This window comes from Narcine bancroftii, chromosome 14 (genome assembly GCF_036971445.1).
Source record: "Narcine bancroftii isolate sNarBan1 chromosome 14, sNarBan1.hap1, whole genome shotgun sequence".
Taxonomy (NCBI): Eukaryota; Metazoa; Chordata; class Chondrichthyes; order Torpediniformes; family Narcinidae; genus Narcine; species Narcine bancroftii.
The window spans coordinates 58545095-58806141 of NC_091482.1; the positions used below are offsets into that span (position 1 = coordinate 58545095).

A 261047-nucleotide genomic window follows, 5' to 3' on the forward strand; every position below is an offset into this window, starting at 1 on the left:
GTAATTAGCAGGCAGCACAGTATGTAGTCGAAGTTGATGCTGCCCACATAGTTTCATCAAGACAGGCTCCTTACGTATCTCTGGCACTGTCTGTGTGGGTTTCCCATTCTTCATATTCTTCCCATGCCCTAAAGACGAGCTGGTGAGTAGGTTATTTGGCCACTGTGAATAATCTCTTAACGTAGGGCTCAAACCCAAAGCGTTGGTTATTGTATCTCAATCTTTGCTATATAACGTACACTGTTGGACCTGCTGAGTTTCTCCAGCATTGTGTCTTTACTTCAACCGCGAAGCCTGTGGACTTCCGTCTTACTAATGTCTTCTTCTTTGGCTTGGCTTCGCGGACGAAGATTTATGGAGGGGTAATGTCCACGTCAGCTGCAGGCTCGTTTGTGGCTGACAAGTCCGATGCGGGACAGGCAGACACGGTTGCAGTGGTTGCAAGGGAAAATTGGTTGATTGGGGTTGGGGTTGGGGAATTAGACAGGAGTCAGCAGGCCATTACGGATATGAACATTTAAATGGTGCATCACGAGAAGGATGACTTGCAAGAAAAGCTGGGGTTAAAAAATGAAATGAGGATTGATTAATGTTTGCAAATGACAAGATACAATATGTCTTTGTGTGTTATAGGAAACAATCATTATCCACAAACAAATGACCAAGTGAGGTGAATGTATCTGTGCAAATGATCTGACGCTATTAATAAATCCATGCTCACCAAGGTCATTTCATCTGACCATCTAAGTATTAGATCTATATTTAGCCACTAAAGCTTGGTGCCCTGCATCATGTGTTTCAGAGCATTGGATGCATTGACCCAGTTCCAGCAAAGCCACGAGATCAGCTTTACGCATCTATTGAGCAATTCACATAGTGGCTCAAATTGTTGTGTTTTACTTTTTTTTAAAATATAACTCACAAAGAGAGAATAATGAAATGGGGATCGATGGAACAGACAAGAAGGAACGACTGATCACGAACATTGTGGAACAGTTAACGTAGCGGTCAGCGCAACGTTATTACAGCGCCAGCGACCCAGGTTCAAATCTGCCGCTCTGAACAGCAAAGCTGGAGGAAGTCAGCCAGTTTCACACCTCGCACCACCAGGAGGAAGGGCTCAGGCCTGAAACATTAGTCGTACATCTTTACCTCCCCTGGAGGCTGTGAGCCTGGCTGACTTCCTCCAGCATTCCTGCGATTTGACGATAATCACAGTGTCTGCAGACTTTTGTATTTCACTTAAGTCTGTCTGTAAGGAGTTTGTACGCTCTCCCCCTGTCTGGAGTTTTCCCTGAGTGCTCTGGTTTCTTCCCACCCTCCAAAACATTAAGTTTGTAGATAATTGGGCTTCTGGGCAAGAAGGGCCTGGTACCATGTATCTAAATTAAAATTAATCTCTATTTGTGTGCTAAAGAAAATATACATATATTTTTAAAAAAGAAACATTGTGTGAACCTAGTAGCCATGTAGTGTTTTTTTTATTTAAATTTAACCATAGAGCACAGTAACAGGCCATTTCCGCCCACCAATCTGTGCTGCCCAATTTACACCCAATTAGCCTAAGCCCCCAATATGTTTCGAACGGTGGGAGGAAAGCAGAGCTCCCGGGGGAAACACACGCAGACACAGGGAGAACATCCAAACTCCTTACAGACAGCGCGGGATTCGAACCCCAGTCCCGATCGCTGGCGCTAACCACTACACAAACCATGCCACCCCTCCCAGAGACTTGCCTTCTCAGGGCTTCTCCACAGGACTCGCGGGATCTGTAGAGATTAGCAGCAATACGGCCAAGCCCCACTCCTCCGTCCAGCCGGAGGGTGGTCACACTCGGGAATCCAGGCCCAGGATGTGCTACTACTCCTCTGAGTTCACCCTCAGCAAAGTTCAGCCCAGGGATCATTCACCTTGGCTTCGACCAGATCATCCAGCCTCTGCACATTTAGCCCCAGTCTGCCAGTTGCCATTATCTGCAGATTACTGGAAACTTTCAGGAGGATCCCAGGAGTGAGTAACAGTGGAGGGACTCAGCCAAACTCAGTCTGCCCAGCACCATCCATTTCACTAATTCCTTCCTGACTACTGTGAGACCATGGAATGGGCATCCTCAACATCACACACATTAATCTCGGAGTCCTTCACTTGGCGTGAACTCGGAGGTGCAGCAGAGACCAAACGAGCTTTGTCTCCATCTCCAATGAACTCCCCTAGCTCAAAACCCCCTCAGGTTGCTGGGCTGATCGCTTTGTCCAGGTCTGTGCCTCGATGACCCGAATCGTCGACTTCTCTTCCTCTTCCACCAGTTCTGCTTGGTCCATTGAGTTCTTCCGGTAGATTGTTGCTCCCCAGATCCCCTGCCTCATGTCATTTATTTAACCTTACTTGTGGATTCAAGATGAAAGTGAACTTAACTCGTTCATGACCAGTAATGATGACACAGTTGATTGTAGGTGCCATGAATGAATCTTCCTTTCTCCACTGGGGTTGGATTGTAGATTCATGTGACATTCTAAGTGACCTATTAATTTGCTCAGACTGAATATTACTTCAGGGAAGGAGGCGTAGTTATTGATTCCGATATCAGTCTGTTTCCACCAACATTAAGTGGATGTTTTAATCCACAAAACCACATTTTGTCATAATTCTGCTCCACAACCATCACAGGTCACATGGACTATAGCAAGACACGTGAATATCACATTTCCTGAGCTCCCTGACAGGAAATGAGAGAGGCCTATGCGCAAATCACTCACTCAACATCTGATTCCCCATTTGTAAACCCCTCCTCAAACCTAGGGTCTGTCCGGCTGCAGAAGCTGTGGGAGTCCTGGAGGAGAACCGACAGACACTTGGTGTTTCTGAAGGGATTATATTTTGCTTCTATTTCTCCTATTGTTTGGGGAACCGGGCAAGGTTTGCCTGCGGCAGATAAAGGTTGAAGGTTACATTTTTAATGTATTAATTCGTGTCAATAAAATGAGCCTTTCGCTTTGATATTCCAAGGGTCATTGAGGGATATTCCAAGTGTCATTGAGGGATATTCCAAGGGTCATTGAGGGGCTGGTGCCAACAGGCGCAACGTTATGGACAAAAACATATCGCTCATTGATTTTAATCCTCGACCTGCTTTCAAAATACAAACATTGTCGTTTTAGCAGGGATATTTGCAGGGTGATAGGGACAGGAACAATAAATCTCATCAAGGCTGGTTTGCAGGCTCTGAGGATAATGGATGATCATAGATGGATTTCAATTACCTTTTTGGAATGACCTTAATGGGGATGGGTGGATGATAGAATGTGTGGGGAGTTGATGAAGAGAGACTCAAATGGGATTAGTGTCAGTGGATTCTAGACAGTCAGCATGGATTTGATGGGGGGGGGGGTGGCGAGGGAGGGGCAAAGGATGTCTTTCCAAGAGCTGTTGCTCCACGACTCTGAAACTTGGAAGCAGATGCCGAACCCCAGAAAAATAATGTTGCCAGCTTTCGGGCGTGAAAGATTTGTGCATGTTAGTGAATAAGAACAATGGCAGCACACAAAGACTGATTAGAACTGTCTCCCTGCATTCTTGGTTAACACACCCATCTCTGCAAGGTTTGAAACAATATATCCAAAGCCCAAAGGTAGAAATGAAACACAACCCCTATTGCAGCTCTAAAGGTGCCCAAGGCTATTGGGAATCAGGATTGAGTAGTCTTTTTTACATTTTTTTAAATTTAGACCTACAGCTCTGTAACAGGCCATTTCAGCCCATGAATCCATTTCTTTCTTTGACTTGGCTTCGCGGACGAAGATTTATGGAGGGGGTAAATGTCCACGTCAGCTGCAGGCTCGTTTGTGGCTGACAAGTCTGATGCGGGACAGGAAGACACGGTTGCAGCGGTTGCAGGGGAAAATTGGTGGGTTGGGGTTGGGTGTTGGGTTTTTCCTCCTTTGCCTTTTGTCAGTGAGGTGGGCTCTGCGGTCTTCTTCAAAGGAGGTTTCTGCCCGCCAAACTGTGAGGCGTCAAGATGCACGGTTTGAGGCGATATCAGCCCACTGGCGGTGGTCAATGTGGCAGGCACCAAGAGATTTCTTTAGGCGGTCCTTGTACCTTTTCTTTGGTGCACCTCTGTCACGGTGGCCAGTGGAGAGCTCGCCATATAACACGATCTTGGGAAGGCGATGGACCCCCATTAACCTACACCCCCGGTACGTTTTTGAATAGTGGGAGGAAACCAGAAGCCCCTGGAGAAAACCCACACAGACACAGAGAGAAGATACAAACTCCTTACACACCGCACAGGATTGGAACCCCGGTGTTGCGCTAACCATGCCTTGGACTGCGCTCGCTTGAATTTAGAAGAATGGGAATGGATCTTATAGAAGCATATAAAATTATGAAAGGCACAGGTTGGTGCATTGCTCCCATTAGTGGGGGAGACTAGAACTAGGGTATATAGCCTCAAGATCCAGGGTAGTTGGTTTGGGACGGAGACGAGGAGGATCTGCTTTTCCCAGAGGGTGGTGAATCCATGGAATTTGCTGCCCATTGGAGCAGAGGAGGTGACCTCGGCAAATATAGTTAAGACAAGGTTGGATAGATTTTTACATGGTAGAGGAAAAGGCAGATAGGTGGAGATGAGCCTATCATCAGGTCTCATTGAATAGCGGAGCAGGCTCGACGGGCCGGATGGCCGACTCCTGCTCCTATATCCGATGTTCTTAGGTGTGGTGTGAAGGTCCTTTAATTCTGCTACTCACATGCTTGGCATCAACACATGGAAGAACAGAATAAACTTTAAACTACTGATTCTCATATTAACTAGAATGTCACCCGTAGCGCATTCACATCAACACAAACCTTGAGCAGGAGGATATATTTATTTTGAGCGTTATTAATTTATTTAAATTGGGGTGGCGTGGTTAGCACAAGACTGTGATCGGGGCAGGTGTTGAAATCCCGCGCTGTGTGTAACGAGTTTGGACTTTCTCCCCGTGTCACGGCCTGTCACCGTGCTGCACGTCTGAAAAAAAAACGCCTGTTCGAATTGTTCCTGGAGAATGAATCAAGGGACTGAAGTACCGTATGAATCCAGGAGGTGGCACAATTCTCTGCTTTGACTTTGCCAGATTTTGTACATTAAATCTGAATCCAGTCTTTGTGCAAAGGACCAACCTGGCTCAGGGAACTCCAGATTGCCTCACTGTGGTAAATGTACAGAATTGCCGGAGAAACGCAGCAGGTCCCGCAGCATCCACAGGAGGCAAAGATAAGTAACCAACATTTCAGGCCTGAGCTCCTGCCTCACTGTGGAACGGACTGCTTCCCAGATTCCCAATTCAGTGGCGTTTGAACCTTGTAACTGGGCTGTGTACTTCCTGCTGTTTGGGTTTTAGATGTGCTCATTTGCAGAAACTTAGAGGCAATGTGTGCACATTTCTCACACATCTTGCACTGCCAACCATTTTGATAATGTGGGTGTTGATTGCAACACCGGGTTTGCGTAGAGCAACCACAGCATCATGTTAATCAATGTGCAATGTTAAACTGATACCAGCATTATCGAATTAGACTTCAGTGAGCCAGTGAGCGTTCTGTGTACAACTCAGCCAGAGAACCCAATGTTCAGCTCCTCATCCCCACCCTTCCAGTCTGTGCTCTTTAAAGGGGACAGCAATGAACTACAGGTTCATTGGATGTTGACTTGAAAGGGAGTTGAATGTTGACTACATTTTGACAACTTGCATCTTGCCGATTTCTAAGGTGATAGGCAACCTTTCTCAGACTACGGCCTACCTGGCTTCTGGCATAACACGCCATGGCTCACTAGTGGCAATGTCGACACAATATTTTCAAATCAAAGGTCAGCTCTGTGAGAAGCACATCTTTATCTAATTTAAACTATTTTTATTTAACTTGTCTAAAGAACAAGGAAACACTGCCAACATAGTCGGAACATAAAAATTCCCAATCAAAGTCAAAACTCTTTAATGAGACCCCTGTTAACCCCTTATAAACTGGAGCCTCTTGAGTCTTGACGGGTGAAAAACAACAAGCAGTAAGAAGTCAGAAAGCACACACCCTTCTGAATCAGTCTGAATCTGTCTTGCATGGAGGTCTGGGAGGAACTGTGAAAGAGTGCTGAGCGCCAAGCTGCTTATATTGAGATGACCTCATTGGCAGATTGCTCACCAGCCCACCCCAGGAGGACTGAGACATGACCTCAGACCCACCCTGACTTCAGTTTTGATGGCCCACATGCGGCCCACCAGTTGGATATGGCCCCATTGGTTGGGAAGCAGTGGTCTAGAGGAAGTGGTGAGAGAAAACCTAGAAGGACAGGCAGATTTTGAAACTGCAGTCAAGCCCCATGGATAGGGCTTTAATGACCCATTCGGCAGCACGGAATAGGAATGTGGAAAGGAGGAGCAGGATCCAAGATCAGGTCCTATCCATCAAAGGTGTTCAACGCTCCACTGTACATCTCCACCAGGATAAAATAATGTCACCACTCACTGCAGCCATTCATTTTCCCTCCATTTCTGCCCTCTAAATAATGACACAGAAGGGGGCTGTTCCACCCATTGGATCTTCCTGTGCTCCAGGGAAAACAATTGAATTGGTCTCATTCCCCATGTCACTATCCCTACATTCTGACTTCTTCTGGCATTTACATTAAGGGGTGGTTTACTTAAACCCACCAGCGTACTTGGGATGTGGGAACATCTGAGGAAAGCTCACCTAGTCGCGGGGAGAACTGTAGACGTCTCTCCAAGCTGTCCCCGATGTTGGGATCAAACCTTGCTCTCTGAAGCTGTGAGGCACCACCACTAACCATTGCTCCACAAAGCTTTCGGATATCATCTTTACTGTCAGAGTACGTACATGACATCACATACAAGCCTGAGATTCCTTTTTTGGCTGCGGGCCAGGCAGAATTACTACTTATTGGTAGTGCAATAAAAACTGCACACAGTGTATACATGGAAACAAATCAAGACAAGTCAAGTTTATTATCGTCAAGTATAACCTGATGAAACAGCATTCTGCGGTCCCCGGTGCAAAACATGCAGACAACTCAGCCAGACATAGCACATATACAGTCAAACTACATATGCAGGACAATTACATGATTTTATGTACAAAAATAAATAAATAAATATTGCTTTTGTTCGTGGAGAGAGTCTTGGATGGTTAGTGTGAGCAGTTCCTTTGGTTGTTGGGCATTCTCACTGCCCGTGGGAAGAAGCTGTTCCTCAGCCTGGTGGTGCAGGCTCTGATCCTCCTGTATCTCTTCGCTGATGGGAGCAGCTGAAAGATGTGTGTGGGGTGGAAGGGGTCCTCAATAATTTTTGGTTCTCTCTTCAGACAACGATCCTGGTAGATCACATCAATGAAAGAACTGTAAACAGATAATTAATATAAACAAACTGACTTTGCAATACAGAGAAGAAAATAAACAATAAAATGCAAAAGTCCTTAAATGAGTCCCTGATTGAGTTTGTTGTCGACAGGTCTGATGGTGGAGGGGTAGCAGCTGTTCCTGAACCTGGTGGTGTGAGTCTTGTGGCACCTATACCTCTTTCCTGATGTTAGCAGCGAGAACAGAGCATGAACTGGGTGGTGCGGATCCTTGATGATTGCTGCTGCCCTCTGATGGCAGCGTTCCCTGTAGATGTTCTCAAAGGTAGGAAGGGTTTTGCCTGTGATATCCTGGACTGTATCCACTACCTTTTGCAGGGCTTTACATTCAGGGATATTGGTGTCTCCAGACTGTGATGCAGCCGGTCAGCACGTTCCACCATACCTTTGTAGAAATTTTCCAGGGTTTCTGCACCAAACCTCCGCAAATTCCTGAGGAACATGTCATTAGCATGTTGGGAACAGCAAACCTCCTCCAAGGTAGTGACTCCTAAGAACTTAAATTTGCTCACCCTTCTCCACCTCTCCATACATCAAAATCAGGTCAGCACAGGAGAGATATGGATCAGTGATCTCTCCAGGTCACGCAGTGCACACACAAAGTCACTCTGTCAGGTGCACAGAGACCGACTCCATCCATCACCCCATCAATGGACTCTCAGAACCCAGGCTCTGACCTCTGACCCATCCATCCTCCACAACCTTCTCCCCGATCACAAGGAGTAAGCCACCAGTGTCCTTAAACCTGCCTCCCTATTCCCGCTATGATGACGGCTGATCTCTGTGGCCTCAACTCGTCTTCCACTTCAATATTTCCAGAACCCTCAGTCCCATGACCTTTCAAAAATAGATCTACCTCCACCACAAATACTTGGAAAGATCAGGCTGTTCTTTGGCCTGTTGGGTGACAACATGTGAAATGAATATTGAACAAAGCTTTCGAACACAAACTATTCTGTGTTCCACTTTTTTATTGCAGCTGTTAGGTTTTTTTTAACTATTGAATATTTTTCTACTCTGTTTAAAGAGTAAGTTTTAAAATACTGAGTGGAAGGCAGAAGATTTCTCCCTCTTTCTGATCAGCTGCTTATCATTCTCCTTATTTGGTAAGGTAGTAAAAGACGATGGACCATTGGGTAAAGGACACGACCCTGATTAACGAATCCCAAAGAGAATTTTAAAGAATATGTACTTATATGGAGCAGTTCATTCGAATTTTCTAGAACGCTAAGGGTTAATTGGGTGTAATATGTAAGCCATGAGGAGACTTTCTTGAGAGCAAAACAGGCTGCTCATGGCAGTGCTTCTTGCTGTAATGGAGTTTTCACGCTTTGCAAAGTGATTAAAAGTTGGTTTCAGCAGCTGTATTCCTGTTTGCTCTCAAACAACCAAAAGTCCACTTTAACAGGGAGGGTTTGAATCTCTTTTGAAAAGTTTGCTAAAAACTGCAAAGCCCTCAGAGGAACCTCTTCGCTTTTAGTAGAGAACCCTGGATGCACACTGGAATAATTTGGGAATTTGAGAGTTAAAGCAGTATAATGGGGTTACTTTGGTCAAAAGTATAATGGAGCTGTTTGGTCAAAGGTTCAAAGCTTGGAGAGAGACTCTGATACATGTTAGAATTTACTTCTCGAATTCCTGATGATAATTCAACTGATGACACTTATGACAAGGAAATTCTGTCCACAGCCGTCAAACTCTAACGTCAACTGGTTCCAACACAAAACTACACAGGATGATCTATCGAGTCACTGGGGGAAATGAAGGACACCTGTTGGCTGTTCCAGGTAAATCCAGCCACAGTCTTTTAATCAAAGGTTTCATTGATCGCAAAACTGAAGGACAATCAAAGAAAAACTGCAGATGCTGGAACTCTGAAATAAAAACAGAGAATGCTGGAAACGCTCAGCAGGTAGACAGCATTTGTGGAGAGAGGGGGACAGTCAATGTTTCAGGTCTGCAATCCTCCTTCATGAACATTCTGACAAAGGGTCACACACCCAAAGAATTGATTGTTTCTCTTTCCACTGATGTTACCTGGGCCTGCTGTGTCTTCAAGCATATACTCTGTGTTTTCTTTATTCATTTTGATCTGTGAGGCTGTGACCTATCACCCATCCTAGAACCGGACAGGGGTGTGTACAGTACATTGAAGAAGCAGATCAATGGACGGGATCTCAACTTAAACCACGCTGTCTGTGATCATTCACGAGCAAATAAACTGAAATTGTCTTCAAGCTTCATGGCAGAAAAATGGGGATAAAGGAGGAAGGATCGCCTTTCATATTCCAAGATATTCCGAAGCATGTCATGACAAACAATGATTTGTTTCTCAAGTGGGGCCTCTTGCTAGGCAGTCAAATAAGGCTGCTTTTTACGTATTTCAATGTGATACAAATTTTATCATTGTTTGAAAGTATTAGGATTGTTCATTGGAAATGTTGTTATTTGTGATCAAGCAGACCAAGATGTCTCTTGCCCAGCATCACAAGATACAAATACCCACCGACATACATCTGATCGTATCTCGACATGGATGTAAATCAGATGTAAGTTAGTATGGAATGTAGTCTCCATGTTATCAGTACCCACACTGATTCCACTGCCCCACGCACTCCCGACAGCCCACTATCAGTCCCCACACTGATCCCACTGCCCCGCACTCTCCCGACAGCCCGCTATCAGTCCCCACACTGATCCCACTGCCCCACGTTCTCCCAACAGCCCGCTATCAGTCCCCACACTGATCCCACTGCCCCACGTTCTCCCAACAGCCCGCTATCAGTCCCCACACTGATCCCACTCCCCCACGCTCTCCTGTCAGCCTGCTATCAGTCCCCACACTGATCCCACTGCCCCGCGCTCTCCCAATAGTCCACTATCAGTCCCCACACTGATCCCACTGCCCCATGTTCTCCCATCAGCCTGCTATCAGTCCCCACACTGATCCCACTGCCCCACACTCTCCCGACTGTCCACTATCAGTCCCCACATTAATCCCACTGCCCCGCACTCTCCCAACAGTCCACTGTACCTGTACAGCATTCTTTTATCCTGAGAACTGAGAGAGGGTGTGATGTACACAATGCCGTGATATCGTCTGATGGTCACTATCGAACGCACACAGCCATGAGCACTGGTGGACATATGACCAAGCTTAATTTTTATATTTACATATATTTTTTCCTTACTTTTAAAAAATTTATACAGTATATTTTTCCAGTCGTTTGCACAGATGATCGTAAATCACATAGGTCGTAAGTTGGGGAGTATCTGTCGTGGCTTCATGTATTTATGCCAACCTTTGTCCCACAATTTTAATGAGCCAAATGAATGCAGAATCTCAAACCATTTTGAAATTTAAAAAAGGCAAAGTGGTTTGGTTTGCATTTTAGAGACTGTTGAAGCACCCACTTAAAAACCAGACTGTCCTGTGCTCATAGTAATTCCAACCCTCGAGCCAAGCTGTCAACCATCAGTCAACCATGAGTTCTGATCTGCAAGTTCAAGGGAGTTTTGAACAGTCAGCCTCACTCACCACCCTTCTGGAGAATGCACCTCATTCTGTGCTAAAGCCAAAGCAGGGGAGAAGGTGACTGGCCCTGGCCCTTTATTCAGTCTCGCCCGTCACTAAAACATGGGAGATCAGCAAAAATGGTCAGAGAAAGTGCCTGACATATTGCATAGCCCCACAGATCTGTGGCTTAGTGTCAGGCTCAGACTTGGAATTATGTGCAGCTGTTAGCTGGTTAAGCTAAAACAAGTGAAGTCATAGTCTAAATGTGCCTGATGTGAATTTACATTTGTGAACTAACCCAACTATTGTTTTATATGCCCCTGGCTTTCATTAACAGCAGGGGAGGTGTTTTCTTTACATTTCTTTATTTTAGCTTAAAGATTAGGTGGCTTTTCTGCCAGCTGTTTTTGCTCTTGTTCACGTGGGAATTTTTATCGTACAACAGGACGCTCCAGGAGTTGGATCATGTTTCAGTTCCTCTGTCCGGCCAAAACAGTAAGAACTGCTGGTGTCAAGCCTTCTGAAATAAGCCACTCCATGAGTTGAGGGCTCAGGCCCAAAGGTCAGTAATAATGTATATCTTTACCTCTTATGGACGTTGCTGAGTTCCTCCAGCAATTCTGTGCATTTTTAGAGGCTGGTTGTGTTTAAGGCTGTGTATTCCAAGATTTGCTTTCATTTTGAAATTAAATTCTACAATATAAGAACAATAAAACCCGGCACCTATGAGGATTGGTAGATGGGGATAATTGAATTTTCCGGTTGCTTGAGACTGACTCTTACAATGCTTAATACACCTACATTAAGAATAAATAGTTTAAAAGACAAAGATTACTAAACTGTACTTACACTGAACAAACTTCACTTGCATTAATATATAAACCTTACAGCATTTAACTTTCTTTTCTGTCACATTCTTTGAAAACATTTAACCGTCGCTGCATCTGCAGGTTCCTCCCCCTCCACGGAGCTGCCTGTAAGATGATTATTATAGATAATTATAAATCTTCGTCCGCGAAGCCAAGCCAAAGAAGAAAGACCCCCCCCCCCCACCGCCCCAGTTTACAGATAAACCGGGCGACTCTTATTCATCGGGGATAAGAGCGTCATCAACCAGCTCTTCATCTATATTTGAAAAGGAAAATGTATGTATCTTGATCAATGTGGTTTATAGTGTGAAAAATAAAAAATTTTTTTAAAAAACCAGCTCTTCATCCTGGGCGACCCCCATTGTTGTTTCACACAACTTTATTCAAACAGCTGCTACGAGCAAAGCCCAAGACCCTCCACTGGCTGAATATTTGCTCCCATCTTCCCCGGAGGTTTATGTGATACTTTTTTTTTTAAAATTTGGTTTATGTGATACTTCAGAGAACATTTACTTTCACAATTTTAAACTTATATATTATTACCTATTATTTTATTCTTATTTATTTTAATTTTTTTCCAGGTGCTTGATGCTGCCAGTTGCTTGAACCTGAGATAGCGGAGGTTTTACAGACAAAATTCAAGGAGGGAAGAATTACAGACAAGTACCTAGCAAGTAGAGTGTCACCTCAGTGGGGGTATTTAACTGGGCTTAAGGCTTGTCAGAACTGGGAAGACTTATCTGAACCAAGTTTGTTTATACGATTCAATTAACTCTGATAAGCTTGTATCACAACAGACTCTGCCACTGCCACAGCATAGACATTAATAATGGATCATCAACTTTACCTTTGTCTTCAGGAGATGAAGATAGAAAGTTTCAATTTGAGAAGATGTGGGGCCCATTCATAGAATACTATCATAATTGGGAGATGTAACGTGATTAATAAACACAAGCAGACTCGAAATGAATGATTTGCCTTTAATTACCTGAAATGTTAGGTACATCTTTAGCTGCTGCTGGCCTGGATCCAAGGCTGGTATGGAGGGAGGAGACTAGGGCCATCAGTTTGTATTGGGAATCTTACAGGGAGTAGTCAAAGGGTTGGAGGCGGCCAGCCTGTGCCGGCTAGTGAGGTCACCTTCTGCGCTACCGTGTTCCACCTTAAGAAGTTTGGATGTTCCAGAGATTCTCTGTCTAGCATCTGAAGTTCATTATTTGATCCATATCTTTAAATCCTTTTCTACAAGGTAACCGTGATTGAAGGGAGGGAATAGATTAAATTTAGTTTTAGGTTTTTTTAATTAATTTTTTAAATATGGGTTTGAATATGATTGTCATAGATCATATCAATACATTTAGACAGAGCTTACCCTTTGTTTAGATCAAGGGATAATCTTATGTATGTAGTTTTACCTATTTTCTATCCATATGACCTGTTATTTGTTTTATTAAAGATTATGTATGTTGGATTTATATGTTAAACTCAATAAAAATATTTTAAAAAGAAAGAAAGGAGAGGACGTAGATCAGAAGTGAAGAAACAGCCATGATGTGAAGGGCAGAATGGCCTGCTTCTATTCCTTAACCCTTCATTAAACATGAAACCATTGGCAACTGCATAATGACTCCCCTTGTTTTCTCTGCTGGAGCAAGAGGTTTAAAGAAAAACGAAAGAGGTACGGTGAAAAGCAAGGAGGAGCTAAATGAGATGGGGTTAGAAATTGGGCAGTGGAGGGGGTGTTGGATTCAAAATAAAAAAAACCATCACTTTAAAACTGGCATTAAGCAGCTCAATGGTGTTGTAAGGAAAAACATTTCTCATACGGGTAGTTAATTCTCTCCAAAGAAATTGTTGAGGGCAAATTAAGTTCAAAAGTGAACAGCAAATTTCCTGCTGAGGTTTTAATTTCCTACTGCAGACTGAATTGTATGAAGGTGGTAAATTAGGAGCCAGACACTCTGCGTGATGTGAGTGTTCAAAAGGATCATGAAGAAGGCTCGCCAGTGAGGAGTTTGACGAGATTTGGTATGTCTCCGAAAGCTCTACATGTGTTTCATGGAGAGGATTCTGGCTGGTTGCATCACCGTCTGGTATGGCGGCGCCAATGCTCAGGTCAGGAAAAAACTCCAGAGGGTAGTTAACTTGGCCTGCGACATCACGGGCGCCAGACTTCACTCCATTGAGGACATCTACAAGAGGCGGTGTCTTAAGAAAGCAGCCTCTGTTCTCAAGGATCCCCACCACCCAGACCATGCCCCCTTCACTCTGGGGAAAAAAGGATAGAAGCCTGAAGACAAGCCCCTCAGTGGCAAAAGGACAGCTTTTTCCCCTCTGCCATCAGATTCCTGAATGAACAATGAACCACCGACCCTGCCTCACTTTGACTTTTTCTTGCACTGTTTATTTTTATTTATTTTGTAAGGTGGTTTATATAAATGTTTGCACCGTGACGCTGCCGCAAAACAATGAATTTTGTGATATGTTCATGACGGTAAATTCTGGTTTTGATTGTGATTCTGAATACCAACTCACACATAGGCACAGAAAGATCAAAAAGTTCCTTACTTGAAGATACATTACAGAAGAATACAATTCAAGAAAAGTGGAGATTCAATTACTGATTACACTGAACAACAATTATTTTCAAAAGTTTTACTTTCTGAAAGAAAATGGGGATTATGATAGACAACTTCAAGCTGAACATAAAGATAATTTCAGGTTTTCAGTACCGCCCAAGAAGTTGGAGAAACATTAAATTAACTTTTATTGAATTTAGCAGGTTTAATCGCATAATGATGCGGACACACTGCGTTAGTTCAACTGACCTAAACATGTTTTGCTCTTGATCTTTGTTTGTACTCAGCATCTGATGCCTTTTGTGTCAGTGTCCATCAATAGTCAGCCACCTTTGATGGATTCCAGTTGCCCTGATACTGCTGGTGATACAATGTCCTGGTGAAATTTTTCCCCGTGTTCGTCACCGACTGCGCCAAGATCAGCAGGGAAGACGTCCAAGTGGGAAAGCAGGAAATCAATTTTCAATGACATTACACTTCATGGTTTTGTCGACTTCAAATATGACAGAAAATCACAAAAATAGGTTATATCTAAAAAACAAATTAGGAAAATTTTAAGGTGATTTACGAGACCACCAGCCCAAAATCCATAAAATACACCCACAGAACACTACAGCACAAAGATAGACCCCTTCAGCCCATCTAATCTGTGGCAAACCATTTTTCTACCTAGTCCCACTGACCTACACCCAATTCATAGCCTTCCGTGCCACTTCCATCTATTAACCTGTCCAAATTCTTCTAAAATGTAAAAACTGAGCCTGCATTTGCCACTTGCTCATTCCACAGTCCCACCACTCTCTGTGTAAAGAAGTTCCCCTTCATGTTCCCCTTAAACTGTTCCCCTGTCACCCTTAACCCATGTCCTCTGGTTTGTATCACACCTACCCTCAGTGGAAAAAGCCTCCCTCTATTTATTCTGACTATCCCACCTCTGTCTCCCCGCCCTAAAATGTTCGGGAAGCAAAATCCTCGATGTACAGTGTTTTATTCAGAAAAAAAAACACAAGAGCTGGTGATGCTGGAATGTTGAGTGAACAAAGGGAAGCTGGAGGTTCTGAACCGGTCAGACAGTGTCCGTGGTCAATCAACTTTCTTGTGCTTGACAGATAAATGAGTAGTGAAATAAACTTTTTATAAGTCCACATCAAAAGTGTCTATCATTTAAAAGTTATTTATTGATTATGAAATCTTTTCAATATACCCTGGGTATATGTTTAGCCTAACAGTTTGCACAACACTGTAACAGTGCCAGGTTCGAATCCAGTGCTGACTGTAAAGAGTTTGTACGTTCTCCCCATGTCTGCATGGATTTCCTCTGGGTGTTCCGGTTTCCTCCCACCCTTCAAAATGTACTGGCGTTGTAGATTAATTGGGTGGCACGGGTTCATGGGCCAAAAGGGCCTGTAACCATGTTGTATGTCTGAATTTAAAAAAATAAATAGAAATTGATTTGGGAGAGGTGACTATATATCAACACACAAAAAGTCACAAACTCCAAAATATTCCTTAACATGCTATGATTTAATTTAAATATGTAGCAAATATCAACCTTCATAAGTACTAGTCTTAGCCATATGGACAGTGAACATGAATTTTCACATTTTGTTTTACAACATTTCAATGATGCAACTTCAGTGGATTTCATAGAATGGGCAAAATCTCATGGCAACATCGTCTTTAACTGCATAGTTTAATGCTGAAAAGTTTAGTGTGGCAAGTTGGTAGAAGGGGAAGCTTAGATTAGTTTAATTAGGGAAACTGTGCATCCAAGAGAACAGGGAGATCGATAAATAGCAAAAGAGAATGTCAGAAACAGGTCTGGTGGCATCTGTGGAAGGAGAGGCAATAGCCTCTCTCAAATTGCAGCGCCTGGGTCGCCCTCCTGAGACCCAGATGCAATTACTGGGTAAAGGTGCCGGAAGCACCTTTCAAATCGCCCCATTAAATCATCAACTCAGCAATTCAAGGGGGATCCCAACCCCACTTTGACGCGGTGTGAGGCATCACGTTCTCACGGGAACTATTGGCAGTCAGTCTCTCCCCCTCCACCACCAGTCGTTAGTTGCCACCCCCCACTGTCAATCACCACTCCCCCCCCAGTCAGTCACCCTCCCCGTTAGTCGCCACCCCCACTGTTAATCATCACCCCTCCCCGTCAGTCACCACCCCACCATCTCTCTCCCCGTACCAACGACCTCTCCCCCCCCCCACGGAAGCGACCTCTCTCCCCCGCAGCAGTGACTTCCCTCCCCCCTGATCATGGCCCTCCTCCCCCCCCCCTTCCCATGGAAGCATCCTCTCTCCCCACCCCGCGGCAGCAGCCTCTCTCCCCCTGTAGAAGCAACCTCTCTCCCCTCCACAGCAGTAGAGAGTCACCACTTAGTCCAGCGCCCCCCACAGAAACCTAGAGCACCTGGTGTTCCTAGGCAATCTCCCCTCCAAGTACTGACCAGGCCTGAGCCTCCTTAGCTTCTAAGATCTGACAATCTCAGGCTTCTCGGCGGATATACCTGCTCCTTATGTGGCGTTCTGGATCTCCAGACTTACTTGCCTGTGATCTGGCTCTCAACAGTTTCCAGGTTTCATGGTTCATCCAGGCCTTAGAATAAAGGAATATCTCTGATAGAGTGAATCCATAGTTGCCATAGTATTGAACGTCTTTAATCGATCATGTTGATTGGGTTGTGAAATGAACAAGCTGAGATGGAATATTTAAATCATTATGAAAGGAGAGTGTAACATTAAAGAGCATAATTGACACCATTTATCATTAACAAAATGTTCTGACGTTCCCACTCGATCCAAAAAAAAATCCTGAGGAAAATGTCCAAGTTGTCACTGGAGCATTTATCGGCACAGGAATGAAGTCAGAGGGCAGGTTGGGAGCGCAGCTACGAGGGTAAATCCCTGGGCCCAAAGAACATAGGAACATAGGAAGTAGGAACAGGAGTAGGCCAAAAATGGCCCATCGAGCCTGCCCCGCCATTCAATAAGATCATGGCTGATCTAATTTATGATTAAGAAAGATGTCACTTTCCATGTTTATCGTGGTGAGGTGACCTCTCGGGGATACTGTCCACGGGGCCGAGATTCCTGTGGCCGTGGGGGAAGGGCATCATGGGGATGTTCAGAATCAGCGTGACCATGACCTCCTGGAGAGGGCGGCCGGAGGTCCGCCAACAGTATTTTATTCTTCTCTGACAGCAGCCTTTGCAAGCCTGTGAATATTTTGCTCTCCAGAGGGATTAAGGAGGACATAAAGCTGAGGGCTTTATGGGAGTAATCTCCTTGCAGATGCATTGTCATTGGAATCCTGTCTCCTCCTGTATTGATTGATGGCCAACAACGTCACTCCATAGGCTCATTCCAGCAAGCTTAATCTCGGGTTTCAGAGTACATACATGACGTCACGTAAAAACCTGAGATTCTTTTTCCCTACGGGCAAAGTAGAATTGCCACTTATTAAAAGTGCAAAAAGAACTGTACCACAACGTACACAAGTAAACAAATAAAGAAGTGTGAATAGACAAGGCAATGGAGAGACAAGAAAAATAAAGTGCACAAGTAAGAGTCCTTAAAATGAGTCTCTGATTGAGGTTGTGGTTGAGGAGACTGATGGTGGAGGGGTAGCAGCTGTTCCTGAACCTGGTGGTGCAAGGCCTGTGGTACGTCTTTCCCAATGATAGCAGCCAGAACTGAATGATCCCTGTAGGTGTTCTCAATGGGGTTGGGGGGGGGGTGGGGGTGCTTTGCCTGTGAAATCCTGGGCTGTGTCCACGACCTTGGGCAGGGGTTTATGCTTGGGGGTACTGGTGTCCCCGCACCACGTTGAGAAAGCACTCATTGTTAATCTTTCACACGGGCGGTGTTTGAGCAGCCTGCAGGTGCGTAAGGGCATATGGCAGCCTATTCCAGGTTCCACTGGGACTGTTCAGCGGCAGTGTTGCAAGCAAGTTATGTCATCTGGGAGCAAACAAGTGTTGCACAACAGTGACATCAGGAGATGCGCGATTGGCTTTGGAAGACATCAGACAGGCTCAGGTGAATGAGTCTATCTCCCATAAAAGTGTGTTCACTCAAAAGTTATCACCATCACATACTTTATGCACAATTTGAACTTTAAAAACAGACACTAATGGATCCAATTTCAAAGGCTTCTGTTATGTGTTAATGTGTGAGCTAGTAGGGCTTCATGTTTACAGATCGCAGGGTTTCACCGACAGCTGTGTGATAAATGACTGGTCAGTCTGTATAATGGTACAATAGCATCCTCATTTATTCACACACATCTCTAGGTTCCCCAAACTTAAGTCTGAGCAAACAAATTGAAACCGTGGCTTCAAATCACCTCAAAACTGTCAGCTGTGGAATTTTAACATCTGGATCTGGGAGGCCTGCATCAGGGCAAACTCTGGCACAGAACTTTGAAAAGATTGCTTTCTATTGGAGTCAATTCACGGCGGCGAATGTGAATCTAAAGTGAAGTGAGACTGGTCATTGACTAATCAAGGCAACACGACTGCGTCATCGAGTAGGAACAAGATATTCTATTTCTGTAATGTGCGTTGATGTCCCAACGTTCTTGGGCTTTGACACCATCCATTGCCCATGTCTGTGAGCAAGCAACAATGAACTCCCACTCATTGTTCAGTTGCACTTAGAGCAAACAAAAGGATGGTAGCAGAAATTCTGAAGACTCCTACACAGAAGAATCATTTTGAAATTATCAAGGTTAAGAAAGAATGATACAATTGGAGTTTCAACGGCAGACAAAAGCAAAATAAAACACTCCGGCAGCTTGGGGAATTTTTTGGTTCTGTGATAACTATAATTTCACAAAATATTTTTGGAATACATCAGCTTCGCCGTAGAAAGGCTCCTAAAAAGAATGAGTGCTAAGGCAACACCGCTCAGAGGCAGGGAGAGTGGGGGAGGTGGTTAAAACAGTTTGGTACAACAGATAGTCTGTCAGAATGAGGCCCGAGCTGGGAAGTCCCTTGAAGCGAACTGAGAGTGAGAAAATTTGCACAGAGGTCTTTTCCTGTAAGTTGACACCATTGCAGAAGTGTAAAGATCACAGAGGAAGTGGATTGGGAAATCAATGGAGGTTGTGCAGAACGACTGGGGAAAGAGGAGGGGAGGCTTGGCAGGGGGGTGAACCACATTTGGGATTGCAGGATGGGTGGGGAGGTAGAAAACCACCTGTAGGGGTGGAGACCATAGAAGGAGACCACAGATGGTTATTCAGTGGAAAGATTTCTTTGGAATTTTCTACCCCAGCAAGCTGTGGAGGCTAGGTCATTGGAAAGATTTCACGTGGCGGTAGATACAGTTGAGGTCCAAAAATCTGAATTGTTCGGGGATTGGGTTGGTCTAGATTTTTGGATTTTCCATATTCTCAGGCAGTACCGGTACTTTTAAAATGCAAATTTGAGGATGAATAAAGAAGAGGTGAACAGATAAACGTTCATTTATCAAAACGAGCATTTTTAAATAATAATAAAAAATGGTGCTGTGGATGTGACTCTTACACATGAACGCACTCACACAAAAGCCCGCTAAATTTTTAAAATGTGAGAGTTTTCAAAAAGTCTGGATTCTCAGGTCGTCCGGATTTCTGGCATCCAGATTTTTGAACATTTTGATGAACCTAACCCTCTGAGATTTAAATCTTTAAATTTAGACATATAGCACGGTAACAGGCTCTTGTCACTCAAATGACCTATAACCTCCAGTACGTTTTGAACAGTTGGAGGAAACCGGGAGGAGTCACGCGATGGAGTAGTGGCCGGACGGTGAACTCCAGCCCTCTCCAGAAAAGTCGGGAAAAACAAGAGAAAACACAAAGGCACAGAAATAAAAGTTACAGAAAAGTGAGTATAAAGGTGGAAAGAAGATGGCGACAAAAAAAGAAAAGTCGAAAGCAACGGTAAGAAGAGAGGAAGAGAAGACAAAGGAGGAAAAAGGTGAAGGCCTTACCTGTCCGAAGAGGCCCGCTGCGGAGAGAGAAACCCGCTCCCTCAGGTCGGTAAATAATGGACTACAAAAATGGCTCGCAGAGCCGAACAAAAGTGCGCAAACGCGCATGCGCGAAGTTTCGCGCATGCGCGATGCGAATGAAAAAAAACACACCGACGGGAGGGGGGACCAGCTGGGGAGTCGATCTCCACAGCCGGCAACGACAGCTGCAGAACACCTGCAGCAAGAAGAGACCACAGAAGACAATAGAAACAAGATAGAAGAGGAGGAAAGGGCAACAAAGAAACAACAGATGGTCAACTCAGAGGAAGAAGAAGAGGAAGAGTATGGTGAAATAGAAGAAGAAAAGAGAGGCAAGGTAAAGGATATACTTGCTCTTATTAGAGGATACATGGAATCATTTAAAGAATGGCAAACACAGGAATTTAAGGATTTAAGAAAAAGAATAAACAACACAGAGGAGAAAATAATTAAAATGGAGATGACCTTAACAGAAATGGGAAAAAAAATGGACAAGATGGAAGAGCGGGCAGTAGCAGCAGAAATGGAGGTAGAAGACTTAAAAAAGAAATTGGAGAAATCTAATAAAAAAACTAAAGAGACACAAGAACTACTAGCTCAAAAAATAGATACAATGGAAAACCATAACAGAAGAAATAACATAAAGATAGTGGGCCTTAAGGAAGATGAAGAAGGCAAGAATATGAAGGAGTTTATAAAAGAGTGGATCCCTAAGACCCTAGGATGTCCAGAACTACAGCATGAAATGGAAATAGAAAGGGCACATAGAGTATTGGCCTCTAAACCACAACCACAACAAAAACCAAGATCTATTGTAGTAAAATTCCTAAGATATACTACAAGAGAAAAGGTACTGGAGAAGACAATGGAAAAAGTAAGAGAGGGCAACAAACCACTGGAGTATAAAGGGCAAAAAATCTTCATTTATCCAGATATAAGTTTTGAACTCCTAAAGAAGAGAAAAGAGTTCAATACAGCAAAGGCGATTTTATGGAAGAAAGGGTATAAATTTATACTAAAGCATCCAGCGGTATTGAAAATATTTATTCCAGGACAGCAAAACAGACTATTCTCGGATCCAGAAGAAGCACGAAAATTTGCAGAACAATTACAAAAATAGACTGAGGGAGGAAGACGGGTAATGAGAGTTAAAATGATCACGACTGATATGTATGTGGGTAAAGACAAAAATAGACTGAGGGAAGAAGACGGGTAATGAGAGTAAAAATGATCACGATTGATATGTATGCAGGTAAAGAGGTATAAGAGTGAATAGAGACAATGAGCATACATGAATGTATCTGTACTTAGAGGAAAATATAGATAGTATAGACAAGAATTAATAAGGGAAGGTAATGGAATAGAGAGAATAAGGAGGGAATTAAAAGAGGGACCTTTGTGACATATGAAAAGTGAAATCTTTTCTGGGGGAGGCGGGGTGGGGAGAAATAGCGGTCACTGCACAATCAGTTGACGCTTGCGAGTGGATTCGCAAATCCAAATGGAGAGGGGAGATGTGGTTGTCCGACAAGGGATAAAGGACAACTCAGGAGGTGAAGGGGAGATTGGGGATAAATAAGATAGAAATAGGAGAATAAGGAAAATGTTAGATGTTGTAGGAATGTTGTCTTATGAAGAGTTGAAAATAAGAAAACAGAAATGGAAAAGGAGGAAAGGTAATGATGGAAAAACGGAAAGAGAAGATAAACAAAATATAAAAGGGCTACGCTGAACTATATGTCTTTAAATATTAATGGAATACATAACCAAATTAAAAGGAAGAAACTACCAAATTTAAATGAATAAATGTATTCCATTAGAAAAAAAAATAACATATTGGTTAAGAAATAATATTGAAATATTCGAACAAGTATAGGAGCCTTACATTAAATACAATAGTGAAAACCTACCGGGGACAAACATTACCTAAGTTGATAGAAGGAGAAGGAAAGAAAAGAATGGACTCAGTAGAATTTCTGGTGTAATTTTGTTGAATGACAACATTGTCTGACTGGATTAATGCAACCTAGATTGTATACCTAAAATGGATGAGAGGGGGGGGTGGGGGGGTGGTTTGGGAGGAAAGGGGGGGGGGGGAGAAAAAGTCACTGTATATGTGTGAAAAGAAATAGTGTATATCATGGCTAATGTGATTTATGGTGTGAAAAATAAAAAAATTAAAAAAAAAAAAAAAAAAAAAAAAAAAAAAAAAAAAACAGTTGGAGGAAACCCACACAGTCACAGGAAAGAAAGTACAAACTCCTTACAAACAGCGTGGGATTTGAACCCTGATCCAGGTTGATGGCGCTGTAACGGCATTGCGCTAACCGCCACACTGTGTCTCACTCTGCGCTAATCGTGCAACCTCCGCCCTAACCTTGCTGACTGCCCTCTACCCTAACCGTGCATTCTTTCACGCTAACCGTGCCACCTTTGGAGAGGGGGAATTTCCAGCAATTTTAATCCAGTTGCAATGAGATACATACCTTGACCTGTGATGTTTGGCTGACCGATATAAGCTGATGGGGTGGGGAGATGGTGGTGAATGTTTACTCTGTTTGGATGTCCAGGACAACAGATTGCTTTATCCTGGAAATGTCAAACTTCTTCAATGTATTAGAGGTGCTCCTCTTTAACTGAGTGAAGGTGAGGTCTCTGCGTGATGGGAATTCCTGAGGTGAGCCTTTTACTGCACAATATCCATCCTCTGACTCGCACTTGCAACCAGACTTTTCATGCATTAAGAGTTTCTCGTCCATCCTTCTTCACCTCTGCCTGGTTCACCAATCCTCCAAAGGCCCCATCCTACCTAGCCCCAACACTCTCAGTTCTGATGAAGGGCTCCAGCCCAAAGAGTTGACCATTCTTTATACTAAAAACAGCCAGAAATGCAGGAGGAACTCAGCCGGTGTCGCAGCGCCCACAAGAGGTATCGATTCTTACCCCTTTGAATAAGGGCTCAGACATGAACTGTCTTTACCTTCTATGAACGCTCAAAACCGGCTGAGTTCCCTCAGCATTTCTGTGCATTTTTACAACAATCACAGCATCTGCTCACTTACATGTTTCACATCGTTCCTTGTACAGGTGTACCCCACTTTACGAAACTAGAGTGCTCCTAAGGAACTTTTCATAAGCCAAAATAGCGTAAGGCGAAGAAGCGGTTAACATTAATTTATATGGGAAAAATTCTTGATCATTCCCAGGCCCAAAAATAACCTACCAAACCATACCAAATAAAATCTAAAATAACACTAATATTTATTAAAAGCAGGAATTATATGATAAATAGGCAGCATATAAAATAGAAATTTACTCTTTGAACCTTCTAATGCACTCCAGTCAGAGCCCCCACGCCCCCCCATCCCCCATTCCCTGCTCAGCAATTCCGCTGCCACCCCGGACATACAGGGAACACACATCTGTTGCTTCTACACTCGGTCCATGGAGGTTGGAGGGGGGGGAGTGGGGTGACTCCATTACTACACTGGATGACACCTACCCTAGTGATGGCACTGGATGGGAGGTACAGGAGACTGGGATGCGGGAGAAAGAGGAAGAGGATCATCTATGGACACCTCATCAGGGAAGGAGCTGCACAAACAGCCTCTATAATGCCTAGTCGCATTTTTTCTGTAAAAGCGGAACACAGTGTAGAACGCATCGAAAGAACCAAAGATTTGTTGATCCAAACCAAGGCTTTTATTAATTAAAAGACTGGAGCATATCACAAGTAGGTCGACCAGTCCAGAATGATCTGGTCTGGCTAGGAGCAATCCTTTAAGACCTGCCAGTAAGTGTGGCTACACTCTCAGCCAATCACAGTCATCCTACACTTTGGCTTGGCTTCGCGGACGAAGATTTATGGAGGGGGTAAAAGTCCACGTCAGCTGCAGGCTCGTTTGTGGCTGACAAGTCCAATGCGGGACAGGCAGACACGGTTGCAGCGGCTGCAGGGGAAAATTGGTTGGTTGGGGTTGGGTGTTGGGTTTTTCCTCCTTTGCCTTTTGTCAGTGAGGTGGGCTCTGCGGTCTTCTTCAAAGGAGGTTGCTGCCCGCCGAACTGTGAGGCGCCAAGATGCACGGTTGGAGGCGATATCAGCCCACTGGCGGTGGTCAATGTGGCAGGCACCAAGAGATTTCTTTAGGCAGTCCTTGTACCTTTTCTTTGGTGCACCTCTGTCACGGTGGCCAGTGGAGAGCTCGCCATATAACACGATCTTGGGAAGGCGATGGTCCTCCATTCTGGAGACGTGACCCATCCTACACTACAATCTGTACATATACACATTGGTGATAGAATCTGTACTATCACACACAAGTTTCTTTGTAAAAATGAATTTGCATTAAACGAGTATTCGTAAAGCGGGGTACACCTGTACTTCCTGGCTTACAGATTCTACTTGGCCTGCTGAGTCCAACATATTAGGTTTGGCTTTGGTTTCTGGTCAATGTTGACTCCCAGGAAGTTCATGGTGGGGGACCCAATGCTGCTCATACTGTTGGATTTCAAAATGAGCCCTTCCTCGTGGTATGAAAAAATGTAGGCATGCACTCGAGGAGCACAGTCCCATAGGCAGGGCAAAATAGGTGCATGGGCACACCAGCAAATGGGAGGAGGGGTGGCTCTGTGAATAGTGAAGGAAGGGGGTGGAGGGCTGGAGGAAAGAAGACAAAGGGAAGGGAGGGAGAACGGAGAGAGGGCTAGCAGAAACTGTTAATGTTAATGCCATCCAGTTGGAGAGTGCCCAGATGGAAAATTAAGGGCTGCTCCTCCAATTGACCGGTGGCCTTGGTGGGATAGTACAAGAGGGTATAGACAGGTATGTAAGCATGGGAGAGGGTACAACAGTTTTCATTTGTCACTTGTCAGCCAGCACGTTGAACCAGTTCTGCTACATTTGGTTAAAGGCATGTTATTACCTAGGAACGAAAGCATAGCGATTATCAATGTCAGACAAAATCCCTCATTTCTGGATGGATGGTCACTAAGCAATGTGAGTATCGTTCGCCCCAGATTCCTGCTCTGAGACCATCCTGTAACAATCTTGTGGTTGAGGTGATTTGTCTCCTACAACCAGAGACATGGGCCCGGGCATGTATTTATCCTGGATTCCACTGGTTTTCATTTTATCACATCACATTCACTCAGTAAAAAGCAGCAGGGAATGTTATTAAATGCTACAGCCAATGCTGTATCAATAGTTCCTCTAACTTGCCAAAATAGCAGGTCCAGGTGCTGTGACCATCAGGACCTCAGGAGGTGATCAATATTGTCCACTCACCAGACACTGCTGGGCAAAACTGATTGAAATGTTTTTAAGCGTTGGATACTGCCGGCTTTTTCACAGATGGGGATGTTCTTAGGGTTTCCCAATTGCTATTTAATTGGCCATCAAAAGTCATGACAGGATGTGGGAAAATAAATCAGAGCTTTTATCTGATCATCAAGGATCCACAAAGCCCAACACACGCTCTTTTCTCGCTGCTACCATCAGGAGATTGGTGCCACAAGACTCGCACCACCAGGTTCAGGAATGGCTGCTACCCTCCGCCACCAGACTCTTCAACAACAAACTCAATCAGGGACTCATTTAAGGACTCTTACTTGTGCACTTTATTGATTTTTTTTTCTCTCTGTATTTCACAATTAGCATGATTAGCTCACTTACATGTGTACAGTTTGTTTTCCATCTACGAATAAGTGGTAATTCTACCTCACCCACAGGGTAAAGAATCTCAGGGTTGTATGTGATATCATGTAAGTACTCTGACAATAAATCTGAAATCTGTATCTGATTAATTGTAGGATCATTTTACATTTGTTATAGCGCACCGCATCTGTTTCAAATCCTGTAGTTCAATGTGGTAACGTTGTCACCTTGGTCCCCCCTCTTAATTGCTCCGGATATTGCTCCTGTCATGTTCATTTACCTGCCTCCGTTGAGCCTGATACTTACTCAATGTAAGTTCAAGTTCAGGTCACAGATATAACAAAATATATCAAGTAAGCATGTGTTATTTGTGTGTAGGGTGTACTCTGTGACCCTGTGTGTGTGTGTGTGTGTGTGTGTGTGTGTGTGTGTGTGTGTGTGTGTGTGTGTCTGTGTGTGTGTGTGTGTGTGTGTGTGTGTGTGTGTGTGCACGTGCATGCGCACGCGCACCGTGGCCCAGAGATACTGGTTTGTACATGTATTTGTACAATCAGGTGACTGTAATTTTGAACTTGAACTTGAGGCCATAGATGCTGGGAACATGGAGCAAAACGCAAAATGCTGGAGGAACTCAGCAGGTCAGGCCACATCCGTGGAAGGCCAGGATTTCCCAGTTCAGGGTCTTGGCCTGAAACATTGACTATCTGTTGCCTCAGCTCATGCCGAGTTCCTCCAGCATTTTGAGTATGTTGTTCAGGTTCAAGTTTATTGTTATACCTGGTAACAGTGAGAACAGCTCTCAATCAATGAAGATCGGCATTCTGTCCACCAATTGCTAGCTTTTGATTATGAGGAGATGGGAGAATTAATACAAATAAGTGTGTTTCTCTGCACACATGAAAACAGTAACATCAAGGAAATACATTTTGCTCATAAATCCTATGAATGTAGAACACTGTAGCACAGTACAGGCCATTCAGGCCTCGATCTTGTTCCAACCTATATATTCCTACCAAATATTTTCTTCCATCCATGTGTCTGTCTAAGACTCTCTTAAATTCCTCTAATGTTTCAGTCTCCACCACCACCCCTACAAAGGCTCCAGGCACCCACAACTCTCTGTGTTAAAAAAACTTACCCCTGATGTCGCCCCTAAACTTTCCTCCCTTCACTTTGCAGAGATGTCCCCTGGTATTTGCTATTCTTGGCCTGGGAAAAAGGCACCTTATCTATGTCTCTCAGAATCTTGTTGATCTCTCTTAAGTCTCCGCTCATCCTTCTTCGCTCCAAAGAGAAAAGCCCCAGCTCTGCCTAACCTTGCCTCATAAGACATTTTCGAATCCAGGCAACAGTCTGGTAAATCTTCTCTGCACCTTCTCCATAGCTTCCACATCAGAGGTGACCAGAACTGAACACAATATTCTAAGTCACCAGAGATTTGTAGAGTTGCAACACGATCCCTTGACTCTTGAACCATCCCATACGCCTTTGTAACAATCACCAACCTGTGTGGTGACCTTGAGAGATGTATGGATTTGGACCCCAAGATCCCTCTGTTCCTCCACACTGTGAAGTATTCAACCATTAACCCTGTACTCAGCTGAATGGTTTGACCTTCCAAATTGCATCACCTCACACATATCTGGATTGAAATCCATCTGCCATTTTTTCACCCAAATCTGCATCCTGTCTATATCCTTTTATAATCTCCAACAAACTTCAGCTCCATCCACAACTCCTCCAACCTTTGTACCATCCGCAAACTTACTGACCCATCCTTCCAATTCTTCATCTAGGACATTTACAAAAATCACAAAGAGAAGGGGTCCCAGAATAGAATCCCTGCCAAGCTTCACTAGTCACCGAACTCCATGCAGAATACTTTCTACTACTACTCTCTGCTTTCTATACACAAGTCAATTTTTAATCCACACAAGAAGAATTCCATGTTTTCAAGGCAGCTCCAAATAACACACAGTAAAGGCTACCTTTTGTCTTCGGTGGGCAGTTAGTAATGAAGCAGTACTTTACACATCTATCAGTACATGCCTTTCTATATAATGGGAATGAAACCAGCCTGACATTTGCAAGCTTGTGCTTCCATGCCTTAAGGAGTTTCCTGCGTAATTGCTTTCATGTGGGCAAGAAAGAAAATATTTGAATCCTTTAAAACCATGCAACTCTGTGGTCTGAAAAACATGGCTCATTGGAAAGCCAGTGAGGATTGGGGACTCAGAACTTTTTGATGTTTTGCTCAGAAATGGGTCCAATGAAGGCAGCAGCTTTCTTGAAGGGGAAGGGGGCCTGGGTTGGGGGGGGGGGGTGGGGAAAGGGTGAGTGGGGGAAAAGGATGGTGTTGACTGCCTAAATCTCCCACTCTGATCTGGTCCACCAAAGGTCACAGGATGGCCAAACGGATTTACATTCCACTGAAGAATGATACAGAAAAGAAAAAGTTACAAATGCTTCTGTCAGCTCACTTCCCTTTAAAATTACTGAGACCCTTGACATTCCTCTGAACTTGCAAAGCCTTTCTAAAATCAGCTGCTTCCTGTAAGTTTTGCAAAAAGATTGGGGTAGTAAGTTTGCAAATAGTCCAAACATCTTTTTGACCCACAGTTCAAGATCGAATTAAGACTGGACTCTTCACATATCACAATACCTATAATTTTCAGTGATGCAAATCCTCTTGAATTTCTTTCAATTGACTGTCACAAGAGTGGCAACAGGGATAAGGTTATCCTCCATGAAGGTTAATACCATCAATGCAAAAGTTCTATTGTTAGTATTTATCATTCATTATTCAATGGAAGATATGTCCTTCATTTTGAATATGGAGCCCCTATAAGTCAGGAGAAATTTGGCTAGGGCTCCTGTTAAATAATCTACTACACGCAGATGAGTTGGATCCAGTTTGTCAAGTGTCTTTACTGGCTATTTCCAACTGTGTGGCAATCCTTTTTGAATAGAAGGAATGGTAAAAACATGGGGTCACAATTCATGTGTTTGCAATCTCGTGCTGAGATTTTACCAAGTATGATTTACAGACACATTGAGTTCTCCTTTCAAGCAAGTTGTGGAGAGTAAACAGTTTAAGATCACGATGTATTCTTAAAACAAGGTTTTAACTGCAATTGCAGTTAAATACAGAACAAATTGAGAATGGCTTAACACAGAGTGAAAGTCATTTGCAAATCTCTATAATGGAGAGATCCACAATGTATTATGGGCTTGTGATAGAACAGATTCTATCACCAATGTGTATAGGTACAGATGGTAGTGTAGGATGACTGTGATTGGCTGAGAGTGGCAGGTCTTAAAGGATTGCTCCTAGCCAGATCAGATCAGGTCATTCTGGACTGGTTGACCTACTTGTGATATACTCCAGTCTTTTAGTCAATAAAAGCCTTGGTTTGGATCAACAAGTCTTTGGTTCTTTCGACGCCCACTACAGGGCTTGGCCAGAATGTTCAGTCTGAGGTTTAGAATCTCCACTTGTGTCTCCGAGCTTTGGTTATCTAATCTTTGAAACCTGCACCTGCTTCTATTTACAGTTGTTATTTAGCTGTTTTGTCTGTTAAATTTCACAGCCTGGAGATTTCAAAATGATTCTTCTTTGTGCTATTGTTTCATCTATGGATAAAACAAGGCACCAAGATTTTTTATTAATATTTTAGCAACTTGATCTATGCAAATGAAAGTTCTTGTGTGGTGCCAAAATCTTTACTCGGATCCATTCTGTATTTCACACAGGAAGAGTTTGAGATTAAAATGAAGCACAGTGTTGTAAGTGAGGAAAAAGTGGAGATTCAGCGGGTCTCAAAGGCAAGGACTCTGGACACACAGTTTTGGGAGTAAAGGATTTTATTTACAGAAGGCAAATGTGGTAAAATGGCAATGGGGCAACACACACACACACACACATACACAAACACACATAGACATACACACACATACATATATACATAAACACACACACACACACAAACACAATGAACTGGGTACAGAGAATAATCAAGGAAAAATCAATACAATGCTTCACCACCCCTTGACTCAGTGCGGGCACGACTCTAAGCTACAAATTAAAGCCAACCTTATCAGAGTGCATACATTGCCCACAATTTCTCTAGTGCCATTCCATGGTTCTAGGCCTGGAATGAAGCAGAGGAGAAAGAATTGAGCACACAGAGTGCCCTTTATAGAGCTGGAGGGCTGAGGGGGTGGGGAGGGGTGTCCAGCCTAGTCCAATGGCTTGGTGCCAACAAGGTTAAGCTGATTACAAAGGCCAATGGCACAAGGGCAAGTACAGGAGGGCTGGAGAGTCCAGCCCAGGTAATTTGCAAGAATGCAATAGCTCCACACCAGCAAGGTAAAATTGATTACAAAGCCCAATGGCCCAAAGCCAAGTCCAAAGAAATTTAAATTGGCCAACAGCAAGGTGTGCACTAATGGGTGGGGCAGAGCCAAACCTTGATTGGTAGGTGATGTGTCTTCCAACAAGGCAGTGGCCAGTGCTGTCATGTGACAGCCATGACCCTTCACAATAGGTGAACACACTTTAGGTTTGGATGGAAAACAGGGACAATTTGAAAAATGTGACGCCAAATCATGTCATCATCTTAGAGTTCCAAGAAATAAGGATGGAACTGAACTCAGTAAACCACTGAGTGGCAATGTGTTTGTGGAATAGCAAAGAGGGCCATGGGGTTGTAATAAATTCAAGGTTCCTTTTATTGTCATGTAATAATACAGAAAATATAATCTTACATGAAATCCTTTTGCCTTCCATAGGACAAACAAAGAGTCACCATTACCCAGAACCCCTTACAGTTAGAGAAAGAGAAGCAAAAGAGAATCCTTTCAGATTCACTGAATGTCCGTGGATTCGCCTCCAATGCTCCTGCAACTTCGGCAACTGCACAGATTCCTGTTCTATCCATCAGCCACGCCAGCACCATATCCAAGCCTCCAATACAATCAGGACACCCGCAGTCCACGAGGCCCTTCTCGTCCGTAGCACCCTCTCAAATCCTGGCTCCAGTACCTGATATGTAATGCACATGGAGGGGACTCAGCAGGTCATGTGGAAAACAATAGCAAGTCGACATTACAAAAGGCTGAGCCCTTTCGACTGTCTTGCTGTTCCTGGACCTACTAAGTTCTTCCAGCACATTTGTCTTCAGCTCTAGTTCCCCAGCATCTGCAGACACTTTGTTTACCCACAGGATTGTGAAGAGTTTGAGGAGATTCTGAATCAAATAGGCAAGGATGTCCTTTATCTCTGGCTTAGTTTATATTTGGCATAGAGCCTCTCGAGCAATGAATCGTACAGATGAGCAGTTAAAAGGTTTTAAGGTAAATCAAATGGAAGGCAAGATTTTCCTATTTGCAGTATATTTGACTCAACCACAGTTGTCATTACCTACTCTATCATCAATTGATAAGAGTATGGAAGAATTTCTGGCTATAAAATTAATTAGGATAAAAGTGAAGTTATGGAAATAGTACGAGGAGATTTGGTATGTCACCAAAGACTCTTATAAACCTTTACAGGTGTTCTGTGAAGAGCACTCTGGCTGGTTGCATCACTGTCTGGCACAGAGGTTCCAATGCTCACGACAAGAATAAACTCCAGAGGGATGTTAGCTTGGCCTGCGACATAACGGGCACCAGACTTCATCCCATCGAGGACATCTACACAAGGGCGGTGTCTTAAGAAAGCAGCCTTTATCCCCAAAACCCCCACCACCCAGGCCATGGCCTCAACTCTGCTGCCATTGAGAAAAAGGTACAGGACCCTGAAGACGAGTCTTCAGCAGCGCAAGGACAGCTTCTTCCCCTTCGCCATCAGATTCCAGAAAGAACCGTGAACTGTAGACACTGCCTCGCTTTGATTTTTTCTTTTCCTTGCACTATTGTTTATTTATTTTGTGAGGTGGTTTATATAAATGTCCACAAAACCACGAATTTCATGACATGCTCATGAGGATGAATTCTGATTCTGAGGATTGAGGTATACTTGCTCAGTGACGCTGCACTATTTTTAAGGTTGGGGAGGAACTAGGTTGGTTTTGAGTCTGAGTGGGACTTTGGGAGACAGGGTCCATGGTGGCTGGGGTGGAGAAGGGCCAGAGAGCCATTTAAGAAATAGTTAGTCAGGGATGAGTGGGCAAGGTATGGCACATTATAAACCCAGTCCTTCTGACCCCCCCTCAGTTTGCACCTCTGCTGCTACAATAACCAGATTATTACCTTTCTTTAGAATGGTATCGATTAGGACAATTCTGAGATCCTCAGCTCTCCCTGACGAGGATTGATGAGGTGAGGACCTGAATTTGAGCCAATAGTAATTCGCCGCCATGCCTTGGTACTTTAGCAGAAGGTTTGTAACTCCAAACACCTTGCTGTTTTGCAGCGGCCAGGTGACGTTTCAACCTCTTGAGTGGATCTTTAAAGTGCTCCTCCAACAAACACTGACTACCCCTCTGTCCTTGGCAAGTCCATCTCCGTCTTTGGCTCTCAGCAGGCTGCATACCTGGGCTTCCTGCCAGGATGCACTTGAAACTGCTGAAGTTTTGCTGGATGGAAAAGCTGCTGAACACCCAGCTTCTTAGTTTACTGTGAACTTTCCATGAATGATCAGAGATCAAATAATTTTTTTCTGTGTCTGTCCCTTCAAGGCATAATGTTGTTTCTGGTTCAATCACATTGAACTATTTCCCATTAATTAGTTCCTAGTTTCTATGGATTAGTTCCTAAGGGATGCTGGGATTCATTAATAGGGGGATTGAGTTCAGGAGTAGAGAGGTCATGTTGCAACTCTACAAATCTCTGGTGAGGCCACACTTAGAGTCTTGTGTTCAGTTCTGATCATCTCATTATAGGAAGGATGTGGAAGCTATGGAGAGGGTGCAGAGATTTACCAGGATGGGAAACAAGTCTTATGAGGCAAGGTTAGAAGAGCTGGGACTTTTCACTTTGGAGCGTAGAAGGATAAGAGGAGACTTGATAGAGGTCTACAAGATTATGAGAGGCATAGATAGGGTGGGCAGCCAACACCTGTTTCCTAGGGAAAACACCAGAGGACATGTGTACAAAGTTAAGGGAGGGAAGTTTAGGGGAGACATCATGGATAAGTTTTTTTACATGGAGAATTCTGGGTGCTTGATGTACCCTCAATAATTCACAAAAGGCTGAGCAGTGAAACTATAGCTAAAGACCGGAACTCTATCAAACAACCATCCACTTCCTTGACTGATCAGACCAAAAGGAAAGGGGTGGCCTGCAAGGGACTATGGGTAGGATCAGTCTTGGGAGGCGTGTCCAGTTAATACCAGCCAATCACAGTGTAACAGTGGTTTACCAAGTTCACCCCTCCTTTTTAAGAAGAACCCTGTTGGCTGAGAACAAAAGAACATTTGTACATATACATACTTTAAAGATTACATCTATCAGGGGGTCTCCTCTGTCACAGTGAGCGACGTCACCATGGTTGCTGATGTAATGTCATGATCAGGTTGAGGGTTGGTCTGTTAACAGAAAGCTGAGGGGTGGGAACAGGTTGGGGTGTAAAGGAATGTGGTGCTGGTTCATCATTTGGCTGCAATACTTACCTGGGGTGGTCAGCTGCAGGTTTGGGGGCCCCTCTGGTTGGGGGGGAGTGTCTGTGAAAGATCAGTGGTGGTCAGGTGGGATCCCAACAGCACTAGGCCTCGGATCGAGACTGCGTCTTCTCGCCCGTCAGGGAAGGCAACGTAAGCATTCTGGGGGTTGGCATGGAGGAGGCGGACCCTCTCGACCAGTGGGTCAGTCTTAGATTGCCTGAGATGCATGTGGAGCAGGACAGGTTCCTGGGAGGTGAGCCAGGCGGGCACCATGGTCTCTGAAGCAGACGTCCGAGAGAAGGCAAACATCCGATCGTGAGGCATGCTGTTGGTGGCTGGACGTAAAAGTGACCAAACAGAGTTTGGCAGGACTTCTTGCCAATGGGAGACATGGCCCCATGACCTCAGTGCCAGGAGGATGGTCTTCCAGACTGTGGAAATTTCCCTTTCCACTTGCCCGTTACCCCTGGGATTGTAGCTGGTGGTCCTGCTTGTGGCGATGCCCCTGGCCAGTAGGTACTGCCGCAGCTCATCGCTCGTGAATGATTTGGTCTCTGGATAAAGCCACCGTACTCAAGGAGCGCGAAGATACTACGGAGAGCCTTGTTAACAGTGGCCATGGTAATGTCGGGGCATGGGATGGCAAAGGGGAAACAGGAATATTCACAGTGGTTTACAACAGTGCATTGTGGGGGATGGTGGTGGAAACTGAAACATTGGGGGCATTTAAGAGATATGTGGATGAAATAAAAATAGTGGGTTATAGGGTAGTTTTTTTTAGGAAAGATCAGGCACAACATCGAGGGCCGAAGGGCCTGTACTGTGCATCATGATCTAGATGTCCTCTGGCCCTCACTTCCTTGTTGCCATGAAGCAGCCTGAATGACAGACATCAAAGAGTGGGTGAGGTTGTAGTTGGTCCAGCAGGGGTCAGCGGCAGTCATCTGACATCCTTGCTATCATGCAACATAGCAGGGTCCAATCTCTGTAACGGTGCCGGTGACCCAGGTTCAAATCTGGCACTGCCTGTGAGGAGTTTGTATGTTCTCCCCGTGTCTGCGAGGGTTTCTTCCGGATTCTGCCATCTGGCAGGAGGTCCTGTAACACTTGGGCCCTTGTGTCCAGAGTGGGAACCAGCTTTTTCTCCCAAGCCATCGGGCTCCTGAACTCCCAGTACAGATGTGGATAGTGCACCATGGTCTTTCAGTGTATACAACTTAGAACCTTAATATTTTAATGTGTTAACTGGTTTCCTAACTTATATTTATGTAAATATGCTCCGTGGTCCGGAGAAATGCTATCTCGTCCTACCGTATGGTATGAACGATAAATAAAGTTGGTTTGACTTGATGTTACAAAATCACAATAGATGTTCATTATTATAGACAATATGAGTCCTTTTGTGTTAATTAATAAGCTGTTTAAAAACTCATCTGGACTTCGACATGAATTCCTCAAACGCGTCACAGTAAAGAGCCCAGTTAGTTTCCGAGCGGCTGCATTATGGGTAGTAGTCGCTATCCTCCCTGTTCTTCAGTACGGCCATGCATGCAACAAGCAACACAAGTCTGAGAGCAAGCCTTATTTACTGCACCCAGTGCTCGCTTTGTGGCGTTCTCTATATCTGAGATTGCGAGATCGCTTCGCTGAGCAACTCCTCTCTGTGCGCAAACATAGTGACCTCCCAGTAGCCAACCATTTCAATTCTGAGTCACGTCTGTCCACGGCCTTTTGCACTGACCACCCGCAGTTTGGAGAAACAACACCTTACTTTCCATATGGGCACACTCCAGCCAGATGGCAGGAACATTGATTTCTCTGCTTTCAGCTAAACTTGTTCGTACTTTCCCCTCCCCCTTTCCTGGCTTTCCAGTTCTCCCCTTCCCCTCTTACCCACTCACCATCCCTCTTCCCCTTCATTACTGCTGAAACCTCCCTCTCCTCCCACCCCCCCACCCATTTGTTCGGACGCCTGCTGACATTCTCTTGTACCCTGATGAAGGGCTCAAGCCCGAAATGTTGGTGATGTACTTTGGTACATAAAGGAAAACTGCTTGATGCGCTGAGTTTCTCCAACATTTTGTATTTTTATTACAAGTCTGAGAGCCAACTGATATGGTCCATTTTTTTTCCAATAATCTGAAAACAATTAATCTGGTCACAGGTGAAAAATTCAACCAAAAAAATTGAAGCTGAGCTGAAGATTTAGATAAATTGGTTTGGTTAAAGAAATACGTTTCAATGAATGTTGTAAGGGCAGGGAGGTAGATAAATTGGTTTGGCTAAAGAAATACGTTTCAATGAATGTTGTAAGGGGAGGGAGGTAGATAAATTGGTTTGGTTAAATAAATACGTTTCAATTAATGTTGTAAGGGGAGGGAGGTAGATAAATTGGTTTGGTTAAAGAAAAATGTTTCAATGAATGTTGTAAGGGGAGGGAGGTAGATAAATTGGTTTGGTTAAAGAAAAACGTTTCAATTAATGTTGTAAGGGGAGGGAGGTAGATAAATTGGTTTGGTTAAATAAATACGTTTCAATGAATGTTGTAAGGGGAGGGAGGTAGATAAATTGGTTTGGTTAAAGAAAAACGTTTCAATTAATGTTGTAAGGGGAGGGAGGTAGATAAATTGGTTTGGTTAAAGAAATACATTTCAATGAATGTTGTAAGGGGAGAGAGGTAGATAAATTGGTTTGGTTAAAGAAATATGTTTCAATGAATGTTGTAAGGGGAGGGAGGTAGAAATGAGAGTAATTCAGGTGGACAAGGTGGGGAAGAAGGCTTTTGGCACACTTGCCTTCATTGGGATGTGGATAGGGTACAAAACTCGGGGCCTCATAATTCAGCTGTAGACCACATTTATGTGCAGTTCTGATTGCCCCCCTCCCCACTACAGCAGTTAATTGGGACAATGCAAAGGAGATTCACAAGCATGTTGCTGGAGTAGAGGGCCTGAGCTTTAGGGAGAGATTGGATAGGCTGGGTCTTTATTTCCAAGAGCAAAGGAGACCGAGGAGTGATTTTATAGAGGTTTATTTAATCACGAGGAGCTTGAATGGAGTGAATGCTCAGTCTTTTCTCCAGGATAGATGATTCTATAACGAGTGGATTTAAGATGAGAGGGGTTACCTTTTCACTTAGAAAGTGGCCTGTAACTGGAGTGCTGTAGAACTGGCCACAATTCTGATATCCAGAAGACATTTGGACAGATGTAAAGAGGGCTTGGATGGAGATGGATCAAATTCTGGGCAAACCGGACTAGCCCAGGATGCTGGAAGTGAAACACGAAAATCTGCAGACATCGTGGACGAAGTAAAAGCACAAAACTGGAGAAATTCAGCAGATCAAAGAGTGTCCTTTTTTATAGCAAATATATGACCGACATTTCGGGCTAGAGACCTTAATCAAGGAATGGAAAAATGTCAGGAGGCACCCGAACAAGAGTGAGGTGGGGGGCAGAAGGGGTGGTGGCAAGACAGGAGGCGATAGGTGGAGAAAGGATGGAGGGGACAGCAGTGATCAGGGGGAGGAGGGATGGCTGGGTGAAGGGAGGGGGTAGGGAGGGAGGAGAACGGGAAAGGGGAAAGGAAGGGGGGAGGGGAAGAGGAGAGCAGGTGAGCAGAAGCCAGAAATGTTAATGCCATCTGGCTGGAGAGTGCCCAGACGGAAAATCGGGGGTTGCAGGTGGTCTCGGTGGGATAGAACATAAGGCTATGGACAGACATGTGAGTAAGGGAGCGTGACACAGAAATGAAATGGTTGGGTTACTGGGAGGTCTCTGTTACTGTAGCAATGGAGTAAAGGTGCTCAGCGCAACAATCTACCAATCTGTGCCAAGACTCTCTAATACAGAGAAGGCCACAAAGGGAGCAGCGGATGCAGTAAATCAGTCCTGCAGATACACAGGTGAAGAGTTGCTTTACTTGAAAGGTCTCTTGAGGGTGGAGGTTTGGGCACTCATGTTGCACCTCCCATGGCTGCAGGGAAAGGAGGTGGGGGGCAATTAGAGAGGAGGGATGAGTGCATGAGGGAGTCACGGAGAGAGCGGTCTCTACAGAGAGGGTAAGATGTGTCTAGTGGTGGGATCCTATTTTAAGTGCCGGAAATTCAGAGGATAATGTGTTGGATGCAGAGGCTGGTGGGGAGGTAGGTGAGGATGACAAGTGTTCTATGTTTGGGAATAGAGGGGGCTGGGACAGATGAGTGGGAAATGGAGGAGATACGGTTGAGGGCTTGAGTTGATGGTGGTGGAGGGGAAACCACATTTGTGGAAGAAGGCAGACATTTTAGAAGATCTGGACAGGAAGACCTCATCTTGGGGAGCAGATGTGGTGGAGACGGAGAAATTGAGAGAAGGGGATAGAGTCCTTGCAGGGGACAGGGTGTGAGAAAGTGGAGTCAGAATGCCAACTTGCATGGACACGTCAGGCTGAAAGGCCTGTTTCTTGCACTATGACTCCAGGTTGTAGGAGGGTTACAAATGGTTGGACATGATTTCTCATACTTCCTTACAATACAAAAGAAACCCTTTGGCATCATTGAATCTATGACAGCTCTCTAGAGCAATCCCATCAAACCCATTCCTTCATGTATTTCCTGGTTCTCTCTCTTACCTAACCAATTGATCTACCAACCAATTCAATGATCATTGGGAGAAGGAGAAAATTCCACAACAGAGATTTTTAAAAATTATTTATAGATATACAGCACAGCAACAGGCCCTTCTGGCCCACAAGCCTGTGCTGTCCAAATACCACAATTAACCTACAACCCTGATACCTTTTTGAAGGGTGGGAGGAAACCGGAGCACCTGGAGGAAGTCCACGCAGACACGGGGAGGATGTACATACTCCTCACAGACAGCGTCACCAGGTCACCAGCACATTAAGTGTTGCAGTAGCCTCTAAGCTAACCGTGCTGCTCAATGAGGGCAGCACACCCTAACCTCGTGTCTAGCAATGTCACAACGAATCAAATGGTGTTTTCCTGCCTGACATTTTCGTGTACTGCAAGGTCCTGACCCAAAACATCAGCAATTCCCTTTCCCCCACAGATTTTACCAAACTCGCTGAGTTCCTATTTTATGCGTCAGATCCTTCTGTCTGCCTTCTGCTGAATTGCATGGGTTGGCTGCTAGCGTAGAATGAACCCTAATATTTTTGTGTTGGAATATTAAGTTTACAGCAATTTTAACATGTTTAAAGCACACAAGGTTCACTCGCTGTGCTGAGGGACATATTAAAGGGGTTGACTGAGAACTGCAAAGTCACAGAGCAAGCTATTGTGTTTTTTATGTTTACAGGATATCTGATTCACAAATTGCAAAATCAAGTGTAAACGTGTTGCAGATTAGGTGATGCATTTGTAAATGGAACCATCTGCTTGTGAGTCATCAGGTGCTTTGATTCGATTATATTTGGGTCTTCTGATAAGGTAGTGCAAACGTTTGTGTGCGTTTGTGTGCGTATGTGACTTAGTCAGACGTCTTGTCAAACAAAGAGTGAAAAACAATGATGGACATTCAGTCCAATTGAAAATAAACTATAAAGGCAAGATCGTCTACTGATACGATAAGAGTGAGGCCATTTGTTTACTGATTAGATTAATATTTGCAGACCCAAATCTGCAGTATTTCTTTCATTATTTTATCACGGCTGATGAACAAAAATATTTTTTGGCCATTAACTGTCACATACGCCAAGTAAAATCCAGGGCCGTCACAGGACATTACTGAAACTCTGATAAAGGACTGGGTTCCAATCAGTTTTATATTTGGAGAAAATGAGCAAGAGGAGTGGGTACGTGCCATTAAACTCCAACATGAATCCCACCGCACGCAGCAGCAATTCCCCATCTATTCTGTGGCTCTTCGCTGAAATTTGACTAATTGGGGATAAACCCATAAGTCAGGTCGTAATATTTCATGGTGAGAGGTCACATCAGACCTGAGAATTTCTGTACTCCACTGGCATATTATTCAGTTCACAAACTGCACCCAATGGAGCTTCAAGGCCTCAAAAGGATGTGGGCCAAATGCAAGCAAATGGGATGAGCCCCGAATGCTCTTTGTCAAGTCGGGCTGAAGATGTAGGACTCGTGACCAGTCGAATTGGCCATGATTGCAATGATAGGAAGGGCGGTCAAACGATTAATTCCCAATCCCAAATGTATTGTACATGGCCAACTAATATCTTTGATTTTAGAAAATGGGTTTTTACGATTACTCAAGACTGAGCATCTGTGGTTCAAAATTAGGGCCCTTATCCACAAACAGAAAAGAACCACAAAATCTTCAAGTTTATTATCATCTACTTGTACAAGTACAGCCCAATGAATCAGCGTTCTCCAGCCCACAGTGCAAAACATGCATACACACCACCAGGCATAACACACATACAGACAAACTATTACGATATAAGACAAGTATTTTTATACACAAATAAAAAACCTATTGTTTGGTAAGAGAGTCTGAGGTTAGTGTGAGCAATTCCATTGGTCGTACAGCATTCTCACTACCCGTGAGAAGCTGTTTCTCAGCCTGGTGGTACTGGCTCTGATATTCCTGTATCTCTTCCCTGATGGAAGTAGCTGAAAGGTGCAGGGTGGTTGACGATTTTCAAGACAATCCAGGTAGATCATGTCAAAATGAGGGAGGGGGGGGGGAGGAAAGAGAAAGATTGAGAAACTCCCGTGATCCTCTCTGCCACTCTAATGGCATGTAGAGAAGGGTGGCCATTCCTGGTTATCCTAAAGTCCATGATATCATCTCCTTCACCTTATCTACGTTGAGATTCAAGTTGTTATTCGCAGACTATAGAACATTACAGTACAGAAACAGGCCCTTTGGCCCTTCAACTCTGTGCTTAACTATTATCCTGTCTAGTCCCACTGACCTGCACCCAGTCCATCTCCCATCCAGGTATCTCTCCAAATTCTTTTTAAATGTTAAAATTGAGCCCACATTCCACTTCTGCTGGAAGCTGGTTCCACTACTCTCTGGAAAAAAAAGTTTCTGCCTAAAATTTTCCCCTTTCACTCTTCGCCCATGTCCTCTGGTTTATACCTCACCTAACCTCAGTGGAAAATTATGAAAATTGAAGTCCCCCACTGTTTCCCTGATGTTATCTGCAATACTCTCCAATAACAGCGTGCATCTTTTCCACTGGCGCACCCACTTCCAGTCCAACAATGTCGTTGATGTTTTCAGTTAAAAATGTCTTAGTGAGCTGTCAATAATGGCAAGTACTCATTAGTTATTAAACTAGTTAGAGAGCAAATTTGCCCTATTACATACAAGAATTTTATTTTTATTTATTTTCTGGCTCTGCACGTTGCAAGCAAGGCCAACTTTTATGGCTAATTTTGAACTAGCAATTCAAATTAATGTCCTGATTTACCCTGGAGGGTTGTCATCTTGCACCATTTCCCAGCCATGGGTGTTCTCATGGTGCTGTTAGAGCGGAAATCTTTGAATTTAGACCTTGCAATAGTGAGGAATGGCATCGTACATCCAGGACCTGCAGGTGGTGCGATTTGCATGCTTTCAATGCTGGGGTCTTATTTTAAATACAAGGCCATTTTTATTTAGAAAGTTGGAACATCACAAGAAGTTTGCATCTCACTCTATCAGATTTAAATAATGTCCAACATACTGAGTTCTTTCACACTCTATCTTTTTGTTTGCTGCTCTGGATTCCAACACCTGAAATTTCTTATGTCTCATACTCCATTTACAATTTAGCTCATTTTAGCCACTGTCTGACATAGATAGCTCAGTCAGCTGTGATGTTTCTTGGAAAATGACACCAGCAGTCGTCTTTGGCTGAATGAGTACAGTCAGCTCGGAGTGCAGCAGATGATGACCTTATTTATTAAGTGATTAAACTAAAATATTTTCATCTAGGTAGGATGCTCACCAGTGCCTGTGATGCCCATTAATTTCTGAAGGCCTCTAGGAGTCAGCAGACAGTGTGCTTTCTCTCCATGTCCCCATTGGAAGAGATGCAAACAATAGACCTGGATGGCATTCAGGTTGGTCTTGTGGATGACCACATTGGCCAGCCCCGAAAGCAGACTGACAAGGTGGTCCCCTAACTGGCTCGCTCCCTGCACAAGATCTCCAAATAGCAAGAACATGGGGTTTGAGTGAAACCAGACTCCTCCCCAAGAAGTTGCAATTTATCACAAGATTTTCCACCTCTTCTCTGCAGTGCAATGCATTGATTTTGCTGCTAAGGCCAACTACTGTTGTGTCATCTACTAACTTGACACTGTTGGAATTGGATCTGGTGATGAAGTCACGGGTCAGTAGTATGAACAGGTCCGGGCTGACCCCACAGCCCTGGCGTGCTCCATTGCTCAGCAGGACAGGGTTCAGTGTTCTGCTATCAACCCAGACTGTGGTCTTTCCATTAGGAAGTCCAGAATCCAGTTACAGAGAGGGACAGCTTCTCCATAGGCTCTGGGGGAAGTAATTGTATTAAACACTGAAGACTATGAACAGCAGTCTGTGTGAAGCATCATCCTCCATGTGGGTTAGAACAAAGCGAAGGGACAAGGCTATAGCATCGTTTGTGGAACAGTTTGTATTACAGGCAAATTAAAATGAGCTCATGGTCTCGGAGAGGTGCACTTTGATGGGCTCCATCACCAGACCCTCGAAGCATTTCATAAAGTAGATCAGTGCCATCGGTCATTGAGGCCTGTTGTTGTTAACTGTTAAAACCTGCAGGGACGATTGCCTGCTTCAGTGAGGCATTGATGTCCATGAAGACACACGTGGTCTGGTCCTGCTGCCTTGGGTGGGTTCACCCCACCTATCAGGTGGGCACAGAGCTTCACATGCTATTTCATCACCAATACCATCAGCACCATCCATCTCCCACATGTTCATAATCCTCATGGGAGAGTTAAACCACCTTCCAACCAAGTCTTTCACACTTGGCTGATGACACCACTTATACATGCTTTGTACAATTAAGTTATGCAAGCTTTTAAACTTGTTCAACGGTTACATTTCATTCTTCACCATGGGAGTTGGTGCCTCTACATTAATTTGGAGTGGCTCTATCTGCTGAGTCGCTCCAGCATTCAAACAGCCTTGCTCCTCTGTGCAACTGTGCTGAAGTTTTGAATTGGTAATGAAACAGGGATGGCCGATTCTCTCCAAGCAAATTCTGACATACTGCAATCCTAAACTGCAGACGTGGCATTGCAAGTGTGGTTGAAGTAAATTATGACAAGTCATTTCGAGGTGAAAGACCCAAAATCTGGATGCCAAAAATCCAGATTTCTTGAACCTCTGCTTTTGCGTGCAAGCGTAAGCGCCACAGATGCAGCGGCAACAAGCAACTACATGAAAAATTTAAGAACATTTTTGTATATGAAAAATTCACTAATAAAGTACAAACTAAAAATTTACCTGTTTATTCTCCTTAAATTTTAATTTTTTGTTTTAAAAGTAACATACAACAACCATATAAGAGTTTATGGCATGGAAACAGGCCATCTTGGCCCTTCAAGTCCACGCCAGTTCACTTAAACAACTCCGCTAGATATCGCCCCCCCCCCCCGCCGCCGCCTATAACCCTCTGTGGTAATGGTTGACAATGTAATGAAATGAATGTGGTAAGCACTTTTCTAACCCATCCCCAAGTAGTCTGGATTTTAGGACTTTTACTGTACAATGTTCAGTATACCCATACTTAGAGCAAAATGAATTGGAGCATTCTGCCTTGACCATAGAAACATTTTCAGGGTTGAATGTGATGTCGTGTATGTACTCAAATTTGAAACATAAAAAAATGGAACTCAATGCAATTTTTGTACTTTGTAGAGATCTAAAACACCAGAACTGGATAAAAATAGCATCTCAAAGACAACCAAATACTGAGAGAAAATGCCCGACAATCAAAGGGGAATTTGCACTTTTTATGGCAGCCCATGACACCAATTTAATGGGATAACTAACAAAACAAGAACACATTTTCCAACTGATCTTTATTTTCCACCTGTGGAATCATTTGCCCATTTACAACAAATGTCAACTCGACTCAACTCATTTACCTTAGACCAGTGGTTCTTAGGTTTTTATTTCCCCCACTCACATACCATCTTAAGTAATCCCTCACTAACCAGAACACCTATGGCATCCTATTGGGGTGGGAAGGGCCTTCGACATTCTGGCAGAAAGTTTAGTGCACTTCAGACAAGACAGCAAGTCACGGGTATTTGGTTTCTGGTTATTTTTATTGTTTCATTTTTGAATTTTTTGAGAGGGCAAGGTAAGGGGCAAGATCCAGTAATACAGAAACTTGGTATCTAAATTGGTAAATGCAAATAAACTTTCAGAAATAATTCTACATGCTATATTCTGAACTTAGGGAAACAATGCTGGCTTAAGAAGTTACAAATTTAATAAGAATGTACAATAAAATATAAAGATGACAATTCAGCATTCATCTCATGGTCGTTTCTCGTTTTAACTTTTACAGTAATGGTTGCAACTCAGTTATTTCCATGCAGAGAATTCTAGCCTTTTCGGTTTTAACAAATTAAATGACGATTTTAAGACTTATTGGTGCATTTCCAAAATCAGTTTTGAAATAATTTCTAAATTGTTAATGGTCATCAAGCACCACTAAAATGTTCAAATTCCTATATATGTAGTGAATGCTCTTTCCAAAACAAGCCAATTCTACAGATAGGAAAACTGAAAAGCATCAGGTGAAGATTTTCATTTTACAATTAACCATAAACATAAAATTAGCTTCAAAATGTCTCAAATTCATTTTAAAGCTACAATGAAACTATAAAATTAAAATAAATACAGAAGAAATCTTACATCTGCTAAAATAAATAATGTATCTGAACACTACTATGGAAAATGCATACCAGAAAGTTACAGTATTGACAGCTTTTCAAACAGAATTACTGCTGGCTAAATTCATGTGCATGCTTTGAAGCATCGTATGTGGCTCAAGGTCAGCCACTCACTGCCGTTACCTTGAGGTAGATAACACATGCGTACCATGTTCTGCATTCATTGCTAGTTTTCCTGGCATCACATGTTTAAGAAACATTTAAGCTATCAGAAAATGCCTTCTTTTAATATTGCTGGGGAAAACAAATGAAATTGTACTGCTTGGACTTTTAAATTTTCCAAAGTAAAACAAAAATCTCATGCACATATATTGGAACCGCAAGTTTGCCAAAATGGACGCCATTCTATTGGTAAAACGAGTAGACTGCGAGGTGGCCTTTCCGTTTCACCAATTACAATGTACCCACTTGGCTTTAGTGCATATTCTCACGACTGTTTCAGTCAAAAGTTTTCTGCGTTAGTCATTTTTTTGTGATGTACATTATTTTAAACTCTGTGCAAACGACACATGGGTCTACAAAAAATTAAAATGCAATGTCAAAATAATCTGACTTGTAAAAATGAGCAACTATTCAAACCAAAAGCACAAATTGAAATTACAAAAATAAAGATTCCAGACAACAAAACAAATACACATGGTGAAGTATACAAATGTCTGCTGAGTGTTCTATTCAGTTCAAATGTTTCAAGATGCTACTATAGGTCTTATGAGGAATCTGAGGAGATGGTTTTGCAGCCGCAGGCGCTAAAGTGGTCTGAATTGCTCTAGTTTTCAGCGGTGAACTGTCAGGATTGTCAAATTGGGGAATATTAATAGACTCCAACTGCTTGCTCAATGGGATTTCCCCATTTCTGCTCATCTCTTTCACACTCTCTTCACTAACTTTGTCTTCAGGTTTCCTGTCACTTGCTGGCTCAGATTCTATTGTTTCTACATCGTCTTTCTTGTTGAATAACTTGTCCAAGTAACTAGTAAATGTAGATTTCCCCAGCGGGTCATCTTTCCTGCTGCCCCAACAAACTTTTTCATCCCGGATTAGACAGCTTTCATCCCACCCACTGCTTCCATCAATCGCGAACTGGCATTCCCAAGGATTCTGGCTCCAGCATTCCAGCTGAGCCAGGTTGGCCATCCCTTTCTCCTCCTTCTCCTGACTAACAGACTTGCAATTTGACATCGAGCTCTTCAGATCCAACTGGGACACTGAATTGTTCAAGTCATTCAGCTTATCTACATCAGGAGACTCTGGCTGCAAACCCAGTTTGATGGTGCTTGCCATAAAGGAATCAAAATCAAACTCTCGAATCTTCTCTTTCTCCTTTTCAACAATCTGCTGGGATGCCTCCACCAGGGCTAGCTGTGCTTTTACCAGTCCATTCTTTTCACACTTTGACTTTCCTTTCTTATCTGGCTTCTCTCTGCTCTGCTCTTTCCAGTTAGATAGGTCCATAATAAGTTTGGGCTCATAATAATGGTTCACTTCACTCTCCCTCCACATCAAGTTATCCAAGTAGGATGGTGACCCCATTTTATAGTTACAAGTGTGACCACACTGCAGATCACAATATTTATTTTCATGGTGATCTGAATGTGACCAAGAATGTTCAGTGGAAAAGTTCAAGTCAAATGCAGGATCTTCCAAATACTTTTCACGGTCTCCATCTAAATACTTTCGAGGGTCCACTTGTACTTCATCCTCTTCAGTCATGTCAGACACAGCTCGTGGATCTCGTTGAACATCATCTGCCTCAAAGTTACTGTGCAAAGGCCAATCATGGTCTGACAATTCACTTTCATGGTCTCTGAAACAAATAATTTGAGCAAAGGTTTATGGGTACAAGAAAAAGTTAGAAATTTGACATCTTGAATGATTCCAGGACTGTAACATTGTCTCTGTGATGTGATAGACTATTTTGAGATTGTAGCAAATGTTGTACAGCGTCAACTATTTTATTTTATACAATTAATTAAAATCACAAGGTTTGACACTCAGTCGAAAAAATGTGTCTTTGATTTCAACAATCTATAGACAAGAATGTCTTTCTTTGGGTAATTGAAAATTTGTAATTTCAATTCAGTTTAGCACATGCACCCCAAAGACAAGCTGGTAGACCACAAATAAAGGAGTTTGCTGAGTTTATGATAGCACATTCCACTTTATAAACTACAATGTTCAATTATCCAAATTTACTCTTTCACTAGTTTTCCTAATCAAAAGATTTTTTGCAAGAAACTTTCATTAGGATGGGTCCACAATTATGCCTCAATAATAAAAATACCTTTCCCAATTATAAATATGGCTGTGACTCTCATCCATCAACAAAATGTCATCGACTTCATCCTCAATGTGAAATGGATGGGTAGAGGTTGGTTCATCCAATGGGAAGGAATAAATACTCATATACGGATGTGCCAAGGCTTCAGCTGCTGTCAGTCTGTCCATCGGATTGAAGGTCAAAATCTGTTCCAGAAAATCTAATGCTAATTTGAAAAAAAAAGAAAAATGTATGAGGATCCTCGACTTTCCCTCTAGTCACCTTCCAAACATACAAGTATACTTGCATTATTGTATGGATAACAGCAATACAGTAAAAGTCCTAAAATCTGGACTGCTCAAGGACTGGGTTGGTCCAGATTTTTGGAATTCTCAGTCAGTACTTTAAAAATTCAAAATTTAAGGAGGAATAAAGAGATGAACAGATCATCTTGAGAGTTTATTCGTTAAATTCAGAATTGGAGCTTGTGGAACACATACCTTCAGAACAAACACCGGGGAGTAATTGTGGCAAGGGGTTATGTGGTTCAGTCATATCCTTTTGTAAATAAACCGGGATGACACCCAGAAGCTCCTGATGGTCCTCCTCGTGGATTACAGGGATGGAATTCAGAATCAACTGCATTTGCTCCAATTCGTGGGCTCCTAAACAAAAGAGTTTTTTGTTATCTATAAAAAGTCCTTTGACTATATGAAGGGATAAAATATGCAATCAGCTTCAGTGTTCAACAGCAAAAGGGACCTTGGACAATGTGAGGTCAGTATAGAACAAGCTTATGTGCTGGAGAAAGCGGAGGTTAAGAAAGAAGACGTGCGGGATAGTCGTAAAACATTAGGATAAGCCTCATTGACCAGATGAGATATACCCCAGGTTACTAAAGGAAGCAGAAGAGATTGCTCGGGTATTGGCTATGATCTTTACATCCTCCCTGGCCACAGGGAAGGTCCTGGAGGAATCAAAAATGGCCAATGTAGTCCCTTTGTTTAAAAAAGTAATAGGGAGAAGTCTGGGAATTGCAGACCAGTGAGTCTTGAATCAGAGGTATGCAAACTATTGGAGAGGATTTATGAGCATTTAAAGAAGCAGTCTGCTCAAGAATAGCCAGCATGCCTTTGTGAAGGGCAGGACATGCCTCAAGTCCAATTGAGATTTTAGTAGGGTATTTGACCATGGGAGACTCGCTCAGAAAGACATGAGGCATGGGGTCCATGCCACCTTGGGCTTTTGATTTCAGAATTGGCTTGTCTGCAGAAAGCTTACATTTTAGTAGATGGAATGCATTGTCTGGAGGTCAGTGACAAGGGGAGTTCTGCAGGGATCTGTTATGGGACCCCTGCTCTGTGACTTTTAATAAATGACCTGGACAAAGAATTAAAAGCATTCTTAATTAAATTTGCAGATGACAAAGGTTGGAGGTATTGCAGATAGTGCAGAGGTTGCCACAGTTTACAACAGAATATAGAAGAGAAGTGGCAGATGAAGTTCAATCCAGATAAGTGTAAAGTCAAACCTTTCATTAACCAGGATTATTAATAATGTGAAAGGACAAAGGGATCTTGGAGTCCAAATCCATAGATCTCTCAAGGTGGTAGTTAATAAGGCTTATGGGATGCTGCCCTTCATGGGTAGAGGATTGAGTTCAAGAATCAAGAGGGAATGCTGCAGCTCTACAAAACTGGTTAAACCACACAGAATATTGGGTCAGTTTCTGGTCCCCTCATTACAGGAAGGATGTGGAAGCTTTGGAGAAAGTACAGGAGTTTTACCTGGATGTTGAGGCAAGTGTTAACAGAGTTTAAACTTTTCTATTTGGAGCAAAGAAGGACGAGAGGTGGTTTAATGGAGGTTATGAGAGGCATAGATAGAATGGACATCAAGAACCCTTTCCCCCCCCCACAGGGAAACAGCAGCACATACCAAAGGACATCTGTAGAAGGTGAGGGGAGGAAACTTTAAAAGAGGACATCAGGGGCAAGTTGTATTTTTAGTGGGTGCCTGGCATGCATTACCTGGGGTGGAAGTGGAAGCTGGTACAACAGGGGCATTTAAGACTCTTGGACAGGCACATTGATTCAAGAAAAATAGAGGGTTTGGATGTGAGGTAGAGACAGTTGAAATTGTTAAATAGGTTGGCACAACATCGTGGGCTAAAAGGGCCTGTACTGTGCTGTAATGTTCTATGTTCCATCTACAAAAGTCTTCAATTTTTTACATCAACAAGAGTCAAGCATTTGGAATTGACTTGGAGGATGCACAAAAAAGATTTGTTAAGATAGCCCTAGCCGTAGCAAAAAAATGTATTATGTCAACCTGGAAATTGGAAGATAATTTGAAAATACAACAATGGTATATAGAAATGAATAAATGTATTCCTTTAGAAAAAATAACATATAGTTTAAGAAATAATATTGAAATATTCAAACAAGTATGGGAGCCTTACATTAAATACAATAGCGAAAACCTACCGGGGACAAACATTACCTAAGTTGATGGAAGGAGAAGGAAAGAAAAGAATGGACTCTGTAGAATTTCTGGTGTATTTTTTACATTGACTGAATTAATGCAACCTAGATTGTATACCTAAAATGGATGAGGGGGGGGGGGGGTGGGGGGGGTGGCTTGGGAGGAGAAAAAGTCACTGTAAATGTGTGAAAAAGAAAAAGTGTATATCATGGCTATTGTGATTTATGGTGTTTTTAAAAAAAAAAAGTCAAGCAAGCTCTCAATTGTTCCATTAACAGCATGAAATGCCTGGCTCTCCAAGTGAAGTGCTCATTCGTTTCAGTAAAACACGTTTTAGAAACGAATTAACTGCGAATTCAAAAAAAAGCATCAATTTAATGCAGACCAAAAACCATAAAACTGCAATGCTCTCACACTTTCATCTCATCATCTTTGAGAAACACTAACCTGCAAAAAGCGCTTTCCCAGTTAGCATTTCTGCAAAGATACAACCAGCAGACCACATGTCAATGGCTTTGGTATAATTGTTGGGAGAGAGGAGGAGACGTGGAGATCTGTACCATTTAGTAACCAATCCTTCAGAGAGGTGGCCCTGGGAAAATAAGATGCATTTTCGTTTTCCATCACAAGTCACTGGCATCGAAAAATGGAACAATCCATGCAGACAACACTGAAATTGGTTGGTTCCTATACACATACTAAGCAGCAAACTTATGGATACCACTTTCAGAGAACAATCTGTCCAGGAGTTGTGTGCCATTGATTCATTTGCTGTGTGATCTAATGGTCTATTACACCAATTACCAGGAAGCAATTTACTTTCAAATCACAATTATTAAAACTGCCATCCTAGAATCACCAAAATCAAAATCCATGCCTGCCATTGCTACAACTACGGTAGTAATGTTTGCTCATTGCCCAGGTTAGAGACTCGCTTTCTTGCCACTTTTCTGTAGAGTTGAAATGATTCAACATCTGTGCTTAAGAGACAAATTAAGTTGATTTTACTAATGTCACCAAAGCAGGTTTATAACTCAGTTCAGAAATGGTTCTAAAATTATAAAAGTAGACATTTAAAACTAGTTTTAGTGTCACATTTTTTTAATAAAAAGTTCCATTTGAAGGAAAATTGCAATTCGCTCTTTGAAAGAAATAGTTTGAATCAGCTTTTTGAACATTTGAAGACCATGTTGCTCAAGCTGGTTGCAATTTTAAAGACCGTGCAATTCAAGCCAACAAAATTAAAGGTGCTTTGCCGTGCAACATGAGCAGTACTCCAACGGCTACATTATGCCCCATTAAATTCATACAATCACATTTTCACGCTACAAATTCATCAGATTATCCTGCTGCATATCACCTGACTAAAAACGTAACGATCCATCAATATTTGTCTTTTACAGCACAAAACACATCATCGTGGGGCTGGGGGTTTTGTAGGAAATCCATCATTACAGCTTCCATCCAAAATACTTACCTACTGAAACGAGTAAATATCCTTATTGTTTCAGTAGGTTGTGTGGCAAGCATGAACACCACTTTTGGTATAGTCTTAGAACAGATTACATTTTTCCTTCCATTCATCTATTCTGCCTGCATTGGTGCCTTCTGAAATAGCCACCTGAAGAAAATATACTTTGGGTTCTAGGAACAAGAAACTCAATCCACACAATTGCCCTGCGAGAGGTTAGAAGGGAAAAAAAAGGACCGTTGGGAAGACTGGAGTGCCTCGAATTAATTCAATAAATATTTTGCCATCTTTGCTAAATACTTGTTGACTAATGTGGAACAATGAAGAGATGAATTTGCAGCTCAATATAGCCTTAGTTTTACTATCCACCAAACTCTCACTGCACACAGAATGATCAACAAGTCAAAAATGGGTTCTGCATCGCCAGGCCGGAACACATTTTTGTGTATTGATCTCACTTCCAACTTGCTTAGATATTTACGAGAAGATGTTGGTAGATCACTTCCTGATTTCCCCCATTGGTTTCTTCTAAATTTTCCATTCGCTGAATGTTAATGAAGAAGCAACCAAATGAAGACACAGAGGCTTCGGTAATGCACCAATCCAAACCTATTGCCCCGAAACTACATTGGACAAATCTTCATTTCGGCTCAATTGTAGTTGAGCGCTTTTACTCAGCAGGCCATTGCACCAAGCCAAACAGAAAAAGTGTAACAAAAAATAGTTTTTATATATATATATATATATATATATATATATATATATATATATATATATATATATATAAATAAAACAAAAAAAGTTCTGGGCAACACTCAGCATATCAGATCAGCAGTTCTTGCTTCAAGTGAATGTCAAGTGAGAAAGGGCAGGGATTGGCTGTGAATAGCAGAATTAGCACTCACCATCCAGGTTCACAAATGGCCATTTCAGAAGTACTGGAGGGCCACTGCATGTGGAACCATATCCTGGCACAAATTTGCTGCCTTCAGGAGAGGAAGGGAAAGGTCTGGAGAAAACAAAGGGACCCTTGTACGTGGAAATGTTTAGGAAAGACATTAGCCACATGGAAAAATTGTGCATTACCAACATTTAATGAAAACTTCACATTCAGGTGTATATTTATAGTCACAGTAAGAAATCAGAAAGTTTAAATAGGTGCATTTATAGAACTGATTTTTGCTGCCGATGGTATTTTCATCCCTTTATAAGGATTGATTGTCATTTGGTAAAGAATGCAAATTAAAGAAACCAATAAAAAAATTAAAGTGACCCAATAAAGGTGGCTGAGGAAGCTGCAGAGTAAGACTTCTACCCTGCTGCGAGTTTTTCTCACCAGGAACACATGTAATTAACGTCTGTCTAATCCAGGACAAGCACGTCAAGATGCTTCTCTCCAAGTTAGGAGAAAACCAGGGCTCAGGTGTAATCGCGTCACTTACTGTAAAACTCCGTTAATCCGGCAATCTTTTTGAATTTTAACAAAAACAGACTATCCTATGTCATAGGTGCTGTTGTTAGTAATGGATTACTCAAACTGGGATGCGAGTGGTAAAGAACCACTGGAGCCAGGGATCAGCGCCTGTTCAGCTGGATGTTAAACAATTTAGATTTTCTAATAGTTGGGGGTGTGGATTATTGAAGTTTCTTTCTTTCTTTGGCTTGGCTTCGCGGACGAAGATTTATGGAGGGGGTAAATGTCCACGTCAGCTGCAGGCTGAAGTTTTACGGCACGACTAAAGCTCCAATAGAAATACAATGGGAAACACTACCCAAACTGCACAAAATGTGCGCAAATATCAGAAAAGGCTGAGTGAATGTGAAGTAACCTAGACTATCACAACACACCATGTTGATTTTACGGAAATTATTATTTCAAAAAAATGTCAGTGATGTGCTTTTAAGATTATATAAACCAGATGAAACAAATTGAAGATTTTAAAATAAACATTAGAGACCCAAGTTAAAATTTAACTAATATCTCTGCACCCAAAATAACTCCGAAATAAATATCTACAACGAATTTTAGCGGTAAAACCTTCCACTTTCATTAGCACATTTTGACAAGTGAAAATTTATATTTCTTTTCAATGAAATTTGATGCAAATTCAGACTGAGATTAGCCAAATTTGTGAGAAAAGTTCAAAATGTAAGTAACTATACTACAACTTAAAAAAAATCACTAGATGAAAACTGTGGGAGAATAGGAAGTTTTTTTTATTTCATAAAACTCCAGTTCTGATTATTTAAATATATGGACATCAATCAGTTTAAGACTTGGTGTATACATACATATACCAAGATTACCATATGCAGGTAAAAATTTCCCAGTTCATGCAAAATAGCACTGGCGTTGAAATTATTCTGTCAAGTAGACTTCATAAAATCAAAAAATACACCCCCCCCAAAACAAATCTATGACTTCAGATTCTTCTACAGAGCCACATGACAGAAAAGCAAACATAAGACTATTTCACACTTGTGAAGATTTCTTAAGGAGTAGGTCTGCATTTGGACAGAGGAAGGTGAGAATTCTTGTATATCACTAGCCCACAAAGCTTCTTAAAAACCTGCAGACAGTTCCCAAAAACCCAAATAAGTCTAAATGGTCTATTGGGAAGGATCACTGAACCAAACCAATTGCACAACTTGGTCAAATTTTTTTTTTTTTTTAAATCCACTACTTTATTTAAGTCATGCTACTTTATTCTCTAGTTTTGGCATGAATTCCCATCATCCTACGTTAGAGCTTACATTCCATTCTTAAAATTATTCCCAGTTTTCAGTGCATTTGAAGGCTGAAGCACATTTTTAAGTATCAGATTGCTCAGCAAAAATAAAGATTTTGTTAGCAGTGAAATTAAATACAAAACCTATGTTATTTGATTTTTTTTTAAAAAAACCATGCATCCCAATTTATTCTGAAGAGCCCCTAACAAAAACAACTTTCTTTGCTAATTTGCCACTGAACAATACATTTCCTTTATCCTATCAACAATTTTAATTATAATGAAATAATCAAATGAATTAAATCTGTAGGTAAACAATATACAATTTGAAGAGATAGTAAAGTCAAAAGGGCAACTTAAATATTAATATCTTACAAAATGATTTGTGTCCAAATGACAAATGAAACTACTTTTATGGAAATACCAACACCCTCTGCTCTCCCTCTTCTCACATGCAACCAGAGTTACAATAATAGAAGATACTCTCAAGTTAATAAACATTACAAGTAAGTTGAGAAAATTGTGAACTAAAAAAATTACTAGTCTGAATAGTTGTTTCCTATCCCATTCACAATAGACTAGAATGAAACTCTCCAGCCATTTAATGAAAAAAAATCTCATAGCATTTTAAAAGAGGGGTATCACAAAACCAAATCCAGGCTTTTTCAAAAATATATATTTTAAATAAAAATAAGCAAGTTATGTTTGATAAACAGGAAAGTCTCCATAATTGTCATACAATACACAAATTGCTGGAGAAACTCAAGCAGGTCACGCAGCTTTTTCAGGAAGAGCGCAATCAACAGTTTGGACCGCGAAAAGCAGGCAAGCACCTGGATAAAAAGGTGGGAGGAAGAGAAGGGGGCTGGAGATGGAGACAGCTACCATGCAAGAGGTCATAGGTAGGAGAGGAAAAAAAAGTGATACAAAGAGGTGGCTCTGAAATGGAAAGGGGATGAGCTGGAGAAGAGACAAAAGGAAAGAGAGAGACAGACTTGGGGAGGGGTTTTACAGAAACTGGAGAAGCTTATAATGTGCACACCGGAAAATAGCTTCTAAAAAGAAACAAAAGGCTCATTTGGAAGAATGTTGTCAAAACATGGCATCAGTTAAGAGTTTGGTGAAATTTATTTTCAAAGAAACGCTAAAAAACCTAAAAAGCTGGAAGTGCACAACAAAGTTTGAAAGGCTTCTTTGCAACACTAAACTAGCACTGGCCATTTTGTCCAGCCATCTTAGTCAGTGCCACGCCATGTACTGGGCAAAAGGGATAGGCAACTTGAACCCTCATTCAAGACAGTGCTGAACTTGAACTTCTTATACAATCAACTCAAAGCCGGTTACAAACAAGGCTACATTTCATAATCTAACTATAATTTCAAAGTTGCTTCTCAGTTTTTTTCAAATGAACCCAGAAAAACATTGCAGGAAGATCAAAGAACATATTGCTACATGTTCTACCAACAACCAGAATGTGAACCCAAATCTGAATTCTCAACAATTTCTCATTTACTGTACTTCAATGCACGAAAAGCAAAAATACATTTAATTGTCAATAGCATTCCAAGCTCTGGAATGGTGTTCAAGAGTAGAGGTTATCCAGTGTAAAACTAATTAATTTGACTAAATTATGCAAAGGTAATATGAAATTATACAGTAAAACTCCAATTATCCAAGATGGTCAGGACCAGGCCTATGTTGGATAGTTTTAAATCACTTGTAACAATGTTTAAACCACAAGGGAAACAATACTGGCCATCGCCAATACCTCACCACCGAGGCCCTGCTCGTGCCGGCAGCCCGACGTACCTGGTCAGTTTGGCTCCAAAAAGAATTTCAGATAAATTAGGATTTCTGATTTGTTTCAGATATCCTCTTTTATCCAAAATGTTAAAAATTTTTGGATAAATGAGAATTTTGAATAATTTGAGTAGTACTGTATGACCTAGGTCAATATTTTCTCAGCTACATGATAGAATTTATGAAAGACCACTTAAAACTAAACCAGGATAATTCAACAATGGACTATATTATAGCTTTAACACAAACAACAAAATGAAATTTGCAAAACAACTTCCTGTAATAATGCATGGTTTATTTAGTCTCCCACTCTACTAGCACAACACAACAACAACCTTGTGCTCAACATTGGCAAAATCAAGGAGATGACTGGATTCAAAAGGAAGTCAGGGGAACACGGCCTAGTCCACGTCGAGGGGTCAGCAATGGAGAGAGTCAAGAACTTCAAGGTTCTGCGTGTCAACATCTCAGAGAATCTGTCCTGGAGCCTCCATGTGGATGCAATCACAAAGAAGACTCGTCAGCAGCTATACTTTGTAATGTGGGAGGAGATTTGGTATGTCACCAAAAACTTCTACAGGTGTACCATGGACAGCATTCTGGCTGGTATGAAAATGTTAACTCTCAGGACAATAAACTCCAGAGGGTTGTTAACTCAGCCTGCGACATCCCAGGCACCAGGCTTCACTCCATTGAGGACATCCGCAAGAGGCGATGTCTTTAAAAAAAAACCTCCATCCTCAAAGACCACCACCACCACCCAGGCCACGCCCTCTTTGCTCTACTACCATCAGGAAAAAGGTACAGTACCTAAAGAACGCTCAACGTCATAAGGCCAGCTTCTTCCCCGCTGCCATCAGATTCCTGAATGGCCAATTAACCAAAGACACTGCCTTACTTTTCGTAAACTACTATTTTTTTTATCTTTTTTTTATTTTATAGTAATGTTGTAAGATGATTATAATATGAATGTTTACACTGTGACGCTGCCACAAAGCACTGAATTTCATGATAATACATTCTGAATAAACGTAGACATTGGGAATATTGCAGTTAAAATGTACTATATACAATGTAATTGATCATTAAACAATTAAAAATGCTAGAATTTGATATCACAAGACTAATGACACACCATTCAAACCCTTCAAGTTACATTATGCACCAGCTAAACATATGCAAACAGCCAAAGACACCCAACACTACTAACACACTTTCTTATTCGTTCATCAATAATATAAATCAAAGCTTACCTTGTGAGAGTAATGAGGGTCCATGATGCGGGCCAGACCAAAATCCCCTATTTTCAGCACCAGATCCTCAGTGTTAACGAAGAGATTAGCCGGTTTGAGATCCCTGTGCAGAACATTAGCTGAATGGATGTATTTTAGCCCACGAAGCAGCTGGTACATGAAGAGCCTGGCATGCTCTTCTGAGAATGGACTCTGTTCCAACAGCTTCGCTAGGTCGGTCTCCATGTACTCTTGAACAATGTATACTGAATTCAGTTCTGTGATAGCGCCCACATCATCAGACATCGGTATCCCACTTGGGCCCAAGATCTCAAACACTTTCACTATGTTATCATTGTCAAGTCGTCGGATGATTTTGATCTCTCGCAAGGCGTGCTTGACACTCTGCGGGTCACTCAGGACAATTTTTTTGACAGCCACTCGCTTGTCACAGTCATTGTCCACAGCTGAGAAAACCAGGCCATTTCCACCATACCCTAGTGGCTTCAAGTCCATATACCGGGCACCCAAATCAAACCCATGAATGTTCATTAAACTTCCAAACTTTTCTGCCATGTTGTAACCCTTAAGCTTTCTCCTTCTATCAGACGGTCAATCCTATGTCAAAACTAGGCAACTGATAAATCAGCTTCCCCAATAAAAAAGCTTCCTCAGTGAACAAGCCAACCCTAACCGTTTTTAAATTTCAAGGTATTTTTACTTCGAAATGTGTGCGCCATCCAGCCTAGCTGATCAAGGTCAGCTCGCTTCCCAAACCCTCCTTCAAGAATGCACAGGTTGCAGAATAGAAATTCAGGCCTGACCTATGTCAGTAAAGGTTACACTTCTAATTCAAATAAGGGCATCCCTGCAGACATCACAAATTAAACTAAAGTTTGATTGCAACGGAATGAACTTCGACAGACAGATGCATCCAAACTACTGTTGTAAACAGATTTAACAGGGTGTGTGAGAATACATACACGCATTATAAACCTCTATTGATATCCCCCTCTCATAGTGTAGATACATTCAGTGTAAGACTGGTCCTGAGCAGCGCCATTCTACAGTGCAGATGTCTGCACCTTTTCTTTCCTTTATAATTATAACTTGGTCAAGCAAAGAACTTGTGGCAGCTTTTCTTTCTCTATAGATGGCTCTCGTTAATGATCAGGTGGCTCCAGCTCACCGCAGTCACAATCAAAGCTATCATCCATTTTATATTTGGACAACCTATGGGTTAAAAGAAAAACAGAAAGTGCTGTCAAGTGGCAGATCAAAAATATTTTTTCGAATAAGCAAGTTTCTTTTTTTTCCCCCTGCACTTTTTTTAAAATTATGTTAACTTTTCAGAAAAAAAAGAAACAGACCACCTAATAATCCTGTAGGCTTGATGGCTCCAAATCAACTGTATGGCATTCTGGAGATATGCATGTTTTCTGCTCTTATACTTTTCTGGCTTTCTAACCAGTGGCAGTGATTTATGCGGACTATTGGTGCTGTTATGCAAACCGAGACATTTTTATTTAACCGTTCATGTACTGATTGAAAATTTGACGTGAAGGCAGCAGACAAGGGAGATTAAGTGAAAGTAACAAAATTTAATTCAACTTGCTCATGAAACTGATGACACGAATCGAAGATCCTCATTCAGTTTTGTAGAAAAGGTTAGGGCAACTTGTGCACCAGTACATTGAACCTCATCTTCATATAGGGTTCCATCAAGTTCTGGGTGGAATCAACAAGCTAAAATACACGAATGGATCAAATTGCTGCCACTTTCACTCATCTAAACTCTAGAACTCCCTTGGCACAGAGTGTTTTTCTACACCAATAGCCTAATCTAGGACATCATTTTGAGGTTATATTTCATTATTTAGGTTAAGACTTTCATCAACATGTCAATACATTAAATTGTGTCCAAAATAAATCCCTGGTGTTGACAAGTTAAACATTTAAATACAGTAAATACCCCAATTCAACAGAAGAGGGCCTTTACAAGAGTGCTTTCTAAAATTTACTTCCTTTCTGAAGAAACAGGAAAATCTTCACATTTGTTAATTAACATGCATAGCAATGATTTTAAACAATGTCACAAAATACAGTACAATTGATTTTTTTTTAAAAAATAGCACAAAATATTAATGGCCTTCAAAATGTATTAAGTTATTATACTTGGGGAATGAAGAAGCAGAGCTTAATCTTTCTGCTTATATTACACACCTTCAATGGGAGTAGGAAGTGGTGATATCACATTTGGTGAGAGAAAATGGGTCTGGTAAACAAATACATGTGTGGGTTGAGTGTCACAATTTACAGAGCAAGGGCTAGAGTGATCATTTCCTAACATGCATCTCCAAAAACAAAAATCATTAAAGTTTAAAAGTTGTTCCAGAGTCAAGTTTAAAAGTTTAATCAGTTAAAAAGTCTACACATCAGCTTCCTGTTTCAGTTTTATCAGTAGGTATGCAAATGCAGAGAAGAAACAAAAAAAATCAAGGTCCTAAATATTAACAAACCCTTAGTTACATTCTTCCAGGATTTTGAAAATCTAGTGCACTTTTTAAAAAAGTGACAAAAAACTGTAAATTGCTCTATAATTGCAGAATGTTGGATAGTGATCTCAGTTTTCACACAGTACACCCAGTACAAAAGATTTTTCAAGGGCATACAGTACCAGCATATTATTTCAGATTTAATTCCATTTTTATGAGTTGGCTTTGGTCTGTTTAGGCTACATATTAAATGAAAAAAAAACAACAGATAATTAACCTATCTTAACATGCTGTTCAAACTATCATTCAAATAGTCATACTTACCCAATATAGAACTTCAAACGCAATTACTTTCAGACTTGTCAATGACTGTTACAAACAACTATTAACAGAACAACTTCTGGCCATCCTGTTGAACTACTCATTCAACATACAAAAAAAAAATCAATCCAATCATTATAAGATATTATTATCTTATCATAGTTCAATATTACCATTCATTTAATAATATTAATATCCACCCAAACTTTAACCTCTGGTGATGCAACTAATTGCACACATTTTTCTGCTCCTGAGCCAATTTTAACTTCTAATGACGCTATTCAAACCATCGTGCACTTTTTACTTCAACTACAAACTAGGTTAAAATCATCTATTCAACTTTTTACTAAAAATACTAGACAATCACACATTATAAACCTTGCTTTACAAATACTCATTTTATGAAAATTTGCTTAAACGAAAAAATTATAATGGGTTTTTTCACTTGAACAAAAAAATTGCCTCTAATGGCAATCGCTTTGTAAATTTTCAGTTAACAAACGGTTTCTCAGGAACACTCTACCTTTGTAGACCTGATTATCTGCCATGAAAACACTTACCAAAAAGAAATGTCACCAGGACAGAACTAGATTGATGTACATCCATTTCAAAATCAAAATATTCTAAACAAACAATTTCCAACTTTAGATAACCCCACACAAATCCAGCTTTACCATTCCTCTCAAACCCTACCAGAGTGGTCGCCTCCCTGATCGGTTTCTTCACTTCTCCTCAACTGCTTTTGTCCAGGATTATCAACTACTTGCTCCCCCCACCCTTCCTTTTATGCCTGCTCTGGCCCTTGAAAAAGGGTCCCAACATTTTTTTTCCCCATGAATGCCGCCTGGCTCACTGTGTTCTTCCAGTTTCTGCTTTCCAGGAGATAGCAGCCACGGTGCGGTCAAAGGGCTTTCTTACCCATATAATTACAAAAAAAACCAGCCAGTTCAGATTTCCAAAGTGTATCTCTTCCCCCCCCCCACCCCCCTCCCACTTCCTCACTGTCTGACTAACTTGTACCAAGTTTTCTTGAAATTATTAAAGCATTAATCGTTTAGTTCTAAAGAAACAAAAAGATCATGTAGTTAACTCACTATGCGTCTTTGTAAGAATAATCAAGCAAAAATCCCTAGAAGGATATTGATTAAGTGACCCAATAGTTTCCATTTATTTTATATTAGTTAAGATTTAAGATATCACCTCAATTAAAGCTTGAAGTCCAAAGGATAAACAAAAGTGCATGAAATATTTCAGTGAAATTGCAGTCACTTTTGATAACTTTTAGGGCCTGAATTTGAAAACCCAGAACCTGGGGAATCCTATGAAAGACAGGAGTGGCCATTTAAATCCTGCGTTAGCACGACAGTGAACAAACCCGCATGTTGCCCTTTTACACAAAAAGAAACACCATGCGCGTCACATAAAATGAAGCCACGTCGCAGCTTTGTGGGCAAAACGAATCACTTCCCTGGAAACGTTACTCACTAACCAGAGAACTTAAAAGTTCAGCATTCGCATGACAAATCCGCGTGGACGCACACAGGGGTGGGTGGGGGAAATCTCATGTCAATGGCCAAAATTGTCGAGAAATTCCTGGCCAATGCAAAACCCAGACTGCACTGGATATTTACAATGGGAACTAATTGGCGGATTCTTGTAAAATATGGACTTTGATTGTTTAAAAAATGCAACAATTGCTGGATATTTTGATGGTAGTTAATCCTGATTAGGCATGGTGGCTCAAAAGGGAGCCCAGGAGGCGTCTGAACAATGGGAGGAAGGGTCCCCTTGCCTGTGGCACTGCAGCACTTTGTCCCACTGGATTTTGCAAGGTGGATTATGTTTGCAGCAATTTTATGGACAATGCATCTGGTTTCCAAACCCCCAACCTTGCCCTTCCCCGGGCTCAGATCAAGCAACTCCACCACCGCGCCGACCCTCCCCGCTCCCGCCCATTGGACGGAGCTCCCCGGCCGCGGCCGCCTATTGGCCGCGCGTCTGTCAATCAACGTGAGTGACACCTGCCTTCCAGGTCAGAGCGAAAGCTCGGATCTCGCCTTTGAAATAAAAGCCGCCTTCCCCGAACCGGCCGGGACAGGAGGACGAAACGCCGCCTCCCCCCCCCTCAAGGTTTCGGAACGGGGAGGCCATTCAGCCCATCGAGTGCGCGCCGCCATTCCAGAGGAAGCGCGGCTGCCGGTCAAACAAAGGAAGGCGCGGCCTAGACACCCCCCCCCACCCTCCACCCTCCACCCGGCCGCAACTCCCCCCCTCCCCTTCCCTCACTTACTCGGCGTCCCATCAGCCTGAGGGGTGGGGTGGGGTGGGGTGGTGGAAAGGGTTCCGAGGGCGGCGGCGGTAAAGCGGCCGCTTACGGTCCACACCAGGGCTCCGGAGAAGGCGCAGTGCCCGTCACCCGCCACCCACTGCGCCGCGTCACCGCTGGCCCCCCGACAGGCTTTGCGCGCCCGCCTGGCGGCAACTTCAAAGCCGCCCTGTCTGCCCAGCCCCTTGCAGCTGTAACTCAGCGCAGACTAAACACCCAGGACACGACAGAAGCAGAGATCCTTGCAATTAAAAAAAAATGTTGCACGTGGGAGTCCAGCTGCAAAGAGGAGAAGCAATGCTGAACAAACTCAGCAGGTCAAACTTTATACAGCAAAAAGATGCATTTAGGCTTCATCAAGGTATGCATCCCTAGAAAAGACTTCAGAGGAGACCAGGAGTAAGCAGACACCGTGACTGAATGCTGGAGAAACTCAGCAGGTCAAATAGGACCTTATATAAAGTTACATAGCCAAAGTTTCGGGCTGGAGTCCTGCAAGGTAGGAGGAGCTCCAGTCAGGGAGGGTCTTCCAAGTCCAGAGGTCTAGTGTTTGGAACCAGTGCACCGTCGAAAAACAAAACCTAGGTCTTTCTGGAATGCTTGAACATTTGCAACACCGTTTTACAAATGGCAATTTTGAACCTCTATTGTTGGGCAAGACGTGGGACCAAGGGAAGGGGGGTGTGGGTTGCTATATACAGTTCGATCACTCCAACCCCTGGAGGAACTTGGGTTCAGGAGCACGAGTTGGGAGTTTGGGCACCTTGCCTAGATTTTGCTCACACCTGGATCTTTGCTATACAAAGTTTGACCTGCTGAGCTTCTCGAACATTGTGTTTTTAACTTCAATCTCGGTGTCTGCAGACTTTCGTGCTTTATTCTTGAGTAGATTTAGCATCGCTCTCTCGGTATCTGAAAGAAACCTTGCCCGCCAAAGTTGCGGCTGGAGAGAAAAGGTGCTCTGCCTGGACCTGAGATCTACCTCTCACCTGATGGCGATAAAGCAATTCTTGCCCTATGCAACGTTTCCCCTCCATCCTACCAAGTAACCGCACACATCGAGTTGGAACTCATTTGATCTTGTATTTCCTATTACACACCAACAACAAAGTGAACATAACATAGATTACCATAGTAACTGCAGGTACAATGACTAAACAATAGATATTAATTGTGAAGTCGCATGTTAATTTGACCCCGGTCCAGGTCATGAGCACCATGCCGGTTGTAGCTGATCCAGAAAGGATGAACATCATTGTCTCATCTGAACAAGTGGCCTTCCATGTGAAAGTTGTACATTTGTTACAAGTAAAAGACGAAAATCTGTAGCCACCCAGGTTACACTCATTTCAGAAATTATATTAAGCAATTGTTACACAAAGAGGCTCAGGCTACTGTCTGCCGTTTTGCTTCGATGGGATTCCGAATTAAAAATTGGGGGGGGGGGGGGGGGGGAAAGAAAGGGAGAAACGCAACATGAAAGAAGCATTGCTTACAATCCGTGTATTACATTAACACTTTCCATTAATGGATGCAGCGTTATTTTTGGCTGTCACAAAGGCAAACCAAACACCCAAAAAGGTATTTTGCGAAGTTGCAAATGTTTTACATTATTTGGCACAATTAGGAAGGGGACACGAAATATCTGGACACTCAGAGTCATGTAGTAAAACAGGAAAGTCTGCAGGCCCGCTGGTTGAAGTAAAAACCCAATGCTGGAGGCAGTCAGCAGGTTAATTACCTGCCTTGATGACGGGCCCGAAACGTTGATTGTCTCTTGAGGGAGGGGCAACTGTTTGTCCTGCTGAGTTTCTGCAACATTGTGCTTTTAACTATATATATAAATCATTAACTGAGTAAATATTTATAGGTCAGATAAATTTCGCTACTGATCTAAAGTGAGCAGACGTGGGGTGACCAATTTTCTCTCCAATAGATTTCAAAATTGCAATTCTATAACCCAATTAGAATCGCAAAATGAAAAATGTCAACTTTTCGACGTTGACGAGGTTGTAAATCAGGTCAGAGAACAGCGACCAAATAACCTTGGAGTTTTCTAGCGTTATCCGACGGGCAGAAGCCAAAACCTGTTCCCCTCGGCCATGCGTTAAAAAAAACCCCAACCCGGGACAATTTGCAATGAAAAGAACTCACCATGTTCGGCGTCTGACAGTGCTCGGAGTCACTGGACGAAGCAATGGTCCGGGAGAAATGAATCCACGTTTGAAAGGGGGGGGTATCAAATCGGGACACTTATTCAACACAGGGCAAAGCTAAAGGGGGGGGGGTATCAAATCGGGACACTTATACAACACAGAGCAAAGCCATTCTATTAGCAGCCAATGCCGGCCGAATTTAAATTGCCTTTGCACGCGGGTGAGCGGGTTAAACAGCCTCGGAGGCGGCGCTTGTATCATTTTCGGGTTTAACAGCCTCGGAGGCGGCGCTTGTATCATTTTCGGTGTCAACTTGCAATGACGCACTGAGCTCGCAAACAGAGCCCACATTTTCTCGCTTTGTGCAATTGCATCTGCGGGGAAGTGAGCAAAACACCTTTCTCCCGGGGAGGAGGAGGGGGGGGGGGGAGTGCTTTGTTTTTTTTGGAAGTTGATGGAGAAGTGGGTAGAGGGGGCGAGGGGTGGAGGAAAAATTTCCCCACCTCCACCTTGTCCCGTCCCCAAGGATCCAAAACTCGTGAGGCCCGGCACTGCAGACGTTTATTTTGGTTTTCTAGGTCATGTCTGATCATTACCACTCGGGGTGTGGAATTACCCCCTCGCCGATCAGGTTTCACGCAGAGCCTGGGTGAATTCTCGTCTCAATTGTGCGAGACATAGATTTCCCCTCCGCAGGATAATCCAGTGGAAATTTCGCAGTCGTAGTTATTCAGCCCATGGCTTGACACCCCCCCCCCCCACCCCCCGGAGCGGGGGGAGATGGGGTTTGTTAACCCACCTTCCACAGCGTTGCATGTAGGGTTTCTGTTCAAAAAAATGTGTCCAGGAGCTCCGACTGCGCTGGACTCTACGCCAGATCCCGGGATTCATTTCAATCGTAAAATTCTGAGCTTGCTCGTCCAGTCCCAATGCTGTGTTCTTTCGACAGAGAAGCGCAATTCGGTTTGCAGGGCCATACCCACTGCATTGCACTTCAGTCATCCACACTGGATCGCCTAGACCACAGCAACTGGTACACTACTCTTCATCGATCACAGCTCAGCCTTCATCACCATTCCCCCAGTGCTGGTCAACAAGATCCAAACCTTGGGCCTCTGCCACTGGATCCTTGACTTCCTCCTGGGAAGATCACAGTCAATACAAATTGGAAAGGATGTCTCCTCCATGATGTCGCAGGACCATCCTCTGGAGTTTTTTCCTGTCTTGAGCAATGCCAGAGATGTAACCAGACAAAATGCTCTCCACAGTACACCGGCAGAAGTTTTTGAGGGTCTTTGGTGATGTACTGAATCTCCTCAAACTTCTCACACAGGGGGATCTCAAGGATGCCTGCTTAGCCCACTCACTCTACACCCATGACTGTGAAGCTGTGCACAATTCAAATGCTAGCTACAAATTTGCTGACAACACCACTGGTGGACAGAATCACAGACAACAATCAGGAAGTGTACAGGAGGGAAGATAGATCAGTTGGATGAAGGGTGTCACAAGAACCTTGCACTCAACGTTAGCAAAACCAAGAAAAGGATCATGGACATCAGGAAGAAACCAGGAGAAGATCAACCAGTCCTCATGGACAGGTCAGCAGTTGAGCTGGTCAGAAACTTCAAAGTCCTGGGTGTCACGATCTCTGAGGATCTGTCCTGGAGCTTCCAGCAGCTACACTTTGTGAGAAGTTTGAGGAGATTCAGTACATCACCAAAGACCCTCAAAAATTTCTGCAGGTGTATTGTGGAGAGCATTCTGTCTGGTTACATCTCTGGCATTGCTCAAGACAGGAAAAACTCCAGAGGATGGTCCTGCGACATCATGGGCTTCACTCCATCGAGGACATCTACAAGAGGCAGTTTCTTCAGAAAACAGCCTTTATCCTCAAGGATTCCTACTGCCCAGGCCATGCTCTCTTCATTCTACTACTATTGGGAAAACAATACAGGAAAATGAGCACTCTAGCACAAGGACAAGTTCTTCCCCTCTGCCATCAGATTTCTGAAAGAACAATGAACCACAGACACTACCTCGCTTTGTAGCGGCAGCTACACTGCTACTGAAAGAACACACAACCAGACGGGATGAGCTCAGTGAAGAGAACTGGTTTATTGCAGGCTGCTGGGCTGCATTTATACTCCCAGCCCGGATCTGGCTGAGAACTGCGTTGGGGGTGTCGACATCACCCGGGTGTCACGTGGTCTCCAGCGCGGGCTTCTGAGCCCCGTGCTGAGAAGAAGGGGAAACCCCGATGGCGCCATTTTGGCTGGCTGCCCCACCGCGTGGATTACAAGCGGAGCCGGTTCGCCTGCCTAATGGTGAGCCATCACAGCTTTGTCTTTTTCTTGCACTAATTTTTATTTAATTTGAAATGCACAGAGACATAAAACAATGAACTTCATGACATGTTCATGACAATAAATTCTGATTTTGGAGTCTTTTTCAACCCCATTCTCCTGCCTTCTCCTGGGAACTCTTTTGATTCCTAATCAAGAACCAATCTACCATTGTCTTAAACATATCCAATGACTTGGCCTCCACAGACTTCTGAAGTAACAAATTCAGCAATTTCACCACCCTCGGGATAAAGAAATTCCTTCTCATTTCTATTCCAAAAGGATGTTTTTGTATTCCCAGCGGCCATAGAACTGGAAAGGAAGCAAATCTTTCTCCATCTAGGGATCTGCCTGCCTAGGAAGAAGTTGATTGCAGATGCAACAAATTAATTAATGTTTTGGCTCCACATTAACACCTACTCTAAATAATCCCTGGTAATCTGTGGGACCCATAGTAATGCTAATTTATAAGATGGTTTAATCTTTTTGATAGTATCTCAATAGTTGCAGATGATATTTTTCAAATTGTGGTGCTTTGTGTTCCTCTCAAAGTGATATCCCAGTGTATCATGCATAAATGTCCGATGATGCAGAACACAAATGCCTGCCAATGGTTCAAGTTTCAGAATTATCCAAGCCAATGGCCATCTATTGTATGCAGTAGGTCCCCAAGTTAACAATGTCCGACTTACGGACATATATCTACGAACGGACTACATACTGCTTAGCGGTTCATTGGCTCAAGGAAGCAGAACGGCATCTGCCATTTTAATCGGATCACGTTGCCGTTGAGTTGTGAAACTTTAAATTTTGTTAAAATTTAAATTTAGACAAAAAGCAGGGGGGTAATTGGCCATTTCAGCCCACGAGTCCATGCCGCACATTTTACACTCCATTAACCAACATGGCTGGTACGTTTTTGAATGGTGGGAGGAAACCAGAGCTCCCTGAGAAACCTTATGCAAATATGGGGAGAATGTACAAACTCCTTACAGACAGCGTGGGATTCAAACCCAGGTCTGGTCCTGATCGTTGGCACTCTAAAGGCTTTGCACTAACCGCTACGCCAACTGTGCTGCCAAACTTTGTATTTGGCTTAAGTATTTCTCTTATTTACCACTGTAACCATGCCTCCAAAGCTATATATTATATACTAAGACAAATATTTGACTAAATGATGCAAAATAAGAACCTGTTCCGACTTGACTAAAAATTTGACTTAAAGACAGAGTTAGGAACGGATCTCGTTCGTAACCCGAGGACTGCCTGCACCATCAGAAAAAACATTATTCAATGGCTCTCATTCACTTAAAACTTATGAAAGAGCTTGAATGGTCCTGAGAGCAATCTGATTTTAAACTTTTTGATTGACTGAAATATTAAAGGGATTTTCAAATTAGAAATCAAAATACAATTTCAAATTTTTGGTGGAATAAACAATATTAACTGACTTACCAGGCAGCTAGAAGATACAATCTAATTAAAAGACATATAAACCAGCATTTGATTAATGTCACTGAACAACAAAGATTTTGCTTCCTGAAAATTTCTGTGTGTATTTTATGGATTTTAGGCTTCTGATCATGAAAATCACCTTAAAACTTTCCTATCACATACTCTTTATCACCATACACTATCTACAACAAATACATGGTGGTTGATGGATGACAAGTTGAGAAATATTGTCTTACTGCATCCTCTCCAATACAGAGACAGTTACAGAGTATCTTAAACACGACATATGTGTTTCGACTGGTAAAGGAACAACAAAGTTTCCGATCTCAGATTTATTGGCAGAGTACAAACATGACATCGCATACAACTCCTCAATGACAAACTCAATCAGGGACTCTTTTAAAGATACTTGCTATTTCACTGTATTGATCTTTTTCCTCTCTGTATTGCACAATTTGTTCACATCTCCTTATGTGTTAGTTGTGTACAGTTTTATTTTTTGTACTACCAATAGGTGGTAATTATTCCACGCCTGCAGGAAAAAAAGAATCTCAGGGTTGTATGTGATGTCATATATGTACTTTGACAATAAATCTGAAATCTTAACCCTGAGATTTTTTTCCCCCTGTAAGCGAGACAGAATTGGTCATGCAAAAAAAAAACTGCGCACAATGTACACATGTAAACAAATAAAGAAATTAAACAAACTGCAGCACAGAGAGGAAAAAGAATCAATAAAGTGCAAAAGTAAGAGTCCTTAAATGAGTCTCTGATTGGGTTTATTATTGAGGAATCTGATGGTGGAGGGATCACAGCTGTTCCTGAACCTGGTGGGTGCGAGTCTTGTGGCACCTAGACCTCTTTCCTAATGATAGTGACAGAACGGAGCGTGTGCTAGGTGGTGTGGATCCTTGATGTTTGCTGCTGCTCTCCGACAGCTTCGTTTCCTGTAGATATTCTCGGTGGTGTCCTGAGCTGTGTCCACTACCTTCTGGAGGGCTTTACATTGGGTGGGGGGGGTATGCAAACTGATAGCATCAAGTTTATAAATAGAGACTAAATCTTACACTAGCTTCATTTTCAAGTTTTCTTGTTTCCTTCTGTTTTCTGCAGGATTTGAAAGTAAGGGGAACATTAATAAAAGTAGAGAGAACTGATCTTTCTGGACACCCACCAATAATATTCAACGGCAGGTATGCTTCACAGGAAATCCCACTAATTACACCACTGGATTGCAGGCACTTCCTCGTTGATATATGTTTCATAAAAGGCCACTACTTATTTCTCATAGAATTAATGTGCCATTAAAATAGATGCAACAACTAACTGGAAAGAGCTACACTTACTGTTAAGAAGTAATGTAAAAGACATTCTGTCCATGTCTCTTTTTTTCTTGGAACTAATAACAGATTTCTAAGAGATTTTGCTCTCATGCTTTTAACCAACCTAAATCATTTCAAGCTGTTTATTTTCCTATTCTTTTCAATATGCTATTATTGTATTGACTTCCATTATTGTAATATACATATTGAAAGAAAAACTAAATATAGCTAAGGCAATTGGTATGATTCGTGGGCTCACTGTACACCAGTCTTATTCCAGTAATTGCTATTTTATCATTTCATTTTATTGTACACGTCAACACACTCTCCAGGAAATCAAAGACATTCTCCCAGAATGGCACATATGAATATGACTCTAATCAGTATGTACATAGTGACTGGAAATTCTACATAGTTAAATATTTTGCTTTTAGAAGGGGCCTGGTATGCTTGTGTAATAACTTTGATGATTATAATCTTGCCAAATATTAGTATTTTAATATTTGGAAAGCAATTTCAATATTTGGCTAAGGTTATTCATGGAAAACCTCACCTCTGTAATCTTGTTCCTCAGCTCATATATCTTGAACCTTATGAAGAAAATATTTTAAGGAATCGAGTTCCAGCATGGAACTGAAATTTTCCAGAGAACGAAATGGGAGTTTCATTGTTTTCAGGCACTGCCATGGTTTTTTATTTCCCCCCCCCCCCCCAGCTACTGAGTCAATTCCAGTGGTCTGAGGTTGAATCAGCTTGTTCGCAAGATATGTGTTCAACTTGAATTGAAAATGAACTACCTACAGATTCTCATGGATCATTCATTGTCACCTCCTATATTAGCTCACTTCCTGAAAATAAATGAATGTGTACAGTCTTGGTCAGTGTCCCAAGTTATACCATCAGTCAATTTGACATCTAAAATTCTTATTTTCTTAACTTTAATGTGCCTTTCCTGTGCTTTGTTGGCCTGTACTGACTTCCAGTTAAGTGATAATTCAATTTTTAAAATCTCATCCTTGTTTACAATTTCCTACATGGCTACTCTTCCCTAATGCTTACAGTGAGCTGAGAGATATCACATTCAGCCTCTTGAATATGATAGGATGATTCCGGCAATGAAATGGTTATCGTATGAGGAGCATTTGATAGCTCTTGGCTTGTACTTGTTAGAATTTAGGAGAATGAGAGAGCTTCTCACTAGGCCCTTTCAAACTGCCATGTAAAATGGGATTAACCAGGCAATTTGGCCGGTTAGTGCCCCAGTTACGCAGCAGTTAGAAAGGGTCTGACCCGGTCATCCCCATCAGTCTCCAACCAGGCCCCTGACCTACCTCAGAGGTAGTCAGGGAACCCAGTTAAACTTACCTAGGTCACGTCCACAGGCGATTTGAAATCAAAACTGGCCAACCTGCTTATTATGGTGACGTCAGCGCTCGCTTGCATCCAAACATCTGGCGGTTCTTCTGGTGAGTACGTGATGCATCATTTCAGGGGCTGGATCCCCCTTAAATTGCCAGGTTGCTGATTTAATGGGTAGATCCCCCTGCAGTTTAAAAGATGCTTCCAGACCTTTGCCTCAGTAATCACACCTGCTGCAGTTTAAAAGAGGCTATTGAACCATTTTGAATGTTGAAGGGCAGGGGCAGAGTAGATGTAGAAAGGTTGTTTCCCAATGTGGGAGAGTCTAGGATAAGAGGCCACAACTTCAGGATTGGAAGGAACCCACTTAGAACAGAAATGCATATGACTTTTTTTCAGCCAGAGGATAATAAATCTGTGGAATTTGTTGACACGGGTAGATGTGGAGACCAGGTCACTGGGTGTATTTAAGGCAGAGATTGATAGTTCTTAATTAGGCAGGGTATCAAAAGATTATGGGAAAAAGGCTGGGTAGTGGGGCTAAGTGGGAAAATGGATCAGTGAACTTCACTGATTATCAACACAGGCACACCCCAAGGATGCGTGCTTAGCCCACTGCTCTACTCATTAGACATCCATGACTGTGTGGCCAGGCACAATTCCAAAGCCATCTACAAGTTTGCCGATGACACCACAGTTGTCAGCAGGCTCATAAATGGCAATGAGGAAGCGTACAGGAGGGAGATGGATCAGCTTATTGAGTGGCAACAACCTTGCGCTCAATGTCAGCAAAACAAAGAGGATGACTGTGGACTTCAAGAGGAAGTCAGAGGTACACAACCCAGTCCTCATTGAGGGCTCCGTAGTGGAGAGGGTCAAGAACTTCGAATTCTTGAGTGTCAACAGCTCAGAGGATCTGTCCTGGAAGCCTCCATGTTGATGCAATCAGGAAGGATCAGCAGTGGCTATATTTGCGGGGTGACATGTCACCGAAAACTCTCAAAAACTTCTACAGGTGTACCATGGAGAGGATTCTGGCTGGTTGCATCACTGCCTGGTACAGAGGCACCAACTCTCAGGACAAGAAATAAACTCCATGTTAACTTGGCCTGCGACATCACAGGCACCAGACCACTCCATTGAGTACATCTTGAAAAAGCAGCCTCTATCCTCAAGGACCCCCACCACCCAGGCCATGCCCTCTACACTCTGTCACCATCGCGGGGAAAGGGTACAGGAGCCTAAAGACGAGCACTCAATGGAACAAGGCCAGCTTCTTCCCCGCTGCCGTCAGATTCCTGAATAATCAATGAACCAAAGACACTGCCTTACTTTTCGTGCACTCCTATTTTGTCTCAGTGGGATAAATAGGCTATTTCTGCTGCTATGTCTTATGGACTTTGATCAGACTACCATCAGCAGTCAAGTCTTCATCTGTTGAGGCCCCAAACTCTGGAATCTTTTTGCTTCTTCTTTTCTCTCCTTAACAATCTTCCTAATTCAACTTCTGCCCGATTGCATGACACCTTTGTAGCACCTTGGGACATTTGGCCACATTCAGACCATGAGTAGCAGAAGAAGGTGTCCGAGCTTGCGCTGCCATTTCAGAGAGATCATGCCTGTGCCCATGTTTACAAGTATAAGAGCTGGGCTGGGGGAATAGTTAAAAGAACTCTTTTTGTATATTCTCCACAATTACTGGTGCCAATGGAGGATGAAGAAGAAGGAGTGTGGCCGGTAAGCCACTATGTCACCAAAATCCCAATTTTCTCAGGGAATATTTGTGATCATGTGCTATCTTCAAATTGTTTAGATCTGAAGAAGATCTAAACAATGAAAATATGTCATTATTGAAAGTTTGCAGTATTAGTGTCTAAAGAGTTCAGCCACATTACATCTCACTATTTACTTACCTTAATTAATCCTTCACTGATTGAAGGTTGCAAACAAAAACTGAACATTGTTGAAATTTAGCTCAAGAAAGTCAACATTTGAATAAGGACATGTTAGCATCTTAGAAAGATATCTTTGGTTGTTGCAGAATAAATATGTAAAGATTGGTTCACATGAGGAATTACTGTATATTGTGCTGACGGCCTCTAGCAGCAAGAGAATGTCTCTTTTTTTTCCCCCAAAAATAGACTTTATTCACAACAAAATAGAAAACTGTTCAAAGTCTTTTCACACCCATCGTGTCCATCTTATCCATACATTCCCATCAATGTACATAGTTTCATTTGTTTTCTCAATGCTCCGTTCCCTCCCTCCCTGTGGCACCTTGTCACTTCTTCCCCCACCCCTGTTACTAGTAAGAGAATGAATTGTATATTCTTGTTTGCGTTTGCTCGTCATACTGAGGTCAGCCAGTATTAGGAGATTATGCACTTCTCTACCATGCACCACCAGGTCAGCTGTACAAAGTTATATTTTATTCTGTCACACATGGATGCTTGCTTTTTAGATTCAGAATGTGACCTTGTGTCAAAGGTTCTACTTCCCATACATTAAGATCATTTACATTGTTGTTAGTTACATTTCAAATGTTGATGTTATAGTAGAAGTCCCAAGATCTGGACTGCTCGGGGATTGGGTCAGTCCGGATTTTTGGATTTTCCTGATTCTCGAGCTGTACTTTTAAAATATAAATTTAAGGAGGGCTAAAGAAGAGATGAACAGGTAAATTTTGATAGCAAATACAACACATTTATCAAAATGAGCAGTTTTAAAGAAAAATAAAGTCAACACGACAAAAATGTACACATAAAATGCTTTCACTACAAAAAAGACTGTGTAATGCTTGAAATTATATTTAAAAATGAACGTAAAAGAAAAATGCAGAATACAAATGAATTTCATTGTGATAAGATTACCTGTATTATGCACAGTGACAGACAGACAGACACACACACACACAGACAGACACACACACACATATGCATAGCACGCCCCACACACACACCACACCACATCCCCAAACACACACACACCACTCCCCCCACACACACACACCACACCCCCCACACCACACCCTCCCACACCCTTAAACACACACACCACACCCCCAACACACACACTCACACCACACCACAACCCCCCCACACACGCACATGCACACCACGCCACACACACACCACACCCATCCACACCCTCAAACACACTCACACCACCACCACCCCCACACACACACCACACCCACACACCCAGACACACATACCATACACCCCCACACCACACCCTCCCACACCCATAAACACACACTCACACCACACCACCACCCCCCCCCCCACACACACACCCCGTCCCCACAGCTCCAAACACACACACACACACACACCACACACATACACACACACCACACCCCATCCCCACAGCTCCAAACACACACACTTTTAAAAGTTTGAGAGTTTTGGAAAAATCTGTATCCTCAGGGTGGTCCAGATTTCTGACATCTGGTCTTTGGATTTCTACTGTAGGTTCCATTAAGCTACAGATAATTTTGTGCTGCAGATCCATTACATTAAGAACAGACTTGCTACTGACCACATTTTGCTCACACGGAAAGTTGTGCTAACTTGCTGCGCTATACAAGTGCAAGAAGTTGTTGTAATTAGCAGACAAATCCAGTTTTCATTTTGAGAAGCTGGTCAACCCAATGTTATTAAGAGCTGAAAGGACAGTGTGTTATTTCATCATGTGCAACACTGGAGGTCGAATCAGAATCAGAATTTCTTGTAATGAACGTCACAAAATTTGTTGTTGTGCAGCAGGATCACAGTGCAAACATTTATATAAACCACCATACAAAATAAATAAAAATAGTGCAAGAAAAAGTCAGACGGTGTCTGGTTCATTATTCATTCAGGATGACAGAGGGGAAGAGCCTATCCTTGTGCCGCCGAGTGCTCGTCTTCAGGCTCCTGTACCTTTTCCCCGATGGTAGCAGAGTGAAGAGTGCATGGCCTGGGGGTTGGGAGTCCTTGAGGATTGAGGGTGCTTTCTTAAGACACCACTTCGTATAGATGTCCTTGATAGAGTGAAGTCTGGTGCCTGTGATGTCACAGGCCGAGTTAACCACCCTCTGGAGTTTTTTTTTCTTGACCTGAGCAGCCTTTCAAAGGGTGATGAAATGCAAGCAATGATGACTAAACATTTATTGGAGAAGTTGAGTCAGTGAGTTATTGTGGCTTTCTGCTCCGTTTAAGCAGACCACATGGATATCTCTTTGGCTAATTCTCAAGTGCTGGCTCCCATGGAGGATGTTAGAATCTTTATCTTCGACTTAGGTTTCCTAGCTGACTGCAACTGACCCAGCTTGGTGCTGTAAACAGTCAGTCATCTTGGAGGAAAAGAGCATTCTAAGCAGCAGCAGGATGAGGGTCGAATCCATTGGTTCCCAACCAGTGAATCATGTCCCACTGATGGGCCACACCGTATTTCCATGTGGGCCATGGAGACATCCCAGCCCATTGAGGTGAGGGTGGGTCTGAAATCCTGCCAGGTGAGCAATCTGCCATTGAGATCAGTGAGGTAAAAATGTGACTATGTGAAATGTGGGGCTTGGAACTCTCAGCTAATCAAATAATTGTGAGAAGATGTGGACACAGAGCATAAGAACCTTGTCTACTCCACCACAGTGCGCTGGTTATCAACATGAAATGTGTTGACGCCAGTGTTTGAACTATGAGAAGAGTTCCATTTGCTCTTGAAGATTGAGAAGGAGTGCCCCTCACACCCACTTCTCTTTGTGAATCAGGCTTTTCGTCATTGCTGCAGTTGAAAACAAAGGCATGAAAGGGCATTGAAGAGTAGACAGATCTCAGGTGTGCATTATCTATAACAGAACCAAGGATGTGGAAAACTGGTGAAGGAACTTCAGAAATAGGAGTCTCATTAAAGTGGCTTGAGTTTTGATTTAGATTGGAAGTTTTGATATTCAGTTGATGCTTGCAATGCTTTTTGTTCTTTAAAAAATGTTAAATAAAATAGTTTAAATTATGTAAAGATGTGTTTCTTGCAGAGCTGGCCTTTGACTTGAAAATATTGCTCAGTCATTGCCATGAGTGGGCTGTGGCACCTTCGGCCGGAAGCCAAGTGGGCCTTCGACCGAAAAAGGTTGAGAACCACTGGTCCAGTTTGTCAGTCACTTAAGCTGGTTGTTTGTCCGGATTTTCTGCCTTGTCAGTTTTTATGTTCAATTATTGTCATGTGTACCAAAGTACAGTGAGAAAGTTTGTTTTAGTCCAATAGAGCCCACCTCACTGACAAAAGGCAAAGGAGGAAAAAGCCAACACCCAACCCCAACCAACCAATTTTCCCCTGCAGCCGCTGCAACCGCATCGGACTTGTCAGCCACAAACGAGCCTGCAGCTGACGTGGACTTTTTACCCCCTCCATAAATCTTCGTCCGCGAAGCCAAGCCAAAGAAAGAAAGAAAAACACAGTCCAGAGTGCAGGGTTACAGAATTAAAGAGCAGGGTTACTTTGAACAGAAAGAAGGCAACATAATTTTACCAGTGAGGTTTGTTCAGGAGCCTCCTAACAGCGGGAAAAAAACCGGTCTTGAATATGGAAGTGTGTAATCTCATACTCTCGAATCCTCCACAGGAGAAAGATAGAGAGTGTGGTTGGGGTAGGATGAGTCATTTAACACATGGGCTCTTGACACTATTAAAGCACGGCAGTATGCAGACGTGGTTGAAGTAAAAACATAATGCTGAAGAAACTCAGCAGGTCAAACAGTGTACAAAGTACATACCCAATGTTTCACACCTTGATGAAGGGTTCAAGCCCAAAATGTTGGCTTTGTGTCCTTATCTTTGCTATATAAAGTACATCGATTGAGCTCCTGACACCAAGCCACTTGTCCCTCCATCTCCCTTCTAAACTTCAACACATAATTTGAGATCGGATCCATGATGGTGGTGTCTCTGAGAATTTATCGATGGGGTTGGAGTGGTGTTTGGCATCACAATCAGGAATGTACAGGGAGGTACAGGGTAGTAGAGGGCTGAGCCCATGGAGCACTTGTGTTGAAGATGATCGCTGGGGGGTGGGGGGGGGCATTATCGTCACTGACCTTCACTGATTGTGGTTTACAGGACAGGGGGTCGTAGATGCAGATGCATAGGAGAACGCCGAGGACAGGGTCTCAAAACTTGGAGGATGAGTTTTTTTGGGATGATGGTGTTGAAGGTGAAGCTGTGGTCTATGTATCCTTGATTAGATTTTAGAGCGCACCAGGTAATAACAACACAGCATGAATTGCTGGGCTACCCTGTGAATTTGGGAAGAAGATGAACAATTGCCAAAGTACTGTCCTTCATTGAAGGTTTTTTCGAGCTTCATTATACAATTCTGAAGAACTGACCTATAACTGCGAAAAAAAAAAATTTGCACTGTTGCGTGTGGAGGAAACATGGCCCAATGTGTGCATTGCGGGTGGTCGTGTGTCCTCCCCGTCTGAAAAATATTCGGAAGTCACATCACACCTGCCAATCAAGGTTGGACTCCGGCCACCTTGCCGTTGGCTAATTTAAATCACCTAGGGTCATTATTGGCTAGAAGCAGAGATTATCACTGTATAGAACACCAACGCACAGCACATTCTTTCTCTCTGCCTCGTGGACCAAGCCCCGGACATCACTCCATGCCACTGTCACTGGAGGTGTGGTGGGTACGGTGTGCACTGCACTGAAGCTGGGTCGTAGTACTGTGATAGATCAGTACTTGCAGAGAGCAGCATCCCCATTGGTACAGGGAACCGGGTGTTTGTTAGAGTCCATGTTTGTAGTGTGTGTATTCAAGTGTGTGAGCGTGTCAAGTATAGGTTCACTATTGTTGGAGTTCAACCTAGGTCCAAGGTGAATGTCTATATCATTGCTTAAGTGAAATAGTGCCATTTAATGTTCTTCCCCGTTTGTCTCCCACATGTTAATTAAAATGACGTGATTGTAACACAGTGTCCAGACTCATCTCTCTGTGAACCCACTGAACCTGATACTCTTCCCAACACAACATGCACTCATTAAAAATATGAATAATTATTTATTCTTTTATATTTATTATCTCTTTTTCTGCCTCTAGTATAGTGTGTTAATTTAATTTATACTCTTATAGAGGGTGATTCTTATGCATCTATACATTGTACTTATGTATATGACAATAAACTTCCATGCACAAGGTATGGAGTAACAGAAATACAGCTATTCAAGACATTGGTTAGGCCATTCTTGCAATATTGTGTGAGGTCTGGTCACCATGCAATAGAAGGGATGTGGTAACATGAGAAAGTGTGCAGAAGAGATTCACCAGGATGTTGCCTGGGATGAAGGGGTTTAGTTAGGAAAAGAGATTGTATAGATTGAACTTTATGGAGGTTGTAAAATTTTCCTTGGCAAATAGCGACTAAACTAAAAGGGTGCAGGTTTATAAGGGCAGGAATGTTAAAAGGACAAGGGTAGGTTTCCACATATCAGCATTCAGACTGGTCCATGATAGAAATGGAATAAAGGGCCAGATGCAAGAAAGTCAGTATAGTGTGAATGGGCATCTGAATCTGCACGGATGAGTCGGGTGAAGAACCTATTCTATTTTGTTTTGAAAACTTTATTTAAAATTTAAAACCATGATACATCAAATTAATGAACTTAATACATGATTCTACACACCATAACTTAAATGGAAGGGAAAATGCAATGAAAAATGTTCTGCTGTGTACCTCAACCAATAGTCTAATTTGATTAATACATAATTATTACAACTGTGGGTGGCGCGCTCGGTTAGTCCAACACCCTTACAGCGCCAGCGATTGTGACTGGGGTTTTGAATCCCACACTGTCAGTAAGGAGTTGGTATGTTCTCCCTACGACTGAGTGGATTTCCCCTGGGGGCTCTGGTTTCCTCCCACCATTCGAAACATTTCAGGGGTGTAGGTTAATTGGGTATAAATTGGATGGCACAAACTCGTTGGCTGAAATGGCCTGTTACTGTGCTTTATGTCTAAATTTAAAAAAAATTAAATGTGGCCTAAGTACATTTAAATATAGGCATTATATCTACCCAAAGTCAGGAAAGTGTTCCATATATTACATACAGCTTTCCTATCCTATAGCTTTCCTATACTATTAAAATCTTCCATGCTTACAAAATGTCCTTGTGCAGCTGTTCCAAACTCACTTGTACCAAGTTTCATTCAAATAGACTAAATATAATGGTCAGGTGTATGCTTGAATACTTAAAAACAAAGGACAATTTTTTTCAACTGACATTTATCAAAATTGTCCTTGGTTAACTCTATTTCACAAATCCTAACCTTGATCAATACTTCCTTCTATTTTGCATTCACAGCATATTAACATATCAATCTGAATTGAAGCCTCAAGGTAATTTATCTCCTTTAAATTGTTAACAATTCCTGGTTTCTCATTTCTCACTTTGACATATCCTTAAGGTTGGTAGTTTTATTTCATATGACCCTTTGGACCCTATTTAAAGTGACCTGCTCATGTGAAGTGCCACATGGTGATCATTGAACATTGTTGCTTTACTCTTCCACTTCAAAGAGAGCATTTAACCATATAACACTAGCTGCTTTCAGCTGGCCAGAATACCCGACTGTAAAGCCACCCATTTTACCCCAATGCGGCTGTCGGGTGGCCACCTGAAAGTGGAGAACCCGGCCCCGAGGAATACTTACCTAACCCTCCTCGGCTAGGCATATTCTCCGGCTTGGAGCATCCCCCATTGCACCTGAACGCAGCATCATGAATGTAGCCTTCCTTCTAAGATATTTAATATAAGATTTAATATCCTATTAAATATTGTTTCTCTCGCCATCAGGTAGGTAACAATTTAATAACAGCGCCTTTTGTTTAGTTAGTGACTTTAACGTTGCAAAGTGTTTATTCACTTTTAATACTTTGGGGCATTAGATGCATAACCAAAAACTTGGTAAAAAATGAGTACATTGCTTCCAAAACTCAGACCATTGACAGCTGAAGGCAGGGCTGCCAAAGTTGGCACAATTAAATGCTGACATAAATAAGAGGTCAAAATTAAAGGTCTGAAGAGATCTCAAAAGAGATACAGGGCTTGGAGAGCGGAAGGGAACGCAGCAGTGACCTCAGCCACAGTCCACAGGAGCCGTGTTCGCTGACCTTCAGCCGGCACGTTCAGGTGTCAGAAAGGCGTCTTCTCCGCGGCTACCTGAAGGTCCCAGCTGGACTCTCCCAGACACGCTTGCCAGCGCATTATCTGCGTCCGAGCACCTGAAAGCGGCTACTGAATGCTCCCCAGCCATGATTCAAACTTGTCCACCTTGACTTAGTCCATTCATCAGTACTGCTCTCTTGGGTATTAATAAGACCATAAGAAATTGGCTGCTGAATGTGAAAGGACTCTTAGAACCATTAACTGGCATCCAGTGTGAAAGGCATAAATGGCTTCGTTAATCGGGGCACTGAACAGCCAATTAAATGGGAGGCCAGTGTGAAAAGGGCTAATGTATTGATTAGATAGGGATACAAATTAGCTTTGGGGGCTTTGTGGCATCATGGTAAATAGGTGGTAAGTAGGTGTGAATAGGCACCTCATTGCAAACCCATCACTTCATGGAGCTGTATTATTTCTAAACAGGACAAGGTGAAAACATTCGTATAAAACACGTGATTGAGGAAGAATCCCTTGGCAAATGCTTTTAACAACCTCCAAAATAAAACTCAAGTAAAATTATCATAGTGAAATGTAAGATATTTATTTCAGAATGGGTTTACACCCTGAAGGTTTATTTGTGCACGATTGACTACCTAGGCATTACACCGACCATTACTGACAGTAAATGTGTTTGGATGCCGTTACAAGAGGAATGGAACATACAACCTACAACTGTATAATGCTTGCAGAAGCCACGCCCGGAGAGCAGTGTGTAATTTTGGTTGACTGATTTGAAGAGAGAATATTCTTGCTTTCGTGGAAAGGCAGAGAAATTTTACTAGGACAGCTTCAGCCTTTGGGGATGCTCTCTGCAGCTCAAAACGTGGCAGAGCAATGGTCACCTTCCCTACCTATAATCCCCCACGCAGCCGGAACTGTTCTGGGAACCATAGAGCGGTTTCAGCTGCGTGGGGGATTATGGGTAGGGAAGACGGCTATTGCTCTGCCGCTTATTGATGACGGATGGCGCTACGGCACCAGTCGGCCTACCTCCACAGGGATCTGGAGGGTGCTACGAGGCACCTCTCCTTTGAATGGGACGCTGGAGCAGCCTTTTTGAGCTGCAGTCTGAATGGTAAGTTCCAGATTTTCACTCTGCCCGCAGCCGGTCTCCAGGCGGTGGCCCAAACTGAAATGGCCTAATGTCTTGATAAAGGGTTTCAACTCGAAAATGTTGACCAACCATTTCTACCCATGGATACTGTCTGACCTGCTGAGTTCCTGCAGCAATTCTTTGTCTGCTCGAGGGTCCAGCATCTGCAGGTTTTGTGTTTCCCAAATGGGGATTAGAAGCTTCTCCCAGGCTTCACAACTATTAAGATTTACAGCCAATTTATGAGTACTTTAGGGAGTTGCCAGAACTGTATAACGCTGTCATTAGGATATTGGTGTCTTTGGAGAGGAAGAGAAATGGGTTAAAGGTTAATGAGGGCGAGAAAAGAAAAAAGAAATACTGTTTACTTTTTTTTATATTGTTTGATATAATGAAAATCAGTCACTGAGGGCAAATTGGGAACAAAGGCAGGTGTGAACTCTTTAGGCATTTCTGGCCCCATGAGTAAATATTAGTTACGTTGAACTGACATTTGCAACCAAGCATGAAATGTAATTTTCATCCTTATTACCCAATTGTCGCAATGCTCTCTGGGATTATGAAAGTGAAGTCATTATATTTATTAAGAGGAGAGCAATAGTGTGGTGATACAATAGTGAGGTGACCACTGGGGAAGTGGAGCGACTCATCTGGCGAGGCCTGTGATTGAGGGCGACCCGACAGAGACTGCTGGAAGAAAGCAAACACTTCCCTCGCGAGGGTCATTGATGTGATCCGTTCTCTGGAAGCTGCAGCCCACGACACAGCTGCCGCTGAGGGGCCCTACTTGTAGAGAAGCGATCGCCGCTGGTGATGCATCTCGCTGCTCTAAATACTGCAGGACCTGGACAGTGTGAGTCCAACAGACGCTCCCGAAAGAACTGCCTTTGTGTAGGCAGTAGAGCACGTGGGGCCAGAAGGGGGACTGAGCCTTGTGTGCAAATTTTAAGCTAATTAAAGCCTATAGCACAGCCTTCGTAGTTTGTGCTTGTTTGTTCATACTGCAGCACATCACAAATAGTGTGTAGAAATGTCCTCTTTACAGCCTTAGACTGTCCCAAAGCATTTTTCATCTGATTAGGTATTTTTGAAGTGGAATTACTGTAATAATACAAGAAATGAAGTGACCAATTTGCTCATAAGCTCCCACAAACAGCACCTTGACACCAGCTGATATGGCAGAAGGACTTGGAGGATTTCAATGGTCATTTCTACCTTTTTCAGATGGCCCTGACCAATTGGAACACAACGTCTGGAGCTGAGGGTCCAACCAGTGTGCATTTAAATAGGATCAATGTAGGATTCCTTAAAATGGGCAGTTGATTATTGGTGTAGACTCATTGGGGCAAAGGGTCTGTTTCTGTGCTCTCTCTCTCTCTCTTTGACTCTACGTATGGGTCAGAATGTGGGCTGGGAATTAGAAGGTGGACCAGGTGTGTAATGGGACCTAGGGTTCAGAATGTGCATTGGGTATTCAGAGCCAAGGATTAGAATGTAAGGCCTGAGCCTGGGGGTTAGAATGTGAGTCGAATGTATGGCCACTTAAGGGCTTCGGGAATATTGAGAGGGAATGCAGAGGTCAGGCTTGAACCAGGAGTAAGGCAACAGGAGCAGGGCTTGAGATGTGGCCAGACTGAAGCTGGTGACTGATTTAGGAGGGAGGAAGTATCCAACACAAAGCCTCGGGAACTGACGGTGTCCCCAAAGGATTGACAATCTCACCGTCCAGTCCAGGGATAGAAGGGTACACAAATGATTCAGTGATTGTGACCATCTTCAAGGAAAGGGCCCCATTTGCCTGTGGTGCCTACAAAGGAGTTTTCTTCCTGTCTGTCACAAGAAGAGTCATCATCAGGATCCTCCTCAATCCAATAATGACGAAATTCACCAAGACCTACAACATTTCTGTGCAACCTTTAGTCAATGAAGGAAAAGAAAATCTGTGGATCTAGACTGCTGGCTTGGCACAAGTCTCATGGTCTGTTAGGTAGCAGTGATCCCCACTTGATGGTTCTGAGATAGGTCTACCCATTGGAAATATCTCAGGACACAGGCAAACAGCACCCACAGTGCGTTTGTAAAATCCTCCTAATTCATGGCAAGGATAGAAACCAGTATCAATGGGGTCTCCCAGGCCAACTCCACCAGCATGAATAACTCGAGTTGCATTCGGTGAGCTCCGTTGGCCATTTTGATCACATGCCTGCCACCAGATGTTCTATTCCATGCTCTACTGTGGAAGGAGATGACCAGGTGTTCAAAGAAAAGGTTTCAACAATGTTTCCTTGATGAAGTGCATTGTCCCTCCTAACACCTGGGAATCTCTGGCAGATTCGAGCATTATTTATAGGAATGAAATCCTCACGTTCAAGCATGGGGGTTTAAACTGCACCAGTGGCAGAAGGAGTGCACATACCGACCGACCCTGTCAGAAACCTTGGTCGGAGTGCCTACGTTTCCTATGTTAGTTTCTGAGCCACCTCAGAACTCACAAAATCAAACTGGAAGCAAGCCATCCTTGATCCTGAGAGACGCCCTAAGAAAGTGGAGGGTCAGCCTGGATTTTGAACTCAAATCTATACTGGAGTTAAACCAGCATTGGAGGTAAACCATTTTCTTTTTGATTTGGAGGCAAAGCTGGTGCTCACAGAGCTAGAACTGACCACCTTGAATTCACTTGATAGCTAGTTTAGCATTGGTCCTTGGATTGAAACTTATTGATGCCTCTAAATCACATGTCTATGTGCAAATGAACTTCATGAACCTTTGGTGCAGGGGTTTATTTCCATAACTTACTCAAATGGGTTATTTTCAATTGTAATTTTCAAAAATAAATAACCTGGAACACTTCAGCTTGGTGTGAAAGTGCATCACTGTTAACGTCTGGGACCTGTTATGAATGCCCACGTTGCTAAGATTGCAGTGAGATGCTCTGAAATCACAAGACCTCTCTTGTCACCCAAAGTTGTTCTGCAGCTGGGGTTGACATTGAAACCATAGTGAAAGTTAATCAGAACTGATTTTAATATTTGAACCGACCAGCCAACCACATCTTGCTAATCAAATACTTAATATGATTTGTGAGTTGATGTATGAAATTTGATATATTCGACACACTGAAATTGTACTTTACATTAACCTCACTCACAGCACAACGTTATGTTATAAAGACCAGGGAGTGCTGAATACACGTTAAAGAGACCTTCCTCTCATATTGAATAAATAACCTCTTCATCCATAGATTGATTCCCGATTACTGGCGGTGTTACAGCATTGCACTAACCACTACACCAACCTTGCCACAATATTTTTATTTATTTTGTAAGGTGGTTTATATAAATGTTTGCAAAACATGTGATGGCTCTGCAAAACAATAAATTTCCTAACATGTTCATGACAATAGCTGATTCGGAGAGTGTGGTTTAGTTTATATTCCGAAAGATTTCCTTTATCTGTTAATGATTAGTGTAGCAGCCCGCGGCTTGGACCGACGCTGGGAAATGGCCGTTGAACGCGGCGACCGGCAAAGCATCGTGCGGGCTGATATGGCCATTTCCATAGGCCGCCGGCAGAGTGGTGAAATTGGCCAATCACTGCCAGTGGATCGCAGGGGACCCAATCGGGACCCGGGCATCCTAGGTAACCAATTGGCAACTGGCCCGCTCAAGCCATACCCTGGTGGTGATGCGGCCGAGCTGACTATAAAAGGCAGAGCTGTCACTGAATAAACTCAGAGTCCAATACTCTCTACTGGTGGGTGTGTCTGTCTTCTCCTGCGGATTCGAGCTACAGCCTTAGGGCTATAACCGAGAGCTATAACCCAGCCATAGTGACCTCGCTACAAGAGGACCATTAATCTCCAAGGATTGGAACAACACCTCTATCAATTGCTTCACCAAAGACCCCAGGAACAATCCCGAGCTACATAGGCCTCTTCATTGTGAAATCAATAATCATCTTCTTTGGAAGTAGAGCCGTGAAATGAGCCACACTAATCCTAGCTGCAGCTTTACTGTTTCTACCCATTGCTCACACCATGATTAATGGAGTTGCTATTATTGGATTTGTTGACTACTGGTGTTGTCTGTATTCTGCGATGGATAAAAATTGTACCCAAGGGATTTTTGAACATAATATGTGGCACAATAATGACCAGAGCTGTTTACTAACAAATTTGTTTTTTGACTTGCCATCAAAATGCTAGGTGTCTTACTTTGACTTGCTTACAATAGCAGCTGCCCAGATATAACAGCTCCTGATCAAAGGCTGTAAGGTCTGTTAGCTCCTTATATCCAATGAAAGGACAGGCATCGCTGAGACCCATGCAAGTAGCCATAGCTACTCCATTGATTTAGAGAAAGTGGAATGTGCCAAAGGAGGTTATTGAGGAGGAGTACAAGTTCTGCCAGGTGGAGGAGGGTGGTGGAGGGAGACTGCTTCGCTCTGTTGTCCAGGAAGAAGTGGAGAACTTTGGGACCTGTTTCTGGGGAATAATAGAGACAGGTTGTCCATGGTGAATGTCAGGCAGTCCAGCCCGGGGAACTTAAAGTGATGGAGGGTGTGTGAGGTGTCTCGGATGTGGGAGGGACTAGAACCAGTGGGACAAAATGGGAATCGAGGTATGGCGATACTGGTTCAGAGGGGCAGGAGCCTACAGAGACAATAGGCCTACCAGGAAAGGGGTTTGTCGATTTTGGGTAGGAGGTAGACCAGGCAGTGTGGTTTTGAGAAACAATGAGATTAGGGTAGTGGTTCTCAACCTTTATTTTCCACTCACCTACCATTTTAAGTAATTCCTTATAAACACAGAGAACTTATAACATCCTATGCCGTAGGTGCTCTGTGATTAGTAAGGGATTAATTAAGATATAAGTAGAAAAAAAAGATTGAGAACCACTGGGCTAGAGGTTGTGGAAGGAGATTACCCCATTAAATAGAGTGAATATGAAAGGCAGAGATAAGATAGAGGTAGGGAAGTTGTTCCTGTTGCTGGGGGCATCTAGAACCAAGGGATGTAGCCTCAAGATCCCAGGGGAGTAGATTTAGGACAGAGATGAGGAGGAACTGCTTTTCCCAGAGGGTGGTGAATCTGTGGAATTTGCTGCCCGTTGATGCAGTGGAGGTTACATCAGCAAATACATTTATGACAAGGATGGATAGATTTTTACATAGTATGGGAATTAAGGGATAAGGGGATAAGGCAGGTAAGTGGGGATGAGCCGATCATCAGAGCAGCCATTGAATGGCAGAGTATGCTCGATGGGCCAGATGGCCGATTCTTGCTTCTATTTCTTATGTTCTTATGTTAGAATTAGAGGCAATATTTTTTTAAATTCAGCAAGTAATGAAAGACATGGCCTGCAAGGGTGGCGGTGACAATAACTCTGGCCACAATTAAAATGTACCCAGGTGACTATTTGAAGTTTTACATTTTATTTTAACAATTTAGAGACACAGCACAGTTACAGGCCATTTTGGCCCACAAATCCATCCGCCAATAAAATTCCATCCCCAGAACGTTTTGAATGGTGGGAGGAAACCGGAGGCTCTGGGTAAAACCCACGCAGACACAGGGAGAACATACAAACTCCTGACAGACGGCACGGGATTCAAACCCCAGTCCCGATCGCTGGTGCTGTAAAGGCTACGCCTCCCCATATCCTGCAGGACCAAGAGTGGGATTCATCTAACATCTATTTTTGGGTGGCAGCGATATGATCTCCTATGCTGTAATTTTCTGTTCTGTGACCTTCACTGACGTGAATTCTGCTAAAATGCCAGAATGTTTATGTGGGACCAGTGACGTTCGAGGAACGTATATTGTGAGCATTTATCACCACCAGCATCAAGAGCTTGTATTTATAAACGGAACTTCCAACATAGCAAAACATTCCAAGATAAGAGTGTTATCAAACAATATTTGGAACCATGCCAATTGCACGAATTAGATCTGCTGTCCAAAAATTTGCACCAAAGATTAGGAGCACTTTAAGAGAGGGATCAGAAGTGTGTTGGGGAAACTAAGGAATGAGGTGTCATCAATGTCCTTGATGACAGGACATTGGGGTGAAGACATTGAGTGAAGAAACTTTGGGTCAGATGGATGTAGATGGGTCAGTAGTTCTCAAGGAGCAGAGTCATAACTGCGGCCTTGAAGGGAAAAGGATTGGTCCTGAAGGGTGGTTCCAATGGTTCTTTTACATTGGTCATAAGACCAGAATGTTGCAGGCAGATAAGGCCATGCCTTTCACCAGGCTATCTTTCGGAGATTCGGTCCCACACGTGTCCTTGAGAGTGAGGTCTCGAGTTATGCAATTGTTTTTGCGCTGAACCTTGACAACGGCGTTGCCCCTTTCTCCAAACCTTTCCAATGCACTTGCAGAAGGAGACAGGCAATGTGCCACCACAGCCATCTTGTCGCGATTGCAATCTCCGTTGCTATTGTAATCTCCGTACATGAAAGGTCTGACGGAGAGGGCCTTTCTCGTCAAAAGCTTTGGCGCAGAGGTATACTGCCAGCTGACTTCCTCTGCTCGGAGAAACATCCAATTCTATTCACCATCTACTTTCTCCAGAAAGCCTTCAAGATATTTTGGGCAAACCACTGCCAACATGACTTATGGTCAGAGGTGCTCTCCAACATGATGGACAGGAAGTGGAGCACAGTCCAATTCAGTGGAATGTTATACAGCAAAAAGGCCTGACCCATACATTTCAACACAGTAGACAGGTAGCTCCTTTGCAAGTCCAGACACTGAATGTTTATGTACCAGGATCTATGTACAGTCATACACACATAAAGCTAATTTCAAATTTAAATGTAGACATACTGAATAGGCCTGTTCGGCCCATGAGCCCGTGCTCCACAATTACACCCAACTGACCTACAGCCCCCATATGTTTTGAAGGGTGGGAGGAAACTGGAGCACCTGGATGAAAGTCATGTAGACATATGGAGACCTTACAGACAGTGCCTGATTCAAAAACCAGTTGCTAGCACTGTAGCAGAGCTGCGCTAACCACGTGGCCCAGAATGAGAGCCACATTTAATACTTTAGCTCCCCGCTCCAGAAATTTGTATATATGCTTTTTGTACCCAATGTAAAACATTGTGGCAACAGAAAACCAGTTACTCCACCCACTCTTGGATTTAGCAAATCCTTCACACCCCTACAATTGGAACGGCAGCAGGCATTCAATATAGTCTTGTATTTCCCCCAGATAGTTCCTTCAACAATATAACAGCAGCTGATCAGGTGTCACATAATCCATGACATTTTAAAATACCGTACGGTCTAAATCTGAAGTAAAACCAGAAAATGTTGGGTACATCCAAGCAAGTCAAGTTGCAGATGTGGAAAAAGAAATAATGTCGATATTTAGGATGAAGACCCTTCATTAGAATCCATGATCAATAACCCATAGTAAGCAGCTCTTGATTTCGATGCCAAACAGTGCAATTTTTTATTAGTCATTGCTTACAAGAACATAGGAGTCCTTTTCAAGATGAGGGTGCAACTTTATAAGGAAAGGAACTTGCAAATGTAGTCACATGGTTCTGTGGGCTAGCTCGGAAATATCACAGCACTGTGATCTTCAGTAAATACGTTGGCAAATGAGAATAATGACAAACTCATTTTTATTCCTGCAACTTCCACCTCTCAGTGTTTTTCACATCTTCAGAACCATTTCATTAGATTGTTATCATAAAATAACATGGCCCTGCATGCATTGGCATCACAACTGATGATTTCCTTGTTTATACCCTTTCCGTGAGAAGTCAACATTGGTGAAGTGGAAAGGGGTTTATTTTCTGCTCCCAACAAACTGATGGACCTGTGCCAGCCATGTCAAGGAGCTGCCCACGCCCTGGAGGAAGGGCCACGTTGCACTTGCAAATCACGCCAACCACCGTTTTCCAGTTCTCTTTGGCTACAGAGTGTGCTATTGGGGAACTGGAATGGAGGCAGCTCGCATTGTACCATCTCTTCAAATGGGAAAATGTAATAGACCAAGTCAATTTGGCCCAATGTTGGTGTTCAGCAGAGTAAAATCCAGACTGGTCGTGGATTGGGTTGGATTCTCAGGCAGTTCTTTTAAAATTTAAATTTAAGGAGGAATAAAGAAGAGATGAACAGGCAAATTTTGATAGTTTATTCATTTGCAAATAGAGCGTGCATCAGTTATCTAATGAGCAGTTTTAAAGAAAAATAAAGTCAACACTTGACAAAAATGTAAACAGTTTTTTTCACTACAAAAAAGACTGTGTAATGCTTGAAAATAGGTTTAAAAATGAACATTGTAAAATAAAATACAGAATGCAAATGAATTTCTTTGTGATCAGATTATGTGTATTCAGCACAGTTGCTTGTTGCATCTGTGGCACTTACCACACACACACACACACGCAAATGCCTACTGAATTTAAAATGTTTGAGAGTTTTTGATAAGTCCAGATTTTTGGACTTCTACTGTATTTCAGTGGAAAACAGCAGACCTTGTTAATCAAGAAGAGACAACTTGAAGGTTCTGTCCCATGACGGGAACTTCTGAAGGGGTTCCACAGAGGAATGGAGCAGTGGCACATTTAAGGGTCTGAGTTTGATCAAGACCCACACTGCACAAATACAGTAACAAGCCTGTTATCCGGGATTCAACCTCAAGCAACCAGCAAGAAAAAAAAGGGGAGGAAATAAAATAAATAAATAAACATACAATTTAAATTCAAGTTTAAAATTGTACCTGTTCTCTTAGATAACGCATGAACCTTTGGTGAAGATGGGAGCAAATATTCGGCCAGCGGAGGGCCTTGGATGTGCTTTGCTCATAGCAGCTATTTGAATGAAGTGTCATCGCCCAGGATGAAGAGCTGGTTGATGCTGCTCGCCACTGGGGTGACTCTCTTAAAGTGTCTCCTTATCCCTGCTTAGTAAGAACCTTTATCTTTATTAGTGTATTCTTATATTACATACAGTGTATTAGTAAGGCTTCAGTTGTAAACTTGAGTGAAGGGGGTTAATTATCTATAATGTTATTGTTCATCTTTCAGGTGGCTCTGTTTAAATTTAAATTTTAATTTAGACATACGGCACGGTAACAGGCCATTTCGGCTCATGGGTCCGTGCCACCCAATTTACACCTAATTTACCTACACCCCTAGCACGGTTTGAATGGTGGGAGGAAACCGGAGCCACTGGAGAAAACCCACGTTGACACAGGGAGAGCTTACAAATTCCTTACAGACAGCGCAGGATTCAAACCCCGGTCCTGATCATTGGTGCTGTAAAGGTGTTGCACTAACCACTCTGCCAACCATGATGCCCCGGTGAGGAGGAGGAACCTGTAGATGCATTCATATTCCAAAGAATATGAATGAAAATAAAGTTTATATATTCATCCAAGTGAAATTTGTTCAGTGTAAGGACAGTCTTTTAATCTGTTTATTCTTATGGAGAATGTGCCACAAACTCTGGCTTTAATAGAGCACATTTCCTTTTATAGAATTGCCAGAGGTCTGTGAGTGATTCAGTGTTGAACACACAGCATCCCATCCTGTGAAATTGCTGAAGCTTCAAACAGGTGTGTTAGACTTTGACTAATCTCTGCATTTCACTCGCTGAAGGCTTGGATTAAAAGAAAGCCTGTTACTGATGGTATTCTCCATCAAACGTGGTGTAAAGTCACACAAGAAGTTGATTAGACTCAAGGTAAGGAAAGTACGGTTAATATTTGAAGTCTAGCTCATCATCAAAATAGTTTAGTTGTGAAGCAAAGAGGTCACACTCAAAGCATCAAAACTATGGCATTCCGCTGATTTTGCCAAACAGGGTTCAATTCTCCTTGGAATGTTAAACATCATCAATGATTAACTGCCTTAATGCAAAATCGTGTCACTTTCAAAATCCACTGAGGATATTATTTGAGTTTCGAATGTCAGTGTAATTAAAATACTGATTTTAACATCACATGGTCATTTTGGGTTTTTTTTCCTCTCAGCCTTCTTGTGAAATATCTCTTTCTTTGGCTTAGCTTCGCAGACAAAGATTTATAGAGGGGGTAAATGTCCACGTCAGCTGCAGGCTCGTTTGTGGCTGACAAGTCCGATGCGGGACAGGCAGACACGGTTGCAGCGGTTGCAGGGGAAAATTGGTGGGTTGGGGTTGGGTGTTGGGTTTTTCCTCCTTTGTCTTTTGTCAGTGAGGTGGGCTCTGCGGTCTTCTTCAAAGGAGGTTGCTGCCCGCCGAACTGTGAGGCGCCAAGATGCACGGTTTGAGGCGATATCAGCCCACTGGCGGTGGTCAATGTGGCAGGCACCAAGAGATTTCTTTAGATAAGCACATTTACAGCTGATGTACAGCAGTAGATGTGAAGTTGGACGTGTTACTCTGCCTGGGACATTTTATCACTCCAGTTACCTTAATTACACCATTAATAGTGTTTAATGATGTAACCATACAATGGAAATATTTACACTTGGCTATAGGGATAAAAGAATTTGCCTTTTAAACTAAGCTGGCAACTTCAGACTTTGGTTTTGAAACCAAAACCAAAGAACTGATTGTTGACTTCAGGAGGGGAAAACCAGAGGAGTACAATCCAGTGATCATTGGGGGATCAGAGATGGAGAGAGTGAGCAGATTTAAGTTCTTTGGAGTCACTCTCTTGGAGGATCGTTCCTGGAGCCAATACACTAATGGCATCGTGAAGAAAGCACGTCAGTGCCTCAGGAGTTTGCAGTGGTTTGGTATGACATCAGAAACCCCAGCAAATTCTTATAAAGGTGTAGTGGAAAGTGTATGGGGACACCAATACTGCTGAGCATTAGTGGACACAGCCCAGGACATCACAGGCAAAACCCTCCCCATCATTGAGAACATGTACAGGGAATGCTGCTGTTGGAGAGCAGCACCAATCATCAAGAATCCACATCACCCAGCACACACCCTGTTCACGCTACTACTATTAGGAAAGAGGTATAGGTGTCCCACAAGACTCACACCACCATGTCCAGGAATAGCTGTTGCCCCTCCACCATCAGGCTCCTCAACAACCAACTCAATCAGGGAGTAATTTCAGGACTCTTTTGTTGATTTTTTTTCTCTCTGTATTGTACAGTCAGTTTGTTTACATTTCTTTATTTGCTTACATGTGTACATTGAGTATGTTTTTCTTGCACGGCTAATAAGTGGTAATTCTGCCTCGCCCACAGGAAGAAGAATCTCAACGTTATCAATGTTCCCTCTAATTTTTAATGGTTAGTGTGCACAGAAATCTTGTGTTGTGCACATTTTTTCCTGTGAAAAAAGTATGTGTGTACTGAATGCTTGTGCAAATGTAAACTTGAAATTTTTTATTATTAATTACTACATTATTTTAGGTGACTAACCTTTTATGTGCACCTTAATTTCCTTTGTGCGCTGGTTGCAAAATCTGTAGGTGCACAGTTTGAGAGGGACCAGCGCCCAACATACAACAGGAAAGTCATTGCCCTCCTGGTGTCAACAATGGCTTCTCCTTGAAGACCACGTTTCATGTTTTTCTGTACTGTGGAAATAATTCTAATTTCGAAAAGACAGTTCATAATTTACATAACACTAAAGAAAGCAACAACACTGGTAAACTAAATCTTAGGCCAATTATCTGCTCACTGCAATTTGCATGTGATTTACTGTGCTTGCTTTTCCTGCACTGGAACACTAACAGCATTTGAAAAGTGCTTCAGGATTGACCGAGGCAGTGCAAAACATGAAAGCAAAGTTTTCTTTGCAAGGCAATTGGCACTTTTACACAGAAACCTCAGAATGACTTTTTTTAAAAAGCGCATACTTACCTCTATTATGTCCCGATGTGGTCATTTACACAGGGGCTCTTTTAGGGCACTTTTACACAGCCTTCCTATGTTGCGGAGTTTATCAGAGGGGGAACGTCGCATTCATTAGGCCTGTTTCTTACAGAGTGGCTGCGGTCGGTCAATTTACACTGCAGCCGTTCCATAAAAATGTGTAGGGGTACAAGTGGAAAAATTACAGGATGGAATTTGCATAAAAAATTCCGTCCAGACATTTTTACATTGAAACCGGAGCGGACATTTTCCTGAAATTTTCTGCTGTTCAGTGCCTGTGTAAAAAGTGCCTAATGTTGTCAAACTTTGATTCCTTGATATTCTGATCCTCTGCACTTTTAGAATCAGTACAGTTGTGGCAGATATCTGCCTTATTGCTCCGAAGCAACTGGATTTTCCTCTGGATTCTACCCCATTTCTGGATCACACCTATCCAGATCGGGGGGGGGGGGAAAGGAGCATAAAGGACGTCTGAAATGGCCTCTGTGATGTTATGACGTCTAGAGTTCCCAGGAATGATCTGGGAGCTATATTTCATTAAAGGGTATGGTGGCTCAATTGGGTCTTCCCTTAATAAATAAATGGAGTTTATAGCATCTTTCACACTTGCCAGTGATTCCAGGAATCGAATGCCAGTCGGCTTTTAAAGTAGCAAGTGTGAAAGCAAAATCTGCTCAATGCCAGTGTCAGATGATGTCTCAACCCCTTGTACAATCCCCAGCGTCTGCAGATGCCAGCGTTGAGATCAGGCAAGAATGAAATGGGCAGTAACATTGCAGGCTCTTCTGATTAAAGGTAGAACAGACCAAACGCAGGGGATAAACCCTTGTAAGTGTGAAAGCGTTCAGTGTCCTGGTTAGGAGTAGTCTAGTGTGAAAGGCCAAACCTCCATTCCTATCCTGGGACACTGAACGGCCGATTTACTGGGGGCCTGGTCAGATTTACACTGGGAAATAGGGTAGATGGCAAGAAAAAGCTGAGATCAAAACTGTTCACCTTTAGATATCCAAGGAAATTTGACTTGAGTTTGATACAAAGAACACATAATCTAATTGCCTGAACCATTGAAGGACCTCAGCAAAATGATGAGTCGCAATACAGAGAAGAGGTGGAAGATCTCATGCAAAAGTTACAACCTGAGTCTCAACGTGGACACGATGAAGGAGATGATCGTGGACTTCAGGGGGACCTGGAACAACCACCCTCCACTATACATCAATAACTCTGTAGTGGAGACATTGGAGACTACCAAGTTCCTTGGAGTTCCTTTAACTAGTGACCTATCATAGACACACATCTCCCCACTTGTCAGGAAGGTGCAACAGTGACTACACTTCTTGAGAAGACTGAAACGGGCAAGGTTACCAGCTGCCATCATGTGAACCTTCTACAGGAGCTCTAGCGGGAGCATCCTGGCCAACTGCATCACAGTGTGGTACGGTTGCTGCAGAGAAATGGATTGTAGGTCAATCCATAGGACCATTGGAAGAGTGGCAGAGAGGATCATTGGAGTCTCCGGCTTCCATCCTCCACCCCATCTGCGTGATCTACTAGAATCAGTCTGAAGAGGGCACACAGAATCAAAGTGGACCCCTTCTACCCTACATTTTTCAGCTGCTCCTGTTGGGAAAGAGACAGGAGTATTAGAGCCAGCACCACCAGGCTGAAAAAAATAGCTTCTTCCCACGGGCAGTGAGAATGCTGAACGACCAAAGGAACTGTTCGCCCTAATCATCATATTTACAAAATATGAGATTCATATTTACGAAACAATATTTATTTATTTGTTTGTATAGATAAATACGTGTCCTGAATATGTATTGTTCCTCTGTATGTGTTATGTTTGATTGTGCGTCTGCGTGTTTTGCACCGAGGACCAGAGAATGACGGGTTGTACTTGAGGAATCAGATGACAATAAACTTGACTGTGGACACTTCAGCAGCGAGTGGTGAATAAAATGAATAAGGTGATTAACCTAGACTGACATTAGGCCCTTTCAAACTGCCATGTAAAATGGGGTTAACCAGGCAATTTGCCTGGTTAGCGCCCCAGTTACGCAGCAGTTATAAAGGGTCTGACCTGGTCAACCTGGTTGGAATCCATCTGGGACCCTCACCTACCTTAGAGGTAGTCAGGAAACCCAGTTAAACTTATCTAGGTCACGTCCACAGGCGATTTGAACATGAAAATGGCCGACCCGCTTATTCCGATGAAGTCAGCTCTTGCGTGCGTGCGTCACCAGGCAGCCGTCATCTGAACATCTGTCAGTACTTCCAGTGAATGCGCGACGTGTCATTGCGGGGCACAATCCTCCTTAAATCACCGGGTTGGTGATTTAATAGGTCGATCCCTTACAATTTAAAAGGTGCACCTTTGCCCCAGTAGTCCCAGGAGGGCAACCCAGGTGCTGCATTTTAAAAGGGGATTTCGACTGGCTAAACCTGGAGAAATCCCGAAGACTTCATGGACTGAGACCAACTAGGATTCAGGCAGGAGCTGGATGCCCCTGTGACAGGGTTGAGTCTGGTGTGTGGACACTGACTCCTTGCATTGTCTACCTCACCTGGAGGAGAGGTACAAGGATGAGGCAGTCCCATCCTAACTGAATTTTGCTGATCTCCTCGAGTGGCTTCGAACCTGGATGTCGAGACTTCTCCAAGAGGGTTCCTCATGAATAGTATAAAACCGTGATATTGCAAATTTGAACTTTTAAATTTACCGTCAGCACTTCATTTAAAGTTGAGATTTAGAACTCCCATTTGCAAGACAAATAATGTTTCACTTCTACCATCTTTAAACTTAATTTAATTGCAAAGGCAAAAGTTCAGCAGTTCCATGCTGTTGTTAGGTTACTGGGGTTGCCAATTCAAAACATGGTGATTAAGTAGTTTAAAGCAGATCAAAATAACCTTACTCCTTTATTTACTTGTGTGTGATTGCAATGTGAAACTCTTGTGGCAAAGTTGTCCTGGAGTTCATGTTGCATTACAGAGTTCACTCAGAGAGCTTCTTGCCCCACAGTTTAATAAATTGGAATTAGAAAGGGTGAAAGGGTGTTTTAATCTGTTTCACTGGGAGGTAAATACATTGGACAGTACAATCACAATTTTTGCAGTTGAAAGAAATATTAACTTCCAGATCATTTTGAAATTAACCATGAGTAGTCTTAAATATCTTCTAGTGTTTAACCCTTTGGACTCCGACCATTTTTAACTTTTCATAACTGCAGTACGGAAACCAGTGTGAACCCGTATAAAACCAGTTCTAGAAAATGGGGACACGGAGTATATGCACTTGTTGGTAGTTCCTGAAAACAGGGATATAGAGTCCAAAGGGTTGACTGTTAAATGCTCAACTAAATTTCAATTTTATCCTTCAGAGAGGGTGGACAAATAGAATATTATCTGAACGTGTGAATGGCCCCATTACGATAGTCTAGACAAAAGATCTAATATGGAATGTTGGGCAGCTTTCTTCATTCAATATACTATTGGCTTGCTGTATAATTTTAACAACTTTTGTTGTTATTTCACATATCCAACAACTATATATATTTTTAAATCTATTACATGGGTGGTCGAATGAATTGTTCAAGTTACCAGAGACACAAACTTATTTCACAATTATTGTGTCAAGGTTTTCTTTCAAAGATCTGTTACTTTTTTCAATCAGTGAGAACTATCCAGTGAAATCAAAAGAAAAAAAAAATGTGTGTTCAGTATGTTGGGCTTATAGTCAGAAGAATGATGAAGGGAAATGTAAACCCTGAGGGAGCTAGACTGGGGAGGTTTCTGCTTCTGAGGGAATCTAAAACAAAGTGACATTGGTTCAGAATTAAGGTAATCTTAATTAAATGTTTGGAAGTTCCTATCCCAGAGACTTGTAGAAATTGAATCACTGAATATATTCAAAATTGAGGTAGATTTCTGTCCTTATAGGGCAGTGAATGGTTATGGGGAATTGAAGAGTGGAATTGAGATCAAGATCAAATCAGCTCTGAATAAACTCCAGAGGGTGGTTAACTCGGCCTGCAACATCACGGGCACCAGACTTCACTCCTTCGAGGACATCTAAATGAGGTGGTGTCTTAAAGAAGCAGCCCCTATCCTCAAAGACCCCCACCACCCAGGCCATCGGGAAAAAGGTACAGGAGTCTGAAGACGAGCAGTCAGTGGCACAAGTAAGGCTTCTTTCCCCTCCGCCATCAGATTCCCGAATAATCAGTGAACCAAAAACACTGCCTTACTTTTCGTTCACTACTATTATTATTTTTTTTATTTATAATATGAATGTTTGCTCTAGGACGCTGCCGCAAAGCACTGAACTTCATGACCTTTCAGGATAATAAAATCCGATTCTGGTTCAATGGTAGAGCAGGCTCAAGGGGCTTTAAGAGGATTCATGCACCTATTTCTTAGGGTAGAGCAGGCTCAAGGGGCTTTAAGAGGATTCCTGCACCTATTTCTTAGGGTAGAGCAAACTCAAGGGGCTTTAAGAGGATTCCTGCACCTATTTCTTAGGGTAGAGCAGGCTCAAGGGGCTTTAAGAGGTTCCTGCACCTATTCTTAGGGTAGAGCAGGCTCAAGGGGCTTTAAGAGGATTCCTGCACCTATTTCTTAGGGTAGAGCAGGCTCAAGGGGCTTTAAGAGGTTCCTGCACCTATTCTTAGGGTAGAGCAGGCTCAAGGGGCTTTAAGAGGATTCCTGGACCTATTTCTTAGGGTAGAGTAGGCTCAAGGGGCTTTAAGAGGATTCCTGCACCTATTTCTTAGGGTAGAGCAGGCTCAAGGGGCTTTGAGGATTCCCGCACCTATTTCTTAGGGTAGAGCAGGCTCAAGGGGCTTTAAGAGGATTCCTGCACCTATTTCTTAGGGTAGAGCAGGCTCAAGGGGCTTTAAGAGGATTCCTGGAACTATTTCTTAGGGTAGAGCAGGCTCAAGGGGCTTTAAGAGGATTCCTGCACCTATTTCTTAGGGTAGAGCAGGCTCAAGGGGCTTTAAGAGGATTCCTGCACCTATTTCTTAGGGTAGAGCAGGCTCAAGGGGCTTTAAGAGGATTCCTGCACCTATTTCTTAGGGTAGAGCAGGCTCAAGGGGCTTTAAGAGGATTCCTGGACCTATTTCTTAGGGTAGAGCAGGCTCAAGGGGCTTTAAGAGGATTCCTGCACCTATTTCTTAGGGTAGAGCAGGCTCAAGGGGCTTTAAGAGGATTCCTGCACCTATTTCTTAGGGTAGAGCAGGCTCAAGGGGCTTTAAGAGGATTCCTGCACCTATTTCTTAGGGTAGAGCAGGCTCAAGGGGCTTTAAGAGGTTCCTGCACCTATTCTTAGGGTAGAGCAGGCTCAAGGGGCTTTAAGAGGATTCCTGCACCTATTTCTTATGTTCTTACGTTACATTAGATAGATCTGCAAAACAAGCACTGCCACACTAAGCCAACTGGACACATTAATGAGTTTACAATCCAAGACTCATGGAGCACAGGACAGTAAGTTCCAAAGTTCTGGGTGGACAGGAAGCAGCAATACTCATTACCAGCGTATACAGCACCATTATTCTATCCTACCCAGGTGAGGTTGCCAACTATGGATTTTGATTGGCTTAGCTTCTGACACAACTGTGTAACATACTCAAAAAGGACACAATGCTACACTTAGTGGACGAATTTAACACGATGCTTTTAGGCTAATGTAATTAATACCATGTGCTTCTAAGAATGAAAATTAATGTCAAAAGAAGATATAAAGAGAGGATAAAAATTGTAGATACTGCAATTCCGATATCAAAAAAAGATGACGTGCTGGTGCCATCAATAGGTCAGGCAAAATCTGCAGGTATTCCCTTTGTCTTATCTGTCTCTGCAACTTCAAACTTCATGTTTCCCAGTTCTGATAAATGATCTGTTGCGGGTACAATCACAACAGGCAACATTCAAAAAGCATTTGGGCAGATCTCTAAATTAGAAGGAGATAGACCAAATGCAGTCATAGGGGAGTAGCCCAGAATGGTTGAACTGGATAAGAAGGGCCAAAGGCCCTATGATTTTTTTTTTTTTGACTCTAGGCTCTCTGACCTGACCCTCTCCTTCCCCAGATTTAAGTTTCGGCCCACAAGCCCATTCTGCCCAAATACACCAATTGACCTACAACCCCGCCATATGTCTTTTAAAGATGGGAGGAAACCGGAAGACGCCCATGCAGACACAGGGAGAACATACAAACTCCTTAGACAGCGCCAGATTCGAACTCCAGTTGCTGACACAGTAATTGCATTGGGCCAACCACTACGCTGACTCCGCCCGCAGGAAAAGGAATTTCAGGGTTGTATGTAATGTCATTTATGTAATAAATCTGAAATCTGAATAAATTCGAAATGTTAATCTTAAACCCAAGATTTTACTGGAGCATTTTCCATTTATATTATGCATATTAAAACATACTAGATAACATGAAAATCTGCTTCTAACATTGCTGCAGGAACCCTCACCAGTGTCATCCATCCAGCTCGGACTTGGACCAACTGCAACTCATTGTGCTGGTGCTCTTGCCCCTATCTGTGCCAAGAAGCTGGAACTTGTAACATTGCTCTGATATCTTGGGATTTTAATGACTTATTGCAAACTTTGGAATCCTTCCAAAGCCTGATCCACTGCACCCACGTGATCACACGCCAATCCTCTCTTCTCATAAGACTGGTCCAAGGCTCAACCTTCACAATCACTCTTTACTACGGTTTTTATTTCCTTTGCTCTTTGAATGGATTCTGAGTAAATGCACAGTTTGCTATGTAATTAATTGTTCACTTGAAACCAATGGTGCAAGACATTTATTTTCCCCAAGGAAGTCCATGTTAGCAATTAAAAGAACTTCTGAAGGTCACGTTGAAGAAACACATTTTATTTTAAGTGTACATAACTGCCAATAACCAGATATTACTTTTAGCTGTGTTTAAAGACTCAAATGCCAGAACTCTTGCTGTTTCCTCAGCACTTCCTCACTGTCCCTCACTAATACTAATGGCATCGATAAGAAAGGACGTCAATCTCTCTACTTCCTCAGGAGTTTGCAGAAGTTTGGTGCAATCCCTTACTAATCACAGAACACTTACGGCATAGTGATTGGTTAAGGTGGAATGTGAACTTAGGGGGGCAGTTTGAAAACCACTGGCCTATAGCAATCAACATTTGATCCCAAAGTTATATGCTGAGCACTGTAGCCCATTGTAACAGCATTAAATCCAGGCCCATTTCTTGGGTCTCAAACTGGGTGTGATTGGCATCTGGATCTGGACCCAGAAAATGGTCAACTCTGGCATCTTCCATGGTTTTCTGGTTGCTGGTCAGATTGACCCTGGTTTCTGATCCAATGCCCAGTCAAACATTGCTAATTTTAGGTCCCATCTCATCTCTGATCCAACCTGACATCTGAGCCCCAGTATTAGGAGGAACCTCAGGTCTTCAAGGATAGTATATCGCAACTGAACGCCTTCACATGTGTTACCTACCTTCCAATCACTGCCTAATGCAGTGGGGTGAACAGACATTCTGTTTTTGACCACTGCTGAGGGTGATTTTATAATTTTCACGGCTCCTAAGCTTCAAGAAGATTGATTTAGAAATTGTGACACTAGGTGGATAAGAGGGGAGCCATCATGAGCCTGGGTCACTGACATTTTGTGTGTGAGAACCCCATTTTGTCTCACCAATATTTAGTGAAACTGGTGAAATGTAATTCTGTGGGCAAGCAGATCACCCGTTGATGTGCTAAGAATTTAATTTTTAGTAAATAATCTATTTTTTAAATAAAATATTTGTTTAACTTCAAAAGTATGCTGTGTACAGAGTTAACCAATAGATCCCCTGACATGCCTTGGAAATGAATGAGTTAGCTCATAACCTCCATGCACATTTTTCCTTTCAAGTGGAAACACATCAGTGCATTTCTAACAGCTCTGCCTAGAGCTGAATCAACAATAAAACATCAGCTGTGACTTGCCTCTGAGTCAGCAGGTTTCAGGGTCATGTTAAACTCCAAAAAACATGAGCACAAAATTAACTGAATCTATTTCACTGAAGGGTAACCACCTATTTTTGGCTATGAAGTTCCAATCCCCTGTTTCAGGCCTTTGTCCTAGAGTTCCTTTTGTCCCAGCATTTGTGCTGTCCATGGTGAAATGCCTCAGTTGGCTTTCAAAGTTTCCCCTTTCTTCTCTTCCAGTTATGGAGACAACTTTTATCAACAGAACTTCAGCATTGTGCTGGCTGGGCCATATCTAATCTTTTAATAGTAACCTGCTTTATCATTTGAGAAAGTGATCATTCTCCACCAGTACAGCACTGAGGGTTGGCTACTAGAACCATAAAACAATTACAGCACAGAAACAGGCCACCTCGGCCTGAACCATTTTTTTAACCTAGTCCCACTGACCTGCCCATAGACCTCCATATCTCTCCCATTCATGTATCTGTCCAAATTCTCCTTAAATATTAAAATTGAGCCGCATTCACCACTTCAGCTGGCAGCTCATTCCCCACTCCCACCACTCTCTGTGTGAAGAAGTTCCCCCTAAACATTTCCCCTTAACCCACATCTTCTTGGTTGTATCTCACCAACCCTCAGTGGAAAAAGCCTATCTAAAAAGTCGTTGAAAACTAATTTTATCCATTCATTGGATTCAATCACCAGGTATAATTTAAAAAAAATTTAGACATACAGCACAATCCATGAGCTCTTTTGGTCCATGAGTCTGTGCCGCCCAATTACACCCAATTGGCCTACAACCGCAGTACATTTTGAATGGCGAGAGAAAAGTGGAGAGACACGAGGAGAAAGTACAAACTCCTTACAGACAGCACAGGATTCAATCCCTGGTCTCGATCGCTGCCGCTGTAACAGTGTTGCACTAACCGCTATGCTAACAATGGCATTCTGGAGTGAAGTTTGCCTTGCAGGTCTCTTGGATGAAACAATCGAGAATCCCAAATGTCTCCAGCTTATCCTGGTGACAAACCAACCAATGGGCAAACTTACAGAAGGTAACACTACAAAAGGTAATGTAGGAAGTATTGACAAAATGTACCAGTTAGGATCTCGGAGAAGGTGACTCAGCATCTCGGTGAGATCAGTGGCTGATTTCACTGTAATTTCCAATACGTATTCATGCCCACACTCAGTAACCTTTCACCTTTCTGCTTTATCTTAAAATATATAAAGTCTTTGTTTTCACTGCTCTTTGAGGAAGAGTGTTTCAAAGATTCATGGCCTCATCTCTTCTTAAAAGGAGAAATGCTTATTTATGTTGTTATATTATACTGCATTACTTATACATTATACAAGCTGGATCAACAACATTAGTCACTGAGATGTAGACTCAATGAGTAATGTAATACAGAAACAGGGACTTTAGCTGACTGCTTATCTGCCCTTCATCCTGAGCTTGCCTTTCGGTTCCTAGCAGGGGGTGGCCATGCCAACTCACAGTGAGCTGTTGGTCTGATTGAAGGGATGTCAGCTGGATCATTTCTGGGGGCCAACCTCCTTCCTCTGCGTCTATATTTGGGACCACTCTTCCCCCATGCATGGTGTCTTTGAAGCCTAACCAGGATCAGCAGACACACACACACACACACACACACACACACACACACACACACACACACACACACACACACACACACACACACACACACACACACACACACACACACACACACACACACACCCAGAGGGGGGTGCAGATTAAAGCTGGCTAACTAGAGCCTTGAGGCTGCGTCTCTACCCACTGTGATACTGGGCTTCCCCTTTACAAAAGAGGACAAATGGATTGTTGATGGTCATTGTGGGTTTGGTAGTCGAGGTTCAGTTTCTATGCTGAATCTCTCTACCAGTCTGTAACTCATCCCATTGGCCAACCTTTGGCCTTCTCATGACGATTCAGGCGCTCATCCCAATGTTTTTTTAATATTGTGTATTTGCCTCCACCGTCCCTCTCTGATATAATATTCTAGATTCCAAGCGGAAAATTGTCCCTCAGATCTTTTTGACACTTGTTCCCTTTGACCCTAAACCCTAGTTTTGGTCACCTTAATTATAGTGGTTCTCAACCTTTTTCTTCCCATTCACAGACCACTTTAAGTAATCCCTATACTCTCGCATTTCTGTGATTAGTAAGGGATTGCTTAAAGTGGTACGTGAGTGGGAAGGGAAGGTTGAGAATCACTGCTCAAGACCCAATTGTTACTGAAATAATATGCTTGCGAAAAATTGTCATTGGCCCATTTCCTTTGAGGTTATGAAACCGTGCACATAACGAGTCAATTAAGTACAATTAAAACAGTGGTTTTCAAACTTTTTTCTTTCCACCCACATCCCACCTTAAGCAATCCCTTACTAATCACAGAGCACCTATGGCATAGTGATTACTTAAAGTGATATGTGAGTGGAAAGAAAAAGGTTGAGAACCACTGATCTAACCTATCTATGCCCTGCCAAATGTTGTGTACCATTTTCAGATCCCTATTCAGTCTTGTCTACTCAGTGTACTGATAACTTCAAAAGGAACAAAGACACTTACCACTTCCAAGCAAGTGTAAAGTTCTGATGAACAATTTTATTTTAACTGTGGCACCATGAAACAATGCTGCATACAACTCTCTCCATCACGTTAGTGGATAACCAGATCAATTCTCAGGGTATCGCACAGTTGACATGAATATTAAATTCCTCTGTAAAAACAATTTCAGTGATTTTAATCGTGTAATGAAAACACCCACATATTTATTTGTTTTTATTATAAGTTTAGCCTGCAAATCAAGTAATGACATTGAAACTTATACACTTTTGCCTGCTTTTTTTTTTGTTTGTATTTGCAATTTACTGCAGGCATAACTAAGCTTGATCTTTATTTAATTACTTAGCACAGGATCTAAAGTCCAGAGGGAATATAAAGCGATAGAGCTATCCGAGAGAAGTGGTTACATGTTTAGAGTTGCATAATTTACATTGACATTAATTTATTGTCCAATGCATATTGAAATTCATGTCGACCAATTTGTGGCAGTTCTTTGAAGATGTCACATGTGCGGTGGTTAGTGCAGAATGGGTGGGTGTTCTGAACTTAGAATTTCAGAAGGCATTTGATGAGGTTTCTGTGGAAATTAAATCTTCACAGGGCAGGAGATACTATACCTACATGGAAAGATGGCCTCACGAACAAGAAGCAGAGAAAATAATTCTGCTGCTGGTTGACAGGGTATAATATGAGCAAATTTAAGTTTTTGGGAGTCACTATCTTGGAGGAGCTTTCCTGAACCCAAATACTAATGGTATCGTGAAGAGAGCACGTCAGTGCCTCTACTTCCTCAGGTGTTTGCAGAGGTTTAGTATGACATCGGAAACCCTGGCAAATTTCTAAAGATGTGTGGTGGAAAGTGTGCTGACCTGCTGCATCATGGTCTGGTATGAGTGCACCAAATACCTCTGAGCATAAAGCCCTCTAAAAGGCAGTGGACACAGCCTAGGACATCACAGGAAAAACCCTCCCCACCATCGAGATCATCGACAGGGAACGCAGCTGTCAGAGAGCAGCAGCAATCAACAAGGATCCACACCACCCAGCACACATTCTGTTCTCACTGCTGCCATCAGGGACGAGGTGTAGGTGCTACAAGACTCGCACCACCAGGTTCAGGAACAGCTGCTCCTCCTCCACCATCAGACTCCTCAACAACAAACTCAAATCAGGGACTAATCTTACTTTTGAACCTTATTGATTTTTTTCTCTCTGTATTGCATAGTCAGTTTGTTTACATTTCTTTATTTGTTTACATGTGTACATTGAACAGGTTTTTATTGCGCTACCAATAAGTGGCAATTCTGCCTAGCCCGCAGGAATAAAGATTTCAGGGTTGTATTTGATGACATGTATGTACTGTGACAATAAATCTGAAAATCCGAGTAGTGTGTCCCAGGTATCACTACCTTAGTATTTTACAGTTTGTATAGCTGACTTGGATGAAGGCACTGGTTGCTAAACGTGCAAACGACACTAAGATAGTGAGGAAGTAGATTGTGACAAGCACATGTGTAGGTTGCAAAGGGATAAACATAGGTTACGTGAGAGGGCAACAATCTGGCAAGTAAAATATAATGTGGGGAAAAGTGAAATTGACCAGTATGGCAATAAAAATTTAAAAATATATCTAAATAGTGAAAGACTGCAGAAATCTGGGTTACAGTGGGATCTGGGTATCCTAGAGATGATTCACCAAAGGCTAGTGGATAGGAACAAGTAATTAGGAAAACTGACAAAGGTTTTAAATTTAAGTTAGACATACAGCATGGTAACAGGCCCTTTCGGCCTACCAACCCGTGCCACCCAATTTGTGAAATCTTACCTTTATTTTTAAGCAGTGAAGGGCTTGAACCTGCAGGATAGCAGCTGTTCCTGAACCTGGTGGAGCGAGTCTTGTGGCACCTAGACCTCTTTCCTGATGGCAGCAGCGAGAACAGAGCATGTGCTGGGTGGTGACAGTAGCGTTCCCTATAGATATTCTCGATGGTGGGAAGGGTTTTGCCTGTGATATCCTGGGTTGTGTCCACTGCCTTTTGGAGGGGTTTACGCTCAGATGTATTGGTGTCCTCATACCAGACCCTGATGCAGCCGGCCCGCACACTTTCCATCATACCTCCGTAGAAATTTGCCAGGGTTACTGGTGTCATAGCAAACCTCTGCAAACTCCTGAGGAAGTAGAGGCGCTGATGTGGTTTCTTCACGATGCCATTGGTAGGTTGGGTCCAGGAAAGCTCCTCCGAGATAGGGACTCCCAATAACCTAAATTTGCTCACTCTCTCCACCTGTGATCCCCCAAGGATCACTGGATTGTAAACCTCTGGCTTTCCTTTCTTGAATTCAACCATTAGCTCCTTAGTTTTGTTGGTGCACCATTCAGCCAAGTTTTCAATCTCCATCCTGCACGCTGACTCATCCCCTTCCTTTATACAACCCTCTGCCGTGGTATCGTCCGCAAATTTGTAAGATGGTGTTAATTGTTTTGACAAAAGGTTGTCAATTAATCCTATTTAATTTCGATGGGTGATATTTTGCTTTGCATTAAAGGCTCAGTAATCCACTTTCTCATCAAGGAACCTCATTTTTTGAAATGAAAGGATGAATTTGGTAAATTCATGTTAATCCACAGGATCTGTCTGAAAATCCCTTTGGGCCCTGGTTTCATGCTGAGGTGGTGTGTACACACCAGAGTTCTCCCTGAAACTACTCTTTCTCATGTTAATTGTACTTTGGTTTCTGTATGTGTTAGTTTCATGTGACTTTTCAGGAAGTACATTATCACAAAATTTCCGAACACCACACACCTGGCATGTAATATACAACTCCCAGCTGCTGACACAGTTGGGAGTTGCGTGAAGCTCTGTATAAACAAGGTGACCTCACAAGATAGTATGATAGATTATCTTGTGGTTTACTGGATGTGTCTCGGCTGATGTGTCAGCGCTGGAGGCTGCCTAGTATTGGGAGGAATCACTGAAAACATTGGTGGAGGTACTTCTACAGGTGTACCATAGAGAGAGTATTCTGGCAGGTTGCATTGCGCTTTGGTACGGAGGTGCCAATGCTCAGGACAAAACTCCAGAGGGTTGATAACTCGGCTTGCGACATCGTGGGCACCAGACTTCACTCCGATAAGAGGCGGTGTCTTTTTTTGTTGGAATATTTTATTTTTGATTTTCAAAGATTTATATCGATTCAGACAAGAATACACTTTCTTTCAACGCAGAGTCTGTTTTTACCCTCACTAACCCCTTCCCCCTTCATACCCCAATACAACTGAGAATAAGATATATAAATTATACAAATACTAAAAAACAAACACCAGTGAGGTCAACGACCCTTGCGAAAAACTGAATAAAAACTGAAAAAAACCCAGGTACTTAAATAAAAAGGGGTAAGAGACGAAAAAACAAATACATGTTGAGTGTACTACATCCCACTTCTTTGATCCCAATCATCTCCTTGCTGGGTTTGATAGTTTCATTTCCTTTAATCCGAAAGGGTGAAATTATATCTGTGTACCTATGAGTTTCGGATAAGGTTGCTGCACTCGAACGAATGTGCCATATTTCCTCCTTAAATTCTACGTGATTTTCTACAGGGGAATAAAACTCTGCATTTCCATATTCCCTCATGTAATAGTTAGTTGGGAGTTGGACTTCCACGTGACCACTATACACTTCCTGGCTACTGACAAGATGACAGTCGCAAACTGAATTTGGTACTTGGACGGTTTAAAAAACATGTCCAGAAGGTACAATTCAGATCCTGTAGAAAATTCACTTCTGTAATTTTTTTCAGGATGTTCCCCAGGTCCTCCCAGAAGGATCTCACCTTTGTACACAGCCAGGTCGAATGGATAAAGGTTCCAATCTCCACACCACACTACATTCTGAGATTTCTGGTTTAGATTCATGTAGTCATTGTAGGAGGTACAGATGGGATAATAATTGCATTGCACCAACCTCTACCTGACATTGATAACTGTCACACTGTCCTGACGCAGGTCTGACCACCACTCCTTATGGATTGTTGTACCCAAGTCTGACTTCCACCTTTTCCTCGGCCTGTGTAAGCCTGGCTTTGGGCCCTCACTTTGGAATATGAAATACATCATAGAGATAAACTTGCGCACATTCCCTCTTCAAATTAGAATCTCAATGTCACCACACTCGGGCAGGGTCATAGATGGTCCCAATTTGTCCCTAAAGAAAGAGCCGAGTTGCAGAGCAGAATAATGCTCTATTAGACAAATCATATTCCTTAACTGCTCGAATGACGTGAGCTGCCTTCGCTTGTAACAATCCTCGATACACCTGATCCCCTTCTGGCACCAGGTGTCCAGGATCTTATTGTCCAGAGTCATGGGTATGAAGCTGTTCTGAGTCAAGGGTGTTTTGGGAGATATCCCCACCTTCAATCCAATACATTGATTTATTTTTTGCCATGTCTGAAGTACATGCATTATCTTATAAATGGGACACTAAATTAACTTAGTGTCCCATTTATAAATAAGCTCTCCTGTGATCTTTTCATCTATTGCATGGTCCAATTTGATTTGTGCCCATGGGGGTGGGGGGGTGGCGGTCCCTCAAAGAGTGAGGCGAAATACCTTGCCTGGGCCGTCGAGTAATATTTTTTGAAATCTGTCCATTTTAAACACATTCCCCCCCCCCCCCCCCCCAATTTGTAATCCCAAGTCATCTTTTCCATGGAGGTTCTAGCCACTTTACTGTTCCACAGGAACTTTCTGACACATCTGTTAAGCATCTTAAAGAACCCATGGGGCAACAGAACAGGTAACGACTGAAATAGATACTGTAGCCTTGGCATCACATTCATTTTAATACAGTTAACTGCCCACCAGAGTTATGGGCAGGGTTCTCCATCTACTGAGGTCCTCCTCAATCTTCTGGAGCAAAGGGAAATAATTGAGTTTATATAAGTTGTGTAAATCCTTGTCTACTTTTATCCCCAAATCTTGTGGCCATTGAACTGACTTCCCTGTTGGTATTGTCTATAATCCCCCTTTATCAAAGGCATAATTTCACTCTTATCCAGATTTATCTTATACCCAGAGATCTTCCCATAATCTTCCAGTGTGGTCCTCAGCTTGGTACCACCTGGGATCCATCAAATATACTAACACATCAATGGCAAATGGATTATTTTGTGCTCCCCATTTTGAGACCTTTTATGTCTGAATCCTGTCAAATGGCTTCTGCCAGTGGCTAAATAGCCAGTATGAATGACACTGGGGACAGTGGACAGCCCTGCCTACTGGACCTACTCAATGGAAGCACTGGAGATATTTGCTCGTAAGTAATAATTTTTAGCTTGGGGTTTATAATAGAGTGACTTAAACCAATTAATAAATGTTTGTCCCAATCCATATTTCTCCATTACCTTGAACAGAAAGTCCCACTCCAATCTATCGAAGCCTTTCTCCGCATCCAGAGCAATGGCCATGCCTGGGTCCACCTTTGACTGTGCCAGATGCACTATATTAAGCAATTTAGCTATATTGTCTGCTGATTGCCTCTTTCGTACAAATCCAGCTTGGCCTGGATTCGTTAATTTTGGCAAATATTCCACCAACCTAATGGCAAATTCTTTTGCTATGATTTTATAATCTGCATTCAATAATGAAATGGGTCTATAGGAGAAGGGCTTCAATGGGTCCCTATCACTGTGATGATTGCTGTTGTGAAAGAGGGTATGCGTCTCTGCCGCTTGATCCACCACCTTCATAAGTAGGGGCTTTAAGAGATCTTGGAACTCTTTATAAAATTCAATGGGGAAACCATCCTCCCCTGATGATTTTCCAGCCTGCAAAGAGCTCTGGTTTCTTTCAATCTCTTCTCTAGAGAAGGGGGGCACTCAGCCCCTCTCGAACCTCCTGGTCCAAATCTGGTAGTTGCAATGAAAGGAAGAAATTATCTATTTTAGTTTCCCCCCCCACCACCACCCCCCAACTCTGATTTATACAGGTCTTTATAGAACTTTCTAAATGTTTCATTTATTTCCTTTGGTTTATGTGAAATCTTGCTTTCTGTTTGGAGCACATTGATTGTTCTTGAGACCTCTTCCACGCTCACCTGCCAAGTCAAAACTTCATGGGCAAGATGTGTGTCTTAAGACAGTGTCCTACCAGGCTCTGTTCGAAGGGCCCGGTGGCATGCATGGCGGATGCCAGCGTGAGGTGACAAGCGGAGCTGGTGAGGCAGCTGATGGCGGAGAACACCCCTCAGGACCAGTGGTAGTTGCTGACCATTTTTCTCCTATCCCTCCATGCACAATCCACCTGAGAACTCATTGTCCTTGCGGCACATCCTATTTGGACATTTGATGGAAATCATGGCTGTATTTACATGGGACCTGAATGTTGGCTGTTTAATGGGACTTTAATGGAATTGATTCGGACACATGGAGTACTTTGCACACTGGTCCATTGAACTACAAACCAAAATGCACAAATTTGGAATATTTGTTACGAAATGCTCATCTGAATTCATCTGCTCCTGGTTTGGAAATTGTAACATCGACGCACGTGCAATGTGCTCTTAGTTTTTTTCAGATTTCAACTGAATTGGCAAAGTTGATGGATCTGAAAGCTCAGCTTGGAATAAATGATGGGAAACCACAGTTTGTCCTCAAAACACCCAAGGGAGCTAGAGACTACAATCCAAAGCAAATGGCTATCCGCGAGAAGGTGTTTAACACCATCATTAAATCATTCAAACGCCATGGAGCGGAGACTATTGACACGCCAGGGTTTGAGCTCAAGGAAACGTTGATGGGGAAATATGGTGAAGACTCAAAGCTTATCTATGATTTGAAGGACCAGGGTGGCGAGCTGTTGTCATTGCAATATGATTTCACTGTTCCTTTTGCCCGTTACTTAGCTATGAATAAAATTACTAATATCAAGAGGTATCAGATTGCAAAAGTATACCGAAGAGACAATCCAGCCATGACCAGAGGTCGCTACAGGGAATTCTATCAGTGTGATTTTGATGTTGCTGGCCAATATGATGCAATGATTCCTGATGCCGAATGCCTAAAAATAATCCATGAGATCTTGAGTGATCTGCAGTTGGGAGAGTTTCTAATTAAGGTTAATGACAGACGTGTCCTAGATGGAATGTTTGAAGTTTGTGGAGTTCCGGTCGATAAATTTCGGACTATATGTTCCTCTGTGGATTAAATGGACAAGATGGCATGAAAGGATGTGAAAAATGAGATGGTTGCAGAAAAGGGACTTGCTCCAGAGACTGCTGACAAGATTGGAGAATATGTCCAGCTCAATGGGAAATCTGAATTAATCGACAAACTGCTGCAGGATGATAAAACTGTGTCAGAATAAAGTGGCGTTTGAAGGTCTGAATGACATGAAGCAGCTTTTTGTCTATTTGAACATTTTTGGCGTTGAGGAAAAGATTATCTTTCACTTGAGTTTAGCTCGAGGTTTGGACTACTACACGGGTGTTATCTACGAGGCTGTACTAATACCAAAGCAGACGAATGAGTCGACACAACGGAATGAATCTTGTGAGTTGGTCAGTGTCGGCAGTGTCGCTGGTGGAGGGCAATACGATGGTCTCGTGAATGTTTGATCCCAAGGGTCAGAAAGTCCCGTGTGTGGGGTTTAGCATTGTAATCAAAAGGATTTTCTCTATCATGGAGCAAAATGTAGAGGCCTCCAATCAAAAAATCCGTACGACAGAGACTCAAGTTTTTGTTGCCAATGCACAGCAGCATCTTCCGGAAGAAAGGATGAAGTTGCTGTCAGAGCTTTGGGAGTCAAGAAGAATCCAAAGCTCCTGAACCAGCTTCAGTACAGTGAGGAAACTGGAATTCCCCTGGTGGCTATAACTGGAGAGCAAGAACTAACAGAAGGAGTTGTCAAACTTCGAGATGTTTCTACAAGAGAAGAGATTACTGTCAGGAGAGAAAATCTCATAGAAGAAATTGAGAAGCGAATATGCTCATTCTAATCTCGACCCAAAGATGCATGTCTGCTTTCCAGAGTGCAGCTCAGAACCACTTTTATTCATGGTCTCTTGTCAGTATAATGTGCTACTGAATAAATATTAATCTCTGGTTCCAACACGAAAAAAAAAGACTGTGTCTTACCATTGGAAATGTAATGGCCTGTTACCTTGGTGTATGTCTAAATTTAAATTTAAAAAAAAGCAGCTTCTATCCTCAAGGGCTCCCACCACCCAGACCCTGCCCTCTTCACTCTGCTACCAGTGGGGGAAAAGGTACAGGAGCCTGAAGACGAGCACTCGGCGGCACAAGGACAGCTTCTTCCCCTCCGCCATCAGATTCCTGAGTGAACCATGAACCACCGACACGGCCTCACCTTTTTCTTTTTCTTCCACTATTTCTATTTATTTTGTGAGCTGGTTTTTATCGACATGTTTGCACCGTGACGCTGCCGCAAAGCAACAAATCTCGTGACATGTCCATGACAATAAATTCTGAATCTGAACTTTTTAATGCTGTTGTTTGGTTGGGGTTGTTTAATAAGAGTGATTATTTCCACCACCCTCAAAGATGAGTCAGAAGCAGATGTATGGGTCCTTTCCCGGGAAGTTTCGGCAGGGATCCTTCTCACTCAGGCTGAGTCAGCACGGATCACCACAACCTGGATATGTGCCACTAATACTTCAGACATCGGCTTTACAGAATTGTCCAACATCGGAGCAGTAACCTACTGCAGGGAGCATTGTTCAGTCTGACTGTGTGGGAGAAATATTTGAAAATGCTCTAACTTTGTCCGCAAAAATGTACATTTTAACATGGTATGAAACCTTGATTAAGAACAAATCACCCCACACCTCTTTACAAGCATCTCAAATCACTCATGTGGCCACCAATTTCATCAGGATTAACAAATAACTTGGCGTCAATTTTTCCAGTCCACTGTTTAGTCAGATTTACTTTAAAGTTCAACTGGTGCATGCGTTAAGTACTGGAAATACACTTACGTTGAAAATTGTTATATTAATGTTAATGTCGATGCTCCACAAGACTTTTGTGATTGTGGATTCCTTCAAACAAGCACTGCCACTAGTAGACGCTTTATGTTTGGTATGACATCAGTAACCCTGGCAAATTTCCACAGAGGTGTGGTGGGAAGTGCACTGATCTGCGGCATCATGGTCTGGTGTGGGGACACCAATACCTCTGAGCGGAAAGCCCCGCAAAATGTAGAGGACACAGCCCTGGACATCACAGGCAAAACCCTCCCCTCCATCGAGAACATTGATGGGGAACGCTGCCATCGGAGAGCAGCAGCAATCATCAAGGATCCGCACCAACCAGCACACACATTGTTCTTACTGCTGCCGTCAGGGAAGACTCGCACCACCAGGTTCAGGAACAGTTGCAACCCCTCCACCATCAGACCCCTCAACAACAAACTCAATCAGGGACTCCTTTAAGGATTCTTACTTTTTAACTTTGATTTTTTTTCCTCTCTGTATTGCATAGTTTGTTTACAGTTCTTTATTTGTTTTCATGCGTACATTGTGTGCAGTTTTTTCACTACCAATTAGTGGCAATTCTGCCTCGCCCACAGGATAAAGAATCTCTGTGATGTCATGTATGTATTCTGACAATAAATCTGAAAATGCTGTCGGTTTAAAGATTATTCACTGACTCCCCTTAGGAGAGGGTATAGGCTTAAGGTCAGGAATTGAAAAAATTTAGGAGTTTGAGGATTATTTTTCCCCACTTAAAACCTGGAACTCACTGCCTGACAGGGGTTGAAAGGAGGTACTAGCATAACACAGAAGAAATATTTAGATGAGCACTTAAAAAAAGCCTTGGCATTGCAGGAAATGGGCCGAGTGTTGGGAAATTATTTGAGAATGCTGTAGGGCTAGCATGGACATGGTGGACAGCAAGGACTGCTTCCATGTTGTATGACACAGTGTCTTACATGTTGCGATTGCAGGAATATCGATGCCTCTGTTACTTTGTTCTGTTATTCGACAGAAGCCTTTATCAGACACTGACGAGGCCTCATCTGGAGCATGGGGTACAGTTTTGGGCTCTTTAAGAAAAGATGTGCATGTACTTCAGATATGGCAAAGAATAAATCAATGTATTGGATTGAAGGCAGGGATATCTCCCAAAACACCCTTGACCCAGAACAACAACATAACCATGACTCTGGACAATAAGATCCTGGACACCTGGTGCCAGAAGGGGGTCAGGTGATTTGAGGACTGTTACAAGTGAGGGCAGCTCATGTCATTCGAGCAATTAAAGAATATGATTCCTGGAATGAAAGGATTACCAAATGAGGAACTTTTGATGGCTCTTGGATATACTCCTTGGAGTTCAGAAGAATGAGGGGGAGTTCATGGAAGCATTTTGAATGTTGTCAAGCCTGAACAGATATGGCAAGGTTGTTTCTCATGGTAGGGGAGTCTTGGATGAGAGGACACAGGATTGAAGGGTGCTCATTTAAAACAGAGATGCAGAGGAATTTCTTTAGCCAGGGATTGGTGCAAATTTGGGGTCCGCATGTTAGAATAATTAAATTAAAATTATAAAACTTTTCTTTCTTTTTCCTGATCAGTGAAGTTTTCCCTGAAGGTATAATAATTTTATGTCTTTGAGGTCTCTGAGTGTCAATCTGAACTAATCAATTGTAATAGTTTTATAATGAAATATATATTTTAGTTTTGGGATTAGATTAGTTTTAGGGGGGGAGGGTGGGTCAATAGGGATTTTAGTTTTTTTTATTTGTGGTAGGTAGTTTAACAAAAACCACAAAGTGGATCACCTCACATTTGCCAACATTGTCGTCCATCTGCCAGACCCGTGCCCTCTCACTATATCTCTCTGCAGACTCTCCGTATTCTCTGCACAATTTGCTTTTCCATTCAGTTTAGTGTCATCACTGCTCTCTGTCCCCTCTTCCAGATCGTTTATGTAATATCCATTGTCCTTAAAATTTCTGTCCTCCTCTCGATCCTGAACTGAGAACTTTAGCCATGGAAGTAACTGATCATTATGATGAGAATATGATGTAGGATGTATGCTAATGTTCCTGTATCCTTTTTTTTTTGAAAGTAAAATAATGTTATATCATCAACCTTATTGAATGCATTGCAATATAATGCAAGTTTTGCAGAGAACAGCTCCACAATTTTGAACTGTCAGTAGAACGTGTTGGCATAAAACCCTCCTGTGAACAAAAGTACCAATTACTGAGCTTAGTTTAATTCAATTGCGGTCAGCATAAACATTAAAACAATGCCCAAAGTTGTCAGTTGAAGCAGTGGAAAATGTCCAGGACCTGCAGTTATTCAAATGAAGAATAAGCTAGTTTGATCATATAATATGGAAATCCAGGACATAATATTAATTATTCAGCCATTCATTAAAAGATAAACTCAGATAGCCTCTACTATCGAACAAAGGCACCATTCACTTCATCGTTCTGTCTGAGCCATTAATGACACAATAATCCTTTTATTCAGCAGAGATGAGAATAAGCTGAAAGCGGTAAATGCAGCAAGTTTAAGTGTACTGTGTAATACTTAAAGGGAAAGCAGGGTGAGACAAGCCATGTCATGGCCACTGTTGTTTGTTGTACTCCTGATGGAAATTAGAGGTATGGAGCTGAGACCAGAAGCAGGGAGTTAGTAAAAATACAATGCTGGAGAAACTCAGCTGGTCAGAATACTTTATATAGTGAAAATACCTAACCAACGTTAGATGCCTGAGCCCTTCATCAAGGTATTACAAAATGTAGGCAGATGCCCAAATTAAATGGTGGGGAGAGTGGCGGGGGGGAGCACAGTTCCACAGGCAGGAGGTAATAGGTGGATAAGAGAGGGAGGGCACACCAGCAAACAGGGGGAGGAGGGATGGCTCTGGGAATGGAGACGGAAGGGGTGGAGAGCTGGAGGAAAGAAGACAGAGGGAAGGGAAGGATGGAAGATCAGAAAGCAGAAACCAGAGAAGTCGATGTTAATGCTGTCTGGTTAGAAAGTGCCCAGATGGAAAATTAAGTGTTGCTTCTCCAATTTATGGGTGGTTTTGGTTGAACAGTGTACAAGTTCATGGATAGACAGGTCAGCATGGGAGTGCACAGAATTGATATGGTTGGCCACTGGGAGACCCCTGTCTCTGATGTGGACAGAGCAAAGTGCAGCAATGTCCCAGTCTGCCCGATGTGGAGAAAGTCGGAACAGGAGCACCGGGGACAGTAGATGACTCCCACGGGTGCACATGGGAAGCATTGTTTCAATTGTAAGGACTGTTTGGGGCCAGAATGGTGGTGAGGGAGGAGGTGTGGGCTCAAGGATGGCACCCTGCGGCTTCAGGGGAAAGTGCCAAGGTTACGAGTAATGGAAAGGAGAAGTGGATGAAGGAGTAACGGAAGAAGCGGTCCCTACAGGTGGAGAGGGGAAGGTGCGTCAGGTGGTGGGATCATGTTGTACGTGGCATAAATTGCGGAGGATAATGTGTTGGATGCAGAGGCTGGTTGGCTGGTGGTGAGGACAAAGGGAATCCTATGTTTGTTATGACTGGGGGCAGAAGGGGCCAGGGCAGATAAGCAGGGAATGGAGGTGCAGGTAAGGGCACAGTAGTGGGTTGCATTAAAATAAAAGATGAGTTGGCATACAAGAGAGAGCTGGAAAACTTCACCAAATGGTGCTCCAACAACAACCTCCCACTCAATGTCCCTAAAACCAAGGAGCTGATTGTTGACTTCAGGAAGGGAAAGCCTGATGTTTACGATCCAGTAATTATTAGGGGATCAGAGGTGGAGAGGGTGAGCAAATTTAAATTCTTGGGAGTCACTATTTCGGAGGATCTTTCCTGGAGCCTCTACTTCCTCAGGAGTTTGTGGAGGTGTAGTATGCAGACCAGCTGCATCTCGGTCTCGGTCTCGCATGGGGATACCAATACTACCCCCCCCCCCCCCCCCGAGCGTAAAGCTCTGGAAAAGATAGTGGACGCAGCCCAGGACACCACAAGCAAAACCCTTTCCACCATCCAGGACATCTATGGGGAACGCTGCCAATGACAGAGCAGCAGCAATCATCAATCCACACCACCCAGCACATGCTCTGTCTGTTCTCACTGTTACTACCAGGAAAGAGGTGTAGGTACCACAAGACTCGCACCACCAGGTTCAGGAAACAGCTGCTACCCCTCCACCAGACTCAAATCAGGGACTCATTCTTTTGTAATTTATTGTTATTTTGTTCTGTATTGCAGTCAGTTGTTTACATTTTATTATTATTTACATGTGAATATTGTGCTCTACCAGTAGGTGGTAAGTCTGCCTGGCCCACAGGTAAAAGGATCTCAGGGCAGTATGTGATGTCATGTATGTACGCTGACCACACAGCGGCTACAGCCTTGTGTCTTTAACTCAATTACTTCTCTTCCTGTTTCTACTTAGGTAACAGTGAAGTTTCTTTATTAAACTTTACAAGAGTTGTGCTTAACTTTCCAAAGTTGGATCATGGTCACTATCTGACTCCATCTCCAGTGTGAGAGTTCAGTGATAAAGAGATCTGGCACAGGGTTCCAAGGCCAAAGCCCAATCAAAGATTTAGAAGATGATTATAGCGAACTGGTGATAACATTGTTCTAACCATTAGGGTGTATTGCTGCCAGTAACCTCCGTTGTTTTATCTCACCGCTGCTGAGGGTAAAGTGGAAGGTAATTGTTCGTCTGTGGAGGATGAAACCTTACTGAAATATTTTAATTGTGCGACTGAAGAATAAGAAAGGTCATGGTCAATAGTTGTAACTATCCAAAGGCAACACATCTCCCATCAGCTTTTGACTTCTTCTTCCCCTTAATGCCACAAAGATGTGGAAGGCCCTATCTGAACCGTATCATTAAGGAAGTTGCATATTTTGGAATATTAGGCCCCTACTTCACAGGTTGGATTCTTTGACATGCTCACTGGCCTTCCTCTAGGCCACTAAATTCATAAAAGTCATAAATTATAAAATTACACTTATTAATTTAATTACGGCTTGAGGTTGCAGCGAATGAAAGAAAAGCCACATGAAATCTGTGAGTGAGCTGAACCAATCAACTGACTTTACTGGAATAGAGAATTCCAGCACAACCCTCATGATCCTTTGCGCCCCCCCCCCCCCCCCCCCAGGACCATTGGGACGTCAGCCCTACACGCTAATTAAAAGTACCTTAAAGGCAATTCTGGAACAGGAATGCAGAAGAGTTTCAAGCTTGTGAGGAAGGGGTGTTCACCCAGGAAAACCTGTATTAATTCACCCGTTGTTTGAGCTGAAACATTGTGCTTTGAGGAAGAATTTAATAAACCATAAAAGAGTTTAAAATGATGAGTACAAGGACTCACGGCATCATTATTCATTGGCAGGGTCCTGGTGGACTTGAAAATCACAAAGGTCACCCCACTATTCAAAAAAGGAGAGAGGTAGCAGAAAGAAAAATAATAGACTGGTTAGCCTCAATGGTTGGTGAAGATGTTGGAGTCAATTATCAAGGATGAGGTTAGGTATTTCTTGGAGGCACATGACAATAGGCTAAAGCCAGCATGGTTTCCTTAAGGGAAAATCTTGCTTGACAAACCTATTGGAATTCTTTGAAGAATTGGCAAGCAGGCCAGATAAAGGAGATGCAAAGGATGTAGTGTATTTGGATTTTCAGAAGACCTCTGACTGTCTTAACAAGAGCCCATGGTATAACAGGAAACATATAGCATGGGTAAGGCATTGGCTGACTGTAGAGTGGGAATACAGGGATCATATTCTGGTTTGCTGCCGGTTGCTAGTGGTGTTCCACAAGTGTCAGTGTTGGGCCACTTCTTTTTATGTTGTACAGGTACTCCCCGACTTGTGACTTGGGTCCATCCGCACATATAACCAAATTTTTATAAAAAAATGTAAAATTTATGTGGTTTTTGTTGCATCTAACAAATTATTACAGATACAGGGCACTCAAGAGCCAAACTGTGTATACTTACCTTGTTAGTGTCCCAGGATCCATCAGCTGGGCATGGCCATCTTGATTCCTGTGGGCATGCGCGACTCTTCCTGGTGGATTTGTGTATTGGAGTTTGGTTGGCACATGCGCAAGGGTTAAGTGCCCTGATTATATTGAATTTGCACCCTTAGCTCTCGCGCATGTGCCAATCAAACTCCAATATGTGAACCCACCAAAGACTTGTGCTTGTGCCAACTGAACGAAAGCTCGGGCATGCACACAGGTATCAAGATGGTCGCGCCCAGACCCGGGAACCCGGAACAAGGTAAGCATGGACCAGAACATGGAAAGAGTTGCAAATGATGATCAAAAAATTCAGGAAGTTTTAAGTTAGCATCATCAAATCTACAAAAAAAAATTGATTAAAAAGCTTACTTTAAGACTTTGGTACTCCACATGCGTGGGCAAAATTCTGACTTATGTCCATTCCAAGATACGACCGATTCTTCCTCTGTGGTCGTAAGTCGGGGACTACCTGTATATCAATGATATAGATTATGGAATGAATGACTTTGTGGATGAATTTACAGATAATACAAAGGTAGGTGGAGGGGCAGGTTGTGTTGAGGATACAGGGAGGCTGCAGAAGGACTTAGACAGATTAGGAGAATGGACAGAGGAGCAGCAAATGAATACAATGTCGAAGAGTATACGGTCATGCAATGGAAGAAGAAATAAATGTGCAGACTATTTTCTAAATGGGAAGAAAATAGAATATTCCCAGATGGGAAGTCCTCATGCAGGATGCCCTGAAGGTAAACTTGCACGATGAGTCAGTGGTGAAGAAGGCAAATGCAATGCTAACGTTCATTTCAAGTGGAATAGAAGAGCAGGGAGGAGATGTTGAGGTTTTATAAGGCACTGGTGAGACCTCACTTGGAGTGTATTAAGAGCAGTTTTAGGCTCCTCATTTAAGAAAGGCTATGTTGATCTTGGAGATGGTTCAGGGGAGGTTCACAATGATGTTTCCTGGAACTAAAGGGTTATTATATGAGGATTGCTTGACAGCTCTTGGTCTGTACTTGTTGCAATTTAGGAGAATGAGGCAGGATCTCGTTAAAACATTTTGAATGTTGAAAGGCATGGACAGAGTAAATGTAGAAAGGTTGTTTTTCATGGTAGGAGTCGAAGACAAGAGGGCACAACTTCGGGATTGAATGGCGTCTACTTAGAACAGAGATGTGTGGGAATTTCTTCAGCCAGTGGTTGCCACAGGTGGTTGTTGAGGCCAAGTCACTGGGTGTATTTATCACAGAAATTGATAGATTCTTGATTAGTCAGGGAATCAAAGGTTATGGGGAGAAGGTCAGGCAGGGGGCAAAGTGGGAACTTGCTCGTGATTAAATGACAGGGCAGTCTCGATGGGTTGAATAGGCTATTTCTATTCCCCTGTCTTATGCCCTGAGGCATAAAAATGTGATCCCCGTCCTTGTATCAATGAAAATGTCACACTCTATACTAAGTTTTTGGCCTTCAAGACTGATGATTTAGCAAATGTAGAGCTCCGCTCTACATTTAGGGGAATGTTATCAGCTGCTGTTCAGCTGAAGGACAGCATACAGAGGCATGATCTGACTGGCGTTGGACCAACAGTTCAATCTGGCCAACTGGAGATCTGCATATTGCACATTACTGTGGTTATTAAAGGTCATTAAAAAGTTCATGTTCAATCTATCTCTTTATGAAAGGCTGCACCTTTCCCACCATTGAAAGAGGCCAACATTAATTAGTGCACTGCACTTGAACAAGGCACTACTTTGATTCTTTGAAGAATCAAAGTTGGCCAGAGAGTTTTTCAAATGTACAGCACAAACACTGTCGTATCCTTCACGTTTCTAAGGTGTTCTCAACGCAAGGTTTACATTTTATTCAACTAGATAGTTAATTGAGGGCAAGCCATTCTTTTAATTCATTAATACTTGAGATTTTGGCAGAGGACCTTTATTGTTGTACACGCTTAATTTTCCCAAAATGTTTGGTGGGAATATTTGAAGCTTCAGGAAAAAAAAATAGTTTAAGAAGATTCATAAGATTGTACACAGTTGTTCCCCGCTGACAATGTACCGCAAAATTCAATGCCATTACCATCACCAAGTCTTCTATCAGCAACATCCTGGAGGGCACCATTGACCAGAACCTCAATTGGCTCAGCCAAGTGAACATCCTGGTTATAAGGGCAGTCCAAAAGCTGGGAATCCAGTGATCACTCACCTTCTGACATCTCAAGGCCTTTCCACAACCTACCAGCTGTAAGTCAGAAGCACAATGGACTACTCCAGGATGAGTGCAAATCCAGCAATTGTCAAGAAGCGGGACATTGTAAGGGCAAAGCAAGTCACTTAACTGGGCATCCAAAACTGCCCTGAACCTTCATTTCCTCTACCACAGGCACACAATGGCTAGAATGTGTGTGACAGTTTAATGCCTCTACCAGCAAAAAGGTCATGGCAGGATGCATGTGAAAACCTGCACACTTCCATCCACACTGCACACCGTTGTGATCTGGAAATAGAATCAGAATTTATCGTCACAAAATTTGTTTTTCAGCAGCGTCACGGTGAAAACATTGTTATAAAATTATATTAAAAAAATTAATTGAAAAATAAGAGAAAGTGAGATAGTGTCGGTGGCTCATTGTCCATTCAGAAGTCTAATGGCAGAGGGGAAGAAGCAGTCCTTGTGTCGCTGGGTGTTTGTCCTCAGTCTAACTCCCTATCGAAAGGCACTGTGGTAGCACTCTCACCGGAACAATAGCTTCAAAGATGTGGTCCATCACAATCTGCTCAAGGATAATTAGGGGTGGGCAATTAATGCTGACCTTAACAGCAATACACATGCCCTGAAAAGCAATTGTAACAAGTGGTTGAGGACAAATTTCTATCTCACTTGTTTCGAATTATTTGTTCAAAAGCAATAGCATTATCTTTTTCTTTGGCTTGGCTTCGCGGACGAAGATTTATGGAGGGGGTAAAAAAGTCCACGTCAGCTGCAGGCTCGTTTGTGGCTGACCAGTCCGATGCGGGACAGGCATTATCAGTGCCCAGAAAAAGCACAGGTTACAGCTCAGAATTTGATGGGCAAAACAAGAAAGTCTGCAGATGCTGGGGTTGAAGTCAATACACAAATTTGCTGGAGGAACTCAGCAGGTCCCACAGCATCCATAGGCAATAAAGGGTACATAACGGGCCTTGGCCCTTCGTCAGGTATAAGGAGCCTGAATAAAAAGCACAGAAAATCCTTGTCATAAATTCTCAAATCAATTACTGTTTAAATTTTTAAAATTCATCCTAGACATGACAGTGGAAATAGAATGCATGCATACCAAGCAAAGGAAGGAAAGATTAAGGGAGTCATCGAGGTGTTTTGGTTTTTACAGAGACCTGGAATGCTTGCCAGGAATGGTGGTGGAGGCTGAAGTATTTGGAGCATTTGAGAGACACTAACACAGGATGAATGAAATATAGAGGTACGAAAGATTTAGTAATTTTTTGTTGTTGCTAGGAATAAAAGGTCAGCATAACATGGAGGGCCGAAGGGCCTGTACTGTGTTGTAATGTTTTATGTCCAAATTGGATGACAGTCTTTCTGGAAAAAAAGTGCCAAATCTCAGCAAGGGTAACTATCGTATGCACTGTAAAGTTGGTTTACAAATGACTTTAGAGGACTCTGAACATTAAACCATGTTTCCCTTATTCAAAACAGAGCCAAAATATATTTTACTTTCTTTATAGCCAGCAATTCTGGAAATGCAGGTGCTGCTGGCAATGTAAGAAATACACAATCAGAGCAGAGACTCACAAGTGTTGATGCGACAATGGACAGATAGTATATTTTAGTGGTTAAACATTGGCCACAGGAAAATAAATAATGCATCTGGACTTTGAAATTGTACCATGGGTCCCCTTAAGTATACTCGTGGGCGGATGGAAGCACAGGTTTAACCTCGGGAAAAAAAAATCATAGGGTTCATAGAATGGTTACAGCTCAGAATTTGATGGGCAAATAGAGCGAAACAAAAACGTCTGCAGATGCTGGGGTTGAAGTCAATTCATAAATTTGCTGGAGTAACTCAGCAGGTCATGAAGCATCCATAGGAAATAAAGGGTAACTAACGGGCCTCGGTCCTTCTTCAGATACAAGGCGATTGAATAAAAAGAATGGGGGGGGGGGAGGGACAGAAGGAGAGCACAATCTCACAGGTAAGAGGTCATTGGTGAACACAGGTGGGACGGTAGAAGAGAAAAATGCTGAGAAGTGATAGGGAGAGAGGGCAGCTTTCTGATAGGAGAGGGTGGGGTGCAGCAGGAAAGGAGATAGAGGAATTGGGAAGGAGGGAGACTCAAGGGAGAGGATTCATGGAAATTAGAGTCAATGTTAATGCCACTGGGAGGACAAACCATTCAATTCCACACACCACATAACCTATTTTTGTGATTTCCTGTCATATTTCAAGTCTACTTTAAGCCATACAAAACATGCATTCGCACTCGACTTCTTCCATACTGATCTTAGTGATAAACGTGGTGAAAGGTTTCACCTGGACACTGTGACCATGAAAAAGTGTTATCAGGGCAACTAGAATCTATCAATGCTGGCCGACTATTGTTGGACACTGACATGAGAGGCATCAGATGCTGAGTACAAATGAAAATCAGCAGCAATGTTGTTTTGGACTAACGCGGTGTCAGCGAAATTATGCGATTAAACTTGCTAAATTCAAAAAAAGTTAAGTTACTGTTTCTCCAACTTCCTACGTGATGCAGCAAACTACTATTTTCAACTTGAAGTTGTCTATCATAATCTCCATATTTTTTCATGAAGCAAACCTTTTGAAAAATTTGTGGTCCAGTCTAATCAGCATTTCGAGGAGCACGCTAATGAAACATAACGGGACACTGAAGATTCTGATGTGCAAATGTGCCATCTAGTGACATGCTTGGAAGAGGACTTTCTTTTTTAGGGCAACGAGCACCAAATAAACTTTTTTTTTGATTGCTGTGTATGGTGGTAAATGAGGGAATCCTTGATAATCAAAGATTTTCTTTGGTTTTGGTACTGTAAAATTGCTACAGTATTCCTTACAGGAATAAAGGCCCAGACTCTAGAAATCACAGACAACTTCTCATACCTCAGGAAAGGCATACATCTATAATGAAATTCATCACTGGCATGCCAGTATAACCTTGGGTCAGAGAAATTTGAAGATCAAGATGACACGATCAACACAAAACTCATGGTTTACCAAGCACTAGTAATCTATGGCTTCCCAGATGCTTGAGAGCTGGATGACCTCAATGAAAAAGTAAGTTAGCACCAAACTGTCTCAACAAACTTCTTTAAATCTACTGGAAGAATAAGAGAACCAATGTTCATGCCCATCCTGGCCTAGTATCTCCATCATTGAGACCCTAATTGGTTGGTCAAAGTGAAACAAGAAAGATCCTCTGTTAGTTTTTTTAAAAAATTTTTTTATTTTTCACACCATAAACCACACTGACCAAGATACATACATTTTCCTTTTCAAATATATACAGTGTCATTTTCTCCCCCCCTCCCTCCTCCCATCCCACCCTCCCTACCTCCCCCCCCCATTCATTTAAAGTACAAAATCTAAAACACATTAAACCAGTCAAACAATGTTGTCATTCAATAAAAATAAACAAGAAACTCCACTGAGTCAATTCTTTTCATTTCCTTCTCCTTTCGTTAATTTAGGTGGTAGATGTCCCCGATAGGTTTTCTCTATTGTGTTTCATGTATGGCTCCCATATTTGTTCAAATATTTCAATATTATTTCTTAAATTATATGTTATTTTTTCTAATGGAATACATTTATTCATTTCTACATACCATTGTTGTATTCTCAAATTATCTTCCAATTTCCAGGTTGACATAATACATTTTTTTGCTACGGCTAGAGCTATCTTAACAAATCTTTTTTGTGCACCATCCAAATCAAGTCCAAATTCTTTATTTTTTATGTTACTTAGAAGGAAGATCTCTGGGTTTTTTGGGATATTGTTTTCTGTAATTTTATTTAATATCTGGTTTAGATCTTCCCAAAATTTTTCTACTTTCTCACATGTCCAGATTGCATGAATTGTTGTTCCCATTTCTTTTTTACAACGAAAACATCTGTCAGATACTGTTGGGTCCCATTTATTTAACTTTTGAGGTGTAATGTATAGCCTGTGTATCCAGTTATATTGTATCATACGTAACCTCGTATTTATTGTATTTCTCATCGTTCCAGAGCATAACTTCTCCCATGTTTCCTTCTTTATCTTTATATTTAAATCTTGTTCCCATTTTTGTTTAGTTTTACCATTTGTTTCCTCATTCTCCTTTTCTTGCAGTTTAATATACATATTTGTTATAAATCTTTTGATTGTCATTGTATCTGTAATCACATATTCAAAGTTACTTCCCTCTGGTAACTTCAGACTACTTCCTAATTTGTCCTTCAAGTAGGGTCTCAATTGGTAATATGCCAACACTGTATCTTGAATTATATTATATTTATCCTTCATTTGTTCAAAGGATATAATAATCTATTTCCTGAAAAACAATTTTCTATTCTTTTGATCCCTTTTTTCTCCCATTCTCTAAAGGAAAGGTTATCTATTGTAAAAGGGAGTAACTGATTTTGCGTCATTATTAGTTTTGGTAATTGGTAATTTGTTTTATTCCTTTCTAGATGAATCTTCTTCCAAATATTGAGCAGATGATGTAATACTGGAGAACTCCTATGTTGTACCAATTTTTCATCCCATTTATATAATATGTGTTCAGGTATCTTTCCCCCTATTTTATCTAGTTCTAATCTAGTCCAATCTGGCTTTTCCCTTGTTTGATAAAAATCTGATAGGTATCTTAATTGTGCGGCTCTATAATAATTTTTAAAGTTTGGCAATTGTAAGCCTCCTTGTTTATACCATTCTGTTAATTTATCTAGTGCTATCTTCGGTTTCCCCCCTTTCCATAAAAAATTTCCTTATCATTTTCTTTAACTCCTTGAAGAATTTCTCTGTCAAGTGTATTGGCAATGCCTGAAATAGGTATAGTATCCTTGGGAAAATGTTCATTTTAATACAGTTTATCCTTCCTATTAGTGTTAGTGGTAAATCTTTCCAATGCTCTAAATTGCCCTGTAATTTTTTCATTAGTGGATAATAATTGAGTTTATATAGATGGCCGAGATTTTTATTTATTTGTATACCTAGGTATCTTATTGCTTGCATTTGCCATCTGAATGGTGATTCCTTCTTAAATTTTGAGAAATCCGCATTATTCATTGGCATTGCTTCATTTTTATTTACGTTAATCTTGTAACCCGACACTTCTCCATATTCCTTCAATTTCTTATATAATTCTTTTATTGATAGTTCTGGTTCTGTTAAGTATACTATAACATCGTCCGCAAATAGACTGATTTTAAATTCCTTATCTTTTATTTTTATCCCTTTTATATTATTTTCTGTTCTTATCAATTCTGCTAGTGGTTCTATAGCTAACGTGAACAATAAGGGTGATAGTGGGCATCCCTGCCTTGTTGATCTGCTTAAATTAAATTGCTTTGATATATATCCATTTACTGTCACTTTCGCCAATGGCCCCTTATATAATGCTTTAATCCAATTAATATACTTCTCTGGTAAACTAAATTTTTGCAATACTTTGAATAAATAATTCCATTCTACTCTGTCAAAGGCCTTCTCTGCTTCTAAAGCAACTGCTACTGTTGGTGCTTTACTCCCTTCTACTGCATGAATTAAGTTAATAAATTTACAAATATTGTCTGTTGTCCGTCTTTTTTTAATAAATCCAGTTTGGTCTAGATTTACCATTTTAGGTACATAATCTGCTAATCTGTTTGCTAATAGTTTAGTTATTATCTTATAATCTGTGTTAAGTAATGATATTGGTCTATATGACGCTGGTGAGAGTGGATCTTTCCCTTGCTTTGGTATTACTGTAATTATTGCTGTCTTACATGAATCTGGTAAGCTTTGTGTTTTGTCAATCTGGTTGATTACTTCCAGGAGGGGAGGAATTAATAAATCTTTAAATGTTTTATAGAATTCTATTGGGAATCCATCCTCTCCTGGTGTTTTATTATTTGGTAGTTTTTTTATTATCTCTTGTATTTCTACAATTTCAAATGGTTCTGTTAATTTATTTTGTTCCTCTATTTGTAATTTTGGTAGTTCAATTTTAGTTAAAAATTCATCTATTTTGCCTTCTTTCCCTTCGTTTTCAGTTTGGTATAATTGTTCATAGAATTCTCTAAAGCACACATGTCAAATTTGGCCCGCGATATAATTATATTTGGCCTGCAAGATCATTTAAAAAATGTATTAGAGGTGGCCCGCTGGCCGCCGCGCCAGTATAGTGCATGCACAGCTAATACTATAAATCCCAGAATGCATTGGCGTCAGCTCGCTAATCGCCCCCACCTCCTCTGTTTACATTGCAGGGTCTCACCGTGGACTCTGGTTTTGGGGCCTGGCCGGTGTCAGGGGAAGCCAAGGCCGCTTCCCAGCGCTCGGAACTGGAGGCCTCGGGCCTGACCTCGCCAGGACCGTTGCCCACTCCCCCTCCCTGCCGCAGGCCAACCCGCGACTCACGGTGACGGGGCCGCTGATCCGCCGAGATGCCGCCCTGCAGCGAGAGCCGATGCCCCCGCACTGTCGTTGTCCAACCCGATTGCCCGCAAATCCCCGCCCTCCCGCACACAGGCCTGAGTAAGTATTATGAACTTTAATCTCAGGATAAAATGATCTTCCAATAGTTTCATGTCACAGTGATAAATATATTCCTGGTTAAAAATGGTCCTGCACCTGGATACATGCTCATTAGGCATAAAACTTGAAAAGTGTGTAAATCAAAGGATATCTGTACCAATGGAAAAAGGGCATGGCAAATAACCCTGCTAGAGTTCATGCCCACAATCAGTCACCCATTTGATTGTTTCAGGAATCATGTTATTCTCCCACATTCTCAATAGACCTCAGATTTTACTATTCGACAGCACACTAGCAACATTTGACAAATCCTCTATAGAGAAATATTATTTATTGAATATTTTATTTCTCATTTGTTAATGCTTCTAGAAAGAGTTTATCCAAAACTATTATTAAACATTTATTTTAATAAGAAAAAGTTTAACATTACATATGTTGAAAGAAGAGAAAACATGCAGATGTTGTTGAAAATTTTCAATAAATATTTAGTTCGGCCCTCGACTTAGTCCAAGTTTTTAATTTTGGCCCTCCGTGAATTTGAGTTTGACACCCCTGCTCTAAAGTTTTCATTAATCTCCGTTGGATTATATGTGCTTTGTTTGTCTTTTTTCCTTGATGCCAATACCATTTTCTTAGCTTAAGCTGCCATGCTAGAATTTTATGCGTTTTTTCCCCTAGTTCATAATATTTCTGTTTTGTCTTCATTATGTTCTTCTCCACCTTATATGTTTGTAGTGTTTCATATTTTTTTTTTATCTGCCAATTCTCTTCTTTTAGTTGTATCTTCTTTCATTGCTAATTCTTTTTCTATATTTACTATTTCCCTTTCCAACTGCTCTGTTTCCTGATTGTAGTTCTTCTTCATCTTGGTTACTATTATTTGGCCTCTAATGAATGCTTTCATTGGATCCCATAGTATAAACTTATCTTTCACTGATTCTGTATTTATTTCAAAGTACATTTTAATTTGTCTTTCAATGAATTCTCTAAAATCCTGCCTTTTAAGTAGCATGGAGTTTAATCTCCATCTATACATTTTTGGAGGGAAGTCCTCTAACTCTATTGTCAATATCAGGGGTGAGTGGTCCGATAATATTCTAGCTTTATATTCTGTTTTTCTAACTCTGTCTTGCATACGAGCTGATAACAGAAATAGGTCTATTCTTGAGTATGTTTTATGTCTACCCGAATAATATGAATATTCCTTTTCCTTTGGGTGTTGTTTCCTCCATATATCCAAAAGTTGCATTTCTTGCATCGATTTAATTATAAATTTGGTTACTTTGTCCTTTCTGTTAATTTTTTTCACAGTTTTGTCCATATTTAAATCCAAATTAAGGTTGAAATCCCCTCCTATTAATATGTTCCCTTGCATATCTGCTATCTTCAAAAAAATATCTTGCATAAACTTTTGATCTTCTTCGTTAGGTGAATATACATTGAGTAGATTCCAAAACTCCGAATATATCTTACATTTTATCATTACATATCTCCCTGCTGGATCTATTATTTCCTCTTCTATTTTAATTGGTATATTTTTACTGATTAACATAGCTACTCCTCTTGCTTTTGAATTATACGATGCTGCTGTTACATGTCCTACCCAATCTCTCTTTAATTTCTTGTGCTCCAATTCAGTTAAATGTGTTTCTTGCACAAATGCTATATCAATTTTTTCTTTTTTCAGTAAATTTAGCAGTTTCTTCCTTTTGATTTGGTTATGTATTCCGTTAATATTTAAAGTTATATAGTTCAACGTAGCCATTTCATACTTTGTTTATCTTCCCTTTCCGTTTCTCCATCATCACCTTTCCTTCTTATCCATTTCTGCTTTCTTGTTTTGAACACTTTATAAGACAACATTACTAAAACATCAAACATTTTCCTTATTTTCCTACTTAAAACTTTTTTAACCCCATTCTCCCCTCCCCCTCCTGAGTTGCCCTTTATCCCTTGCCGGGCAACCACATCTCCCCTCTCCATTTGGATTTGCGAATTCACTCGCAAGCGTCAACTGATTTTGCAGTGACCGTAACTCCTCCCCACCCAGCCCCCCTCGGAAAAGATTTCAATTTTCATATATAACAAAGGTCACTCTTTTAATTCCCTCGTTATTCCCTCTATTCCCTTTCATTCCCTTATTAATTCTTATCTATATTCTATATATTTTCCTCTAAATACGGATACACTCATGTATACACATATATACATACACACCTACACCTATCTATATATATATATATATATATATATATACCCATATACACACATACATAGAGTTCGTGGTCATTTTTACTCTCATTACATGTCTTCATCTCTCTGCTTGTTTTGTAGTTGTTCTGCAAATTTTCGTGCTTCCTCTGGATCCGAGAATAGTCTGTTTTGTTGCCCCGGAATAACTATTTTAAGTATCGCTGGGTAATTTAACATAAATTTATATCCTTTTTTCCCTAAGATCGTTTTTGCTGTATTGAACTCATTCCTCTTCTTCAGGAGTTCAAAACTTATGCCTGGATAGAAAAAAAATTTTTGACCTTTGTATTCCAGTGGCTTTTTGTCTTCTCTTATTTTCTTCATTGCTTTCTCCAATATATTTTCTCTTGTTGTATATCTTAAAAATTTTACTAAAATGGATCTTGGTTTTTGCTGCGGTTGTGGTTTCGGGGCTAATGTTCTATGTGCCCTCTCTATTTCCATTTCTTCCTGTAATTCTGGTCTTCCTAGGTCCCTGAGGATCCAATCTTTTATAAATTCTCTCATATTCTTGCCTTCTTCATCTTCCTTAAGGCCCACTATCCTTATATTATTTCTTCTATTATCGTTTTCCATTATATCTATCTTCTGAGCTAACAGCTCATGTGCCTCTTTAACTTTTTTATTAGATTCTTCTAATTTCTCTTTTAAGTCCTCTACTTCCATTTCTACGATTATTTCTCGTTCTTCCACATTTTCCACTCTTTTTCCTATCTCTGATATGACCATTTCTATTTTATTCATTTTTTCTTCTACATTCTTAATTCTTCTTTTTATCTCATTAAATTCTTGTAATTGCCATTTTTTCATTGATTCCATATATTCTTTAAAAAAAGATATATCCATTGCCTTTCTCTTCTTCTTCCATTTCTTTCTGTCTTCTTCTTCCTCTGGGTTGACCATCTGTTGTTTCCTTGTTTTCTTTTTACCCTCTTCTTTCTTGTTGTCGTTATTTTCCATGTTCTGCACCTGTTGCTGTGTTGCAGGTGTCTCTCTCAGCTGTGGAGATCGACTCCGCAGCTGTTCCCCCCCTCCTGTCAGTGTTTTTTTTCATGCACATCGCGCATGAGCAAGGAGTCGCGCATGCGCGGTTGCGCACTTTTACTCGGCTCTGCGAGCCATTTTTGTAGTCCCGAGCCTGGGACTTCCACTGACCTGAGGGAGCGGGCTTCTCTCTCCGTGGCGGGCCTCCTCGGACAGGTAAGGCCTTCACTTTCTTCTTCCGACGTTGTTTCATCTTCTCTTCTTCCCGTTGTTTTCGACTTTTCTCTCTTCGCTGCCATTTTCTTCTCACCTTTATTTTTATTTTGTTTTAATTTTTACTCTTGTACCTTTGTGTTTTATGCGTTTTTTTTTCAACTTTTCTGGAGAGGGCTGGAATTCCCTGACCGGCCACTACTCCATCATGTGACTCCCCTCAAAGATCCTCTGTTAGTTGACGTGAAACGCTAAATCTGCAGACTGTAGTAAAAACACAGAAATGCTAGAAGAACTTAGCAGGTCTCTCAGTGTCCATAGGATGTAAAGATATACAGTACAACTCCGATTAACCAAAATCCGATTCTCCAAAATCCTCATTTACCTGAAATTTTTTAAAAATTTTGGATAAATGAGGATATCCTAAACAAATCAGAAATCCTTATTTTTTCCCCCCAGAGCTGAACTGATCTCACAGGTTTAAAAAAAATTACCAAATATGAAATTAGAATGACAATTTTTCTCATTTCAGGTAACTCCCTCCCCTCTCTCTTTCCATTTCTTTATCTTCTCTCATTGACTTTTCTCTCCAACTCTCCCTCTCAAACTACAAGCTACTGTCTCTCAGCCGCAAGCAGTCGGAAGAATTCCTCGTCCCGGCCTCATCAAGGAGAGTGGCCTATGAGCAGGAGTGAGACCTTGGGCTCAGTGGCGCTCTCTCCCCTCCCCTTGGCACAATAGAGTTTCCTATGCCAACTCTGAACCCTCCACTCAGCCTACTATCGCACACCAGACTCGTGTGTGTGCGTGCGGTTGGCCTGGAGAGGATTTGGAGTCAGGACTCTGGCATCGGGAGCTCTGGAGACTGGGAGAACAGGAGTAGGTCACCATTGGGTATTCCGGGAAGCCTCCCCGGGGATCAGCGGCAGCAGTGGGTTTGTATGGGGGATCAGTTGTGGTTGGGAGGGCTTGGTGATCGGTAGTAGCCAGCATTTGTTTTGGTGAGAATTCAACATTATTTTAATGCTTAAAAAGCCTTCCCTTGTTGTTTGTTCTTTAAACATTGATACAAGTGATTTGCTGTTCCTACTGGGCAGCTTTTTAAAAAATGATCAGTTCTCCGAAAAAACCGTTTAACCAACATAGGCATTGTTCCAACCATTTCGAATAATTGGGTGTTGTACTGTATTGCCAACATTTCAGGCCTGAGCCCTGCGGGACCTGCTGAGTTCCTCCAGCATTTCTGTGTTTTTACATATGTCTGCCCAATGTCAGATTCCCAAACCAGATTTTGTACTCTGAAGTGTCACAGGAAAAGATTATCAGTGGACAAAATAAATAATCCAAGGATCTGGTCAATCCGTCCTTAGAAATAAATGCAACCTTTTCATCGAAAAGGAAGCACACAGAAGTCCAGTGTAAATGGTGGACGGAACACATTATCTCCCAAATTACCCATCTGCCCACTCAGTCACCTCTTGCCCTATCTGTGGAAGTGGGAGACTCAAATCATCAGTTATCTCAGATCTACAAACCAGGATTGCAAGCAGCACATTCCTGGTTCTAAGGGATTGCTAAAACAAAGAAGAGAATTATAGAGAAAAGTATCAATGGACAAGAAAGATTTTTCTTCCTGATTACTTTTGGGTGTATTTTATGGATTTTGAGTGGCTGACTACTAAAAATAGGTTTTTTTTTTAAGATTATAACCTATTTTTGTGATTTCCTGACAATTAAAAAATACATGCTTCAAGCATACAAAACTATGAATTTTCAATGACATGTTACACTTCATTTTCTGCATTCATAGTTCGACGTCTTCCCTGCTCATCTTGGTGGAGACAGTGATGAATATGGTGAAAGTTTCACCAGGACATTGCGATCATGGAAAAGTGGTATCAGGGAAAATGGAATACATCAATGCTGTCTGACTATTGTTGGACACTGAGATGAGAGGCATCAGATGCTGAGTACAAATGAAAAATCAGTGGCAAAACATTTTTAGGTCAGTTATAATAATACAATGTGTCAGCATCATTATTCGATTAAACATACTGAATTCAATAAAAGTTAATTTAATGTTTCTCCAACTTCCTATGTTATACAGCAAATCCAAAATCATCTTTGAGTTCAGCTTGAAGTTGTCTATCATAATCCTTTTTTTTTTCCCAGGTAGCAAACTGTTTGGGGAAAAAAAAAACCATTGTTCAGCAGTGTAATGTAGGTGAGGACCTATTGTCAGAATGCATACAGAATTTTCGTTTCATGGTTTCTTTTCCACCATTTTTATTTCTCTTTGTGTATTAAGACCATAAGAGCAGAAATAGGCTATTCAGTTCATTAAGTCTGCCCCACCATTTCCTCATGAGCTGATCAATTTTTCCACTCCGTCCCACTGCCCAGCCTTCTCCCCATAACTTTTGATGCCCTGGCTAATCAAGAACATATCAATCTCTGTCTTAAAAACACACTCAATGACCTGACCTCCACAATCGCCTGTGGCAACAAATTCCACAGATTTGCCACCCTCTGGCTGAAGTAATTCCTATGCATTTCAGTTCTGAGCAGACACCCTTCAATCCTGAGGTTGTGCCCGCTTGTCCTAGACTCTCCGACCATGGGAAGTAACCTTTCTAACCTTCTTACTCTCATTTGATCGCTTCTGCGCTCCTGCTTTGAGGTTTCAAATCTATCCCCAATGTTCCTGATAAAATTACTCCTTTTATATGCAAAGACCAGAGGTTGCCAGGAGTCAATGGAGAGGGTGTTGCATATTTTCATGAAAGTTTTGATTACATCCTGCTGATCAGTAGACAATGTGTTTTTGTGCCTTGGCGAAAATGCCGATTTTAAAATACCCTTTCCGTAAATGGATAAAGGTTGTACTGGGACATTGGTGAATTTTATCACCGCAAATTGAGCTGCCCATAGAATTTTGCCCACGTCTTGTGACAATATTCAAGCCATAATATTAACCAATGATTCGAAAACAGAATCATTCTCACTGGAGACTGGCATCAACTTGTTTCAATCTCTTTTTGAATTTCACCTTCAACAAAGATCCAATGGGCATGGAGGTAATCTTCAGAAATAATGGACAGCTATTCAACTTACAGTAACTACATTCCAGAACCAAGGTTACATAAACATCAATCATTAACTGGCAGTATGTCATTAAGGCTCATGCTGACAAATGCTCAAAAGTCATGTTCAAAGGTATCACTGAAATCTTTACTTTGGAAAGTTCTCTTCTGCCAGCACAGGAACCAAGAATAACAGAATTGAATATCTTAAGCATGGCTCCAAGAATAAAGAGAATTGGTTCAATCCTTACCCTAGAGCTTTGAGATGATAATATTGATTGATCACGCAAAACTGAGAGTGGTCATCGTTGGATGTGCTATTTTTTAAATTAATTAAACCTTGATGGATATGAAAGATCCACTCTTTTAATGAAGAACAAGGGAGAAACCAGGCCAAGGTTTATTCATCAATCCACATCAATTAATAAAATCCTGATTCAGTCATTATCCCAATGTTAGCTGTTGGGGCATTGCTGCCAAATGTCCACACTACAGCAGTGCCCATGGCTTAAAAATTGCTACACAGGCTGCAGAGCCTTTTGAACGCTCTGAGATCCTGGAAGACTTGTTTTTTTCCTTCCACCTCCATACTACTGTTCATTTAGGCAGGATTTGCCACATTAATCAGGGTATGATCAGATTACCTGGAGATACAGTACTAAATAAGTACATTTATAAGCATTTGCTTTTGCCATAGATTTGTTGTAAATGTATTTCTTAGTATAAAATGATAATGAACATGAAGATGACTTTGCAGTACTCTACCTGCAAAGATCAATTAGACTGATATCGCTGGTTCAGTGCTCATCCAACAGACTTCATTCATAAGGAAACCAGTCTGTGCACATTGACTCCATTATACTGCTACAGAATTGTACTGACTAATTAATAAAGTTCATACAATACAATGCAGAATCTGTGTGGGGTTGAGGGCTGGAGGAGACAGTGGATATTTTCTATTTGTCTTTTGGAATCAGAGAGAAGAACAATCTAAACGTTAACGCAAGTTAATGCATGAACCTAAACCTTTAATCACTGTGGGAAAGATGGAAGGGCGGAACTGTAATAGCTTATTTGGAAGACTAGCCAATGTAATCATCATGAAGGAATTTCCTGTTGATTCATTGCAGTAGAAGCTTTCTGCTATAATGATTTCCTTCACAATCGAGTTATGATCACATGGAGTAAAGGAAATATTTTATCCAGAAATTTTTTCTCATAACTCCACCCAAAAAGGAAACAGCCGATAAGTATGAATGATCGTTTTCAACTTTTGCCATCTTGAACATCTTCATTACAATTAACACTTGTTTGCTGGATGCAAATGAGTATTATGATGTGGATAGAATTTTTGAAATTTTCCCAGAGTCCTGTGGAAGTGCAGTGAGTCAGACAACTAAACAATAATGTAGACATCCTATCACACAAGTGAGGGGAACATATTAATCGTTCATGCTTACATGAGTCAAATTCCTTTTACAGTTCTTGATTATTTTAATATATTTGTAAAGAGTGATGCAGAATGGTTGGTTGCAGTTGCAACAAATCGTGGTACTAATTGTGTAATAGTGGAAAGTACATCAAACCATACAATTATTCCAATAGTTGGACTATTATTTCTCTCTGGCCAAAATTCATGCTTTATTTATTTTTCAGTTTAGACCAAGAAGAGCTGTATTCCTACCCCCTTCCCTGATTTGAACTAAAATTACACAGGGATACATAGGTAAAGTGTTATTGGACAAGTAATGGAGAATCCATGGGCTTGTGAGCAGAGTTCAAATTGTAACATGGTAGTTGGGGAATTTAAGCTTAGTTAAATAAATCAGTAAGGGTCATTATGAAATTAATGAATTGTTTAAAAGAAATTTGGCTCACTAATCCTCTTCACTGAAGATTTTACCTATTTGCCTTGCTTGACTGAAGTGGCCTAGCGCAATTCAAGAGCAATCGGGGATGGGTAATAAATGCCTAGCTCACCAGTAATACCCATAAAAAATAATTTGAAAATTCCTTGCATTGTGGATCTTCTTGCTGGTCAAAATAATTTAGAGAAAAGTCATCCAGACAGCTGAGGAAATTTAAAACAGAGTTAAAGTCAACAATAATAAAAATGAATAGACTGGGCCTTTATTCCCTATAGCATGGGAAGCTAGGAGTGATTGTACGGAGGTTTATAAAATCATGAGGTGAATGGATAAAATGAATATTCATAATATTTTTCCCAGCGTAGATGATTCTTGATTGGTTAAGGTTTCAAATTCTTTTCGAGAACCAGAAATTGATGCTGGATGCAAATTCTTAATTTTGTGAACTTTATAGTAAAAAGATATTTTTAAACCACAGTAGTTTGACCAGGATTACCAAGAAGAGTCAATTCACAAATTTCCTTTCAATGTGCATGTCAATTAAAAGAAAGACAAACAACAATTAAAAATCCATTGTTCACGATGATAGATAGAAAAATATGTAATCAGCTCATTCCTTCCTTTATCTACAAGCTAGAAAGGAAGTTGTCTGGAGATGAACAACACTACACTATCAGGCAACAGAAAGATGCAACATCCTGATGACTCCATACAACAATGCCATCTGGAGGCAATTTGGCCAACTACTGCTACAGACTAAACCAGTGGTTTTCAACCCTTTTCCTTTCCATTCACATACCACTTCAGGTATTCCTCATGCCATCGGTGCTCTGTGATAAGTAAGGGATTGCTCAAGGTGGTATGTGGGTGGAAAGAAAATGTTTGAAAACCACCGTTTTAATTGTACCTAATTGACTCGTTATGTGCATGGTTTCATAACTCCAAAGGAAATGGGCCAATGACAATTTTTCTCAAGCAAAATATTTCAGTAATAACTGGGTCTTGACCAGTGGTTCTCAACCTTCCCTTCCCACTCACATACCACTTTAAGAAGCAATCCGTTACTAATCACAGAGCACTAATAGCATAGGGATTACGTAAAGTGGTATGCGAGTGGAAAGAAATAGGTTGAGAACCACTGGTCTAAACTGATCTGATTCTCAAGGCCATTGAAAGGTAGATTTTACTGGAAGATGAATTGAACAAAACCAAAACACAATTAAATATCTGCAGTCGAAATAGGCGGCATGTTTAGTGCCAGTTTGAATCTGGCCTCCGTCTGTAAGTTTGTACTTTCTCCCCATATCTGCATGGATTTCCTCCGGGTGCTCCGATTTCTTCCCACCCCTCAAAACATACCAGGATTGTAGGTCAATTGGGTGTAATTGGGCAGCACGAGCTCATGGGCTGAAAGGGCCTGTCATCATGCTGTAGATCTAAAAAAAAACATAATATAAACTGCACTCGACTCAAACATGGGTGTGGTAAATTATGAAGTACACAATCCCAGAGAGCAGATTTCAAAAAATCAGATAAAAACTTATTTGGAATTAAGTCATTATAAAACAGCAACAATGCCAGTGCTGTAATGATATCAGTTGAAGACACTTCAGAATTCCTATTCCTACTGACAGGAACCTCCATTCGTTTACTTGAATTTTTGTAACAAAGATTTGGAAAGAGAGGTACCTAGATTGTCTTCCAACAATTTAAATTTGCATAAATTAAGATCCAGTGCAACCTGTACATCCAAATTAGCAGGTCAACGCCTGCACCTCCTGTTTGAGCTTGGTGCACTTGAATCCTAATTTCCAACATTAGATGATTCAAGATGCAATTTATTGTCAAGTAATAAAACAGTGTCATATTACACAGAACTGCTTTTGCCTGCAGTAAGGCAGACAGATTCGCCATTGGCAGAAATTGCTTGAAGCACCTCAGAGTCACCGTGTGTCCATGGATTCCATCGTTTCTGCAGCCACACAGAGTCCAGTCCAAACCATTGGCAATCCGAGCTCCAGATCCAAACTTTTGATACGGTCAGGAATCCTATGCATTTCGGCACCCCCTCGCATCCCTGTTCCAATTTCTGGTATCTTCAGCCAGTTTCGAACCAGTCTCCAGAAGTCTGCAGCCCAGCGCGATTCCCCCGACAGCAGCCTCCAGTAGCCCACAGCCTCCGTGCGTTCCTTGCCTTGAGTTACCAGCAGCCGCATGTGTGGGTCTTTCAGCCTCAGAACCCCTCACTAGTCCGCTCCTGTTGTCACCATCCCGTGAGTCATCTTCTCTGCTTCTCCTACTCAGTCTGGGGGTGGGGGGGGGGGAGGGGGTTGATTTTCTTGTGCCCTGTGCCAGTCCTCTGCTCTCATGGCTGCTGCCTCTCAGAGGCACTACCATCTTGGGTCCAGACCCCGCAGTCGCAGGAGTTGGCTCCTTTAGCGGGCTGGTCAAAGCCTGTGCAGAGCTGACGGCTGTAGACTGGGCAGTTGGACCCCGCGGGAGCACTGCATCTCCGTTCCTCGCTCTGTCTCCAAGGCAGCGCTGCCATTACAATGGTTCTGGCAGTGCCCCCATTTTCCAGAATGTTAGTTAGACTAAAAGTGAGTTCAGTTGTTTGATTTAAACAAACCATTAAAAACACTACCGAGGAATGTTTTGGGACTGAGAAGAAAGAAAGAAAACTAGAAATAAGTAGTTTTGGAGCTAATAAAGTACTTTTGAAGAGTAATAACTGTTGTAATGCAAGACACACAGTAACTAACAGCAAAAGGACGAAAATGTTTTATCGCAAGATTAATGGAAAGACACCAAAATCTGAAATAAAAAATGATGGAAAACCATGGACATGAAAGGTTAATTCTGTTTCTCTCTTCACACATTAACTACAAACATTCATTGCTGTTAAAATGTTCTGAAACTGTCACAATATTCATTATTAAAATAAACTTACCACTTTGTTTCTGATGCATTATTTCCATCAGATACTTTCATGTAATTACAGTCATTGCAAATGATTGCCACTATATACAGTAAAACCTTATTAGAATGCGGTAGTTGGGGTCCAAGATTTCATACCGTGTTACAGCCGAGTAGTGGAACAGAGTGCCCACGGATAATCAAACCCAAATATTACCAGTTTTAAAAGGATCCGCTGTCTAGCACTAACAATTTCAATGAGAGAAAGCAAGCACATTCTTTTAATATTGGGATTCTGAATTTCAATCAACTTATTTGCAAAGTTTGGGGTCCACAGACACCCGCGCTATAAGCGATTCCGCAGATTAACGAATCGCGTACTAACGAGGCTTTACTGTATCACAGACACCCGTGCTATAAGCGATTCCGCAGATTAATGAATCGCGTACTAACGAGGCTTTACTGTATCACAGACACCCGTGCTATAAGCGATTCCGCAGATTAACGAATCGCGTACTAACGAGGCTTTACTGTATTCTCTACTCAGGTATTATGCTGTGACCATAAGCAACTTTATTGCAGACTTGTTCAAATAAAGTGTTATCCAAGTGTGCTTTCGGTCGCATTCAGCACTACGTTTGTTACTGGTACAGAAAATTTATCATTGATATAAATGGCAACTACATGTGTAACAGTCAATACTATGTAAAAGTCAACCCTATATTTTTAGCTAAAAAAATCTGGTATTTTCCAAATATTGTGTGGAAAAAGTTGACCCTCCTATTTTTGGCCCCGGCTGCCCGCCCACCAGAGCTCCCGACACCTCAACCACAGTTCCCCACCTCGGCCATCCAACCATCCGAGCTCCCGACACCTCGACCCTTGCCTCAGCTACCCAATCATCACAGCTGCGGACATACAACCCAGTCCCAGCCATCTGCCTGCCCATCGGAACTCCTGACGCTTCGAGTGATACAGGCACTTACCATGGTCAAACGTAGTATGCACGTAACAGTTGACTCCCTAAATTTTATCCTAAAAGAAAATCGATCTACTCAACTATTACACACGTGTATATGGTATACAATTCAGGGGAGATTAAAAAATTTCTACATGGTGGGAAAGGTGACCAAAGGTGTCACAGGGAAGGCTACTTACACAAGATCATGTCTTCTTCAGTGGAAGGTTCTAGGTCACATATTCTTACTAATTGAGTTGTAACTATTCAATTCAGTTTTTTCTTTTTTCAAATCATCTGGAACAGCGGCTCTCAACCTCTTTATTTCCACTCACAAACCACTTAGTATTCCTTATGCCAATAGGAGCTCTGATGAGTAAGGGATTACTTCAGGTGGTATGTGGGGGAAAGAAAAAGTTTGAAAACCGCTGTTTTAATGGTACCACATTGACTTGTTAGGTGGACGGTTTCAGAACGCCCAAGAAAATGGGCCAATGACAATTTTTCACAAGCAAAATATTTCAGTAACAATCACTCACATATCACCTTTAGCAATCCTTTATTAATCACAGAGCACTTACGGCAGTTACAACTGACCTAGAGTTTTTAAAATCCAGAATTTGGCACCCACACATCAGTGCCTCCTTATTTTACATCTTCTTTCCAGGGCTCCTGATGCTGGTTTTTCAATTTAAAAAAAAAGTATTGTTGATATCATTACAGTTTTCATGTAAGTATTGGAAATAACCAATGGCAAACAGGCCTAAAATTGCAGAAATGATTTAAAAAAAATCAAAATATGCTAAATGCAAATGACCAATGGTGTGTGTACAGTATTGCACAGATTACATGTATCTGGCTAAATAATTACTCCAATAACTGGTAAATATCAACAAGCCTAAACAGGTTGTTGAATCACTGATTTTACCCTGGAAATCATACAATAAAAGGAGTGATAGATACATTGATGTTACTGCATTTTGAAATTTATGGCACATTCAACCCATCACTTTGATGCAGGCTGATTATTGCCAATAAAATTAACCTCACCCTGCTTGACCTAGAAAATTCTCACGAGTAATGTTTTCTGTCGCTATCGCACAAGTATCCACATTTGTTCTACAGGTCACATGAAGCGTTGATATTTAACCCTATCTATTTTTAAAAGAGCTAATGGACTTAAAATTCAAGGTCACAGATAGCTGAGGAATGTGGTCAAGGGTACAATGAGTAGGACCTACAGATAGAGCATTTTTGTACATTAATGGACATGTAGACACAATCTGTTAGTGTATTAGCATGTCCCACTTCATAACCTGATGGAATGCAGATCCCATGGATCACGACTAATACTTTCTCATATGTACACAATTATGCCACCAAAAATCAGGTCTACTGGAATGGTAAGATTTGTTATTTTACATATTTTCCTATAAAGGTAATCAATTCAAAATCTGGGTATAATTATATTAAAAAAACCCCATTCTTTTAACAAAATAATAAGAGCTGTGGATTTCATTCCCCAATTCTGGCATTCAATTTAAATCATACAAAATTCATGACCTTGGGAAAGTTGCAATTAAATTGAACTCTGCGATGTTAACTCATTCGCTGAATCTCAGGAGTCGATAACTATTGCACCTGATGAGGAATTATTCAGGGATTTTAAAAGAAATTCAGGTTCAATCCATGTGAGAATTGCCTGCTAATATTGTTTTGTAACAATAATTGTTAACTATTCATCTGAATGTTCACATTTCAAGACTTTTAATGTTTCCTAAAATAATGAAAGGTAAAATATTGGTCGAGAGTTTTACTGAAAGTTTAATGGGTGACATTAAAACCCAGAAAGAAGAACAATGATCATTTTAAAACATATCCTTAAAAACATAATCGGGAAGTTTGATTCACCTCGGAACTTTCACTTTCCACCAGAGGTTTGGAAGGATTCACCTTATAATGGATAACTGAGGTTTTACTTTATTATAAAGCAACTCATAATTTGTCAGAGAATCAAACAGGTTCTTCTTGCACATTTTTTGGGCACCACAGCAAAATACCATAAAGAATTTCCATTTATTTATTACAGTAGAAGTCTAAAATCTAGATGCAAGGAATCTGGACCGCCTGAGAATCCGGACTTTTCAAAACTCAAACTTTTAAAATTTAGTAGGCTTTTGCATGCACAGTGGTAACAAGCGACCACTTTATTTTTCTTTAAAACTGCTTGTTTTGATAAATGAAGCATGCTCTACAGGGTGCTCATCAACTTACGATGGGGTTGCGTTCTGGCGAACCCATTGCAAGTCGGAAAAAAAAAATCACACCCTTACCATTTTTTATAATTACATTTTGAATACCTTTATTAAAACATTAATGTACACAGCTGAAATGCACACTAGGCACAAGAAATTAGTTGCTGGATGGTGAGAGTAGGGTACTGCATATCGCAAGCACGGGAACAGATTGGAATTTGAAATTACAGATTCGAATCATCGTAACTTCTAAAAATTACGTCGCACCATCGGAAGTAGGAGAGCACCTGTATTTGCTAATGAATAAATTATCAAAATTTACCTGTTCGTCCCTTTTTTATTTCTCCTTAAATAGGAATTTTAAAAGTACTGCCCAAGAATCCGGAAAATCTGAAAATGCAGACAACTCAATCCCTGAGCAATCCGGATTTTCGGTTTTCTACACATGAACCACACTTAATTTTCATTGCATAGCTCAGTCATAATTATGTCGAGAAATCTATTTTCTTAAGGTATTGTTTGCATAAACAATGTTTTCTAGAGTTATAATCTCAAAAGTACTGTTGGTGACTTAGCATTTTATAAGGAAGGAAACAGCAACTGAAAATTCAGCCAGTACCACAATTGTAAAATATTGCTTGCCGTAATCTAGCACCTTTTTACAACAAAAATATCACTATACTGAGATTTAATAAAAATAGTCACAATATAGGTGATGTAGCAGCCAATTTAGGCCCCATAAACAACAATACATTGATATCCATTTTCTCCACTATTGTATTTTTATTTTGTATGGTTTCTACAGACTTTCACATTTTATAAATTGATATCCATCTGGTTCAGAGATTAATGTTGTCCAAGACACTTTTCTTTCCTCAGTCCGAGCCTAACACATTCAAGTTTTTAGAAGTGGATCTTAAAATGACAATCAAATATCATTGATGCTTTAACTGAGATGATGAGATTAATCGAAAGATAGTCTCATTCTGCCTCGCTTTTGAGTTAATTCTGCTCTTGAACCCCAATTCATATGTCGCAATTTTCACATGGTGTGAAGTAAAACCTGCTTTGCACCAATCTAAATTTGTAACCTGGATTCAGGAACAGTAACTTAATAGTTTGTGAACTCCATCCAAGCTGTTGAGATCAGATCTTGAGTCACAAACTTATGACCTGTTATCTCACTTTCTTTTACCACCTGCAGTAAATTAATGCTGATTTATAACATACCAAATAATACTAGCAGTCACCCTGTACTGCACCAGGCCTCCCTGTTCTTAAATTCAATCCCTCTTGGCAATGAAGGGATTGTACCTGCAAACTAACCTTTTTGGATTCATGCACAAGGTCTCCCAAGTCTCTCTGTCCAAATCAACCTTTAACCATTTAAATAACAATTCGATCTACTATTTTCCTTCCAAAGTGGATTACCTTGCATTTACCAACATTGCACCCCATCTGCCCCTACTTATGCCTACTCACTTGACCTATCCATATTTCTCTTCAGACAATTTGCTTTTCCATTCAAATCAGTGTAATCAGCAATTTTATACCCCTTTCACACAGAGTCCCCACTTAATTGGTCTGTGAACAACCTGTGTTTCAAGCCAGGTCGGGTCATTCACACTGAACCAAGAAGAGATGGGTCATGTGCTATGCTAAATGCATCAGCTCTGATGCTACCTACCTTTCTGGGTAATTACCAGGATGAAAATTACACCCGCCCCCCCCATCCTGCGTTCGTTGCATTCACACTGGTAAGTGAAGCGGTTAAAAGGCGGTTAATTCCCATCTTTCAACATCAGTGTAAAAGGGGTATTAGATACACTTGGATCCTTCCTCATTTATGTATATTGTGAACGATTGCAGACCTAGTACTGACCCCTGCCGTACTCCATTCACCAACCAGATTTAAACCCATTTCAGTCTGTTTTAAACCTACATCATCAATAATGGAATGTGGAAAATATAATCCTTATAAACATGCAGATACAGGGAAGTCACATTACAATAAAAATGCTCAATTTATTGCATGAAGCAATATCAGTCTTGCCTGAATAAACATATTTTTCAGTTATCAGAGTAATTTGAAAACCTTGTTGAGCAAACTCTTTCATAAATTGCAAATAAAAAGTAACCAATTAATCTATCTTTTGTATCATTGCACTGTTAATCACTGTGATTTAAATACTAAATAGAAAAAGTAACATCTTACGACAGTTAGTCAAAATTTGGTGCTATTAGAGATTTCAATACCATATTCAAGAATAAAGCAAAGGGTTCTCATTTAACCCACCTACATTCATGGTCGAAAGGCTCATGTTCCTACAGATGTGAATGGCTCCTTTGCACATGGCACTTAAGTTGCAAAAAAAATCAAAGCAGCACATCATTTTACCACAACTCATGTCACCTGTATTCCATTCACTTTTATTGCTCCTCAAAGGTGCTGATCATGGAGTTCCAAATCGAAGAAGCTGCGATTTCTTTTGTTACAAATGTAGTTGTTTTGATACCTTTTTAAAAAAAATAGAGCTTCCTTCCAACATATACGATTTTATACTCTTTAAAATCAAGCAGAAGAGACCGTCAAAAGTAAAAATCAGTTAGAAACAGCACAAGAAAGAAAAAGATGCAGAAAACGAGGAGTCAAAAATAAATGAGAACCACACGAAACAATAAGGAAAAGATAAATACTTTTCCTCAGTAATGACCCAGTTGGTAATTTAAAGAGAAGAATGCAAATCATAACTAGATTGAGGATTAGGCAGGAAAACTGGAGTTGAGACCAAGATATTACCAAATGAGTAGAGCAGGCTCAAAGGCCTTCATCTGTTCCTACTTGTGTTCTTGTGTATATTTATAACCAAACCAGACCTTTACGTCCAAAGTAATGGAAACCAATGCTGATCCATTTTACTTTTTGTTTTACCTTAGCTGCCCTGACACTCTTCTTAAATGTGTTAAGTCACAGCTGGAACATAATCATTAAAAATCTGTGTTTTTTTTTTAAATATAAAAGATTTAATTTTTGAGTCTTGGTACATATATGAACCAACAAATTACAATGATTACCAAAATCATCCCCCCCACAAAAAAAACACACAACATCGCTACTTACAAAACAACTGTACAAGTTAATGTCCGCTCACACAAGCCGTCCTTACTCATCTTCTTCTTCTTCATCACTAATCACATATTTTTTTGTTCTTTTGTTGGAACTTTTATCATCATTCTCCGCTTTTCTCTTTGAAGACTGTTCACCTTCCTAACATGGGGTGGGTGGGGGGGGGTGTGGAGAAGAGAGAGAGAGGAGGAGGATTTGGAGAAAAGAAAGATGTAGAAAAGAAAATTATATATTACGTCATATTTGCATGCATTGATAGGAACTGTGAAGTTTTTCCTCAATCAATTATGTGAATCATAAAGAACATCATAAGTATAGTAAAAACTCTGATAACACTGGACAATTTTTTTCCCCCCAAAAGGTTTGCTTCTCTTAAAAAAATTGTGATTATGATAGACAACTTCAAGCTGAACACAAACATAAATTCAGATTTGCTCTTTCACACATTTTAACTAAATTAACATTAACTAATCTATAGTCAATGTAATGCACAGCATTGGTATATGTGAGCTGCTTTTATAGGCTGTCTGCACCCCTAAGCACGCCCAAGTCTAAAAAAACAGCTTTATGGGCAATACACAAGTAAATGCAAAATATGAGGGGAAGTTACAAAATAGATTATATCTAAAAAAAATGGTAAATGATAGGAACATTTTAAGGTGATTTTTGTGATCAGCAGCCCAAAATTCATAAAATACACCCAAAAGTGTTCAGAAAGCAAAACCTTCATTGTCCAGTGTAATCCAATATCCTTCGCATTTCGGTGGTTCTGGCCTGTCAGATTTTCCAAACAACTGGATGTTACTCCCATTAGAATCAAAGCACACTTATTTCATTTTTATTAAACATTTTACAAGGTAAAACATAATACATGCTCAAGCAAACCTGGAAAGCAGGAAATATATAAGCACTCTAAATCATGGCAATCCCCCTCATGTTCCTGACCTCGAGCCCCAGCAATATACCCAACCAGAGACAGGCTCCAACCGCAGAGGGCAGGCCGCCCAGAGGGCAGGCCGCCCAGAGGGCAGGCCGCCCAGAGGCCAGGCCGCCCAGAGGCCAGGCCGCCCAGAGGCCAGGCCGCCCAGAGGCCAGGCCGCCCAGAGGCCAGGCCGCCCAGAGGCCAGGCCGCCCCTGGCAAAAGCCCAGAGCCTGGTTCTAGCTAAACATCACTGTACCTAGCAAGAATATTTCAATGGTCAACTATTTCATTTTGGTACTGAATGTTGAAAAATAGAGGAAACAAAATCCTTACAGTACATAATTATAGGGAACAATTCTTCCAGCTGCTCTTTCAGCCCTACAGCTTTCACCTTGCACTAATTAGCCACTGTATGATTGATGTTCATTACATGTTGGGCATTGTCTCTCTAGGAAATTTAAGTCACAAATTTGTGAGGTACTTGAAAGAAACTCAAGAGGTCTCCCAGAGTTTCAACAATACAAATAAGGATACCAATCAGGTAGAAGGACATGGAATTTTTACTCAATATATTTTTTATCTATTTCATAAAATATTTTTACAATAATAAAATCCAACTTCCTGTTTAAATATCAAATTTAGCATTTCACATTTTTAAAAATAGGCACAACTAATGGGTCACTCCTTTCATCAAATTTCAAAATGTTGTTATAAAATTACATTTCACATTTTAGATGCATTTTGATTCCTTCATTTGTTCCCTCACCACCTCCTTGTCTCTAGAGATGGAGTAATATGTGTCAACCACTCACTCAAGGCTCATTGTCTATTCAGTTATGGAACAGCTTTGCAGAAAAATACAAAGTGCTGAATAAATGTTTCCTTCCCTCACTTACCTACCCAGATAGAACAATCAACAATCACGATTCTAGAATCTAATTACAGCGATCATAGATAGACAAATGCAAAGAAGGCTCAAAACTCAAATCTAGCTTTGCCACCGAGTTTTTCCCGCCCCCCCCGCCCCCCAAAAAAAGTGAGCCCCTCATTCCTATATCATCTGGCATTCTGCAGAGCATACCGGTATTTTGGTATGCCATTCATATTGCTATATTTGTAACAAATATCAGAATTTATTCACAAATACAGTAGTCGCCCTTATTCATGGGGGATATGCTCCAAGACCCCCAGCCTGAAACCGCAGATAGTACCACCACGACAGCCGATCTGATAATCGAAACGGCTACAAAGTGACTAATGGGCGGCTGGTGTATACAGCGTGGATACGCTGGACACTGGGCAGGACAGCGTGAGATTTCATCATGCTACTCAGAACGGCGCAATTTAAAACTTATGAATAGTTTATTTCTGGAATTTCCATTTAATATTTTTGGACTGCGGGTAACTGAAACCGCAGAAAGTGAAACTGTGGATGGATGGATGGGGGAACCACTTATTCAACTAAATAGATATACACATCAAGTGAAGTCACTGTATATATTTTAATTTTATTTCAATAATTTGGATTTCATCTGTATAATACGAACACAGGTATACCCCACTTTATGAAGATAGAGCATTCCTGAGAAATATTCATAAAGCGAAGACCCATTGACTACTATAGGAGCCAATTTTTATAAAACCAAAAACCCACTATAATTTTTCAGTAAAAACAAACACTGGTTTCTTTGTAAAAGTGACTATTCGTAAAGCGGGGTATACCTCTAGCCAAATGCAAGGCCCAAATTAAAATGACAAGATCTCAAGTTAAAAATCAGTTTACTATCAATGAAGATCAATAATATTTGCCATATTGCAGTAGCTGTTCCTATTTGTATCTTAACATTAGGTTTAGGCATTCCAGTTTTCCATACGAACCTCATCACTGTCAAGCTTCTTGGCTTTTAATAGCCTCTGAGCTTTGTCATCATCAGACCCTTCATCACTGTCTGAGGAATAAATCCGGGCACGCTCCTCTGAAATACATATTAAGCACACACATATTAAGATAGATATTTCCAACACGTCTTTGTTTAAAATTATGATGGCTATTAATTTAAAATGTCTTGGCTCTGCATTAGCAGTGTCACTAAAATTCGACATTATCCAGTATTTATCATGAAAGAGGATTTGTGAATAAACATTTCTGCTTTGATGACTCTTTTATTCACCTGGACCTCCTTTGCTATTCCTGTCCCCCAATAAAATGTATTTGTTTACCTGGCATTATTCTAAATTTAAATAAACAGCACGGTAGCAGGACCTTCCTGCCCACGAGCCCACGGTGCCCAAATTAACCGACAATCCCAAGTACCGTTTTGAAGGGTGGGAGGAAAGCAGAGCCACAGAGACATGGGAAGAATGTACAAACTCCTTACAGACAGCATGGGATTTGAACCCTGGTCGCTGGCGCTGTAATAGTGTTTGCGCTAACCGCTGCGTTAACCATGCTGCCCTTATTCTGCTGGATTCCTAGGCTGAAATCCATTTAATTGTTCATATTCACGTCCTCCGTTTCTTAAAAAATCCTGGCTCCCAAAGTCTAAGTTTCTTGGACACCAGCCGGCTTTCCCTCGTTTATCCAAAGATAAATCACTAATCATCTGTTGCTCAAACGAACTCTGCTTCTACTGGTTATGAGAACAAAGCTTCATTTGCTTCTGTAAAACACAAAAGTCAGCAGGTCTCCGCGTTTGAAGTAAAAACACAAGCTGCAGAAACTCTGCAGGTTAAACAATGTCCTTTATGCAGGAAAGATCAAGATCGGCCTTGAGTCCTTCATCAAGGTATGAACAAAATGTAGGCAGGCGCCTAAACAAATGGTGGTGGTGCAGAGGGAGGGGGAGGGCTTCATTTGCTTCTGATTCACTACTCTCTTCCAATTCTAAATCAAGCACGACTCTTTTGTAGTTTCCTGCACTGGATATTTCCCCTCTGCTTGCTTCCAGGAACAATGCTGGATCTCTTCAATGGATCCCAAACTGTAACACAGCACCATTGACTGTAGTAGCTCTCTGCCATAGTCTGATTGGCAGAAGGGTCTAAACCTTTTCCATGCAAGTCAAGACTCAACATCCTAAAAATCTGGATCCGCCTAATAACTTCTACACCTCATCTAGACATTTTCTTCCAAGATTAACTTCCAACAGTGTATTCCAGGAAACTAGTTATGTCATCTAGTTCAATGAGCTTATACATAACCTGCAAATTTCTCAAGATGAATTTATAGGCATGCAGTGGAGAGAGAGGTTATAGCAAAATGTATACATGTGAACCGAATACAATTAGCCCAATTGTTAAATTTATTATTCCATTATTAATATAATAAATAGACAAACTGACGCACTTTGTCAAACATTAGCAGAACATGGTTAACAGATGGATAAATTTTACGTGAATTTGTTAATGAGTCATGCTGTCATACAACAGAATTTTACCTTGGGTTTCTTTGAGCATGTTAAGTTCTTTGGATTATTGGCAAACATTCTCAATCTTAAAATGTTCTTGTTTACAATAGTTATCTATGTGGATGCATCTACGAACAGTGGAAGAGCTAGCATACAAAATCAGATATGGAACACATTGGCATTGGTCAAAACTGTCTGCATAACACACTTCATTGTAATAATATGTAAAAGCTATTGCTAATAAACCAATATAAAATGTTAGTAGGAGCAGGAGATCGGAACTGTGCATTGGTCAGGTTTGGGGTGGGGTAGAAAAGAGGCAAATAAAGGTTTAGAAAGTTTGCTGGCTTTCATGAATAAATGCTCTTCCTAGCCAATAAAATTCATGAGCAAAGCTTATTTTTCTTTTTTTTGGAAAATTTTATTTATAAAGAGCAAAGCTAATTTTTCTGAGCTACCTTCAGCTTTACCACCGACGATTATTAATTTGTTGACTAAAATCAGTTCCATGCAATGTACTGCACGCCACCTGGTGGAACAATAATGTTATATCACGATCTCAAACAGAGTTGAATATCTTAAGTGGGTTCCCAAGTTGTTTTTTAAACAAAAAGATACACAGAACAGTAACAGGCCATTTCAGCCCACGAGTCCATGCCGCCTAATTACACCCAAATGACCTACAACCCCCCTGTATGTTTTTGAATGGTGGGAGGAAACCTCAACCCCTGGGGAAAAACCCAAGCAGACACGGGGAAGGACATACAAACTCCTTACAGACAGCATGGGATACCAACCCCGGTCCCAATTGCTGGCATTGTAAAGCCATTGCACTACCCACCACACTGCCCTTGTTTTGAAGCTTGTTCCAAGATGAAAGCAGGCTAGATGTCAGTAAAAAGACCGAATACAGATGGCAACTGGTACGCTGAGATTTCTCAAATGCTCGTATCGCACTGCTACTTAAAAATGGAATTGAGAAATCATACTTGTTCTATTTTCTCCTACTACTTGATAATCATTAACCTCAAACTGATTAAAAATAAGCAAAATTGCTGTTTCAACTTTTCAAAAAATTTTCGGATTTTGCTTAATTACAATTTCTCAGCAATAAAAAAAACCCCAAATCACTTGCCCTCTTACTATGAAGGTTAAGCCTCTCTCATGGAAAATAGGGGAAGAATTACTACCTCTACTAAAAGATCAACTGCTTCCCACATTGAACATCCTACCCATGAAATTAAATTACCTCTTGCAACCTCCATTGATCATTGGTTGGGGGGGGAGGGGGGAAATCAAGCAGCACCTGTGAAGGCAAAGCCATATATATTGATGCTTTGACCGAGATCCTGTGCGGTCCTGAGCAGGACCATCCTTTTACCGCAGGACCTGCTGAATTGCTTCAGCATCTTGTTTTTTGCTCTCGATTCCAGCATAGAGTCATAAAGCACAGAGCAGGTCCTTCAGCCCTCACCGACCAAATTCGCACTCTGGGCTCATCTTATTTGCCTGCATTTGGTCCACATCCTTCCGCAGCCCCTCGGGTTTGTTAAATCTCTTCCCTTTGTCTAACTTGGAACAAAGACTGAGCATTCACTTTATTCACGTCCCTCATGATTTTATAGATCTACAGCTTCTTGTATATTGGGGAGGGTGCAGTTAGTGGAGTGGTTTGCACAACGCTATTACAGCGCTTGCAATCGGGACCAGGGTTCGAATCCCGCACTGTCCATAAAGAGTGTGTACCTTCTCCCTATGTCTGTTTGGTTTTCCCGGGGGAGGCTCCAGTTTCCAGGGGTTGTAGGTTGGAGGCAGCATGCACTCAGAGCTGAAATGGTGTACGTATTTCTAAATTACCTGTTATCTCTTTTCTTTAAAGATTAAAGTATTACCAATTTCTCTATTTAAAAAATAATGCACTAAATTAAACATTTTAATCAGTGGAATGTAAATTCAGAAATTTAAATTTGATTTTCAGCAGTAATCTAACTTCTACACATGGGGTACAGATTAACTGCTTGGAAATTGACAAAATGCATCGTGAAAAATAAAATATACTGCAATCACAAGGCAATTTTCCTATCAAGAAATGACACAGTCAGCGTCAGCGTAGTGGTTAGCACAGTTCTGGTATAGCGCTGTCTGTAAGGGGTTTGTTTGTTCTCCCTGTCTGGATGGGTTTTCTCCCACCCTTCAAAACGTACAGGGATTGTAGGTCAATTGGGTATAATTGGACTGCATGGGCTCATGAGCCGGAAGAGACCGCACGTGTAAATTTAAATATAAAAATAGAACAGATTGTAGGACTGGAAGTTTTGCTGCAACACATCAAAGTCTTGTAGCTTTTGAATGAACTATCCATTTCCCTGTTTCCGTCAGTGTCCATACCTCTAATTCCTCCTTTGTACTTGTTTTTGATGGCTGCAAGGCTGATGGTTTCATCACCTTCCTCCTCGTCATCATACCGATCAGGTTCCAGGTAGGAGGAGCTAAGACCTCGCTGACTTTGCTTCTCTCTCATTCTACGCTGTTGAGATTCTCTTCTAATGGAAGCCCTCAGACGTTCCTCCTCTTTCTGCCAAGATCAAAGACAATTTGGCAGCTTTGTCCAGTTGCAAATCTAATTTTAAACTTCATTGAACACCACTGATTCTCCCATTCCTAAAAGGGGTGATGCTTGCATTTCAGTCTTTTCCACTGGCGCATCGTCAACTTTTCTTACCTTTATCATTTCCGAACGTTGGGATTCGGGATCTCTGCCAGCTATTGGAAGGATTCGAATCTTTTGGGTTTTTGAACATCTGTCTGCTAGAGACAGAGTCATCTTTCTGTGGGTTGCACTATCTGTGGAATGAGGCCTGTGGAACATTACGACGAAGCTGATTTAATCTAATATTTCATATAAAGTTTTATACTTACTCCTTAGAATTATACTTTCAACATATAGCCAAGGGAATCATCATAAAATGTATAGCGTGATAGATAGACAGGAATATGCTTATTTCAGATTGGATGCTAATCAATTGGCTTCACGAAGGCCAAAGTTATTAAACCCAGAGCTCCCAGCGGATTATCGCCCATGCACTTTCAACTGAGATCAATAGAGGAGAATAAAATGAGTCGCAATTCTCGTAGCTACCTTGCCTGTATGAACTATTTCAATTTGTACATGAAGGGAGGGCATTGGGAAAGTAATAGAGGTCATCAACAGTTATATAGTTATTTGATGGCCGCTCTGCTGGAGCCGCTGTAGCAGCAGTGCTATCGTTGGTGCAGACCCATGGGGAGTGAGGGAGCAGAGATGCAGTGTTCCCGCAGAGTCAAGTGCCAAATCAGTTGCTGTTGGCTTTGAATGGCGTGTTGAGGGAGCCAACGGTGATTTTAGTTGGAATCCCATGTCCACGGGTCTGCGCCCAAGATGACGGCGCCCATTCACGGTAGCAACTGCAAGGGGCTGCAGACTCTGGGGAAGCAGAGGACTGGAGTAGAGCACCAGAGGACAGGAAGATAATGCACCGTTTGAGAAGGAGAAGCGGAGGAGTTGACCCATGGGGACAGTGACCACTGCACCAGACCAGTGAGGGGGCACAGCGGCTAGGGACCAGTGCACGCGGCGTGCTGCTGGCGACTCGAGGTGAGGAACACGCGAAAGTTGTGGGCTGCTGGAGACTGCTGTTGGGAGACTCACGCGGGGCTGTGGACTGCTGAAGACTGGCTGGAGGGGTATCTGGGATCGTAACCGGTATGTGAGGAGGTGTCGAGGGCGCTGAAGGGTTCCTGACTCTGTCAGAGGTTCAGATCTGAAGATCGTGTTGCCAGTGGTTTGGACTGGACTCTGTGTGGCTGTGGAAACGCATCTACAGACACTCCGTGTCTCTGGGGGACTCTCTTTTCCTTCTCTCTCCCTGACTGCAAGTCTGACTCTAAGAGGCGCTTAAGCAATTCCTGCCTGTGGCGAATCTATCTGTCTTGCAGCAGGCAAAAAGAAATTTCATGTAATATGACACTGTTTTATTACTATGATATGAAATTGAATCTTAAAAATGTCAAGAGACAAACAGACATTCATGAAGCAGAGAAGGAAAATAAATCCATACACATTCTCTAAAATGATCTGGAATAGCTTTGAACTTTAAGTATGGTCTATGCATTTGTGACGTTTTAAAAATCATATTATGGAAAGAAACCAAACATAGCTATGGTGAATATGAGGATTAGTGATATTAATGTTGATTTGATTTTTTTTTAATGGTCTGAAATATGGCAACCTATCAATTCTTACAGTTAAAGTTACAACATAACCTGGCTCAGGTTACTGAACAAGAATTTAAAGTCCCTTTTAAGGTTAATTTTAATGAAACAATTTTTAATAGCAAAAACCCACAGAAGTTTTAAAAAAAACATTTATCCTCCTCAAATATTTCTGCTACAGACAAAACATTCTCTTAATAAATTAATATAGGTTACGTCATTTTATTTTTCAGATTATTAACTAGTCATGAAATGCAAATCAAAAGTTTTTCATCCTTCATTCCCAAGAGTTCAACGCACCTGAATGTAAGCTTGGTTTTGAAGACTGCCTGACCTTGCAAACCAGTTCCTTGTCTAATGAATAGATGATTATGGTCCCCTTGAAGTGGAGCCTTGTAGACATCAAAAACTTCATTTCCCAGATGCAAGGACATACTACAATTAAAAAAATACCATCTATAAATGATGTATGCATAATTCTTATTGGTGTGTTTTTGAGGTTAGTTTCTTTTAGCGACACAAAATCACAGGTCATTTAATTTTATAAGTACAAAATAGTTCGGTTATAGTTAAGTAAGACTCCAATAAAACCGACACCTTGGAAACGTGCTAACGTCACGTGAGCAGATTTTCTGAACTATTGAATGCTTTGCATATTAATATTCCAAAATACTTGCAGATTTCAAATTTCAGATTTATTATCAGAGAACCTATATGACACCACATAACCTTGAGATTCCTTATTCCTGCAGGCGTGGCAGAATTTCTCCAGAATAAACCAGACGCTGTATCACCAGCATCTCTGAACAATCAGATTGTGAGTAAAAAAGATACAGATCTGCTGGAGGAACTCAGCCGGTCTTGCAGCGTCCATAGGAGGTAAAGATATATTACCGACATTTCAGGCCTGAGCCTTTCTTCAAGGAATAACCAAAGAACAGTAAGGAGTCAGAATAAAGACAAGTCTGGCAGGGGAGGGGTCCAGACCAACAAAAGATGCATTATCGGATTTTTACAATATATTTTCCTCAGAATTTTGTCCAATCTAGTCTAACCTAAGCATTTCCAAGCTGTAGTTGCCTCCCTTTATCTCCTGGATTTTCAAAAACCTGAGAAATACACCTGGCACGAATAAACCTGCAAGGAAGATCAAATCAGCACCTTCCAGTCTCAAAAGAAATTGAGCTACATTTAGGCTGTCTACCCAATATTTGTACAGTTGGTGCTATTAGCACAACGCCTTTACAGCGCCAGCGGTTGGGACCAGACTGAAGTTCAAATCCTGCGCTGTAAGAAGTTTGTACGTTCTCCCCATGTCTGTGTGAGTTTTCCCCAGGGGCTCCAGTTTCTTTCCACCATTTGAAATGTACCGGGGGGGGGGGTTATAGGTTAATGGGATGTAAATTGGGTGGCACGGACTCATGGGCCAAAATGTCTGTGTGTCTAAATTTAAAAAATTAAAATTAAATTTAACTTTAATTTATATTTACTGATAGATCTGGGAATCACATATGTAAATAAATGTTAAATCTCAGCCTATCCACCAATTTTTCCTGTTAAAATGATTTGCAACAATCAATTAAAACTTACTTTCTCTGTTTCCCGCTCACCCTATCAATATCCTGCACAAACACATTTATATTGTGAGCAAGGAAGTTTTCCTTCTACGTTGCTGCAGTTAGAACCATCTATCCAGGTAAAATAAGCACACCGTATATTGAGCAATTCTTCAAAAAGTATATGAAATGACATGAAGAAAATAAACAAACTTAAATATTGACCTTCACAAGAACCGAGAATATTTTAAAGCTGCATTATAGAATCTTCCAACTTTCAAAATTCTTGACTGAGATACTTTAATCGGCAAAATAAATATTACTGACCTTCCATCTGACCATTTTACAATTCGAGCGTTACTTTCGCGAATGTCATTTCCTTCTTCGTCTTTATGTATTCGCCAGCGAATTGTATTCTCTACCTGTGGCCAGAAAACCAACATTCTATTTCAAGGTATTAATATAATTGGACAAGCATAGCCTTCCACTCTCAACCTCCCCTCCAAAAAAAATGCATGCAACAAAATCCTAGAAACATTTATTACTTTCCTTGGTGTGGCAATGGGAAGGTTGGTGAAAAGCATTACCTTTAGCTTAAGTCTCGTTCTCCCTTCTTCATCCAACATTTCCTCATCTTCAAATTCATCTTCATAATACTGAGAATCAAATGGTCTTTAAAAAGAAATCATAAAGCTGGATGTTGGTGCCTTATAATTTGAAAAATGGGCACAAACTACCCTGTACATTAAAAAATGCCCACAATGAAAACAGTTTAAAAATATGCATTATGATCTAAACACGGAGAGGGAAAATGAATCCAATTCACACATTGAACGAGTACTAATTCACCGTTGGTCTCAGCCACCTGAGAGTGAGTATAGAAAATCGATTTCTACAAAAAGCCAAATCAGAAGTGGAAACACGATCACAAGACTTTCTACTTCGAGTTAGTTAAAAATTTCTAAAGGACATTTGATGCTGACTAATGCCATTTAGTAAAGGAAATTTTTTAATTGATCTCACAATTTATTAATGTCAACAATAATGCTTGTATCGTGAAACAAAAGGTTGGTATCAAATTTAGATTTTACAAGTACTTCAGGGATATTGAGATATTATTTTATGGTGTTCAAATAGCCTAGTTATGCCATCAGATTTCTGAATGGACAATGAATCACAGACATTACCTCACTTTCTCTTATTTTTGCACTCATTTATTTATTTTTAAATGTAATTTTTAAAGCAGTACTTGCACTGTAATGCTCCCATAAAACAACAAATTTGGTGACATGTTCATGAAAATAAATTATAATTCTAATGATATTATGGCAGATCATTCAGCGTGTTCATTCAACATGAAGGAGCAATAAACAAGTAAAAATGTTAATCCAAATAGAGGACAATGACCTTAGGTCTGGAGTGTGAAAACTGGAATGAGTGGTCAGGCTTCTGGAGATTTTTAAACAAAAGACATCCTCACTCAAAGAATAAAAATAAAATGCAATTTATATTAAAAAAAAAACTGGACTTTACACTGAGCACCTGTTTGAGTTACAACATAACTCGAGAACTCTGTTCCGTTTTGGCCCCAATACATAAGAGTGAAGACCTAGATGAAATTTAAATAGTCAGACCAAATCCTAACATCAATGAACTTAAAAGTGTAACATTTAACTTTGAAAAGAATAAACTAAGAAGAATCCTCTCTAGTAATTTTAAAAAAAAATTCCCCACACTGAACGGAGTTCTGGAGATGGAAGATCCTGTCAACATCATTGATAAACACTTGAAGGAAAGATTGCAAAGAATTTTTGGAGAAATCAAGATGGCAAAATAGATTTTATATTACAATCCAAATCATACGAGATACTGATTTGTACATTCATTGCAATATTCAGGGAGATGTCAAAATACAAGCCAGAAGTACCTGGGTTCCACACTGAGGAAGTTAGGCAGTTTAACAAAGTAGAGATCATTTCCTAAATCAGTGTTCACTTTGGGAATCTCTACTTCAATCCGTGTTTCAGGAATTGGTTCCTCTTCTGCATGATCTTGATCCATATCATACTCATCCTAAAAGCAAATACAAAATCAGTCTAAAAAAAAGTTTATTGCTGTGGCGGCACACATCCTCATGGCGAACCGGCCCCGCTTGTATTGCCACGTGGCAGGGCAGCCATGGGGAAATGGCGTCGTCAGAGCTTTCTCTCCTACTCCAGCACCCCTTCCAGTGCCCACCCTGGGCAGCCATTATGACATCACAGTGCACCAGGTGACTGAGCTCGTGCTGCCCTTAAAGGGGCGAGCTGAATGTGAATAAAAAATGACCTTCGGTGTGGCAGCAGTGATTTCCTCCAGCTCCTGCAAGCACCACATTGCTAACATTTTGCGGTAACATTAACATTAATTAAAATGCTGTTCCCAAACTCTTAATGTCAAGAAAATTCTAAATTAATTGTTTAACGAAACCAAATTAAGGTCACTTTATCAAATGTTGGGCTAACAACCTTCTTGCTTTTTACAATGCTGAATCGGATTCCAGAACCCATTAACATTTTATCAATCATTAAAACAGTTTTAGCCCCAAAACTTTCAGAAACTTAAAAAAAATATAATTTCAAAGCAACAATTTTCCTTCATGACAATAACTCATCTAACTTCAAAAAATATTCTTTGTTGAGTTTTTCAGAATATTCTACGATGACATAGAAAGTCATTTGGTCCACCAAGTCCACGCCAGCTCCTCAAGCCAATTATCAAGCCCATTAACCCACTAATTTCCTTGTCACCCATTCTGGCTACAATAATCCATTTGTAGATGAATCAATGTCCTCCACAAATGTAATTTTATTTATTTTAAATTAATTTAGCTATCCTCCATCTGTCCAGATTTATTAAAATATAGCTTAGTATCAACTACAAAATGGGATTTCGAGACAATTCAATCTTATGTATACTATTTGCTTTGCTATAGGTATTAAATAAATAAATACTTACTGCAGGTTGGCCTGGAGTTGGAGGTTTTTCACCTTCACTGTCAGATGAAATATCATCTGCACCTCCAAAAAGATCATCTCCATCTATTTTATCTGCAACAGTCATAACACCAATATACTCATGATCACATTGCACTATCTAGAATTGGTAGTGGCTTAAAATGCCATTCTTTTAAAAATTGTATGCCAGAGAGAGTAAAAAACGCCTTCAAGAATGTTACCTTTATCTTTTACATTGCTATCAGAGTCAGAATCTGAAGCAATTATTTTTTTTGGCTTGTGTCTCACTATTTCATCTTCACTCTCACTCCCTCTTCCAGATCCTGCAATTGAAATAGAGAACTACTGAAACAATATCTGGCTTAAGAACTTCTTGATATCGATGCTCATCTTAACCGTGCAATATTGGGAATGAATTCAGTTACAGATGCAATTCCAAATGCAGGCAGCTTAGGGTTAAATTTTGAGGTTTAATTCAGTAAGAGTGTAAAAATATTAAAGCTCTCAATCTTTATTCCTCACAGACTTGTTTTATTTCCAAATTCTGGAAGGAATTTTAATGAGCTAAATTACCCTATTCAAAAGCCACCTGAGACGGAAAGAAAAGGTGGATAAAGGTGGTGAAGAAGGCTTTTGGCATGCTGGCGGAACTCGTGATTCAACTGCACAAGGTCTTCATGTCCTCTATTGCTAGGCTTAGTAGACTATGCATATTCACATTATCCCCATTTCCCTCTTGATTGTAAATTTCTATATGACCATCCCTCTGCCTCTTTTGCTCTCGGGAACAAAAACCCAGCCTATGCAGCTTCTCCCTATAACTAAACACCTCCGGTCCAGGCAAGATCCAAATGAATCTCCTCTGCAGCCCTTCCAATTAATTAATGTGATGTCCTTCCTATAGCTGAACAAAGAGAACTGCACGGGGTAAGACCACATTTAGAGCATTGCGTGCAGTTCTGTTTGTTCAATTGGAAGGGGTGCAGAGGAGATTCACTAGGATGTTGTCAGGACTGGAGGGCATATAGAGAGAAGCTGGATAGGCTGGGTTTTAGTTTCCTTGAGCGAAGGAGACAGAGGGATTTAAATTTAAACATACAGCATGGTAACAAGCCATTTCAGCCCACGAGTCTGTACCAATTAATCTACATCCCTGATACATTTTCCATAGTGGAGCCCCTGGGGAAAACCCATGTTGACACGGGAAGAATGCACCAACTCCTTACAGACAGCACAGGATTCAAACCCCGGTCCCAATTGCTGCCACTGTAAATGTGGTGTGCTTCTCCAACTGTGGCGCCCATGATCTTATAGAAGTTAAAAAAAAAATCAAGAGAGGCATGGACTTTTTTGCAGGGTAAATGATTCTAGAACTAGAGGGCATAGGTTTAAAGTGAGAAGGAAAAGATTTAGGAAGAGCTTGAGAGGCAAATATTTTCACCCAGAGGAGGGTGGAATCTGGAGCTACCTGAGAAAACTGTAGAATTAGGCACAACAACAACTTTCAAAAGACGTGTGGACAAATTTATGGATAATAGTAGCTTCGATGGATATGGACCAACAATCTGAATGGTTTTGCTTTACAATACCTGATTTATGTTCTTGCTCGTCATCTGAAAGCTGCTGCTCCTCTTCCGAGTGGTGTGCTTTTTCCTCTTCATCCGATTGATCACTTCTGGAAGTTCTCTCCCATTTCTCATTCTCAGAGGGCACATCCTTTCCGGAATCTTCCACATCAGATTGGTTACTGGCAGCATCAGAGTGGGAATGGTGACTCATAGCATCTGATTGGGAATGAACACTTCCTGCATCTGACTGGACATTACCAGCCTCAGAGTGGGATCGCCCGCTCCCAGCGTCCGATCGCCCGCTCCCAGCGTCCGATCGCTCGCTCCCAGCGTCCGATCGCCCGCTTCCAGCGTCCGATCGCCCGCTCCCAGCGTCCGATCGCCCGCTCCCAGCGTCCGATCGCTCGCTCCCAGCACCTGATCGCCCGCTCCCAGCGTCCGATCTCCCGCTCCCAGCGTCCGATCGCCCGCTCCCAGCGTCCGATCGCCCGCTCCCAGCATCCGAAACATTGTCATCATCTTCATTTTCAAACTGCTGCTCTTCAGAGCCACTTTGTTGCTCTATATCTGAGTGCTGAATATCATCTTGGTCAGACTGTGCAGAAGCGATGGACTGGTTTTCAGACATGTCTTCACTTCCGTTCTGTCTTGACCCAACTTCATCCTCACTGTCCTCCCCAAATAGCTCTTTATTGCTAGGCTTAGTAGTCTCCCTCTCATCTTCATCCTCTCTCTCACTTTCACTCCTGGAAGGATTGCTTTCTGAGGCCGCTTGTTCCTGCTCCGAATCGGAGCCTGATCCAGATCCAGAATCAAAATCTGTAATAAAAAAAAAGAAAAAATTATCACATTAATCTGATTCCATTTCCATTTCTAATTAGCACAAAAAAGAAAGTTTGACATTAATATATTAGCCTTCTTTTCCCAATGAAATACTGTTGGTGGGGAATAGTTGGTCTTTACTTTCTGCCAATTTCACATGTTTGCAAAGCCTGGAAATCTGCAATACAAACAATTCAGCTTCAATACTCACAGCATATAATCCCAAACAAAATACAGTGAAGCCTCTGGTATCCAGAATTCAAGCAAATGCCAACCTCAAGCAACTGGCAAAAACACTGAGGAAAATAAATTAAAATATTAAAATAAATAAGAATGAAATAACAGGTAAAAAAAATACAGAAATTTAAAATTATAAAAGTAAATGCTCTCTGAGCCTTTGGTGAAGATGGGAGCAAATATTCAGCCAGCGGAGTGCCTTAGTCAAGCTTTGCTCATAGCAGCTGTTTGAATAAAGTTGTATTTAATTAAAATGGCGACGCCTGGGATGAAGACCTGGTGGATGTTGCTCACCATTGGGGTGACTCTCTTAAAGTGTCTCCTTATCCCTGTTTAGTAAGAGTTGCCCCAGTCTGAGGCTTTATTTATAAACTGGTGGGGGGGGGGGGGGCGGGCATTAATTGTTAATTATCTATAATGTCTTTTGGGAGGAACCTGCAGATGCAATGATGGTTAAAAGCTTACAAAGAATGAGATTGAAAATAAAGAAAACGCTTTTCTTTATACTCAAGCACTCGAGGTTTGTTCAGTGTAGTATTTTAGTATTTTAAACTGTTTATTCTTAATGCAGGTGTATTAGTTAGGTATTGTAAGAGTAAGCCTCAAGCAACTGGAAAATGCACTTATCCGACAGTCCCTATAGGTGCCGGATATCAGAGGTTTTCCTGTCCTGTGGATGTTTGAAATCTAAAATCTAATTAAAAACCACAAATGTTAGAAGAATTCAACAAGTCAGATACAGAAAGAAAAATAGGAGTGAATATTTCATTCAGGTTAGTGGGTTCCCATCAACTTTATGGAAAACATAACCTGAAAAGATTACTTTTGATGAATTACCACTATATTGCAATTTTTCTTTTAAAGAAATACTACTTTTCCAGCATTGCCTCTAATCCTCATTTGAAGAAATTAATCCACACAACTAAGCACAAAATGGCTTTATATGCTTTTGTAAAGTATTCTTGCAATGTACTTTGATCATTCCATCAACACTGAGTTCACTTATTGGCTAAAATATATTAAAACTTCAAGAAGAGAATAGCATAAACCACGTCAACTGGACCAGTTACAGAACCAATGATTGTGATTCACAGTTTTAAAATAATGGATTTTCTCTTTGACAAAAACATCCCATTGTGGACCAGAGTTGTTCCTTTGAGTAAACAGAGACTAATTAATGAGAGGAAATCAGTTCAATTGGCATATTGTTTTACTGGTCATCAACTGGACTAATGGCAACTATGTCTGAAGAAGCGATTACCCCCCCCCCCCCCCCCCAACTTCCCCTTCTATTCAACAGTTCTGATAATAACTGGACACGTCCAATTAACATATAATGATTAAATTTATTTGCATAAACAATATGATTAATTTTATGTTCTTTTCATTCAACATGAAAGTAACACAACTTTTAAACATGACTTTGTAATTAATTCCATCACATCAAGTTGGAATCAGATTTGAAGTGAATTGAAACTGAATCTACAAGCATTCTGCATCCAAACACGAGGGTCATGGATCAACAAATTATACAAAATGCAGAAATTTATTCTAAGTTTTCTGCAATTTAAGTTAGTGACAGGCATAAAAAGAAACTGCAGAAACACATGGCTTCTAGTTAACTGCCAGAGAATCATATGCCAATCATTTTGTAACCAAGGGAGTCTGGGATATTCTTGCATCAGATAATGAACATGTTGAACCCCTTGCCAGCTCTCTTTCCAAAAAAAAAGTACAAATGAAAACTGTGCCACATTGCAAGGATTTAGCCCATGCCATTTATGAAGTTAAGATGTTTAGACCCATGATGTTGCCTCAAATCACATTTCCAACCACTATACATTCCAATTAATAACTGATACCTCAACAGTTCTGAGATGGTGAGTAACGCATCAGATATCAAACTTTCAAACTAGGCTCTCATATTCTCCTTATTTGAAACACAAATAGATTAATGGTCTAATTGAGGATTCAGTAATAATTCCAAGATTTCAAGTCAAACCTTCAGAATTGGACAATTTTAATAATTCCATCACTAACTTGGAAAAAAAATTCTTGCTTTAATTTTCAAGCAGCCCAATAAATTAGCTAAAGATTCAGTTAACTATCTCACAGTTATCTCTTGTCCAGATGTGTTCTGATTCTAAAGGGTTCTTCCTGTCTACAGAAAATTATGAAACAGGCTCAAAAATAACATTAGTAGGATGCATGAATTACTTTTATGAACTGAACAAATGAAAAAGTCTATCCAATAAAGAAGATATCTTTCAGCTTTGCAACTAATGCAACAAATGCATTCATTTGGTTCCTTTAACATAGTAAAGCATTGTAAGTTGTTTTGTCAAACAAAATTTGACACCTGGCCACTAATGACAAGGTTAGGATATTGAATTTACAAGGTTAGCCAAACAGGAAGAAGTTAAAGGAAGATGGATAGCTTTTGCTTATTCCCTTTACAAATTCTCTCATCTCTGTCTGCTTGACCTGGCTAATCTTTTCCTTTTCATATTCATACAAGAGCATGAACCATCTGCTTTTTTTCATTGTAATTATAAATTTCTTAATGCTATGTACTTATTTAAATAACTGCCAGAGAGCAAGGCTTGAATCACATGGAATTGGAAAGTAGATCAAAATCTCTATGACAAATAATTTTCCTGGACTCTTTGATGACATAAAAACGTTTTTTCTGATGACTATTCAGATCTTAACAGGAGTAAGAATAATGCTTTATGTTGCTTCAGATTTATTGTACATACATGACACCACATACAAATTTTAAAAAATTAGACATAAAGAACTGTATTGACCCTCGGGTTCCTTTAAAGTATTCCCCCGCTCACCTATTTCCCTTGGTTCAGACTCTCCTACTTTTGGCAAATTAGGTGACTATGATAATGTACTCCCTCATGACTTTATACCCTTCTAGATAGTCACCCCTCAGACTCGTATGCTCCAACTAGAAAGTCCTAGCTTATTTTGACTCTCCTTGCATCTCAAGCCTTCTAGTCCCAGTGATATCAGCATGAATCTTTCTTCCACCCTTTCCAGTTTAATAATACTTTTCCCTTTGCAAGGCAACCAGAATTACCCACAATATTCCAAATGCTCACCCTCCACCATTTTATTTAGGAGCCTGCTTACATTTTGTTCCTACCTTGTTCCAAGCCTGAAATGATAGTTATCCATCCTTTGCTCTATAAAGCACACTGACCTGCTGAGTTTCACCAGCATTGTGTTTTTACTTCAACCACGGTGTCTGCAGACTTTTGTGTTGTACAATGTCCCAACTCCTGTATTCAACCCCATTCCACAGTTCAGAGTTTATAACCTTGTAGGTCAGTACACTGCACACTTAGGTAGTCTTACGTGTAAGAAAAACAATCCTTTCTAACCCCAGTAGCATCTTTTTTTTTTAAAAGTTTTATCTGACAAGAAGAATACATGCTGTACAGTATTCCAGCTGGGCCTGACTAGTGCTTTCACTGTTCTTATATTTCATGCCTGAAAACTACTATGCCATATTCCTTTTCTACCCATCTTGTTCCCTTTACTGACCTGATCGCCTTGTTTCCATACACTGCACGTCAGGGAATTTAAACAATTAACAACTATTTCATGATCCAGTGCCCCAGATTCTGGCCTGACCCTCCCCAGGAGGGAGTAAATGAGGTTACCCTGGGTTACCAACAAAGTCGTTGAGGAGGAACGATGATCGTACCGCGGGCACCCACAGAATTATATATATATTAAAAAAAAGTCCCCGCTGCCAGCCATTACCTTTCTGTTCGGGTTCACTGTCCGCATCGCTGCCGAACAAGTCCGCCATGTCCGCCATGTTGCCCGGGTCGCAAAGACCAGCCGCAGCCCACGTGACTCAACCTTTACGGCAAGCGTCGCGGGGCAACGCCGAATACGGCCACGAGTCGGAGAGTCGTCGAGGTTGCGGCTGGCGAGACTCCAGGACACGCGGGGGCGCTGTGGGCAGCACGTGGGCACGGCCAGTGGTGGGGCTGTCGACGTCATTGGAGGCATCACCTGTGGATGGAGAGAGGAAGCACCTGCCATGCATGGAGGTATAACCAGGTGAGACTCCAGGACACGCGGGGGCGCTGTGGGCAGCACGTGGGCACGGCCAGTGGTGGGGCTGTCGACGTCATTGGAGGCATCACCTGTGGATGGAGAGAGGAAGCACCTGCCATGCATGGAGGTATAACCAGGTAATTCTAGTTACCAGCTAATGGAGCCATTGGAGCCTATTGAGTTCCATATTAGTTTGGTGACTTTCTACACTTCTTTCTTTCTTTGGCTTGGCTTCGCGGATGAAGATTTATGGAGGGGTATGTCCATGTCAGCTGCAGGCTCGTTGGTGACTGACAAGTCCGATGCGGGACAGGCAGGCACGGTTGCAGCGGTTGCAAGGGAAAATTGGTGGGTTGGGGTTGGGTTTTTCCTCCTTTGTCTTTTGTCAGTGAGGTGGGCTCTGCGGTCTTCTTCAAAGGAGGTTGCAGCCCGCCGAACTGTGAGGCTCCAGGATGCACGGTTGGAGGCGAGATCAGCCCATTGGCGGTGGTCAATGTGGCAGGCACCAAGAGATTTCTTTAGGCAGTCCTTGTACCTCTTCTTTGGTGCACCTCTGTCACGGTGGCCAGTGGAGAGCTCGCCATATAACACGATCTTGGGAAGGCGACGGTCCTCCATTCTGGAGACGTGACCCACCCAGCGCAGCTGGATCTTCAGCAGCGTGGACTTGATGCTGTCGGCCTCTGCCATCTCGAGTACTTCGATGTTAGGGATGAAGTCGCTCCAATGAATGTTGAGGATGGAGCGGAGACAATGCTGGTGGACTTTCTACACTACGTATTTGATAAATAACTTCATCATGATGCCTTTGGATTCAGTTGCACCAATTTGCTTTGGTGCCAGTCACAACCCAGATGCTACTGATTAATTACCAAGGTTGGTTCAGAAGCCAGCTTGAGGAGCTGCAAGCACTTTAGAGATGTTTGGCGAAGGACTGTCCTTCTGAGCAGAAATAGTTCAGAGTTAGCAATAAGAACTTTGGCCTGGCTGTCCAGCGGTTTAAGGGATTTGATTGGAGTTTGTGTACCGTGTACGGCGGTCGAGCAGACAGGAAGAGGACAGTTTTCAGGTGGGTAACCCCAGGGCTTATAGAGGAGTTACAACAGATTGTAGATGCTGGAACATGGAGCAAATAATAAACTGCTACTTCATCCTGATGGTGATTATTAATACAGTTAGGAGCTTAGGGTGGTGATTACATGCTATTTCAACACCCCTCCCCATTCTCATACTCACCTGTCTATTCACAGTCATCTCTGCCAACCAATGTAGTCGCAATGTAAGCTCAAGGAACAAAATCTCATATTGTGCCTGGATAGTCAACCACCCAATAGCATGAATATTGAATTTTACAATTTCAAATAACTCTTACCTCTTGTGCACTTTCTCTCTCTCTCTCTCTCTCTCTCTCTCTCTCTCTCTCTCTCTCTCTCTCTCTCTCCAATCTACCACTAGTCCTCTCATTTTTCTTACCCCCTTTTCCATGACCCTCCCCCTCCTCTTTCTCCTTCTTTCTTGACTTGGCTTTGTGAATGAAGATTTAGGAAGGATCATAGACATAGGCATATCCTACATGCCTGCACAGTGGATTTTTTTTAGGTGGAGTGCAGTACTGGCCCAACTCTTTACACCCAGGATTTATCTACCATGGCCTAGCAAGTTGGGACAGTGACAGCCAGATCCTCTGGTCATAGGTGTAACATTGGAGTATGCTTCTCTGAGATGGAGAGCCTGACAAAGCTAACAAGCCCCATCTGCATGGGGTTGAAATCAGAGTTGTTCTTCCCTTAGACTGGCTGCCACCAAGGCTAACTAGCCCAGCCTACCCATCTAGTTATACTGCCAGATGCTTGGTCGTGCCATGACGTAGCAAACTCAGTGAAAACATGGGACACCAACAAGAAGGTATTGCTATGGATGCAGAAATGGAGAGGCCATTTGCAGAGATCTCCTGCCTGGCAAGCCAGAGAGTGGTCACATGGCGATCACTATACTGAGAAAGGAGAGGCAATATATTATGTGTGCGTTTTCCCTGGGTGAATGGGACACCAAGCCCAGACCACTCACCCCTTTCCTATCTATCCACCTACTAACCACACATTTCACCCATTGGACCCCCCTCTCTGATCTGGTCCCATCTGCTGTTCTCCCCTCATAATTCCTATTATCATCTTCTTCCCTTTGTGTAATCACTCTCCAGCTGGTGACTCCTCTCCCCTCCTGGCTTCATCTGCCTTTTGTGCTCTTGTCTGCTTCTATCTATTTGATATCAAGAACTTCCTCAGCCCCCCTTGCTCTGTCTGCTTCAATAGCAGGGATCTCCCAATGGCCACCCATTTCAATTCCCTGCTCCATTCCCTTACCAACATGTCTGCCTTTGGTCTCCTGCACTGTCAGACCAAGAGCACTCACAAATTGGAAGAACAACACCTTATATTCCATCTGGGCACCCTCCAAATGGATGGCATTAACATCAACTTCTCTGTTTTCCATTAGCAACTCGCCGCTGTCTCTGCCTCCCAGCTCTGCATTCACGAGACAAAAAAAACCCTGCAGTCATTTTTCAATTTCTCTTCTGTCCTCCCATCCTTTTCCAATTAACACCTTTTGTCTGTGGCTCTGTACTCCTCTCCCTGCCATTCTTCCTCCCTCTCCAGCTTTTTATTTCAGGTGTCTGCCTGCTTTTTCTCATACATTGAAGGGCTTGTGCTCAAAATATTAGTTATATATCTACTTTCTACTGCGTGACCTGCTGAGATCCTCCAGCATTCTTGTGTGTTTATTGCAATCTGTAGATTTTGGTGTTTCACTTCATCCCTTGCCCTCTCTTCTCTGCACTGGTCATCATTCCTCTCCACTCTCAAGTCCTGATGCAGGATTTCACCCTGAAACATCACTGTGGTTGTCAGAGGAAGCGTACAAGAGTGAGATATATCAACAAGTTGAGTTGTGTCACAACAACTTTGCACTCCACATTAACAAAAATAAGGAACTGATTGTGGTCTTCAGGAAGGGGAAATCAGGAGAAAACAAACCAGTCCTCATCAAGGAGTCAGCAGTGGAAAGGATTAAGAACTTAAAATTCCTGGGAGTCAACATCTCTGAAGATCTGTCCTGCAGCCTCCATGTTGATGCAATCACAAAGGAGGCTCGCCGGTGGCTATACTTCGTGAGAAGATTTGGAATATCGCTGAAGACTCTCAAACTTCTACAGTGTACTGTGGGAAATATTCTGGCTGGTTGTATCATGGTCTGGTATGAAGGTGGCAAAACTGAGGACAAGAAAAAAGAAACTCCAGAGGGTTGTTAACTCTGTCTGTGACATCACAGGCACCAGTCTTCGCTCCATCGAGGCGGTGTCTTAAGAAAGCAGTATCTGTCATCAAGAACCACTACCACCCTCTTCATTCTGCTGCCATCAGGAAGAAGCCTGAAGACGAGCACCCAGTGGCACAAGTACAGCTTCTTCCCCTCTGATTTCTGAATGGGCAATAAACTACAGACACTGATCCAGTTTCTCTTATTTTGCACTAACATATTTATTTTTGTTACGTAATCTCTAGAAATAGTTGGACCTGTAATGCTGCCCCAAAGCAACGTTTTGTGACATGTTCATGACAATAAATTCTGATTCTGTCTAATTCCTCCTCAATGTGCTGCTCTGCCCACTAGGTTCATCAACAGTTTGTTTTTTGCTTTGAAGGTGCTGACGTAGATATGATTGGCAATGTATTTCTGGTATGGAATGATGACAGACAAGTTAACTTCAGTCAGTGCTCTTTAATACACAGGCAAGGCACAATTAATTTTCTGTCCCAACAAATGTGATGGCCAGAAATTCATCAATTATCACCAGTACCAAATGCACGCATAAAGTACAGTAAAAGTCCTAAAATCTGGACTGATCGGGGATTGGGTGAGTCCTGATTTTTCAGATTCTCAGGCAGTACTTTTAAAATACAAATTTAAGGAGAATAAACAGATAAATTTTGATAGTTTATTAATCAAAAATGAAACATTTTCATGTAAATTTTTTTTGTACTTTGTATTTTATGTTTCCGCTACTTCTGCATGGTTGCTTGTCGCTGCTGTGCCTTTGTGGTGTTTATGCACGCAAGCACACAAAAGCCAAGAGTGTTTGAAAAGTCCAGATTCTTGGGGGCTGTGGAGTTTTGGATTTTTACTGCACTATGAAAATTCAATTGAATTAAAATTGGTTTGCATATTTTGATAAAGAATGTTTAATGTGCAGCCACTACTATATGCACATGTACCAAAAAGGTAAAGGTTCCATTATTGTCATGTAATACTACATTTAGAATGTAACATACATGAAATTCTTTAAGTGTGAGGTGCTTCATTTTGGTAAGAAGAATCAGAATAGGACATACGTGGTAAATGGGAGAGCATTGAGGAATACAGAAGAGCAGAAAGATTTAGGAGTAACGGTACATCGTTCCCTGAAGGTAGAAACTCACGTGAATAGGGTGGTGAAGAAGGCTTTTAGTATGCTGGCCTTTATCAATCATTGCATGGAATATAGGAGTTGGGAGGTGATGTTGAGATTGTATAAGACGTTGGTGCGGCCTAATTTGGAGTTCTGTGTGCAGTTCTGGTCGCCTAATTATAGGAAGGATATAAACAGAGTGGAGAGAGTGCAGAGAAGGTTTACCAGAATGTTGCCTGGGTTTAAGCATCTGGAGTATGGGGAGAGATTGGACAGATTGGGTCTTTATTCTTTCGAGCGTAGAAGGTTGAGAGGGGATTTGATAGAAGTATTTAAGATTATGAAAGGGATAGACAGAATGGATGTGGATAGACTATTTCCGTTAAGAGGAGGAAAGATTAAAACAAGAGGACATGAGTTAAGAATTAAGGGGCAGAGGTTTAGAGGTAACATGAGGGGGAACTTCTTTACTCAGAGAGTGGCAGCCGTGTGGAATGAGCTTCCGGGAGAAATAGTGGCGGCGGAGTCAATTGTATTATTTAAGAAAAGGTTGGACAGGTATATGGATGAGAAGAAGATGGAGGGTTATGGGCATTGTGCAGGGAGGTGGGACTAGAAAGGGGTGTTTGGTTCGGTGCGGACTAGAAGGGCCTAATGGCCCGTTTCCGTGCTGTAATTGTTATGTTATGTTATTTATCTACCATAAGGATGACAGGCGCCACTTTGTCCGGCACCCCTCACAAAAATGAGGCCCCAGCAAGAAATGAACTACAAATTTCTGAGAATGATTTCTCTCTTTGGTACTGTCCAAGCATTGAATTTCAAAATTGAATTCAGCATTCATGTTTTCTTTAAATCATCAATGGTTTCAGTACTTTAATGTTTCATTTTTCATTAAATGCATGATAATTGCCAAACAACTGCTTTCTTACACCGGAAGATCAACATCCTGAAAACAGGAGTGACACTTTCAGCATGAACTCTCAACATGAAGTGCTGCCAAGTTTAAGATAGTAAAACAAAGAAATTAGAATGACGCTCAGGAAATGTAATATGAGCCAATAAACCACAAAGCTGCACGCAAGAGATTTTAAAATGCTGTCCAAATATAACCGCAGCAATGACAAAGGCATTCACCAGTGGGTGGCAGGTTAAGAGACAGAAAGAGCACAAGTATTGAATTATTAAATGAAAAACAAATACGAAGTCAGAGTCTGTCCCTAAGAGATAGATCCTGCTGTTTTCATGGGAATTTGTCTTCTTGAATGATAAAATATGAAAAAATAGCACAGTGATCAACAGCCACGAGACAGCACATCCTGATGCCTTCCCGATCATTTTGGGGACTTCAAACAGGCCAATCTGAAGAAGTCTCTATCAAACTACCACCAACACATCACACGCGAGACCAGGGGACCCACGCACTCGACCATAGCTACACCACCATGAAGAACGCATACCTAGCCATACCCCAACTACACTTCGGCAAGTCTGATCATCCGGCTGTACTTCTACTCCCGGTTGTACAAGCAGACTGAAGACCAGTGGTGAAAGTATGGTCAAGGGAGGCAGAGGAGCATCTGCAGGATGCTCTGCTTTGAATCGGTGGACTGGAACATCTTCAAGAAGTCATCCATTGACTTGAATGAATATACAACAGGTGTAATCGACTTCATCAAGAGCTGCATAGATCAATGTGTGCCCAAATACCAGGTGTTCCCCAACTAGAAGCCCTGGATGAATCAGAGAATTTGCAACGTCTGAGGGCGAAAACAAGGCTGTTTAAGGCTAGGGATCGAGATCTTTACAAGAAGTCCAGGCACGATCTGTGGAAGGCCATCTCTGAAGCAAAGTGGAAATTCCGGAGGAAGCTGGAGACAGATACATGGCAGGGAGTGCAGGCCATTACAGCCTACAAAGCAAGGGTGAACACTAGATCGCTGTGATGCTTCACATCTGAAGGGTGAACCCTCGCAAGGCCTCCTGAAAAGCCCTGAAAAGTAATTAACCTGAAATTTTTCATCTCTTTAACAAAGATGTAAGCATCTGTCTGGGTTATGCTGCTTACATGAAAGTTTCTGAAGGGAGAAAATAAATGGGAACTTGATAAATCAATTTGTTTTATAACGCCTAAAAGAAATTCTGCATGTATTTAAAGATCTTCTAATTACTGGCTTGTTTTGGTCCATAATGTGATTTATCTTTAGAGTTTCAAGTAGAACATTTAACTAAAGGGTTAATCAGTCAAGAAGGAATAGCAGGGAAAAAAATCTCTCCCCCCCTCTCTCTCTCTCTCTCTCTTTAAGGTGGGGGTGTGTAAAGAAAGTGTAAAGTGAGCTCAACAGAACTTTTTAGATTTCCCCTGCTGCTCATCCAAATAACTTAGTTTCTATAACTCCTAGAAAAAGTTTAATTTCAGTCTTTAAAAAATATACTGCACAGACAGGGTGGGAACCGCCAATCATTATTACCTTTACTTTTATTACTAAGGTCAGGGTTGATATGCCAGACGTGTAATTGGGATCCCAAAGTTTCCTGTCCTGTGGCTCTCATATCTCTCTCTCTCTAATTCTGTTTTTCAATTTATTTGATGTGTCTTTTTATTTCCACATTATTTGTTATTTGATATTGTTTGACCAGTTTGAATTTGTCTTAAACAATATTGCATTTTTTTCTGGTAAGCATTGCACATATATTGGATTAAATTAATCTGAGGGCTAGTGTTAAATATCTCATCTGCAGTATATCTGGTGTACTTTCGTAATCTCAAATTCCTATGCAGCGTCTTCTGGAAGGGGCTTAAATTCTAGTCGCTTTAGTTCTTAATACAACAGAATGAATCTTGTGGTGTTTGCATTGCCCTCCCTCTATTCCCCTTAGGTTTCAAATTACTGCAGATAACTTTCAGCTTGAATTTTTAACCTCTTCCTCCTGCTTTGTAATTATTGAGACATGAGGCAAGTGAAATTGTAGCTGCTGGGGTGCACATAGGGGGAGGAATCTTTTGATTCCTTGTTCTCATCATACCTGCAAGAATAGAGTCGCATGCCTGACATGGCCCCTAGCCCCCTGGTGTTTCCTTTATCTCCTTCTATCTGTAGCTGAGAAAAAACTGGAAGAAAATTGACATTCATCTCTTTTTTTAAAAAAAAAAGTATTATTAAAAAATGTAAATTTTCTATATGACTTGCAATACAATTAGGTAGCTATATATCAAAATCTACACACACACACACACACACACACACACACACACACACACACACACACACACACACACACACACACACACACACACACACACACACACACACACACACACAATTGTTATATCATCCTTTGTTTTTGTTTGTTACCATTTTGGTGCCTGATTTCTTTCCTCTCACATTCAGTCTGCAGGACTTAAGTTTTATTTTTGCTGCACCCAGCTTTGTACATTACACTATCCTTCTATGACTTGTTTTTTTATCCTCCAGTTTATTTCTTTAGATTTTTGTGTACACTTTCTCCATTTCTTTTTTCTCATGAATTTTTCCACTTTTTTTTAGCTGCAGCTTTTCCCCACATTAATTACTCTGTCTCTGCTATTCTTAGTCAATCAAACCTCTTACAACAGGGACTTGAACCCTGTACTTAGACTGGCACCAATATTTGCCGAACTGACAGCATCTCTAACCCCATCTATCACGAAAGTGGACTTTAACCCCTACCAAAAAGAGGGATTCAAATCTTCAGGGGATTCTACTCTAACCACAAATGAAAGGGGACTCTAACCCCAATATTCAATCACTGAGAGGGACTCAAACCCAGGGAAGCCTTACCTCAACAGGGATTTTTACCCTGTGGCCAAAATGTTACAAGGGATCTCAGTAGGGAACCAGATAAATCTCTGATGACAGACCACTCACGGGATCTTCTGTGCGAGGTCGGTCACAAGATGTCTGACTTTGAGCTCAGAATTCTCCCCTTCTGGTCCCGGTAATGTTGCAGCTGCTTATTCAGTCTTCGGTGATGGTCCTAATGAGATCCTGCTGACTACACCAATGTTGAAGTTCACTTCCTTTTAACAAAATACAATGAACAAGTTAGTTAATCAGAATAGCATTTATTACTTTCATCCAGGATGGGAGAAGCAGAACTCAGCAGTATTCCACTTGCTCTGAGTGCCCACTCAATGTATGTAATACAAAAAGGGACGTATATACAATTTAGACTGTTCAAAGGTTTCCAAATTTGGAATTGTATTTCATTTGCTGAGACAGCATTCTTCAGCAGGTAACATAATCCCATTCAAATAGTGATATCAGTAGATGTTACAATAAGGAATTTACACAATTCAACCCTTAAATATACAAGGCAGGTTTTAGCTATTTCGTTTCATCATTCTTTTTAAAGCATTTTTCAGCCACTTCAGCCTAGCATGGACTAACACCAGCTTATTCAAACTCATTAATAATTAACAACTACTTGGATCTTGTCATATAAAATACTTCATTGGATGTTAACTTCATCAGTACAATTTAAGGAGGAAATATGGCACATTTGTTAAGATGTGGCAACCCTCTCTGCAACATATTGGTATGCAGATATAATTATACCCTTCTGAATAAAGGAAATGCAACAATCTGTGCCACTAGTGAAATGACTGAGATCAATGAACTGGGTTGTGGTGCAGATGACATCTCCTGTATTTTGTTCCTTATCTTTTTTATTTTGGGTTTCTTTGGGTTTTTCTTATGTTTCCTTCAGGGTTTATGACTTTAGAGATATTTGGTTCTTTGTATTTCTTGTATTATGGGAGAGAGGGGTAAGGGAAAAATACTCTTTGCTTGTTGAAAGAGATTGTTGTTTGTTTGGGTTTGTATGAATCTTTGAAAGTCAAAAATAAAATATAAGAAAAAAGAATTTCACAGATTCACGATTCTGTGAGAAGCAGTTCCTCCTCCTCCTCTCTTGTCTTAAATCTACTTCCCTGGATCTTGAGTTCATGCCTCCTAGTTCTAGACGGTGTGCCAGTGGAAACAATCTCCCTGCTTCCATTTTATCTATTCCTTTCAAAATTGTATACATTTCCATAAGATCCTTCTAAACTCCAACGAGTGTAGTTCCAGGTGATTCCATCTTGTGTCCTAAGCTAACTCCCTCATTTCAGGAATCAATCTGTGCACTACCTTCAAAGCCAGTCCATCCTTCTTCAAGCAAGGAGACCAGAATTACATACAAAAGCAGAGACTGTTACACATTTTTTAAAGAAAATATGAATAAATCTATGGAGCGGCAGAAGATGGGGGAGCGCAGCCCAGAGTAATTATTTCTGCATTGTTTTCACCAGGAGCAGAAATATGCTGACTACCTCGTTCTGTAGTTCAGCACTCTACTTGGCAATGCATGTGGAAAGCTTCGCATCATCTGGTGTGTGGAGGCTGATGTGTGCAGTCTTCTGTAACCCATCCTGCAGAGTGGTAGCACTTCAGGTTCATCAAAGCCCTGACTTTTTATTGCTGCAGGCTCTTTCCAGACTACCCAAGGAACTGCAACTGAATTAGTCATGCTCTAGAACAGCCATCAGGGTCACACAACCCTCCCAGGGCTACAGCGCATTTAAGGAGAGCCACTGACTGAAATCATTTGCTTTTTATGTAGTTGATAGAAGTATGGAATAAACAAACTAAACTTGACTGGTTAACAGGGAAAGTGGCCCACAAACTTTGAGCAGTCCCGAGGGACAATAGGCAAAAAAGAGTTGAGAATGGCTGCTTTAAAACTTGGATGCACAACTCTTCTGCAGGAAATTGGACAGCAGAAGGAAAAAGCTCTGAATTTCTTATCATGCAATAAGATTTCCCCAAAGTTCAATGCCATTCTCATAAGTTGCTAGCCCTCACCTCAATCCCATGATCTCAGTAGTCCCCTAAGAATTACAATTCCTTGCCCTTTCTGGAGCTAAACGATCCTTTGTCCATGGTGAAGAATATTCAGTCATTTTATACCATTCCCTCTGAGAAGACAATCTGAAGGAAAGAGCGAACAGTGAAAATAGTGCGTGATGCCACCGAGCATCATTAGAAAGGTTTAATGGAATAATGATTCTTCTAAAGTTGCAACAAATTGCAATAAACAATGAATTGCTGCTAGGCAGTCGTTTTCAGGCTAAAGTGAATGTACTTACCCATAGCCATGAAAGGTCAAAGTAAGAGAACGGTGGAAATGGCTCATTCCCAACAAAAGTTTATTGGTAAACACTTCATGATAGCTTTCAGATTTTTTTTGCCCTACTGAATTGTTTGTTTTACTAGTCAATTTACACTTGATGCTTGTATTTAAACAAACACCTGACCCTCAAAACAGGCCAAAAATTTGCAATGGAATTTGTCTAACTATACTTCTAATTTTAATAGACAGCTGCAATAGTCCTGAAAACATTTTCCAAGAAAAACAATGGAAATGTATCCTCTAAGGTCTTCTCCGAAATTGGAGAGTGACCTATGAAGTAATTTGTCAGGTTTCTTGGTTGAAATTCAAAATGAGTATTACTACCATAGTTTTAGCAGTAAGTCAAGTAACTAGAATGTTTTCAAGTGAAAACATTCTATTATGTCTATGTCTCTGACATTCTATTATTTCCCCTGGAATCCTTCTCCATTGAACTCCCATTCTTGCTGGATATTCATGTCAACCACACTTTTCTTTCCCCGTGCAAGGTACTTTGCCTCCCTAGATCTCCAATTATCTCCTTGGGATGCCCAAAGATGCTTCTCATGATCTTCTTGGCATTCTTCATCGGATTCATCGAATGATTTGCCAGAACCTCTTCAGAAGCAGCAATTATAACTGCAGTTTTGTCTCTCATATTTTTGTTCCTTCCATAAAAGTATTGGCCAGGACACTAAGACCACTCATGCTCATTTCCAAAGGAGTGCCTTTCACATTAACCTGAAAAAGTAAGCAAGACATGCTAAATAGAGATCACAACAATGTAAGAGATATTGATCTCAAATATCTTGGATGGCAACTTTCAAACTCCAAGGAAGAAGGAAAAAAGTAAAGGAAAATAGAATTAGTGGCAACTTTCACCATGAGAACTGAAAACCAGTCCAGAGTTTTCACAGAAATCGACTGACCTACTTCAGGATTCTGTTTCCATTGCTTTGCTTTATTTGAATGATGAATCCAGAAAGTATGAACATACTGTAGGTAATCCACTGGCACACAACAGTTTGTTATGACATTTCTCAGCATTTTCAATGAAGTTACAAAAGACAAGCTGGAAATTCTGTCTGATACTGTCAGTTTCTGAAGGAACTCACTATCCTGAGAGAATTCATGAAAAGCTGCACAAAGCTACAGTAATAATGGTTGGAAAATGAGTAAATATTGGAGTAGTTCAGAATTTGATGTCTTGGGGAGGAGGGGTTAGGAGTTGCTCTGGCTTCGGTTTTGGGAATTTTACTTTGGTCTGAAGCAATTTACAGTGAATTGGAATGAATTGAGTAATGCAATTACTGATGCAAGCATTTCAGATTTATTGTTAGAGTACATACATGACATGCTTTTTCATGAGATTCTTTTTCCTGTGGGCGAGGCAGAATTACCAGTTATTGGTAGTGCAAAAAAACTGTACACAATTGTATTCTGTTCAATATAGAGGAAAAAAAAAAGTGGAAAAGAGTCCTTAAATGAGTCCCTGATTGAGTTTATTGTTGAGGAGTCTGATGGTGGAGGGGGAGCAGCTGTTCCTGAACCTGGTGGTGCGAGTCTTCTTGCACATATCCCTCTTTCCTGATGGTAGCTGGGTGATGTGGATCCTTGATGATTGCTGCTGCCCTCCGACAGCATTGTTCCCTGTAGATGTTCTGGATGATGGGAGGATTTTTCTTGTGACGCCCTGGGCTGTGCCCACTACCTCTTGCGGGGCATTTTGCTCAGGGACATTAGTGTCCCCATAACAGACTGTGATGCAGCTGGTCAGCATACTTTCTACCACACATCTGAAGAAATTTGCCAGGAGTTCTAATGTCCTCAGTGGTGGGGAGGGTTTCCCTATGATGTCTTGGGCTCTGTCCACAATATTTTGCAGGGCTTTACGCTCAGGGGCATTGATATCCCCACTCCCCTTTCTTTAAACCTAGTTTTAGATACCCCATCAGTGATATTCAGTTAATTTATAGAGGTGTTCTGACATGATTTGCTATGAAGGTGCAACAGAAACAGTTTCATTTTTTTCCCCCAAAGGAGAATTGCATGAAAAGGTATTTGGTGGGAGTTTTAGGGAGGAAGCAGGAGAAAGGGATCAAATAGACTGCTTTCTCAGAGAACTAACTTAGCTCGATGATACAAGTTGATGCAACCTCCAGAGGGCGCTCCGGAGGTCGGAGCCGCTCCCTCTGCAGCGATGAAGTGACTAGCGCCAAAGCAGCGGCACTGCGACTGCGCACTCGTAACCCCGCCCCCCTCGCTCTCGATCTGCTCGGCGATTGGTTTCCACCCGGCCGCTGGAGAGGAGCAGCAAGGGAGCGATTGGCCAAAGTGGACGACAGTGAAACGACGTCAGAGATTGGCGTGCCCCTCAGTCCCAGGGCGAGAGCGAGGCTGCGGTGGCCTTGCTGGGTGAAGGGAGGGGAACCTAGACCCAAGTGGAGCTGCGGAGGCGACGCTGCTCGGTCGGCAGCAGCTCTCCTGGTCAGAGAAGCGGCTGCTTCGCCCGGGGCTCCGGCATCGCGGTAGGGCAGGGTGTGGTCGGACGACGTTCTCCCCCTCGCGAGTGGGCTGTCAGTGGTGGTGGTGGGGGAAGACATGAGTGGGGGGGGGGGTGAATGAGCGGTGATGGTGATGAGTGGTGGTGGTGGTGGTGGTGGTGGTGGGGGGGAGAATGAGGGGTGGTGGGGGGGAGAATGAGGGGCGGTGGGGGGGGGAGAATGAGGGGCGGTGGGGGGGAGAATGAGGGGCGGTGGGGGGGAGAATGAGGGGCGGTGGGGGGGAGAATGAGGGGCGGTGGGGGGGGAGAATGAGGGGCGGTGGGGGGGGGAGAATGAGGGGCGGTGGGGGGGGGAGAATGAGGGGCGGTGGGGGGGAGAATGAGGGGCGGTGGGGGGGAGAATGAGGGGCGGTGGGGGGGAGAATGAGGGGGGGAGAATGAGGGGCGGTGGGGGGGAGAATGAGGGGCGGTGGGGGGGAGAATGAGGGGCGGTGGGGGGGAGAATGAGGGGGGGAGAATGAGGGGCGGTGGGGGGGGAGAATGAGGGGCGGTGGGGGGGGGAGAATGAGGGGCGGTGGGGGGGGAGAATGAGGGGCGGTGGGGGGGGGAGAATGAGGGGCGGTGGGGGGGGAGAATGAGGGGCGGTGGGGGGGGGAGAATGAGGGGCGGTGGGGGGGGAGAATGAGGGGCGGTGGGGGGGGAGAATGAGGGGCGGTGGGGGGGAGAATGAGGGGCGGTGGGGGGGAGAATGAGGGGCGGTGGGGGGGAGAATGAGGGGCGGTGGGGGGGAGAATGAGGGGCGGTGGGGGGGAGAATGAGGGGGGGAGAATGAGGGGCGGTGGGGGGGGAGAATGAGGGGCGGTGGGGGGGGGGAGAATGAGGGGCGGTGGGGGGGGGAGAATGAGGGGCGGTGGGGGGGGGAGAATGAGGGGCGGTGGGGGGGGAGAATGAGGGGCGGTGGGGGGGGGAGAATGAGGGGCGGTGGGGGGGGAGAATGAGGGGTGGTGGGGGGGAGAATGAGGGGCGGTGGGGGGGGAGAATGAGGGGCGGTGGGGGGGGGAGAATGAGGGGCGGTGGGGGGGAGAATGAGGGGCGGTGGGGGGGAGAATGAGGGGCGGTGGGGGGGAGAATGAGGGGCGGTGGGGGGGGAGAATGAGGGGCGGTGGGGGGGGGATGAGGGGTGGTGGGGTGAGGAGGAATGAGTGGTGATGGGGATGAATGAGTGGTGATGGTGGTGGGGGGGAGGGATGAGGGGTGGTGGTGGAGGAATGAGGGGTGGTGGTGGGGGGGAATGAGGGGTGGTGGTGGGGGGGAATGAGGGGTGGTGGTGGGGGGTTATGAGGGGTGGTGGTGGGGGGGTATGAGGGGTGGTGGTGGGGGGGTATGAGGGGTGGTGGTGGGGGGGTATGAGGGGTGGTGGTGGGGGGTATGAGGGGTGGTGGTGGGGGGGTATGAGGGGTGGTGGTGGGGGGGAATGAGGGGTGGTGGTGGGGGGGAATGAGGGGTGGTGGTGGGGGGGAATGAGGGGTGGTGGTGGGGGGGAATGAGGGGTGGTGGTGGGGGGGAATGAGGGGTGGTGGTGGGGGGGAATGAGGGGTGGTGGTGGGGGGGAATGAGGGGTGGTGGTGGGGGGGAATGAGGGGTGGTGGTGGGGGGGAATGAGGGGTGGTGGTGGGGGGGAATGAGGGGTGGTGGTGGGGGGGAATGAGGGGTGGTGGTGGGGGGGAATGAGGGGTGGTGGTGGGGGGGAATGAGGGGTGGTGGTGGGGGGGAATGAGGGGTGGTGGTGGGGGGGAATGAGGGGTGGTGGTGGGGGGGAATGAGGGGTGGTGGGGGGGGGAATGAGGGGTGGTGGGGGGGGAATGAGGGGTGGTGGGGGGGAAATGAGGGGTGGTGGTGGGGGAAATGTGGGGTGGTGGGGGGGAAATGAGGGGTGGTGGGGGGGAAATGAGGGGTGGTGGTGGGGGGGAAATGAGGGGTGGTGGTTGTGGGGTGGTCTGCCTGTGGAGGCCTACTCCTGTCTTTATGGTACGAGGAGCACCCGTCATCCCTGCCCCCGTCATCCCTGCCCCCGTCATCCCTGCCCCCTTTGAGGTCGAGTCACAGGAGTGGGTTTCCCCCGCTGATAAATATGTACTGCTTACACCCATCAATAAAACCCTTCATTACTACCAGCTGGAAGCTTATTGTGTATGTATATGACGGAGGTGTTAATTGTGACATTTAAATGCTTACTCTTGATCCAGGCTGTGAGAAGTCTGCAGACTCCGTGGTTGAATTCAGTAAAAACACAATACTGGAGAAACTCGGGCCCTTCATCAGGGTATGCACCAGAGATAAAGGTTCAAAACTAACGCTTCGGGCTTGTGCCCTTCAACAGAGCATGCTCTGATGAAGGGCTCAAGCCCGAAACACTCTATTAAAGTCCACCGTTTGAGTTTCTCCAGCATTGTGTTCTGCTCGTTAATTGCTCGTGTTGAGCAATTAGAAAATAACAATTTTGTCACTTGTGGAGCAAAAACGTATTTGATGGAACTTTTAAAATAAAAACTGAAGCCACTGCTTTACCTAAGAATTGAAATTAGTTTGCTGATGTCCTGTCATTTATTTCTCTTTTGAATAATAAGCTGCAAATCTTCATTTTTTATTCTTGATTTTTGCACTGAAAATCCAGATACATAGTTTGATATTTCAGATTTTCCTTTTGAGGGCACTACAAAGTGGTGACTAATTTCTTCAAGAAGGGAATAATTTGTGCTTTAGAAGACTTTTATTTTAAATAAAATGGCTTTGTATTTGGCATGTTGGGAAATGGGTAGATTTTAAGGATTTGAAAAGCAAGTTTGGAAGTGATCATTCCTGATCACTGGGTAATCTATTGTAAAACAATCAACCTTTCTTCTTCCTAATTAATATTCTGATTGTAGTTTGTTTTTGGAACTTCTGGTGTAGAAAGCTGGATCTTAAGTTTACATCTGACTGAGTGAGCTCTGGTGCACACTTGGGTATTGGATTGTTATTTTTGTTCTCCAGAATCTTCTGTCAACCATTAAATTACAGATGTGAAAAGTTGTCTGTTTGTGAACAATGGTAAAAAGGCAAGTTAGTAAGTAAGAATAATATCTTGAAACAAACTGCTGTAAACCTTTTACTCTGGAGTCATTTATCAATCTGCATTTATTTGCATTCTCTAAAGTTTCCTTTGCATTGCCTACTTTATAATCTTCATTTCAACTCGTTCACCTGGTTTAATCTACCATTTTGTGGCTGCTGTGCCCACTTATCAACAAGATGTGATCATTGGTTGCATGGATGAGTATGCAGCTGTGGCTTTCTTGAAGCTGACAAGATTGAAGGTGTTCAGCTTTGAAAAATGTGTGGCTTGAGGATAAAGGGCAAATGGTGGCTGGAAAAAAAATCAAATTTGGGAATCATTAGGACAGTTGCGCCTTGGAGATGGAAAGATCAAAGGTCATTGCACGTTAGACCAAAGCCTTGTAGGAAGGTATTGGTCCAGCAGCTCCATGAATTTGTGGCTTTTTTGCAAATGGAATTGGGGAGGTTTGGGTTTCCATAGTATAGGGAATGGATTGAGTATTGAACATGAAATACAGCAAAGATTAAGAACTCTTTCAAGTTCCTCTGCTTAAATCTTGCATTTTATTTTAAATAGAAATGTTTTGACAGTAATGTTTTCCTCTTGAAGTGCTTGTTAAATTACAATGAATTTTTATTTCATAGTGCAATGTGTCAGGCCTGTGAAGTTGGATGCTGTTTAAAATGTACAGCATTCTGCACTTTTATGTATTGCAATATCAGCTTTGTATTCAACTTGTTGCACTTGGAAATTGAAATGTTTGGCCTTACCCATTGGCTAAAGTGATTTCTGAAGACCAATGTCAACATCATATTGCTTGCATTCATGTATAGGGGTTGCATCTCCCTGCATTTAAATTTGTCTGTGATTTCAACATGCCGATATATAAAGGTAAAATAAGTATTTGAAAGAATACTGCTGTTTCTGTTGCCAAGTTCAAATGGATAACTTTTACATAAACAAACAATGATCAATATTGTAGCAAACCCAAGTCTAAAAATGTCAAAAATCTTGTCCAGAAAATCCTGGCAGTTATTGTGTGGTTTTTACAAAAAGGTATGCATCAGAAAATGTACATTTCCTTAAAAGCCAGACTGAGCTGAACTTTGAAAGGCAAGCATAGAATGTTTGTCTTATAATTTTGTTTCCACTGTTACAATTACAAAAAAGAGCAGCAATTTGGTAATGCCAGGAAGGATGCAATGCTTATCAGTGGTTGTTGGTGTTTGAGACTGATACTTGGTGCCCGCAGATCTTTTGCTGCTAATTACAGAAGAGTAATGCTGGTTTTTTAATTATTCTGTTGTTTATCCTGTTTATAGGCCATATTCACTTGGTTGGCGGTGACAATTTTTAAAAAAATCTGCCAATCAGAGATGATGGCTTTTTGCTTTTCTGATAACATTTCATGAGCGATTTAAGAGACCATGAACAAAATAACAGCATAAAAATCTATCCAGGAGTGTCCTTCTGCAGGAACTAAAATTCATCTTTACATTCTAATATTGCTTGGGCTTGACCTGTCTTGGAGTTGTAAATTCCATTACTCAATCTATTTAAACAAGCATGAACGATTTGGAATGTATATACAGGGTACTTCATTCTTAATTTTGGTTTTCATACAGATTTGCGAATTATCTGACCTGGTATGAAAAATAAATTAACATGAGACTTATCTTTAACAATTTATCACTTAGTTATGCGCAGAATTAGTGGAAGGTGTGGCCGCAGCTGTGTGCGTTGAAGCCAAGTAAATTTTTTAAAATTTGGACACGCAACACTGTAACAGGCCAATTCGGCCCTACGAGTCTAGGCCACTCAATTTACACCCTGGTACTTTTTTTTGAAGGGTGGGAGGAAACCGGAGCCCCCGGAGAAAACCCACGCAGACATGAGAATGTACAAACTCCTTACAGACAGTGTGGGTTTCGAACCCAGGACCGGTCCTGATTGCTAGCACTGTAAAGATGTTGCGCTAATTGCTATGCCAACTGTGCCACCCTGAAATCTTAACAAAATGATTTAAATGCAACTGTGAAGATTGTTGATTTTAAGAATAAAGAATCTAACAATGTGTACATTTGCATGCATTTACATTTTGGGTGGAATTACATTTGCAATGTTGATGAGCTCAATAAGATGAATAAAAGTTTGCATTTTGGCAGTTGTGGATTCTGACATGTTTGGAGCTCTAGATCTGAATTTTTTTTAGGGGGAACCTATGGTAATGTTTCAGCATTAACAGATGCAAGATATTAAATGCATCTTGCATTAAGTATAGTTTTAACCAATCCCTGTATATTATACAGTTCCCAGTTATACCAGGTCACCGACAATATTTGGCATGGGGGTGGGGTTCTAACTTTGCTCTGATACAACACAAGGACTATTACTTGGGTGAATATTCTTGCAAATGAAAAGCATTTTTAAGTTTCACCTCTAATATTAAACATTGATTTTAATGTTAGATCTACTGGGGTAGATTGAATTAAATTATTATATTTAGCATTTAATTGAAGATGTAGTGCTCCATTCTCAGCTGATTAGAAGGTAGTGGCAATCTTGATTGACATTCTTTAAAAAATTTTGACAACAACAGGCTTTAATCCACAGATCCAAGATGGTTGTGGCTGCAGCAACTCAGTGTCTTGATTGCCATTCTTAATGGCACGTATCTCAATCAAACAGCGTGCAATAGCATTAATATGCTCCATACTTTAAAAAAAAGGTCACTTGAATTAACTATTATGAACATTTCTGTGAATGTCTAAGTTGGTTGATTTATTTTTGTAATTGATCTTTCCTGGAACCAAAACACCAATGGCATCATGAAGAAAGCCTCTACTTCCTCAGGAGTTTGTGGAGGAGCTAGTGGAGTTGTTCAAGTGAACCGGTACAGACTTGAAGGGCCGACATGGCCTATTTCCGTGCTGTAAACGGTTATATGGTTAAGTCTCTGGTAGCTCTTAGCTCCCATACATTCCATTCTGTACATTTCTGCACCCTGATTTCTACTGTCTTCAGGGGTAATTTACAACAGCCATTAACCAGAGTCAGTGCACCTTTGAGAGGGGAAAATGGAGAGCACCCATCTGAGTTGCAGGAAGAGCTTGCCAGAGTTGTGATTAAAAACCAATTGTTGTAACTCCCCAATCAAGCTTGCCGAAGTCAAACATGATGACTAATTTTTAAACGAAGCAAAAGAATATTTCCAGCCAATAAATGTTCTTTATAGATTTTGAAAGTCACTAATTTGCATTTATCAGGCTTATTCTTTTACTGAAATGACATTTGTTTAATCTATCTGTAATGCACGTGTTGCCAATTTATTGTGTGAAGGGTTTCACATTATTGAGTCATTTTTGGATTACTGTAAAGTGCTGATCTAATCAAAGCTTGTATGTTCCAAGTGGGTATATCATTTTACAGTAAATGTGATTAAATATTAGGAATTTGTCCAGTTTATTCAACATGAAAGGTTAATCAAGAATTTAGCTATTTATAATAATTGACTGATAGAAAATCAAGGTAGACTAGAAAACTTGGAGTAAAACAAATATTTTAAAGTAGCCTTGTCTATCCATACCCAAGCTGAAATGTTCTTTTTTAGCTTAGAAATATTTGTAGGATTCTTTTCTGACTTCAGTATAGTTTTTGAAATTGCATTAAATCAAAAGTTTAAAACAAAATGTCTAATTAAAATGTGGAAATTTTGCTTCTGAGGAATTCGGTTAAACAAGTTACCATAAATTTTCACATTGCAAACTCGCAATGTAGAGGCTCAGAATTTATTCATTTGTGCTTGCTGAGATGCACAATTCCTTGACCTCTATCATCTTGAAGGATCACTTTTGCCTTCAGTAGTAATAGTGACATTAGAAGTGATTTTAATGTGGTTGTGTTAAATGTTGAAAACCTGTTGAGCCCAGTTTCCATAACATGAAAAACTTGTAATCATGGGACATATGACAAGGACTTTACACTCAAAAGCTAAAAAAACAAATCTATTCCTTAAAAAAAATTACAGCATAAGTGAAATGTTTCACTAGTGTTTACACAAGCCAAACAAAATGTGTTGAGACAAAATAGCCTAGCTCTTGGTCTACACCTTTCCACTCATGACACTCCAACCTAATCAATACTTTGATTGTGGCCTGCTTGTGTTACCATCAGAGTTCCAAATTCTTCCTCCCTTGGGAGAAAACAAAATCCCTTAATACAGTTACCTTAAATTGGTAGACCATATTTCTAGGAAATATTTATTAATCTACCAGGTATGGACCTGAACATCTAAAATTAATATTTATTGAACATTTTTGTGTAATTAGAGCAGAAATGATTCAAATCTGAGCTGTAAAAGCAATGTCAGCAAATGAAGATTTCAAACCTTTTCCAAAAGTGACATCTGTTGTGTATTCCCTTTTCAGCGAATTCCTTTATAATTGGACAATAATGTCAGAAAATTTGCCATTTTCGAAGCATGTTAGGGAAGGGCAGTGATTTCATCATTTGATTATTTCAAGTATGTTTGGAAATTGCAGTTCAAATTGGAAGACCTTTGTTTAACTTGAGGCAAGCTTTCTTTTCTGGAAACTCTAATGTTGGGTGGGATTTTTAGATGATGTTTTCAGTTGAGAACAGACTGCCACTTGGGATCTGCATGCAATTTTTTTTTTGTTTGTTTCATTTCTTTGCTTTATCTATGACATCTGTTCAGCTAAACTGTCCCAGAGCTGAAATCTAACCTACATACGATTACAGGAATATTGAAAAGTGGCAGCATGGAAGGAGCTAATTCTACCTGTCATTTTGTTACTGGCTATATCCCAGGATCGAGTTAGTCCAAATTGCCTTTCCCCATGTATGCCCATTTTTGTTCCTGTTCTACTACTTATTCAATTCCCTTTGATCACCAGTGTATCTGCCTCAGCAACTTTTAGTCCGCTCTTACTCTTTCAAAACCAGTAGATGGGAGAGTATTTAGATTTAGCAATTGCCTTCACCTTGTTCTAGATTGTTTTACTAATGAGAATAGTTTCTCCCTATCTAGATAATTTTAAATATTCATCTCCTCTCAGCCTCTTTTTTCAGGGATTAGTGTCCTGTCTGGAACTGTCACATCTTGGTATGGGATCTGCTCTGCCCAAGTCAACAAAAAAACTGCGGAGTTGTGAACGCCATTCAAATCATCACACAATCCAGGCTCCCATACATCTTCACCGCACTGCCTCAGGAAATCAGCCACCTATTAAAGGATGCCTGATCATGTTCTCTTTTCCCCTTCTGCTTGGGCAGAAAATGCACAGATCTTCACCACCTGATTGAAGGGCAGTTTCTTTCCTTCTGTTATCAGACTCCTAAGTGAACCTTCAATTGATATAAAATACTCTGCATTGTTTAACTGTACTTTTCTCTTTAACATCATATCCTGCAATTCTGTATTATCTCAATTTTTTTTAATTCTTGCACTACTTGCTGTTCTGTGGAAAGGTAGACTTGTCTGGATAGCACACAAAACTGTTTTTCCTCTATATCTTGGTGCACGCGACAATGTTTAATTCAGACGATCCATAGAACTGAAGTTTCCTGTCTATGAAGTCACTTCAGTAAATCTCCTCTACACCTTCTTCTTTGTGTTCAGGATTGGGCACAGTGGCTCTCAAAAGTTCATCCTGACCTCCGCTATTGTACGGTGAAGTGAGCAAAACGTTTTTTAAAGCACTTTCTTCTCTTGCTATTTACAATGCTTTATGTCCATTATTACCTAGGTACTTGTGTTCCTGTAGCCTCTCTAGAATTCCCTTTATATCTTTCCGTGTTCTTCCTCTGAGCAGTGTTTGCTAGGTTATTTGACCACTGTAAATGGAACTGCGAGAAGTAGAAGTTGGAGATAATGTGGAAAATTGGTTGAAATATGGAGAGAATAAAATGTTATGAGTATAGCATGAGTATGTTTGGCTCTTTGATGGCCAGCACAAACTCTGGATGAAGGACCAGTTTCTTTTCTGCATTTCTCTGTACTTTATTAGCATGGTTGCCCTTTCTTCTCTTGACATTATCAAACCAAATTGTTTTGCTGAATGTAAAATTCTCCATACTTTTCCTAACACCATGTCGGATTTGAAACCCTTGTGCTATGCTACTGCCTAGCGTGGACTGTTGGTGGGTGGGCATTTTTGACTGTCACTAAGCATCTCTGTTCAATGTTCAGAAATATTTAGAAAAATGGATAAATAATGTGGAAGAATTAAATTTTGTATTTTATTTAAAACATTATTAAAGACCTTAACTTGAATTAAAATTAAAGGAAAACATATCAAACTTTCTGCCTGCCTTTGCCAGTCGTGGATAATGTAAAGCTTTGCATTAGGACTCATGCATGTTAATATTCTTGTTTTCTGAACAAAACGTGAGAAGCTCACCACTTTTACTTTGGGTAAAATACATGAATAGTTTTGCTTGAAATTTAAATGTCAGAATCAAAATTTAGGGCTGTGTTCTTAGCTTCCTGCTGTACTCTATATGGTTACGTGACTCAGTATGACAGCTCCACCATTTACAAATTCTCTGATATTTCATGTTAGTAGGTTGTATAAAGAGGAGTGCTGTTCCTGACAGGACACTTTAATCCCTGAAAAAAGAGGCTGAGAGGAGATGAATTTTTAAAATTATCTAGATAGGGAGAAACTATTTTCATTAGTGAAATAATCTAGAACAAGATGAAGGCAATTGCTGAATCCTCTCCCACCTAAGTTTTCATCTCCATATAGGAGGGATATTTGAAAACTTAGGTGAATGGTGCACCAACAACAACATCACACGCAATGTCACCAAAACCAAGGAGCTGATTGCTAACTTCAGAAAGGGAAAACTAGAGGTGTACGATCCAGTCGTCATTGGGGGATCAGAGGTTGAACAAATTTAAGCGAGCCATTTTCTCAGAGGATCTTTACTGGACCCTACACACTGATGGCATCACGATGAAGACATGTTAGGCCCTCAACTTCCTCAGGAGTTTGCGGAGGTTTGGTATGGCATTGGAAACCCTGGCAAATTTCTACAAATGTGTGGTAGAAAGTGTGCTGACTGGCTATATCACATTCTGGTATGGGGACACTAATACCCCTGAGCAGAAAGCCGTGTAAAAGGTAGTGGACATCGCCCAGGAATCACAGGCAAAACCCTCCCCACCATCGAGAATGTCAGAGAGCAGCAGCAATTGTGCTCTGTTCTCACTGCTACCATCAGAAAAGAGGTCACGGTGCCACAAGACACACTGCCACATTCAGGAACAGTTGCTATCTTTCCACCAACCAGGGACTCATTTAAGGACTCTTACTTTTGCACTTCATTGGGTTTTTTTCTCTCTATATTGCACAGTCAGTTTACTTTTTTTTTGTTTACACCTCTAAGTATCTTGAGTTCATTTTTTTTTTGCACTACCAATAAGTGGTAATTCTGCCTGGCCCACAAGAAGAAGAATTTAAGGTTGAATGTTATGTCATTATGTACTCTGACAATAAATCTGAATTTGAGCTATTGTCATGAACGTCACAAAATTTATTGTTTGACAGCAGTATTACAGGTGCAAATATTAATTACAGGTACAAATATGAAAGCCATAACTTTATTTTTAAAAACAATTAGTGCAAAAAAGAGGAAGGTGACTGTGGATCATTGTCTAATCAGGAATCTGATGGCAGAGGGGAAGAAGCTGTTTTTTGTGCTGTTGGGTGTTCATCTTCAGGCTCCTATATCTACCTCCTTCCTGATGGTAGCAGTGTGAAGAGGGCATGGCCTGGGTGATGAAGATCCTTGAGGATTAAGGCTGCTTTCTTAAGACACCGCTTCTTGTAGGTCCTCGATGGGGTGAACAAGGATGCCCATGATGGCACTGGCAGTGTTCACCCTTTTGTCCTGTGCATTGGCACCTCCCTATCAAACAGTAATGCAATCAGTCAGAAGGCTCTCCACAGTACACCTATAGAAATTTACAAGAGTCCTAGGTAACATACCAAATATCTTCAAACTCCTCACGAACCTTCAGATTGCATCGACATGGAGGCCTTAGGGCAGAACCTCAGATGTTGACACCCAGGAATTTGAAGTTCTTTACCATTTCCACTGCTCACCCCTCAATGAGGACTAGATTGTGTTTTCCTTTTTTCCCCCTCCTGAAGTCCACAATCCGTTCCTTAGTTTTGCTAACGTTGAGTGCAAGGTGGTGGTTGTGCTACCACGCAACTAGCGGATCTGTTGCACTCCTGTACACTTTCTAATTGCCATCTCTGATCCTGCTGTCGACAGTAGTGTTAGCAGGAGATTTGTAGGTGGCGTTTGATTTGTGCCTAGCCACGCAGTCATGGGTGTAGAGCAAGTCGAGCAGGGTAGTGGGTGAAGCACAAATCTTTGAAGATTGATTTGTACTGACTGTGGTCTTCAATTATGAAGTCAGTGATACAGTTGAAGAGGGGAGTGCGGAGGCATTTTTAAATTGCGAATATTTTAATCTACTTTTGGATTATAGTTCAGCAATGAGGTCATTGTAAAAGATTTTTTGACCTGTTTTACTTCCATTTAATCAAAGTTTTTTTTTCCTTCAGATATTTGAAAATAATTCTTAACTCTACTTCAACCTTCCTTCAAGGACTTTCAGAAACAACTTGTTATATGTGGAGACCCTATATCATTGAAAACAGTTTTATTTCATGCAAAGCAGGTTTGTACGACTTGGAAATTTTCTCCTTCACCTGCAAAGCAAAGCATTTGAGTTTCTCCATTTTCATACAGCTGAAATGCTGTATGCGAGTCTTGCTTTTTCTTAGAAATCTCTCCTGTTCGCCCACAGCAGAGATTTGTGCATGCTTTAAATCGATTGCTCCTGCCATGTTTCCAGTTATTCCATTTGTTACCATCTTCCAAGTTTTGTCATCTTTAAGCTTTAAATTTTTTATGAATACCCAAGAGCAGTGCTCAGATATTGACGTCCTGCGGGACATGTCATGTGTGTGTATGGGAATAATGCAGATTTCTGCCTATTGAGATAAATAATTTCTTTGACAGATGTTTTGGAGGGAGATGAGAGTTAGCTATGATATGATGCCAGATGCTGGAGTTGAGTAATGTAAAATTAATTATTTGCAGACTATTCCCTGTTTATTGTTGCAGTCAGTATTAAGATACTAGGCGTTGTTCAGTTTCGATCATAATTTAAAAAATTGGCACTCATCGTGGATATTTAAAGCAGCATTTTCTTGGAGCACCAGAGTTGGTACAGGGTAATTCTTTATATTTGACATGATATAAAGGACATAAATTTTACATTTTTCCATGGGAAGATTTGGTTGCCAGTTCATTCTAATATAATCACATTGAAAGCAGTTAGTTTAGTAATAGTTTCATGGTTCCAATAAAGTATTGGAAAAGTCCCTTTTTAAAGTTTTGTTTTACAAGGCTGACATTGGTTTTTTTGCTTTAATAACTATCCGAGCCCTTCATATTTGCAGTGAAACAAGAAAGTCTGCAGATGCTGTGATTGTAGTAAATACAAAATATTGTTGGAGAACTCTAACTTCTGGCTGGCTACTGCATGGCATAACAGCAGTAGTTATGTCTTCCTGTTTGTTTTGAAACTTTTCCCATTCATGTACCTTTTAATTTTTAACTTATTTTGCCCTTCACTAATTAATATTTCTAGTTTTTAAAAAATGGCTGCTACAAAAGTACTAAATCTGGTAAAAATGGCAAAAAAGAGGAAGATACACCATCCTTGACTCCAGTCTCCATTTCTGGCATTCTGAACATACACCAGAAATAACCGCATCATTAAAAGCAACTCAATGGGAAATTAAATCTGTACTTGAAAAGGTTGTACAATCGATATTAGCAATTGATGATTGCTTGGGAGTTGTGGAGGCTGGTTTGGAGTTCGTTAATGAACATTTTAACAAGCTTGAAACTATTTGTTCTGAATTGTCTGCTAACAACTTCAAGTTAATTCGAAAGTGGTTAATTTGGAAAGTAGAAGCAGGTGTCAAAATATACGGATCTTAATCTGAAAAGAAGACGCAAAAGTGGCCAGGTGCCCGAATTCTTTTCCCATGTACTCATGGAGGTTTTTAGAAGGGAGATTTTTTTTCTAAGATGCCTAGCTTGACAGCTCATCGATCCTTAGATCCTAAGCCAACTTCGGGACACCAGTCACATTCGGTAATCCTCCAGTTTAAATTGGTGCAATATAGAAGTTCACCAGTACTGCACCATCTGCTCAACATTTGGAAGAAGATTCATGTAGAAAGGAAAAAACTAATTAGCAACTACCAAAATTATTATTGACGCAAAATCAATGAATCCCTTTCCTTTAGAGAATGGGAGAGAAAAGGGATTAAAATAATATAAAATTGTTTTTTGTTTTTAATTATCATTTGAAAAAATGAAATACAAATATGGAATAACTCACGGTACAATGTTTGCATACCACCAACTGAAAACCTACTTGAAGGACAAACTGGGAAGCAGACTGAGATTACCAGAAAGAAGCAGCTTTGAATATGTGATTACAGACACAATGATAATTAAAAGATTTATAACGAACATGTACATCAAGCTGCAGGAGAAAAAAAATGATGAAATAAGCTGTAAACCCAAACAAAAGTGGGAACAGGATCTAAATATAAAGATAAAAAATGAAATATGGAAAAAGCTATGCTCCAGAACTATGAGAAATATAATAAACACGAGGTTATACATGATACAATATAATTGGTTACACAGGCTATATATCATGCTCCAAAAGTTAAATAAATGGGATCCAGCAGTATCAGATAGATGTTTTCGCTGTAAGAAGGAAACAGGAACAACAGTACATGCAATTTGAGCATGTGAGAAAGTGAAAAAGTTTTGGGAAGATTAAATCAGGTATTAAATAAAATCACAAAAAGCAACATTCCAAAAAATCCAGAGATCTTTCTTCTAAGTAATATAAGAAGTCAAGAATTAGGCCTCAAACTGGATGAAGCACAAAAAAGATTTATTTAGCAAAAAAATGTACAATGTCAACTTGGAAATCAGAAGAGAGCCTGAGAATACAGCAATGGTACATGGAAATGAATAAATGTATTCCATTGGTAAAAATAACATATAATTTAAAAAATAAAGTCACATTATTTGAACAAATTTGGGAACCGTACATGGAATACAACAGAGAGGGCCTACCGCGGACCTCCACCCCCTAAAATGATAGAATGAGAAGACGAAATGAACTGACCCTGTGTGTAAATGTAGATGACACAATTTTCTTGTTTATTTTTATTGTGTGATGACATTGTTTAAGGAGGGAGGGAAAGTAGGGGGGAAAAGGGGGAGAAAATGACTGTATAATTAAGAGGGAAATGTTTGTGTGTATTTTGGTTAATATGATTCATAGTGTGAAAATTAAAAATTAAAAAAAAAATCAATCCTCTGGTTTCATCATGACCAAGTAAAGGATCATGTTATCTGCGAGGCTCGTCAAAGAAATCTGAATTGCCAGGGACAACAAATTAGAATCATTGAAGATTACTGTTGAGAAGTTATGAATATGCAAAAAGAATATAAAGAATTCATATCTGAGCTATAGAAGAATGGATTCAAACCTACCTTGTTATATCCATTTTGTCTGTGGATCACTTTTGAAGACCGTCACAAGAAACTTCTGAAATTGGCGGAAGAGGCACGCATAGTTTTGAATGAATCTCTTTCAACTGCAAGTCTAATATGAGCTTTTAGTTAGTGTTTGAATTTTTTTCTATTCTGAAGGTTTTTTGTTTTTGAGTGGGGGAAGTTTAGTTCTCTTTGTTAATTGAGGGGGAAATGTTTTGTTAGCTATATGGTTTAATGATTTTGTTTTCTTTAATTTTAAATTTTTTTATCTTATTTTTGCTTTATTGATAAATATTTTTCATCCTAACCTTGGAGAATAGTCATTTTTCTCTAGAGTTCTCCGATCTTATTCTCAGATTTTAATATATAATTAATTGATTGCATTGACCAAATCTTGTAAATATCAAGAAATAGTGATATATAAACTATTATTATTTTGTCTTTGAATTTTCTTGACTCTCCTTTTATAGAGACACTGGTGTTTTAATTCTACCTTGCTTTCAAATAAGTGTTTTTAATTATGGAAGATCAAATTCAATTTTTTTAATACAAATCCTTCAAATTTCCAACTCTATTGTCTGGGGCACAATGAAAGCATATCTTAGAAAATAAATGATCTCTTGTACAGCTATGATAAAGAAGACAAATAAAGAAAGATTGAATGAATCAGACTAAACAAATTGACTTATAATATATGCAAGTTAAAAACCTTGAATTATATAAAAGAGAGTTGAACTTGGCTAAATTTGATCTTCTTTCTACTTATCCCATTGACCAACAACTTCTGAGAGGTATGAGTCAATTTTACATTCATGGTGAAAAATTCGGTAAGCTTTTGGCCAACCTATTGAAAGGAATGGCTGCTCAGACAAATTACTAAGATTCGAATGGATGACTGTATGGACACTATGGATCATTTGAAAGTTAATGATAGTTTAGAGAATTTTACTCCAGACTGTATACTTCTGAATCTAATAATGATACTAGCTTAATCATGGAGTTTTCAGACTGCCTAAATTTCCTATGCTGTCTCAAAATAAGCATAAGAGTCTGGAAGCATCTATTTCCCTAGAGGAAATACTTTTTGCAATTTCTTCTTTACAGTCAGGTAAATTTCCAGGACCTGATGGGAACCCTGTTGAATTTTTAAAATCTTTCTCTAAATTCATTCAGAAAAAGGGGAAGGATCCACTTGAATGTGATTCTTGTAGGCCTATTTCTTAAGATTTTGGCTAAAGTATTGGCCAACAGATTGGAGAATATTTTACCATCAATCATTTTTGAAGATCAAAGTGCCTTTATTAAAAATTGTTATTCTTATTTTAATATACACCATTTATTGAATATTTTATATTTATCCCCCAATCCTGTTTCTGAATGTATTCTTTAGATGCAGAGAAAACTTTTGATCAGGTGGAGTGGGATTATTTATTTGCGGCCCTAGAAATTTTTAATTTTGAATCATGTTTAATTAAATAGATTAAATTATTATATTTATGTCCTACTTCTTCAATCTTACTAATCTACAACAATCAAAACCTTATCTTCAACAGGGTACTTGTCAAGACTGTCTTTTAAATCCATTGCTTTTTGATTTGGTATTGGAACCATTAACAATTGCCCTTCAGGAACATAGAGATTTTTGCAGGGATTTACGGGAAGGGCATTGAACATTTGCTTTTTGTATCTAATCTTGATGTTTCTTTATCAAGCATGTTATCTTTGTTATCTCATTTTAGTCAATTTTCAGGATATAAATTGAATTTGCACAAAAGTAAACTTTGACCTCGAAATGATCCTTTACTAAGGTATTTTAATTTTCCAATTAAGATTGTGAAGGATCCATTTACTTGGTATTACAATTGCTAGGAGTTATAAACATCTTTTAAAGGAATTTTAAAAATTTTATTTAATCATGTTATTCCTATCAAGATGTTCATCTTTATCTATTTTCATGATTTCCCATATCAGTTCTATTAAAATGAAAATTTTACCTAATTTTTTGTATCTATACCAATTTTCATTCCTATATCTTTTTTTCAATTCACTTATCTTGTATATGGCAAGGAGAAAACCCCCCACTTAAATAAAGTTCATCTTCAAAAAGCTAAAAAGGAACGGAGGATTGGCGTTTCTTAATTTTAGATTTTATTACGGTTGATTAGTATATGTAAATTGATTCTTTTGCTACAATTTGTTATTCATGTGACTCCTCCACATAGGTAGAAATGAAACTTAATTTTGTTAAGCATACTTCCTTGTTGGCAATTCTAAGGGTGGTCTTATCTTTATATAAACTGACCAATAACCTGACAATTAAACATAGTTTGAGAATATGTGCACAATTTAGAATGTTTTTTTGGATTTCAGTTTTTCTCTTGTCAGCCCTATTATATCCAATCATCTTTTTCTACTTTACAAGATACTGTCTTCAAGGACTGGCACAGATTGGGTATTAAATATTTTAAAGACCTTTTATTGGCAACAATTTTTCGTCATTTGAACAATTGTGGATAAAGTTTAATTTATCCAAAACCCATTTTTTAGATACTTACAAATTAGACATTTTGTTCAATCTCAAATCCCTGAGGCGACTGTCCTTAACACCCTTTTTGATCTACAATCTTCCCTTAAAAACTTAATATCTCTTATGTTAATTTGGTTGATCGAAGACTAGCCCCTCTAATTAAAATCAAAGACACCTGGGAGCAGGATTTGAATCTTTCATTGTTCGTTGAGGTTTGGGACTCCATGTTTCAATTGATGAACAAAACTTCCTTTTGTGCATGGCATTGTTTATTGCAATTTAACGTGTAACATAGAGTACATATGTCTAGAGTTAAATTGCCTAGTTTCTATTCAGACATAAATCATCTGAGACAAATGTAAAGTAGGTGATGTTTCATTAGTTCATATGTTCTGGTCCTGTCCAGGTTTAGAAGAATTTTGGAAAGAAGTTTTTCAAACCCTTTCAGTAATTCTCAAGTTAAAATTGGAATCATGCCCTTTAATTACACTTTTTGAATCACCTCAAGATTATAACTAACCAGTTCAAAGCCGAATTTTATCTTTTGCATCATTGTTAGCCAGACATGCAATTTTGATTAAATGGAAAGATAATGCTCCACGGGCACATGCACAATGGTAAAGAGATATGTCTTGTTCAACTGTAGAAAAAATTGATATGCTATCAAGGATTCAAGTGTTAAGTTCCAAAAGACATGGGGCCTATTTATGGACTATTATCATAATCTTAAGATTTAACGTTGTTCTGGAATTTTGGCCCGGTGCTGTCCCTCTTCCAGTTGGTGTCACTTGATTCATATATGTTAACTTTCAACCTTGCTTAGAAGAAGGCATTTTAAAATGTTCTTTGAGTTTTTTTGCTGTTAAATCTTTTTTTATTTTATTGTGCTCTGATTTCCCTATGGGAACATTGCATAATGTTTTAGATGTTTTTTCTTTTTCTGAATCTTGTAATGCATTGTATAATTGTACTGTTCAATTGTTTATATTGTAAAATATTTTAAAAAGAAAATTACTGAAGAACTCAGCAAGTCCGACAGTGTCCAATACAAAAAAATTGTTGCCATGTCTTGATGAAGGGCTCACGCCCAAAATGTTGGTTATTTATTTGCATCCTATGGATGCTGCAAGACCTACTATCTCCAGCAGTTTTGTGTATTTGTCCTTCATACACATTTCCTACAGTGTTGTAACAGATTACATTGGCAAAGTACTGATAAAAAGGACCTATATTGTACAAAAATAATCTGTATAAATAATCTTAACATAGACAATTATATTATGATCTTGATCAAGGGGTAAAGGTCCAGGATTCCATAAACATTACAAGATAGAAGCTTTTATAACTGACAAAGCCTATTGTGCAAGAAACAATAGGCCCTTAGTCCATGATTTCCTGCTGTTATATTGATTACAAAAAGTGAGTTGAGAGTCCATTAGATTAATTGGAAGTGAGGATTTTGTTAGGGATGGGTGTTGAAGGAGAAGGGTGTTCTGATTAAATGTATTGTGTGGCTGGAAAGGTCTGGGTTTGAGGGTTCTCAGTACAAGTGGGTGAATGCATTGAGCAGCAAGGTGGTTTGATGAGCTTCTGGTTGAATTTGTAACCCTGGCAGTAGCCCAAGTATAGTTAAGCGTTCAATTCTAATTAGAGAATTTTGGCTTCTGTTCTTCACTGGTGACCTGCAAATATCTGTTGAAGCCCAGATGCTCGACATACTTGTTTCGTTCTTTTGTAGACAAAGCAGAATTCATTATCATGAACTTCGGTGTTTTGCGGCAGCGTCACAGTGCAAACTTTCATTATAACCATCTTACAGTATTACTAGAAATAAAAAAGAATTGTTTGGATGTTATGGAAGAGGGAGCTTATAGCACAGTCCTAAGAGAGCTGGCTTAATCTTTGCCACAAGCTGTTTTATATAACAGTAGTAAAATAGTATTGCGCCAAAAGTAAGGCAGTGTCTGGTTCATTGATTATTTTGGATCATGAATTCGAAGCACTGCATTGCCCATTCCTAATTACCCTAGTAGGTAGTGGTGAGGGATTGCAGTATTTCTGGTGAAGATATTCCTTTGATATTGTTGCATTTCCAAATTGGGTTGGTGCATGACTTGGACACGTGGTCCAAGTGGCGTTCCCACGCGCTTGCTGCTTCTCTTGTTGGAGCTTGTTGGGTTAGGAGATGCGGGTGGAGTAGTCTTGACGTATAACTGCAGTGCACCCTAAACTACACATTCTCATCTGTGGTTTTCAAGATAGTGCTTTCAAGTTCATGGTAAAAGTCCTACTCAGGGTGAGATTGATATCTTCATGCTAGTTGTTGGATCGTGTAACTATTATCTGCTAAGTTGTTTCAGAATGGCAAGTGGGGTGCTACAAGGATCTGAATGCTCTAATTAATGAGTAAAAAAAAATTTCCTAATCTCAGTGTTAGATTAAAAAAAATAAGTTCAGTTTTTCAACCAAATAAGTTGCAAGGAGAACAGGGAAGCTACAAAAGAGCAAGAAGATGGCAGATGGGATATGACATGGAAAAGTTTGATTGGAGGGTGATTATTATTTCAAGTGACTATCTGACATTCTGAAGGATTTGGTTGTGGTCTTGCCGGTCGGTAGGCAAGGTATGATGATTACAGCAAGCAGTTAGAAATGCATACATCAGCCATATTCACAAAAATTAGTTGCTAAAGACCTGTAGTATGTAAAGCTTGGACTTCTACAATTCTGAACTGAGAATAGAAAGTTTGGCTGTATTCTTTTGGATAGAAAGGCTTTTCATAGGTCCCTAGAACAATTTGATCTCATTGAAATGTGCCCTTTCGAGTCCTTGGCAACATTGCCAGTAAGCTTACTTTACTTCTGACAGGAAAATCTGAAACTGGAGGTTATGATAGTTCAGGCATTAGATGGGATGTTTAAGATGCTAATCTTTTGGAATTCTATTAAATATGATTCCAGATGTTCATTCAGGAAACTTAGATATTTGGGCTAAAGGGTGATGCGCTGACAGCTGAGTAAAAATTGTAGTGTTCAACCATGATATTTTCAGATAGTTTAATAGGTGTTGCTCCCACTTCGGACACATTGCGGTTAGTGTAACACTAAGAGCCATTGACCTGGGTTCAAATTCAATGCCGTCTATAAGAGTTTGTACGTTTTCCCCTATGTCTGTATAGGTTTTCTCTGGGTGCTCCAATTTCTTCCCACATTCCAAAGACTTTCAGGGTTGGTAGGTTAATTTGGTGTATTAGAGCAGTGTAGGCTCATAGGCTGGAGGGGCTGTTACTTTATCCAAAATGATTGTTGAGTTCTTGCACCCCTAATCAATCCTTGGGAATCTTTGTACTGGTTTAAAATATATCGGCACATTTTCTTGGTGGAAATTACATCTGGTTAAGGTCTGAATTTTTGTATTGTTGCAGAATAGCGATATTATTGCGAAGAGATGGCCCTACCATTCAAAAAGGACCTGGAGAAATATAAAGATATTGATGAGGATGAACTACTTGGCAAACTGAGTGAGGAAGAATTGAAGCAGCTGGAAACTACCCTTGAGGAACTGGATCCAGAGGTGGGATTGGAATTTTTGACAACGTGATTGGACCTTTTAACTTTAGAAATAAAGCAGAGAGAGAAAAAGTGGTTGTTTTATTACTAGAAATTTTAAATTAAATCTTTAAACATGTCTTTCATTTCAATTTTAACTTGAAGTTTATGTTTAGCAACTGAAGTTCTGCTTTTACATTGCAAAAACAAGTTCACATTACGACAGAGTTCTTAATAAATCTGTATAATATTTTCTGTTCCCATTGTGCAAACCTTCAGCTATAATCACCTGGTTTCCAGGTCTTTAATTTCAGCATTTTCTATAAGCAATTTAATCGCATGAAAGATTGTCTGCTTAAATGTTATGTCATCTGACTGTGATTTTTGTAGGTCTTACCCAAGACCTCCTTGTCACTTTTTTCTGGCGCTAACTGCAACTGCCAATATCTATATTTCCTTTTACATTTTATCTTTTTCTGTTTGCCTATTATGGTAATTTAATGTATACTGTTGTAGTTGGTGTTTCTTGAGAACCTATTTTGGCTGCAGCAAGTAAGAATTTCTGTGCCTATTGTTACGACCTAGACCACCAGCAATAGAAATTTATCAGGACAATGGTATCTTCTAAATAATATTTTTGTTAATAACTATTAATAATATAAAATCTTAACTCTAAACTTAGCCCCACTATGCAAATGTGTGTATATGTGTTCCTTCTCCCCCTCCCTGCAACAATCTGGAGATTTTAAAGTTCAATCTCAGAAATCTTGTGTTGAAACTGAGTCCACTGTTGTTCTCAGAACTCCCTACTTGTAGAATTGTTTCTTCATACGAATGATTTTCCACAAGCCCCTCCCCCCCTCTTTTGTATGGAGATTCCAGAAATGGTTTTACATGTTGATTTCAACAAGGCAAGGATTACATGAAGTGACTTTAAAAAAAAAAATGGATATGAGAGAACTGCTCTCTGACAGAGATAGTGAAGTGGCTCTTTCACTTTGATACCACTGTTTCTGTGTACCTTCCATGACAACATGACAAAACCTATACAGCACAACAGTACTTCACTGAAGGCTGCTGCATTTCAGATGAAACTCGTGCTAAATTAAAGATGCCTTTCTGAAGTGTCTTTAATCACATGACATCACTGCTAATTTTGTTTGAAGTTCTTCTCTTCCAAAAGCATTTGAGCCGATGCCTCTAATCTGTGTGCACAGGTTATTGAAGCAAAAGCCTATTTGTTGGAACAGATTATACAAGTGCTTCTCTGAGTAAATGGCATTGTTTTCAACATTTCAATGGACAATCACTCCAGGTTTACACAGTTTCAGCCAAAAATGAACTAGTAAATATTTCTACTTTTAAAATGGTGTTCTGTGTGTGTCTCTGTCCCCACAAAATAACTTTACTAAAGTATATTTTATAACTAAAGATTAATAATAACACAATTCATTCACAATATGCACATTGTGCTTGTGTATGTTGCAATAAACTCTCAACCATTTAGGATTAGTTCATTAGTTTTAATTGTAAATGGATCCCAGTTAATGTTTCAGTTCATAGTTCATTTTTCATGTTCCCAAAATCTACTCTCTGCTCCGTCCTGCAAATATTCACTAATAACGAACAGTGGTACCTCTGGTCCTGTTCATTTCATCAGTAAGGAGCTTTGAAGTGTTGAGATAAAGTTAAAAGAATCGGGAGGGGGTGGAAAGAAAATGGTGTATAATGTATCATGGGGGAACCAAAAATATTGAGAAACTTGAAGTGCTTAGGGTGTTACTAGAATGATGGCAACATAAGTATTTTCTTTGGTCATGAGGAGAAATGCAATTAGCAATATTTTTGCAGATAACTAATGTGGAAACTTTACCCTCTAGTAATTTGCTTTTATGTAGAAGTGTGAGAACCTTGAATTATAGGAGGGCAGGTCTCCTGATGTTAGACTGAAAGTTATAGAAATGGGGGAAGAGGAGTACAGCAGTGAATAAGCAAACTTGTCCATATCCTAACTCTCACTAATCAATATTTATATTTCATTCTGGAGACAGATTCAGGTTTGTCTGCCATTAAGTCCACCTATTTCTCCAAGTTTAAAGCATACTGTGAAAACCTGTTATGTGGCATTTTAACAACCGGCAAAAAAAAAACACAGAAAATAAATGGATAAAAAATACGGAATTTTAAAATTGGCATACCTTGCTGTTAGTTCGCCAATCACACAGCACTCACTCTCAAGTAACTGGAAAATCCACTTATCTGGCATCTACCGATTCCCATAGATGTTGGATACCAGAGGTTTTTACTGTAAAGTCATGCACCGCATAACGTCAGTTCAGGCAACATTCGACTGCATATACATCTGTGGTCCCATAAGGTTATAATAGAGTTCAGAAATCCAGATCAGAGAATGGGACCTAGTGTGTATCTTGTGTCTCTGGTATACAAAATAATTGTGCTGCCACACATATAATGGTACAAAACCTATAATACATATGTCTTGATAGTTATAATAAACGCCTATGTTACTATAATATGGTGTTCGCACAACATACACAGTTCATAATGTCCTTTATGGCAGAATGTATTGTGGGTGTTAAGCAATGGATGTATGATGACTTGGGAAGGAGGCCAACACTAATTTTGCAGTTTCTGAAGCCTTTGATCTTTTTTGATAGGAATAGCTTTTCATGTATCTGGTTTGACTTGTAAAATCTTGTTTTCTCTGGTGTTCTAGCATGCACTCCTACCAGCAGGCTTTCGTCAAAAGGACCAAACTGTCAAATCTCCAACTGGACCCTTTGATAGAGATCAGCTTCTTTTATTCTTGGAGAAGGAGGCTTTGGAATACAAAGATAGGGAAGATTTTGTGCCTTTTTCAGGAGAGAAAAAAGGTATGATGCTAAACTTTGGTCTATAGGCTCTCTATTTTTGCATCTATTTTTGCATGTATTTCTATGGTCTATAGGCTCTCTATTTTTGCATGTATTTCTTTTGGAGGAATAAAAGTTTGATGCGTTATGAAAGTTAACTTTACAGTTGTGTTTGCATATTAAGCAGAAGTGATCAAGTTTGAAAATGTAAATTTAATTGGTTTTAAAATGTTGAAGTTCTCCAGTGTGAAATGCAAATATGTTTTTTAAAAAAAAAGTTATTTTAACATCAAACTTCAACCTATTTGGAAACAAAATCTTGTACTGTTTACTTTTGATTTAAAATAAAGCTTTGACGGATTTAAAATGTGCCAGAAATTAGTTCATATAATTTGCAATTGTTCAGCTGACGATTTTAGATGGAAAGTGGTAGATATTTGTCTTTTAAGGTACTAATCAAAGAAGCTCCAAAAATATAATTTCAGCCTCCACCCACGATGCTGTGCTTTGATCAAAAGGTTGCAGTATTCTGTATATTTTTTACACCGCAATAATGTTGCTGGTCACGTTGCACTCAAACATGGCATTTTAGGTGGAGAAGAATTTTGGATTTCACATGAAAATGATTTTTTGTATTCTCAAAAAAAAACTTGATCTCTGCTTACAAAAGAAGATAAATATAGTACCAAACACTTGCAATTCTGCTGGGTGGCTTTTTTTAAAAAAAAGTTTTTCCTCCAGATTCCTCACAGTGAGTAATGCATGTAGCTCTGGCAGTGACGGTTGTTGGTAACAAACTGGGGCAGAGCCCCACATGGGCAAGTGAGGCCAGCTGTGGAATTTTCCACTTGTCAGCCCTCAAAACGTTTCGGATTTTGGAGCTTTTCGGGGAAAAGGTATTCGAGAATAAAATCCGAATGAAAGGTTTCATTAACTCTTGGCATGCATTTTTAAATATGATTTAAAGGTAAGTGTGGTTAGAATTTTTCCGTTTTCCACAATTTGAGGCTTATATTTAGCTCTTGGGTGAGTTGATATAGAAATTGATCTTGTACCATTGGGCAAGTGTTAAAATCCAAAACTTTGCTGATTTGAACCATATTTCAGACTCTTCCAACCAATGGTTCACTATTGAATAGCACTAACATTTCCAGCCACTAGCAATGCCAGGTGTTTTCCCCACTTTATAGCATGGAACAGGTTTCCCATAACAGTTGTAATTTACTACACTGTGAACGGTCTTTATAGGCTCCTACTTAAGGAGCTTTGATATAAATGCCTAAATGAAAACAGTGTTTATCACTTACTATTTAAAAAAAAAATCTGAAGTATGAAAACTATTTATTTGAAATAATTTGTGGACTATTTAAAGATTTTAATTCTATACATGACTTTATTAAGAAATCTTTTTCTCGCTGAACTTCGATGCAATTTGTAAGCATCACCAAATTCTCTTCATTACAAATTTAGGGTTAATGCATCGAGGAATTTGATTTTTTTTTTGTTTTGTTTGGAGGTCTCTTTACACACCCTCTTAGATTCCTGAAGTGAAAAGAATGTGCATTGAAACACTGACTGTATTTTAATATTATTGCAGATCTTTTTTAGGCTTTCCCTACAGATGTTTAATACCTTAATTTTACTAAAAAAAAATCAGTTATGAGACCATTTGAATATTTGTTCATCCTCAGTCCCTACTATTTGTAGTGTATAAATAACCCTCAAGCAGATAAATTGTGAAGCATTATGCGTTTGGTTCTCGCACACCACTCCCCCCACCCCCCCCACTCCATTTGCACCATCCACCATTAAAAATTTGTCCTAGTAATAATTTTGAAAGGCCTATTAAGAGCTTGTCATTTTGAAATTGTTAGCAGATTAGCAGTATTTGATATTAGAATTGATCTTGAGCTTACTTAAACTTCTAATGTATTATTGAACAAAACCGAAGCTAGTTTTGAAAGAAATCCAAAACAATTTAGACTTTTCCTGCAGTTAGTTCAGGATTAAGTAGTACTTCGATGTTAGGGATGAAGGCGCTCCAATGAATGATGAAGATGGAGCGGAGACAACGCTGGTGGAAGCGTTCCAGGAGCCATAGGTGATGCCGGTAGAGGACCCATGATTCGGAGAGAACAGGAGTGAGGGTATGACAACGGCTCTGAATGGGTTTATCTTTGTGAGTTTTTTCAGTTGGTTGTTTTTCCAGACTCTTTTGTGTAGTCTTCCAAAGGCGCTATTTGCCTTGGCGAGTCTGTTGTCTATCTCGTTGTCGATCCTTGCATCTGATGAAATGGTGCAGCCGAGATAGGTAAACAGGTTGACCGTTTTGAGTTTTGTGTGCCCGATGGAGATGTGGGGGGGCTGGTAGTCAAGGTGGGGAGCTGGCTGATGGAGGACCTCCGTTTTCTTCAGGCTGACTTCCAGGCCGAACATTTTGGCAGTTTCCGCAAAACAGGACGTCAAGCGCTGAAGAGCTGGCTCTGAATGGGCAACTAAAGCGGCATCGTCTGCAAAGAGTAGTTCACGGGCAAGTTTCTCTTGTGTCTTGGTATGGCAGAGGCCGACCGCATCGAGTCCACGCTGCTGAAGATCCAGCTGCGCTGGGTGGGTCACGTCTCCAGAATGGAGGACCATCGCCTTCCCAAGATCGCATTATACGGCGAGCTCTCCACTGGCCACCGAGACAGAGGTGCACCAAAGAAGAGGTACAAGGACTGCCTAAAGAAATCTCTTGGTGCCTGCCCCATTGACCACCGCCAGTGGGCTGATCTCGCCTCAAACTGTACATCTTGGCGCCTCACAGTTCGGCGGGCAGCAACCTCCTTGGAAGAAGACCGCAGAGCCCACCTCACTGACAAAAGACAAAGGAGGAAAAACCCAACCAACTAATTTTCCCCTGCAACCGTGTCTGCCTGTCCCGCATCGGACTTGTCAGCCACAAACGAGCCTGCAGCTGACGTGGACTTTTACCCCTCCATAAATCTTCGTCCGCGAAGCCAAGCCAAAGAAGAAGTATTCCATGGATACTTCAAAGTCTCCCATATGTGCAGAACTACATCTTGCACCTTACAAAGTCACGTTTGATTTTTGTTTTAGATTAAGTTTAAAATTTAAAATCCCAATGTTTCCTAAAACATTTTAAAATATCAAAAAGCAATTGTGTGTTTTAGCTATTTTCACTTTATGCTTTGCTCGTTCAGATTTTTGCAATCTTTAAGAATTGGAAGAGACCCTGTTCTCTCTTGAATTGGGCAAGTTATCAATTGGATTGAGTACAGTCTAATTACAAAATTGGTTCCCCCACAATGTTCATGCCTGGCATACAATTGAATTTGTTTTGAAGCTCATGAGATTCTTACTAAAATCTGGTCACTTTTGGAAATCCACATCATTTTTTTCCCCCCAAATGCCCTCCTGCATACTTGCACGGACAAAAGTTTGTCAATGTTTCCTCTGTCACATTACCGACATCCTTCAAGTATCAGCTGGGTTTGTTGCATAAGCTTGTCTTTCAAATGCTTATTTTCCATGTGAGCTAATACATGATCTGACACTCAGACATTCTTTCAATGAAGTCCCTGTTATTTCCCCACAATTAACAAATTCTGTCCTAAACATATGTGTCTCGCTTTACCAGTCAAATGCTATTTGCAATTTTCCATCAATTTTCTACTTGAATTGGCAATTTTCTCAGTTGGTGAAAACTGCTGTTGTAATGATTTCAAATTTTAACTTCTGTTTCTCTTATTTTTGTTTTTCTTTGCTCCACTGAGCAAACATGCAATATTCTCATTGAACATGCTCTTGCATTTGTATATTATAGTTTTGTCTACACTTTTAATGAGTCCACTTTCTCTATCTACAAAGGGTTTTGATACTTTAGCAGTGCTAGGAGTCTCTTCCATTCCCCTGTTCCAATTCTTGCAGATTGCAAAAGCCTGAGCAAACAAGGTATAAACTGATGCTATCCCAAAGCGCACAATTGCTTTTTGTTATTTTAAAAAATGTTTCTGGAAATGCTTTGGATTTTAAGTAGATTTAACTTGGATGCAATCGAATTTAAAAACAAAGAGCAAAAATAAGATGACTTTGTAAGGTGCTTTTCACTCTTTAGAGGAAAATAATGGGGATAAATCAAATGCTATAAAGGCCCAAAAGGTCCGGCTACACTCTTGTTTGGGAGGGGAGGGGGGAAAGGAAATGCATTCTGTCTGGGACCTTTGTCAGAACTAGGGAGATCTACACCATTTTCATTTTTTGTTGTTTACATTTGCCTTTTGGCTAATAGGGATGAGTGGTGTTATTTGTATATTTTTGGTTGTGGTCAAGTATATTGAATTACTCACTAGTAAAATATTGGATTAATATAAAAATAGTGAAAATTTACTTAGGGACAGGATTTGTCCATTTTCAAGGTACACAATTATTTGTGTATTTAATTTCTTCAGATATTTTAGTATTTTGTAGATAGCTAGGCTTAGTTGCAATATCAGGTTGTGGGTCTTCAGCACATGAACAGATGGTCTGCGGTGCTGAGGGAATGCTACATTATTTGAAGTACTCTTTAGTTAAAGTGCATAATCAAGTGGATCTTTTTTTTAAAAGAAAAACTTGGTGCTATTTAAAGAGCAGGAATTTAGAGGTCGAAGTACCTTCAGTAAGTCTGTTCGTATTTTATCTTTGACCATTTTTAAAAATAAAATGTCTCCTTCCTCTGTTTATGGGATACTGCAGGGTGCTTATTGACTTTATTGCATACCTGTGTAGAATTGGTGAAAGCATTACTCATTTGGTTTGTGAAAAGTGCAAGACCTGATGTTTTTAATTCTTGCTGAGGCTTCCAACTTGGTGCTATTGCAGTTTGTAGTGTCATTAAACCACTAAAAGGTTAGATTAAGAACTAGTTTATTTATGGAAAAATCTAGTCGGTCTCTATTTTATTCAGTTGTTTGCACTCCTCGCAATGTAGCATCAGTATTGATATTTTTTCGGGTATTTTCTTCATTTGCTTTGCGATGTACATTCTATCTTAGTCTGAGTTGCTATTTTTAGGATTTTTTTTAAAAACCAATTTCTACTTTATTTGAAGGTCTCTATATCTAATATCAAATTTGTGAAAAACTTTATATATAAAAAAAATCTGGATGGTTTAACTCTTTTTGAAAACTAGGTTTAAATAGCACATGTGCTAATTAGTGTACAATTCAGTCCTATACTCGTGTGTGGTTCAGTCCTGCGTCTGTTACCACAAAATTTAGATTAGCCTCAATCAACATCTTATATCTAGTTGTTGGAATATATGTTCTCTCTTCCTGAACTACAGTAGTTCATTAGAAATGTTTATTAGAATAAGTAACTGAAAAAGATTTAAGAGGATGTACAGGAAAAATTATGGAGTAGATACATGCAAAATGATGGAAAATTGTGTTTGTATTGAGGAGTGTGTGATGCATGGCTATCTGAGAATATTGGTGTTTGACCTGTTCAGATATACACTAGTGCATTTTTGTATGTGGATTGCAAGTGTTGTTGCATACCTTGTCCAATATCACGCTTGTATTTAGATTTAATATTTCTGATTTGAAAGTAGCTCCTATTTCAAAAACCTTGCATGCCAGTAGTAGTTTTCTGTTGAATGTTTTGGCATTTTCCACGTTTCTAACCAATGCTCTCTGCTGCTCATTCTAATGCTAAACCACAGGAGCAGCAGCTGCCGCTACATCAGGTGAGATATTCCTCAAAGATGGTCTCTGATCAGCCAATTTTCCAGTTATGTGCACTACACATCACTTGCTTAGTCAACAAATTTTTTTTTGGTTTCTATTTTAATGTCCATGTTTTTAACTGTAGTTATTGGTAATAGTGTTGACCTTGTAGTTGCAATTTTTAATGATGTAATCTTAAGAAAATAGTGATGCAATAATTTACTTATTTTTGCATATACCTGTATTACTAAAATCTGATTCAAACTAATCTTTAACTAGCCTGTGGTTCTCATTTGGAGAAACTGATATTTTTGACATTTCAGGAAAAATTGACACATAGTTGGTTACCAAACTGATCAATGTTCATTTAATGGAGAGCATCCTGTTTATGCTTTAGAGCTAGTTCTGTGTCTTCAGCTCCTGTTCCTCTACAGTTTAAGGCAGTAGTTTTCAACCTTTTTCAGTGCACAGGATGCCATGAGTGCTCTGGAATGACTTGAGATGGTATGCAAATGGAAAGAAAAAGGTTGACGCCATTGGTTTAAAGGATTGTACAAAGTATTTGAAAGCTCTAGGCTTTTTAAATTTTCCTATCCCACAACCTTCTGTATCATTTCTGTTTTAGTGTGTGATGTGATCTGAACTACCATTAAATTTAATAAATGTATCTAAAGCCCCTTTTACACTTGCAACCCACTAAATCGGCTGTTCAGTGATCCAGGGTAGGAATGGCATTTTTGCTTTTAACACTTGACCACTCTTAACTGGGACACTGCATGCGTTCACACTTGAAAGGAGCCATCCCTCGGGTTAGAATTGTTCTGCCTTCTACCAGAGATGTCATGACACATCGAGCGAAGGTGGACCTGCCCTAAATCTTGATCAATGTATTATGATCCTATATTCAAACAAAATTAATAATTCCTAATTATGACATAATTAAGCTTTATAGGGAAATAAATAGCAATAGCAGGCAATTTTCAAACCATGTGGGGAAGCTGGTAAGTGCTATTGCTCACAATATAGAAATATGGGGGAAAAGGATGACTGACCTGCCCTCCCAGAATTCCATGCGGCAGAGAAAGGGTTGTATGCACTCCTGCACGGACAGAGCACTCGTGGAAGGGTTTCTCTGCTGCACAGCATTCTGGGAAGTCATGTCCACCATCGCTTTTTTCCATGATCTTTATAAATGGTGCACTATAGCGCTATCAACTTTCCCACGCTGTTTAAAAATTGTCCGTTATTGCTATTTATTTCCCCTCTCCTGCTGCGACTTTCCCACAACAGAGTCTATACCTTCATTTTAATCTTCCTTCGTGTTCCTGCAAAAACTTGGGTCATTTCTATCCTAGAATGTAATTGCCCATTCTACACTTGTCTAATTGCAACACTGGCATCTGTAGACACCAGGCATTGCACTAGGGGTGGAGGAAGTCTGTCCCCGACGTGAGATGATGTCATCTCATGCAGGCGTTGAGAAGATTTTGCTTTCCGCACGAGACCCTTTTTAGGCCAATTGACCATTAATTCCTGGGACGACTTGCAAATGTGAAAGGGGCTTAATTTTAATGCCTCACTTACCTCTAATTAATTTGGTGCACATTTATGGCTTTGGGAATTTAGGGCTGTCTGATTTATTTTTTTAATGGTGGCATTCAGATTAGATACCAATGCATTTCCCCAAAAAGTAGCTTACTGACCGGATGAGATCAGGGAAAGACTTTGAAGAGATTTGCTGCAAGGAGGAAGCAGTAGAATCTTGGTTAAATGCTGAAATAATTTAATCGTTATTTGTCAAAAGTTAGTTGCATACATTTCCTGTAAAACTTGTTCATGATCTAGGAATGTTCAATGTGCTGTGCCTTCGTAGGCCTGAAAAATTTGTTTAGTGTTCTCAATGAAAACATTCAGATGGATAGATGGATATGTAATTTCCCTTTCTGGTATAGGTTCTTATTTGTATTTTGTTTCTACTACTTTACTAAATACAAATGTGTTTCTCTGAATTCCAGTCTCCTAGTGATCAAACTCCAATATCTGCATAATGTATTAAATGGCCAGTTGTCAGGGCAACTACAATGATATTTCTAATTTAAATATTAAATTGAGGTAGTGTAAGGTAAAACATCATGAGATGGGAATGTGTAGGGAGTTACCCTGTACAAGGCTGTAACAAGAAGGGGAGGTGTCCTTGTACTCCTGTTAGGTAAAACATCATGAGATGGGAATGTACGGGGCAGTAACAAGATGTGAATGCATCCTTGTACTTACAAGATAAGAGAGACATTGATGGATTGAGAGGCAGGAAGCTAGCAGGGAAAGGATAGCAACAGTTTTAGTCATTGGACAAGTAATGATATGATGATGTTCTAAGCACATATCCAAGGGTATAAAAAATCACCATTTTGCTGATAACGGCAGAATGCATTCTCCGACTAACCTGGTTGGTCGCAAGTGTTACAATCCGGTAATAAAGAACAAAGAACCCTGATTTCGACTCAGCCTGGTGTTTGTCTCACTCATTCATGAACAAAGCAGACCTAACAGTAGGTAAATTGTTTCCTTTGGTGGGTGAGACCAGAACTAGGGGACATAGCCTCGGCGAGGAGGAGGAACTAAGGTGGCCATTTTTAATTGTCCAAAATGGAGGACAACCCTCTAAACTGTGCACATGTGCACGTGCCTAAAGGGCAGTGCTGTGCGCACACATTGTCAGTCTGCGCAAGGGTGTGCGTGCACACAGAATGTGCGCAGCTTAGAGGGAGCCCAGTGTCAGAAAACTCAGAACCAAGTTAACCACTCTGTCTCCTACTCTCCACACTGCCGCTGTCCACTGCATTCATGCAATACTCATTTTAAAAAAATTATTGAAGTTTAAACAAACTTTTCCATACGATGTCTCTCAGATGTTATGCATCTATTATCATACATTCATATTTGCCTTTATTTTCCACATAATCTTTATCTGAACTGTACATTTATAAGGAGAACAAGAAAAAGAAAACTATATACAAATAGGGAGTGATTTTTTTAAACGACAATTGATTTATAAGAATAAGATCAGCCTTTTTTTTTTGCAGTATGAATCAAATTGTTCCAATTTATAATTAACAGATGCTGTTATCTTCATTTTATAAATGTCCATTATAATTCCCTTCCATGTGTTTAAAGTAGGACTCTCGTGTGATCACCATTTCCTGGTTAGACTTTTGCTCGCCACCAGCAGTATATTCATTAAGTATTTCTCTTTTCAACTATATACCCAAAATATACGGACTTGGTACTTTCTAAAGGTATTTCACATTTAAAAAATGACTTGGAGGGGATTATGTATTCTACTCCAATAATATTCGATAACAGGACAGTCCCAAAAAATATGGTAATAGTTTGCATTTTGATTTTCACAATTTCTCCTGCAAACAGGGAGGTTACTATCATAATGGGATTTCTGAGGTGGGTGTAATAAAGTATCGTATGGTTTTTCCACCCAAACTCCATCCATTTCTGTGAACTGGTCACTTCCAAATATACCTTCATATTATTGTCCATTCTTTCTCTGATATAGTTATCCCTCTTTTTCCCATTTTGTTTTAATGTATGAAGTTGAGTGTTTTAAGATTTGACAGACCTTTATATATACTTGAAATTATTTTACTACCATATTCTGAATTATATGCTTCTAAACAGTTTTATCAAACATGTACTTGCCTTGGTTACATTTTTAACTCTCCTATTAACATAATGTTGTATCTGAAAATACTGATAAAACTCTTGTTTTTGTACTGTGTGTCTCTTTAAGCATTTCAAAACTCCTTCAAAGATCAAAGCCCACCATATGCCACTACTCCACAGTCCACTCGACATCGTCATTGACTGAAGAGATGCGCAGCCAAAGATCGTGCCTGCACTAAATGTTCCCATCCCAAATTCCCCTATATGCGTGCAGGCACACCATGCATGCATGAGTGCCGGCTGGCTTATGCGCGCAAGAAGAAACGTGACTGCGCAGGACACTGCAAATTGACAACTAAGTGTGACCCTGCTCCCCTCCCTTGCCCTTTCAGAGGATTCTACCTCTTAATTTGTCCTCCATTTGGGGGTGTAGGGCCTACGCCCCTAAATGGCGGAGAAATTAACGTCAGGCTCAAGGTGGTGCTGGTCCTCAAAAGCTGGACTGTCTGGCCACCCAAGGAGGAACTGCTTTTCCCAGAGGGTTGTGAATTTGGTAATCGCTGTCCTTTGAAACAGTGGAGGCAAACTCAGTAGATAGATTTAAGACAAGGTTAGATAGATTTTTACATAATATGAGAATTAAGGGATATAGGGAAAAGGTAGGTGGAGATCAGCAATGGTCACATTGAATAGCGGAGCAGGCATTAGAGGCCGGATGACCTACTCCTCCTATTTTTATGTCCTTATTAAATACTAAACACGGTTTTTTTAATGAACTCCTGATTTGAATTTACCTTTTATTGTTTACTATTGTTTACGAGACCACCATCTTTTCTGCAGGAGAAGCTGTCATTTCCATTTGGTCTGGTTTATACTCTGGCCTTCCCACGATCCTTCATTTTCACAAAGCCATTTGGTTGAAATAAACACTTCTGACATGGGAAATAAATGTAGCTTTGGGAAGAAAAAATATTTAATTTTCTTCCGTGTTTCTTAAAATAGTTTTTGAAATTCAAATTGTAAATATTTGAAGAACATTGTTCACGCTTTACTGCTTCTGTACGTGCACATTTATTAAACAAATTATATCATCGCAACATCCAAGCTCGAATTGCTTCTGTACGCGCACATTTATTAAACAAATTACGACGTTGCAACATCCAAGCTCGAATTGCTTCTGTAACTGCAGGATGACCACAATTTGACATGAACAATAGATAATTCTTTGAATGGTCTATGGAATTTTTTTATTTTTTTGCCACTTCCTCTTGACAACACCATTGGATATTTTCAGTTGTGACTATTTTGGTCAACCATTCTTATAATTTTTGCATCAAGGAATAGTTGTGTAAAAAGGTTAATCTACAAAATGTAATGATGAAAGTTTTAGACTGGTTTCATGGATTTTGTTACGATTTTATTTTCTCCCCTTCCAATACCATTTTATAATGATCTATTGCAGAAAATGTTTAATATAAATAATTTGAAGATATACTTAAAGTTGTTTATTAGCTGGATGTTGTTACAATGCAAGAGCAATACCTATTAAGGTCTTAATACAGTAAAACCCCTGGTATCAGGAATTCAAGCAAATGGCAAAAACATCAAGGAAAATAAATTTCAAGCATCCAAATAAATAAGAAATAAAATAAAAAGTAAAAAGTATGCAAGCTTAAAAATTGTAAATTTCTTTGAAGCAACATATAAACCTTGGAAGATGGGAGCAAATGTTCACCAGCGGAGGGCCTTGGTCAGGCTTTGCTGGTAGCAGCTGTTTGGGTCAAGTTGTGTGAAACAGCAATGGCATTGCCCAGATTGAAGAGTTGGTTGTCGCCGCTTGCCATTGGGGTGGTTCTCTTAAAGTATCTTCTTATATCTGCTCAGTAAGAGTTGCCCTGGTCAGAGGCTTTGTCTCTGGGGGAGAGGGGGTTAATTATCTACATGTTCATCTCTTGGGAGGTCCATGGAGGGAGAGGAACCGGCAGATACAGCAACAGTTCAATGTTTTGAAAGAATGTGACTGAAAAGAAAGTAAAATGTTAAGGTTTATGTATTCATGCAAGTGAAATTTGCAAGTGTAAGTACAGTATAGTTTTGTCTTTTGAACTCTTTATTCAGGTGTATTTGGCATTGTAAGACCAAGTCCCAAGCCACAGGAAGGTACACTACATGCCATCTACCAATCCCCATAGGTGCCAGATACCAGGGGTTTACTGTACTTTTAACAAAATGCAAGAAAAAAAAAACAATCCTGTCAAATGTGGCTTTTGGACTAAATCTTAATTTTGAAGTACATATAAATAAATGCTTTTACATATTCTTACAGGTAAAGCTAATAATCAGAATAACAATTTGTATGTCGAAGTAGAAATCGTGGAGCAATTCTGCCATAAAATAATCTGTCCGTATGAAAACTCATCTGCCCACGCATGTGTTTAATTCCTCAGATTTTGAATTTTGGTCTTGAAGGATGCAGTCCAGCACATGTTTTGTCATGTGGCATAAAAACAGCTTTGAAATGCATTTTCCATGCTCATGATTCCTACCACCAAGGGCAAAAGTAGCATTGCATTGGAATATTGGTACCTGCAGGTTCTCCAGTTTGTTCATTAACATGGTGGGGAAACTGTCTTCACCACCACTAGGTCTGGGTCCTTGATTTTCCTCTTCCTGGTAATATTGGGAATACTTTTATCAGTAACACTGCATCAATTCAAGGCTGTGGTTCATAAATACCACCATGAGGGCAAGTGATCTGATACAGAAGTTCTGACTCACTTCCAACTCTTTCTAACAATGTAATACTACATCATATTGAAAACATGAATAACCTCTAACTTCAATGAAAATGGCTTCAGTTGCCTCTTCAAAAGTTCTGAATGGTTAGGAATTTTTATTGTACTTGAATATTTTGTTGAAGTTTAAAACACTATCCTATGCTGGTAGATATAAAAGTGGATTTTCTGAAGAGTATATTTTCCCCCCACTTTGTCCTGATATGCCTGCTATCCTCAACTCTAACTCCTGAATAATCCCTAACACATGAAATGGATAAAATTTTGAAACATAATTTTTGTCACAGGAAAGTTATGGATGCCGAAGCAGAAACCCATGGAGCAGCGTGTAGAAGAGAAAGTAATTCTGGACCCAGAACTGGAAGAAGCTTTGACTAGTGCATCAGACACTGAGCTCTGTGACCTTGCAGGTAGAGCATCTTGAACAGAACTTTGAGGTTCTTGGTCACTTGTTTTGTCTTTGGTAGTTACACTGAAAGAGGAATGCAAGATGTTTAAGTTGAATAAATTTTAGTATACTTTTCTCAATTTCACAATTGGCTTTAATTGGGAAATTAACAGTGAAGACCAAAACTGCCCTACTACATTTTGTGGGAAAAATGTGGAGGAGGATGATGGTAATTTAATAGCTGGAAGCTTTGGCAGAAATTATGAATACATAATTTGGAGACCATGAACTCTCCGATTTGCGAATGGTAAAAATCTCCCATTCTGCTGACTTCGTGCCAGTTCAGCAGATTCCCAGATTGTTTCACTAATTATTTCTGAGATGTGGCACGGTAGAATAACAGATCTTCCAGTGAACCAGATGAGATTAAAGCTCACGTGAAACAAAACTGATTGGATTTGGGGTGTGGGCAATCACACATAGCGAAACAGTAGCCAAGCCAATCAATCAGGTTCTTGATTATCAGAGGTCAATGCATTACATAAATTGCATCATCCACTTAGTGCTCTAATCACAATGGTTAATGCAGCCCAGAGGTCTGAACTAACAATCCTGTGACTTGAGTTCAATTCCTGGTATGGCTGCTGTAGAATTTTAGATTTGGCTAATCTAGAATTCAGAAACCATATTCTTTTCCTCATGTTCACAGAGCTATATGAACATATTACTTTTATGGCCCATCTGGCCTATGGGATTCATGCCCTCTGAGATTCTAAACGTGCATTCAAGTTGATGGTAATTAGTGTCCCAAAAAAGCAAATTGTTCTTAGTTGTCCGTGCTGGCCACTGAGCATCGTGGAGTGTGCTATTACTAGTTGTACCATGCATCTTAGTTTTTTTTCAATGAACGTCAGTGAAATATAAAAATTAGAAGATCAACACTCATTGCCACAGTATAGGATGTTTTATTGCCAAAATTCTTGCTGATCATTCTACAGCATATGGGTGTTTCTAATGAGTTGCAATTGGAGAGAAAAATGAGGAAAGAACAGAATGATATGCCAGATAACTTTTAGCTGTTTAACCAAATGAATGTCGAGGGAATTCGTACCTTCTCTTAGAATTGGGAAAAGAGAAAACAAAATAAATCCAAGAAATGTTTAAAAATTGCGGTTTCAAATTATATTCTGTGCTCAAACTCATTTTCTTAATAGACCATAACTGTGTCCAATTTTAGGTTGGAAATTATTCAAAATGATCACTTCATTTTCCCCCCCAGTGCACATGTTGAGTAATTAACGACTTCCCCACGGAGAGTGAATTCCAGCACTTTGCAGCATTAAAGACATCGCAGCAATTGCATTTGGCCGTTTTGTTTAATTTTAAAATCTATATTTTGTGCAATCATAGAAATGTATGATTCATCTAATCTGAATTAAGTTGAACCATACGTCTTATCCTTTATGGCTTATTTCATTCAAAGTGGATATTACAAATAATGTATTCATCATTGTGCCCTGTTGTTTTTGTTCAGACTGACTCGATTGAGGCAGACATTTTTTTGAAAGGTTTTCCAATCTGTTGTTATTAATTTAATGTTTCTGGATTCCAGCCATTCTCGGAATGCACACTTTAAACAACACTCATTACTGTGATTCAATCGGTGGAAACAAAGGGGGGTTGAACAGTAAGTTGGAGAACATCATGATTGTTTATCACTTGATTGCTTTATTTCCCCAATTTACTTGGAAAATAACTATTATGTGTCAAGTAAAATCATATTTTCCCAAGAGTAGGATTAGGGCATACAGCCTTTTATAGACCATTCTGCCATTCAATGCTATTCCTGGTGATCTGTTCTTGTCTTTTATACTTCCCCATTTGTTTCTTTCTCCTAAGACCAAAACCTTAGCCTTAAATCTATTCAGTCTCCAACAACAATTTGGTGTCGAGAACTCAAAATCCTCACAATAGATTCCTCCTAATAGTAATGTCAGTGGACAACTCCTTATTCCAAAACTGTCCACCATGAAGGGAACATTCTGTTGTTTATCTTTTCAACTCCACCCCAGAACCTAGTGTTTCTTGAAGATTGTGTCTTGTTCTCAAACTCCAAATATATAAATGCACAGTCATTTCGGTTGTTCAGCATCTCAGGAGCCGCCTTAGAACTGCTCGGGCGAGTATATACTAAAAATGATACCAGAATCGTCGGACTCCAGCGAGTCTCCTACTTTTGTACGTTATCTTTCTGACAGTAAAGGCCTGCATTATATTTGCCTTCTGAAATGCATTACAGATCTACATTTAAACAGTATTCTGTTTTTGTTCTTTCTACCAGAATGGATTTAATTCACCTACCAGATTTTCACTTAATGATTTTTCTATACTTAAAATTCCACGTCCTCCTCATACTTGCTTTTCCGTCCACCTTTGTCAGCACATTTTGCTACAGTTTGCTTGATCCCTCCATCCAAGTCTGTAATCTAGTTTGCAAATATTGAGACCCTGTTACCGATGTAGTACCCCATTAATTATCCAATTTCTGTTAGCTGATCCATTTCCCCACCCCATGAGCTCTTAATGGACACCTTTTATGTGGCATCTTACTGATTGTTTTAAAAACCTTACATCTACAGATTCTTGTCTATTCACCCAAAGAGTTCCATCCTTAAAGATCTCTTCAGCTTATCGAGCACTTTTTCCCTTTAAACCTTTTCAGATCTTCAACTTTTTCTTAATCTAAAATCATTAACTATTAGAATCATAGCTGCTCGACTATTTCATTGGAAAAAATTAACCCATCAACATGATCAATGAAATAGTTTGTTCATTAACACTTTAATGTTTGATATCAAAGCTTTTGAACTTGTTTCGAGCCTTTGCACTTGGGAAACTTAATTATATCACTGAGGACAAAAATGTATAGCAAAAAATGTTGTTTCTTGACCTGTCCCATTGCTATAATAGCTATACTAGGTGTTTTGCACATGGCTTTGATAGTTTCCCTGTGTGCTATTTAATTTTTAGCTAAACTAGGTAATTGTCCCCAATTTCTAGTGTTAATTCCATATTTCCATTCCATAAATTTGAACCAAGGTAATAACATTTATTATAAATAAAAATGAATTAACCGACATGTGGATTTGTTCAAAAGAATAAAAGTAGTAATGCTGGAGCTATTGAGCAGGTCAAGCAGCTTCTATGGAGAGCAAAATAAAGCTTAAGTATTTGGGACAATGAAGTCATTATGCAGTTTTGTTTTTGATCATTGCATTAGAATAGCCTGGTTAGTAATAGCATAGCGGTTAACACCATGTTGTTACAGTGCTAGCAATCTGGACTGGGGTTCGAATCCCGTGCTGTTCGTTCGTAAGGAGTTTGTACGTTCTCCACGTGTCTGCGTGGTTTCCTCTGGATGCTTCGGTTTCCTCCCACCCTTCAAATACATACTGGAGTTTTAGGTCAATTGGGTGTTGTTGGGGTGGCACGGGCTCATGGGCTGAAAGGATTATTAATGTGTTCTATATTTCAAAAAAATTCAAAAATAGAGAGAGTGCAGAGAAGGTTCACGAGAATGTTGACAGGATTTCAAGGTTTGAGTTACAGGGAAAGGTGCAGACTGGGGCTTTTTTCTCTGGAGCGTAGAAGATTGAGAGGGGACTTGATAGAGGTGTTTAAGATTTTAAAAGGGACAGACAGAGTAAACGTGGATAGGCTTTTTCAAAGGGTGGTGGGGATGTGGAATGAGCTCCCGACAGACGTGGTCGAAGCGGGATCATTGGTTACATTTAAGGAAAGACTAGATAGTTACATGGATAGGAGAGGACTGGAGAGGTATGGACCGGGTGCTGGTCAGTGGGACTAGGAGGGTGAGGATTTGTTACGGCATGGACTAGTAGGGCCGAACTGGCCTGTTCTGTGCTGTAAGTGGTTATATGGTTATGTAGAATCAAATTTTGTTTTTCAACTCGAGCTCTTTAACAGCCTGCAAAGTGAAATCAATCATTTTATGTACCAACTTCACTGAAGTCCATCGTAAACCTGAACCTGTTGCAGTCATATGGAGGTGTCATGTGATTTGTGATATTGCTATCTGAAGCAGCGTTTCATGCAGATTACAATAATTGTGAAGAATGACTCGAGAATGATAACTTCCATTTGTGAAAGGGTGCTTTTTAGAATTTGAGAAGCTTTGGATAATAAAAAAGGCAGCTGATTTGCTTAATTACCTTCCAGATGTTGTCAAAGGTGAGAAGGTCAAACCTGTTTTTGATGAGCCTCCCAACCCAACAAATGTAGAAGAAAGTTTACAACGAATAAAAGACAATGACCCAGGGCTTGTGGAAATTAATCTTAATAACATTAAGGTAAGAGACCTCCTAATGAGTCTCGTAGTATTTTTGGTTGATTTTACTTGAATTCTGCATTATTGCAATTAACAAAAGCTATAAGCTATTCTAATAAGCCAATTAGTTCCTGGATATGTCTGGTTCATGACTGCTCAGATTATAGCAGTGGTTTTCAAACTGTGCCCCTAAACTCATTCCTCCTCAAGCAATCCTGTGGCATAAGTGCTCCGTGATTAGTAAGGGATTAAGGTGGGATGTGAGTGGAAAGAAAAAGGTTTGAAAACCACAGTTTTAATCATACCTCATTGACTCGTTATGTGCACAGTTTCATAACTCCAAAGGAAATGGACCAATGAGAATTTTTCTCCAGCAAAATATTTCAGTAACAATTGGGTCTTCCCTTCCCACTCACATACCACCTTAAGCAATCCCTTCCTAATCACAGAGCACCTATGATCCAATTGTTACTGAAATATTTTGCTGGAGAAAAATTGTCATTGGTCCATTTCCTTTGGAGTTATGAAACTGCACATATCGAGTCAATGAGGTATGATTAAAACTGTGGTTTTCAAACCTTTTTCTTCCACTCACATCCCACTTTAATCCCTTACTAATCACAGAGCATTTATGGCATAGGGTTGCTTAAGGTGGAATGTAAGTTTGGGGTGGGGTGGGGCACAATTTGAAAACCTCTGGATTATAGTGTCCAGAAAGTTCTTGGCACCTTAAATCTCTGATGGGAGTTCTGAGGCAATGTGCAAACAGCAGTTAGAAACTCTCAGCATCCCAAGTAGCCTATGAAGCAACCGAAACTATCAGCCTGTCTTGCTCACAAGAGACCGCAGACTCTGCATAGAAATTGGCAGGTTCAGAACTGGAAAGGAAATGGTTGTCCTTGACAATGAAGGATTGCCTGAGGGAAAACAGTGGCTGATTGGCAAAATGTCTGGTAGTCAAAATTATGTATGCAAGATCCAGCTTCTGATCTGGGATTATATATGTTTGCTCATTTTAAACCCCCCCCACCTCCACCAGTGATTTTTTTTTCTTGTAGTGCCATTAAACTCCATTACCCAAGAAATGAAATTGGCTTCAAAGGCCGGTCTCTGTTCAAATTTGCATGAAAGTCCTTTTATTCAGAATGAAATGTAGAATTATCCATTCTCTCTTGCACCATCCAGTGTTAACGTGTCCTAAGTCAGAGGCTTGTAAAATGATGAGAAAAAAGTGGTCAATAAATGACGCAAAGCTATTTTCAGAACAGCGACCTTGGTTCGAATCCGATGCTGTCTGTAAAGAGTTTGTATTTCTCACCGTGTCTGCGTGGGTTTTCCCTGGTTTCCTCTGATCTTCCAAAATGTATGAGATTGTAAGTTAATTTGGGTGTAATTGGGCAGTACAGGACTAAATGGCCAAATCGGCTTCTACCATTATGTAAATAAGAGAAAATGAAAGTGAAATAAATTAAAAAATATTTTTTTTCAAAGAATGTCTACAACATTTATTAATTCATGAATCTTTCAGATTTTCAACAAAAGCATATTTGGCAAGCCTGTCAATCCAACTGGATGACTAGTTAGCAGAAACTGGGAGGACAGAGAAGCAAGGTAAATACTCATCATTTATTTGTATTTGTTTTTAGAATATTCCAATTCCAACGCTAAAAGACTTTGCAGAAGCATTGAAAAAAAATTCTCATCTGAAGAAGTTTAGTTTGGCAGCAACTCGGAGCAATGATCCCATTGCTTTTGTAAGTTTTATTTTCATCTAGTTGTCTATTCACAAGACTTATTCTGTCTGGTTTTCTAGTGAATTAACTTGAAATTGCGGTCAAAAAAATATGAAAATTAGCTTTCAACATCCCATGACAACACCCTTCCTTGCCTTGTGACTGCTATAGGTCAAAACTAAGGCAATTGTACAAGATGAACTATATTTTTTATTAGTTATGTAGCTGAATAATATTTGACACAAAGGCAGCTGCTGTTGAGTCATTTTTAAAATTTGTCTTGGACTCCAGAAATTGTTTTCCAAAAAGCTCATGTTTTAGCCTTCTTTCCTTAGTCCATGAAGCATCAATTGAGACAGAATTAAATCCATAAATTCAACTGAGTAGGAAAATAGAAACATTTGAATCAAATGAGATTTCAGAATGTTGTTAAAATGAAATCTGTAACTGATGGTCCGGGAAACAATAGATGGGTGTGCAGGTGAACCAAGTAATTGGGAAAGCTGTTGAATTTGGAAACTTTTAATACAATTTTGCAGGGTGTTGATGAGACTGCAACTTGTGCAGTTTTGGAATCTATGCCGTTGTATAGAGTGATCCTGAAACCCCCAGCATCTGCAAACTTAACTACAAATGAACAGGTTAAGTAAATGGGCAGAGATGAAGTTTACTTTTGGAAGCTGAAATTCCCATTTTGCAAGGAAAAATAAAGGAATAGATTGTTAAGTTGTGGAATGCAAAGGGATCTCATCAGTTCTTCGTGCACGTTAGAATTTAAATGATTCATTTTCGAGACTAACCCTGGTAACACTTCACAAATTTTGTTCTAAAAGGCATTAGCAGATATGCTACGACAAAATACAACACTTAAAAGTTTAAATATTGAGTCAAACTTCATCACTGGTGTTGGTATGCAGTTGATCATAGATGCACTGAAAGAAAATGAAACTTTAATGGAGATCAAGATTGATAATCAGGTAAGCTTTTTTTTGCAAATGTTCATTGGTGTACTGAGGTTAAAACAGTATTTATTGTCTAATTCCTGTTGGATTTTCACTGATTAAGTAGGCTGCATTAAAGCTGAACCAACTTTACCAATGCTCAGCTAATTTTGTTGCACAAATTAATTATTCATGCTTTCTAAATAGAAGTAAACTTTGCATCAGTCCACATTAACCATTTGGTGTATGAAGATTTAAAAAGATATATGGGAATATATTATATTTGCATTTTTTTAAAAAAATTCTTGAATGAATTTGCACATTTATAGAATGCATTTTTAAGTCTGGTAGCTACTTCACAAAATTACTGCAGTAATACCCCAATTATCTGGAATTCAAGGCTCTGGCAGCATCAAGCAACTGGGGGGGGGGGGGGAATTGAGGAAAATAAATAGTTTTTGGGGGAAAAAAAAATTTAAATTTGGCACCTCCAGTAATTAGTTCACCAATGGCGCAACACACAGTCTCAAGCATCTGGAAAATTCACTTTTCCAGCATCTACTAATCAACATAGGTGCCAGATGATTGGAGTTTTATTGTATAATTTTGTAAAGATTAAAGCTTTTAAATAAATATGCAGTTAATACACCTGAACTGTATTTTGAGCATTCACAAACCATTTTCAGCTACCTCTTAAAATGTCCAGTCAAACTGCTTGAACCTTCGAATTATGTTATGACAAGAAAAGTGGCAGAGTGAATTTAATTCATCAATGTCTTTCTGGTCACAGCGCCAGCAACTAGGTGCAACGGTTGAAATGGAAATAGCGCAAATGTTGGAAAGAAACAACTCTATTTTGAAATTTGGGTATCAGTTTATGCAACAAGGACCACGAGCCAGGGCAGCTGCAGCCATAACTAAAAACAATGATTTAGGTAAGTAAGATCCAGTTACCTCTGTGATATCACAGCCGCCTGATTCCAGAAGGGAATTTTCTATTACCCCACACCAAAGCAATGTTTATTCCATGGTGGTGCACCTTTGGAATATAATTATTAGTCTGTTTAAATGTTGGAAAAATCCAGCTTTATTGGAAAGAAATGGTTGACATTTTTGGTCCAGATCTCTTCATCAGAATTGGAAATCCTCCGAATTCTTGCCTAAATTAACATTTATTATGGATGGTAAAACCTAAGAGCTCCACCTTCTGAAACAACTCTTTGGCAAGTACAAGATCTATGATAAGAATTTATCAGTGCAAAATATTAACTTTTTTTTCTTTGGCCTACTTAGTCTGCTGAGGGATTTTATTTTTGAATTTTTTTTGAAGTTTTTAACGCCCAAAGGAAGCGAATAGAATTTGTTCACAGTACATTGCAGTGGCAGTCACATGTTTCTTAAAAAGGCACGATTCCAGGAGACATTTGACAAATAGAAGTAGGTTTAACCAATTGTTTATTACCTAAGTATTATCTCTATGTTCAGAATCCCAGAGATATGAAGCAATTTGAATACAAGACAAACAGTGGTTATTAAGTGTTCCGTTACATTTGAAGCTTGGATTATTACAAGGGAATTGAATTCAGATGACCAGACTCTCTCTCTCCAATAACTACACCCTACCTACATGTTTTGGAAGCATATGGAAATAGAAGTTGAATTTTGTTTCCGTTAACTTGTGTAATGATGCCAACCAGAAGTGACTAGGGACTGATCTTGCCCCTTTCCTGAGCAGATTATTCTAATTCTTGAGTTTTTTTGGAGTTCTAATTCTGCAAATCAGTACCTTTAGGTGGTGAAGGAATTGGGTGAGCTATCGTGATACATGTTCCTTCCTTGAAAGCCACAAAAGCTTGATGTTTTTTTGTGGGTTTTGACTATTTGAGTGTTACTGCTTGCATTAGATGATGCAAGATAAGAAATAGAAGCAGGACTGGGACATCTGACCTGGCAATCCTCCACCATTCAATAAGATCTGATCTGGCTATGGATTTTACTCCATTCACCTGCCTTTTCAACAAAAACTCTTAATTCCCCTACTATGCAAAAATCTCTAACCATGTCTTAAATTATATATAACAAGGTAGCGTTTATTGCTCCCTTAGGTAGAAAAGTCCAACTTGTCACAGGCTGTATACTTCCATTGTTTTGGAGTGATTTTAGAATGACCAATGCACCCACCGTTTCCCCACCCTTGCAAGTATTTTTGCATTTCTGTTAATGTTCTCCATCATTAGACCAATCGAATGACAAAAAAAAGCTTACTATATAGTGATTGGCCATGGCACTGTAGTTAGTAAACATTGACACTGCAATCGACTGAGCAGGGCACTTTGGGTTTCCATGTGTGGATATGAATTAAAATGGATCCCATGAAGGAAATTCAATTCTTGATGTTATCTCATTAGCATCAGGGAGAACTGTGAATAATAATATCACACTATCCCAAACAGTCAAAATAAAACCAGCAAGCAAAAGTCCTAGCTGAAATTTCATACAAATGGTTGCTTCCTGCAAAATGACAAAGTAAATCTCTTGGGCAATTCACTGTGGAAACTTTCTTCATGCACAATTTTGGGAAAGATTCTGACGCTTTAGTAGAAATCTGGTGATCCTAAATAGTAGCATTAGTTCTGAATCTTTGTTGGTATAATGTTCATCTGAAACTATCCTTGTCGATTTTTCTTAATTTTCAAAACAATGCAATTTTCCTGAAAACATTTTTATCTCCCCTTAAACAAGCTGAAAAGTTTCACTTTTATCTGCTAAATTTTTGTTCTGCTAGTTGCTGTCATCTTGATTCTTCTTGAGTCTGGGATATGAGCAAATTTATTCTTCATGCAACTTTCCAACTGTCCGGCCATGAAGTTTCAAATGGTATTTAAGTGTGAGCATGTAGAAATTGAAGTTATTGAACTAATCACCAGTTTTCCGTAATTACACTAATGTTTTGTTCTTTAAACTTGATCTTCAGTTTTGTATATTTCTGAGAGTTTCTGAAACTTTGTTTGACTGCACGTTTCAACACTTAGTGGACTTGAAATATTCTAAATTTCCAAAAGATTGTGTCTGTTCTACAGTTGGTGACTACAGTTTTTTTTCCTGTTTATAAATACAGTTCGTAAAAAGCGTGTTGAAGGAGATGCATCTTAACGGTAACCTGGAGCCTGTGCCTGGTGCTGTATTTCATCCTATGGAAGATCCACTACAGTGTATTGGGCAAGTTGCCAAGACTAGGTCAAGGCATTCGTATATTTGCTGTCTGGGTAGAAGGGAAAAGACTGGAATTTAACTCCACTATTCTAATAGTAAGTGTCGTTTAGCAGTAACTTTTACCCACAAGCATCACTTCTTCTTTAACTTTTTCCAGGGGACCTTATGACTAGCACCAAACTCTCTTGTTATGCAAAAATATGTTAGATTAAAATATCCAGGACAGGAAAAGTGTTTAACTTGAAATTTGCACTGTGCCCAATATCAAGTATTTTTAAATCTTTTATAAACTGTCATTAAAATTGTGCTAAAATTGTAATGTCTTGTGCAGTTGAGTGTCATTTTTGTACTTCATTTAAGCTTCTAATGCAACTAAGACAAAATACTTTAAAAAAAAAAAAAAAAATTTTTTTGTATTAATTAAAGGCTACAATGAAGGTGTGTTGGGACTTTGATTTGGCCATGCTGTGCAGAATTAAACCAGTAGCTGTTGATTTTCCACACTGGGAAGAACCTTTCAAATCAAGTCTTAACACAAATAATTCTTGAAACTTCCTGCCAAAACAGCTATTGCAAATCTTAAATGCGTTGATACTATTCTGTGCAAATTACGTTTGATTACCAAAATGGTTTGCATTAATGGAAACTGCTAGAACAAAGTAATAAACTTGTTTCATATAATCTGAACAGACTGTTAGTTGGCAATGGTCATAACTGTTTAACCAAAGATGTATAAATCTGGACCTTTCAGTTTTTTTCCTCCTAATTCATTATTGTATTGAAACCAGCATACATTTCCATTAGGCAAATTGGATTCTATGGAGTACTGAAGCTAATGGTATTAAAAAAAATCTGAACAATGCTCACGAGGTATTAATGGTTTGTTTTTTAAAAAAATCCATGCCAACCTACACTGCAAGATCCATGCAGTAAAAAAAAAATTCCCCTTAATTTTTATTTTCTGATGTATATTAAAAGTGTGGCAGCATGCCTAATATTATAGGAAATGTCTGAATGCAAGATCCATGTATATGTCTGCACGTTGTGAATGCTGTCTGAAGTCCAAGGCCTTGTGAATGTTTGTGTGGTTAAGCTATGTTTTGATAACAATAGCCCTCTCATTGTCGGCCCATGTTTTCTCTGTCAGTAATGCATTGCCATGACGTGGTGGTTCTTTCAAACCTTCTTTTAATGGGATTTTATAAAGAAAGTAATTAACTCCTCAACTGTTTAAAAGTTAAAGCTTATAGAAAAAAAAGATCATGGATGAGAATCTGACTTGTAGTAATTGTCAAATTAAAAATGGATTGTTTAACATAATTGTATCACGTAGACTATTTCTGAACTGGCAAAAGCCTTTCAAAAGGTGTAGGATTGTTCTGTTTTATTGAATAATGGTTTCAATCTAAGTAAACTGCATAAGAATGTGTTAAATGAGGGAAGTTTATGTAAAACAATGCTGTGAATGTTTAAAATGTACAGCATTCTACAATAAAACCTGAGGGATAATAAAGTTTTTAATACTGAAGTACTGTTGTTTTTTTCATTATCATTCTCAATTTGGAGACATTTGATAAGGTACCACAAAGAATATATTGATAAGAAGCCAAGGTATTAGAGAGCAAATTAGTAAGAGGATTAGCTAGCCACGTTAAAACTGATTTAAGAGATGAATCATTTGTCAGTGGTGTGCCACGGATCAGTACAGGGTTCACTTTTTATTATCTATAATGATTTGGATGAGAATGTATGTGGCATGTTTTATAAATTTGCTGATGACATTCAAATTGATTGTAGAGCTGACAGTGGAAAATGTTATTTAAGGTTACAACATACAACAGGATCTAGATCAACTGGAAAAGTGGGCCAAGGAATAACGGTTGGAATTTAATTTGGACATGTGGGCGGAAATGCATTTTGGTAAGTTAACCAGGGGCAGTAAATGATGTTACCCTGGAGTGTGCTGTAAAGCAAACCCAGTTATACAGATGTATTTTTCCCTGAAAATGGCAACGTGGGTAGAAAGTGTTTGGCACACTTGATTTCAAGTTCAAGATTGTCATACAACCCAATGAAACTTCATCTCTGCAGACCATGGTTCGCACACAAAAACACAGTACATCAAGATAATTTAATTAACATAAATGTATAGAAATATTTGAGATGATTTTCACAGCTACAGGATACTATTCAGTGTCCCCAGCTTGACAATCCTCATTTTTGATGCTTCTGTACCATTACTTTGATGGTTGTGGGTTGAAGATACTGTGTCCTGGATGGAAAGAGTCTTCTATAATTCTTTGAGCACTATTTAGACAGCACTCCCAGTAAATGTCATCCATAGGGAAAGGTAGGGCCCAGTGATTGTCTTAGCTGTTTTAATGATCCTCTGTATAGACTTCTAGTCTGATGCTTTGAAGCTACCGTAATGCACAATGACACAGCACTCTCAATTGTGCTTCAATAAAAGGTTGTAAATGTGGAGGTTAGTCACCTGGCCCTCCTTGGGAAGCATAGGCACTACCGTACCTTCCTGACTAATAAGGAGATGTTGCAAGTCCAGGATGGGTCATCCTTTGCACGCAAGTAACTTGGTGCTCTCGACTCTTTCCACGACGGAACTATTGATGTGTAGTGGAGAATGGACTGGATTTGAGTACATTGTGATACAGATGTGGGCAATGCCACATTTGCAATACTCTGATCACATAGCTACAAGAAGCATGCTATCAAACTGAAAGGGTACCAAAAAAAATCATTAGTGGGAGACTGGAGGGCAAGGAGAGCCTGGATAGACTGGGACTTTTTTCCCTGGAGCATAGGGTTGATGTTATAGTGATGTACAAAATAATGAATTGGTATTAAATCATCTGGCATCAATCAAAATGGAAGGAATCTGCAATGTTTCCCATGGGAGAAGTGGGTGAAAGGAATCTAAGACCAGGAAAAGGAAAAGATGTTTAAGTCTGAAATAAAGTTGCTTTGCTTGTGTAGTGAACCTGTGCAGAGGGAGGTCAGGTCACATTGTACTTGAGAAGGAAATGGATTTCCAGCTGCAGGCAGCAAAATACGAGTTTGTGATAAAGGATCGTAATGAATGGCAGAGTAGGCTGAAGGCCAGTGATTTTCCCCCCTTTAAGTGGAGACCACCTCCTCTCCAGTAGGTACAAACTTCCCAGTCCTCATCCCAAACTTTTCTTGTTTCATTGGTACTCTGAACTTGTATTGGCCATGAGACCTGTCACCTACTCGGATGGCTTTTTTTCTATTAAGCTGGTGAGCCTCCGGCTTTCTTCTACTCACTCTGTGCTAAAATGGCCTTGTTTTTAAAATCTACGTCATCCATTTTTAAAAAATCTGTAACATCTCTCTTGCGAATTAGTCTCATTTCAAACCATCTTCTCTCAAGTTCTTGAGTGTAACGTAACTTCTCAGATACAGACTTTATCTCAATACCTGTTTTGGTTTGTCTGCCATGGAAATGGAAAAGCACTACTTGGTCACCAATTATGTGCTGGTTAATGATGACAAATGAATTTTTCATACAAATAAAATGAAGTAATTGAACATTTTATATCTTGAGTTGGGTTTATTGTCATCTGATTGAACAAGTACAGCTTGACAAGCAGCGTTCTCTGGTCATCTGTACAAAACACGCAGACCCACAATCAGACATAATGCACAGACAAACAAGACGTGTAGGACAAGTATCCATCTGCAAATATTGTTTCATGACTGAACATCTCAGTTATTGTGAGCAGCTTCTTTGATCGTTCGTCTCTGTTCAAAATCACATTCAGCTTTTACTCTGGGAAATGCACCCCATTAAGGTTGCGTTTAACTTCTAGATTTTGTTTTGAAACTAATTCTTGAAATGTTAATCAAGAATTTTCAAAATGTAATTTAAATATAAGTAGTTAATATCTGTTATTTAGCCTCAATGATTCCAGCCATACACATTTACATTCAAAGGCTAGAACTGACTTTTGCATTGCACTTATCAGTGATAGTACTTTGTATCCAGTAATAATTAGCAAGTCGAGGACATGATGGTAAAATGCAGCTCTGCAATGCATCTTGGTAGTGAGTTACATGAGAGAACAACATTCTGGGCTTGGTGTTGGAGACTCATGATTGAGAGGCTCCTTTCTCAATTCTTTGCCAAGTAAGTGGTTTCTTGGATAAGGTGCAATGGAATGGCTGTTCGAGAAACAAAATGTGCTCTGAATCTATATTACAAAGAATGAGGCTGCAAGTATGAAGGAGAACTTGAAACCAGTTTGTGCTCAAACTACAGTAATTTTGAGAGAATGTTGTATTTATCCTGTGGTGTGTTGGATTAGCTCAGTGACTTTGGATTTCTTCCAAGCCAGAAGGTGACTTTGTGCCTAAGTACATGTGCAATAAACTGAACAACTTAAAAGTTGCATTAATAAAATATGAACTGCAATTCCCACATGGAAGTGTTAAAGAAAAAAAAAACCTGTGCTTGCTGGAACACATAGGTGGTAAATAAATAATACATAACCATTACTGATATCAGCATGTTTTCCATCCTGCACCATTATAGTAACATGATTTTGGCTTCTGTGGTAGAATATGTAGATTAATTTTTCATGCAGGTTTTCAAATCCTCTCGAGTTTGATAGCTTCCATCTAACTTCCAGTTTTTGTAATCCTTTGATCTTTATTCTTTCAATTATAGCTACTTTGGATTCTTTAATTTTAATTACTTCACCTCTGCAAGCTTTGCCTTTAGCTACCCAGACTAAGTAAATGCTACTTGTAAGTTTTAATTGTTCATATCTTGCTATTGTCCAGCCAGAAATGGTTTTCATCACTGCTTGGTTAAGTGTGACTATTCAACAGGCAATTACTTTCCCAAAATGCAGCTAATTTTGACTCTTAATAAGTTATGAGGGAAACTTTGATAAACTTGTACCAGTGACTGCAAACAACTGCATTTTATTAATTAGATTTTTCCATTCTCATTTATAAGGTGAATAACCAGTTTTTGCATCTGTAACCTTCAGGATAAGGGCTAATATGTTGGAGTTGATCCACCTTTTGAGTGATGTGTGGTAGGTGTTTCGTGCCATTTGAGTAATTCATGGTATGAAAGAAACACTCAAGGACATCATTCTCTCAATCAAATAGTTGATGTGTTTTGGCTGGGTGTTAGCCTAGTTACGTCATAAGGTGACAATCTTTTAGAATTATTACTGACCACAACTTTTCCGAATTGAGGATCTTAAATTAGTTTCTGCACTTTATTGCAATGTACTCCTGAACTAACTTACCATATATATCCTATAGTTTGTAGTGTGAATGGGAGTGATCACTTAGTTTTATAATCTTATTTGGCCCCTAGCACACAAATTAGAAACTACATTTAACAGTTCCTTGTATGGTTTGTTGAATAATTTTAGATGACCTCACTGGTTTCTCTTACAGTTAGATTCTCGGGGAATGAGGTAACTGCATGGACAATGTCTTAAAATTTAGCATGTCATTACACTTGTACAGTACGATCTGGAGTGTTTGTACAATTTCAAATTCGGTACCTCTCCAAGTATGGTATTTTTCTACTTCTCTAATCATTTTTGAGCTCTGGTAACCCTGCATACACCCAATTCTGCAGGTTGAATTTACTCCAAGCATGTAATCTTAGTGATGATTTTAAGTTTTCCCAGAAAAGGGTAAAAAAGTATGCATCGAGACCTTTGCTCTTTTGGATATAAATTCATTATGCGAGATTGTTGAAGGGTACATTGAGATGAGTTTGTCATTATATAATTACAATATACAGAGGCACTTCCATTGATAAGCAGCCAGCAGTTAAGCACCCTATTTTGCATGTTATATTAAATTTCACTGGGATCACTGAACTTAATAATTTCCTCTTTCAAAACAACATTCCCTGTAATTGACTATTTTTCCCTAAAATATTTCAATGCATTTATGAAAATTAATAAATGAGGAAATTGTGCATCTCTGAGAATTGATTACCTACCACCTTAAGAATTTGGCAGAATAGACAGAATTAGTTTGGCCTGGTATTCAGGGGCTGAATGGCCTCCAGTGTGATTAGGAATTTCTTGTGCGGGAAGGCACCTTCTTGACTACTGTTGGAGATCACTTTAGGTAATGAAAGGAAGGATGGAAGTTTCAGGAGTTTGGTTTGTCTTGTGTGAAGTGTATGATACTAGAACAAAATTAACAAGAAAATTAGGGTAAAAAAAAATTAAAAAAAAAAAGTATAAAAACCATCTGTGAACTCATCCAGTAGAATTACATCAACTGAGTGAGTTGAAAAACAATTAAATGATGAAAATAAGATTCTGCTGCTATTGAGCTGGTAGCCAAAGGATATTTTGATGTATACGTAAGGCATCTAAAATTTGAATGCTTGATCACGATTTCAATGCTAGGGAAATCCCTAAATAAAATTAATGTCACATTGCTTTTGTTTAAATATATAAATAGAAGGTCGAGAGAAATTGTTTCCCATTACTCCCTTTGGTCACATCAGGGTTCTGGTTGCTGTACAGTGCAGAGCCCTGTACAAGTCTTTCAATGAAGATATATTTTTAATCATTTCAGCATGAGAAATCGGTATATTTTGCAAAGTATTGCTACTTTGTGCTTAATTTCTCCTCCAGCTCAGATTAACATCATATAATGGGAATGGTTTCCAAAAAAAAAATTTTTCTAGTTTCAGTCATTTGTAAATGTACTATAAAAATGTAATTTACCATACATGCCTGTGTTTGTAGTAGTTGATGTCATGCAAAAGTCAAACACCCCCTCCCTTATTTTTGGCCCAAAAAAACTGGATTTTCCGTACGTCGCATATAAAAGTCAACCCTACTCCCGCCTTAGTTTTGGCCCCGGCCACCCACCCACTGGAGCTCCCGATCCCTTGACTGCGGACTCTCACCCAGGCTCCGGCTGCCCACTGACCAGAGCTCCTGATGCCCCAACCGCCTGTCCACCAGGGCTCCTGACCGCTCATGCGCGGACTTTCGCCTAGAACCTGGCCACTCGCCCATCCGAGCTCCCAATTCCTTGAACGATACAGGCACTTACCGTGGTCAAAAGTTATGTAATAGTCAACCCCTAAAATTTGGTCCACAGAAGTATATCCGGTAAATATAGCATTAAGTCAGAAGCTGTTAAGACCATGAGGCATTTGAACAGAATTGGGCTATTCTGCTCAAATCGTGACTGATGTATTTTTCCTCTCAACCCCAATCTCCTGCCTTCTCCCCATCACCTTTGACAGCCTTCCTGATCAAGAACCTATCAACCTCTGCTTTAAATATACCCACTGACTTCACCTCTACAGCTCGTTATAACATCGAGTTCCACAGATTCACCAACCTTTGGGTGAAATTTTTTTTCTCCTCGTCTGTTCTAAAGGGTCATCCTTTTATTCTGAGGCGATGCCCTCTGGTCATAGACTCTCCCATTAATGTAAACATTCTTATTTCTTTTATCCTGGTTAATTTTCATTGCAATCAAATGATAAATACATCTTGGTAAAACCTGGTTGTGGGCTCATTGGCATATAAATAATGGAATAGGGCAAACTTTGCCATTATCATTACTAAAAGCAGAATTTCAAATTGTTTAGGATTTTTATTGTAATATTCAAAGTAAATCAAATTAGCTAAGTAATTTTAAAGTTAAACTGTCTATGGGTCAGAATTAAATACAGCTTTGAAAAAACTTGCTAATTTTGTATGGTCTACAGATCTTCAGGAACACTACAGCACTGAAAGAGGTCCTTCGGCCATTCTAGTCTATGCCGAGCTATTATGCATAGTCCCACTGACCTGCACCCAGACTATATCCCTCCATTACCTTCCTGTCCATGTTCCAGTCAAGACTTCTCTAAAATGTCAAAATTGAGCATGCATTCATCAAATCAGCTGGCAGCTCATTTCATGCATTCAGCACTCTCTGCGTGGAGGTTACTTCCCCCCCCCCCCCCCGCCCCACCACACACCATGTTCCCTTTAATATTTTCCCCTTTCACCCTTAATGTATGTCCTTGAGTTTTTAATCTCACCTGGCAGCACAGTTTGCACAACACTGTTATAGGGCCAGCGATCAGGACCCAGATTTGAATCTCATGGTGCCTGTAAGTTGGTATGTTCTTCCCGTGTCTGTGTAAGGTTTTCCCTGGGGGCTCTGGTTTCCTCCCACTGTTCAAAATGTACTGGGAAGGGCCTGTTACCTTGCTGTATGTCTAAATGTTTAAAAATTAACCACAGTGTAAAAAGCTTGTTTGCATTTACTCTATCATAATTTGGTATGCCTTTATCAAATTGCCCCTCATTCTTTTGCGCCTGAGGAAATATAGTTCTAATCTGCTTAACTTTTGAGTCCAGGACGCATCATTGTAAATATCCATTATTCTTTTTCAATCTTATTGATATCTTTCCTGTAGTTAGGTGACCAAAAATACACACAATAATCCAAATTTGACCTCACCAATGTCTTGTACATTGGTGATAACATCCCAACTTCGATACAAAATTATTTGATTTATGAAAGCCAATATGCCAAAGGGACTCTTTACGACCCTATCTACCTGTGACCCCACAATTGAGGAATTGTAAAGGTTCCATTATTGTCACATAGAATGTAAGAGGCATGAAATTCTTTAACTTGGTCTACCGCAAGGAAGGCAGTCACCACTTTGTCCAGCGCCCCTCACGGAAATGAGGCCTCAGCGAGGAACGAACCTGTGACCCTGCTTTTATTTATTCCAACGTTCACTTACTGTTTTTTAAAAATTTCATTTAAAACCACGTCCATAAGCGACCCCTGGTTTTCAAGACCAGTGAGCTATCCAAGCTTCTCACTGAGATTTGAGCCTGTGTATTTGTATTCCCAGTTCCCTCTTCTAATGCACGTCTCAGTGCCCTACAGTTTACAGCGAATGGCCTCCCATTTGCATTAAATTCCATATGCCATTTTGCTGCCCACTTTTTCCAGGTGGTTCAGATCCTTCCTCGCTGTCCACCGAGTTCTTCCCTCAAACGTTTAACCATTTTCTTGCTTTTATTTCGGTTTAGGTAAAAAGTTACAAAATGATTGTAATATTTAGATGAGTAATTTTCAAACTGAGTTTGAGCAAATTTTGATATTGAACATTCCAATTGTACCACTGCAAATATACGCAAAGTTCCTTTAAAGTTCCATGGAACTTAACACACCCTAAAAATAATTGAGATTTTGATTACTTTAAATAATATAATTTTCTCTGACTCATCTCCACTCAGATCTTTAATTTATCTGTTTGCATGCCTCTTATCTGAATCTACCACATGGAAGCAGACAAGCAAGCTTCTTGTGTCCATTGCTGTAATGAGGCTGAAATCATCTCATTGCTGACTTGCTTGCTGCTTAATTTGAAAAATATTCTGATTACAGGACTGTTTAGGATGGAATTAAATACAGGATTCGAGAAATGTTGGGTTCTGCTGTTATTTACATGTGTCCTTTGAATACATCATTTCATTGACCTATCTAGCATACGGCAGCCAGAACATGTCCTGTGCGCTACTTGAAGGGGGGGGGGCCCCACTGCCCCGGCCGTCCATCGTGCCCCTCTTCCCCCCCCCCCATCTAATTCACGACACTGCAGCAGTGATGCACAGCGTTGATTTGAATTGTTTACCAGGTTTAAATGCGGACCAAAAACACCATCTGTTTGCATTGTCAGTGAAGACTTGCCCTCGACTTCAGATAGGTGACAGACAGTTTGGGGCACAATGAAAACTACCAGGAAATATAGAGCTTTGTTGTCAGTGGGGTTACACTTGGTGGCTCACTTCTTCTCAGCAACTGCTTTCTTAACAACGTACTGGTGTGAGGGGACCCAGAAAGTGCCAAAGCAAAGTGTAGCAAAGGCGCCGTTCCAACTTGGTCCATTACAGCTGGGATACTGGGAGTGACAGGGTTTTCTTTTGCTATTTCCACACGGGAATTTGGTGGTCTTATGAAGAAAACATAAATAGTGTCAATTAGTGACTTTTATCATGTTTCTTTGAGCAAACATTGGCTGGGTTCCACGACGGTCACCTCCTGAACCAACTCATGGTTTGCAGTGAACTGAGATTCACTCGTGGTATGTTATACTGATGGCTGGCTCTGCCCCCATCTACCCATTTATAACCCTGGTTTCCCGCTTGAACCCTGAGCCCCTCTTGAGGACCACTGTAAGACCCTACCCTCGGTTATAAGCTAATAAAAGCATATGTTCCTCCAGTCATGAGAGCTTTTATTCACGCTACATGATTTTATTTCCGGTCAGAAACAAGGTGCACACAAAGCCGGAGAAACACCTTTCTGCTGGTGTCCTCTTTGGTTCGGGCATTTTATGCACTGCTTGTCTTGGACGTTTGCTGAGCCATCACGGAATCTACAGTGGGTCTAGCAAAGTAGGGGCTTGTGTTCAATCCCTGATGCGAGTCGGTCCTAGTAAGTCTGAGTGATGCCACAAAGGAAGAGATGGACCGGATCATGGAGACAATGGCACACCTTGATCAAGTCCCTTCCGGTGCCCAAACTCTACAAAGTCATGGAGAATTTAGAGCACTGGGCGATTTGAAAACAGTAGCACTTGACACCTTGATTCTGGGAAACCCCTGATGATTTCTATTGTAATTGTTAAATGCTATTTCACTGTTTCCTTAATGATTCATTCAATTAATCTTTTTGCCTTCCTTAACATTTTTGTTGAATTATGTACATCTGGTTTGTGTTTAAAGCGAGGGATGGTTGTGGGATGAAGGGTTGAAGTAAGTTTTAATACTGGATGGGAAGGGTGCAATTTCAGTGCGTGCCATGTATTATTTTCCCTAGATGCATCAATAGTTTGGGAGTAAAACTCAAAAGTCTGTAGACACTGTGATTGAAGTGAAAGCACAAAGCTGGAGAAACTCAGCAGGTCGTTCAGGACACTTTGTGTAGCAAAGATACATAACCAATGTTTCAGGCTTGAGCCTTTCATCAAGAGATGAGCACAATGTCACCCAAACAAAATGGTGGTGGGGGAGGTGCACAGTCCCACAGGCAGGAGATAAGAGGTGGATAACTGAGGGCACACCAGTAAACGGGGAGGGGGATGCAGAGGGAAGAGGGTGAAGAACTGGAGGAAAGATAGGGGAGAACGCGGAGTGGGCTAGCAGAAACTGAAGCAGTTGACACTAATGCCATCCATTTGGAGATGGGCTAAAGCAGTGGTTCTCAACCTCACATTACCACTTTAAGTAATCATCGGTGCTCTGTGATTAGTAAGGGATTGCTTGAGGTGGGATGTGAGTGGGAAGGGAAGATTGAGAATCACTTCTCTAGACCCAACTGTTGCTAAAATATTTTGCTTGAGAAAAATTGTCATTGGCCATTTCCTTTGGAGTTATGGAACCGTGCACATAACAAGTCAATTAGGTACGATTAATGCAGTGGTTTTTCAAACTTTTTCTTTCCACCCACCTTCCAGCTTAAGCAATCCCTTATGAATCACAGAGCACCTATGGCATAGGGAATACTTAAAGTGGGATGTGAGTGGAAAGAAAAAGGTTGAGAGCCACTGGCTAAAGGTTATAATTTAGCCCGTTTTTCTCCTGGGATGTTACAGCTCACTCTTGGCTAACTGGCTTTGCCAGTGTTTTTGCAACTATGTTAGTCCTTGATGATTATTCATGAGATACATTGAATACAGTGTATATAACATGAAAATCCGTAATGTTGATAGTGAAGAGTAAATGAAAGTGCATGTCAGATAAAATTTAATCCTGAATAAGTGAAGGGTGATGCACTTTGGGAGGATCATTAAGTGTAGGACAAACAAGAGAATTAGAACAACCTTGTAAAATCCAAGGATACCTGATGGAGGAAGAACTTCAATAAGACGATGAAGGGAGAACCCAGGGTATACAAGAGCAGGGTCATTTTGGTACAACTTTAAAAATTTTGGCTAGGCCATGAGGACTGTGCAATTCACAAAGAGGTTGAAGAAACTCCGCGTTTCAGATTTATTGTCAGACATAACTTCACATAAAACCCTGAGATTCTTTTTCCTGAGGGCGAGGCAGAATGATCACTTATTGGTGGAGTTTGTTGATCAATTTTGAGGGGATGATGGTGTTAAAGGCTGAAGGCAGCTTCATGAGCTCCGAGCAGTTCCCGGATCTCTGCATCCAGTCGTGGTTTCCGGTTAGCCCTAGTTGTGAAGCATTTGATCAGATGACATCCTCCGTGCACTTTCTGATGTAGACAGTCACTGACCTCGTGTACTCCTTGATGTTTATCTGACCACTGTAGGTGGCCACCTCCCTGAAATAGCTCCAGTCCCTGGTCTAAATTCAGTCCCGTAGCACTGTCCGTGCCCACATCCTGATCTCCCTGTGTTTGTTTTGCCAGCAGGGAAAGGGGGGGTTGGGGGGTGGGGGGGAAAAGGAACCTGAATCATTCTTATTTATGCAACACTCCTAGGTGAATCATCGTCAGAGTAGATGTCGTCTTTTCCCATATCCACAGCTTCCAGCATTGGAGGTGACTGGAGTGATGACCATGTCTACGAGCTAATCATTTATCCCACGGAGGGCACAATCCAACATCAAACATGTTCCCCACAACTAAAAAGAGTAGAAAATCTCTTCTTAAATTAATTTACCATGATCTATTGCATGGAAGATATTTTCAAGCTGTATTTAATTTTCTAATTTATTTCATGATCTAAATGCATCAAAGGTTTTATTTAATGACCAAAGGCAGATTTCTGTTTGGTGCTGTGGTGGAAATGCCTTGATCTCATTCTTGCTGCGCCGCAGCGCCGCCTACAGGTTCATGTTATACATGCCTGACACTGTCACTTTGGTTTCTCAATACAGCCATACCTTGACTTAAGCCCAATCACAGATACATCTGAGGTCACTATCAGGGCTAAATAAAAATGTTATAATTTACACCGGGACCAACGTTAGCAGACGTTAAGTCACGCATCATGAATCTGACATGTGAGTTCAAAAGCCAAAACAAAGCGATTGCACTGCCTGCCATATAATGGTACGCGGTATACTCCTAAATTATAGTGTTGTGCATATATGTATTTAAAATCTATATGTATGCATATGTACATGTGTATGGACAATTAGAAGTTTAGGTAAATATGTATGTGCTATGGTATCTTAAGTTGTACAGTATATTTCACCGATACTGATCGACTTGCATCCAAATCAATTTGCGACCCAAATTCCAGAACGTAACCCGGATGCAAGTCAATGCATGGTTGTATTGAACTTTTTATAGACATACAGCACACTAACAAGCCATTTCAGCCCACAAGCCCGTAATGCCCAATTCCACCCAATTAACCTACAATCCCCAGTACGCTTCCATATAACCATATACGGCACAGCACAGGCCAGTTTGGCCCTACTAGTCCATGACGGAACAAATCCCCACCCTCCTAGTCCCACTGACCAGTACCTGGTCCATACCCCTCCAATCCTCTCCCCTCCATGTTATTATCCAGTCTTTCCTTAAATGTAAATAACGTCCTTGCTTCAACCACCTCTGCCGGAAGCTTACTCCACATCCCAACCACCCTTTGTGTGAAGAAATTTCCCCTTTATAATTTTCCCCCTGCAATCTCAAACCATGGCCTCTGGTTTGAATATCCCCCACTCTTAATTGAAAAAGCCTATCCACGTTGACTCTCTCTGTCCCTTTTAAAATCTTGAACACCTCCATCAAATCCCCCCTCAATCTTCGATGCTTCAGAGAAAAAAGCCCCAGGCTGCTCAACCTTTCTCTGTAACTCAAACCCTGACATCCTGTCAAAATTCTCGTGAACCTTCTCTGCAGTGGGAGGAAACCGGAGCCCCCAGGGAAAACTAACGTAGACGCAAGGAGAGTGTACAAATTCCTTACAGACGGGGGGTTTTGAATCCCAACTGGTGCTGTAACAGCATCGTTACTCTAACCGTGACACCTTAATTAAATCCATCTACATTAACAAGTTCTGTACATCTTAAAGAACTCCATCGTCAATGAGCTGCAGTGTTTAGTGTTTCTTGTGATGTTATAAAGCTGACTTTAATTGTGAAATACTCAATGTATCTGAATCAGACTAAGATCTGTCTCTCCTTTCTGGTGAGAAAGTGCACATTTACCCATTGAAGGGATTTCACCCTTGGTTATTGTTATTGTGCATCCTTCAAAGAGGTGTGATTTCTTTCCCCCCCCCTCCTAATTGAAGATGGTGTGTTAAAAAAAAATAAATAAAAAAATTAAAAAAAATTAAGATCTATAATATTAGCCAAGGAAAAAAAGTTTAGTCCAAAAAAACCTTAAATTGAAGCCAAATATGTAATGAATATTTAAAAATTGGATTGGAAATCTACCTACTGATCTTGGATAGTCTAAAAGCTAATGCCTGGTCCTAAAAAAACACTAAGGAATAATTCTGGACCGATTTCAATTCCAAATCTCCCCAGAGTGGACGATCAAATTTATCCAAGTGATGACTCCAAAAAAATCATATAACCATATGACCATTTACAGAGCGGAAACAGGCCATGTTGGCCTAGCGAATATTAACTGTCCAATAGTAAAATCTCAAATTTGGTAAGGCCACACCATCCTCCTTAGGTTTCTGAAAGTGATACTTATGCAATCTGGCCCCCTTACCATTTCCAAATACAAGATGAAATCTTAGAATCAATATTATCAAAATAAGATTTTGGAATAAAAATTGGGGCAGCTTGAAAGAAGTATAAAAAATTATCATCTTAACAGCATTAATATGAACAATTAAAGACAAAGTCAATGGGGACCATTTTACACCATCTACTCTTCACAGATTTGGAAGATTAAAGGAGCTATCTCTTTTGTAGATTTATTTGCTGATGGTGGTTTGACATCTTTTGAACAATTTTCTACCAAATATAATTTACCATATGGATTTTTTAGATATTTGTAGAGAAGAAATTTCCTGAATATGGTAATGTCTAATTATCTAACATTACAGCAACCAGATTGTTCCTGTTAAACCCCTTTCAGAAGGGGTTAATTGGTCCTATTTATCTTCTTCTTTTTTCTTTGGCTTGGCTTCGCGGACGAAGATTTATGGAGGGGGTAAAAGTCCACGTCAGCTGCAGGCTCGTTTGTGGCTGACAAGTCCGATGCGGGACAGGCAGCGGCTGCAGGGGAAAATTGGTGGGTTGGGGTTGGGTCCTATTTATACTCTTATGTTAAATGGATAAGATTCGACAAACATGGGAATCAGAACTTCGACTAACATTATCTCCTGAAACATGGGGAAGAATTATTAGACTAGTTGATACTTATTCTCTTTGTGCACGTCATTCTTTAATACAGTTTAAAAGAGTTCATAGAGCTTGTATGTCTAAAGATAAACTAGCTCACATCTTTCTTAAAGGAGCTCTACTTGTGATAGGTGCAATACTGAGGTGGCTTCATTGACTCATATGTTTTAATCACGTCCCATGTTAGAAAAATTTTGGAAAGATGTTTTTAAAACTCTATCAATGATACCGGTTATTCAATTGCAACCTAGCCCCTTGACTGCTCTTTTAAGAATTACAGATGTAGGTTGTTTAACGATCAAGTTATAGCTTTTTCTACACGATGAGCTAGAAGAGCCGTTTTACTTAAATGGAAAGACTGATTCTCCTACATCATTTCAATGGCTTTCTCATGTCTTTCTTAAATCTAGAAAAAAATCAGAACTAAATTTGAAGAAACATGGAAGACCTTTATTGAATACTCTCATGGGATACAACTGGCGTTAATCTATGAACTAACTCTTCCTTTCCAGATGTAATATAATTCTTGCTGTTTTTGTTATCTGTAGGTGTGGACTGAAGCAATGTTTTAAACTATCTGACAGTTCCTCGGGTAGGCCGTTCAGTTGCTCTATTTTAAATTTTTTTTAAAGTAGATTAGTTGGGTTTTTTATATATATATAAAATATTATAAATATTTATTATCTGTTTTCTTTGATAGGACATTCTCTAATGTCATATTTTCACTTTGGAATTTATATATCATATACTATGTAGACTTGGACATCACATTTTACTTGTGTCATTTCTATTCTTGTGTGTATATTATGAAATATTAATAGAAAATATTGAAAAAGAAAGATTGCAGAGGGGGAGTGACAGCATTGCTGCTAATGTGCTGGCAGCTTTCTGTTTGTAAAAACTTAACACTGGAGAAACTCAGCAGGTCAAACAGTGTACTTCAGAGAGCAAACGTAAAGATACATCACCAATGTTTCAGGATTGAGTTTGACCTGCTTTGTTTCTCCAGCATTGTGTTTTTTCTTCAATCGCGGCGTCTGCAGACTTGCGGGTTTCACAACCTTCTGTTTGTGTTTGGTTTCTATCAGCTGGTGATTAAATAAAAAGCTTTGCATTTATTTACAGCAAATGTACAAAAGTGCTGGATCCACCCAGCAGGCCCCACAGCATCCACGGGAGGCAAAGACACATCACAACAGCCTGAGGCTTTGTCGAGCAATGAGCACAAAGCGGGCAGGCACCTGAGTAAATAGGGAGGGATAAGAGGCCGGAGCAAGAGACCATAGGTGGAGATGGACAGAAGGGCAGGAGGGAAAACCTGAGAGGGGGTGGGGGGCGGGGAGGTCTGCAAATGTGAAGATGGAAGAGAGAAAGAGAGGCGGGGTAGGGAGCTGGAGGAAAGGACTCTTAGGGATGGAGAGAGGCAGAGGGGGCAGTAGAAACTTGTGGTTGATGTCAATGCCCTCAGGGTGGCGCTGTGTCACGCTAGTTGATACGCTTACCATTCCTTGTACTGGGTTCACTCCTCACCTTGGGTGCTGGCTTTGGAGTCTGCACATCCCCATAGGTTTCTGCTTGCTGTGTTGCTTTTCTCCCGTGTCATAAGGATGTGCTGGTAGGTCATTGTTTCACATGAGTCGCCCCTTAGGCTGCTGGGAACGATGAAATAACACTGGACAACAAATTTTTTAAAATGTTTGCTTCTTGAAAAAGATTGGGGAGATTATGATGGACACAAAGATAATTTCACTGCCAGACTGAGACCATCTACAAATTGGATTCATCTTCCATCTACACACCCTCCACTGAATGGCATTAACATTGACTTCACTGCTTTTCCTTAACCCCCCCCCCCACCCCACTCATCTTCCCTTTCCACTAGAGCCAAAATTACCCCCTCCCCTTCTCAATTTCTCTCTCCTGTCCTCCTATCCAACGTTGGTCTGTGCTCCTCTCCCTGTCGATACCTGGTTCCCTTCAGCCAGATTTGAGCCAGTCTCCAGCAGTCGGCAGCCCAGTGTGAAACCCTCCATCACAGTCGCCAGCAGCCTACAGCCTGCGTGGGTTCCTCGCCTCAAATCACAAACGGCCCGCCGCCTGTGTGTTCTTCAGCCGCAGAACCCCTCGCTGGTCCGTCACCGTGGTCACCGTCCCACGGGTCATTTCCTCTGGTTCTCAAATGGGAGGTGGTCTCCCTTTTCTGATGCCCTTTGCCAGTCCTCTGTTCCCACGGAGTCTGCAACCCCTCATGTGACTGCTGCCGATCAGTCGCTGGGTTTTTAAATAAAACCATCGTCAGCCCCATTAACAATGTGGTGTGGAAGTGGGAACTTTCGACCACTCTACCTGGCTGTGCTCAAAGGTGAGACATTTTTGGGAAGACCTAGGAGATATTACGCGTGGATTTTCCACAGGACCCAGAGCTGTTCCTCTTGGGAAATATTGGAGAAGTGCAGTTTAGACTGACTAAATTTCAAATTTAGTTTGTGAAGGTCGCTTTGGCGGTAGCCAGGAAGTTTATAGAGGTTTCGTGGAAGTCTGACTCCCAGCTAAATACCACACAATGGAATGTGAAAATGCAGAGTTGCATTCCCCTGGAGAAAATGACATAGAACCAATGGAGAAAACATGACACATTCGGTAGAGTGTGGCAACCTTACTCGCAGTACAATGGTTCTCAGATAGATTGATTTCCCCCCTTTTAAATAGGGATAAGATTAAATAATCCCAGTGGGGCCAGAGGTGTGATTACAGGAATAGGACTTGGCATGGATAACACACCTGCCCTTTTCTTTTCGGGTCCTTCATTTTCTTTTTCTTTTGAGTTTCTTTTTTGTCTTTTTGAATGGAGTCACCATTATGATTATTTTTTTCATCACAGGCCTTGATTGGGGTTGTGTGCCCCATGATGAGTGGGATCAAGATAAGTTTTTGGAATGTGGTGTGGGGGGAGGGGTTGGGACAAATATGGACTTTGGGTATTGGATTTTGTAAGTGTGAAAACATGAAAAAAAAAGCTTGAATGGAGCTGACAGCTGTCGGACTGGACGGTTTGACCCCCAGGAGAACTTTGCGTCTCCGCTCCCCACTGTCTTTATCTGCCTGACCTGCTGAGTTCCTCTAGCATTTCTGTGTTTTTCTCTGTCAGTGCAGCACGAAACTTGATCAGTGAGAGAATCTTCTGACTCGGAGCTAAGAGTGCTGCCACCACCCCGGGCACAACCTTCAAAGTCTGAGGTCTGTGGACAACTGCTAACATATGGGTTATTTACAGGTGGTCTGAGCTGAAAGCAATATTACTGATATAAAAAGCAAATCATATGTAAAACAAGGTTTTAAATTTGACGACAAAAGGACCAAAATGTTCTAAAACCTTTTTTCTCCCATTGATGAGCCTGACCTCCTGAGTTGTCCCAGCAGATGGCTCCAGACTGCAGCCTCTCCTGCCTCTCTGAAACAAAAGCTCTGTTAGTAGTCTAGAAAGAGGCCGCAGCTTCCCAACTACTACCCCACCCTTCGTCACTGGTGGTCCATGGTAGGTTGAAAACCACTGCTCTAAATGCTTGCTCAATGAACCTTCTTTTGCCATGGTGCCTTACTCTGCGTTTACCCTGCAATGACTTCTGTGCGATGTGAAAAGCTTGCAGTCAGTTACACAATGAGATGCCAAGAGAAGAAAAGAGGTACCTTCTACATCGGGTCTTAATTGAAGTAACTATAAAAAAAATAGTGCAGAATGGTGGTTTTTAATCACAATGTACAGAACTTTAATAGCACAGTGGATCAAGTACTATACACCAATTTTGTAAATTTGAAGGTTTCCTTTAATAATAGATTAAAATGTAACATATGTGATGTACTACCAACTTTTGTCTGTTGCAAGGCAGACAAAGAGTCACCATGAGCATTGCCCGGTACTCCTAACAAAAAAGAGAAGGAGAAGCAAAAGATTGACCCTTCAGAGATGCTGAGTATCCGTGGATTCTCCTCCAGCGCTCCTGCAGTCTCTGCAGCCACACAGACTCTCATTTGATCCATCGGCAACCAGAGCTCCAGATCCAAACTTCTGATACTGTTAGGAGCCATTCAATGCCAGAGGTCCTTCTTGCTGTTGGCACCCTCTCAAATCTGGGTTCCAATACCTCGTTCCCAGGAGCCAGTCTGCAGCAGCCCACAGCCTGTGATCTCCAACCACAAATTACGAGATAGTGCAGAGCGCTCATAAATGCCCAGAGTTTTTAACATCGCACAAGAGGGTTAGCTAACGACATTTGCAGGTATTGAAGATAATAACTTAAACCTTTGGTAAAGACCTATTAAGAAAAATAAAGACGTAACACAGTTTTAAAATAAAATGAAAAGGGAATTCCAATAGTTAGGGCGAGTAATTAAATTCGTGGGTGATTTCTAGCTCTGAATTGGGGGAGGAGCATGTTGCTGGAGAGGACGTCAAAGGTAGGGAATTGTTGAGACTAGTGGTAACAAAGAGAGAAGTAATAATCTCTCCCTGGGCAGAGTTGGGGAGATGGAGATTGCCAGTCTCAATGATGTAGATGTGTATCCAGAAGCTCACCCGAAAATCAAGTCTCCTGTCTAAACAAAGAAGTTAGGATTAACAAGGAAGTTTGTGGGTTTGCAAACAGATAAATCCTAAGAACCTGAGGATCCTTATCTCCTAGTTTTGGGATAGATGGTCATAGAAATATTTGACAATCTGGTTATCTTCCCAAGCTTCATATTTTGGAATTATTAGAGGGCAGAAAGAAATAATTCAGGAAAGAGAGAACTACCTGATCTGTTAGCCTGACATCAGCAGCTAGCTCCAATAATAAAGGATCCACACATACACTGAATAATATCATTAAGCAGAATCAACATCGATTTGTGACATGGAAATCATGTTTGATCAATTTATTGAAGTTCTTTTAGGATATATTTAGATTAGTTGATGAGGAGCAATCAAGATATATAAGGAATTTGTAGGTTTCAATGAGTTCACGTGATGCTGCTGGGTGGGATTGGGGCGATATACAAGAGTGGAGTGCAAAAAAAAACCGCAAAAATAATTATGATTAAATTTTTAATTAGACATACAGATGACAACTTGACTTGAAACAAATAAACGATTTGAGAAAAATCACCAAATGTTTACCTATTTCTGAAGTAATTAAGTGAAATTATAAAATTGGAGTTTGGTTGTCATAACAACACAGCCCACTCTCTAAGTCATCCTCTATTCCTGCTCCTTGTGATAACATCCAGTCCATTAATGATATCTTGGCAGCCATGCATAATGATTAATCTGTTGGCTTGGCATTTGCTAGCTTTGTGCATTAAATGGAAAATATGACTAAAGGACAGTATTCTTGGTGCACAGATGCTGTCAGAATTATGAACACTTCCATAATCTTGGCAGTGACGGGGCTTTTCCTCTCTCCGTCCCAAGAACCAGGAACAGAAGCTCTTTTCACCCTTCATGTCCTGCTCTGCTTTCATCAAGACCATCTTCTCTCCCACACCACTTTCTTGCCCTATCCCCACATCCCTCATTTCCTCCAATATTCAGATTTACTGTCATTATGAGCATGACATCTCGTACATCCCTGAGATTCCTTTTCCTGTGGGCCAGGCAGAATTACCACTTATTGTGGTGCCAAAAAAAACAGACTCAATGTAAACACATAAACCAATAAAGAAATGTAAACAAACTGACTGTGGAATACAGAGAGGAAGAAAATCAATGAAATGCAAAGGTAAGAGTCCTTAAATGAGTCCCTGATGAGTTTGTTCTTGAGGAGTCTGATGATGCAAAATGTGCAGACGTGCAACCAGACGTCAACACACATAGAGACAAATGATACATATGCAGGACAAGTATTTCATCTATGCAAATAAATTTAAAAATAAATAAATAAATAGATGGATGAATAAATTGATAGATAAATGAATAAATTGATAGATAAATACATAGATAGATAAATAGATATATAAATAAATACCGTTTCATGCCAACAATATGTGATTACAGATTGAAGCAGATTTAAATTTTTCTCTTCCAAGATCCACCATAGATGGCAGGGTTGTGGAAGCATTTCATACTGCAACACTTCTGAGGCCCTGTCAGCCAGTCGATATAGACACGCTATTGCACAAGGACAGGGAGTTCTCCAGCTATCTTGTCAGTCTTCGGTAGTACAGCCATACCTCGACTTGCGCCCAATTGAGTAACGTCTGATCGCAGATGCATCAGAGGTCCCTGCCTCTGCTCTCCCACGCTGTCTTTCTTTTTTCCCTCTCTCTCTCTCTTCCTCCTTTACACTATATTTCCTTTTAATCTCTTCTCCCCCCACCCCTGTCTTCCATCTTTCCTCTCTCCTCCCACGTCACCCTGCTTTCCTGCAACCCACGCCAGGAAGGGTCCTACTAATTGATGGTATCCAAGGAGAACCAATCTAGCCAATGACAAACACGATTTAAAATAAAATATGAGGAACATATTCTGATTATTAAATCGGGGACCCCGCAGGCCCAGATGGGCTGTCCAGGCAGTGCTCACAGGCCCAGATGGGCTGTCCAGGCAGTGCTCACAGGCCCAGACGGGCTGTCCAGGCAGTGCTCACAGGCCTAGACGGGCTGTCCAGGCAGTGCTCACAGGCCCAGACGGGCTGTCCAGGCAGTGCTCACAGGCCCAGACAGGCTGACCAGGCAGTGCTCACAGGCCCAGACGGGCTGTCCAGGCAGTGCTCACAGGCCCAGACGGGCTGACCAGGCAGTGCTCACAGGCCCAGATGGGCTGTCCAGGCAGTGCTCACAGGCCCAGACGGGCTGTCCAGGCAGTGCTCACAGGCCCAGACGGGCTGACCAGGCAGTGCTCACAGGCCCAGGTGGGCTGACCAGGCAGTACTCACAGGCCCAGACGGGCTGTCCAGGCAGTGCTCACAGGCCCAGACGGGCTGACCACGCAGTGCTCACAGGTCCAGACGGGCTGTCCAGGCAGTGCTCACAGGCCCAGACGGGCTGACCATGCAGTGCTCACAGGCCCAGGTGGGCTTACCAGGCAGTGCTCACAGGCCCAGGCGGGCTGTCCAGGCAGTGCTCACAGGCCCAGACGGGCTGTCCAGGCAGTGCTCACAGGCCCAGATGGGCTGACCGGGCAGTGCTGACAGGCCCAGACGGGCTGTCCAGGCAGTGCTCACAGGCCCAGACGGGCTGACCAGGCAGTGCCTGCAGCTCTCCACACAACGAAGTGTAATTTGCCTGGTGTACGTCAAACAAGATCTCCTGGCAGTTATTAAATCTGTGGCAATTTTTAATACATATTTCATCTTGTTCTCAGAGGAATAGATTTCATTAAATGTTGTACATTATATTTCACCTCTGATGATTGACTTGCACCAAATCGATTTGTGTCCCCACTTCCAGAACGTCACCCAAATCAATGCATGGCTGTATAGTGGTCTGTGACCCCGCTTGTCACGCTGGAGACCGGGGTTCAATTCCCTGCCAGGGAGGAAAACATTTGGGCGGCAGAATTAGCGCAGCGGTTATTGCAACGCTGTTACACCAGCGACTCGGGTTCAAATCTGGTGCTGTCTATGAGGAGTTCATTCGTTGTCTGCGTGAGTTGCCTCTGGAGGCTCTGATTTCTTCCCACCCTTCAAAACATGCCGGGGTGGTAGGTGAATTGGGGTATTTGGGTGGCAAAGGCTCGTGAGCTGGAAGGGCCTGCTACTGTGCGATTAAATTTAAAAAAAAAAGAACTTGGTTAATTATCTTCCCTTAGTCGACTCCATTGAAAGCAAAATACCATATACTTTGGCATATAAATCGAGTCGTGACACCCAAAAATCTCTCATAAAATGGGGGTCGACTTATACACCAGATATACCATAAAACCTTTAGAATGAGGCTGAAAGATGGGGTCATGTTATACACTGGTCGACTTACATGTCGAAATATATGGTGACTGATTATATTTCTCATTACAGTTCATGGAATCTTGCTCTACCCAATTTGCCTTGTGCATTAACACACTCAATTCAGTATAATTCATCAAACTGAAAGTTCTTATGGAGATTTGGAGGACGTGATGTTCCCCTTTAAATCCAGCTTCCTTTTTTCATGTGAATTCAGCTATAATATTTACCAGCCATGCTTCAGCCCCCTGTGTCTATATTGAAATTGTTATAACAGTTGGTTCCAGTTGACTGGCTAATCACAAAGTAACGAAGTGACACACAGTCAACACTGTACACGAATTCTAGAAAAATCACTTTTGAGTAGCAGTTCAAAGATGAGTTGGAGATTTGCTTAATCCAGTTTGGAGTTTTGTCTGAACTCAGCAAATAGGTTAAATCTTATTGGTTTTTGGGTGAAAATCTCGCTTAATTCCTGTTCAAACATTGACTATAAAAGATTTTGTATGCCTCAGTCTTCCTTTGTAAAGGTTCAAAAAGTGAATGACGTTCAGTTTATATTAAGTTGGCATAAGATGAACTTACCTTTCCAATAATCACAAGAATTAATATACAGGTATAATAATTATTAATCATATAATCCTTCTTTTTGACAATTGCAAAAAATGGCAAATATTCCTCAAGCCAGTAATAAAATTGGAAAGGTCTGTCAGTCTCAATCAAGATTGTAAGTCTACATTAAGTGCTGAATGTCAGTGGACTGATCTGTGAATCACTATTGCATGTAATTGGTAACATTTTTTATTCTGGTGTATCCATTCATTCTGATGTAATGTACTTTTAAAAGTTATGAATTCTTTTCAAAGTGGTACCTAGAGCCCATATTTCAAAAGTTAAACTATCTCGCTTCTATTCTGATATTGATCCACTGTATAAAAAATGTAACATTTATGAGGCTTCATTGATACATATGTTTTGGTCTTGCCTGAGTTTAGAAAATTTTTGGAAAAATTACTTTCAAACTTTATCAACCATTTTTAAGGTCAAATAAGAACCATGCCCCTTTAATATCTCTGTTTGGTTCTTCTGGAGAAGAGGAAATATGACTGACTTCATCTCAGCAGCGAATGTTAGCTTTTACCTCATTGATAGCTTGATGGGCAATTCTGATGGAAATGGAAAGATAGTACTCCATCTACTCATACTCAGTGGTTACAGGAGCTCATGTCCTTCCTGAGATTAGAAAAAAAAATCAGACACAATGTCAAAGATGTAAAGATGAATGTTTATAAGTCGTGGGGCCCATTCATGGAGTATGACCATAATTTAATGAATTAGGGTGTTTGGATGCTCCTGGGCAGAACTGTCTGGTCTCTGAATGTCGTCCTATTTTTATTAGATAAGTACGTTTGCCTTGTTTAGAGGGAGGGGTTTGATTAATGGAGGGGGAGGGGGGCTTTTTCTATTTTCTTTTATTTTGTTTTTTTTCCCCAATATTTTGCTATAATGGGTTTGATCTGAAAGGGTGCACACAGTTTGTACCGTAAACGATCAAGGTTTTATTTGAAACGTCTTCTTTTATTCTATATGTGTGTAAATTTTTTTTAATTACAGTCAACAAAAATACTTTAAAAAGAAAATAAAAAGTTGTGAATTCTACAGATTTTTGGTGATGGGGGAAAAAGAAAATGGAAATTCCAAAAATGAGTGAAACAAGAGAATCTGCAGACACTGTGATTGTAGTTAATCCACAAAAGTGCTGGAGAAACTCAGCAGGTCACATAGCGTCCATGGGAGGTAAAAATATGTAACTGATGTTTCGGGCCTGAGCCCTTGGTGCTATGGCACCTGCTGAGTTTCTTCAGTATTTCTGTGTATTAACTTAACCCGAAAAAATCTGATGGCTTTTTTTTAAGTTCGTCACGAGCCCTCAATTACATGAAAGCAAAATTCTGGAAATCTGAAACCCCATCAAAATGTAACTCCGAGGATTAGTTGGCACGGAAACCCACCCATCCACAGACATTTGGAAGATTGAATTAATTTTAAGAGTTCTTCCAACATGAATTATTAAGAAATTACAACATGTAAATTCAACAGTTCTCCCAGACTGAACATCTGAAATACTGGATTTTGAATTAAAATAATGCATCGATACGTTGTTCACTTAATGGTTTTAAATTTAAATTAAAATGATCACTTTTTGATCTTAGCATCACTTTAAACAAAGCACTTAGACAAATTCTCCTTGTACTGGAGCCAACAAAGATGGATCAGCACTGGTAAATAGTTTGTAAACTGATGCTCGCTCTACATGGAGCAAAATATGCATTTTAATGCAATCAAGTATCCTTCAACTGATCAAGAATAACAACTGAAGGTTGACTATTTTGAAAATGATGATGCACTCTAATGTGGAGTCATTCTGACATTGGATGGAAAATTAACAATGGAATTGTCAGTGGTAAATTGCAAAATTCTGTAGACACAGTGGTTGAAGTAAAAACACAAAATGTTGGAGAAACTCAGCAGGTCAAACAGTGTCCTTTATGTAGCAAAGGCAATGATACAGAACCGACATTTTGGGCTCGAGCCCTTCATCAAAGTATCAATGCGGAATTGTCCATTCCTTATACACGATCTCTATATTTTCATTCTATACAAGTCCATGGAAGTTTGCACTATTGTCAGAAATTAAAATGAGCTCTCAAGGTGGTTGGTCATAACAGCAATACTTGCATCTCCTACGCAAGAACTAAAGGCACCAGCATGGCAAAAATGTAGGAGAGCAGATCATCTGGTTTCTTCAAGCAAAATACTCCATTATTATAAAAGATACAGTAAAATCCCTATTATTCAGAATTCAAGCAACTGGCAGCCTCAGGCAAACGGCAAAATAATTGTGGAAAATAAATAGTTAAAAACTTTGCAAGTTTAAAATTAATTCTCCCTAGTGGTTAGTTCACCAATCACTCAACCTCAAGCACTTATCCAGCATCTACCAATTCCCATAAGTGCCAGATACCTAGGGTTTTACTGCAATAAACCATGTGCCAGAGCAGAAATAAAAACAGAAAATGTTGGAAAAACTCAGCATCTAAGGAGAGAGAAATGTTTCAGTGAGTAATGAAATGCTGAGGAGCTGGGAATGGTCAGTCAACATTTCTGATCTGACTGACTATTTACTGTACATTCTCATGGAATCAGGCCAAAAAATGGGAGGGTCAACTTTTACACAGGTCAAACGTTTGATCTCGGTAAGACCTGCTTCGTTCAAGGTGTCAGGAGGTTGGATGGCCGGCTCTGGGTGATTAGTCGGCGGCCAGGGCATTAGAAGCTCTGGTGGGCAGGCAGCTGGGGCAAAGGGAGTTCGGACGGGTGGGCGGGCGACTAGGGTTTTGGGAACTCCGGTGGGTGAGCGGGCAAGGTGTCGGGAACTCTGGTGGGCAAGCAGCTGGGGCGAGGCTCTGCTGTCAGGGCATCGGGAACTTGGATGGGCAGGCAGTCAGGGCCAAAAATAGATCTTTGGGTCAGAATATGGTGGGTTGACTATTACAAGGTAGCGATAATTACACAAGTATATACAGTATTTCTATCGCGTCTGACTCACTGATTCCATCCAGCTTGTTTTTTCCAGGGTCTCTTGTCAATGCATCAGTTTTGGGAACTTTCTTGTTTTTATTTCAGATTTCCACCATGTGTAGTTTTTTTTTGTTTTGGAGTAACCTATTCTTGGAACTATGCTACATAAGAAAAATTAAAGGACCAATATGAGCTGCCTGATCCCAGGAAAACAAATGCCTCTCAGTCATTTGCAATCAATATCTCTCAGACTGCCTTGTGGGCAGTGATTACTGGATGTCTACTACATGCTAAGGTCAAATTGCTGACAAATAAAGCAATGACCATTATAGAGGCAGTGTTGAAGAAGAATTGTGGCTCCTGTTTTACACCAGGGATAACTGATCTGATACCAGTGCAAAGAAAAGATGCAAGTAATTACTTGATTTACTTTACATTATTGTTGGATTTTTAATTGTTACTCTTTTAGAACATTACAGCACAGTACAGGCCCTTCAGCCCACTATGTTGTGCCAACCTACATAAATCTATTCAGTAAACTAAACTCCCTACTTCATAACCCTTTATTTTTCTTTCATCCATGTGCCTGTCTAAGAGTCAGACATTCCCATTGTACCAGCTTCACCCCCACCCCTGGCAGTGCATTCCTGGTACCCAGGGATTTAATTCCCTGCCAAGGAGAAAAACTGTGGCGGCACAGTTAGCACAGCGGTTATTACACCACCAGCGACCCAGGTTCAAATCTGGCGCTGACTGTAAAGAGTTCATATGTTGTCTGCGTGAGTTTCCTCTGGATGCTCCGATTTCCTTCCATCCTTCAAAATGTACCGGGGTCGAAGGTTAATTGGGGTATTTTGGTGGCATAGGCTCGTGGGCCAGAAGGGCCTGTATGTCTGTCTACATTTTTTTTAAAACTTGGTTAATTGTCTTTCCTCAATCCACTCCATTGAAAGCAAATTAACTGATTATATTTCTCATTACAGTTCATGGGATCTTGCTCTACCCAATTTACCTTCTGCATTTATAGACACAGTTCAAGTATAATTCAATCAAACTGAAATTTCTTATGGAGGTTTGAAGGATATGATAAGTTCCCCTTTAAATCCAGCTTCCTTTTTTTCATGTGAATTCAGCTGTAATATTTACCAGCCATGCTTCAGCCCCCTGTGTCTATATTGAAATTGTTATAACAGTTGGTTCCAGTTGACTGGCTAATCACAAAGTAACGAAGTGACACACAGTCAACACTGTACACAGATTCGAGAAAAATCATTTTGAGTAGCAGTTCAAAGATAAAATGGAGATGTGTTTAATCCAGTTTGGAGTTTTGTTTGAACTCAGCAAATAGGTTAAATCTTATTGGTTTTTGGCCAAATATTTTGCTTCATAAACCTACTCAATAAACTAGACCTCCCCTGCCTCCATTTTTCTTTCATCCACGTGCCTGTCTAAGAGACTTTCAAATGTTCCTATTGTACCAGCATTCTCCACCACCCCTGGCAACGCATTCCAGGTACCCACTACTCTCTGAGTTAAAAAAAACTTACCCCTGATGTCTCCCTTAAACTTTCCTCCCCTCACTTTGTACAGGGTGGCGCTGTTAGCGCAACGCTGTTGTGGCATCAGCCACTGGGGTTCGAGTCCTGAGCTGTCTGTAAAGAGTTTGTACGTTCTCCCTGTGTCTGCATGGCTTTTCCCCGGGTGCTCTGGTTTCCTCCCACTATTTAAGAACTTATCAGGGGTTCTCGGTCAGTTGGGTGTCAGTGAACAGCACGGACTTGAGGTCCGAAATGGCCCGTTACTGTGTTTGTCTAAATTTTAAAAAAATTAAATTTAAATTTAAAAAGATTTTTATTTTAAGATCCATTCCATTTTGAAGTACTTATGTAAGAAAGTAATTTAAAATGAGTTACCTAGGGTCAGAGACCATGCTAAGCAAATGTAAGATATTCAGGGTCTTCACCCAAAATGTTAACTATTTCTCCTTCCATAGATGCTGCAATGTTTTCCTAGTATTTTGCTTCTTTTGGATTTAAAGCATCTTCAGGTTTTCCTTTGACACAATAATCCAACTGATATCCTTTGATTTACTTGAAGGTACAACAGTGCACCCAGTGTAGGAGAACTTAATCATGTACAGTAAAACCCCCATTTACGGAATTCAAACAAAATAAAAAACGTGGAAAATAAATAGGTGAAATTTTAAAATTGGCGTGCCTCGCTGTCAGTTCACCAATCGTGCAGCCCGCCATCTCAAGCAACTGGAAAATTCATTTATTTGGCATTTATCAATTTCCATAGGAGCCGGATACTGGGGTTTTTTATTGTACAGCCATTTCCTCAGTAATTTATGGAGTAAATATCAATAATTCTTTAATTTATAGATTCACCTATCATAGATTTCACTGACCAGGTCCATACCAAAATGGCCCAGAAACGCTTGGTGTGTTGTGCGTCATAATTTGGACGGACAGGACAGATTTCCTTCCCTGAAGGTCAATTGTTACCATCACGATTGACCGACCTCTAATTTTCAAGCTCGCATCTAGTCCTCTAAATACCAGACCAGAAATGTAACCGTCGTACTGCTCTGACATCATTATTACTGCAATTCAGGGCCAGTGAGTGAATGGAAAGAAAGGGTGGCATTAGATTTGGCTCTATTATTTTGGGTTTAAAACCATGAGAACAATAAATTTTATTGGCCTGTACCTCTGATATTTGTAACACAAAAGACTCCATTCACAAAACAAATGAACGCAAAAATTGAAAGCAGCATGAAAGGAAAAATATTATTCATCCTATGCCATGTAATTTGATTCAGTGTATTAGTGGGCTATTAACCTGGCGATTGTGATTTAACTGAATACAGAATAATAGCCAAGTGAAATGGAGATCCTCTTCTGTTCTCCTTCAAAGTGGCACGCAGTTCAAACCAGGCAAGCGAGGCTCAGTATTGCTGTATCATCACGTCAGGTTCAGGGAAGCACAGTTCACGTCGTCCCAGTGGCAGCTGCTCAGCAATAAAGAACAATTACACAGGACAACAATTTTTTTAAGAAGGTTTGCTTCCTGAACAGAAATTGGGGATTATGAAGGACAACTTCAAGCTGAATATCATTATGTAATATAATTTCAGATTTGCTGTATCATGTAGGAAGTGGGAGAAACATTAAATTAACTTCTATTTAGAATGTTTAATCACATAATGATGCTGACACATTGCGTTAGTTCAACTGATCTAAAAACATTTTGCCGCTGATTTTCATTTATGCTCTCGTGAGATGCCTCTCGTGACAGCATCCGACAATAGTCGGCCGGAATTGACGGATTCCAGTTGCCCTGATAACTGCTTTGTATTTGGAGCAATGTCCTTGTGAAACTTTTCACCCTGTTCATCACTGACGGCATCAAGATCAGCAGGGAAGACGTCCAAGTTCAAATGCAGAAAATGAATTTTCAATGACATCTTGCACTTCATGGTTTTGTCTGCTTGAAGCATGTTAAAGATATGACAAGAAATCACAAAAATAGGTTATATCTAAAAAACTGTACGGGATAGGAAAATTTTAAAGAGATTTTCGTGATCGGCAGCCCAAATTCCACAAAAAAAATCCAGAAGTTTTCAGGAAGCAAAATCTTCATAGTTCAGTGTTTTTTTAAATTCCTCTCCAAAGGGAAGGAGAACATGTTTTATTTATCAATAGGAAGAATGTGAGGTTAAGCTAGATAGGTGCCCGGTTGGTCTAACTGTTAACAAAACGCCTTTACAGCGCTAGGACCAGACTTGGGTTTGAATAGCGCGCTGTTTGTTCGATCTCCCTGTGTCTGTGTGGGTTTTCTCTGGGGGCTCTGGTTTCCTCCCACCCTTCAAAAACGTACCGGGGGTGTAGGTTAATGGGTGTAATTTTGGCAGTACGGACTCATTGGGTCAAACTGACCTGTTTCAGGGCTGTATGTCTAATTTTTAAAACATTTAAAGAAGAAAAATTCACAAGATTGTCATGGAGACTGGTGGTTGAGATAGGAGGTGAAACTGGATAGGTTGGACTCTTTTCCTTAAGTGAAGGAGATTGAGGGGTGACATACATAGATCTTTAAGGGGACCCGAAATGATCCTTTTCGACTTCATAGATCCTCTCTGCCTCTCTTATGGTCCTGTGGATTAAAATCCGATCCAGTTCTCTGCAGCAAAGACACAGCACTGTGATGCAGACGGCCAGGACACTCTTGATAGAGCTCCTCTAGAAGGTTGACATAATGGTGGCCAGTAGCTTTTCCTGCTTCAGTCTTCTCAGGAAGTGCAGTCGCTGCTGCACCTTCCTGACAAGTGAGGAGATGTTGAGTGTTCATGATAGGTCACCGGTTAAGTGAACTGCAAGGAACTTTGTGAGTTGTTGATGTGTAGTTGCCGAACTTTGTACAGGCATTTCACTGAGTTCGGAGGCAGCACGTTATCAAGTGCAGTCAGCTGGAATCAATTGTGCGCAAGATCTACGACACAGCGCCACAAACAGAAGCAAATGTACAAGTTATTGGTTCACTTTTTAAAATAAGGAAGTGGCACATAGAGATAAATTTGATTTAGAAACACCCGTTCCTAAATAATCCAAAATGAAGTGAATTGGCTCTCTTTCAGGAAATTGAGGTGCATTTTAAATCCCAAAGACAGAGCAGCAAAGAAAATCATCAATTTTGGGATATGCACTTGCCTACTGTCAATTTGGAGCATAACATTAATTTTTAAATTTAAATTTGGGTTTGCAGCATGGCAGCAGGCCATTCTGGCCCATGAGCCCATGCTGCCTCCAGTAACCCCAATTGACCACTTTGAAGGGTGGGAGGAAACCTACGCAGACATGTGGAAAACATACAAACTCCTTGCAGACAGTGCTGGATTCACAATCCGGTCGCTGGTGCTGTAAAAGCATTGTGCCAACCGCTATGCACCCAAGCCACCTTTGTTTACCTGTGAACAAAGAAAGGGCCAACCACACAAGTTTTGCAAACTTAGATTTTTGATGCTCAGTTTAGTTCAATAAGGTTAGCGTTATGGCACCAGTGACCAAGACCGGGGTTCGAATCACGCACTGTCTATAATGTTTTCCCCATGAAAAACAATAAATGAGTTTCCTCTGGGTGCTCTGGTTTCCTCCCACTCTTCATGAAACATACCGGGTTTGTAGGTCAATTGGGTGCAATTGGGCGGCACGGGCTTGTAGGCCTGAAGGGCCTGTAACCATGCTGAATGTCTAAATTAAAATTAAATGAAGACCCATGACTCACTTAAAGATTTCTCAGAGGCAGCCAATTAACAAGTATCTCGCTATTTCGAAAATCCCCACCTTTTCAGTATTGCCAAGGACCATAAAATTATGCCACTGAAGTCCATGGAAACAAATGTGACCAGTGCCTGATATTCTCATGTGTTTTCACTGATAGCCAAGCAAAATATTTTTTTCTTTAAATTTCTGAGTGGATAAAGGAGCAGAGAAGATTATGGGGGAAAAAGGGAAAAAGGGATAAAGGGGCAAAGGATTTACTAGAACGATTCTAAGGTTATACCCATTAGGAAAGGGTGAACAGGCTCAGGATCTTTACTTCAGGACAGAGAACTCTGGAGAGCTCTTCAAGGTTATAATCGGGTTTTACTGGGGAGTCATGATTTGCCTTGAAGGTTATAATTTTCTAGGCATCACTAGAACAATGGGATAGAGCCTCAAGATCCAAGGTAGTAGATTTAGGACAGAGATGAGGAGGAACTGCTTTTCCCAGAGTGTGAAATTCGCCACCCATAAATCAGTAAATTTATTTAAGACGAGGTTGGATAGATTTTTACACTGTAGGGGAATTAAGGGATAGGGAGAAAAGGCGGATCAGCCAAGATAACGTTGAATGGCGGAGCAGGCTTCACAGGCCAGATGCCCTACTCCTGCTCCTGTTCTAATCAGGAAAGGCCTGGAATACATTTCCAGTGGTGTTGGTGGAGGCTGGTGCAATAGGGACATTCAAAAGACACATGGGCTGTGTTCTCCGCACGGGCCGTGGATGTGACCAAAAGAAAGGATCACACTAACCATCTGAGACTCTCATATATACAAAATAATAGTTATTTATTTATCTGCATAGATGTGTTCTTGTCCTGCCTGTATGCGTGTTATGTCTGGTTGTGTGTCTGCGTGTTTTGCACCGAGGACCAGAGAATGCTGTTTTGTCGGGTTGTACTTGTGCAATCAGATGACAATTGACATGAATGTAGGAAAAATAGCGGGTTATGGTTGTGAGGAAGGGAAGGATGAGATTGTTGAGGAAAAGGTTTGCATAGGATAGCACGACATTGCGGGGCAAAGGGCCTGTTCTGTGCTATATTATACGATAGATGTGGAGAAGAGGCATCTGTGTGTAAGAGATGAAAACTAGAAGGCATAAATAAAAGGTGGGCACTACCAATTCCGATAGGAAATTCAGGAGACACTTTGCGCCGGAAGGTCAGAATCTGAAACAACCTAGCACATAGAATAGTTTGACGTGAAGAATGTGGGTCCCTTTGAGAGGAAGGAAAATCAAAAATAGGCAAAAGGAGATTCACAAAACAATACTGAAAATCCAAAAGAAGATCCGAAAATGTTGGAAATACAGAGTCGTGTATTATCAGTGCAGAGAGAAATGGAGTTTCAGGTTTCTGACATTTGAGAGGAACTGATGTTGCAGATTTTTCTTTTTTTTTTTTTTCTTTGGCTTGGCTTCGCGGACGAAGATTTATGGAGGGGGTAAAAAGTCCACGTCAGCTGCAGGCTCGTTTGTGGCTGACCAGTCCGATGCGGGACAGGCAGACACGATTGCAGCGGTTGCAAGGGAAAATTGGTTGGTTGGGGTTGGGTGTTGGGAATGGAAGGTAAATGACCTACAGTGTACATGCTCAAAATATATGTCCATCAGTTTCGAGACAATCTTTGTTCCAACTTCCTCCTGCTGGTTTTAAAGATTAGCATATGGTTTTATATTGCATCTCACAAAATGCTAGTTTCTGTTCCTCCAGCAACTCTCATTGTTTTCTTCAGTTAAACCAGATGTTCTGCTTCTTTTTCCATGCTCTTTTCTGATCACCTTTTAGGGCAAACCTTTGGGCCGAAATGGCCTAATTCTGCTCCTATGTCCTATGGTCTCTCCATTCCTTTTCACTGAACCGTTCCCTTAACTTTCCAACCCTGTAAGTCTTGATGGTGACTGTTTGCACTTTCCAGCTTCTCTGTTCTGAGAAGGACACTTACCCAGCAGACTTGCTGCTGCTTCTTGCCTTCACTCATGTTATCTTCTCATCCATCAATCTGTTCCTTAGATGTACTTTTATTTTTTTATGACATTATTTACTTAAAATAGAGATAATGCCTTGAATAACGTTTCATTCAATGCCATTTTTTAAATAATGTTAATGAGTAAAAAAAATTGAAATACCACACTACACTTTGTTATTATTTGGGTTTGAACCGAGTGCCGGTACAATTACAATTTTTGGTTTTCAAACATTTATTCCTTGATTTATCCCTGTTGCAATGAGTGCTTGACGTGCACTCCTGCCTGCTGAGGCCGCAAAAAAAAGAGAGAAAAAGTGCTACATTAGAAACAAAATTAGAAGTGTTAAGGAGATCTGACAATGGGCAGTGAGCTGTGGATATTGGAAGAGCTCTCGGTCTACAACCAAAGCTGTATGATTGATTCGCAGTAATACCAAAAAGGTCGGAGCTAGTGCCCAAGGTGTGACATGGAACTCGGAGTAGAAGCAGCACAGTGGAAACTATGGAAAGATTTCGGAATATCTGGATGATCATCAGTGTAAACTCCATGTTCGCTAATGGCCATACAAATGAAAGCTTTGTTTATTTGAAGAACAAAAGAAACAACAGGGTCATTTGAAGCGTTTTAAGAATCGTTCAAAATTGCATTTCTGTATAAGTCTGCATAGCACACATTTATTTCAATATTTAATATTAAAAGTATTTTGGGTCATTATTTAGAAGTTTGGTGATGTTTTTGTGATCAGAAATAAACCGTATGAACTTCTGTTTTCTATCATTGAGCCGAGGGTAAAATTGGTTTCGTTTTACGTCGATTCACTGAAATTTAATTTTTTAAAATTTAGACGCACAGCACAGCAACAGGCCATTTCGGCCCACCAGTCGGTGCCGTCCAATTTACACCCAATTAATCTACATTTCAAACTGTGGAGGAAACCGGAGCCCCCCACCACCCGGGGGAAACCCACGCAGACACAGGGAGAACGTACAAACTCTTTGCAGACAGCGCAGGATTTGAAACCCCGGTCCTGAGCGCTGGCGCTGCAAAGGTGTTGCGCTAACTGCTACGCTAACCATGTCACCCTAATGTAGCAGATTCCAAGAATATATCAGCAACATTAAGCAAGGAGCTGCTGTATTTTTATCTGTCTTCATACAATTGAGATGATTGGGTAATTCTGTCAATCAGAAATGGTGGCTACATTTCAGTAACTCTCATTATTGGCGGCTTTCCTTCTGGAGAAAATGTCCTGCTTCAATAGGGAGAGTTTATTGTAGTTTGTATTCAGCAGACTGTTTTCTAAGTGAATTGACTACTTTTTTTGCACTACTGTAGATGTTTGTATGTGGCGTATCAGGCATCCTGCCCCACCTCCTTCTCACTGCCAACAAAATCTGTGTTTTATTTGGACATAGGAGAGACGTAGGAATCTGGAGCAACAAACAAAAATCTGCTGGAGGAACTCAACAGGTTGAGCAGCACGAGTGAGGGATAAAGAATGGACGACGTTGCAGGTTTGGAAGCCTTCATCAGCCTTAATGGGTCTGGGTTATAAGGGGTTATGATCAAGGTCTCTAAGGGTCAGCAGAATGGCATAAGGGGTCAGGGAGATGATGAGACAAGTCAAGGAGATGGGCAGATTGATGATGGGGCTTCTCAAGGTTAAGGATTCAATGGGAATGGGGGGCTTTAGTAGTCTGGTGACTGGCAACGGAGGTGGGATTGGAGAGAATGGATACGATTGGAAAGAATGACCCTACGAAGTTCATTTTTATTGTCAGTGTACATACATGTCATCACATATAACCCTGAGATTCTTATCCCTGCAGAATCACCAGTTATTGGTAGTGCAAAAAACTGTACTCCAGGTAAACATGTAAACATCTAAAGAAATGCAAACAAACTGTGCAATTCAGAGAGAATAAAAGAAAAATCAATAACGTGCAAAACCTGATTGAGTTTGTCGTTGAGGAATCTGATGGTGGAGCAGTAGCAGCTACTCCTGAACCTGGTGGTGCGAGTCTTGTGGCACCGATACCGCTTTCCTGATGGCAGCAGCGAGAACAGACCGCGCGTTGGGTAGTGTGAATCCTTGATGATTGCTGCTGCCCTCCGATGATCCTCTGAGGTTCTTGATAGTGGAGAGGGTCTTGCCTGTGATGTCCTGGGCCGTATCCACTGCCTTTTGCAGGACTTTATGCTCAGAGTCCCTGTAGCAGACCATGATGCAGCTGGTCAGAAATTTGCCAGGGTTTCCGATGTCATACCAAACCGCTGCAAACTTCTGAGGAAGTAAAGGGACTGGCGTGCTTTCTTCACGACGCCATTGGTGTGTTTGGTCCAGGAAAGCTCCTCTGAGAACTTACATTTGCTGATTCTCTCCACCTCGGATCCCCCTAATGATCACTGGATCGTGCACCTCCGGTTTTCTGAGAGGCTGGTGCTGGAGAGTGCAAACAGTCACCATCAGCTAGTCTATGACACCTTAGGCAAGCTAGCAGTGGCTCAGGTAAGGTCGGGCCCCTTTTAATAAGGCCAAAGCAAGGACCCAGACTCCAGCTAAATTCTGCTCCTGTGTCGCAATGGAGCAGCAACTGGGCCTGCATACATTCAGAACAATAAACCCCTGAAAAACGTATTCAAATAGTTCTTGGGGAGCTTAACATATTTATGGAGGCACCCTCATCCCATCTCACCACCATCCCCACATTGGACCTCACCATTCCCCATGACAACATCCAAATGCATCCAATAATGACAACTTTTGGCTAATATCACTGTAAATTCCTCCTGGACTCTCTGCAGATGTCTGGCATATGATTCAAAAACTTGGAACAAAATCCCATTCATGCATTGCTGGCCCACTCTATACTCAGTTGTTTTTAATACACACAGTTAAAATAAAATGACAAATTTCTAGACCACCGCTTCTAACCAAGACTCGGAGAGTTTCTCCAACAATTTTGAGTATTGCACTACAAACAGAGGGGCTGCAGACTCCTGTTTCCCACCAGGAAGTAGAGGTGGGCTATAGAT

General features: G+C 40.9%; 3 protein-coding genes, 3 long non-coding RNA genes and 1 pseudogene across 25 annotated transcripts; 5 read left to right on the forward strand and 2 right to left on the reverse strand.

The window, feature by feature from the left end:
* The first annotated feature begins 7399 nt into the window (after positions 1 to 7399).
* LOC138749188 (uncharacterized) lies at positions 7400 to 12766 on the forward strand. The gene is made up of 4 exons (XR_011348471.1): positions 7400 to 7675; positions 9100 to 9197; positions 11373 to 11489; positions 12378 to 12766. It is a non-coding gene; the product is annotated as an uncharacterized lncRNA (long non-coding RNA).
* A 31096-nt stretch (positions 12767 to 43862) lies between these two features.
* Positions 43863 to 63998, reverse strand: mapk6 (mitogen-activated protein kinase 6). 6 transcript variants are annotated; one of them, XM_069910967.1, is made up of 6 exons: positions 63784 to 63998; positions 56509 to 57720; positions 49703 to 49847; positions 47272 to 47436; positions 46796 to 46997; positions 43863 to 46318 (listed from the first exon to the last, which is right to left on the reverse strand). In XM_069910967.1, exons 2-6 carry the CDS (start codon positions 57061 to 57063, stop codon positions 45187 to 45189), a joined length of 2199 nt encoding a protein of 732 aa, XP_069767068.1. In that variant the 5' UTR covers positions 57064 to 57720; positions 63784 to 63998; the 3' UTR covers positions 43863 to 45186. The 6 variants fall into 6 exon arrangements, with proteins under 6 accessions (XP_069767068.1, XP_069767072.1, XP_069767071.1 ...); XM_069910971.1 differs by lacking the exon at positions 63784 to 63998 and adding an exon at positions 63371 to 63434; XM_069910970.1 differs by lacking the exon at positions 63784 to 63998 and adding an exon at positions 62619 to 62718.
* On the forward strand, positions 61715 to 100156 carry LOC138749526 (uncharacterized). 5 transcript variants are annotated; one of them, XR_011348727.1, is made up of 6 exons: positions 61715 to 61990; positions 68699 to 68778; positions 89324 to 89498; positions 90071 to 90276; positions 96351 to 96592; positions 98501 to 98721. It is a non-coding gene; the product is annotated as an uncharacterized lncRNA (long non-coding RNA). The 5 variants fall into 5 exon arrangements; XR_011348724.1 differs by lacking the exons at positions 61715 to 61990; positions 98501 to 98721 and adding exons at positions 63457 to 63650; positions 98884 to 100156; XR_011348723.1 differs by lacking the exon at positions 61715 to 61990 and adding an exon at positions 63457 to 63650.
* Positions 100157 to 102995: 2839 nt separating this feature from the next.
* Positions 102996 to 164046, reverse strand: leo1 (LEO1 homolog, Paf1/RNA polymerase II complex component). 5 transcript variants are annotated; one of them, XR_011348760.1, is made up of 14 exons: positions 163939 to 164046; positions 159121 to 159918; positions 157753 to 157854; positions 157533 to 157624; positions 156463 to 156608; positions 155123 to 155207; positions 154863 to 154957; positions 153280 to 153414; positions 151451 to 151586; positions 151117 to 151303; positions 147200 to 147297; positions 144394 to 144540; positions 118374 to 118473; positions 102996 to 103130 (listed from the first exon to the last, which is right to left on the reverse strand). XR_011348760.1 is itself a non-coding variant. In XM_069911158.1 (13 exons), the coding sequence occupies exons 1-12, from the start codon at positions 163994 to 163996 to the stop codon at positions 144436 to 144438; spliced, it is 2037 nt and encodes a 678-aa protein (XP_069767259.1). In that variant the 5' UTR covers positions 163997 to 164046; the 3' UTR covers positions 102996 to 103130; positions 144394 to 144435. The 5 variants fall into 5 exon arrangements, 4 of the variants coding, with proteins under 4 accessions (XP_069767259.1, XP_069767258.1, XP_069767260.1 ...); XM_069911158.1 differs by lacking the exon at positions 118374 to 118473; XM_069911157.1 differs by lacking the exons at positions 102996 to 103130; positions 118374 to 118473 and adding an exon at positions 132261 to 132372.
* LOC138749584 (histidine--tRNA ligase, cytoplasmic pseudogene) lies at positions 109445 to 111117 on the forward strand (annotated as a pseudogene).
* Positions 156841 to 158201, forward strand: LOC138749586 (uncharacterized). The gene is made up of 2 exons (XR_011348761.1): positions 156841 to 156926; positions 158056 to 158201. It is a non-coding gene; the product is annotated as an uncharacterized lncRNA (long non-coding RNA).
* A 264-nt stretch (positions 164047 to 164310) lies between the features above and the next one.
* On the forward strand, positions 164311 to 225398 carry tmod2 (tropomodulin 2). Of its 7 annotated transcripts, none has more exons than XM_069911161.1 (11): positions 177239 to 177408; positions 189084 to 189199; positions 198073 to 198221; positions 200934 to 201090; positions 213535 to 213657; positions 215248 to 215322; positions 217875 to 218005; positions 219630 to 219737; positions 220550 to 220693; positions 221448 to 221592; positions 223776 to 225398. In XM_069911161.1, the coding sequence occupies exons 3-11, from the start codon at positions 198096 to 198098 to the stop codon at positions 223808 to 223810; spliced, it is 1044 nt and encodes a 347-aa protein (XP_069767262.1). In that variant the 5' UTR covers positions 177239 to 177408; positions 189084 to 189199; positions 198073 to 198095; the 3' UTR covers positions 223811 to 225398. The 7 variants fall into 7 exon arrangements, with proteins under 7 accessions (XP_069767268.1, XP_069767267.1, XP_069767262.1 ...); XM_069911162.1 differs by having other exon boundaries at positions 189128 to 189199; XM_069911164.1 differs by having other exon boundaries at positions 177239 to 177367.
* Positions 225399 to 261047: the final 35649 nt, after the last annotated feature.

What these genes read in the sequence shown, in the direction of transcription:
- mapk6 (XM_069910967.1), bottom strand. Translation starts at nt 57,063, where the DNA reads ATGGCAGAAAAGTTTGGAAGTTTAATGAACATTCATGGGTTTGATTTG. An exon ending in CCCCGGTGTTTGTTCTGAAG is followed by an intron (nt 46,998 to 47,271) that starts GTATGTGTTCCA and finishes TTTTCAAATTAG; the next exon opens with CATTAGATTTTCTGGAACAG. An exon ending in CATATTTATAATTGGGAAAG is followed by an intron (nt 46,319 to 46,795) that starts GTATTTTTATTA and finishes TATTTGTTTCAG; the next exon opens with AGACCATGAAAGTGAATTGT.
- leo1 (XM_069911158.1), bottom strand. Translation starts at nt 163,996, where the DNA reads ATGGCGGACATGGCGGACTTGTTCGGCAGCGATGCGGACAGTGAACCC. An exon ending in CAACTCCAGGCCAACCTGCA is followed by an intron (nt 156,609 to 157,532) that starts GTAAGTATTTAT and finishes ATTTGCTTTTAG; the next exon opens with GATGAGTATGATATGGATCA. An exon ending in GTACAAAGGAGGAATTAGAG is followed by an intron (nt 147,298 to 151,116) that starts GTATGGACACTG and finishes TATGTATTTCAG; the next exon opens with AGGAGCGTGCCCGGATTTAT.
- tmod2 (XM_069911167.1), top strand. Translation starts at nt 198,096, where the DNA reads ATGGCCCTACCATTCAAAAAGGACCTGGAGAAATATAAAGATATTGAT. An exon ending in TGAGCTCTGTGACCTTGCAG is followed by an intron (nt 213,658 to 215,247) that starts GTAGAGCATCTT and finishes TCTGGATTCCAG; the next exon opens with CCATTCTCGGAATGCACACT. An exon ending in AACTAAAAACAATGATTTAG is followed by an intron (nt 221,593 to 223,775) that starts GTAAGTAAGATC and finishes TTATAAATACAG; the next exon opens with TTCGTAAAAAGCGTGTTGAA.